Source organism: Eumetopias jubatus, unplaced genomic scaffold (assembly GCF_037043125.1).
Source record: "Eumetopias jubatus isolate StellerSeaLion01/CBP00866 unplaced genomic scaffold, mEumJub1_p1.0 scaffold_8, whole genome shotgun sequence".
NCBI classification, from domain to species: Eukaryota; Metazoa; Chordata; class Mammalia; order Carnivora; family Otariidae; genus Eumetopias; species Eumetopias jubatus.
The window spans coordinates 10,549,685-10,761,290 of record NW_028274814.1 but is presented as its reverse complement, the minus strand read 5'-3'; the positions used below and the strand labels follow the sequence as shown (position 1 = coordinate 10,761,290).

The 211,606-nt window shown below is 39.5% G+C and overlaps 3 protein-coding genes and 2 pseudogenes across 17 annotated transcripts; 3 read left to right on the top strand and 2 right to left on the bottom strand.

The window, feature by feature from the left end:
• Positions 1 to 4,510: 4,510 nt before the first annotated feature.
• LOC114217281 (uncharacterized) lies at positions 4,511 to 37,337 on the bottom strand. Of its 8 annotated transcripts, none has more exons than XM_028114103.2 (19): positions 36,768 to 37,336; positions 33,086 to 33,204; positions 32,309 to 32,437; positions 29,637 to 29,701; positions 29,493 to 29,549; positions 29,306 to 29,404; positions 29,053 to 29,120; positions 27,497 to 27,584; positions 25,441 to 25,510; positions 24,611 to 24,683; positions 22,634 to 22,717; positions 21,566 to 21,695; positions 15,603 to 15,647; positions 15,423 to 15,504; positions 15,227 to 15,319; positions 14,100 to 14,179; positions 13,286 to 13,329; positions 7,921 to 8,000; positions 4,511 to 4,802 (listed from the first exon to the last, which is right to left on the bottom strand). In XM_028114103.2, exons 1-19 carry the CDS (start codon positions 37,012 to 37,014, stop codon positions 4,680 to 4,682), a joined length of 1,776 nt encoding a protein of 591 aa, XP_027969904.1. In that variant the 5' UTR covers positions 37,015 to 37,336; the 3' UTR covers positions 4,511 to 4,679. The 8 variants fall into 8 exon arrangements, 6 of the variants coding, with proteins under 6 accessions (XP_027969904.1, XP_027969907.1, XP_027969905.1 ...); XR_003610951.2 differs by lacking the exon at positions 4,511 to 4,802 and adding an exon at positions 10,260 to 10,524 and having other exon boundaries at positions 7,919 to 8,000; XR_015768797.1 differs by lacking the exon at positions 4,511 to 4,802 and adding an exon at positions 10,281 to 10,524 and having other exon boundaries at positions 7,938 to 8,000.
• A 123-nt stretch (positions 37,338 to 37,460) lies between these two features.
• On the top strand, positions 37,461 to 81,757 carry PDSS1 (decaprenyl diphosphate synthase subunit 1). The gene is made up of 11 exons (XM_028114190.2): positions 37,461 to 37,589; positions 44,144 to 44,208; positions 44,635 to 44,755; positions 46,216 to 46,346; positions 61,568 to 61,709; positions 63,801 to 63,912; positions 64,011 to 64,120; positions 71,920 to 72,000; positions 72,107 to 72,220; positions 77,895 to 77,975; positions 81,285 to 81,757. Exons 1-11 carry the CDS (start codon positions 37,461 to 37,463, stop codon positions 81,423 to 81,425), a joined length of 1,227 nt encoding a protein of 408 aa, XP_027969991.1. The 3' UTR covers positions 81,426 to 81,757.
• On the top strand, positions 50,825 to 52,199 carry LOC114217291 (E3 ubiquitin-protein ligase Mdm2-like; annotated as a pseudogene).
• On the bottom strand, positions 81,544 to 209,739 carry ABI1 (abl interactor 1). 8 transcript variants are annotated; one of them, XM_088025786.1, is made up of 12 exons: positions 209,481 to 209,739; positions 152,806 to 152,973; positions 109,733 to 109,909; positions 105,798 to 105,812; positions 104,972 to 105,072; positions 103,153 to 103,293; positions 100,329 to 100,429; positions 99,307 to 99,387; positions 94,907 to 95,080; positions 91,696 to 91,782; positions 87,440 to 87,625; positions 81,544 to 83,700 (listed from the first exon to the last, which is right to left on the bottom strand). In XM_088025786.1, the coding sequence occupies exons 1-12, from the start codon at positions 209,595 to 209,597 to the stop codon at positions 83,525 to 83,527; spliced, it is 1,524 nt and encodes a 507-aa protein (XP_087881912.1). In that variant the 5' UTR covers positions 209,598 to 209,739; the 3' UTR covers positions 81,544 to 83,524. The 8 variants fall into 8 exon arrangements, with proteins under 8 accessions (XP_087881912.1, XP_087881911.1, XP_087881910.1 ...); XM_088025785.1 differs by lacking the exon at positions 91,696 to 91,782 and having other exon boundaries at positions 209,481 to 209,738; XM_088025784.1 differs by lacking the exon at positions 99,307 to 99,387 and having other exon boundaries at positions 209,481 to 209,738.
• On the top strand, positions 182,395 to 182,773 carry LOC114217333 (cyclin-dependent kinase 2-associated protein 2 pseudogene; annotated as a pseudogene).
• Positions 209,740 to 211,606: the final 1,867 nt, after the last annotated feature.

Here is a 211,606-nt window from a genome sequence, read left to right as displayed (position 1 = left end):
ATGCTTGGTCATACGCTTCCCTTTGTGTGACTCAAACAAACCTCTATGTGGTTAAGACATTGTTAGTCAACTTCCAGTTATTTGCAGCTGAAGAAAAAGAATTTTCAATTCTCAGGTGATATGAATATCTACTTAAGTTCAACAACAAGGCTAAGATGAACCACAGAAACCAAAAGCTATCCTATGTACCAGTGAGCCCATTTAGAAAAGGTAGTACAAAAGTGATCTCATCCAGGGCACCTGGGTGGCTCAGATGGTTAAGCATCTGCCTTCAGCTCAGGTCATGATCCCAGAGTCCTGGGATCAGGTCCCGCATCGGGCGCCCTGCTCCTTGGGAGCCTGCTTCTCCCTCTGCCTCTCTCTCTCTGTCTCTCTCTCTCTCTGTCTCTCTCTCTGTCTCTCATGAATAAATCTTTAAAAAAAATAAAAATAAAAAATAGAATAAAATTTAAAAAAGTGATCTCATCCACAATAACAACAAAAACTACAATATATCTAAGAATTGATATAAGAAATCTTCAAAGCTAGAGGCACCTAGGTGGCTCAGTCAGTTAAAGCACCTGCCTTCAGCTCAGGTCATGATCCCCCATCAGGCTCTCTTTCTCGGTCTTAAATAAATAAATACAATTTTTAAAAAAAGAAATGTTTTTAAAAAAGAAATCTTCAAAGCCTATATGAAGAAAACTATAAATTTTTATTACAGGACATAAAAGAAAATGTTAGGAAACAGGTACAGATAGCCCTTATTTTGCATAGTTCCAACATGCACAAGTTCCAATTACCACAATTTAGTTAAATAACACTAGTTCCCCAACATTTGCTACCATGGTATTATAACTGAACAACTGGGTAAAGTACAAACTTCATTGTTAGCATTACAGTCCACAAATGACTACATAAAAAACAATGAATATTGTGAGCAGTGACCAATCACATCACTTCTTTCAAAGTCTGTTAGTGATTGATCACTGTATATTTGTTATTCAGTTTATGCACAGACAGCAAAGTGTGTAGTTGCATTGGCTCCTTGTCTCCCAGTGGTAAACCCACATGACATTTCATAAAAATGATCATTGAGGGGTGGCTGGGTGGCTCAGTCGTTAAGTGTCCGCCTTCAGCTCAGATCATGGTCCCAGGGTCATGGAATCAAGCCCCATGCATTGGGCTCCCTACTCAGCAGGAAGCCTGTTCTCCCTCTCCCACTCTCCCTGCTTGTGTTCCCTCTCTCACTGTGTCTCTCTCTGTCAAAAAAATAAAATCTTTAAAAAAAATTTTTTTAAAAAGATCTTGAAAGAGGGAAATTGGCAATAAAGATGAAACTGCAATACATAAATGAAAAATGGTAATACTGAAAGTGAAATTCAAATTTAGCATAAATGGAGTTATAGAAAAAACAGTAGCAACTCACTAAGACGTAGAAAAGATCCTAGCTCTGTATTATGAATTATATGACAAGAAAGAAGGCAAGCACTGTTCAAGCCACTCGATAAATTTTTTAGGAAGAAAGAAAACACTTTCTCAATGTTTCTAATGTTTTAAATTACAGTGCACTAAATATGTGTTTTACTATTTTATTTCCCTATATATCCATAGCCAACAGTGAAAGAGTCTTTAACGTTTTGACCAAAATTTTTGAAGATCACAAAACAATCATAATTTTTCCCATTCATTATTAAGATCACTTTGCATGGTTTTAGTTTGCATGGCCATTTTTACAGTCCTGCAGTACCATGCAAAATGAAGAATGCCTGTAGTATGTTCCTGGATGGGAAAACTCAATGTTGTAAAGATGTCAGTTCTTTCCAAGTCACTCTATAAATTTTTTTTTAAGATTTCAGTTATTTGCCAGAGAGAGAGAGAGAGAATACAAGCAGGGGGAGCAGCAGGCAGAGGGAGAAGCAGGCTCCCTGTGAGCAAGGAGCCAGATGTCGGACTCAATCCCAGGACCCTGGGATCATGACCTGAATCGAAGCAGATGCTTAACTGACTGAGCCACCCAAGCGTTCCTCACTCTAAATTTAATATAAACCCCAATCAAAATCCCAGCAAGATTTTTTTCTGAAAGTTGACACACATAAAAATTCATCTAAAATAATTAAATAACAAAGAAAATATTTCTTTTATTTACAAAGAAAGAGCATGTACATGCACAAGTGGTGTGGAGGGGCAGAGGGAGAGAGAGAGAGAATCTTAAGCAGGCTCCACACCCAGTGCAGAGCCCCATCTCACAACCCAGAGATATGACCTGAGCCGAAATCAAGAGTCAGACGCTCAACCAACTGAGCCACCCAGGCGCCCCTATCATTACTCTTCTAAAATGTTTTCTTTGTGGGGTGCCACCCAGGAGTGGCTCATTCGGTTAAGCGTCTGCCTTCGGCTCAGGTCATGATCTAAGGGTCCAGGGATCGAGCCCCAGGTGGGGGGCTCCCTGCTCAGTGGGGAGTCAGCTTCTCCCTCGCCCCTCCCCCCTGCTTGTGCTCTCTCTCTCATGCTCTCTCTCAAATAAAATCTTTTTAAAAATTTAAAAAAAAATAAAAAGGATTAATGATAGCAGAATAACTTAAAATATACTATACTGTTGACACTATACAATCAAAATAATTAAGAGTTGCATTGCTAGAAGAGTTGAAAAAATAAAGTCTAGCAGTGAGCTCAAAGATATGAGAACTTAATATATAATAAAAGTATTTCAAACATGTATGAAAAGGATAAACTATTTGACAAATAGTATAGGGACATTATCTGCCAGTGTGGCGAAAAAAATCAACAAATCTCAAAGGGATTAAAAAGTACACATTCTAAAAATACTAGAAGAAAATATGAGGAAATACTTTTTATAAAATTTAAACAATACAAACCACATATAAAATCCAAAAGTGATTTTTTAAATTGCCAAATTCAAATATATGAAAATTAAAAACCTGTTTAAAAAGACACCACCAAAGAAGAAAGTACTGATGATAGAAAAGAAACACTATTTACTACATAAAAAACAAAAATTATCTGCTACATGAATAACAAAAAATTGATATTAAAATAATAAATTAGGGACGCCTGGGTGGCTCAGTCGGTTAAGCACCTGCCTTCAGCTCAGGTCATGATCTCAGGGTCCTGGGATCACCAGCCCCACATCGGGCTCCCTGCTCAGCGGGGAATCTGCTTCTCCCTCTCACTCTTCCTCTGTGCTCTCTCACTCTCTCTCTCTCTAATAAATAAATAAAAATCTAAAAAAAGAAAGAAAAACAAATTTCTAGGATCATGTACACGAGGAGCCATCATGAATAAAACCTCACTGGCCATACATGGGACAATTTGTACATAGGTTAGGATAATAACTGCAATAATCTAAAACATAAAATGTGCTTAAATTCAAGAGTTCATAATGATACTAAAACAAATAAGCCTACTGGCTGTCTTTGGAGGATGCTTGGGAACCAATCATTTGCCTTTCTGTATCTCAGGATAACCAATAATTAATGATAGAAAGTTTTCCTTTATAGAAGGATTACAGCTAACAAATGAATGCTAGGATTAGATTATCATTTTACAACCTTATTGAATCAGTGGGTCAAGGAGATGACTGTCAGGGGCTGCTTATATCACAAAAAGAGACAGCCAATATGTACTTGTTGGTGGAAGTACACACACTTGCCTTCTGATGGCAAGTATTTCCTCCGATAAATAGAAGGTTTATAGAAATACAGGTGACAGAGCAACATGCTAAACAATAACACAGAGATGCAACCAGCAAAATGCAGACTCTGGGACACACTATGGGATAAGTAACCTGCTCTCTTCAACCAAAACAAAAAATTGCAAGGAAAAAGAAGATGCAGGCGGTTGTATCCAAAAATATCAAAAGAAACTCAAGAGATTTTGTCATCTAATTCGAATGTGTCTTTACTTGGATCCCAATTCAAATAAGTAACTATAAAATAATAATAGTGATGATAGTAACTTATAAAACAATAGGAAAAATCCAAAAACTAGTCATTTGATTCGATGAATTAGGGAGTTGTTCAGTTGTCTTAAGGTGATAAGGTTTGGCATGTGTTTTCAGTCATTAATGTTTGGAGATGCGTATAGAAATATTTGTAAACTAAATGAAACACATCTGGGAACTTATGTGGGGATACAGAAATTATACCTCAATTAAAACAATAACTAGAAATGAGGGGAAATGTGTAGGGATGTAGATGAAATAACACTGATCACACATTGATAATTAAGCTGGCTGGTAAATCAGGTTCATTATACTATTCTCTTTACTTTGGTTAATGTCTGAAAACCACTATAAGAGACAAAAAAGCCCTAGGAGTATGGTTAAACTGCATACTTATCCGATGTGCCCCACAGCACTGGGTACATAGCATGTCATAGATGAATACTTACAAGTTCATTAAAAGATTGCCATAAGATTTTTCAGTTATTGAGAATAACTCAAACACCTTACCAAACATATTTTATTATTCCACCAAAGTTATTCATTAGAACAAAAATGATCACAAAGTTGTTCCAAAGAATAGGTCCAGTTTATTTGATTAAAAAATATTTGCAAACATAATCCTTTTTATGAAATGTGGGGTTGTCATCAAAATGTAGTCATTAAGAATTTATCAAATAGATCACTCTATGTCGAATTCAATGACAGAAGTATTCCTTAATTTATTCACCCTAAATTAAGAGGAGCAGCTAACTCTAAGGTCTTTAGCCCAAGAAGGAGTAGGTGAGGAGTAGCCTGCTTTCTCCGCTGCAGAATGCTTCTGGAAAGGATGCTGAAGAACGTGCTGGAGAAGACAGACCTGCCAAACAATTGAAGCACATAGATACAGATTTCTTTCTCAGGACCCTTATCAATTTTCTAAATTCCCAGAATGACAAGGTTAAATATATATTTCTTTAAAAATATTTAAACATTTTATGTTTTATTAAAATTTCAACTATAGTTGTTACTTAAAATTTCTATCATTCCACAGAAAGTTCCTTTAAGTACTAGTTTTGTGCTAAAACAGGAGAGCAAATACATACCCTGTCACAAAGACTATATATATACGTCCCAATAATTTTAAAGTTCTTTTACAGCATTAAGAGAATTATAATTTTCTAAAATATTTACAAAAATAAAAGAATGTCAGTGGTTTGCCATCTTTCTAAATCAAGGGCATGGAGTCCAACTCATGCTGCTTCCTCATTTGCAATCTGACCCTTGGTAACAGACTGAGGCATCAAAGAACACACCTCTTTCAAAAGTAATTCTAGGATCAAAATGTATATTTCCAGCCAGTTATAAAATAAGTCCTGGGAATGTAATGTCCAGCATGGTGACTATAGTTAATAATACTGTACAGCATATTTGAAAGTTGCTAAGAAAACAGATCCTAAAAGAAGTCATCACAAGAAAAAAATTTTTGTAACCATCTATGGTGATGGGTGTTAACTAGACTAACTGTGGTCATAGTTTCACAATATATACAAATATTGACTCATCATGACATTAAAGTAATATGTTATATGTCAACTATACCTCAATTAAAATATACTTTTTGGTGGTTTTGTCATTTCTTGGGTGTAAATAAAGGAATACTTGGTTCTGATAGAAAAAGCTGCATGATTATCTATACTAAGAAAGTACCAAGAGATCAGAGATCAAATTACTGTATTACTAATATTTAAAATAGGAAGACTCATCATAATCAATATGGTGCTCTTAGAACCTCTCTTAACTTCCCCCAGGTGCTTTATACATATCCTTTTGTTGAAGTTAGTTTTATACCTATCTAATCTCACTTGTTGGCTAAAAATCTCCCTAAATACATTTTTACATACTTCTTCATAGCACCTCACATACAGTCTCAAGAAATGTTTGATGCAGGCAGGTAAACATAAGTTGTATGTGTAAAAGTTTTCCTTACAGAGGTTTAACAAAAATCTTTTTCCTTCCCTGCATGAGACTTGAACCCTTAATTAACTTCCTAGGTCTGTTCCCCTAGTCACTTGATAAGGTCTTATATGTATATATTTATATTTATACTTATATTTATATATATAGATAAAACCATATAACATTGCTTATGACTGACAAATAGCATCTGGATGGGAGAACTGTAAACACCCGACAAAATGCTTTAGGCTTTCTTTAGTGTGGTGACTCGGTACGAGGCAGGTCTCTTGTGGGGACACTGGAAACTCTGCCTATGGGGTTGTGACAAGAGGTACTGGTTTCTATGGAACATGAAGCTTTTAAGCCAGGGCTGCCCTGCATCTTCCCAGTGTGGGCCCTGTCCCCGCACACCCAAGCTTCGCTGCTGTGCCGGGTGCTAGCATGGACCACAAGAACTCCTGCAGATGGGGAGCCTGATGTTGCCCTGCTGGTAAGCCAGTCTGTCCTCTGTCCGAGCCAAGTGGGGCCAAGAGCAGCCTGAACCTGAATGTGCACTTGAACCTAGGAAGACGCCTCTCCACCCACGGTAGGTGCTGCACCCTTACTCAAAGATAATTTGGGGGAAGGGAAGAAAACAAGGAACAAAAGATAGGGAAGGAAGGAGAAACAAGCCAACAAAACAACTGATGAAACAGTGCTTCGTTTCCCCAGCTTTGGCTGATTTAAAGACAAATACTGAGCTCTCTCCCTTCTCTTTGTCTTTCTTTCATACCATAAAAGATTACATTTTAAAATGTTTTATTTTCTAAAGTGAAAACCTAGATTTGTCAGGCTAATGAAACTACTGAAATAAAAAGTTAATGCAAGTCCCAAATTAGAAATAGCAAAAATAGGGGGCGCCTAGGTGGCTCGGTCAGTTAAGTGTCCGACTCTTGATTTCGGCTCAGGTCATGAAAGGGTCATGAGATCGAGCCCCACATTGGGCTCCGCATTCAGTGGGGAGTCTGCTTGAGATTCTCTCTCTCCCTCTCCCTCTGCCCCTCCCCCCACTCACACATGCTCTCTTGTGCTCTAAAATAAATAAATCTTTAAAAGAAAAAAGAAATAGCAAAAATAGTTTCTCTCTCGTGCCAACTCTAATCCCTTGGTAGTGACCATATACGTGCTGTGGTGAGAATGATTCTGAGGTGGGACCAGTGCAAGAGAGAGAGCCCAGCATCGATAACATCCACTCCAGGGCAGGACAGTGACAACAGGAGTGCCAAGGCCAGTCCTCTTCTAAAAAATATACTATGTGCATTGCATTTTAAATAACTGATTATGAAGTATTTGAAGCATACAAGAAGGTATGCAGAACAATACAATGAACACCCGTGTATCCTCCACTCAGCTTCAGAAATCAGATGCTTCCAATATGATTAGAGCCCAGTATGAATCTCCTTCCCTAACTCAAATTTCTTCCTTACCTCAAAGTAACCCACTGTCCGAAGATGATGTTTCTCATCTTTATTCCTTTTGTTACTTTCATTATATATGTATGCATCCCTATGTGGCATATAATATTGAACGTGTTACACCGTGTTTAAGTGGTACTTATATGCCTTTGCCACTTGCTTGTTTTGCCTAACATTATATGTGGGATTCATCCAGGCAGATGCATGGAGACTTTGTTCACCCCATCTTCACTGCTGTCAGGGTTAATTTAAGTGGACCCACGTGGCTAGTGCCATGGACACCTGCTAGAAGCAAAAAGCTAATTCCCTCTGCAGAGAAGCACCCTTAAATCAGGCTTCACTGGATCTCAGAGATTGAAATCCAGAAGTCCAAAACATAAGCAATAAACAGTAGAATCAGACCCTCAGAAATCTGAATAATATAGATATGGGATATAAATGAATCTTTAAAATTTTAAATCCATTAAAGAATAAATTAGAAACTATGAAAAAAAATGATTCACTGAAAAACAAAAAAAAGGGAGACTAGGCAGCAAGAATTCTTAAAGTTAATAAAAATAAAGCCAGAAGCCTCAAACACCTTACCTCTGAAAAATCATTCCTTTCTGCTTTTCGCACTGCAGATTCTGCCATCCAGTTCTTCAGTACATACCTAGGATTAACAGCTTAAGGGGGAAAAGCATGTTTTGGAACAATAAATTACTAAGTCCATACAGGCCATATGAAATTATCCCCCAAATTGGATAAGCTTTAAGAACTGTGCTGGAATGTATGGTGATTAACATAACATAATAAAATTAAATTAAAAAAAAAAACTGTGCTGGAAGGTGCAAATGAGAAGAAACGATCAGCATCAGTCCATTTTTGTTGTTTATAAACAATGTGCACTATTATGGCACAGAAAACACTTTTTTGAGCGTTATGAGCAATACTGTATTTGTTTTTTCTCTTCAGTGTTTCATCACTACTTTGGTTTTTTCACCATGTTCAGTTCACTAAGCACTTTCTAAAGCATGGAGAAAGTAGTGAATGCATCTGAATTAGGCCCGTTAGCCTAAGTGGAGGTAGTGGGGGAGAGAAGTTGCTGCTTTTAACATCTTTAAGCTCAGAATCCAGGTCTGACTTAGTAGGACTGCTCAAAGTTAATGCTGCCAAGAGCAAACATGAAAGGTTACATGCAGGCAAAACTCTTTATAAATTTATATTTTTTATAGTAACCATGCATTTTGTCATTTTAAAGGTATTATAATAATGGCACATTTAGAAAAATTCCAGAAACTACGTCTTTAGTTGAGATGAGCCTTTTCCAAAATAATTTATCAACTGAATGGAAAGGAGGGATGCTTCTCCCCACTAGCACAACAGAAATTCCAGGAATCATCATTTTGTGATTCTCAACAGTTTGCTGAGCTACTTGAATGGAGGAAACATACAAATTCCCTTTCAACTTGGTTTTAACAATCTACCAAGTTACGACATATAATCTAATGTTATAAGAAGTGCCCTGTGACCCAGTAATTCTGTAGGAACATAGTCTATGAAAACAAATTTAAACATAAAAAAAGTATTATTTATATTAAGGAAAACCAGAAACAATTTAAATACTTAGTAGGGGAATAATTAAGTAAAACACTGCATACCCTTTCAAAGAAATATTATGCAGCTGTTAAAAGTGTTACATTATAAAGAATGAAGCAGCAAGGGAAAATGCCTTATTTACTTTTAGCAGAAAAAAAAAAGACCTAAATTATACCATTGTATGATTACTACTACATTTTTCTCCTAATCAATACACACACAGAGAAAGAGAGACTAGAAGTAAATGCAAAAAGTAAATAATAACTGTATTTGGGAAAACAGGATTTTTTTTTTTAGTCTTTCTATAAGTTTGCATTTTTCAAATTTTAAAGAATTCATACAGTACTTGTTTAAAACAAGACACATTTGCACAGAAAATACAATCTTTAAACAAAAAGGAAACTAACATGCAAGGGGAATTGTGGAAATGCTCAGCATAGGCAGAGGGAGAGCAGAGCCTTCCAATGAAATGTTTGACAAATTTGACAAACATTGCCTAGAAACCTGGCAATGAAATACTGTTAAAACGTACTAGAAATTTCAGCTACAAGCAGAAGTGCTTTGGACCAAGTTTTAAATATACAAACTACTTGAAAATCAGAAAATTATAGATCTGTTTATAAGATTGTTTGAGGAGTTATTGGATTCTGTACATTTTTATCTAGTTGGGAATTTTCTGTTGGTGGGTTATTTCTTTTGGCAATAAAATTTTAAGCAGTCGGTTAGTGAGGATTCTGTCCACACACAAACCCTGCCAGAGTTCCATGTAATGTGGTAATCCCTGATCCACTAGAGTGTTGACTACTTACGGACAGGGCTCAAATTCATCTTTGTAGTTTCACCTTTCAACAGAGTGACTGTACAAAAAGGGGCATGTAATAGGGGCTAAGTATATGTTTCTGAATAAGCAAATTTAGTGCTGAAAGAGATTTAAGACTATGTTTTACTGACCACATCATAATATAAATAAAGCACGTCACTGCTACCATACAAATGGAAAAAATTAACGTTATCAGAAAGTCAGCAGATTCGGTGGCCATAAAACACTGAACTCTTCAAATTATTAAACGGAATTAATCTCTCATAGGCTGGCAATGAAACTGGAAAATGGTAGTTCTATTTATCATTTATCTAACTGAATAAAAATAAATCTTACTCTCATTGTTAGTTATTAAAATACTTTGAGAAAAATGATTACAAATGTAGCATCTTCCATTGTTCCTTCTCTCTGTCTCTCTATTTTAATGTCCAGGAGGAAGAATGAAGAAGGAAATTTTTCTTTTATTCTATTATCTACAAAAGGTCAAGTCTGAAATACCTACTTGAGGTCACAATTTATACTACACCTTAACTGAGAGCACTTTCACCTTGCTTCCCAAATGATCTTGCTTAATTTCTACTGAGAGTCCTCAGCACACAAAGGAAATGTCTCTGACTTGCAATGTCTCATACTAGCATTCTCTTTGTTTCTTTTCCAAAAGAGAGAAGTTTGGGCTGAGCCAATCCCAGTCGGGGCCAATTCATTCTCCATGATCACTGGGCATATGGCTGTGTCTTCCAATGAAGCTCAAACCCAGGATTTCAACATAGTTGGCCTTGAGCTCTAATAACCTGTGTTCGGAGAACAAGTAAAGATTCTTTGGAGCATGTGCCACAAATTCACTACTAGGCACAAAGAAAGCAGAATTACACTGATGCATTTTCAGAATTACAACCAAGTTAGTTTTATTGCAGATGTAGCTGTTTTAGAGCTTTTTAAGATCTCCCCCCAGCAATATAAACCCAATCGCATCATGCTGGAGATACAATGGCCACTGTCAGGGCACAGTACCGACAGTAATCAAAAGCATTTCTCAAACAAGATTTTACTATGATCTTGGGCTGGGTGGGCACAATGTGACACAGAAGAGAAGTGATCAATGCCTTCTGGTGGCTTATGATCATAGAGTTATTCGGAGGCTTAAAAATTATAAATTTTATAGAGTTTTTTTTTTTAATTCTAAGACCTTTAAAACACTCATCTTTGATGTTCCCATTGCTTGCAACTTGGAGCATTTACAAAAAAATTTTAAAGCAAATCTTCCCCTGGAATCCCTGGCTGGCTTAGTTGGTAGAGCATGCAACTCTGGATCATAGCTCATGAGTTCAAGGCTCCACACTGGGCGTGGAGCCTACTAAAAAAAAAAAAGTCTTCCCCTAATCTACTATTGATTTTTTTTTAATGTTTTGAAACAATATACAACAGCAATATATTATTAGCCTTTTGGTTTCTAAAAAACATAGTCATCATAGTCATCCCAGCCTTCCCAACAAAGATATTTAGTGTACTCTATACTAACTTAATAGCTGATACTTATTGAGTACTTATTATGTGCCAACTACCATCTCCTGATTTTGTGCAACAATCCATGATGTAAATGCATTTTATAGATGAGGAAACAAAAGTGAAGTCAAATGGATAGAATTGTTTTAAAACTGGACTGTCATGATTGCACAGTTTTTTAAATTTAGTTTATAAAAAAATCACTGTACACTTAAAATGAACTTTGTGATGTAAATTATACCTCAATAAAGCCACTAAAAAAGTATATATACACACCAGAAAGAGAAAAAGAGGGATGAAGGAATCGAGTGACCTGCTTAATAACATCTAGGAAATAAATGGCCGAACCAGAGCTCAGGTACAGCTGGTCCAACTCCGGGGGCCAGACCATACTGACCCTCTAAGGAAAAGAAACTCAGGTCAAGAGCTGAGAAATGAAGACCCTAGAAGGGAAATGAAGATTCAGACTTCACTACACTGGACACTCTTCTTAGATATTTTATTTCTTCATGCCTGTTCAGTTCTTCAATTCCACACCCCTGGTACACACTGTTACATGAATTTGTGCAATTTCTTACATATTTGCATTTTCCTATCAATTAAATATATAGTAATAACGTATGGAAGTGTACCTTTAAAAAAATAACTGCACTATCATTATCAACTTTTATCAGACCGCTCTTTGTAGAAATTTATCTTTTTCCCTTCCTTGAGAGCACATTGTTCAGCACTAGCTTCTCTAAAATAACTGAAAGCTGCAGCCTTGAGTTCATTAAATTTCTTTCATTTACCACCTCATCCATCCTGTCATAACCAAACAAATCCAAAAACTAAAAACTGTCACCACATGTTAGTCTTCCAATTTCTTCTTTCTCTTAACTGCTGAGTGTCCACATTCTGAGTTGGCTTATAAATTCTGTATGACTGCACCAGTGGACAGAAGTGGCTGGCAACGACTCCATGCTGAGCCCCGAAGAGATCACTCACTTCCCTGTAAAAGCTAAACTTGTTTGTTTGTTTTTTTAAAGATTCTATTTATTTATTGGACAGACAGGGAGCAAAAGAGCACAGGCAGGGGGAACCGCAGAGAGGGAGAAGCAGGCTCCCCGCTGAGCCGGGAGTCCAAAGCGGGGCTCCATCCCAGGACCCTGGGATCGTGACCTGAGCCGAAGGCAGCCCCTTCACAGACTGAGCCACCCAGGTGCCCCTAAACTTAGTTTTATTTCTCTAATAATGTCCTGAGTTCAAGAAGCAATCTCACTCCCTAATCTAACATGGAATGTTAGCATCAGCCTTATTTCACTCACACAAATCGGCCACCCCGATGACACACACTAGCTCTCTATAACAAGTCCTAAGTAAGACAACAGGAATCAAGGACTTTGAACCTACTCTCTGAACGTCTTTGATCTTGTTAGAATCCACACTGTAGAAAGAACTAACTTCCATTTTTTTATTTTCCAAACCAAGTGTGAAGTCACATGGTAAACTAAAATTGATATACAGAGATGATTTCTTTTTAGAGCTATCACTTACTGGATGTGTATTATGGCCCATGCACTGTAACAGGATACTTTACATATATTATTGCTCATCATTACAACATCGCTGCAAAATATCCCCATTTTACAATAGCTAAGGGCCTTGAAACTCAGAATTAAGTATCTTGCAGATCATGCAGCTAAAAGGTAGCAAGATGAGATTCATCTGCCAGATCCCCAAACTCACATTCTTGCCCCCATAACCCAAACTACCTTGTCTCTTTACCATCTTTTAGGACAATATTAACATCAGTATGCAAACTGTTATACTGTTAAAGGTCATTTAGAAAGGCTCATAGATGACACTTCAACTAAAATATACTTAACTAGAATTATTCTAGTTAAAAACAAGCCAAAAAAAAAAAACCCAAAAAACAAAAAACAACCCTTGGTTGTTACTCAAGTAATTACTTCAAGTAATTACCTCAAGTAATTACTTCCGGCTTTCAAAAAAATGTTGCTTTTATGTGATAATCCTTAAAGTTGAAAAATCAAAAGGTTTACTCACTTGTCATTCTTTTTCTTCTTTCAGAATCTGAATCATTCATGTTACTAACAAAGAATAAAACAAAGGACAAAATTAACCATTGTCTCCTCATATCTTTTTTTCAAAAGGGTGGGAATTATTTCACAAGACAAATATTGGGGAAAAAAACATTTAAAAATCACATTGAATCAGTGGTCTGAAAGGAAGATAGAAAATACTGAGTTTGATTACATAACATATAAAATACTACCTTGTTTAGTTATTTTAGCTAATCCCAAACCTTTTATTTTTACAAATTAAAAAAGTTTTGTCTAAAAAAAACTAACTTGTCTGATACCTTTCTTTATCTTAAACAGTTTTCTGAAAATAATTCCATTTTTTCTTTTCTTGATTAATCATGGTCATGTTTATAAAGAGCCCTCAGGGGCAATTAAACTGGGAAGGACTATTTCTCCCTGTCTCTCCCTTCAGAGGCCACTACCCACAATGTCTTTACTCCCAAGTTTGTTGCTTCTACTTCACTGTAATTTATGAAGCAAAGTAAGTCTTACAAATGTATATGATGTGACAACTAATAGTCTAGAAGCCTGAGGAGCTCTCCTCCAGCGCTTCACGGTATGGGCTCTCCGGGGTACCTGGGGAAGCAGCATTATCAGAGTTGAGGTGAACAGACCTGGGCTGTCTCCATGGGTGAGGTATTGCCATGGACGCCTCAGCGGGTGCAAAGTACCCAGGATTAAAAAGGAAATGATGAAAAGTTGAAGGAAGACTCGAAGGGTACCTCTGCTAAAGTAATACATCACATGCTTTTTCAGAAGTGGTTAGATTACCTTACCTCTTCAGTCTCAAAAGGTACTGGGACACCCAGGCAGGAAAAAGCTTGTGCTCTGAAATCATCTTCAGTGCCCAGAATTGCTAAGTGAAAATGCGGTAATAGGCTGCTTATTATATTAATATTCGTTCTGTTTATTTTAACTTCATGTTACTTTAAATTATGTTCTTTAATAACTTGTAATTTCCAGATTTTTTTAAGACATGCTATTTCAAGTAGAAGTAATACTAAAAAAGAATATTTTCCTTTTCTTTATATGACATTCAAGTCTAAAATTCTAATTCATGGAAATTCATGTAATGGCATGATTTAAGATAAACCAAGTCCTTATAGAGGTTACATGTGAATACTTATGTTATCCAAAAGCCTTCCTTTATTTATTTTCAAAAGCCTTCCTTTAAATAATGTATAATTTACTTTTAAAAAACGTCATTTGCAACTGCATTTTATTTAGTCATCTATTCATTCATTCAACAAATATTTATGGAATGTCAATGCTGCTCTGGGAACTGTTAGGTGGGAAGGATTTAAAAATTAATAAGACATGATTCCACTCCTAGTATCTGTCCAAGAGAAATGAAAACATATGTTCACACAAAAACTTGTACATGAGTGTTTGGAGCAGTATTTATTCACAATAACCAAGAAGGGGCAATGACCCAAATGTCTATCAACTGGTAAATGGATCAGCAAAAGATGGTATATCCATACAGTGGAGTACCACTCAGCGACAAAAAGGAAAGATCTGCTGATACAGGTAACAATATGGATGAACCTCAAAACTCAGCTAATGAAGGAGCCAAGTGCAAAAGACCACATTTTGTATGATTCCATTTGTAGGAAATGTCTAGAAAGCGAAAACCTTGAGACACAAGGTAAATTAGTAGCTGCTTGGGGCTAGGAGTGGAAACAGGGATTAACTGCAAATGGGCACAAAGGATCTTTATTTTAGGGTGATGGAACTGTTCTAGAATCAAATTGTGGTGATAAATGCATAAATCTGTAAATTATAAAAAATCATTGAATTATATACATAAGGTCAGTGGAATTTTATGGCATGTAAATAATACCTCAATACATCTGTTAAAGAAAACTTAATTAAGAGAAAACCAAATGTCACAAATGACTACCTGGGGAATGTTGAGCTCCTCTAACTGGCTTTGGGTAATCTCGCTGAGCTGCCGAAATGTCATTGTAAAATCAGCTTCTGTCTTTTCCATGAGCTAATGAGAATAATTATGTTTATCAATCTCAAGTCTTCAAGGATATGCTGATTAGTAATTCAAAAGTTAGTCAGAAAAAAAAAAGAGAAAATGACAAACTCACATGTAAGAGAAATGCAATTACATCATCATCACCCTTCCTCTCTCCAAGTAACCCCAGTTTGGCTTTGAACAAGTCTCTAAATCTGAAATAGAAATGTCAATTCAGTTCAACTCTCACTATTTTAAGAATTGTCCTCAAATCAACCAGGATGCTTTAATATCCCTATTCAAAAGGACAAACCTTGTATAATAAAGAACTGGATACCCCTCAAGAATCTGAGCAGCTCTACAGGGACAAAAAAGGAAAGACAATTAGACTTGATTTAAAATTAACATTCTTGAATCACATTTTACAAGAACAAAGTGAGCCTTTTCACATGTGAAATACAAATATGGTAATTATATTTATCAATCTCAATTCATATGTTTCATGAAAATATAAAGATTAAAGCATTCTTAACCTTAAACTCATCTTGAAACAAATTAAGTTTCTACTTCTTAATATTCTTAAATGTATTTTAAATCATATAAAAGCTCAACTCATTCTGAAGCCCCACTGCCTTTACCTCACTGAGTTCATCCCATGTAAGTTTTCCCCTTGCTCATTCTGAGGCAGCCACAGGAGCCTCCTTGCTGTTCCTTAAACACCCCACACACACCTGCTCGGGACCTTTGCACAGGCTGGTCCCTCACCCGGAGCACTCTTCTCCCAGGCATCCGTGTGGCTTGCTCCTGTGACTTCTTCAAGCCTTTGCTTGAATGACATACTGACCATCCTTTTAAAACTGCAAACCTTCCCTCCCTTTATTCCCTATCCCCTGCTTTATTTTTCTTCATTGTATTTATCTCCTTCTAATAAGCTACATAACTTATTTATTCTGCTTGACTGCCTCTCCCACCAGAAGTAAGTAACACAAGGGCCCAATTAACATGCTGTTTGATTCACTGCTGTCCCCTTAGTACTTAGAACAGTGTCTGGCACATACTGAGCACCTCAATAAATATTTGTTGAACAAATAAATGAACTCTGCAAGGCAAAAGGGATATAAAATTCATGGAGACAAGAGTGACTGCTTAATGAAAATTGTTTTATATTGCTTTGATTTTGAACTATGATATATTACCAATATATTTCTGAATTATATTAAGGAAACCATAGATCATATATAAAACTCATCTTTATTGTAGTAATCCTTTTTGCTACCTAGGGTTAATGAAATTACTATATGCTTTGCCTTCCACTTGGGATGTTGTACTGGAAATGGCCAATTTTAGATTTGGGGGAGGGGTGGGGAAGAGAGTCAAGTTAAATATGCTATCTTCAAAAAAAAATATGCTTTATCTTCTAGCAAATAGCTTAGAGACACAGAAATGATTAAAATGTGATCCTGCCCTCAAGGAGTTCAATGTCCAGTGGTTATGTCAAGAAATATCTTAACATTCTATGTGATTATTAATGTACTTAGATTATTATTCATGCTTATTCGTATACATATGCAAGATATTTCGAGTAACTAATTATAAACATTACAATGATGCCTATTTATTATTTATTCTGTTGTTTAAAAAGGCAACCATGTACACTTGTTTCTTCAGCCTGAATTCAGAATGAGAGGTCACACAATACTCAGACTGAGATTAAAAATTCAGCTTTAGGGGCTCCTGGGTGGCTCAGTCGTTAAGCGTCTGCCTTCAGCTCAGGTTATGATCCCGGGGTCCTGGGATCAAGCCCCACGTCTGGCTCCTGGCTCAGCTGGGAGCCTGCTTCTCCCTCTCTCTCTGCCTCTCCCCCTGCTCATGCTCTCTCTCTCTCTGTATCTCTGTGTCTCAAATGAATAAATAAAATCTTAAAAAAAAAAAGTTCAGCTTTATTATTGATAAAAGCTAGTCTCGAAAATATAGGCTTAAGTCTATGGATAATCGGCATGTTAATATATTGTGCCTAAATTAGAAAGATTTGTTCACTCAGTTACTAGAGTAACAGTTACAACTATGGACCTCCCCAATTTGGGCACACCCCTGCAAACTCTTCATATAAAAAAGCAGAAAATGTAGGCTTTCTCTGGTCAGGCAGATGTCCAAAAAGAGAGGTATTACTAGGATGAGTCACACATGTTTAGTTTCTTCTCCCAAATTCATCAAACGGATCATTAACCCTTTGTCCCCCAGAGAGGAGTAAGTGGAGCCAGAGAAGGACTGTGTACTCTAAGGAAGCCCCCCCACCCCGCCCCAACCACAAGGAACCACCAGAAAGGGAATAAGTGATTTCCTTTAAAAGTCTTCAAGGCCAAACACTAAACCAGAGATGTCAAAGGAAGATGGCGGTTCAAATGAATTTTTGGTGCCTGCCCTTCCCTGCTCTAATTCAGCCCCTGTGCTGGGCCTCAGAGCTGCGAGGGCCTGGAGCAGGCAGGCAGGCCCTGGAGGGTCTGAGCATGGCTGCAGGCCCTCACTGTTGAGGTACAGCATGGCCGAGCAGAGCAAAGACGTTAAGGGCCCTACCTACATAAATGTTAACTGCAAAAAATCAGTGGGTTCCCTGGCTTCCAAGCAGCTACAGGAGAGCTGCTAAAACCTCTCTACCTCCGAAGGTGGGAGAATGTTAGCCTTGACTACTTGGGAGAGCTGGGAGCAGAGAGGCAGCCTACGAGAGGCCCAGTGGAGAGCTAAAAACTTGCCTGCAGGTACTCTGCCAGCCCAAGAAAGGGGTACGACCGCTTAACTGGAGCAGAGCCCCAGCAGAGAGGCAAAGGAAAATAACACAGCGCCTAAGTGTTTTCCTCTCATACCCAGAGAGAGGAAAAACAAAAGAAGGCCAGAACAGTTGGCTCCTAATACAATGGAACAGCTAGTGGAGACAGATAACAATATGAAAAAAATAATAAGACACTTCAGAAGAATAAACTATGCCTCAGGAGACCTTCTGGAACTACAAGCTAGTATTTCAGACTAAAAATTCAGTGGATGAATTGAGGGGGATAATGGTTACTCTTGAGACTCAAATTTGGTAGCCTAGGAAATCGGGGAGAAGAAATACTACAAAACACTATTCAATGGGCACCTGGGTGGCTCAGTCAGTTAAGCATCTGCCAGGGTCCTGGGATCAAACCCCACACTGGCCTCCCTGCTCAGCAGGGAAGCCTCCTTCTCCCTTCCCTCTGCCTGCTCCCCCTGCCTGTGCTCTCTCTTTCTCTGTCAAATAAATAAATAAATATTTTTTAAAAAGTGTATAAAAAACACTATGCAAAAATACAAAGAAATGGAAAGCATAAGGAAAAAAGTAAGAGACTTGGGGACATATGGAGGGTTCATACAAAGAATGGAGTGCCAGAAGCACAAAAAGAAATGAATGGAGGGAAGTCAACAGTTAAGCAATAGCAGAGATTTCTCTTGCTGGGGATGTGGTTACAGTCAGAGAAGCAGAACCACTATTGGTGCTAGAGGACAAGGGGTATATCTTAGGGATTTGACCTTCCGTGATTGTGGGAGCCAGTGAAGAATGACATATCATACTGTTGCTTCTGTGTCTGGTTTTGGGGCTCAACGTCAGCAGCAAGGAGAGGACAGAAAACTGGATGTGAAACTGGAGACAGTGAAGACAAACTGGAATGTACACAAACTGAAACCCATGTCTAAACCCCAAGTGTCTAAGCTCAGTGGAGCAGGTCAGCTGCAGGATGAGCCAGGGCCCCTCACCACGGAGCAGTACACACCCTGGCCCAGGACTCCACTTGGCTCTCTCCCCACACCAGCACGATGAACCAGCAGATGGACGGCAATACGTGTGAGCGGCAGTGGGGCCTGACTCTAGCCCAGCCTTCTGGGTGTAACTGTGCTGCTGCCTCACTTCCACCTTCCAGATCCTGCAAACTTCTCTTGGGCCATAACCATACAGGGAAGGGGAATTTGGACCAGTGAAGCTAAGCTGATACAATGTAAGGCTCCTACGCTTTACAGTTCTGGCTAATGTGAAAAGAGAGAGGTGATGTGCACAAATTCTGACATGTACCCTTCAGTAGTGAGGACTTGCCTCTTTTCTTCTTCTCCATGCTGCCACACAGAATTTGGATGTTACAGACGGTGCCCCATCTCAGACCCTGAGGACTACCCGCAGTGCAAGGCGGGATGAAAAGCTGAAAGCAGTCTGAGACTCAGACAGCAGAGTCCTCACTCTAGTCCTCAATTACCAACCTGCACGCTTTCATGGGAGAGAAAACGCATGTCCATCTTGCTCAAACTACTATTATTTTGGGTTTCTGTTACACACAGGTAAATCCATAATCTAATACCCTACATCTCAATTATCTGTCGGAGTAAAATAAAAATAGTAACGGTTATATAAGAATTCAGAAAATATATCACCTCTATACCCCAGTAAATAATAGAGTAATCAAAACAGAGACTTCGAGATGGAACCATGAATAAAAAGTGGTGGCCAGGGCGCCTGGGTGGCTCGGTTGGTTAAGCGACTGCCTTCGGCTCAGGTCATGATCCTGGAGTCCCGGGATCGAGTCCCGCATCAGGCTCCCTGCTCGGCGGGGAGTCTGCTTCTCCCTCTGACCCTCTTCCCTCTCGTGCTCTCTACCATTCTCTCTCTCTCTCAATAAATAAATAAAAATCTTTAAAAAAAAAAAAGTGGTGGCCAGCAGTGAAATTATTAGATATGTATGCGTGTGCGGGTGGGGGAAGCACAATGGCAAGGACTCTTAAGACGGGAGAGATACACTTTAAGGGAAAACCTACAACAGTCTGAAATTCAAAATACTAAGCTATCTTATTAGCAAAATCTAGCAGTTGGGTACTCAGAGGTAAAACGTAAAAGCATTCTGAGTCTCATTGAGATGGAGGGGGAAAACAATAAGCCAGTAGAATCTTAGCGAAGGAAAAGTATTTGGGAACTCATTTTCCCGTAACAGTAGAGAAAGTGGCAGAAAAAGGAAGATAATTAGCAGTGGCGGGTGGAGAATACAGTAGTGTCCAAATCAAGGTTGGAGGGATGATGAATGAACTGCTCAAATCAGAAAAAGATAAGGAAAGTCGGGGGGGGGGGACTGATACATAAAATAAAGATAAAGCATGATGTAAGGCAGGAATAAAATCAATCAGTTGTTATAATAAATATGAACAGCCTACATACTTCTATTAAGACAGAAACCATCATATTGAGTTAAAACCTGGCTACATGTGTTGTTTGTTTTAACAAAATACGCTTTAAAACAAAGTGATAAAGGTAAAAAAACAAAGTGAGACTCAAGGCAAATCCAACAAAAAGAAAGCATGAATCATAATATTAATACCAGATAAATTGAAATCTGGAGTTAAAAGGATAAATCAAGATAAGGGGGTGATTATGCTGGGCTAAAGGGCACTTTTTTTTTAAGGAAATATAAGTAAAAACCTGTATGTACCAATAATACAACAGCAAAATATGCAAATTTAAAACAATTACAAAAAACTACTTAGTAAAAATACAGTTAAAGTGGAAGATTTTAGGGGCGTCTGGTGGCTCAGTCGGTTAAGCATCTGCCTTCGGCTCAGGTCATGGTCCCAACGTCCTGGGATCGAGCCCCGCATCGGGCTCCCTGCTCTGTGGGAAGCCTGCTTCTCCCTCTCCCACTCCCCCTGCTTGTGTTCCCTCTCTCGCTGTGTCTCTCTCTGTCAAATAAATAAATAAAATCTTTAAAAAAAAAAAGTGGAAGATTTTAATACACATCTCTTATGTATCAAATTTATCGAATAGATAAAAAAATAGAGTCATAAAGGTCTTGAATAATACATTCAATACACTTAATTTGATATAGTAAAACTTTTGACTACATGAAATACTCACAAAATTCATTATATTGGGGCCACAAAGAAACCTTAACACATTTTAAATAGATTTTACCAAACACATATAAAAATATATGAATAAAATGAGCCCAACTATTAAATATTAAGAAAAACAGTGATAAATAACCCTTAGATCAAAGAAGAAATAAGCAAAATTTCACAACACCTAAAAAGCAATAAACAGGGAAACACTTTATCCTGATAACTGTGGGAAAAAGCCAAAACTGTACTAGAAAAAAATACAGTTTGAAATGACTTCATTATTAAAGACTAAATAATAAGATGGTTTTTAAAATGTTAGCTTCAAAAAATGATCATTATACAAACTGTATTTTCATACAGATTTAATTAGTGGATTTAGGATTTACTCACAGCTGCTTTTGCCTAGGATCCAGTAATGGGTTTAAAGCTTGCAACAACTTGTTTAAATTAAACATCCCAACATTGGCCTGATTTCCTATTTTATATCTTCTTTCATCATCAGATGTGTTTGGGACAAAATCTGTTTAAAATAAAAATATTAGCATTTTTTAGTGGAGATAATTGTAATAAATAGCCTCTCCCTAAGTTTATATTTAAACTTAATAAATTTATATTCACTAGATATGTTTACATTTATTAAATCTTTCTGACATTAAACATTTAACTAAAAAAGTAACATAAACACTTACTACCCATACACATGAAATTCTTTTTCAATATGAATATTTGCCTAATAGAGGAATACAACTCTAATATGTAAGAATTTTCAGGTGATCAGGGGCACCTGGGTGGCTCAGTTGGTTAAGTGTCTGCCTTCGGCTCAGGTCATGATCCCGGGGTCCTGGGATCGAGTCCTGCATCAGGTTCCCTGCTCAGCGGGGAGTCTGCTTCTCCCTCTCCTTCTCCCTCTGCTCCTCCCCCTGCTCATGCTCGCTCTCCCTCTCTCTCCCCCACCTAAATAAAATCTTTTAAAAAAAGAATATTCAGGTGATCATAAATGTACTTCAAACTCCACCTCAAGTATCACATCCTCCACAGAGCCCACTTGGATCCCTCCTTGTAAGGACTGTGTTACTATGGCCTCCATTTTACAGGTTGGTAAGGTGAGAAGTTAAGTAACTTATCCAGGGAAGGGCACAGAGCCACTATGGCTCAGATGCCAGAAGTCAAACCTGCATCTCTCTCACACAGGTTCCCTACTACCCTCCCTGTCATCTTCTCTAATATGTGATTCCTTAAGGGCAAAGACCACAAAGGGCTCATTTTTGTATCCCTGTAGCACCTGGAACATTTAGTACCACATAAAATGACCATTTTATGAATGAATCCGATTCTTTCTACTACCCCATCACTGTATTAGCTATAACAATTTATCTAAAATAAACCTGTAATCACTTTTTAGTGAAATAAGATATATGTGTGTATATACATACATATTTACATATAAATCACACATACCTGGGTTATAGGCTTCCATAAAACCAAATGGGCCATAGTCGATTGTAATGGATAACAAACTGAAGTTATCGGTATTACAAACACCTGAAACCACAACAAAAAGATTCCAAAAACGTGGTAATAAAATAATAAGGCATTTTTTAAATGTATAAAATTATCCAGAATAGAAAAGGCAATGGAAATGCATTTGTTTTAGAAGTGAAACAAAATTAGATTATCAAGTGCAAGTTTAACTGGTGATGTCAAATAACTTAATAGATATCAAAACTACATCTTTTAACTAAATTTAGCCTTTTGTTTTATACCCCACCCCCACAAAGATTTCAAATAGTGCAGGAACAAAAGCGCCAAGAAATACAACTTCTTCTTACTTATCCTCCATTTCTTCCATTTGTTTTTAAAAATATAGGTTACTTGGAATGGAAATGAAACTAGTAAAGGAATAAGATGAATTCATTTCCAAAGGATGAGAAAAGGGGGAAATATGGATATGTTCCCCATTACAGTCCTCAGCTGCAGACCACTAGCAGACTGGGGAAGGAGTGTGCCCTCCCAGGCAAGGGGGCTAGGGCTGGCGGCCGGAGTGTGGGGTACGAGGAAGCCGGGGAACAGATACACCAGCCTAATACAGGGTATTTGGCAACTGTGTCCAATGTAGGGTTTCAACCTTTTTCAGAGCAAGATGGCCCTGTTTATCAAAATGTTAAATAGACAGACTCTCTAACCCAGCCATTCCACATTAGGGGTTTGTCCTCCAAAGTTACCTTCAGGAATATGAAGATACAGTTGCAAGGTAGTCGCTATGGTTCATAATAGCAAAAACTATGAAACACCTACCCCGCTCTCCCCCAACCCACCCCAAGAGAGATACACAGAATATGTGTGTGATAAGCAAGCAGATTTCAAGAAGTTTTGCAATGTGGGATTCCCTTTTGGTATTTATCTAGAGACATTAGAACATACATGATTTGTTTTTCAGTTATTCTTAGTTCAGGCAGATAGTCCTTCCTATGCAACTTCACACACTAAGTGGCTTCAAACACACAAGCCAGCCCTGCTTTTTTCATAGGAGGTGTACGAATATCATCCCCAAAAAGCCCAAAAGAATTGATATGAAATGGGTTACTAATGATTACCCTGGAGAATGGAATTCACACTCACTTCTGTATACTTCCAATTCTTTTTTTTTTTTTACGATTTTTTTATTTATTTGAGAGAGTGAGCCAGAGGGAGAGAGAGAGAGAGAGAGCACATAAGCATGGGTGAGGGGAGGGGCAGAGGGAGAAATGGACTCCCCACCGAGCAGGGAGCCAGACGCAGGACTCGATCCCAGGACCCTGAGATCATGACCTGAGCCCGAGGCAGCCACTTAACCGACTGAGCCACCCAGGCACCCTATACTTACCATTCTTTACCATAAGCATGCAGTGCTTTTATAATTAAGATTTTATAAACAGCTTTAAAGAAACCTAAATATAATACATGTAGCCACAATGTTGAAAAGATTTGCAGGCTGGGGCACTTGGGTGGTTCAGTTGGTTAAGCATCCAACTCTGGAGTTTGACTCGGGTCTTGATCTTGGGATTGTGAAATCAAGTCCAGCTTCCGGAGTCAGGCTCTGCGCTCAGCCTGGAGTCTGCTTGTCCCTCTTCCCCCACCCCCGTCCCTCCCCCTGCTCACTCGTGCTCTCTCTAAAATCAATCAATCAAATCTTTTTTTAAAAAAGAAAGTTATGCAGGTAATAATATCCTCGTCAAATTGAGGATGCTTATTCTATTTTGTGTACACTGTTCCATTCAAAACCATTTTAAACACAAGAAAATTGTTTCTCTGTTGCTAAGAACAAATTCATATATCGTAAATGTTAAGAAGATCATCAGCGGGAATATTTTGAAGTACCCAAAAAAGAAGTCTTCTGGTTCAACAAATTAACTCTGCTTTCCCACCAGGAAAATGAAACATCAGTAGATGACTTACCATGAGCAAAACCAACAGACATCCACAAGGCAATGAGTTGTGCCGTCTTTGATACCACAATAGAGAAAAAATCCTAAAATAAAATTCAGAAATTTTTCAGATTTTCAGGAATGTATACTCTTTTAGGATCTTCTGCTAAGTCATAAGGCAAACATGGAAAGAATTCAGAATGCCAAAAGATGACTAAAGGAATGGAAATTAGCAGATGTACAGAAAAAATGGAAGAATGTAGAATTAGTCACTGAGAAATAATATGTAAAGGCTCAGACACAGTATAATGACCAGGTTTCCTCCATGTCCAGTAAGAACAGGAAGAGCATTAGAATTCAGCGCAAGTGAGGTAAATGTAAGCAAAGTGAGTTCTTAAACTTTGAAATGAGTCACCAAGAAAAATAATGGAATTCTCTTCTCTGCGGCCGCTAAGAGAACGAAAGAGGGTTATGAAGACCAAATCATTTCCACGGGAATAGAAAATCACATTTTCCTGTTACGTATTGTGTTTATTTTAAAATTACTACTATAGAAGTATCTATATTTCTCACACGTGAGAAAAGAATACGTAAGACCAAATTACACAACATGGGTGCAAAACATAACGTCTAGAATCAGGATGTAGTAGCACCTGTTCTTTTTCTCTGGATACCTTTCAAACAAAACAACTCTTACCTATGTCTTGTTTATGAATTGGTTCACCTTCTCCTCCTCTAACAAAATGTTCAAAGTGCTCTACATTTCCTTTCCTACCTTTAGTAAAGTTCTAAGTTGTAACCGCTGATGTTGGCGGGCCATGAGAGAAAACCGAGTATCGCTCTTTCTCTTTAAAAACTTACCACATATCTGTTAGGTTCTGTGACCTTCACTGAGGGGAAGTGCTCCCGTATGATGAAGTCTAATAATGTCCTGGAGAGAAGAAGGAGAGAGCATCAGCGTTCCTCAGTATCAAATCATCTAAATCTGCCCTTTACATCCAGGAAGCCATTAGATGCAAACTTAAAATTTTAAAAATTAAAGTAAGATTTTACTCTCAAAACAGCCACAGAGAAATACTTCCTCAATACCAGTCAAAACTGGAAATGTGTTTCTAAGACAGTATTAGATTCCACCATGTTATATTACAAATGCAGATTAGTTCAGTAAATACCCAGCACACACCTACTATATGCCCCATCAGGTGCAAGTCCTGGGGGAAAGGATATGCCAAGACCCAGGCCCAGAGGACCCAAACCTCAAAGCACACAGAGCAGATCAGGGAGACGAACACAGGAAAAAATACTGACATTACAGTGTAACATATGCAATAACAGAACAATATAAAAGACACAAAGATAGCAGGGAACAATTATTTATGTCGGCAGGGTCACGTAAGACTTCACAAACAGGGGGTGGCAAAAAACTGCCCAATGCTTGAAGTTAAAGTACTTAAGTTGTCTGTGTATCATATTTTTTATTCCCTATTTTAACTGACTTGTCAACTAACTATAGTGTTGAATGCACTGGATAAGAAAGAAGCCAGAAAAAAATTGGGGGTTGTAGATGTGACTTGGGAATTATTAAAAGCCAGTCAAAACAAAAGGAGTGGATTAGAGCTTGTGTATATATGTATTTTTCTAGTCATTTAATAATTTAATCGTGAATAAGTGCTTATATGTCAAGAATTGTTGCAGGCATTTGGGAAACAAAAAGGAATATATACGTGGCTATGTGAGCCAATAGAGAGATTTTCAGGAGAAGGCGGTCACTAATATACATCAAATGCCAGAGAGCTAAGTGAACAATACGGAAGTATTACTACCAGATGGAACAGTTTCAGTGACACCATGAATCCAAGCAGAAGTGACCCCAAAAAACAAACAGAAGTTAGAAATAATGCCCTTTGAGTGTAGACAACTCTTCTCAACAAGCAAGATGACCATGAGCTCAGAGAACATTTGCTAAAGTAAGAGACTCAGAGACCACTCTGACCAGTGTGATGACTTTTCTACTCTGCTTACTCATTTCCCTCTTGTCTTCTCTCCCCGCATCCTTCACTGACTAGGTATCTGGACTTACTACGCTGATAACTACAATACAGGATCCACAACCCACATGATTCTAGTTTGTCTAAGAGAATCTATGTGACTTTTTATGACTTTTTAAAACTGTATTATCTTAACAACAGGAAGCAAAATTCCTCTCAAAGGAGGAAATGTTTTTGCCTGAAGACACATCTCATAAGTGGGCTTGAGGAGGATGGAGCTGTGCAAGTAGAGACACTGCGGGCACCCAGACATCACAAAATGCTAGAAACTGTACTGCGTGGTGCAAGAGGAAGAATTCGTTGCTTTCGCTCTTTTGAAGCGATCCTCTGTCCTCCCTGCAGAAAAGTCTTCAGTAAGATACATTCTGTCCTGAGATGCTTTGTGTAAACTTTGCCTGTTTGTTTGTTTGCTTTTGTCCTAGTGAAGCGGCTGAGTTTCAAGTATGCGTCAACCCAGAGCAAACCAGGCATCTCACACCTGTCAAAACTACAGTCCAAGGAAGAAGAGACAGGAGAGAGAAGACACCCTGGGAATCCCAGAAGTTGGAAGGAGATCTTTGGGCCTCTGCAGGCTGCAGATTTGGGGGGGTGGGGGTTGAATTACTTCCACCCAGGGCTCTGAATGGCACAGAGGCCCTCAGCTGCAACTGGGTTGCATACTAGATTAAAAATTCCTTGAGCAAAGGGTCTACTGGGTCTCACACTTCTTTTGGCCTCCTAGAAAACCCACACATACCAAGTGTTAAAAATATTTATTAATTGAAATATTTGGTTTTACTTATAAGAAAACCCAAAGTATTTTAACTTCACAGCACTTATATAAGCATTTAATTGTCTTCGATCACTTAAAAAAAAAGTCATTTTCTAACCTTAGTAAATCCAGTTCACCATAATGAGCCAAAATTTCTAATGATCCAATTCTAAACCATGATTTTGCAACACGCAGCACTATTGCACCTGAAAAACACACATTTTAGCACAAGTTATTTTAAACTGTGCAAATACAGCATAATAAGCTTTTCTGAGAATTTAAATTATTTTAGTAGAAAAACAATACAGGAACCCAATTTATCAGAAAAGCAACTAATTTATACTCTAGAAAGGATTGAGGATATTTCTCTATTTCTTTAAGCCTTGAATCAGTTAGAATATCAGGAACCACAACACTTTCAGAAATACCAAGGCTCCAACCTCACTAAAGGCCGCTCAGTTAAACTGTCAGGATCCAAACATGGGGATTCCCACTGTCTCCTCTGTTGTGACCTTTTCCCTGTACCCTCACCCCAAAATAGGGAATTAGTAAATAATTTCCATGGCATAGTCCCTGCAAGTGCCTTCTCTCGGTGTAACTAATCGAAAATCAACGTCAATAAATGAACGTTTGCATATGTTCTAACTTATGCATACACAGATGAAACAAAGTGAATCTATGCATTTTTGTGTTAGTGTTTGCAGCCTTCTGTTGCCGCCTTCTGTTTTGACTACAGGCATTAGCAATACAATTAGTAAAGAGAATTTGTGTCTTTTTTTTCTCAAAAGGAATGCTGTACTTCCATGTGTCTAGATGTCAAGATGAAGTCTTCCCAGGCAACAAAGCCTCCTGCTCTGTTGGTGTTGCCCTTCGACATAATCCCACATTCACTGCTACCTCTGGGCCTCTGTGCTATTCCCTGCTCCACGCACATGCACACTCCTCCTTCTCCCCCGACTGCAATCCTTCCTAACCTCAAAGATAAATAACCCTTAACTCCTTTAAGCATGACTACTTTAGGGGGATTGTTTTTTATGAAAATCTTGTCAAAACATATTAGGTGCTAAGTATAAAGAATATAACTCGGTGGACACTCGGTGAATCACCGTGAACATCAGTAAAAATGCTGCCCCCGTCATACAGTGATGTCCGCAGGACCCAACAGAGCAGGTAAGGCTTTGCTTTCTAAACTGTTGAATAAGATTATTATTAGGGCACCTGGCTGGCGTAGTTGGTAGAGCATGTGACTCTTGATCTCAGGGCAGTGAGGGCAAGCCCCACACTGGTGTAGAGCTTACTCAAAATCAATCAATCAATCAGTCAATCACTTATTATTGATTTTCAGGTCTCTTCTCTCCCCAGAGATTCAAGGTCAAGTTTCTCTCACTGTTTCTTTTGCTGCTCTGCAGCACACTTCTCACCCCTTCCTGATTTTTTTTATTTCTGGCCTACTAAAGCCTGAGGAAGAAGTTAACTGAACCGACTGGAAGCATGCATGAAGTAAGAGCAGTCAGGCTCTGAGGAAAGGTCTGAGGGTCTCTCCTCAGAAGAAAGAGCATGAACTTTCATGTCCTGGTTTTGTAACATTTTGCTGGTCCACAAAGATGTCCAGGATTTGTTACTCTTTAAGAACTCAGCCGAATTTTATGTAAATATTCTAAAAATTATCATTACCTCTTTCTTTCACAATGTTTCCATTGTAGAACTGATCTCTCCATACTTCATCATCGCTCACAACCAGACTGAAACATAAGAGAATCCAACAAAGTTACATGTTAACTGCTAGCAAGCTACCAAGAAGTACCTAAAACCGTAAGAAATGGTGAGAAATCATGCTACCAGAGATTTATTGGCTCAATTTACCAACACATGCCTGCAGAAAACATGATGCGGTCCTGAAAGTTAGCTTCAAGGAAAAAGGAATTACCTTGCAGCTCTGCTAGTTGGAATTCCAAGAGAGTGCATAGCCTCGCTGCATAAAAATTCTCTCACTGAGGAACGAAGTACAGCTCTGCCGTCACCATTTCTAGGGCAAAACGAGAAAAAACATTTTCAGTTGTAATGAAGACAACATTAATTTTTATTTAGGTGACCAAAAAAATATCAAACTGTACCGGGAGTATGGAGTCTTTCCTGAGCCCTTTAATTGGAGCTCCCACTTTTCACCCTGCCTTCAACAACAACAAAGAAATCTAAGTATCAGAAGATCCGTGTTAATATTTAGCAGAAAAGCTATTGTACCAGAAAACATGTGGTACCTGTTCATGTAAATTCCAAGAAGATGGGCTCTTCCGTCCCCAAGCTGACCTGCCCATATCCCAAACTAAAGGAGAAAAAGGAAAATTATTCATGCTTATTACCCTTTAAAGCTTTCATAGTAATTTTACAGCCAAAGTTATTTTGTAAAAATTGAGAATGGGGTATTGCATTTTTAGGATTATAATAATCAACAACTTGAACAAAGGTGAAAATAAAATTCAATCAATAAGACATAAGTGAAATTCATTTTAAAAAATATAAATTTGAGACATATAATTAAATTCATCATCTTACAGCTGAGCTAAACTCTGTTAGGTGTAGAATACTTAGAACTGATCTATTGATCTATTTAATTCCAGAATATGAACTAGGAACAACTTATTTATAGAAAGTTTGCCTATAGTATATGCATGCAATGTAAAATCAAGAACATACTTGCAACTGAAAAAATTTGCTTTTGAACTTGCACAGTTAGCTGTTTCCAACATTTTCTGTTTGTGGTTGCCCAACTCCCAGTTATACCACTTACTAGCTATGGAAATTTGAATTACTTAATCCCATTGAGACTGACCTTTCATTTCTGTAAAATGAGATAACCCTTGCCAGGTTGTTACAAGAATGAATGCTAATGGATGCTCTGTCCTATGTCCGACACATGCAAGAGCTCCTAAGATGGTAATAATTATCATTACCAACAGTGATTTGCTAACTTAGACATCACTCCATTTTCCACATGCATGTTACTTCCACCAGAAGGTTGTCTCTGACTTTCTGGGACTAGGAGGGTTCTGTGAATTCCCATGACTCCTACTCTTAACCCTATCACGACGCTGATGTTATTAGAATTCACTTCTTTATCTCCTCCCCTAGAGTATTAGCAATCTATAGTTCCTGGCACATAAAAGGGGTTCTATAAATAGGTGTGGAATATTTAAACTATGTTTATAGTTCTGATAGAAAAACACGAATTTGAGAAAAATCTATCCAGTATTTTAATTTTTCATCTTAACAAGGAACAGATCACCATTAATTTTAGCTATATGATACCTCTAAGAGCACAAATCTGAAAGGTGCTCTTAGCATATTCTGGCAATTTCTAAAGTCAACAATACATTAGGTATATCCCACACCATGAAAAAGAAGTAGAAAGAATAGTAACTCCAGAGCTAGGAGTGAAGTCCGGGGAACTAAGAAGGTAGCTCTCTATTAATAAAGGAGAAATCATTTAGTGTTCAAAATGGCAAAGCCATCCTTATAAATCTTTATAATTTCAAATCAGAGAGAAGCAAGAGATGAAACGTGAAATTGATGAGAAAAATCTAGTTTACTATGCTACCCCAAAAAAAAAATCCTACAAAAAAATACAGCTTAACAAAACTCTGCAGGGCTTAAGGTCTGCATTTGTACTCTAACAGTACATGTTGAGTACTGGTACAAAATGCTATCTAATAAATTTAACCTATGTGGGAAATGGCTTTTTGAACTATGGAATCCCTATATTTGGGAGCTAAAAAAAACCATAAGGATCATCTAGTCCAGAAGTTTCAAAATTGAGAAACATAGTTCGGCAAAATGTTATTTTTCCTTAAAAACAAAATACAACAAAACCCTACAGTCAAGTATGTTGGGAAAATGGGGTGTTAAATAAAATTAAGCGGATTTCTTTGCCACAGCCCTTCTCACAACTCCTGGAATGGACCTGGTCAACCCTTGCACCTTACAGATCAAGACACTGAGGTTCGAGTTTGTCATAGATGACCCCTGAAGTCTTTTTCCATCCTAATGGTCTATGTCACTTTGCTTCTCGGCTTATGTCAGTTTAGCTTCTATGACAGTTTTGCCTCTTAGGATATTGAGGAATGAAAGCAACAAAAATCTAAAAGGAATTAACTGCCCCCAACAAACCAGAGCCTGATATTATCATTATTATAATAACTATCATGGAAGCACTTTTTACTTTTCATATTTTCTAACTTAATCCTTACTCCAACCCTATTATGCTTCTCTACTTTTCCTAAAATATATTCCGAAGTCAGCCAGCCCCCGGACAGCCAGACTGTTAATCTTATCTAGTTCACAGCAAGTTCAACAACTGGTCCTGTGTTCCTTCTTTTTCTCCTTTTTTTTTTTAATTTAGTCAGATATCACAACCTGAACTTGCTTCAATATCTTAACTTCATTTCTAGAAGTCGCTTTCCTAATTGCTTCAGCATAAATAACATCCTCAGTTAATCCTGATTAAATTCTAGCAGTCTCTAGCAGTTCTAAAACTTCCTTCTGCAGGTATCCTGGCAAAACTATAATCTCTTTATCCTTCTGGGGCTTTTATATTGACTTTTTGTGCTACTTGATTTTGCCTACATCTCTTGCCTGAAACGTCCCTGAATGAGTTCTCTAGCAATAATTCACAGAAATATTATATTAGTGCTATCCCAGTTTTCCTGATTCTGTCAAAGAAAGTTGGGCATTAGCTTTATCACAGCAAGAAATCACATCAGCCAATTACAAACATCTTACGATGACACATTCTTCTAGAAGCATCTGTTGAAGTCTCCATACACTAATATTAGAAGAATTAATGCAAAATAACTTCATTAATGGGACAGCCTTTCCACCAACTGTTTATATTTACGTAAGGGAAGTCGTAGCGGATGCTATGATGCTGTCATACCTGGTGCCCACCATATCTGTGAGCCAATGGAATGGATCCAAATACTATCTTTTCACCACTCACAAGCTGGATAAAATCATCTGTTTCGGAGACAGATAAGTCAAGGTCCAAAATATCTTCTAGAACTTCCTGACGCAGGAAAAAAACAAAAACAAAACAAAACAAAAAGACCTTACAAACTGAAGTAATCCTTTAATAATTTTAGAGAAAAGAGACTTGGTGGAAGAAAGAAAATTAAAAGAATGAACCTCTTCAAAAAGTACATTAATATTTTCTCATGAGGGATGTACCATAGTTTATATTATTTATGCTATTTGGGAAAATCAGTTCTATTAGATAGTTTTAAAATTTTTATTTAATTCTTGTGATGCATAGTTAAATACTATTTTTCTTAGCACACATTCTTTAAAGGAACTAGAAAAAAGTTAATGTCCTATTTCTATCACAAATCCAATTATATCATGAGAGAACAATTTATAATTTATTAGAGCCCATTTCTAAGAATTTAACTCATTTGCCCCTTTTTTCAAAAAGGGGTGTTTTCTTTGTAAGATAACTTTAAGATCAAACGGAGTACTAGGCTGAGTATCAAAACTAGGAATCAGTATCAAAACATGATTTCTAAGAATGACATTCTCCAAGTGTCTGAATTTTAAACACAAACATAATCATTTACCAATAGACTAACAATTCAACTCCAAAAAGTATGAATATCTTTTTTTTAGACAAAAGTTATAATGAATTAAGTATTTTTGTTGTGAAAAAATAAAGCCTAACCTTTGAAACTGCTACAAGACGTACTCTTGATTTGAAAGGAGTAGGGAAGGCAATTGAAAAAATACAGTTTTTCACTTTACGAACATAATTTTCTTTAACAGGATCAACTGGCAACACGGCTGATTAAAAAAAAAAAAACAACAAAATCTCTTCTTAGTGTTTTCATTTGTCTCATAGACAACATTAACATTCCTCAGGACTACAGTTCTTCGAGAAAATCAATTTATACCACTGTTTTCTTCCTACTTCGTTATTTAAAGCCTATTTTGTCATTTCAACCATATCTATCCAATATTCATGTAATACAGTAAATGGAGCCACCCAAGAAGATGGGAGATGGAAAAAGTTTAAAACAAGATACATACCCTGTCTTTGAGGATTTCACTTGTGGGAGACCAACAGGATACACAATATGTTTATAAATAAGGATGTATAAATGAAGTGGAGGTGAGCAGCATTATAGTTTTAGAATTACAGTACTAGTACAGTACTAGTGGAATTAGTACAGCTAATTCCACTAGCCAATTCAGTGGAATCCAACCAAAAAATATTAGGCAGTTAATCACATTCTTTCTGCCCTTCAGAAAATCATAATTACTCAAAGAAACAGATACATATAAAAAACCCTAATACCACGCAACAGATGTTTTACTAAATGTACAAAGCATGCACTAAAGCACATGTACCTTATTTTAAAAGCTGCACGAAAAGAGTTCTGAACATGCTTTAGATACTCAGAACGTATTTTCTTTTAAGTACAATTTAAAAAATCTTAATCTGTTTTCCTAATCCAAACCAATTAAAACAAAAAACAAACAGAAGAGGGTAGGTGTATTACTAAAATCACAAAACAAGGGGACACAAAAACTTGTTTTTGGATAGAGATTATATTGTCAAGATATCAGTGTAACCAGATTATTTAATAAACATATGGAAACCCAACCAACATCCTAGCAGGATTTTTTTGAAGAAAAAGATCATCTTAGGGCGCCTGGGTGGCTCAGTTGGTTAAGCGTCTGCCTTCAGCTCAGGTCCTGGGGTCGGGTTCCCTGCTCAGTGGGGAACCTGCTTCTCCCTCTCGCTCTGCTGTTCCCCCTGCTTGTGAGTTCTCTCTTTCTCAAATAAATAAAATCTTAAAAAAACAACAATTGATCAGCTTAAAGTGTAAATCTTGAAAAATAAAAACTAATGTTTTAGAAATGGGAGTTTTCTTATAAATTATAAGAACACAATAACTAAAAATAGTTATCCCCCAAATAGATGCAAAGAACAAAGGGACTCAATAAAAAGAACAGAAACAGCCCAAAGTAATGTTAAGAATTCTCTATATAATGAAAATGATATTTTGAATCAGTAGGGAAACGTGGCATCAAGATACATCAAGATCCAACTGTTCGGATTAACTTCTATTTATCCCACCCAAGCCTAGGTGAACCAAATGTCAGTTATAACAGAAATAAGAGTAATCTTCTATCTTTCCCAGATGAGTATAAAAACAGGCAAATGTGGACCAGATTTAACCTTTATATTTTCCCCTAAATACATGGTACATAAGGCACATTATGGGGAACAAATGGGTAGTCAGCCAAAAAACGGCTGATTTCAGCATTCACCACAGAAAACCTGACAATATGATTAAAAGTAGAAGATCCCACAGTGTATTTTCTTCTCTTTTAGGAGAGCCATTATATGGAAATAGACTAAATTATAATTTGTGCACTTATCATGATGCCCTAACATTTTAGTAGCACACAGACAGTATTTACTGTTCATTAATACCCATGATTTTGTACTGACTGACTCACATTTTGGCAAGGTAGTTTATCAGCCAATACATTTAATCATTGGCTGTGGAACAAGAGGCCAACTGCTTCAGAAGTCCCCAGCCCTCACCCTCGTTACACTTTAACCAAATGATCAGTCATAAACTACAAACCCAAACCAAGACAAAATTCCAGATGCATAGTAAGTCTTTATCTTAACATCTCAGAGAAATCAGTCATTCCAAAATTAAATTCTGTAGCATTCAGCTTTGCCTAAGAATATGAAATCCACAAAACCCGCAAATCTTTCAGTTTGATGATGCCTGAACCTCTTCTCTCAATAAACGTTCTTACTACAGTGACCTTGGTAATTCATTGATCATTTATCTGATAACATCAGGATGAGACGTTTTCAGGCAGTACTATGGATCAAGACATGGTATACAATCTATACATAGTATCATGTATATAATCTCTCCTTGGCTATAAAACCTGGTCCTACCACACAGCATGTTTTGAACAGTATCACTATGGAAAGAAAATGTCTTATTAAAGTACAGTCAACTCTCCAACATTGAAATAACAACTTTGAAAATGCTTTCAATTACACACTTATTCCATGTTTATCAGTCATTACTGGTCGCTTCATTCATAAAAGTAGTCAAAATGACCCAAGTTGTTCCTAGCCTGTGCATAGAGGGGTCTGTTCTTTGGCAGTTACTTGCACAGCTCAATGGTTTTAACTTCCTAGACACAGGCTTGGCCTCTTTGGCTCGGGAGAGACGGCTCGCCCAGACAGAAGGTCCCGCTTGGTCGCTCCCGGTACCGGAGCCGGCAGCGGGGCGACGGGCGGCTCCCGCGAGCTCGGGGCAGGCGAGGGGGCGAGCGCCCGAGGTTCGGCGCGACCGTCCCGGGATGCATGTATTCTGCAACCTATTGGTAGGTTATATAGCTCATCAAAGGTGTAGCTATACTATAATTTTGGAAACCTTCACAAAGTTTATCTGCTTTCCCTACTTAGCCTTGCATAAATTCCATCTTTTTAAGAGGGAGGTGTTTTGTTTTAATCAGGGAAAACTATCTCTAAATGAAAATGGCCTGGTAGATAGAGCCGTATCTGCCAACTGTGAGCTTGGCAAGACATGCAAATCCTCCTATCTGTGTCCCTATCTGTGAAAAGCGGCAAATGATAATACCTAAGTTGTAGGATTATTGTAAATACAAGTGCTTATTGCTACACTTTACCATGGCAAAGTCTAGCTGTGGCGTATTTCTTAATATACAAGCCTGTATCAAGCCACAGATGTGTACTAACAACCTTTATTTGTAAAGCGCCTGACATTTTTTTTTACATCATATTCCTCAAGATTGGGGAAAAAATCCTAAACTTGGCTTATTTTAGCCAACCTTATTCTATGCTCTTATTCCGTAAAAAAACAACACTTTGAAGATAAATATAAAAATAATGTGCTAATGCTATACCACGGGTACTTTCACTTTTTAAATGCAAAAAGCATGGTTCAAAAGAACAGACAAAAATTTTAGAGAATTGTAGTTGCCTATTTGCTGGTCTATTTCCTCATAAAGGTGAATTTTTTGAGGACAGATGAAGCTTCTTTCATTTCTGTATCCCTAACGCCTACACTTTCTCGCCCTGGCTCTGCTTGTGTGCACCACGGACTGCTGTTATAAGTACGCTTTCTCATTACCATGAGAAGAGTATATCTGGCCATAGAACCAAGGAGAGGTCTTTCTAACCCACGTCAGGTACTAATCCTGTACATAATTCCAGTATCCCCAAGGCTGGCAAATATGTCCAACATTACCAAATACTAAACAATTTCACACAGCTAAGTACACCCACGAGTGGGACTCCCATCTAGATATGAGCAAGACTGCCAAACTATGCCACGATGTACCTTTAAGGTTTTCGGAGGACAGAGTCCAAAAGTCGAGAGACAAGGCTAATTTAGCTTCTGTCTCACAAAAGCCCAGCTCGTGGTGCGACACGTTACTGGAAAGATGCCAAAGGCGGGCACTTCCTTCCAGGCCAGGGAGCAAGGAGCAGAGGACAACGGCGTGGCAGGTCACGCCCAAGAGAAACAGCGGCGGACACCGGAGCCCCCGGGTTCGGCAGCAAAACAGGAGCCCAATTCTTTGAGTCATCTCTCTGCCTAAACACGCAGAACAGAAGAGCTGCCGACTGGAGGTCTGGGCGCGGTGGCAGTTCTTGTTACCGGCCGCTCTCCCAAAGGTCCATTTTTGCTATGACCGCTGGAGCTCCTGGCTCCCCGGAGCGGCGGGCAGGGGCTCGGGAGAGACGGCTCGCCCAGACAGAAGGTCCCGCTTGGTCGCTCCCGGTACTGGAGCCGGCAGCGGGGCGACGGGCGGCTCCCGGGAGCTCGGGGCAGGCGAGGGGGCGAGCGCCCGACGTTCCGCGCGGCCGTCCCGGGAGCGCGCCTTCAGGCGCCAGCCCCGGGAGAAGCGGGAAGCGGCGGCCCGCGTGGGGCCCAAGCTCTTCCTGTGCCAAGTTTCCGGCTCCGGGTCCCGGGAGGCGGACCGCCGGGCCGCAGGCGGAGCCAGCGCCCCGCCGCGGCTTTCAGACTCTGACCATGGCCTCAGGCGGGTGGCCCTGGCGGCGCTGCTGCTCCTGGAGGCCGGCGGCCCGGAGCCCCGGGCCCGGCTCCCCCGGCCGCGCGGGGCCGCCCCGGACGCCCTCGGCTGCAGACGCGGGCGCTCAGGTGAGGCCCCGAGGCGCGCGCGGCAGCCGGGCGCAGAGGTCACGGCGCCAATGACAGCGGCGCGGCAGAAATGAATGGGAGCTAGCGGCACGTGCGTCGGGGCTGGGGGCCGCGGGGCTGCGCTGCGGGGGGACCCCGGGCTGGCTGGGCGCCGGGACCCGAGCCCCGCCGGGGGACGTGGAGCGGTGGGCGCCGGGCGTCTCTGCCTGAAGCAGGGGTGCCCGGCGCGAGACTGCAGAACGTGGTCCCGGGGACCCGGACGCCTCGGGGCCTGGGGAGGGAGCGGTGAGGAGCCAGGCCTTGGGGGCAGGCGGGGGGGCGGCGGGGTAGTCAGGTTGTCTCCTGGGGTAGGGAGCCAGTGAAGCCTGGAGACCCGACTGCACCCGTTTCCTTTCGGATTTCAGCCAGGGCTTCAGGAGGACAGGTCTTAATTAGGATTTTAGAGCAAAAGGTGCCCCCTGAGATCCAGGTGGGCTCGGAATAGGCGGTTTGTGGAGAGTATGTAGGGCTAATGCCCTGGGTGCACCGCATTTCTGTCTCTGTCGTACAGTAGTTGCTTCCCCGGGAGACCCAACCCGGACGGGGTGGGAGGGCACTGGAAGAAAAGGCCTGAGGATGTCACAAGTAGAGAAACATTGAACTTTGATGTGACTTCTTGAGTTGAGTCAGAATCTCAGCACTAACCGTGACTACTTGACTCTCTCCTGTACAGCTCTTGGGCCCGACCTCATTTTTCTCCCTTTCCGGCCAGTTTAGCCTCTGTAAAGTGACATGTTCTGTGGCTCCATAAGTCTTTTTTTTATTTTTTTTTTAAGATTTTTATTTATTTATTCATGAGAGACAGAGGGAGAGAGAGAGAAGCAGAGGGAGAAGCAGGCTCCCAAGGAGCAGGGAGCCCGATGCGGGACTCGATCCCAGGACCCTGGGATCATGACCTGAGCCGAAGGCAGACGCTTAACCATCTGAGCCACCCAGGCGCCCTGGCTCCATAAGTCTTAACTGCACTTTGTAGTGATTGATTCTCAAAGTGCTATAGGGTAGCACTGTTTGGGATAATTGAGCAAAATCTGTAGATTCACTGTCCTTTTTAGAGACTTCTCCAGTCACATAGCAATTATGATGTGTTCCCCTTTCATCCACAAGACTCAGGGTTTTTTGCTTTGTTTTGTTTTGTTTTGTTTTAAGTTTATTGAATTTAGGACTCTTCTATTTCAGTTGGCTTTGGGACACTTCATATTCCCATGTATTCCTCAAACATCAGTTACCTATATGAAATATGTAGCTTTTATAAATGTATACTTTGTACCAAGGTGGATACATATCACAACTTATCCAGAACAGGCACCTGGAGAGAGAATAGCAGCAGGGCCAGCAAACAGCTAGTAAAAAGAGAATATGGGCGAAGAGTCTCAGGACTTTGCTGGGATCCATTTCAGTACTGTTCTAACCAGACTTCAATATTTCTAGCATCACAGATGAAGGCATTATTTGGAGAGATGTTTGCACCCTCCATCTAATAGCACTGGATACTTCTTTGACACTCCTTTTTTAAAATGTATTTAAATTCCAGTATAGGGGCACCTGGGTGGCTCAGTCGTTAAGCGCCTGCCTTCTGCTCAGGTCATGATCCCAGAGTCCTGGGATCGAGCCCCGCATCGGGCTTCTTGCTCGGCAGGAAGCCTGCTTCTCCCTCTGCTGCTCCCCCTGCTTGTGCTCGCTCACGCATGCTCTCTCCTTCTCTGTCTCAAATAAATAAATAAAATCTTTTAAAAAATAAATACATTCCAGTATAATTAATGCACAGTATTATGTTAGTTTCAGGTGGGCAATGTACTGATTTGAAAATTCCATAGGGATAAGTGTACTCTTGATCCCCTTCACCTGTTTCCCCCACGGACCTCCCCTCTGGTAACCATCAGTTTGTTCTCTAGTTAAGAACCTGTCTTCTGGTTTGTCTCTTTTTTCTATGTTCATTTGTTTTTTAAATTCCACATGTGAGTGAAATCATTTCTCTTCATGACTCATTTCAGTTAGTGTTATACTCTCGCTCCATCCGTGTTGTTGCAAATGGCAAGGTTTCATTCTTTTAATAGATGAGTAATATCCTATTGTATATATACCACATCTTCTTTATCCATTTACCTATCAATGGAAACTTGAGTTACTTCGATATTTTAGCTATTGTAAATAACACTGCAGTAAACATAGGGGTGCATATATCTTTTCAAATTCGTGTTTTCATACTTTCTGGGTAAATACCCACTGGTGGAATTACTGGATCATATGGTAATTCTGTTTAATTATTTTGAGGAAACTCCATACTATTTTCCACAGGCTGCATCAGTTTGCATTCCAACAGTAAACGAGTATTCCTTTTTCTCCACATCCTCAGCACTTGCTTCTTGTGGTTTTGATTTTAGCCATTCTGACAGATGTGAGGTGATATCTCGTTCTGATTTTAATTTGCATTTCTGTAATGATTAGTGAGGTTGAGCATCTTTTCATGTGTCTGTTGACCATCTGTATGTCTTTGGAGAAATGTCTGTTCATGTCTTCTGCCCATTTTTAATTGGATTAAATTTTTTTTGGTGTTGAGTTGTATGAGTTCTTTATATATTTTGGCTACTAACCCCTTATATATGATCCGTAAAGATCTTCTGGTCAGTAGGTTATCTTTTCATTTTGTTGATTGTTTGCTGTACAGAAGCTTTTTATTTTGATACAGTCCTGACACTCCTTTTTTTTTTTTTTTTTTTTTTGATGACGTGCCCACTGAACAACTTTTCCAGCCACAGAAAGGGTGCTTTCCTGGAGAGAATGTGCTCAGTGTTTTCCATGTCTGCTTTCAGGACCACAGGGTGGTACTACACTGATGATGCCAATGCCATATATTGCTGATTCATGTGTCATCACTATTTTCACTATAAATGAAGACATTGGCCTTCTGGTGTCTACCTCAGGCATGTGTCTTTGGTTACTTCAAGTCTCTTAAGCCCTGATAATCCTAACAAAGAGCAACAATGATAAAAGCCACGTCTGCCCTCAGACGCAGCTCTGTTTCCTGATATATGTACATTCTCCCAACTTCACCTGTGGTAGCATTAACAAATCCTGCAATAGGACAGAAACCGGTGTGCATCTGTTACTGCCAAATCACTTGTCGATTTTTGATTCTTACTCAGCTTTTTTTTTTTTTTAAGTAAATTCATGGGGGCGCCTGGGTGGCTCAGTCAGTTAAGCGTCTGCCTTTGGCTCAGGTCCTGATCGAGCCCCACATCGGGCTCCCTGCTCCGCGGGAAGCCTGCTTCTCCCTCTCCCACTCCCCCTGCTGTGTTCCCCTCTCGCTGTGTATCTCTCTGTCAGATAAATAAAATCTTTAAAAAAAATTAAAATCAATTCAATTTAGTTTACATATAGTGTATTATTAGTTTCAGGGGTAGCATTTACTGGTTCATCAGTTGCATATAACACCCAGTGCTCATTACATGAAGTGGCCTCCTTAATGCCCATCACCCAGTTACCCCATCACCTGGTTACCCCATCTTCCCACCCAACTTCCCTCCAGCAACCCTCAGTTTGTTTCCTATAGTAAGAGTCTCTTATGGTTTGCCTTCCTTTTCATCTTATTTTAGTTTTCCTTCCCTTCCCGTGTATTCATCTGTTATGTTTCTTAAATTCCACATATGAGTGAAATCATATGGTATTTGTCTTTCTCTGACTGACTTATTTCACTTAACATAATACATTATAGTTCATCCATGTTGATGCAAATGGCAAGATTTCTTTTTGATGGCTGAGTAATATTCTGGTGTGTGTGTATATTCTATTTAAGTATCCATTCATCTGTTGATGGACATCTGGGCTCTTTCCATATTTTGGCTATTGTGGACATTGCTGCTATAAACATTAGGGTGCATGTGCCCCTTCAAATCACAATTTTTGTATCCTTTGGATAAATGCCTAGTAGTGCAATTGCTGGGTCATAGGGTAGAACTACCTTAGCTATGTAATTTTAACTCTTTACCCCAGGCTAGAGGTTAGGTCTCAAACTAACTACTACAATGAATTACTGAATTCATATGAACTAATTACCCATGAAGCTGGAAGAAGTAGGCTAAATGTCATATAATGGTAAAATTAAAAGAGAGGATTATCACCTGGCTTTCTTGGGACATTATAAATGTTCTTACTGGTTTAAGGAATATATAATGCTATGGTGGAAAGCCTAGAAGTCAGCCAGTCTTCCTTGGCCACTGCCTGCCTGGCAAAGTCAACCTTTACTCTCATTTTAATATGTCTAAAGCAATATGTGTTCACTAGAGAATCAGAAAATAGAAACCAAAAAATGAATAAAACAAAACCTATTTATTAAAAAATAAATAACTACTTTTAATACCCTAGTTTATATGCTTTTAAACCCTATTCTCTGTGATTTTATTTGTGCATGTATGTATGTGTAAGTTTTTAGTGGGATCACAGAACATGTATGGTTTTGTAACTGCTTTTTTCTTTTGTTTTATTTTTAAAAGATTTTATTTATTTACTTAGAGTGTCTGCATGTGCCTGAGCAAGGGGAGGGGCAGAGGGAGAGGGAGAGAATGAATCCCAAGTAGACTCTGCGCTGAGCACAGAGGCTCTATCCCACAACCCTGATATCATGACCTGAGCTGTAATCAAGATTCAGACCCTCAACCAACTGAGCCACCTAGGCGCCCCCCTTACATTTTTCTTTTGATGTATTGTCAACGTATCTGTATATCAGTTTTCAGACTTGACTTTTCTGAATTTCAAGTTCCCCAGCTGTATAAAAACAAGTAGTTTGTGAGGGTCAAATAGCGTAAAAGCATGTTGTAAGACTTTATTACAAATAGAGTGGATTCGTTTTATTTTTCTTGTGTTAAATTCATCCTTTTTGTCAAAACACTTTCTTCAGGGCCATCTGGGTGGCTCAGTTGGTTGGCTGACTTTGGCTCAGTTCATGATCCCAGGGTCCTGGGATCAAGTCCCCCAGCCCCATGAGTCCCCCAGCCCCCAACGGGCTCTCTGCTCAGCAGGGAGCCCGCTTCTCCCTCTTCCTGCTCCCCCTGCATGCGCACTCTCTTGCACTCTCTCTCTCTTTCTCTGACAAATAAATAAAATCTTAAAAAAAAAAAAACCCTTCTTCAAATACAGAGCCCTTACCACATTAAATTAGTAAATCAGTGATTTTTTTTTTTTAAGTAACCTCTATGCCCAAGGTCAGGCTCCAACTCATGATCCCTGAGATCTAGAGTCGCATGCTTCACGGACTGAGCCAGCCAGGGGCCCCATAAGTTAGTAATTTTTGAAATGACTATGTCCCTGCATTCTTTAAGACTGGTGGTCTGTATCTTTGGGCCACAGTGCCTGTCACATTTCCTGGCCCATAGTAGTCCTCAATAATCTTTGGAACTAGTATTTCTCTCCACCACCTCTGAATCTTTTAGTGATCTTCTGTTGTTTTTTTTTTTTTAAAGATTTTATTTATTTGAGAGAGAGAGAGAGAATGAGAGATAGAGAGCACAAGAGGGAAGAGGGTCAGAGGGAGAAGCAGACTCCCTGCCGAGCAGGGAGCCCGATGTGGGACTCGATCCCGGGACTCCAGAATCATGACCTGAGCCGAAGACAGTCGCTTAACCAACTGAGCCACCCAGGTGCCCCACTTCTGTTGTTCTTGATCTCTAATATTCTCAAAACATGCCACTGAGCTTGCTTGTTTTTTAATATTGCTGATCAAGAAGTAGCTTTTTCCAAGTATGTTTAGGAAAAATAATTTAAAATAGGTAGTGTTCATGTATAATGTAAAATCATTCGTCAACATTGAAATCTTCTTCCTTTTCACTCTCTGTTCTGATGCTTGGGGGAGCTTGATTACTCTTTGTTTTCAACTCGTTTAAGAATGTAAAAGGATGTAAATAACACTGATCTTTACTATTCTCTGACTAATCTTAGTTAAGTGGAAGGAAATTGTTTTAAAAACTACCTTTTCAGGTCTGGAAAGCTAGATAGGAATATGGAAACTAGCCTTTGGAGAAAAGGATAGATTACAGATGTGTTTTTTTTCCTTATGTTTTCCTTTTTTTAAATTTTTAAATTTTTAAATTTTTTAAATTTTTTTAGATTTTATTTATTTATTTGACAGAGAGAGCACAAGTAGACAGAGTGGCAGGCAGAGGGAGAGGGAGAAGCAGGCTCCCCACCGAGCAGGGAGCCTGATGCGGGACTCGATCCCAGGACCCTGGGATCATGACCTGAGCTGAAGGCAGACGCTTAACCGACTGAGCCACCCAGGCGCCCTTCCTTATATTTTCTGTAATGATAAATGTTGCTTTTGTAATAAGGAAATTTTTTATTATCTTCCTGAAGTTTGCAATCTACCTACAAAGGGACAACTAAAAGATAAAGATTATAAAAAAAGATAAAGATGATATTTATTATGAATTCTATGATTATTATGAATGTTTTTATGTATCTGGCATTATAAACACATTTTTCATAAATATTCTTACAGATTTGTTAATACTTTTATTTTATAGATGTCCTATTTTAATCTTGTGAAGAGTTTAACATCTGCTTTTCCACATAGGTATAGTATGTCACGGTAAGTTTATGATCTGTGTTATAACTGCTAAAATTATTAGCCGTATTGCCAGTAAATTTCTATTCTGAATTGTGGTGGGCTAGTCCAACAAATTGAATATTTTGGTTAACTAAGTGCCACAATATCTGCTCTGTGTGACCTCTGCCTTTTTAAAAAATGGGAATGTAATAACATTTAAACCCAGAACACCGTAAACCAGTTTAGTCTTTGATTTTGTGGGTTCTCAAGGTCCTGGGTATAAAAATAAACTATTGCTGTATTGTTGAGCAAGAACAGAATTCTATGTGTTTTTCTAAATTATAATGACCATTTTGGATTTGTGCTTAATTTCCAGCAAGTAGAAGTATATATAATTCTTACTAAAAAACGAAATTATCTCACTTAATAAAACTCACTTAACCTTGTGTGCGTTTGTGCTTGTCCCAGGTTCCATCACACGACGCTGGCGGTGTGCTGTTGTAGCAAAACACAGAGTGGGGAGAAATACACTGACCCCTTCAAACTCGGTTGGAGACACTTGAACGGTCTGTATGAGGACATTAGAAAGGTAAGCTCGGTTTGAACGTGCTGGGAAGTAATGTTGGTTTCTGAGAATTGTGAACGGATGGTGCAGGTTTTCAGATACGTCCAGTGCCGTCGCAAACTTGATTCATGAGTGCCTGGGCGCCTGCTGGGTCGCCGTTTACAAGCCTGCCTGCGCCCGTCTGCATGCCGGTCTTTGTGCTCCCGGGGAAGCCACACTTACCTCAGGGCCAGCGTCTGTCCCACTGCGTATCGCAGTTACTGCGTTCCTTCCCCCCATGCAGACGGAGCTCCTCAAAGGCCGGGACGGTCTTATTTTTCTTTGTGACCTCTGCATTTATTACTATGCTTGGCACTGAGGTCGATATTTCGGTGAGTTAAAGACTGGCACCGCCGGAGCATGTTCCCCTGAGCCTGGCTGAGGGTCCTCAGGGGCCGTTCTTAGCCCCCGTTGCTCTGGGACATAAGCTGTGATTCATTCTAGCAAGTCCTTCAGAGGCACATACAACACACAAGTCCATCAGCTAGAAGGCTCCCCCTCTTCATGAATCCAAACCCTACTTGTTCTTTAATTCCAGGTCGAAGCTTCTATCCTCCAGTAAATATTTGGTTTTCTAGCCCACACTGATTTCTCCCTTCTCTGAACTTTTACTGCATTTAATTTAATTTACTGCTTTTAGGGGTGCCTGCGTGGCTCGGTCGGTTAAGCATGTGCCTTCGGCTCAGGTCGTGATCCCGGGGTCCTGGTGTCGAGTCCCGCGTCGGGCTCCCTGCTCCGCGGGGAGCCTGCTTCTCCCTCGCTCTTCTTGTGCGCTCTCTCTCTCTCTCTCTCTCTCAAATAAATAAATAAATAATCTTGAAAAATTTACTGCATTTAATTATGTCATTGCTCAAGTTACCACTCTGAACATTTTATATTTTTAAAAAATGTATCTCCCCAGCTCAGTTCTAAGTTCCTCACAATCAGGCAGACCATGTCTTCAACTTCCTCTGTGAACTTCTGACACATGTGGCTGAGCCAGGCTTACTGATCCCTGCTTCCTCCCGGCCACCATCCCCCTTCCTGTTCCTGATACATGGCTTTGCCTCCATACCCCAGTCACCCCCTTAACTCCTGCTTCATTGGCTCCCATGCTCCCCATCTTTGTCCTCTCCCCTCCATCTCCCAAGTGGCTACCAGCCCCTGTTCCTCTCTGGTCCCTGGGCCACCGACTGCTTTCCTCCTCCTCCCTGGAGTCTGTTGGAGTCTTTGGGCTCACCCTAGCCCTTTGGCCACTCGGGCGGCCAGACATCACGTGTGGCCCAGCTATAGGGCGGCCTTACAGTGTTGGAACCTCTTCCAATTGAGTGTTGAATTTCTCAAGTGAAGTGAGTATACAGAGTACAAGCGAGTACACTGAAATCAAATCAAAGTTTTGTAAAAGAAATCCTGTTGCCTTTTTTGCTATCATGATGCCATATTGACACAGAGAAACTTTATTTCAGGAACTACTCATATCTACAACCGAACTTAAGGAAATGTCTGAATACTACTTTGATGGAAAAGGAAAAGCCTTTCGACCAGTTATCGTGGTGCTAATGGCCCGGGCGTGTAATATTCATCATAATAATTCCCGGTGAGTTATTTACTTTCACTCCTCTGTTGTTTTGATATTTGGCAGGTCTTCCTTACCAAGCTTGCCATTTAGTTCCCGGATGAAGTGGTAGCATTTATCTTAGAATTCACTTTGTGGTGAGTAGTTTCTGGCTTTGAGTCCCCAAAGTCACCTGGTCTGGGCATCTTCCCTTTCCACACTTTTTAATGTCCTAGAAGAACAACCTCAGCTGCAAGTAACCATTTTGAAAAGAATTTTAAAAGCCAAAGTTAGTTTTCTCCCTCAGAAGTAAAGAAGAGCAGGGTGTGTACATACATGTAATCATTATATACACGGGGCCATTAGTCCAAAGGTTAATAGTTATAAAGTTCTGAGCTGCACGCCTGCGCCGTGAGGGTCTGCCTTCCTGTGACCTTCGGAAATTTGCCAAAGAAAAATCTTTGGAGAAGAAGGCAATTTTGACTGTTGGTCCTCAACTTCCGTGTTTTGAATACGTATAAAATTTTTAAATATTAAAACAACCGTATTAAAGGAAATCTTATAAAAAAAGATTGACCCCTTGCCTTATGCAGCCATCTCCGCTCCCTCTTGTCCTCTCTTCTTGTTCTCAGTCATTCTATATGTATCTGTGATTCTTTACTCACCCTGTTTTCTCTCTTGCCCATGTTGCTGGACTGTCTTCATAGCTGTTCTTTTTACATGGTCTGATCTGCTGACGGAAGTTCCAGTCCACCATAATGTGGGCTACATCTCCCTAGTGCGGACCGTTTGCGTTATGTTCCCTCTTCTTAGGGGAGCACACTTCCGGGAATGCCTCAGGGAGTGTCGGAGGTCGCCTCTTAGCAGCTGCTCCCCTCAGCCTTTTCCTCCCTGCTGCTGTGCCCCCTGCCCCAGCACGTCCCACCACCTCAGGGTGCCTCCCCCCTGACCCCCACCAAGACCCATCAAGTGCTCACAGTGCTCGCAGTGCACTTGGAACAGCCAGTGGGATCTCTGGCCGTGGACCATCCTCGGGACCACGTCCACTTCACCTGGGAGGCAGAACCGCAGAAATGAACCAAATTTGAGATACATCTCACACGATCTAGAGCGGGGTTCTCGGCCTTGACGTTTTGGGCCAGATAATTCTTTGTGTGGGGGCTGTCCTGTGTATCACAGATGCTCTGCAGCGTCTCTGGCCTCTGCCCCCCCAGATGCCAGTAGCACCCCCCGCCAAGTTGATGACAACCACAAATGTCTCCAGACATTGCCAGATGTCCCCTGGGGAGCAAAATCATCCCTGGTTGAGAACCACTGGTCTAGAGAGAGTGTGTGTTTTTATTTTTAATTTCTCGGATTAATGTCTAATACAGTTCATTACCGTCAGAGGTGACATGGGAAGGAAAACATCCTGCATTGCTTTAAATCCTCTCCATTGTTATCCCCGTGGTTGCAAGTTTTTTCAGTTTGCCTTGCTGAAACTGAATAAACTTGGTTGCAGAAAACATGGGAGAATATAACACAACAAAGGCATTGCTAGTTTAAAAAGTAAGTTCAGGGGCACCTGGGTGGCTCAGTCAGTTGAGCGTCCAGCTCTTGATTTCGGCTCAGGTCATGATCTCAGGTCACAGGATCGAGCTCATCAGGCTCTGAGCTCGGCAGGGAGTCGGCTTCAGATTCTCTCTCTCCCTCTCCGTCTGCCCCTCCCCTGCTCCCTCTCCCCCTCTCTCAAATAAGTAAATAAAGCTTAAAAAAAAAAATGCATTCAAGGGCACCTGACTGGCTCAGTAGAGCATGTGACTCTTGACTTTGGGGTTGTGATTTCGAGCCCCATGTTGAGGGTAGAATTTACTTGAATAAAATGAAAAGTAAGCTGAACACTGCCCTCTCCGGGATCTTTTAGCTGCAGCCTCATTCTCCCAGAAGTGATGGGAGCAGGGCTCGGCAAGGCACGGTACAGAGGCAGAACTGTGATGGTGGCATGCATGCGAGTGGGGTAGTATCCCACAGTACCACTCCCCAAGCCCTCGCTTCTTGAGAATACTTGCTTCCTAAGAGCCCTTTTGAATCAGGCTCTTCATTGGCTAAATATCTAGCTGTTACTTCCGTGCCTCTTACAGCAAGAGGGGCGTGGGGACAGGGCGGGGGGAGCTTCTGGAGACCTGGGCCGTTTCCGGTTTTGCTTGGTGAGAAAGACTTAGAACAGTATGGACAAAAAGGAGCTATAGATTCAGGGGCAGGACCTCACAGAGTCTCTGGTTCCAGCCAGTGCCACCAGAGGCATCCCCCAGCCCTGGGGGCACCAGAACCCATTCCAGTCCTTCATCCGCTTGCTCGCTGGTGATGGCGCAATTGAGAGATCCCTGCTTTATCGTCTGACAATCAAAGTTTAACAGCTTCTGTGCAGCTTATCAGGCATCATCTTCTTGTTTGTGAATGTCTATTACATAGGTCAATAATAATCCTAGAAGGGATTTTGGAAAACCGAATAGAACAGACACCTAAGAAATAGCGAGGGGGGGAACTACCTTTTATTGATTTTCCTTCTTTCCTCAGTAAACTTTTCAGTGGTCCATTAAATCTTCCTTGCCAGATTGCTAGGACTTCTTAACCTGAGGTCCATGACAGTTATGGGGTCTGTGAGTCCCTTAGAATTGTATGCGGAATTTTTTGTGTATTTGCATTTTTCTGGGGAGGAATATCAGAAGCTCATAATATATTCTCCAAAGGCAATATGGCCCCGAAGAGCCTAACACTCAATCTTTATATTTCCTGTCTGTATCCTGATAACACAGTACCTGGGCAGGTAAAGTAGGAATGCACAAACAAAGACTCAGACTTGAAAGGTCCAGAAAACAGCTGCGGTGGTTCTGAAATGCGCTGCCTGGATCCTCCTGCAGTGAAGGACTCAGTGCTGGACCGGGTCTCGTTGGCAGAGAACCTTCAGTTCTGAGCCTCTTTGAGGATCGCGTCCGCTGCAGCAAATCCTTTCACCAGAGCCGGCCCAGATGGGGGCACTGAGAGATGAAGGGCCATTCTGGCTCCAGCGCACACTATGGATGGGCCTGCATCACAGAAACTTCTCCCTCTACCCAGTCCTGTTTCCTTCTCTCCCTCACATGGCTTTTGATCCCAAGGGCACTCCCGAGACAGGCACTTCAAACTTCGGAGTCTGCTTCCCAGAGAACCCAGTGTGCACCAGAGTTCAGCAAACTAACTGTAGGGTAGGACTTACTTTATCAAAGAATCGACATCAAAAATGAGCTTTAGATAAATAGATGTCTGTAAAATTGCTCTCCTCACTGAACGCAGCACAGCTGTAGTGTCTGATCTTTCTCAAACAAGCCAAACCCCCTGCTCAGCAGCTGCATCAAAGGGACCTCCTCTTGTCCTCGATCTTGGCCCCAGTCGTTCCTTTGTGGAAGTCTTCCTGCTCTGGAGGCGGCTATCGCTGTCAGTGATTGGGGTAACAGGATTGCTCACATTGTATTGGTCTTCATTATGCAAGTCGCCAAGTGGCACTGAATCCCACTGGTCCAGTTACCAGAGCCAGACGTTTGATCAGATGGCACAGATTTTAAGATGCCGTTTTCATATTAGTGATGATATCAAGGGTCCTAGTGTGATAAAAATCCTACATGCAGAGGAGGCAACTTTTATGATTCTGACACAGACAAAGGAAATTACAAAAGCCTACCCTCGGAAAACGGTAACGAAATAGTCATTACAGCACCATCTCACTTAAATGATTCCTGAGATCAGGCCATTCATGAATGTGGAGCCATTCCTGGTTTCTGTGTGTTCCAAATCACTGAGCCAGCCACTACCGTAGCAATTTATGACATAGGCGGGAAAGTTGGTGCCCAAAGAAACGTTTTTGCTTTTAACCTAGAAGATGGCCCTTTCGATGTATCTGTACTCGTTACTGAAATGGATCTTGAGGGCAACAGGGGCCCGCATCAGCCTCCCCTCGGCCGGCTGCGCCCCTTCTGCGGCTGGAGGGCAAGTGGAGCAAGAACTGGAGCCTGAGGGACAGCCTTAACCCCTCTTGACTGAGGTCCTGCCGCTCTCACTGCCAGGAGCCTCCTTCTCTGGACCTGGCGCATTCTAGCGTCCCAGTGGCCTGGGCCCTGTGAGTGGAATGGTCGCCGAGGTCCAGGATGTCGCGTTTCCCCATGCCCAGTGGAGGGAACTGGGGAGCCTTGAGGGTCCCCGCTCCCCCTGCTAGGGATGCAGAAAACCCCCATTTGGTGAGGAGCAGCTGTATTCACTGGTGAGTAGAGCTAGATACCTGTGATCACCAACGTCGAGCTAGGTACCCGTGATCACCAGCGTCGAGCTAGGTACCCGTGATCACCAGCGTCGAGCTAGGTACCCGTGATCACCAGCGTCGAGCTAGGTACCCGTGATCACCAGCGTCGAGCTAGGTACCCGTGATCACCAGCGTCGAGCTAGGTACCCGTGATCACCAGCATCGAGCTAGGTACCCGTGATCACCAACGTCGAGCTACGTACCTGTGATGACCAACGTCAAGCTAGGTACCCGTGATCACCAAGGTAGAGCACTGTGCTACCCTGAGCTGGGCAGTCGTGCAGTACCGACACGTCTGCGTCTACTGCTGGTCCCGTAAGCACCTCAGACCCTGGTGAGACCACAGTCATTGCTTTTAAGGTTGTTAAACTCTGCCCTTGCACAAAAAGACACTTAGCTTATGAAAGCGGACTCCTTGGGCATCCACAGATCCAAGGTTAAGTACTGCACTAGAGATACGTGCTACGCCATACTGATCCTCCTGGGAAAGAAGTTCTGTTTTCTCTTGGCCAGTCTAACTACATGATTACATGATGAGAAGCAACAACATATTATGTGTGGCCCCAGGGATCTTGCAGGGGACTTGTTAGGAGTGCCAGGCTGCTCTGTGAAAGGGCACAAGAAAATAGATACAGGGTTCTACAGAAACTTGGTAGTGGACACTCAGCATGAACCATCCGAGTCAGGCACATGTGTGAGTGAAAATAGGTGTCACCTGGAAGGTGGGAGTGATCAAAAAGACCCTGGCAAGAGCTACAGGAAGAGAAACTTTCACCTTCAGATCTGGTGCCTCCACCACGTACCTCTTCCAGAAGGAGAGCAGGGAGTGAGGCAGAAGAACATTCAGATGAATCACCTGGTGAACGACAGCATCATAGATCTGATAGTATTTCCCTTTCCTTTGATGAAAACCTTGCTCTGTGTGTAACAAGGGAAGTACCCTGTGAAAGAAGCGATAGAAGTGAATCAACAGGGACTCCCGTCAAACCCGGATCTGGGTGCTGGTGTGAGTGAATATCAAGGCGATCAGTTGGATCAGGATTCAGTTTCAAATCAGATTAGTGTAGACTTTGAAGTTGAGTCTCTCCATGCAGAAGATTGTAGCCTTGAGGAAGATGGACGAGAACTGTCAGATGCAGACGATGATGAATACCGAGGAACTGCATCAGGCAGGGGAGAGTGATAGAGATGCATTTGAAGAAGATCCTGAAATTTCCTTAGCTGACTGTTAGAACCGTGCTTCATGCAGTGAAATGAATCATCCCCTTCCACCTCATTGCAGCAGATGTTGGGCCCTTCGTGAGAATTGGCTTCCTGAAGATAAAGGAAAGATGAAGGGAAAATGCCTACAAAAGCCAAACTAGAAAACTCAACACAAGGAGAAGGCAGCTTTGAGGTCTCTGATTGTTAAAAAACAAACAAACAAACAAACACCTACAGGGGATGATTCCAGAGAGTCCTGTGCTGAGGAAAATGGTGATAAAATCACACAAGTCTCCTAATCCCAAAAAAGTAAGGACTGTTCTCAGCCATCAACTTCTAGTAGCCCCATTTATAGCAGCCAAGAAGTCAAAACAAAATAAAAACACAAAGCAAAACAAAAGCCAAAAAAAAAAAAAAGTAGAATCTAGCTTTCTCCTTTTTTTTTAGAGGGAGGGAGGGGCAGAGGGAGAGGGAGAGAGAGAGAATCTCGGGCAGACTCCCCACTGACCGTGGAGCCCAACACAGGGCTTGATCTCACGACCCATGAGATCATGACCTGAGCCGAAATCGAGAGTTGGACACTCAACCGACTGAGCCACCCAGGCACCCCTCTAGTTTTCTTTTCTTTTCTTTTCTTTTTTTTTTAAAGATTCTATTTATTTATTTGACAAAGAGAGACACAGCGAACACAGGAACACAAGTAGGGGGAGTGGGAGAGGGAGAAGCAGGCTTCCTGCTGAGCAAGGAGCCCGATGTGGGGCTCGACCCAGGACCCCAGGATCACGACCTGAGCCAAAGGCAGACGCTTAACGACTGAGCCACCCAGGTTGCCCCCCTCTAGTTTTCTTCTTAATGCCACTGAACCCTGTGTGATTTGCCAAGGTGGACCTAAAACAGTAGCATTGTTCATGGCAAAACAGGACATCTTGTGGCATGCTTTACATATGCAAAAAAGCTAAAGAAAAGGAATAAGCCCTGTCCAGTATGTAGACAACCAATTCAAATGATTGTGCTCACTTATTTCCCCTAGTGGACACATCTATAAAAGTAGAAGTCTAGATTTCAACTATATAACTCTAAAAATTTACACAACATGAAATTTTTTTTACATATAACAAAGCGAGAAAATATCTCAGTCCCTGTAGATTTGTTCTCTGTAGTGTAAGTTACCTACTTTGGGAGGGGGAATAGTAAATATTTATTTCCTTTTAGAAGAATTTCACTTATGTCTGTATTTTATATTTGAGTTTTCATGTAATTAAATTGGGTTAAAATTAAAATGGATATATAGTTCACCCTTTACCTATACCTCTCATATTTTATTTTTTTAAAGATTTTATTTATTTGTGTGAGAGAGAGAGCACAAGCAAGGGGAGCGGCAGAGGCAGAGGGAGAAGCAGACTCCCTGCTGAGCAGGGAGCCCGATGTGCGACTCAATTCCAGGACCCTGGGATCATGACCTGAGCCGAAGGCAGGCACTTAAACGACTGAGGCACCCAGGCATCCCAACCTCTCGTATTTTAAATAATTTCCACTTTCTTACATTTTAGAGAAGTATCTGATTTAAAAATATAGAAGACATTTAAATATATGTTCTTTAATGTAAGGAGAGTTTGTATAAAAGATTTAATATTTAAATTTTAGATACTTTTAAACCTTCTAATTCTTAGTTTCTCTGCTCTTTCAGAGCCTCTTAAAATACTCTTTCCAGATGAAAAAGAAATTGGTAGTTGTATTTGGTGCTATGTAAGTAAAAATGCCCTTCTCATTCTCTACCCCTTTGGTCTAGTAAGAGATAGGTGGTAATGGTGTCATTTGAGAAGTCTTTGAGAAAGCCACCACTTACCCATAACACAAAACTATTTTAAGGCCTCCTAGGACAATGTGGAATTGTTCCAGGGGGTCTAACCTGCATACCAGGCCCTTTTTCACACCTAATTTCAGGGATTTAGTGCAATCTGTTGTTTTCCCTAAATTGGAAAACCATTCTGAGACATTTTAAAGTGCCTTCTTGGGCTACATTGCATGGCCCCTGGTAGTTACCTAGGTTTCAGACCTTTGCTTAAGGCCAGTTTTAGAAATTGGTGAACTCACAGACTAATCCAGAAATTCAGTAAACAAAAGGATTGTTTTTAAACTAGCTGGGAATATCATCACTTCTTGCTAAATTGTCCAGAAACGATACATCATTTTCCTTCCAGAAAGATGGGGTCAGAATAGAATTCTGAAGTATCTCTCAAACTACATATATTCACATCTCGATTTATATTTAAATCAGAATCTAAGCAAAGTAATAAAAGTAACCACTTTGATTTAAGGTCCCAGTTTTTTTCTCCCATGTATGACAGTTTTATGTCCTCAAGTAAGGACAATAAAATCAACTGGACTGTAAGTTTAGAATAGAACTGAGGGATATAATTTTGCAGAGCAAATCTGTGTGCCAGTTACTAGCAGTACATTGTATTAAACTTTAAAACAAAACCACACATACATGCGACTTATCCACATAGGCATATGAGAGTAGGAAACACGGCTATACAGATTAGCACCTTCACCAGAGACTGGTCCTCTGAAGTGCGTAAAGCTTTATTAATTTTGGGCTTTATAATCAACTAGAACTAAGAATCTTTCTGAAGAGAGTTGTTAGTAAAAATGAGATTATAAACACTGTGTATTCAGGGTATATTATGCAGTGATTATGCTATTTACAAAACATTCAGATCTACAAGTAATTTCATTCCAGTGCCTGTGCATTACAGATGTTGCCTTGATTGTCTAAATTTTTAGGTTTAGTATACACATATTATTTACTGATTTGCAAATAAAAACATCAGATGTTTGATTAAGAATTGTTTCAAGAATATGATTGTTGGATCTTTCAAATTTTCGTAATAATGAGTTTTGTTTAAAAAGAAATGATACTTGAATATCATCTGTTTGGGTAATCAGAGCTACGCATCTGAATGTGCTTTTGTTTCTGGAGTGGCCGTGCTGTATTAAGGGACAGCTTGACACAGTTGGGAGCCTCCAAGGCATCGAACAGACTCAACTTGAGAAAGGATGTCACGGTTTAGTGGGGCCATGAGATACTGTTGTCTCCCCCCTGTTCACGTGTGTTATCCTGTGGCAGGTTGGCTTAAGTGGTTTCACAGCTAGTGATGGTGAGTAGTCTGGGGCATGGAGGGGATGGAGCTGGGGCAGGGAGGGGAGTTGGGCTAGCCACCCTGCTCCTCGTCAGCTTGAAAACCCCTGTTGTAATGGCCTGTAATTTCTCTGCATCAGCTAGGAAACTAAATTCCATGAGGCCAAGAATCTCTTCTTGACTGACACACATGGAGAGGTGCTCAGGAAGAATTTATTGAGCGAATCAAAGCACTGGGACCTGAGTGTTGTAGCTGGCTTTAAAGCAGGAGCCTGCAGGCTTCCAGGCAGACCAGGGTTAGCTGTTGGCATCATTTAATTTACTTTCATTTTTCATAAGGGTTTTAAAGATACTGATTAGCGTGTGTAGGCGTCTGCTGGCTTATGAAGATAACCACAAGTCTTTATGCCCTCGTCTTGTGAAAAGTTTGTCGTCGTACTTGCTGGTTGTTCGGATTCTGAACTGGGGTTAGATTTAGTCTTTACAAAAAAGTGTTTCTTCAGCTTAACGAAAATACCAGCTGTCTAAAAGTTTGTGGCCATATTGTCCATCCTCTAGCCAGCTTTCAATTATATATGGTAGGGAATTTTTGACATTTGCAAATACTGCTTTAAAAAGATAAATATGTGAAAGCAGCAGTGCATAAGGTGCTCAGAAATGTTGAATGTGTTGTTATAAAATGGACTGTTAACAGGAATTAATAAAAAGCAACAGAAAAATTTTTTAAAAAAGGGATCTTGAACTATAGTCTATAATAAAGGACACCAACTGAGGCAGAGGAGATTTTGATCACCAGGTGGCCATCAGTTTCATTGGTGAGGTCTAGCTCAAGCGTAAGGAGGATGATGTCATCACTGAAGGAATCAACCACACTTTCATTTGCTGTGCCCAATTTGAAAAAAAAAAAAAAAAAAAACCACAATGTGTTATTCTCTAGCACCCAGCTCCTATGGAGAAAGCCATGTGCAGAGCCAGCCTGGTAAGACATCAGTATGGTAAGCTGCTCTCCACACAGCCACAGATCCTGAAACTTCTGCAGTGTGTCTTCAGTGGCAAGAAAATAAACAGTAGCATGAACCCCGCATCATGTGTGATGCAGCTTTGTAGGCATCTGTTCTATCCAGAGATAAATCTAAAATATCAGGAGCTGCTACTCTTGGATGTCAGTTCTTTTCTCTTGATGTTAGAACTGCTCCTGAATTCTGACACTTACGATCAGGCTTGAAACCACCATTCTCAACCAAGAAAAACAGACGCCACTCTGAGCCTGGTAAGCGTGTTTGGGTTCCGGAAGGTGAATAGCCAGTAACCAAGGATAGTGACCTGCTAAGCAACTTTGAGCTCACAGGCATCCCTCCTGCACCCTGCTGTACCTCAGATGGAAGGCAACTTTGGTGTTCGTGCCAGTCGCATCCTCAACATGCCATCAGGAACACAGGAAAAGGGAACGAGATTGCAGAGGCCAGAGACAGAAGCCAGGAAACAGAAACATGAGGCCAAAGGAGAAGTAGAGAGTGAGAGATGGTCAGGAACCCCTTCGGTCCCATTCCACCACTGTGGAAGGTGAGACACTTCAATGTAGTATCAATAATGAGGACAGAGGAGATCTTAGCTGGAGTAAAAGCAGGTATTTCAAGAATTGGATCACTGATAAGGAAACATTTGAGCCCCAGCAAGAGGCTAGTGAAGGTAAGAAACCATTAGGCTGAAGAACGGCCCCACCCAAGGCATCCACATCCTCATCCTTGGAGCCTGTGTGATGTTATATAGCACAAAAGGGTCTTTGCAGAACTGATGGAAGTAAAGGCTCTCGGAATGGGGAGATGATCCTGAATGATCGCGTGAGCCTTAAATGCAGCCCCATGTCTCCCTCTGAGAGGGGGATAGAGGGAGGTTGGCTCATACAGAAGAGCAGGCAGCGTGAAGGTGTGAAGGTGGAGCAGAGAGATATGGAAGATGCCGGTCTTAAAGGTTGGAGTCCAGTGGCCAGAGGCCAAAGCCTGCAGACAGCTGCCCACGGCTGGAAGGGATGGAGGGCTGCCCCTTTGGGCGGAGCACAGCTTTGCCGACACCTTGATTTCAGCTCGGAGGAACTGTTTGGAGTTCCTGCCGCCAGAACTGCGTGAGAGAGTTTCTGCTGATTTAAACCACTGAGTCTGTGGTAATGTGTCACTGCAGCCACAAGAAACTACCAGAAACTACGTTACATTGTATCACGTCAGCGGGGGGAGGGGCCTGGACGGCTTCTCTCTCCCCCTGGAGGGGCCTCTTCTGTGGCGAGCAGCCCTGACCGGAGCAGGCCAGAGGGCCAAGCAGAACACACTCCACAGTCTCAATAGGTGAAGGACCCCAACTTGCAGCAAGTCAGTTCAGTGACGGGTAAAGATAAAATCTGATTTGTGTCTAGATGGATCTGTTGTTCGCCATACTGAAAACTTGAATGTGTGTACTTTTATCAGGTGACAACTAGGAAATGTGGTTTACATCCTGAAGCATTTGATGGAGAAAGAGAAGGACTTTACTTGCATTTTAAGTAGGGAGTTTCTTCAGTACCACACTGATAAAGTGTTCAGTCATGTCCTTTAAAACACATAAGGATGCGGAGTGTAAAAGGGAAGAGAGGTCACCCTCCCAAGATTGCACAGGTGAGCAGGTGAGCCATTCTGCTCCTGGGCTGCAAAGAGACTTGGGGCGTCAATACCGTGAGACCTTTGAACGGGCTCCGCCAGGGTTCAGGTCATGTTCAGAGTAGGAGGGTGCCGTCTTGTTTCATTTGCCCACAGTTTAGAGGCGGTGCAGCAGTGGATCAGCAAAGGCTGAGTCAGTACCAAAACCCTTCTGGAGGAAAGCTCCCGTTGGTGGCTTAGGGTAAATCAAATGAATACCGCCACTTGAAAGAACGGCATTTCCCAAACTTTGTGCATCAGAATCACCTGGCATGCTTTTTACAAATGCAGATTCCTGGGCCCCGTCATCAGATTCTGACATGATGGACAGGGAATATATGTCTAAGAAACACTGAGCTTGTCAAAGTCCTAACAAACAAAGTGAAACACTTAATTTTAGAATTGTTAGAAGAGACAAAAAGAACATTTTGAAATAGAAATAGAGCCTTCTGTATACCACTTGAGAGTTCTGTTCTTTACACAACCTCTATAGATTTGAGAATAGAAACTTCTGTGTCTCTGCTGTTAAAGTGAAGCCACATTTACTATTTAAATTTGCTTCCCTCGTTTGTTCCAAACCCAAGTAATCGATTGACAAGGTTTGAATTTCTGTTTAGAGACAATTTTCCCACACTGGGGGGTTTTACGTGTAATTTAAGACTTCACATTATGTAGAGGCGCCTGGGTGACTCAGTCCGTTAAGCATCTGATTCTTGATTTCGGCTCAGGTCAGGATATCAGGGTCGTGGGGTTGAGCCCCATGTTGTCGGGCTCCCCACTCAGCGGGGAGTCTGCTTCTCTCCCTCTTCCTCTCCCTCTGCTCCCCCTGCTCGACCCCTAAAAATTAATAAAATAAATAAAATCTTAAAAAAAAAGACTTCACATTATGTGTTAGTGTGTATAAGGGAAAACCAGCATTTTACTTACATTGCATGTCAGCTGGGTAAAGAGTAGTGGGGGTGGGGCATGTCATTATCTTGTTCCACCTATTTTTGTCTGTGCTTGAAATACTCCATTATAAAAATTTTGTGGTAAGTCTAACGAAGGGGAAGAAACAAATGTCCTGGGGCTGCCGAATCATCCCAGACTCGTGCAGGTGTGAAGTACAGGGGACACAGCCAACTTTCAAGCCAACGGCCTCCGTTTCTCATGCTGTCTTGCTAGTCTGGCTTTTCTTAGCACCTCTGGCAGGAGCCAGGAAAGTGTGTCAGCTCTCCCAGTAGGAAGTGGAAATGGTGCCCAGCTTTTTGAAGGCAGGACTCAGTTTGGCACTTTGGAGATCTCATCTTAAAGACAGTGTGAGAGTGTTCTGTAATACGTAAATTTTGGTTCCAGCCATTACGCTGTGCTGTGGAAAAGCAGTGGCAGTTTTTCCCAGTAGAAGGCGACACACATTAAAGCTTAGTTGTGTGGGAAGAAGGACATCAGATACAGTTAGAAGGCATCTAAAAGGTGATGTTTATCCCACGTAGGGGCTATGTCACGGTGCCAAGTAATGTGCTGAGCAAGAGTCCCAGTTGCACCAGTCAGTAATTTGGCCATGTGAAATGGCCTTTCTGTGTACATCTGGTCTCTGAAATTTCAAAATACTTGAAGAAATTTTTGTCTTTGTTCTAATATCCTCAAGTCATAAAAATTCCAGTGTCTCAGTGAGCGCTGCCATTTCCCGGCAACCTCCAGGCAGGAGCTCCTGTCTGCTGACGTATTAGTGATAATAGAGGTGGGGTCCCCCTGTTAGGAAAGCATGAGAACCGTTAGGGGCCCTCACAGCTGCTGTAAGGTAAGTTCTGCTACTCACCACTAGGCAGTGTGTATTAGACCAAAACGCCATTGAGAAGATATCCTGAACGGTAGCCTTTATATGAAACGCCTGTAAGCGTCTACATTTTCCTGTGCATTTGAGCTCAAGTAAGATAGGGTCCAACACATTCACCTGAAAGATATTTGAGATCCAAGCCTCCTGGTGTGGGGTCTGTGAGTGTCTCACCAAGGGCTTCAGAAGCCCTCATAGAAGCCCTGGGAGCGTTCATCTTCTCATACCCTGGCATGGCGTTAGAATTCGTCCCTGCCGTCTACCGCTTTACTTCTCCTGCCTCGGAAGAAAGTGGTGTGATCTGGAAGGATTTAGAACTGTCACAATTGTGACAGATTAATAAATAATGGGCAGCTCTTCACAAGTGATTCTGGGCCAAAAGAAGTTGGAAGGTTCTGGAGTTTCATTCTGAAATCTTAGTGGAGCAAAGTTGCCGGCAAAGCACCGTATTTTAAAATTATATTTAAAGCAAGATCAGAAGACATTCTCCAGGCTGATTTAGTGTCTAGTTAAATACCAGCGTCTTTTATGTACTTGCACTTCATTTTTCATTGCTTTCTGCAAGATGTGAGGAATTAGAATGAGCACTATCTTTTGCAGACATTCAGACTAGATTTTTTTTTTTAAGAAAAAGTCCTATTTCAACATCCTTCTGACTTTCTCCCCTCTAAGACATAGCGTGATGATATTTGAAAAGTAAGCCATTGGAATAAGTGAAACATTTGGTGGGCATGTGTTTGTTTAAGTCAGACCTGTGTATTCGGGTGAGAAAATTCCATTGGTTATTTCCCCAATTTGATTTTCTCCAAATTTAGTTTTTAAAAATGCCCATAGAGGGGCAACTGGGTGGCTCAGTCGTTAAGCATCTGCCTTAGGCTCAGGTCATGATCCCGGGGTCCTGGGATTGAGCCCCGCATCGGGCTCCCTGCTCGGCAGGAGGCCTTCTCCCTCTCCCACTCCCCCTGCTTGTGTTCCCTCTCTCTCTCTGTTGAATAAATAAAATCTTTAAAAAAAAATAAAAATGCCCATAGATGATGATGGTGATAATGATGATGATTAAAAACGAACTGGGGCACATTTTCTTTTAAAAGCCGTAAACCTCACACCCATATATCTTCTTAAGAGTTCTTATCCCGAATATTGTATTATAGTTGAAAAGAGAAGTTTCAGTTTTCTTTTTTTTAAAGATTTTATTTATGTATTTGTCAGAGAGAGTGAGCGCAAGGACAGGCAGAGGGAGAAGCAGGCTCCCCGCTGAGTAAGGAGCCCAGTGTGGGGCTTGGTCCCAGGACCCCGGGATCATGAGCCGAAGGAAGACACTGAACCGACTGAGCCACCCAGGTGCCCCAAGAAGTTTCAATCTCTTTTTTTTTTTCTTCTTTTTTTTTTAAGATTTTATTTATTTATCTGACAGACACAGCGAGAGAGGGAACACAAGCAGGGGGAGTGGGAGAGGGGGAAGCAGGCTTCCCACGGAGCAGGGAGCCCGATGCGGGGCTCGATCCCAGGACCCTGGGATCATGACCTGAGCCTAAGGCAGACGCTTAATGACTGAGCCACCCGGGCGCCCAAGTTTCAATTTCTAATGCAAAGGTTAAACGTGGATTGGAAGACAGTTTTGGCCAAAATTCTATCTTGGTTCTTGAGGTCTTCTTCCTAAACATTTCATTTAACACAACGTTAAAAGCTTTAAACACAATGACTGTTGGTTCTTCAGTACACTTTTCCACATTGCTCCTTAACCTGTCTCCCCATTGCTCCCCTGAAACCAACTCCTAACCTGACTTAGACCAACTGCCCAAGATGCCCAAGATCATGATTACAGGGCATAAAGTCGATTCTTCAGCCTGACGGCCAGACTTCTGGGCCATTTTAGCCTTTTTTGTTGTCCTACAAATTCTGAATGTGCTGTGTGTACAGCAGAATCTTGGCCAGGTATCTCACGCGTTTTTAAAATGTTCTCCAAATGATAGAAATGGCTCTGTAGGGAAGCCAAAGTGTTTATACAGTTTCTCTTAGAGAAATAAAATTCTTTATCCTATATCAGATGTCCAGTTTGCACAAGATGATTGCTGAGAAGGTTATAGGCGGCATCTCTGTTAAAAAGCATTGCTTTCTGTTAATTAGAGACGTGCAAGCAAGCCAGCGCTCCATAGCCTTGATTGCAGAAATGATCCACACTGCTAGTCTGGTGCACGATGACGTCATTGACGACGCGAGTTCTCGGCGAGGAAAACACACGGTTAATAAGATCTGGGGTGAACAGAAGGTATGGTGTTTTTGTTTCCTTTTCATCTTAGCCATTCACACGCTCTTCGGATTGCATTTACTTTTCAGATTTGTCTCATTAAAAAGTAAAATGTGCTTCCTCAGATGCGGCCTTCCAACTTCCAAAATAGTATTCACGTCTGTGTACATACATGTGATAATAGAGGAAACCACAGAAAAATAAGCTTCGTATTTCTGGTTATTCACAGTTTTATATAGAATTCCTTTTGGTTATAGGGAGAGGGATTTTTGTTACCCAAAAAGCATATTTTTGTGAGGAACCATACATTTTACTTTGGGGCTCAGATTACTCAAGTTCAGTTTAATTCTTTAACCGTTTATTGACTGCCATGTGCAAGAGTATCATGGCAAGGAAACAAGTGAAGCTAAGACATATGTGTGTGTATCTTAAATATAGATACGTAAAAAAATATACACACGCATATACAGTGAAAATTATACATTTTTAAATACAGGCTCTATAATTGGGTTTGGTTCATACTTGTGTATTTTAAAGCATATTTCCCCAGTATTTTATTAGCATCTCTTGAAGGGGAAGTGGATTTTGCCTAAAGATATTTAAATCATGGGATTTAAAGCCGAGGGAACGGCACTGAGCGAATGAGCAGGAAGACATGCAGGCCTTTTGTTCGGAGGCCTCTTTCAGCCTGAGACTGGTCTGCCGGGGCACCCCACCTGCCAGCCTCCTCCTGCCCCCGCCCCCACCCCCGCCTCTCAATGGGAAGTACTTGTGTTTCCAATAAAAATCCATTCACACACTTACCTCCTCCAGGAGCCCTCGGTACCTTGCCCGGGTTCCAGCCCCGTCTGGTGGCTTCATCTTCATACGCTGGAACCTTTTGGCCTCTGGGATCCCTGGGGCCAGGAGAGGAAAGACACAAAGGCCTAGAGATCCAGAGCCCTAGTGATGGAGGGGAGCTCATGATGGAGGGGTGCTCATAATGGAGGGGTAGATGAGGGATCCATATATATCATCATGGGTACAATGACTCTATAAATGTTTATTTATGTTTATGTCGAGATAATTTGTATAATATGTTATATAAAATGCTTAATAGGTAAACATACTGAACACTAATTTTAGATACTAGTGAAAAGACAAAAAAAGTTAAAATGTGATGTTGAAAACTATGAATTATAATTTCTATGGAATCTAGCATTTATAATTTATAATTATACTACTAATAATAAAACTCAAGCATGTCTTTATGCAAATGGGTATGATTACAGGGTATAGTTCAGTTATATATAATTTATAACAAGCTGTAAGTACAGTATGGGCATCTACTCCCAATCTAAAGAAGATTGGAAAAATATTGATTATCTAGTGTTCACTACAGAAAATTTTGTCTAGGAACGAGGGGCAGGGTGTACAGCACAAAGAACACTGAACTTGGAGCCAGGATGCCGAGGTTTGCTTTTCACTGAGAAAAGCACGCGTTGTGCCAGGTGCTGGGCTGTGCCGAGCGCCAGCCGAGATGACCCCCGGCCCGTGCCGTCAGGGAGTTCGGTGAAGAGGGCATCAGTGGGTGACGACAAGAGCATGCCCGGGGTGCCGCGCACAGCGCACAGAGGAGAGGCATCTGCAGACTGAGGGATCCCGGTGGACTTCCTGGAAGTGTCACCCGAGCTAACTGTGCAGCCATGTCTGCCCAGCGAAGAAGGGGAAGGACTTTCTGAGTAAGAGAGACAGTGAGTGCAGAGGCACAACCGCATGGCTTAAGGCAAGCGCAAGTGTTCCAGCACGTCCGACCCAGGGGCCGCTGGACTCTGGCGGGTTCAGGCATGAAGCGAGAGTGTGCGATGCCGTCATTCTCCAGGCCTTCACTTGCCCTGCTCTGAACCGGGGGGAAAGATGGGTAATCTCTGGGAACCGATCCAGTGCCAGTGATGTTCCGAATCTGTAACTGATTATTGCACGGACTCCTGCTGAGGACGAGGCAGGGGGGAAGACTTGGGGCCAAGATGACCCCTCGCTCCCATCCCGAATGTCTCCTCTGAGGAGCCAGCTCCACTGTGGGCTCCACTGCGCTGATGCTTTTCTCCAAAAGTTTCTTTTCTTCTTTTCTAGGCTGTTCTTGCTGGTGATTTAATTCTTTCTGCAGCATCTATAGCTCTGGCACGAATTGGAAATACAACTGTGATATCTATTTTAACCCAAGTTATTGAAGATTTGGTGCGTGGTAGGTTAATTCTGACTTTTCTTCTTTTTTATTCAGTCCCCGTCTAACTAGCCAGGCGATCAAGCCATATCGCAAATGACCCCTTTCTTTCTTTCTAGGTGAATTTCTTCAGCTAGGGTCAAAAGAAAATGAGAACGAAAGATTTGCACACTACCTTGAGAAGACCTTCAAGAAGACTGCCAGTCTGATAGCCAACAGTTGTAAAGCAGTATGTACGTTCTGTCTTTGTTCAAGTTAAAAAAAAAAAAAAGCCTCATAGCTCTTTCTTGGGAACTACTGTTCCTGGGGAACATTTCACTGGAGAACCTTAAAATAGTAACCAAAATCCCATGAGGTCATTGAGAAAAGAATGACATCCCCAAACAATGGACAGCTTCTGCCATGGGGTCCATTTTTGCGGTCTTCTGTTGCTAGGCAGACATTCACTTTTCATCTTTCCTCCCAAGAGCAGAATCAGAATAAGCCCTCTGCACTGGGTCTGATCTCCAAACTGTGTGATGTTTGCAACAACTTCTCATAAATAATTTCTTTCACGATTGTTGTCCCATATGCCATTTCTGACATTTTACCCTGAAAAAGTGGCAAAGTGCTGTGTTCTTAAATTCACTGTTTGCCCAGGAGAAAATGCCGATTAGGGTGTCCTAGTGTCCTTTCTTATGAGTAGTAGATGCTCCCGGTCTTTTTACATGATACATAAACGAGCCATTTTTCAGGGCACCCAGGTGGCTCAGTGGGTTAAGCGTCCAACTCTTGATCTCAGCTAAGGGTCATGAGTTCAAGCCCCAAAAGAAAAAAACAAAACAAAACAAAACCCAAGCCATTTTTCTTCGGATATAAATCAAGTGTGAACCGTAACTTTTTCTCTCCCTGGCCTTCCCTCCGCTCTTCTTTTTTTTAAAAGTCTGTATTCTCCTGAGTCTGTAGACTACAACATGTGGTATTCAGTGCTAGCCCCTAAACGAGAGCCGGTTCTCTCCATAGCATTGCTCATCTGACCGGCTGTCAGCCTAACCAACGTGGCAGAGACGAGTCCTGGGCAAGCACTAGCTCCTTGCGATCAAAGCAGCGACAGCGGGAGCCCTCCAGGGGCAGATGTACATTGCCCTCATGCGCTCTTAATATTCCTGCAGTTAAAGAGAGCTTTTCCTCGGGCCTCTCCGGTGAGAAAGGCCCCTTGCCAATAGTGTGTCAGTTCTGAAAAGTGTCAAGAAATGGATAATTGTGAGTCATAAAAGGATGAGGACATTTTCTTTCTAAAAAGACGTAATGGAAACTCTAAGAAATGTGAATTATGTGGAACGTGCTGGCCATGATTTCAGCCATTTTTGTCTTTATTGAAAGGGCCGATATTTTATTTCCAAGGAATTCCAGGTGCGGTTTTTTAAAATAGAGAGATGGATGAAAATATGGTAGACACTAGAATGCTGAATAAAAGAATGGCTGATTTTAAAAGGGGGTGCCATAAAGCTGTCACAGGAACCCTTCGTCGACCATCATACCTCTGATGGTCAAAACATCCATGAAGATGGAGCGCCAGTCTCATATGGCACGCTCGGGCGCTCGGTGGAGCTCACAGATGGTCTCACAAGCTGCAGATGGCAGTGGGAAGCACTGCAGGCTGGTGGGGCTGTTGGAACTGGACACGCTGAGAGTTGTTCACACACAGTGGACATCCCGTAGGCACAGGGCCGCAGTGCCCCATGAGGACCAGGCAGGTGCTAATGCCCACAGTGATCAAACCCTACAAAGGGCCAAGGAGAAGGACCCGAGGCACCAAGGAACGCCTGGATTGTGGTCCCTCTCCTCTCTGTTTGGGAAGCCAGATTTGTTCCATTACAGCACACGTACTCATTTATAAATTGCACCTCGTTCTTCACAGATTAGCAAGGCACCAGTAGACATGTATATTAACACGGCTCAGCCCTTTTTAAAAACGAAATGCTTTATGCTATCCACTAGGAGGCATGCTGGCGTCATCCCACAACGACCCACTTTCTCTGTGATTTATTCCTAAACCCCAGAACTGGTAGAATAATAAAGCAAAATCATAGTGTGAGCGTTCTAAATAAAAGATTCTATATTTAAGTGCCTATGGGTAGAAATATTCCAGAGGTGTTACATATTCAACATGGCTATTTTTATACTCCTGGTATTCAAAATGCAAAGACATGTGGGGCTCCAAAAGTTCATGCAACGCAAACTAGAAGTGCCAAAAAGAGGGAATACAGAGAATTTAAACATCAGAATTATTACGGAATAACTAATCAGAATTTAAGATGTCATAGGAACTTGAAGGATATTGAGCAGCTTATAATTTATTCTGTTAAAGACACCACCACCACCACCCCCTTAACCACTCCTTGGATTTTTAGTAGAAATAGTATAAAATCTAAGAGAGGGCTATCTAGGATTGTTTTAGGACAGTGGCTGATACGAAAATAGTAGTAATATTTTTAAATGAGTGTTATTTATTTGTATACATAGGCAGAATACATTCGAGCCTCCCAATGAAGGCCATGATTTGTTCCCCTAGAAAATCTGATGGGAATGAGATCTGAGAGGTCCAGTGCCCATCCAGTGTTAGTCAGTCAGTGGCTGAGCTGGGATTCGAACCCAGAACTGGGCATGGTAATCCTGCATTCATTTGGTTTTCTTTTTTTTTTTTCTTTCTGAATTTCTCCTCTCTCCAGTGCTGCATAGGGCCTGGCATCAATGGGCTCTCTTCCTGTTACTTTATTTTCAAAGCCACGGTGCGCCACTACAGGATTTTGTTCTGTGGCTCGTATTTGCAGAACACTGACTTTTGGTACGATAGTCTTACCTAATCTGCGGATAGACCTTATTCCTATTTTGCCAACTGTCATAATACTGTCATAAGAAAGGGAGAAAAAATCTTCCAGTTCAGGATCCAATCCAGGTTCTCGTGTTGCATTTAGCAGTTGTGAATCTTTAGTCTCTCCGTCTGGAACAGTTCCCCGGTCCGTCTGGGTTCTTACGTTCCCTTAATATTTTGAAGAGCACAGGCCGGTTATGTTGTTGAGCCTCTCGAGTTGGGTTTGTCTGCTACTTCGCACACTGAGATACAGGGTATGCATTTGGGGCAGGAAAACAGAAGGGATGCCCCTTCTTGGTTCGTCGTGTCCGGGGGCACATGTCCTTTTACTGGTGATGTTCACTTTGATCACTTGATTGCGGTGGTGACTGCTCGGTTTCTTCACTTGAAAGTTACTGTTTTTCCCTGTCTGGGAAAGTATTTTGAGATTATGTAAATCTGCTTCTTACCAAACTCTCCAGTTTTCGCATCTACTTACGATGCTTTCAACTTAGTACCACGATGGTGGTGAATGACGGTTGTGTGAATTCTGTCATTCCTTCTACACCACGCTTCTCCAATAGAGTAGATCTTCTATTTTAAGGACGATTTTATCTATATGGACTCTTACATTCTTATTCTATTGCTGATAACCCTTTATGTTTATTTATTTAAATGCTGAAGTATCCTCTATTTGGCCAATGGGAAAGGCCCTTTAACCTGGCTCCTGTGTCTTGTTAATCCACCCCCTTCATTCTTTCCGCACTTTAATTTCTAGCAGGAGTTGTTCCAGGCTCATCTTGCCCTTCCCAGCACTGGGATTCATAATTTCTCCAAGGAGCCCTATTCTTTCTGGTGGAGAATGGTATTTAGAAATCAAGATCCTGCCCTAGGTACCACTGGGCCCTCCCAGTGGACAGAGCTAGGAGATTTTAATATGTGTATACGTGGATATGCATCTATCTTGGTCTTTTTATATCCCATCTATGTGTGGTGTTTATTTATTTTTATAATTATATAGTTCTTTAAGATTTTATTTATTTCAGAGAGAGATGGGGGGTTGCAGAGGGAAAGGGAGAAGCATGCGGGGCTCAATCCCAGGACCCTGGAATCATGACCTGAGCTGAAGGTATACGCTTAATGACTGAGCCACCCAGGTGCCCCTCACCTGTGTGCGTTTAAAACCATGAGGTAACCACACGATTCATTATTTATTCTAGCATTCCTTCTTTCCATACAGTTGACCTTTGAACCACATGGGTTTGAATTGCACGGGTCCTTCTGTGCGGGTTGTTTTTAAATAAATAACAGTATAGCACTGTGAAAGTCCTTTCTCTTCCTTACGATTTTTCTAATAACATTTTCTTTTCTCTAGCCTTATTATAAGAATAGAGGATATAATACATATAACCACAAAATATGTGTTAATCGAATGTGTTAATCAGTGAGACTTCTGGTCAACAGGAGTCTGTTAGTAGTTAAGTTTTTGGGGAGTCAAAAGCTATACCTAGATTTTCAACTGCAGGGGAGATGGGGGGTGGTGTCAGCACCCCTGACTCCCATGGTATTCAAGGGTCAACTGTACTTGTAACTCCTTTCCCCAAGAGTAAGAAGCTTGGGTCCTATTCTCCCCAATATATTTATTTGCTCAATCCCCTAGAATATATATACCATAGGGGCTTAAAAATTGGTAACTTCCTATCTCTGTTAAAACAAAACAACCCTAGTAATTCAGTATGTGTTTATAGCTCCTTTTGTCTTTAGCCTGAGGATGATACAATCAAAGATCTGTATTCAAAAGTTATCTTTCACCCCTTTTCAGTGTGGTTACATTATTTTTTGAAATACAGGTTAGGTTTGTTTTTTTTTTTCTTTACTCCATTTCAGGGCTTCCCTCCCATTCTTAGGGATTTTGTGTTTGGGGTTGGAGGCTGCTGTCGTTTCGAGTGTATGAAACCATAACAAAGCTCCGCGAGTCAGAACCGTACGGCAGGTGGCTGCCCGCCAGCCCGGCCATCCCCACTCGGCTCCCCACCCTCTGCCCCCCCCCCCCCCGCCCCCGAGGAACCAGGCTCAGTTTCCGCTCCCTCCTTCCTGTCTTTCTCGTTACACAAATGAACGGACGCACAGGCCCGGGGGGTCCCCTTCTCTCTCACAAGGAGAAGCACGCGCTACTCCCCCCTTGGCACCTTGCTTTCTTCGGTTAGGGATATGTGAGGGAGAGCATCCCGTGCTCTGTAGCCGCTCCGCGTCTTTTGCCCACCTTCTAGCGGGTGTTTGGTCCCCACCCCCCGCAGTTTTAAACAGCTCTTTATATAGTAAGAATACGAGCTCTTGATCTGTGATTTTATGTTGCCTATGTTCTCCCCCAATATTTTCAGTTGGTTTTTGACAACCTGTTTTGATATTTGTAACGTAAGAATGGAGCTCCAGTAATCTCCACTGTTTTTTTTAATAAGTAAGACACAATACATATATGTACGTCTTACATGGTGGACGCCCGCACGTCAAAGATAGAAACACCAAGTGCCAGGCGCCTGCCCGTGCGATCAGGACCGGCCGCCGCCGCCTTTCCGAGACAGGGCTCCGGAGAACGTTCCAGGAGGTGCGGCCCTTCCCCCACAAGAGGCACGACGCGACCTGGCCGTGGGCCTGCTTCCCACAGAACGGTTCGCTGAGCTCCGCCTTCTCTGCCTTAACCATTCCCTGCCCCCCCCACCCCCGTCCGGAAAGACGCGGGGCCTGTGACCTTGCTGGCCGTGGAGGGACAGCCGCAGGCCGCCCGTCCGCAAGCTGGGGGAGCAGGATTCTCTGCGGCCGGTGAGGACTGGCCTTTACACCGCGGTCGCCGAGCTCGGAGCGGAAATGGCCCGTCCCCGCCCGCGAAGCTGGAGGCGCCCACGAAGAGCAGCTCCCGGCCGCGTTAGCGCGTGGGAACGAGAGGTGGCCGGTGCGCGCCGACCGCTCGGCCGTGGGCGTCCTCGGGCACGTTACTTGACCTCTTCGGGCTTCCGTGCGGCGGAGTGAAGTGACTAAGAGAACGGTCTCTGGAGTCAGACCTCTTGGGTTCAAAATCTGATTCCGCCATTCCCCAGCCCCCTGACGTCTGGTCCGCACTCTCCGGGCCTCCGGGCCTCCGGCCTCCGGGCCTCCCTCATGAGTCCGTGAACACGCGGGAAACCTCAGACCAGGGCCTGCGCCTACTGGGAGCTCAGGCATTGTTCGCTCTTGTCAGCCATCAACCACAGAAGAAATGCCTATGGGACGTTGTGAGGTTTAACTAAGATAATGTAAAGTGCTCATCCTAGCCAGGTGCTCCACAAATTTTAATCCCGTGAGTTTAGAAATAGAATGGAGTTTTTAAATGTCTTTGACTTTTCAGGAAGGAAGCTGGCACTTCGGTGCCGTTTTGTGTTGAGGTAAGTAAGTGGACAGGAGGAGTGCCCTGGGAGTTTCCATCAAGAAAGGGGGTGTCCTCGTGTTCTGAGCTCAGCGCCTCCCCGGCTGCCCGAATCTCGTCTGCTCATTCATTCAGCCAAGTTGATGGATATCTTCTTGACTCTTGCCAAAGTTTCTAAATTGTGTCGCATGTGGTCTCCTAGGTTGGAAAGAGGACTCCCTCCCTGTAGCAGTTCTGAGTTTATTATTCACTCAAGGAAGTGGCCGCCTGACCTTTCACGACACGCACATTGTCATCTGAGGGCGTGCAGCCAAACGTGACACAGTCACAGGCCTCCTTGCGTCATCAAAAACATCCTCAGGGCTGAGCAAATAGTGGGATCTGGCTTTCAGTAGCCGCGGTGCATGGGCACTGCCCAGCTCCGGTTTGTGCGTCCAGGGGATGAGGAGGAGGATTATTAGCAATAATCGCAAACATCTAGTGTTATAACCAGATGTCAGGCACTGTGCTGAGGTTTAAAAGTAGCGTGACATGCATTCCTTACAGCAACCCTACGAGCTAAGTGCTTTGGATCCTGCATTTTACACAAGGGGAAACCGAAGCACAGAAATACCAAGTAATACACTGAGATCACGTGGTGTCGCAAGGGGCGTAAGTGCGCCCCTAGCGGCCCGACTGCAGAGCGCCCGGCCAGGGGGCCGCGGAGGCCGCGACCGAAGGCGGAAGACCCGGTTCTGCATCATCAGTGACCCACGGCAGGCAGGACACCGATGCCATCTGGCTTTCTCGTGCACTCAGTATAGACATTTCCTCTCCAGTGAAGTCGATGCCGCTCCCCTGCTCCCCCCTTTTGATTTTTACCCAGCCTTTGTTTTCTAGAAATGTGGCAGGACCTGCTTAGCATGCTTAGCAGAGCAGTGGGAAATGCATTCAAGTGGCCAGTGGCGGCTAGGTTTTTTTGAGTTTTAGAAAGACTTAGAAGTCCTATTTCTCTTCAACTGAAAAGGGTGGGGGGGGGGGTCTTTTATGTAGCTAATTACTTCTTGCATAAGAAACAAACAGTAGGACCAGTGAAGACCCTTTGCTAATGAGAAAAGTGTCTGTGTGAAGCGCGAGCAGAGGCTGTTACAGTCATGTCAGAAAATAACTGCATTTGAGAAAAAAGTGAAATCACCAAAAATTATTAAAAGAAAGGAACTACAAGCGAAATGTATGGCAACATCGTGTGTGATTAAGCAGATGAGATATCTATTCCCCAAAAATGGCTAAATCAATAGAAAAATAAAAATAGAGCCAACATTTAGGCCAGGTTTGCTGAGTGCTAAAAGCAGCGAAAAAGAGGTCTTATCCTGGGAAAGGAGGGGTGGCAGGTAGCTTCCCTAGAATTTAAGAGAACAATCTGAGATAGAGGCTGGAACCCTTTCATTAAAAACGCAGGTATTCTGGGACGCCTGGGTGGCTCAGTCGTTAAGTGTCTGCCTTTAGCATAGGTCGTGGTCTCAGGGTCCTGGGGTAGAGCCCCACATCGGGCTCCCTGCTCAGCAGGAGGCCTGCTTCTCCCTCTGCCCCTCCCCCTGCTTGTGCTGGCTCTCTCTCTCTCTCTCTCTCTCTGTCAAATAAATAAATAAAATCTTAAAAAAAAAAAAAACAAACACCAACCCACAGGTACTCTGTGCATGTCTGGTCTCGTTCTGATGGCGGGATCTCCTGACTATGCATAATACGGCCTCACCACCTTGGCTGGCTGCCCTGCTCGTTGTCAGCAACTTACTCCAGAATTCTCTTTCTGCTTCAGGTCTCTGTCCTAGGATGCCCGGACCCAGTGGTGCATGAGATTGCCTATCAATACGGAAAAAACGTGGGCATCGCCTTTCAGGTTGGTCGTCCACTTTTTAGGAACGTGGCCCGTTGGCACAGTGGGAAGGGCAGCAGTGACGCCCGGGATGGCCATGCTCCTGACATTCCTTTTTTCTGTTCGCTAGCTGATAGATGATGTGTTAGACTTCACCTCATGTTCTGACCAGATGGGCAAACCAACATCGGCGGACCTGAAGCTTGGATTAGCCACGGGCCCCGTCTTATTTGCTTGCCAACAGGTACGTTTTCCAAACTCCCTCTGACACGGTGCTTTGTATCTTCCGGGCACAGCTGACGGGAAGGTTCAGATAAGGAAGGCATGGGAAAGCATTTACATAAGAGACCTCAGATCTCGATTTGATCCTGGCATCTGCGACTGAGATGTTGGGACCAGTTATTGGACTCCTAAGCTGTATCTGTGTCCTTGTCTGTGACACTGAGATTTACAGCTTTCCTCCCAAGGGCTGTAGTGGGAGGAATGGAGATAATGTTCAAGCTGTACTTTACAGATTAAATGCTGTGTGCATTTAAGGTAGCATTATGAGGATTTCCATATATTTTTGGCACTGACAAGGTGAATGGTTTCCGCATCTTGGTTTCAGGACTGGACTTGGGGTGTGCCTCAGAGCCCCTTAAAAAGGCACAGGAAGGGACTCCGAGCATAAGAAATTCCGAGAAATTCTGCAGTTCTAGAAGTTTAATGAGACTGCTGCTCTTAGCCTTGGCCATGGCCTCAAAATGTCAAGAAGTCAGTGGAATGCACTGCTAGAACCATAGTTTCTTCCTTCTCCAGATTGAGGGACTGTCCATTAAGGAAGGAAGTAAAGCTGCCTTCATATCCTCCTTTATTGTGGATGAGAGCTTAGGAACTTCAGATGCTGCAGGGTCTGTGAGGCAGACATTTCCAGAACCTGCTCTGGAGCCCCCTCCAACATCGCTTGGGGCTGGGCCAAATGTGGTTTGAAGTAAGTGGGATATTGGCTGGCATTTGGACATCTTTTTCATAGATTTTCATCTTTGTAGTATATTTAATCCAGTTAAAACTTAGCAAAGCAATAAGATGTTCGTCACCATGCCATGAAATTAAAAATTAGCCCTTTGGTCAAAAATTTTAGTAACTTTTAGTCTTTCTGAGATTTTTGCCTCTGTTCTTTCTCAGAATTTACAAAGATAAACTATGTCTTCCAAAGAACTCAAGTGATTCCATTATTGAAACCAGTGACCTTGCTTTTGATCAATTTCTGATCCAAGAAAGGAGAGCTCATCTTTTATCCATTGTCTAGCAGAGCTGTAACCCGGGTAATTCTCGGAGGAGGAGGCTGATGAGGGGGCCGGGGGTGGGGTGGGGCTGGGCCAGGGGGCAGCAGTCAACGGAGGAACAAGGGCTCCGAACAGAGATGTTGCATTGTGGAAATATCCGTCCTCACTGTCAGGCTCTGTCCTCGCAGAATTTTGAGACAGAGGTGAGGAGAAGGCGTGCTATAAATGGGTCCTTTCTCCTATGGAGACTAACTTGCCGGCCCCCAAACTCAGGGAGAATATTTTTAAAACGTGTGCTAAGCTCTGACAAGAATTTATAAAACCCCCTTGTACACATGAAAGCATGAGCAAGGAACATTTTATTTTTTACCATTAGCCCACCTAAAAGCAGAGAACTCATGGGCCCTGTAAATGTAAAGGCATGCCCGAGGCTAGAAAGATCAGTCACCACGTGCCGTCTAGACAACTACGAACAGTAGTCGGCCTGCTCCCGAGACCCTGGTTAGCGAGTGTGAGCGAAGATGCCTTTAGTGAAGCCCTGAGGTTATCAAGGCGACTAAGGAACAGGTCTTTTCCCGAAAGAAGCTCGCAGTCTACCAAAAAGCTTGGGGTGTCATACTTTTAGAAATCCTAGTTACAAGTAGTCGTCCTGAGCCCCGGGGACACGAACAGCTGAGTCTGTGATTGAGAATGGATGCCTCTTCTGATTGCTTCACTGTGAACGTATTTCAGAAGAAACTAATTTGCTTTCCTCTACACAAAGGAGTAGTGAATAATTCTCCCTTCAGACATAGTGGGTCAAAGTCAGGGGGGAAAATGGGTCACTCCTACATATGAATTAGTGAGTAATACATAAGAGATTAAAAATGCCGGGTTAAAAAAAAAAAAGAGGCAAGGAAAGGGAACCCACAAAAGCTTACAGCACCCCATACCACAGTGCTCTGGGTGTCTCACTGGGAAATGCAGCATCACAAGGCACCCACTCACCCTCACCAGACAGCACCGTTCCCATCCGCCCATAAGGCGGCAGGAAAAGGAGTGAAAACTCGCGCAGGGCAGCCCTAGAAGAGGGAACACACAGTGAGCCTGAGCAGGAAGTGACTCTGGACAGAGCTTGTTTCCTAAGTGGACTGGCTGTTCTGTCCCGTGGCGCATAGGCAAGAGGTACTCAAGTTAAAGTTGTTTTCAAAGAAAACATCAAGTGCTCGCTTCGGCAGCACATATACTAAAAAAAGAAAACATCAAGTTTAGGCTCTACTGTGGGTTACACGGTCAAAAAAAGGGGATTCTGGGGCCAGCACTGTGTGAAAAGATTTATGGGGCCAAAAGTGATTTTCGAGTAAAACAAATTCCAAAATAACAGGAGACTGTGCAGTATCTCCATTTAATGAAAGTGCATTGTTTTCATGGTTTGCAAAGGATTCTTTCATACAGTATCTCTAATCTCACAACTCCTCTTTGTGGTAGGTATTATGCCCACTCTACAAATAAGAAAGTGATGCGCAAACTTGGCCAAAATTAGACATCTGGTAAATGGCACAGCAGACAATTAAACACCAACTCCTCTAAGACCAGTATTCCTTTCACTCCTCAATGTCTTATGGCCAGCGCGGACGTTGATGAGAGCTTGTCTGATCCCCGATCCCCGGTGGGGCTTCCCACAGAGCAGGTAACTCGAGTGCTCTGGGGCTGGCGACGCTCCAGAAGAGCCTCTGTGTCAGCCCTCCGGATCTGTCATTAACCTGCCCATTTAGCAGAGTCCTTGTAAGATGTTCGTAATCTTTTTCCATAGGTGGGTGAGTTTTGTCTACCAATTACTTAGTCTTTGAGTTTTTCCATCTGCGAACCCTTGAGTCTCGACCACAACAAGCAACTTCGGGAAACCATTTTTCCTTTTTAACACAGTTGTTGTCTTGACGGGAATTTGTTGGACCCAGCAACTTAATAGAAACTCCCTGTTTTTGGAATTCACTATTTTCGACATCTCTCCAAAGAGATGTCTGGATAACAGTACAGGGGATTTTAAGAAAAATTCTGGGATTTCTGGAGGGCTCCCAGTGATGACGGTGTCCTTCCATCTGTATGTGTACACATATTTTCTGTAAGAACAAAAACGTCATGTCAGATCTTTTAAAAGAGCATGTAAGTTGGATCTTGAGCTCTTCAGAAACAAAATAGAAGTGTTTTTTGGGTTTTTTTTTTCATAAGATTACATTAGTTCTCAATCCTTTAAAAGATCATTTCCTTTCTTCTGCTTCTCTTATTTGATAAGTCACCAGACCTAAATGTCATCCTTAGCCGCACTTCCAGCCACCCTCAGCAGCCCCAGCCCCCGCACCAGCTGTATGGGCTTCTGTTAGTGTGACTAGCTGGTCCCCTAGCTACCCAGGTTTTGTTTGCGTAAGCTCACTACATTTACTCATCACCTTTGTAGTTTAGTTTATGGATACATTTCACAGTTAGAATATGGTTTGTCCTACGCTTTTTTTTCCCCCTAAAGATTTATTTCAGAGAAAGAGAGAAAGCAGTGGGGGAGGGGCAGACTCCCCGCTGAGCGTGGAGCCGAACACGGGGCTCGATCCCACCACCCCAAGATCATGACCTGAGCCGAAACCAAGAGTCAGACACTCCACCGACTGAGCCACCCAGATGCCCCTGATTCGTCCTACTCTTGAAAGGTCTCCCTGTAGGCCCTCCAACTAAAACAGCCTGGACAAACAAAAGTTTCCTTATTTCTCACGAAGCCTGCAAGCAGGCAACTGTTGTTCCTGTCACGCTTCTCATTTCTCCTCCACGTACACAGTTAAGGGGCCGGGGATGCCTAGGGGAACAGTTCAGTATTTGCATATTAAAACTGCACACACCACATGTTTAAAGGAAGGATGTAGCCACACTCGTTGCAAATATTTTCTTCAAACTTTGCTGTCTCGATGCTTTTTATAGTAAAAGGAGTCAGCACACACAGCACATTTTACCACCCTTGTTGGTACTGCAGAAAAAGCTCACATACCATAAACGAGGTAATTTTACTAGACGCCCGGGACAGTGTCCTGTCAGCTCTGAGGATATGGCCTTCCAGAAGTGCAATTTTGGAATGCGGTTTTAAGACAAATGCTTACTTGATTTGGCTTTTCTACCCCTAAAATTGATTGATGTGAGCTTCCTGATGTTTCCTGTGAAACTTAAATTGTTCTATTCTTAAAGGCCAGTAACTCAAACAAATTACCGGTTTTCTTTTAAGAACTAACCATTTGCTGGCCTTTACGTTTTATAAGCATGTGAGCAGCCTCTACATGTTTAGAACTTTGTTCCAACGCATACTTTGCTCTGAAAGGAACATTCTTAATTCTTCACCTGTCATCATCCAGTTGAGGTTTTTCTATGTGTGCCCTATTTTTTCTTCTAGGATTACTAATACCGTGGTGGTGGTTACAGGACAACAACTTCAGGCTCACTGCCAGGGAAAAGCTGGCAACTGCCGTAAGCACTGATGTGTCCAGGACCAAAGCTATCTTAACTCTTACGTCAGGGAACCAGAAGCTGCTAGAGCTCACGGGTCTCAGCTCATTTGGTTAAGCTCCCTCACGACACTGAAGGGGAGGCTAGGACGCACAGGTCATGGAGCTCACTCGACTACGGAGGCACCAGGACTAGAGCTCCGGTCTAGAAAATGAAGTGATCTGGTGTCCTGACTTCCTGGTTTTGTTAATGGCGACAATTCTCCTGAATTGTTCCTACATGTTGCAGAATATAGATTTTTATCTTCAGTGTACCTATTTTCTTTTTTTCTCTCGGTGCCACAGCTTAACTTTGGTCGTCTTTAAAATTAACTACAGTAACGTGACTGGCCTCTCTACCTCCTGTAATTCAGTGGTTCTCAAACTTGGCTGCACATTAAAAATACCGGGAGTGCTTTCAAAATCTTGATGCCCAGGCCAGACCCCACCCCAGCCAACATAATCAGAATCTTTGGGAGCAGATCCAGGCAACCATAAGCTTCCCGACTGACTCCAGCGTGCAGTCAACACAGCACTCCCTGCTCTGATCCACTTGACAAGCTGCTGAGGTAGAACTCTGCTCATAATACCCTCTGCTCAGATACCTCAGTAGCTTTCAAGTGTCACTCAGGTTAGCACTAAAAGTAGAATGCCTAATTCCCACCCTCATCCTAGGCTACTGCTTCTCAAAATGTCAGCAGAGACCAGCAGAATCCATATCATCTGGGAATCTGTTAGAAATGCATGCTGAGGCCCCAGTCCTACTGATCAAGGAAGGAGTGGCCCAACAGGCCTCTGGTGATTCTGGTGCAATCTAAAGTTTGAGAACTGTAAGAGAAGCCAACAAGGAGATTTTAGGGATGTAGTTTGTTCCTTCGCTCTTTCTCACTCAGTGTTGGACCCAAGAATAGAATAGAAAGAACACCAGAATGAACAAGGATCAACAGCTGCCTCTCCTGAGCATGAGCTCAGTCCCTGGGCATGGAAAATGGATGTCTCTCTTAGCTCTGCTTCTTTAATTGCTACAATTTATTGCCCCCACCACCATCTAAACATTTAATCACCTTTTTGTCTTTTCCTATTGTTACAAACTTAGTGTTAGAACATTTGATTTTCACAAGAGCAATAAATAAATATTTTCTTTCTTTATGGTTAGTTCCCAGAAATGAATGCTATGATAATGAGACGGTTCAGTTTGCCTGGAGATGTGGACAGAGCTCGACAATACGTATTACAGGTATGATTATTTTACAAAGAAATAAGGCAGGAGCAGGTACAACGCGTGGCAGAGTTCTTTAACCAAATAATGTAACAAATTTTAGATACAAAACCAAGTGTGGTCAATTCTTGACTTGACAAAAACTGAGAGAGAAACTTGTAACTCTTTTTTCTTCTAGAATTTTTTAAATTTTTTATTATGTTAATCACGGTACATCATTAGTTTTGGAGGTAGTGTTCCCTGATTCATTGTTTGCGTATAACACCAGTGCTCCACGCAGAACGTGCCCTCTTTAATACGCATCACCAGGCTAACCCATCCCCCACCCCCGTCCCCTCTATCTTCTAGAATTTTTTTTTTTTTTTTAAAGATTTTATTTATTTATTTGAGAGAGAGAGAGGGAATGAGAGATACAGAGCACGAGAAGGAAGAGGGTCAGAGGGAGAAGCAGACTCCCCGCTGAGCGGGGAGCCCGATGCGGGACTCGATCCAGGGACTCCAGGATCATGACCTGAGCCGAAGGCAGTCGCTTAACCAACTGAGCCACCCAGGCGCCCTAGAATTCTTTCTAAAGACTAATTTAAGTGGCCTTGGGTAAGGTTTTGGACACTAGGATTTTTTTTTAAAGCTACCCAAGTGATTCTAATGTGCAGTGTGGGCTGAGTCCCCCTGGTTTGAAACCAGTCTTCCCCAAATCCACTGGCAGCATTGCTGTCCTCCTGGCACCCAGACGCACCTCCTGGTGCAGGCTCTCACTTTTGCCACCCCCAGGTTATCGGGTGCTCGCAGCTGTCACCTCAGTACTGGCCGTCCCTAGTCCCTCAAGAAAAGAACCCACAGAGGCGGACTGTTTCACCTTCAGGGGCTGAGCTTATTTCAGATACACTGCCACACATCCTCAGAACTTTTCTGTAGAAGCCAGATCTTTTTTACATATTTTCAATTTTGATAACTATCTTTTGAGAATGAGCTGTTTCCAAAATCCAAACCCAAAGTCGTTTGGAGCCAGTAGATCTAATGAATGAGATGGGGTGAGCAGTTTATTAGTAAGCTAATGTGTGGTCTATGGTTAATGCAGTACTTAAAAGAATTCCAAATAATTACCTTTCAGACTTCCAAAAAGCAAGACCCCCTCCAAAGGATGTATTTCCCTTAACTCTCTATATTGTTAAGCATCACCACCTCTTTGGAGGGTAGTCTGGCAGTACTAGTAAAAACTCAGTATGACAAGGGGCTGTAACTGATAAAGAGGTCAATGTACCTGGGAGAGGTTCTGGTGTCAGAAATAGTATTACTGAAGGCTGAAGTGAGAAGTGGGACTGAAAAGAGGGAAAATTAACTGTTGCTCTTAACAAAACAGTGACGAAGATCCAGCAAGCCTAGGCAGAAATGCATTTTAGAAAGGTACAAGAATGCTCTTAAATTCTCCAAAGACCTTTAAATCCTAGCACCCTTCACCCAGAGCTCCTTCCTAATCCCTATTCCTTTATTAAATATGAATGGATTAGGATTTACTTAGTAGGATTACTAAACGGTTGATTAAAGCTTGCTGAGTGAGACCAAGATAAACAGGAATATTCAGGGAAAAATATTAATGGGGGTGGAAAAATACTGTTTCCCTATAACAAGAAAAGGATATTAAAAAAAAAAGTACAAGCTCTAAGAAAAGTCTAAATGATTGTGAAAAACTAGATCCAAAGGAGGGTTACAACGTGAAATGAGCAAATCTTCAAAAACGTAAACAGCAAGGAAAGAAAATGAGAAAGGCTTTGAGAGGATCAAATACGATGAGGTAACAGGTGTTTCAGGAAGAGAATCCAAAAAGAAATTAAAGAGTGGTCAGGAGGCTCAGTGTACAGCAAAAACCCTGGATGCTAGAAGGCAGTAGGCAAGGCCTTCCAAATGATGAGGAAACATTTTAAACCTACAATTCTATATCCATTCAAACCATTCATTACATATGAAGGCAGAAGTCATCATCACACTTATAAAGTTGATTTCCAGTACCCATTCTCTTGAGTGAGTTATCTGTGGATGGATTTCAGTAACAACATGGAAACACCACAAAAGAGAAAGCTGTGGGCACTCAAACCAGTGGAATGAACTAGAGTTTGATGGAAACCTGCTGGGGATGGCAGCTGTCTGGTAGAGCTGGAAGGCGGTCAGTCTAAGCAGCCAACAGAATGATGAAGGCAGTGGAAAGATTATGGATCAGACGGTTACATTCAAAAGTAGGCTTCTGTACACTAAGGCAGAGCAAACTAAAATGCATCCTATTTTCTGTCAATTGGTAAAGTACAAAAAAATCAGAGGCCTGGGTGGCTCAGATGGTTGGGCGTCTGCCTTCGGCTCAGGTCATAATCCTGGGGTCCTGGGATCGAGTCCCACATTGGGCTCCTGGCTCAGCGGGGAGCCTGCTTCTCCCTCTCCCTTTCCCCCTCTCCCCAGCTCGTGCGCTCTTCCTCTGTATCTCTGTCAAATGAATAAATTAAAAAAAAAAAAATCTAAAAAAATAAAAAATAAAAAAAAAACCAGAGGCTTTTCCGAGTGACGTTAGGAAAATTCTGTTCTGAATGACAGCGGGCTCATGAGCTTGGAACGATGGGGAAGGAAATGAAGTGACAGTACATGACTTGATTCTGTAGTAAATGTATCTTTACATCATGGAAACAGTGTTTTATTAGTGTTCAGCTTTAGAACCAACATAAAAACATGGCTCCAGAAGAGAATGCAAATCTCTATTAAAGAACACTGGTATCCTTGAGATTAAGTAGTTGGTGCTACATAATGACAAAAGTAACTAACAGAAGAACTAAAGATGGTAATAGGATTCAAATCAGGAGGTGTAGGGTGGATGGGCTAAATCCTCATATTTCTCAGCAGAAAGGCAATAGATAATAACTAAAGTGGCTAATTAAGACATTAAAACCAGCAGATAAAGCTGGTGTCTTTGGAAGAAGAGAACTGTTGATTTCCGTCATATGCGCTCTTTTATTATGTGTATGTTCTTTTCTTAACTTTGTTTTTTACTTAAAAATTTAATACTTAAAAATAAGGGAAAGTAGGTGGCTATTTAATATTAATGAGTTAGTTGCCCTGCATGCTGATAGAATAAAAATGTGCTTCAATCTGAGAAAAAGTGCCTCAACACAGTAGGCAGAGGAAGCTGGAGTGATGAGTTGGAGAGAGAGCACTTGACACTTAGTTTGGCTATTAACCTGATCTCTATAAAAATATTTTTTAACTATCATAGCAGGAATTTAAGAGCTGATCAGTGAGTGATGTGTCTGTCCTCTCTTGTTCTGTCTCCCCCCCCCCGCCCCCAAGAGTGACGGTGTACAACAAACCACCTACCTCGCACAGCGGTACTGCCATGAAGCAGTAAGAGAGATCAGTAAACTTCGACCGTCCCCTGAAAGAGAGGCCCTCATACAGCTTTCAGAAATTGTACTCACAAGAGATAAATGACAACTCTTTCTGTTATTTCTGGCAGCTATTTTACCAGACTGTGCCTAAAGAATTTTGTGAAATATATTTTGCTTCATGTGCGGATAACCAAAAATCATTTCAAAGAATCATTTCAACCTTATTGATGGGCAATTTTTTTTTTATTGACAAAGTTTTTCAGAAAACTTTTTAAATGTAATTAAACTATCCGAATCTGTCACTCTAGTCCTGTAAATTCTAATCGAGGTATCTTGATGGTTATATGTGGTATTGTTTACACTGTTAAGATCCACATGTAAAGCCATTAGACAAATAAATAATCAATGTTAAAATGCAAATGGTTTATCGTGTTTCACCATAGGAGTAAAGGTCACAAAAATTGTGAAGTCTACATTTCAATCCACATTAGATTTTAACAGTATCCAAAATTTCATATAGGAGAATGGTTTATTATAAAAGACTGTACATAAAATTTAGACAACAGGTTATATACAAAATTAAGAGAACATTCCACTTGGAAAAAATGAAAAAGGTAGCTAGCTGATCACTAGTGATACTGAAATCATGTTTAAAATTAACAAAGGCAAAATGCATATACAACAGTCACATTGATTTGGTAGCAATAATGGCCTTTAATTTTCAGAAATAAATGTTTTGCACTAGTCTTATCATTTTACTATGCTGTTATAAGTCTGTAACGCCCAGTACATAACTGTAATTTGAAATCCAAACAAATCCTCAATACACAGAAACCCATACTTGAGTGCTCTACTTTAATATCCTAGGCAATACAGAATTACACACAAGAAAAAAACATCCCTCCAACCTTCCCTTAAATTAAGACGAGACACACAAAGTGCATGTGTTGCATTTCAGTTATTTCAAAAGACAGTATAAATCTGTTGGTCAGGTATATTCCCTGTTCACTGATTAATACATGATCCACCTTTTTTCAAATTATTTTCTTTTTAAAACCTTTTATGTTGCTAGTGCCAGGTAATGGATTAAATAGCGCCTATTCAAAAGTCAATTGCACCCACTTCTACAAAAACAACATGTAAAAGATACTTATAATTTCCTTTCATTGAACCCAGTACACAACAATCCACTGGAAAACCGAAGGACTAATATGGCAGTCCTTAAGAATTTTACTTAACAGAATGTGCACACTTTAACACATTTTCTTAGCTCTGAAAAAGTTACTTTAGAAAAGGAATTCAGTAGATTGACTTGTAAATACCCATCTCAGATTTTAAATCTGCAAAAATCAGTCACTGCCATTGGGACAGGTTGAGATAAGGCTAATATTTTTTTCCAAGTTAATATATTGAGAAAATAGAACCATAATTCTGCAATAAATCAGTATCTTTTATTTATTCATTTATTTATTCATTTATTTATTTATTTTAAAAGCAAACCAGTGAATGAAAGGACAAAAACCTTTGGTTCACTTATATATTTATGAATGGAAAAAATTTATAATGCAAATTCACTCATTAAAAAACTTAGGTACAAATTACATTAGAGATAACCCTTTGTTTTGTTTCACATGGAGACCTTAGAGACTCAATTCATTTCAAGAGACCTAAGTACAAGTACTCCAAGTAAATATTACACAAATTGGAAGCATCTTGGATTTTTTACGTGTATTTCAATACATAAATTTGTATGCATGCTTTAAACAAATAGTATATTTCAAGAATGAGAAAGTCTAAACAAAAAGTATGACCAGCACCAGGATTGAAATTTTCTGATTTTAATATTAGTCTGACATAGCGTTAGTAACCATGCTGCACTGAAACATGTAATGGTACAATCTGAATCATGATTTGTTAAATATTATACCCCAAACCCCCAGAATACTTAGGCTGGTCATAAAGTTAACTGTGTAAGTAAGTACATAAGCATAATCAGTTATGGACAGCCTCTCGTATAAATTGCCGTTTAGCAATACACAAACTGCCTCAAAGATGTATGCTTACAGGTAGACATTCAATTATACCAATAAAACAGCATGTCCTGAATGGGCAAGTTTTAAAACATTTTAAGACAATTCTGTTAACCATAATAGTCCCACAGTATGACTGAGTAATAAGAACCTACTTTAAAAGCAAAAAAGTTTAATCAGTATAGTGCATGATTGATTCAACATAGTTCCCAGGGAACAGACCAGTCACTCGATTGCAGACTCCTTCATACCAGCCATCGTCATTCTTCTTTATTACGTAAATGATTGCACCCTCCATAAATGATAGCTCATCATCCTTGTCTTTTGTATAATCATATATTGCCACAACTATGGAAAGAACAGTTGAAATACCATGGTAAGTGCACTATTTCCAACATTTAACTGAATTTTAAAATGCAATGCCAGTTAAATCTATAGTATAGCAAAACCAACTATTTGTACAAATACTATTAATTCTTACATCAGTAAGAACAGGTGATTCAGTGGCCAACCATGTGCCTAAATCACTGGCCTCATCATAGGACCAAACTGACAATTTGACTAGAGAGACATCCATAGTTTCAACCTATCTATCCAGTAAAGATCCCTGAATTTTCATATTTATTAGATGTTTCATTTGTTCAAATATCAACTAAGCACCAACCATTGCAAAACACCATTTTCCAAAATACGTAGTGGGCAAAGCTACAGAGCCAATCAGTAAATCAGGTAACAGCCCAAACTAATTTGAAAATACACATATCCTGGGAGGTCAATCTCATCCTACTCACCCACAGAAAATAAGCATGTAATTTATGGGGCCAAACCTAGATTGTTTAAAAGAGTATTTACATACTTTAAAGGTCAACTGGATTTTTTTTTTTTAAACAGGGAAATAGGTGTGCAAAGACCCATTAATTAAGACTTAGAGAACTGTTTGCAGTTCTGTGGTATTTGATTACTTTGAGTTCAAAATATTCACTTCCTTTGTAAACAGTGGAAAGGACTGTGGAAGGACAGTCATCAAAACATTACTAGTTTTCCAAACAACTGCTTTATGAATTTAATTGTTCCTTCATTCTGCCTGATAGTTCTAAAGTTATATGCAATTTTCTAGTATATGTGAAAGATTTTCATTACCCCATGTTATCTTTTTTCTTAAAACAGTTCTTAGGACACTTAAGATATTTTGGAACTCCCTTTTCCCCTGAGAAAGATAACTTCTCCAAATTATTCTGAATTAATGAATTATAAATAAGGAAGACACCTGAAGTACTGATCCATAGCACCATTCACAAAATTAAAATAGGCAACCTTTTTTTCCCTTTACAAAACTGTATTAAGTAAACTCAAGTCCATTCTCCTCCATTTTAATCCTGCAGCAGAATCACAGTTACAAGCTCACTGACCTATCCAGTTTCCAAAAAACCCAAAAACATACAGAATAAATAATACTAAATTACTATCCTGGTATTACTTTTGGCTAAGTAACCATTCAAGAAAACTGAGTGTTTACTAGAAAACCATTAGGAAGGAAAACTGTAATAATTTAGTCAGTTAACATATTACTTAATTTGTCAATTATTTATTAGCTTCAGTAACATTAATTTCTTTGTATTCAGAGTCACAATAGGTTAGAGTTTGTGTGGTGTAGAGGACTTTTAGACGGATCATGACAAAAGCCTGACACCCTCAAAGTTAGAAGAATGAAAGCTCTCTTTTCCTCATGCTTCTAGTTCCACTTAGACAAAGAGCTGGTAAGAGTACTGAACCAAATTAATTGTTTGTATTTTCCAAGTCCTTTTGTAAATGAATCCTAGTCATTCCCAACTTCCCCTCCCCAATGTATGTATTCTCTCATATAATAATGCTTACTGCTGAGTACTTAATCATTAACAAGTCATTGTCCATTCCACTCTCCAGAATCTTAATTCATACAAAGAGCTAAACTCCCCCTTCTGCATGTACTATAGGATTTTTTGGAACTCATAAAAGTTTCATATTCTAATCCTACTTCTAAATGATAAAAATTTGAAGACAGCTACTTAGTTCCCCTGCAATCTTCTCAACTTAGAAACAATGCTTTCAACTGTTTCACATTATAGGTGCACTTCCTAGATATTTTGCCTCCTGATATTCTCCTCTTGAAGACATTGCTATCTGCAGGATCTTAAAATGTGGTACTCAAAACTAGACTTAGATACCAGTGTAGTATAAATGGATATGATCAGATTGGTATATATTAGGTTACAGTTCAGCTAATGTATCCTAAGAATTTCGCTTTTGGAACATTCATGTCCAAAACATTCATGATTAATATATTCAACGAAATTCCTATTAAACCAGGTCTTACTCTTCTTGTGATTATAAAGGTGACTATTTAAAAAGACTTGAAATATAATCCTACTAAATCTCAACTCTCTGATTTAGACTACGGGTCAGCAAACAATGGCCCATGGCCAAATCCAAACCATTGCCTTTTTTGTAAATAAAGTTTTATTGGAACATGGACATACCCACTCACTTATGTACTGTCTGTGGCCGCTTCTGTGCTGCAACAGAAGGGCTGAGTAGTTGTGACAAAAAGACTATGGTGGTTGGCAAAGTTAAAAATATTTCATTTTTGCAATACAAACGTATCAAATTATTATGTTGTACACCTGAAATTAACAGAATGCTGCTGTGTTAATTATACCTCAATTTTTTTAAAAAAGTTAAAACTATTTATTATCTGATCTACAAAACATGTGTGATGACCACTAACAAGACTATTACTTCAACTTGTAAAGCCATTTTGTAATTCTGCTCTATTGCCAAGTGTATTAACCATTTTATCATTTTAAATTGAGCAATTTTTATTAGTTCCATATTAGTCCCAATTTAAAGTTAAATTTGCTTTTCCAAACCAGGAAATACAGGTGCACAACTCAAGACTACTTAAGTTTATTAACCTCATAATAACCAAAACATATCTCTATTTAAAGGTAGAGGAGAATCTAAACATACACTATTCAAGATTTCCTGAACAGTATGTAGAATATTCACAGTTTAAAAATATTTAAAAAGGTACAGCCTAGAGAATGTAGTCAATGGTATTTTAATAGCTTGTACAGTAACAGATGGCAGCTACACTTGTGGTGAGCACAGCATAACCTATAGAAATGCTGAATATGTTGTAAACCTGAAACTAATATAACATTGTGTCAACTATACTCAAAAAATTTAAACACACACACACACACACACACACACACACACAAAGGAAAACAGCAAATTCCCTTTTAGCCATGTATTCAAAACCTTGGCACAAAAAAATGCTGCTGGTCTCAAGAGCTAAAGCTACTTGCTTAACATCAATTAATCGAGTAAAGACCAATGGAAGGGAATATATTTCAAAGGCAGTCAAATATGCTTAACTACGTTACAAGCATTTTTCAAAACTCGACAAATACAGATTTTAAAACAACACAGAGCTGGATGAAGAAAAACAATTAACTATAAAAACAGGATTTCTTTCTTTCCTACCACTAGTTTCTTAATACGTAATTAGAATGAATGTCAGGTAATTTTGATAATTTTGGATGTTAAGAGTTATACATCTCATAAAATGAAATTCTAGTGATCATCTTCTCTTCTACAAGATCAACTAACTGAAAACCTTAATTGAGGCTTTTTCTCATGATAGTCTCAATATATTTTTAAATATTTAGATATGAAAGGTTTCTAAGAGCTTAGAAATTTTGTTTTAAATCTTTACTAATTATATAACTTTAGTAAGTCATTTAACTCCTTTTCTGTGCCTTATTTGTTTCATCTATAAAATGCAAACAGGCAAGTTCACCTCCAGCTGGAAGCCTATGTCATTTGAAAACCCACATCTAACATCATAACATACTTTTAAACTTAAAAAAATAAAGATCATCCTTTATATTGGAAATGTATAGGAAATAAGGCTTAACTAAATTATGTTGGCTGGTAAAGCTATTCAAAGGGTTGAGAAACACTGGACTGGATGTTCTTTATAGCTCTAAAATTCTATAATTAGGTTAGTTTCCTTTACCTCAATTCAATGATGACTGTACCTTACCTTTCTCAATATAATTCTTGGGGGCCCAGGCAGGATCCCCATCTGCATATGGATCATTATACTGAACTACTGCAGCCTCTTCATCTTCATAATCCACTGGAGGTGGTGGTGGCGGAGGTGGAGAGTCATCAAACATGGGAATGTCATCTGGGGGAGGTGGTGGTGGTGGAGTTGGACTATCAGCAACTAAAAGAATTTAGATAATTAATTTGAATCAGAAATTACAGTAAATGAAAATTCATAAGTTAAAAGAATTTAAGAAAGCTCTAATTTGTATATAGCATGCACTATAATAAAACATGCAATGATTAGAAATAAAAGCTTGGTGTGTTAGAGCTTCTACTACTCTTAATAATAATTGTGCAATAATAAAATAAGCTAAAAATGAGAGTATTAGGAAGTGCTACAAATTAATGAATGCAGGAAGTTAGGACACAATGTCTCTTTTTATAAGGATTACAGGAGTAAAAAAGTTTCCTTACTCCAAGGCTCGGACCAGAACAAATGTCACCTTTTAGTAAGCGTACCTCCTTAAATAAGCCTTATGTCACATTTCTCATTATTTGGACTACTGTAAATGTTATGTTATACTGTTACATTTAAGGTTTGATAACCTATTCACTATGCACATTCAGGTCCCCGATTTTAGCTTTTAGTTATCCTTTAGTTCCCCAGAAATAAGCCTCCAGTGGGTGGATATTTATTTTTATCTGTTTTAATCGAGAAAAAAGTTGGCAGTATCAGGTATGCTTCTATGTGTAGGTTTTCTATTCTTTTATTTAAATTTTAATAAGAAATTAAATTAGAAAATAATTCCAAGCTAATACAAAATCTCATTGAATATTTTCAGAAATGTCTATAATTCATAATCAACTTTTTAAATACAGAAAACAAGCTAAGAATTTTTGCATTATTGCTAGTAAAACTTAAGTATGGGACGGGGGAAAGACTCGATTCTAAAGATCCAATTTTCTAAGAATACATCCACAATAAAGATTTTTAAAATAAAGTGTTGCAGAAAGATGTAATTAAAAACAAACAAAAAGGAACTTATATCATGCAAAACAATAATGACTCATACCTCAAGTTGTAGATGGGTGTGGTTACATGTATGTGTGTGATTTAAATAATCGAACAGTGAAATGAGAAAATGTCAGGCTAGAACTATGCTCCCTGAACTATTATGATACCAGGTAACAAGTGCTCCCAATATTAAGGAATTCAAAGCTAGAACACACAACTAATTCTTAATTTGAATTTCTGATTCACAAATTTCTTTGAAAGTTAAAGATGTGAAAATGTTTTGACAAAAACTGATACAAAGAATTCTATAATATCCGCAGGGGAGAAATTCAGAATACCAACATACTAACTCAAATGCCAATTTCTGGGGCTATTTATGTAATCAAAGCATGCAGTCATAATCTATTTGTAGTACAGGTTTTAAAGTTTACTCCACCCTATTCGGAATAACGTGCTGAGAACATAACCAAGGGATCCAGACTTAGAACATCTGTGGATAATAGCCCTACTTCCATAACCACTTCAATTCTGTGATTTTTATTTGATCCTGTCAGGGGACGAGAAAGACTATGAGAAAATAAATCCTGTGTAGTGATGCTCATTCTGAAGGCTATCAAGCAGGTCTACAATTTATTTTTCCATCCAATGCTTGGATCCTTTCTGCCCCTTTCTCCATAAAGCTAATATTATTGAGAGGAGAAGAAAATGGGTATGAATCCATCCTAACATCTAAGAGCCACAGCTCATATCCTTAATTTGGCTTAATGATAAGTTATGTGTTTGCCTGAATCCCTAAATTGCATTTACTTTGACTTATACGTAACTTACCAATTTCATGTTTTCACTCAATTGTCTTCATGTCCCACTGCTGTGAATCTACACTGGCTTATCTCCAAATCATATATACACAAGGGCAGAAGTCTGGTCAATCTAATTCTCTATGCATAATCCTTTGTCTAGCACCACACATAATTAGTTCAAAAATGCTTCCTGATGTTAATCATACACAGATGTAAACACATGGACTTTTTTAGGGGCTCATGTCTTAAACTGAAGCACATTTAGTAGGTTAACTGCTACAGGCATTTATTATCACCAATTTTGAGTGCCACAGGAAACTGCATATTTAAGAGAAGAACAGAAAATTCGTACTCCATAAAACATGTAAGATACTGATAGTTTATAATCAATCTTCCTAACATGCTTTCAAAGAAAACAGATCCTAAATAAAGCTGCACATTCTGCAGCACAAGTAGAATAACTGATTCCAGTTCATAAGTGTGGGGAAAAGAACTAAAATAAAATATTAAGTACCATGGTCCTCCTTAGCAAAAAACATGCATGCCCATTAATACTGAGTTTCTATCAAAAAAAAAAAAAAAAGCTGGGGTGCCTGAGTGGCTGTCAGTTAAGCTTCTGCCTTGGGCTCAGGTCATGATCTCAGGGTCCTGGGATAGAGCCTTCCTCCGGCGGGGGGGGGTGTCCTGCTTCTCCCTCTCCTTCTGCCTCTCCTTCAGCTGGTGTGCGTGTGCTCACTCTCCCTCTAATAAATAAATAAAATCTTTTTAAAAAAAAAAAGTTACCAAAATGCTAGTCAATATGCTTTGGCCCCACTAAATGGATGTTTATTATGCCTATCTTAAAATATTTCCTCCCCCTTTTTGTCTGTAAAGCAGCTCAAAATTTTTAAACTCTTACAGCATTAAGGACTAGCAATTTACCCTTATTCACGTCTTCTTAAAATAAGATTCACATTTTTTTATAAGTTTAAACATACTGGGAGTTTTCAAACAAATGTTAACAATAAGGACAGTTTACACTCAGAAATTTCAACATTTTGGAACTACATTTTATAAAAAGCCCATTCAATCATACATGTTTCTTAAAGGTACAAACTTTGTCTTAGATTATTTGTACTCTTCCCAGAGCCTAGCACATAACACTGAATAAACAATTATTTGACTGGAGGAAGGGAGGAAATGTGGAGAATTACACAACAGAGTCAGCAAAAGCCGAACAATGGAATTTCCCACACTGTAATCTCCTGGAAGATGGGGTAATCATGTGGGTTACACATTTGTTCAAACCATTCTAAAATTTATTTGCATGGCAATGATCCCAAATGAAGTAAATCACTACTAGACCACCTTACCATCTCAACCTCAACAGCTATTTTGGCCTAGTGTAATCCAGTAATGGTGGTATTTTTTTATTTTGTCAAGTAACATTCACTCTGATCGTGTAGTTAGGATTATACATCTTCTGGAACCTCAAGATAATTAGGCAGCAATATAAACTACTCTATCCTAATCAAATCCATATATTAAAAGAATTTCCAAAAATCATTAACCTGACCTCCCTGAGAGAAGACCTAAAAGCGGACAGATATATGTATTCAGAAATATTTCTCATGGGCCTGCGTGTAGCCAAAACACGAAGAGGGCTTGCCATTATCACTCTCGCATGGATAACCTGGATGGAAATTACTTATTCTTGCAGATTCATTCTTATCCTAACAACAAATCTTTATATAGGTTCAAAATTATTTCTGTGTAAAAATCTGAGGCTTCGGGGCGCCTGGGTGGCTCAGTCATTAAGTGTCTGCCTTCAGCTCAGGTCATGATCCCAGGGTCCTGGGATCGAGCCCCACATCGGGCTCCCTGCTCGGCGGGAAGCCTGCTTCTCCCTCTCTCTGTGTTCCCCCTCTCACTGTGTCTCTGTCAAATAAATAAATAAAATCTTAAAAAAAAAAATCTGAGGCTTCTACAAAGCTTTCACTAAAATTTTTATGTAACTAAAAGGGGGAAAAAAAAAACCTGCCCCCAATGCATAATAAATTTAATCTCATACTCTATATGCTCATGAATTTGTTGGTAACAGAATACAAAATGTTTTCTAATTCTCCTAATAACTATTAGAAGCTGGTAGTTTCCGTACAATTTGAATTTTGTTTCATTACACTTTCCTTAAGAATCTGCAAAGATCAGATTTCATGTTTTAGATCATGTAAATAACATAAGTAAGTTGCAGTTTTGAATTTATATGGGTCAGTAATCATGCACACAAGAGAAAAAAACTGAAGACCGTGCTCTTCAGTTTCAAAAACATAGCTGCACCTATTTTCAAGATAAGATTAGCTTCTCAATAAAAGTAAGAAAATGATGACTCATCAGCCATGCATGCTATAAGGAGACAGCCTCTACTCTTTGACAGCTCAGTTTTTCCGAACTTACTGTTTTCCTGCACCCTGGCCACGAAGCCTGTGAGAGGTATCTGTGGAGTCAACTGAGGCATAGGGGGAGGGGGTGGAGCAATAGATACTGGCAGCAACAACACAGTATGGGGGAAGTAAAACAGAAAAAGGAAAGAAAAGGAAACAAACAAAAAGCAGAAGTCAGTTACAAGGACCACAAACATAAGTACGGCAAAGAACAGTTTGCAAATGAAACAAAACAAAACAAAAAACAAAACAAAAACCTGCAGAACCTTCTTCATTTCCCACCAGTCAACCTAAACTGAGTTGTTGCTTAGCCAACTGGTTAATTTTTAAAAATACATTTAAGTTAATCCTAATGTTATACTGTTAGGGGAAGATTTAAGCTTACCATCACACTCATTTTCATGCAATGAATTTTCAAATTCTAAGGAAAGACTTTTAAAAAAACGAGTAACAGCGACATTTCCAGATATTGTGTCTTTATTTCCAGGATATTGTGTCTTTGCCATATCACTATAACCTAGCAGGTATGTCTAGATAATGTTGTAACATAATGTTGTAAATAGATAATGTGGTAAGATAATGTTGTAAGTTAGATAATGTTGTAAATTAGAACCCAAATAAATATGTTATGGAATAGCTGTTTATTCCATATATAAAGACACTATCAATCACAGGTTTCCTTTAAAAACAGTTCTTCTATCTAAATTTATACACAGCTCTCCAGGAAAAACCTTGTTACTGTAAAACAAGGTCGTTATTATTTTCTAAGGTAACAATTTTATTTGTAAAGATATCCCTCCTAAATTAACTAGGGAATAAGAGTGTTCCACATACCATGTTAATTGTTCATTGAGTTTCACAGGATAAGTATTTCACAAGTGACCTCCTTCATTTTATCACTGTTCTGAAATAGGAAACCTGATCTCATAACAGGTTAAAATATGCAATTATCTGCACTAAAGTAATTTCTAACAAATCACTGAGTAGCTGTAAACATTCCAACTTCCTTCTGGAGAGGACATAATTTATAGGAAATTGGTATCAAATGCTCACGTGGGCAACAAATGTATTAAAAACTGTAGCAAACTAGAAGTAAACATTCCTAAGTTTACCACTGTCTCATTTTTAACAAGACAGTAACTGCCAAAGGTTGCTTAGAAAAAGTCAATAGGACTGACTCGCAAAATTCAGTTTACTAGCAGTCACCAAAACGTGACACTAAATTGACAGAGAAAAACAAGTTATTGGTTCCCAAGGATCATTTAACCAAAAGGTTGTTTCAATTAACCCAATGTATAAATTTTGTTGGTAAGCATAAAAATTTGAAAGAGGTTCAGTATTCAAAGCAGCAATAACTTACCAAAGCAATATAATTACATTAATATTCATTGTATGGCTAAAATTAACATTCAATTCACTATGTAACTGGTCCTCACTGATTCTGAGACTTTGGATATAGAAGGCTCTTAGATAAAATGTTACAGTTTTGATTTAAAAACAAAACAAACCTCCCACAAGCCTAAAAATTTTGTTTAGAAACAACCCTTAGTAACCAGACATGCTGGTTAGTAAGACAGAAAAAGAAAAGCTATGCTATGAAGATACTAGTCATTACCACCACGTTTGGACAGAAGGGGAAATATGCACATCAAAACACTAAAAACATTTACATCCTACTACTACTACAGCAATGACCACTACCACCACTATTACTACAACACCAACAGTAACTCAGATTGATGGAGAGTTATTTTGACACATCATATTTTTAAAATTTGAGTCCAAATTTCCCTTATAATATCTAAAAGATATAGTCACTTAGTAATGAAAAGGTTTTATTTGAGAATAAGTAACCCACCGAGCACTGTTAAAATAAAACTACACAAACATATATTAGGTGAAGTGTCACCAAAAACCCTATTTGCAGAGTGAACCAAGTATCTAAGTGAATCAAAGAAAAATAAAGAACATAAAGATGGGATCTAAAAACACAACATATTATGGAAAAAAAATTAAAACATCATGAAACTACTAAGGCTAATAATCAGATAATCCATGGAATATTCAGACTCTAGTTACCTTTCATTACCAAAAGGAAATCAGGGAAAATGTGAGATAAAATTCTAACGGGTAAAGTTTCTTGGTAGGCAGCCTGGAAATTTTAGTCTGGAAAAGGACTGTATAAATTTGGGGATTATCTGTAAATTTTGACATTTTTGCTAAAGTGTTTTTCAATTCTCAGGAGTTTTTTGCTACAACACAATCTTGAACTCTAAAATTTACATTGGAAATAAATAAAAGAACTTTCCTCTAGCTCTGCTGTAAAATACATGTTCAGAACACACGTTATAAATAAACTTAAAACCAACTTCTTAGGGAAACAGGGAGTAGTCAGTGTTTTTTACTAATACAACATGCACCTCTAGAAAGTAGTTACAAGTGCCACATGGGAAAGTGTGTTCTAGTCTATACCCAGTGTTCGCCTCTTGAAGTCAATAATAAATACTGCACAACAGGCTCATGTCAGATTTTTTTTTCCTTTGTGAATTAAACATCTTAACATGGAAAGTGAAATTAATGATTACTCTAAGCAATTCGTACTCCCTGCCATTTTAACTATTTTCTTATCTTTAAATATCTTAAAGCCTTTAAAAACACTGATTGCAGTTAGTGTTGAGATGTGCAATTTGACATAAAGAGAAAGAAATCAGAAGAAAATCCTCCCCACTGTTACAGTGATTAGAGACAGAATAAGCAGGCATCACAAATGTTTTTAATGGTTCTGAACTCATTTCAGTACAGATTAACAAGCTTAAAAGTGATAGCCAGCAATTTCACTGTATTAAAGAAAAATTTTCACAATGTTCTTATTTTCACTGCTACTGAAGTGTCTCAAACATGCCAAAAATAAACTCAGCTTAATTTCAGTATTTTTCTTTTCTAGTTCTACATATAGTAATAAAAATATCATATTAAACCATTAAATTTTAGTAAGTATACTCAGTACGTGTACATTTTTTTTTGAAAGTGTTAAGCAATTATTTTTGTGATAAGCAGTAATTCTTAAAATGGCAGGATTCAAGGACTGACTTCCTAAAGCAAAAATAAACATGAAATAGCATGGTTTCAATTGTTGTCTATCACTGGCAAGAACAACAGCTTCAAATAATTTCCTTCAAAAGGAACTCCACTGTTGCTGTACGCCTGGCAAAGCACAAGCTTACTTGAATTCTGAGAATAAAGTGGACCTCCATTAACATGAGGCTGAGCAGAAAATGGAGCAGTCACAGAGGGAGTTCGTCTGTATCCACCAGAAGATGTCGAGGAAGTGGTAGAGTTGTGTCGAGAAATCTGCCTGGTCATTGTGCCATACTGGGAACCAGGAGCTGAGCCCGGGGCTGCGGAAAAGCATTAGTCAAAAGCAACCAACAAAGAACTTGAGCAACATGTGACCTCCGATGGCAGAACAAAGAGAGGGGGACTCTCAGTAAGAAATACCCATTGCTTTTTAAAGCCCACAGCATAAAATAAAGAGAAAAGTGAAGGTAAAACACAAATAGCTCTCTGAAGTTACAAACAAAAGGAAAAACAGATACTGTGTGGAAAGCTGCAAAAGTAAAATAATTAACATTCTTAGACCTTTTAATTTAGCAGAATCCCAAATGGTATTTCGCTAATATTATATGTAATTTTTTTCTGTATCATTTTAGAATACATAGGTTTTACATGTGAACTATGTCTCCCCAACAAAATAAGTACCAAAAGGTAATATGAAATGGAACGCATCAGTTTTCAGATGTGAATGTATTGATTACAAACTTCCTTTTCCATTGCCAAATCTTCAGGAACACAGGTTAAATTATAAAATGTAAACAGGCTAGCATATTTTCCACATATACTTCTGTATTTATGTGAATGTTTATTGTGTTAGCAGTTATAATCAAATACGTATGATAGCAGAATCATTTTTATGAGAAGCACAATTTCTAGTTTCAAAGTACTTACATATAGTATCGGATTTGTTACCCCCAAACTTTTAAGAATAACATACTTCCCCTTTCACTTAAGTTTTTGTAACTAACAAAACTGTAAATAATTTGAGACTTTGTGAAATAATTTTCCAATTTTAAAGTAGCTTTATGTAGAAGATCCATTACCTTTCTCCATACTTGGAGGGTTTTTTTCCATCTTACACCCAAAACAATCTTTTATTATTATCATGCATATCTAGAATGACTAAAGTACTAACAGTTCTTAAAATTTTATTCAACATCTTTACCAACATTTCAAAAGTTTAATATTTAAAAGATTAATAAAGTTAAAAGCCTCTAAAGTTAACCATACTTTCCAAAGGTAACTTCAGGATTGTTAGCCTCTTTGCCCCACCCAAACATCTAACCAGACTAAGTAAAATGAGTTTATTTTCATTCAGTTGTGTAATTTCACCTCTCCTAGAGGTCATACAAGTTATTACATAAAACCATACAGCAGAGGTTGTTCATTTTAAAAAGTGCTAATAAACTTAACATTTTGGAGCTCCCAAGCCATAGGCAGTCACTAATTATTTGAATCATCGCCATGCTCATTTTCTAAATAGAAACACATTTTAAAAATAATACTCTATTCAAGAGCCTTCATGAATAAGAAATTTTGGAAAGCTAGGGTTTCCATAGAGCTAAGAGGTAAACCTTTAACTTTTTAATGGAGATCTCTGTAAAATGATTTTTTATACTTCTCTGACTTACATAAAAAGTATATGAAATCCAAGTTATTTTCCTTGGTGATCTAAAACTGAAAACCAACCATTCAGCATTTCCAAACTGTGCCTATTTCAGAATTTACTTTAATGTTTTATTATGTAATAAATCATAATACCAATGGGTATATGATTTATATAATTACATTATATACAGAAATATTATATATACATATAGTTATATATACACTAATATGTATACAATATATGTAATGGTTATATATTAATTTACATATTTATTTTGTATATGATTTAAAGAAAAATAAGATAAATACCCAACTCCACGAAACAGTATCACCAAAGCTTCCTGTTTGTACCTTCTAGATCCCAAAACCCAAAAGGTGTTAAACATTCTTTCTTTTCTTTCTTTTAAATCACAGATATATATAACCTCAAACAATACAGAACACACAGATAAGTTACAATTTATAAACTTTTATAATGGAGTTATTATGCATGCTGCTGGCTTGCTCTTTTTGTTTTGTTTTGTTTATTTAAGATTCACCCCTGGAGGGACGCCTGGGTGGCTCAGTTGGTTAAGTGTCTGCCTTTGGCTCAGGTCATGATCCCAGGGTACCGGGATCGAGTCCTGCATCCTTCTCCCTCTGCCTGCCGCTCCCTCTGCTTGTGTCCTGTCTCTCTCTCTTTCTGACAAATAAGTAAATAAAATCTTAAAAAAAAAAATTCATTCCTGGTGGTAAGCATATCAATATTGTATCATCCATTTTTGTTGCTTTATTTGCATGTGAGCATGCCACAATTTATCCACTATACTGTGATTACACATTTCGGCTGCATCCAGATTTCTGCTAATAATGCTACTACTGTGAACATTCCTAAATGGGTTCCTGAGTTTCTCTACAACACTGGTTCTCAAACTTCAGCATTGATCAGAATTTCACCTTGAGGGCTTGTTATAATACAGACTACTGGGTCCCAGTCCTCAAAGTTTCTGAGTGAGGTGGTCTAAAATGGGATCTGAGAATTTACATTTCTAACTAGTTCCCCTGTGATGATAATGCAGTTGGCCTGGGGACCACACTATGAAAGCCACTGCCCTAGGACAGTGGTTTTCAAATTTTATGGTTTTATTTCTTTAAAATTAGAGAATCTCATCATATTTATTCCAGTTATCCCAAAGAAGTATTCTTCATAGTTGAAAAAATGCATGGTGATTGACAGCCCAATATTTAAGTAATAATACTCATGTGGTGATTTTGTAGATTCACCTTATGCAGAAATCATAATTAGTGAAATGTAATGTCTCATCCTGTGCAACTTTCTATTTTACTTTCTATGGAAAACAATATTTTCTTTGTTTTCAGTGTATCTGGATGGGGCTGACTGCGTGTGGAGAACCTTACATTTATGAATATTTGAAAAATAAATGATTGAAACTGAAAAAATAAAAATAATTTTAGTATATGTGCTGCCGAAGCGAGCACTGAAAAAATAAAAATAAAATTAGAGAACCTCAAAAAGCTTTTGCAGAGGTGGGTTATAGCAACAGGTAATTACTATAACAGAAATTTAAACTGACATCTTTAAAGCACATGAATATACAAAATACAAATAAACATTCTGTTAGCTGTCACAGCAATGATTCTATCATAAGTCATACAGCCCTCTGGAAACTTCCACTGTATACTTGTACATGAGAATGAAAAAGGCAAACAGGTCTTATTATTAGGAATATAGTTCTGACCCCAAAAACTCCATAAAAGGATCTTAGCATCCTCCCAGGGACCTGTAGCCAGATTCTGAGAACCAGTACTCTAGGGCAGATATCTAGAAATAATATTAAATCTAAGGTAGAAACCTGTTCAACCTGACTAGGTAACAACAAATTACTTTCCAAAGTAAGTGTATCAACTAATAAACTCCCATTAGCAGTGTACTTTCCTGTTATTATATACCCTCATCAACACTGGGTACTAGTAAACTTCTACATTTCTACCTATAAGGTGGATATAAAATAGTTTCTCACTGTGATTTTAATTTTCATCTTCCTGATTATTAACTAGGTTGGGGACTTTTTTTTCACATGGGACTTTCTGGCAATAATTTTTATTATTGGGTCTTCTTTTTATTATCTCCATTTGCCCCTTTTTCAATGTTTTGAAAAGATGTGGCTAGACAGCTATATTTCACCCAAACTGAAACTCAGCTGTCATTTGAAACATTTCATTATCCATTTCTATCTGGATTATTGCTCTTGTATATTTCTAGGCTGAATGGTTTCATCCTATGTGTGTATTTTGAATTCCTAATATGTTCAATCCAGTCACCTCCGATTTAGGAACAATTTAAATGTAACTGATTAAGAAAAAAAAAAACTTCTTGGCATCCCAGATGCCAAAAGTACTGAGCTATATCAGAGTTTTTCATACTGTGATCCACAGGAAAGCCTCAGGAGCACCCCACAACCACACCTCATTTTCTTTTCCATCTAAATTCCTCCTGTCCCCCATCTTCACCCCAATCCTTTGACTGTATACACGAGGGAGTTCCAAATGAAGTTTCACGTAAAAAAATATTACATTACTTATTTTAAAATATCTTTTTGAACAATCACTGCTATAATTTTCCTTAAAAAAAAATCAAAACAAGCAACAAATACAAACCATATTAAATTGGTTACAAATTAAGCATAAAAACATTTCACATTTCAGAGAATGTGATTTTATATTTAACTGTGTAACCTCAGAGGCCTTTCACCAGAAGAAATTAGTGTAAATTAGATTAACACTTTAACCTTTGTATTACCACCTACAACCTAACAACTATAAAAGCTAGCAGTCTAACAGAGGAGTTTATTATCAATTACGAACAGTAAGTTAAATCACTCCAGTGGTTATGCAATCTCACCTATCACAGTGTTCACAGGGAGAAGTGGTGGAAGAGGTGGTGCTGGTGGAGCTCCAGAAGGAGGAGGGACAGAAATGTTTTCTAATAAAATAGTTTATAATTCAGGTCAGAGGACAAGAAAGAAAACTAAACATTCTGAAACAGTAAGAAAATACAAAGTTTTGGAAAGGAAAAAAAAAAAAGACACCCATATGTAAAGCATGTCCAACTGAATATGAATTCATTTTACTAGGTAAAAAGGACATTGAGTTCATACCTGCATTAACTGTAAAATACGCCATTTTTATAAGCAGCTTTTTCTCCTTTTTCAACAACCTCCTTGAGAAGCTAAGAATTTTTCCTAACAGTTTGATTACTAAATATGTATTTTTTAACACTATAAAGTATTCATTTCATTTACTAAAAAAATCAAGGGACTAATTTAATGTTCTGCAATGATTTCTTAAATTTTTCTATAATCTAAAGAGTAAAACACTTTTCCAATTTTAATCCCATTTTATATTCATAGCATTTTATTAAAATATGTATGGAATATTATATGTAAATACAGCAAAGTCACAGAACAAGCTACCTCCAGAGTTGAGACAACAGCCTACAAAGCGACGTCAACTCACTGGTATTAAAAAACAGTAACAACAACAAAAAACTCACTGGTATATAATTCACATTAAAGACATTCATCCTTTCAAGTATCACAATACTGGTTTGCTCTTGAAATAGGAAAAAGCATTCCTGACTAGTGCCCAAGGCAAGTATTTCCAGAGCAAAATGGCCAAAAAACTATTTAATAATGTTATGTAATATGCTTTGGATATTTGTATGTAAGAAAAAAGAGCTAGCAAAATCCTAAAGTCTCTGTGAAAGTCTCCCTAAAAATGTTCTTAAATTTGTTGTTAGCATTTCTTCTAGCAACAATCACATAAATTTCCTAAGTAAATTTTATCTAATGTAACTATTTCAGACTTTCATAATAAAGCTCATGAATTCCAGCACATATTAAAACAGGTCAACATGCAACACACCTGGTCCAACAGTGGGCGGTGACGGTGTGGGCACGGCGATCGGAATGCCAATACTGCTGCTTCCACTGTTTTCTCGGCTTCCACTCCCTCCACTGCTTCCGCTGCGAAGAAACAAGTTTGAAAAAAGCCATTCTAGACATTTATCCAAAGACAAATTCAAAGCCACTAAATACTGCTTTTATGTGTGTGTGTTAAATATACAAAACAAAAAGTTTATAAGAAGTATTCAATACAATCTTAACCCTAATGCTTAACGTGGTTGTGTTTTACTCTACTTCTCAAACTACTGGAAATCAGTGCAGTCCTAACATAGCACACAGAACCATCAGAAGAGATCATCCTATTGAGAAATGAATGACCAATAAAATCTCATAGTATAATGATCCAACAAAAGTTTATTAAAACCTACTATGAAGAGCAGTAACTAAAGCAGACATGAACCATGTTGCCATGGAGCTCACAGCTGAGAATGGGAAAATAGACATTAAAAAATACCATGATGGATGCCACAAAAGAAAATGTACAAGATGTTACAGAAGTTAATAAAAACTGTAACCAGTTTTAGTCTGGAATTAGTACCAAAATCTCCATCCCATCTCAAAGAATGGTGGTAAGACAGGGAAACTTTCTGGAAAACGAGCAAGCAAACCAACAACAAAAAAAAGTGACACTTCAGCATGGGGCATTTGTAGAGTCAATACTGTTAAACTCTAACCAATTCCTTACTATTCTAATTCCTGTGGATTTACTGTCCCTTTAGGCATACAACCTCACACTATCCAGTTGTTTTAGTAACATGTGCATGTACGTGTATACACAAGTATATATGTGCATGTGTAACCTTAGGCTCAATATTGACTTTAAAATCAACAGGCCCAGAAACTGAAGAGAGCAAAACTTGCACTGTTTAATAAAAGTTTTTCTCCAATATGATTATTCTATAATTACATTATCATATGTTAATGGAAGAAAAAGAAAAAGAGAACAAGCTGTTTATATGCCATAAATTGCTTGAATGTGAAGGCCTCCCTACTCCCTCAAGCCAGGTGATCAATATCCTGTTTTGTCCCAGCACTGCATCACAGACATAGGAAGTTTCTGTACTTACTATGCTCTTCTACAATTATTGGTTTATATGTCCTGTTTCTCACAAGGGGGTTAGAAAATTACAGCCAAATCTGGCCCCTGATCCAATTTTTACAACCTGTGAGCCAAGAATATTCTCGTGATTTTTAAATAGTTGAAAAAAACTGAAAGAGGAATAATACTTTATGATACATTAAAATTATATGAAATTCAAATTTCAGTTCCATATGCAAAGTTTGACTGGAATGCAGCCATGCTCATTCATTTATGTGTTGTCCATGCTGCTTCCATGCTGCAATGACAGAGCTGAGTAATTGCAAGAGACCATATGGCCCACAAATCCTAAAATATTAACAATCTGGCCTTTTATTAAAACAGAATGAGCTTCTAGAAAATTAAACTATATCTTATGGGCATGTCCCTGTACCTAATGAAGTAACTCTTAGTAAGTGGTTGTTGTATATGATTAAACTATTAATACTTCCACTAGAGAGAAAAACCATGCTTTATTATTCAAAAATGAACACACACAAAAGAATTTGGTCCTCAATGAACCTGACCTGTTACAGTAACTGCAGATATCAATATAATAATTTATTTACTAACAGTAGCAGTAACAACAAATTTCCATTACATAGAACCTAAGAGGCTTGACATACCCCTACTTAATTGAATCCCCCAAAATGATTTTGCTAAATTTCTCTAATATACCAACCTAAAAGTCAAGGTAAAGAGAGGTCCCTTGCCAAGTTACTAAGTGATAGATAAAACTGAAGAATAAAATAAAGCTATAAAGTTAAGCTATTGCTATACAATAAATTTGTTGGACTTTATAAAAGTACCCAAAACATGGAGTGGCTACTTCTGGGGAAAAGAAAATAGAGGCTATAACTGGGAAAGTACCTAAGGCGAACCTTCGGGGTTGCTGGTAATATTTCATTTTCTGATCTGGGGATGGTTACGTGGGTATATTCAATTCGTATTAAACCATCAAGTTGTATATTTAATAAACTGTATGCTTTTCTGAATGTACATCATGCTCCATAATCAAGTTTTTAAAAAATCCACTGGGGAGGTAATTTCTAGAACTTTTTTTTAAACAACTTAGATATTCTAGTCTATCAACTCTCTTAAATTCTTCCTCAGATTTAAGGTCTTTTTTCTTCCAACCTCATAAAGTTTAAATCATGTTGTATAATTTCTGATATTTCATCTTTTATCCAAAAATATTTAAGAGTGGTTGCCTTGATCTTTTTTAAATAACTGTTCTAAAAAACATTCTTGGGCCTTGATCCAAATATACATTTATACCTCCATCAAAAAGAAAACATGGGAGCCTAGGTGGCTCAGTTGGTTAAGCGACTGCCTTCAGCTCAGGTCGTGATCCTGGAGTCCTGGGATGGAGTCCTGTGTTGGGCTCCCTGCTCAGCAGGGAGTCTGCTTCTTCTTCTGACCCTCCCCCCTTTCATGCTCTCTCTCTCTCTCAAATGAAAAAAAAAATCTTAAAAAAAAAACCAACAACATAGTGGCAAATCTGCAATTAGTACAAACTTACTTAAAACCTAAAGAACAGGAATTATGGCATAAATTTATTTATAGAAACATACAATATTATTATCCATCTTTTATATTCTGTATTAGCATTAGAGCAATACTTTACTCGGCAACTTTATAGGAGTTTGTCACCAGTCAACCACCCCCACTTGCAGATATTCAAAGACTCAACCTGAAGGTTTACCTGTGTGTCCTTGGTCGCTGGTTTAAAGAAGCTGTCCTGCCTGGACTATGCTGACTTCCGAGCCTAGCAGGACTTGTCATGTAGTCATTAGGAACTGTTGGGGGTTTAACAGGTTCCAGGGTTTTGTAAGGAGTATTTCGTCTAAAGAAGCATAACAGAGAAAGGAATAATGAATAAGAAAGATTAAATGGTATTTTCCCCTAAATCTGCGATTGTCTCTTTGTAACCAAGTATAACACAAGTTTTTTTTTCTTTAATTTGTAATAACTTTTGTTTAAAAAAAAAAATCTTAGGGCGCCTGGGTGGCTCAGTCGTTAAGCGTCTGCCTTCAGCTCAGGTCATGATCCCAGCGTCCTGGGATCGAGCCCCACATCGGGCTCTCTGCTCCACGGGACGCCTGCTTCTCCCTCTCCCACTCCCCCTACTTGTGTTCCTGCTCTCTCTCTCTCTGTCAATTAAATAAACAAAATCTTTTTAAAAAAACCTTAAATTTTTGTATATAAATTTTGTTACTATACACAAAAACTAAAGTTTGTTACGTTTTCTTATTAAAACCATAGGAAAGGGTGATTTAAAACTTCTAACCTTATTTCTAAAAATAATGACTGTAATTTTTTAAATGCTCAGTAATATTCAACTTTGAATTATACATTACTCCCAGCTCAGTGACCCACAAGCCACTGTCTTTGTACATTATAAAAATGAAGTAACTTGGGCACCTGGGTAGCTCAGTTGGTTAAGCGACTGCCTTTGCCTCAGGTCATGATCCTGGAGTCCCGGGATCAAGTCCCGCATCGGGCTCCCTGCTCAGTGGGGAGTCGGCTTCTCCCTCTGACCCTCTTCCCTCTCGTGCTCTCTATCTCTCATTCTCTCCCTCTCTCTCAAATAAATAAATAAATAATTTTTTTAAAAAAATGAAGTATCTCCCCTGCAATTTATTCCTACCTCAGTGTAGAAATATACGAATGAATACATTCTGATCCTATGTAATGCCATAAATTTCTCAATAAATGGTTTTAACTTTTCTATTTAATAACTTCGTATTTTTTTTTTCAGGGGCTAGGGATTTACAGTATGAAAATGGAAACTAAGATGCAGTACAAATGTTAATTATTAATCCCTGTTACTATAAAATAATGATTCCTCACCCCTCCACCAAACACGAGAAATCTACTATTTGCCTTCCTGTGTTACGATGAATAAACTTTCAGAAATGTCTTACCAATATTCAATATTTTTATTGCACTGAGAACTGAGAAGGAAGAAGCCATCAACTGTTATCTTTTCTATTTCTCCAACTGGCCTACCCCCAAAGCTCAAGTATGAAGGACCCTCAGATTACCAGCAGAAAGTCAAGAGTACTCCAGGTAGAGTCCCTAAGTTTCAGGTGCCAAAAAGATCTGCAGGCTATGAAGCCGAACTACATAAAATACACCGCTTATTTAAAGTCCTGCAATATGAATATTGTTAACACATGTGAAAGCATCATATGGAATCCTCTGGCGATTTCATTAGAAATAAACTTGGGCTAGACTTATTTGTTTCCCAAAAAAATTAATTAGAAGATTAAAAAAATAAATAATGCTTATTTACACATATACAAAAGAACCTTTCTAGTACAGACTTCTATAGAGAATATTATAAAACACGTAGATTCATTTTGGATTCTGTTCAAGGAAATAAGAACCAAAATTAATTTGTAAAAGGTAGTTCACATTGAGAGGGTCCCACAGCAAGGACCCATACGCTTACTTAAGTCACAGAAACATCTTTTTCTTTTGCATATAGATTTTCTTGTAAAATGTAGTTGAATTCTTACCCCAATGTTCCCCGGCCTGACATGGGAGGGCTTGGTGGTTTCTGAGTAGGAGGATTTGTTCTCGACAGCGTGCCAGTTCTTGCAGGCTGGTTATTTCCATGCTAAAATGTGGAAAGAAAAGCCTTTATTTTTATATCAAATTGTTCTGCTGGTGTTTTGACACCATGTATTATTATTTTTTTAATATCAGAATGTGAAGTAAGGATTCCCAGACAGTTTTAATAACAGACTTTGGTACTACATTTTAAAAAGTCAAGAAATCACTTGCACTTGGCTTTTCTCCTATTATCTTGTGCTATTCATACCAATTTATGGCAAATACAGGTGTGATTATTGGATTCTCTACATTGTTTTATTGTTAAACATGTTCACTGAGCTCCAACTTATCTGCATTCAAATACTGGATTTCCCAAAATTTTTTAGACATGTACATTAATAAAAACTACAAATCTCAGTGTCAACTTGCTAAAATATTCATTAAGATAAAACTCATCTTTATCTTAACAATTCAGTAACAAAGTCATATATGTCTGGAAAACCTCCTAATTGTAAGTCAATAAAAGCAAGGCAACTATCAAAAAATGAGCAAAGCAATAAATGTTAGCAAAATTAATGTTCCTATATAAATGCAGATGTCAATATATCTTTTGATATATTAACACATCCAAGCTACGTTGCTGATTTGAACTGAGTTTATTTACTCTACATAAATCCTATGGGAAAAAAGCAGACAGACATAGGAAGAGTTTTCAAATTTTAGTGGCTCGGCAGCCTCTATCAGTATAGAGGGAATACTGTGGATCAGATGATAAGTAGTATCTCTTACCTTGGCTTTTAGCCACTTTACGTTGGCAAAAAAAAGGGGGGGAAAAAGTAGAAATTAATTCTAAATAAATTATATCTGATAGGACACGTTTACATTTATAGTTATTCAATTCATGTTGATAAGCTTTTACCCAGCCATATTTCAAATATTTTATAAAGAAAAAAGTATCCATAAGCAGTAGGGAAATATTCACGTGTATCAAATATTTTTCAAAAGAATATATTCATAAGGAAACCACCACTTAATTATGCCAATCTCATGCAAGTCCAATAATGTCTTGGGTCAGTATTTCATCCTATGAAACTAATCCAATTGAATCACAGATGATAAACACTGATTTAAACAGAAACACCTAACACACTCAATGTAAGGCTACTTTAAGACATCAGTGCACAAGACCTAAGGCTTTACTGAACAAGTAAAGTATTCATCAGATGACTGGTAACATAGTATTTTAAAAACTGATAAAACTGTAAATGTTAAAATTCAAAACCACATGTTGCTTCCAAATTCAGAAAAGGACCTAGCACCTTGGTGTTTAAAACAAAACAAAACAAAACACGATGCACAGTAGCAGCTTAGCCAGATTCTAACTAAGGCATAAACAAACAGGGTCTAGAAACCCTCTCATTTGTACCTTATGAATCTAAATCTGAGCAGGCCAACAGTAGCAGGAAGCTATAGGTTACTTTAGTTCCAAGTTTTCTTCTGAACCAGTTTAGCTAATATTCAAAACTGAAGAATGATTGCTTTGATCCTAAAAGCTACTTCTATGAAAGATGACTAGCCTATACTTGAAGTAATAATGTACTATAAATAATATGAAATACTGTGTATAATCCTAAAGCATCACTACTTGTACTACGCCACTTAAGAAATATCTTTAGGTCATAGAGTCTAACCTCGTATATATTCTTTAACACTTGCCCTTCTAAATATGAATCTATCATTTTTCAGGTGACCATAAAGACAACATTAAGAAAGTCAACCAAAGGAGGAATGTACTTTGTCTTAGATATATTCTCATTTCCAGAAATTATGCCAGAATTTTGGTGTTAATATGTTTAGAATGATATTGCTCGTTTTTATCAATGTCTGGAATCCTACCTAGCTGCTACATATCACACCTGGATTTAGAAACTGTAAACCTGAATAACATTATTATCCTTGGAAATAAGATATACTAATGTGATAGCATTACAATACACCAAATACTATCCTAGTCTAAACTTGGCCTGCTTCTTCCTCTCCCACTCCCTCTGCTTGTGTTCCCGCTCTCACTGTGTCTCCCTCTGTTAAATAAATAAAATCTTTAAAAAAAAAAAAATTCCTAGCTGAACTCTGCTACTACGCAATGGTGTAACCTTTAACCTTATATGGAGCTCCGCCTCCTCTATCAAGCGTGTATTTATGTATACAGACATGTTTGAGTTTCAGTTTTAGAAGAAAATAATCTCTGTATCTTACAGCTTAAAATACTGTAATTGTTAGCGACCTACAAGATTATTCCACTTAAATATCCCCAAAACACATCCAAACTAGACTTTTATTTTCTTAAGATCTCACTTCATTTCTTTAACATTTACATTTATGGATGAGCCCCTTTACCATTTCCCTGGAATCTTAGGTTTAAAACGATAGAATTCTCTTTGATTCCTCCCTATCTTCTGGCCCTAAGTAAATCATAAGCTTTGTATACCACAGGTGCTGAAAGTCTAAAAGGCCAGCCAATCCTTTCTTTGACATATGATTCATTAGCTTACTCCTTTGTTTAATACAAGTGAAACCTTGAAAAAATACATTCTTATATACATTTGGTAAAGCTTTAGTTTCTCTACTAATAAAATGTAACAAATCCTAGATCGCATGGTCTTTTTGAGGCTTAAAAACACATACATTCAAAGTCAGTCCTTTGTAAATTATGAACCAGGCTATAAAGCTGTTAATTAAAAATTAATTTAGGGGTGCCTGGGTGGCTCAGTTAAGCATCTGCCTTCAGCTCAGGTCATGATCCCAGGGTCTGCTGGGCTCCCTGCTCAGCAGGGAGTCTGCTTCTCCCTCTCCTTCTGCCCCTCCCCACGTCCTCACCCCCGCTTTTGCTCTCTCTCTCTCTCTCTCAAAAAAATAAAATCTTTAAAAAAAAATTTAAATGTCTCTACTAAGTATTCAGGTCTTCTCTAGTCTATATCTTACTCTGAAAACTTGTGCTCTCTTATAAAGTTCATCTTCTTTACATTCTCCTTCATGTATATATTCTGGTAGTTTCCTTACGCTAGGATTCTCTTATCCATATCTTACTGTTTCCAAAAGTCAAACCAGACATATCTTAAGATATTGTTTCCATATTTTTAATTCCTACCAAACTTATGTGTAACCATCTATTTCAAAGCATAAAATGCTTTAACATAATAAATATTATTTAAATAATACAAATAACAAAACCCCGAAATTTACATCACAAAAGAAAATATGATGGAATATTAATTTCGGAGTGTAGCAACCTTAACATGAAACTTGGCAGCTTTAAGAAGAAATACTATATTTGGATACAATTTTTTAATCTGTATATATTTTTTAAAATACCCAAACATCAAAGTCAAAAGCCAAACAACAGTATGAAGAAATATCTGCCAATATATAAGAAGCTCATTTCCTTAACAGAAAAAAGAACTCTTATCAATCAGTAGAAAAACAAACTTCTAAATAGAAAAGTGGTAGACAAAACATAAGAAAATAATTCTAGAACTATAGCTAAGTATAGCTTCTCTCTTTTCCTTCTCATAATTTTGGCCCTAGCATTTGTTCATTACTATCCAAATTTCTAACCTTCACATACCTCTAACTGTGCTCTAGAAATACTTAATTAAGCTGGCAATGATCTTTCTGAGAAATCATAAACTGAATTTAAGCTGTTTTACAAGCCTAGCCACATCCCCTGGGTAAAAATATAAGAAACAAACAAGTAGCCTCCTCTACATTTGCAGTGTTCCAACTTTACATCTAGCTTCCAAGCATGACAGTAAAGGGGAGATTCCAATAATGTCCAAGGAGAGTAGAATAAAAGTCAGTATTGTCAGTCAGCTATACTCCCTTCTTGATCGGGAACCCCCAAATAATTCAGAATGCAACAGATCCAGCAATAGCATCTGTCAAATCAGCCAGTTAGGGAAAGCTTCGAGATTCTAGCTGATTCCTAAAAATTTATTATAAAAATTCTGAAAACCAGAATAAAATCAAATAATGGTCCTCTAGAAAACGGACTACCAAATTTAAAAGGAACTGTTTATCCTGAGCAGAAATGGGTAAGAAGAATTCAGGTCATTCGGGATGTTTGCAAAATGACCACAAACGCCTAAGAAGTTGACAGGCTACTGATATCCTTCAAGAGCAACTAAATTAACATGGGCAACAAATAATCTCTTTCCTAAAAGCCTGCCACAGCAGGGGAAGGGGAAGGGAAGGGGGTGGTACACAAAACAAAATACAATTTTTTATTCTTCATAAGTTGCTGGAACTATAGCCACATCTACAGAGATGCACTAACACATATACATATTTTGAAATAAAAGGTTTAAAGTATTTACAAATTATTTTCTAAACCAACTCTGTAAAAAAGCATACGATTTTAAATATTCATTCAGTAGTAAGACATGGAATTCAAAATAAAATTTGTAATATTAGTCTAGGACTCAAATGGCTTAATTGATGAATAAATAGCATGTTAAGTTTTATTGTCTTCTTGAATACAACCTATTTCACAGATAAAATTCTGCCTCAAGTTTAGTATAATTATTATCAAATAAATGTTCTTTGAAAACTGTAATGCTAGTTACCAGCTAAGAGAATCTATTAAAATTATTTTTATTACCCTATTTCCTATCCAAAATATTTACCGGATAAATTATTTCAAGTTAACACAATATAAAAATGCTTACCTTGACACCATGGCCCACATCATCCAGAACTGTATAGTCAATAGGTTTCCGAATGTACCTTACAGGACGCTCCATATTTGCAGGTGCTATTATTTTGTGAGTTCTTGATGTATTCTTATTTGTTGTCAAAATACCAATCTCTCTCCGAGCCACTTTCTCTTTATGAATGTCCACAGTCTGTATTTTAAATTTGAACAAAGAAAATATTATTAGGCATTAACTAATGTCCATATATATTGGGCCATATACAACATTGGACCACAGGATGGTACTGCATGTCTATTTTCCAGTGAATACTCTATCTTTCCCTTCAAAATTAAGGAAACTACTATCTTTGAGGCTCAAAACGGGGAATATCTAAAGATGATTAAAAGCACCAACTGATTTAATGGATTTGGTTCCAAGACAATTTCCAGGAAAGCAATTTTCATTCCTAAAAATTCAGCGTGTATGGAAAGGGAGGGAGGTCCTGCTCTGAGAAGCTTACACTTTACTGGGGATGCAGACCAGGAAGAAAATCAATGATTACAACACAATGAGGTAGTGCTGTAGTGACATAAGCACAGTGTATCTGAAATTACTCCAAAGGTGTTCAGAGCCAAGATACCTAACTAGGTTGAGAAGTGCTCACTTAAAGACTTTATAGAGTCTGTAGGTTTTTAAGGATAAATAGAAGAGGTAAATATGGAAATTATTCAAGGCAATTATTCATATTGCAGAAAAAAGTATAGGAGAAAAGATGGTAAGTTAGAGCAAAAGTTATGAACTGGCATCATGCAGCCTACCTAATACTGGCCTTTATGACTTAAAAAAGAATTTTGTTGTTGTTTAGTTGCCAACATTTAAAACTAGATAAGGGATGTTTTAATCCTTATTAAGGGATTAAAGATGGCTCAGTCAGTTAAGCGTCTACCTTCGGCTCAGGCCATGATCTCAGGGTCCTGGGATCAAGCCCCATGTTGGGGGCTTTCTCCCTCTCCCCTCTACTCGTGTTCTATGTCATTCATTCATTCATTCATAAATAAATAAATAAATAAATAAATAAATAAATAAATAAATAAATAAAATTTTTTGAGAATCCCTCTGGTAGAGGTGTTGAGGATAGACAGAACAAGAGCACTGGCAGTGAGACCAGGTAGGAGGCAATGATGGTAGTCTAGGTGGAGAAGAAGCAAGGATGTGAACTGAAGGGGGTAGAGGGGTACTGTCAGAATAAAAAAAATTTAATGTTAATGCTTAAGATTCTATTTCCAGAATTTTAAAAAATTGATTGGGAAAGAACCTGTAATCAAAAATGTTCTCCCAATTCCAAAACAAGGTAGAGAGACAACTCTCCTTCAGTGTCTACCGTTTTTGCACATCCTATAAGAAAAGGCACTGCTCCCTCTGTCCTGGATATTTATACAGTATTTATATAGCCTTAGAAGATGAAATGTCTTCCTGGAGAGCAAAAGGCAGGTTTGTTTACTGTCCAGTGTATTAAAAATAATGTCAGCCCTGGGGCAAAGGTCAGGAAGGTTTATTGCCCATTATAAAAGATCTGGTCCTCTAAATTGGGAGTTCCTTTCCTGTAATCCACCCAACTCTGCACAGACATCACTTGGCTCTCTTTTCAGTATCCAGTGGAAATTGGGGCTAGTTATCTAGCACAAATGCTGACACTGGCTACTGCTATTGCCATGAGCAATGACATTCTGCATCTTGCCCAAGAGTCTCATGTCTTTAATAGTATCTATGAAATTGTGGCAGGCTAACTTCTTAGCTTGCACAAAGGGTAAAATCTTAAACTCTTCACAATTTTTGACAGTTCTGACAATGAGGATGGAATACTGACAGAGTTTCTAGAAATAGAACGAAAGACCAGTTAACAGGAATCGACGTGACGTAAGTCCATGGGAATTGTGAGTGAACATGCTGACCAAATGGGATGGTCAACCAAGCAATGAATGGTCCTCCATGTTACTGCCTATTAACAAAGGCTAAATTGAGGATGTAGTTTCAGGTTGAATATCATTTTGTAGGTTCAAAAACAGAAGTCTGAATGATGCCCCAGTTACTGTCAGCTTTCCATCAACCTTAGAGTTGGCCTCAGCAGGTCTGTTCTGTGAACAACTGGTAATAAGATTTATCTGGCAGAGGGAGTGGGGAACACAAAGGACTGTTCCTCTTCAGATAATGTTACACCCAATGTTACACTGGGTGCCAAAGGAGAAAAACTGCAACAACTGTGGTCAGAACCAAAAGAATCTTCAGAACTTCAGCTAGTTTGCTTAGGAGATGTAGGGATGGGACACATAATGCTTATTTAAAAAGACGGCAACAGCTTTGTATCTTATTGCTCAGACCCTCCTGCAGTCATTTTGTCAACATTCAATCCATTCAACACTAGTAAAAGAGGGGCCGCCTGGGTGGCTGTCAGTTGAGCATCCAATTCTTGATTTTGGCTCAGGTCATGATCTCAGGGTTGTGGATTTTTAGTCCCACATCGGGCTCCGTGCTCAATGGAATGTCTGCTTGGGATCTTCTCTCTCCCTCTCTCTAATAAATAAATCTTTAAAAAAAAAAAAAAAAAAGATGAGTAAAGACCTCAGCATTTTTTGGCAATGGGTCCTGTCTGCTCCAAGAGAGCTTTTCCCACCACCCTCCCCAGCCCATCCCAAATTTCACTAAGAGAAACTGCGGCAGGCACTGACTTGTCTTCAGGCTCTTACTGTACTGAACTGGGTTTAAAATGATAATGAAGGTGATTCACTAGAGAATGAGAAATTGACCAAAGAAATCTAGATAAATTCTTGCTGTCAGACCTTCTAGCCTTGGAAAACTCCTCTAATTCTTATGTTGAAATCAAGCAAGAATTTAAGAGATGTTATCTTGACAATGGAGCAGCAAATAGCCAACATTAGGTAGACTCCTAAAAACAATGCTGTCACTGTGCAGATCTTAGCCCAAGTCATCCAAAGGGCACAAGCTCATTTCCCTGGTCAGAAAGCAATGTGGTTGTAGCTGCTGAATGCCAGTACTGATGACCTTGTCACAGAATATGGGACTTTGGGAGGATCAAAAATACCACAGATTTATTCGATTGCTCAGCACACAGCTAGAGCACTGCTCAAAACTGAAAGGAAATGCAACTTCTTTACAGGTGCAGAGCTGCTCTCTCCCAATCTCCCCATAGCCCAGCCTCAGCTGCTTTACAGAGAAAGATGACTGGGGGTGGAGATGAGTTTTCCTAGTTCCCAAGGGGAATTGAAGATCAATCATACCCAGGTATGCTAGAACACCAGGAAGAGGAGGGACTCAAAATTTTATGGCTCTGTTAGATACAGGAGACCACATCACATTCATACCTTTCATGTGGAGGAAGAGGGTACATGCTTTCAGCTATCAAGGTTTGGGTGGGATTCACAGTGTGAAAAGAGTAACTAACCCATACTTTTCAGATGGTGTCTTTGGATCTGGTCCCCTAAATTGGGAGTTCCTTTCCTGTAATCCACTCAACTCTGTGCAGACAGCACTTGGCTCTCTTTTCAGTATCCTATGGAAATTTGGTGTATTACTGTTGTGGCTTCTACCACTGAATATATAATTTACTGATATTTTACATGCCTGTACTGTGAATGCTCCTAAGTGCCAGAGGGGATTATGCCAACTGGAAAGAGCCCATGTAGAAAGCACTGGTAGCTTTAGCACCCCAAAATCCTTATGACCCCTTTGTGTACAAGTCTCCATGCACAGATGATTTTACTGACTGGAGTCTCTGGCAAGAGGTGCAGCCGCCACCAAGGTGTCCCTTGGTTTCTGGATTCAATGCCTCCCTGACACAGCCACCAGGTGCACTCCTTTTGAAGTTTCCCATTTGAGAATGGGTCAACTCAAACTCAATGACTAGTAAGGTGGTAAGAGCCTAACATGCTTCTCTTATCACATTAAAGAGGTAAACTCAAGAATGCAGCCAGCCAGGCCCCTGTGGTATTTCAGCTTTAAATGAAAAAGTGTCAGTTATCCCTTTGGGGAAATTTTGGCCTCCATTCTGCCTAACCAAAGTTGCTGGCTCATTGAGGCCCCTGATTCACAGAGGATCCCATAAATGCCTGGGCCTGGTTCACTAATGAATGATTTAATTACACTGAAACCCTATGCTGCTCAGTGGCCTACTATGCTGTTCAATTTCAGGGCCAGCTACACAGAGCTGAAAATGGGTGTGACTGCTTTGCTTTGTGGGCAGAATTCAAGGATGTCCTCACAGATCTGACCAATATTCCTCTTCATAAACCTTGTTATATTTTTACTGATTCTGGGTCTGTTACCAATGACCTAGCTTGTTGGCCTACCACTTGGAAAACTACAGACTGACTAAAAACTAGCCATAAACTGTGGGGACATATTGCAGTTGCTGTTCAGATAGTCTAGGTCACAAATATAGATGCCCATGGCAAGGGACCATTGTCTGATGAGATCAAATGGAATGAAGGTGCTGATCAGGGCTGTACTGCCCAGACTGCCATTACTGCTGCAGGACCTATCAACACATGTACCATCACAGAACAGATACAGAGTAAAGGACTCTATATTTCTGATGCGGAGGCAATCACTGCATCCCACACTTGTAATTCTCAGAAGACCCATTTATCTCATATGACAGAGGCCATATCTCTTCCTACTGACAGACTGGTTACATCAGATCTTTGACCCTCCTCTTCAGGCTATTAGTGGGGCCTTACCGTTGATGACACTTTCTCAAGTAGGATACTGCTATTCCAGTCCAGTCAGCTGACTCCAGCCACACCAGTGTTACCCTTGACACTAATCTGTGCCATGTTTTTCACTTTCCAAACCATTTGCAGTCTGATAGTATGTTTTTATTCTAGAAGTCACTAACAATGGGCTACTAGTCAAGGCACCTGGCTGGCTCAGTTGGTAGAGCATGCAACTCTTGATCTTAGGGTTATGAATTCAAGCCCCACGCTGGGTGTAGAGATTACTTAAAAAATAAAATCTTAAAAAAATGGTTAAGATAGGAAATTTTATGTCATGTGTATTTTACCACAATTTAAAAAAAATTTTAATCAACTCAGAAAGATTTCTGACTATACCTCCTTAATTCTTCCTGGTTCACACATAACAATACAGCAATTTGGTCACTGAACGTGGATATCCCTAGGAAGCAATCATCCCTTCTTTGCCACTTGTGATCTGTCCTAACCATTACCAAGCATGATGCTTCTTTCTTTCGCCTAATGGAAACCCCAAGCTGACCTGATTGGTATACCTTCCGGATGGCAGCCTAGACAAAAGAAGGTCTTGGGAATTCTAACTTATTTCTGGTTTAGCCACCTGAATTTTCTTGATGGATTTCTTAGATAATAAAGATAATGACCATTTGGTTAATAAAGTATACTGCTGCTCACCAAGTCCCCTTACAGTGAATCATGTGGCCCAAAACAGGAGACATAATAGGGTCTCTGTAAGTTTAATAAAAAATGCCCTTGTCCCTCCTGTACCTGACCATTCCAGACAAAAGGTCTGGGTAAGAGTCAGGGATGACTGGGAAAAAGGGAGAAGTTAGTTACTGGTATGGGACACTCATTTTGTGATGTGGAAGAACAACTCTGGCACCTGTGGAATAAACACTTTAGACCTCAGGAGGTAAGAAAGAGGGACATTAGTGATCTGTCTTTCAAAATCACCCCTGGAGCTTTTCTCACAAAGGAAAATTCCCTGGTGCAGCTCTCCTATACAGTGTCCCAGTGCCTTAAATTGAACCGACAGCTGAGTCTGCCACACCCTGCTGTACGGCTCTGATCACAAAAGGATCACCATTCTCTTTAACCTCAAGGAAGAGTCTTTAGGAAGCAACAGAGGGTAATCCTAGCTCCTGCACTTCCCACACAAAACACCTGTCAATACCTCCAGGTGTCTCTCCTACCCCCTGCCCTTTCCTATAGCTATCATTCAGTCATTCCAAAGGCCAGATGAATGCTACCTGGTTGATGGCATAGATAAACAGGACAGACTGGACTGACTGCCTTCAGGTAATCCCTCCAAAAACAATCATTAGATTTGATTATTTGTACTGAACTGTGACCCGTAAGGCCTACCAGCTCTGCAGGAGGCAACAACAGAGAAACTGTCAGCCTGTACTCCCTGACTTACGTCCTATCTGGGGGACAGAGGGACAACAACTGTAAACACCACATTCTGCACCTTAGGGGTGGTCATAAGAGACCTTCAAGTGTTTAAGCACCACAAGGAGATCATGTAGTCTGCAGACAACTGCTCTTTCCAAAGTAAGGGTATTTCTAATTGGATGACTCCCATTTTAGGGATAACTGCCTCAGACTGCACATAATTAACAAGTCAGTTATCCTTCTGAGAGGTCCACTGTGCACCACCCCCCCCCCGGCAATAATTAAGAATAGCCTTACTTTGTTTCTTAAACATAACCTCAAGATTTTTTTGTTTTCATAATATAGCAAATATGAAGCTTAGAACTAGATCATTTGACCCTTTCTCTTCTTATCTCCTCCCAGTTCAAAATGCTTGCATCCCTTAATAGCCAGCATTCTCTCAGATCTGCAGTTGGGCTCAACACACATTCATGTCTCAGCACAATCTTCTTTGTAGTTTTAGCCTTTTTTCCAGAAAATCGGCTTAGTATGCCCACCATAGCCATGCTGCTTCCTGTCATAATGCCGCTTTCCCTGGACATAAGGAGAATCTTTGCTTTTCTTGTATTGTGTCACTTTGTGGGGTTGGTGCTTGCCACACTTCTTGCAGAAGTCCAGCGGGTTTTAGGAATGTTCACCAGGTTTGCGAGAGCTCTATTGGCATGGAAAAAGCAGAATACCCTTCACTAATACCCTTACTAATTCTAATACCCAATTAGAAAAGGTAGTTTAAAATTTGTCCTGGACTTCAGCTGAGGTGATCAATGACATCACCTCAGCCTTGCGGCCATCCAGGTCAGTCTCAACTCACTGTGATCAGGATTACTATGGATGACAGAATTGCCCCAGACTTCCTCTTTGCAGGCAAAGGCCAAATCTGTGCATTCCTTAATATATCCTGCAGGTTTTTTCTAACATCCTGCAGTTCTTAGATTAATGCCTTGGGTCAAGTAGAAAGTTGGTGAAGAAACTTAAAGAGAAAGCCACTTGGCTCTCTAAGGCAGACCCTGATGGTTAATGGCACTTGTTCAGCTGCTTGGGTCTACGACCCTACAGAGCACAGTTGAGGTCAATATTGCAGTTTGGCCTCATCCTGCTACCCTGACAGTACATAACCTTAATTAAATGTCTTATGAGATAAACTGGATGGCTGTGGTCCCAGCCTTTGTCAGACAAATTAATCAGAAGGACCAATGAAGAGCATCATTATGGGAAATTTTACCAGAAGCCAAGTAATGTATAGAAATTAGGGGAAAAACTTGTTGAAGGCAAATTATCCATGTTCCATAATATTTATATATATCTTGTAAGTGGAGCCACTGCCTCTCTTTGTTCCATAATATATTAAGTATGTTTGTATAGCAAACAGCCATGAAGGATACAAATGTCTCCCCTGGGAGCAATAGATAGGTTCATTTACTATCTAGTATAATAAAGATGACATCTCCCTCCAGGATTAACATCAGGCAGGCTACTTCCCACTATAAAAGTTTGGGTTCCCTAACCTAAAGGCTCCTCTTCTATAACAGACAATACTGCAATACAGGAGAGGCATCACTCAGCCCTCTTCAAATTTTTCTATGGAGTTTGGGCTTGGAAAACTGGCACAAATAACAACACTGGCTCTTGCTACTGTCATGAATAATAAAGTCCTATGTCTATGACCCAGAAGTCTTGTACCTTCTACCAGCATCTATGCAACTATGGCAGGCTAACTTGCTAGCTTGCATAGACGGCAAAATCTCAGGCCTTTCACAGTTCTTAAAAAAAAGCAAACCCATTTTTATACTGAAACAATTCATACTCAAGCCAGTCCCTCCCACTCAGTAACCCTGAAGATTATCTGATATAGTCATTCATGTTAGAAATCGTAGTTTAAAAGCTACATTTTTTAATGCCTCCACTTATCTTTTAAATTCTTTCCTTTTCTGGGGTGCCTGGGGGGCTCAGTCAGTTAAGCGTCCGACTCTTGGTTGCAGCTTAGGTCATGATCTCATGGGTGGTGAGATCAAGCCCCACATTGGGCTTGGTGCTCAGTGGGGAGTCTGCTTGAAGATTCTCTCCCTCTGCCGTCCCCCCAACTCACACACGCACATGTGTACATGCTCTCTCTCCAAAATAAATAAATCTTTTGAAAAATGAAATAAACTCTTGGGGCGCCTGGGTGGCTCAGATGGTTAAGCATCTGTCTTCGGCTCAGGTCATGATCCTGGGGTCCTGGGATCGAGTTCCGCATCAGGCTCCCTGCTCCTTGGGAGCCTGCTTCTCCCTCTGCTTCTCTCTCTCTCTCTCTCTCTCTCTCTCTCTCCCCCTCTGTCTCTCATGAATAAATAAAATCTTAAAAAAATATATTTAAAAAAATGAAATAAACTCTTTTCCTTTTCTATAGCAGAATTTTAATTAGTACAAATTTGGATTGACATGGAATTAATTTTGGGGATTCATAATACTACAGAAAAGAAAATACTGAGATTTCACTGGAAGGTAAAACAACATGGACCAACACTCACCCTGGTTTGCTCTTAACTCCCTGAACACTCATTTCTGTGTCCTTTGCAAGGACCTCTGCATTATGTCCTAGCTTCTCTCGGCTTTATAACCTCTCCTTGGCAAACTCATCCACATTCAAGTTTAAATTGCCATTTATATACACATAAACTTTATTCTAGACCTCTCCTCTGAGCTGCAGAATTGTACAAATAAAGTGTAACAGGGGCGCCTGGGTGGCTCAGCTGGTTGTTTGGTTTTGGCTCAGGTCATGATCTCAGGGTCATGAGTTCAAGCCTCACGTCAGGCTCCACGCTCAGCACAGAGTCTGCTTGACATTCTCTTCCTCTGCCCTTCCCCCATTCACATGTTCTCTCTCTAAAATAAATAATAAGTCTAAAAAAAAAGTAACATTCCCCTCAGGTATGTCAATGGTACCTCAAAATGAAAGTGCCCCAAATCAAACATATAGTCTACTCAATTCTATTTCAATGTTCTATAAGAGTTCTCTATCAAGTTATTTAAGTCAGACATCTAGCGCTTAGTTCATATCCAGTATCACTAAATCTTGTCACATTTACTTTAACAAGTGTTGGTGAGGATGTGGAGAAAAGGGAACCCCTGTGCACTGTTAGTGGGAATGCAAACAGGTACAGCCACTATATAAAACAGTAAGGCGGTTCCTCAGAAAATTAAAAATAGAACTACCATATGATCCAGCAATTCCACCTGATTATTTATCTGAAGAAAATAAAAACACTAATTCAAAAATCTATATGCACTCCCATGTTCACGGCAGCATTGTTTATAATATCCACGATATGGGGGGAGAAAATCTAAGTGGCCATCAATGAATGAATGGATAAAGCTGTGGTGTGTGTGTGTGTGTGTGTGTGTGTATGACCCACCACCACCACAATGGTATACTACACAATGGAGTGCTTTTCAGCCATAAAAAAAGTATGAAATATTGTCATTTGTAACAACATGAATGGACCTTGAGGGTATTATGCTAAGTGAAATGAGACAGAGAGACAAATACCATATGATCTCACTTATACATGGAATCTAAAAAACAAAAAAACAAGCCCACAGGCACAGAGAACAGATCAGTAGTTGCCAGAGGCAGGGGCTAGGCAAAATGGGTTAAGGAAGTCAAAAGGTACAACTGACAATTATAAAATAAGTAAGTCATGGGGATGTAATGTGCAACATAGTGGCTATCATTAATAATACTTTATTGTATATTTGAAAGTTCCTAAGAGTAAATCTTAAAAGTCTTCACCACAAGAAAATAATTTTTGTTAACTATGTTTGGAGACAGATGTTAATTAGACTTATTGTGGTGATTACTTTGCAATATATACAAATACTGAATCATTATGTTGTACAGCTGAAACTAATATGTCAATTTTACCTCGATTTAAAAACATACATATATACAAACCAGAAATGTATTTCCTTCTGTCTCCCAACAGCTTCGTCCTAGTCAATCTACTGTACCATCCCTCACCTTAGTTATTACAAAAGCCTTCTAACTGGTTCACTTGCATCCATCTATTCTCTTTCAATCTGTTCTTTATGGTGTAACCATGGTGATCTTTACAAAAACAGTAAACTTGAGAAAACAAAATGAAAAACTTTGAAGATATCTCACCTGCTTAAATCCTATTAAAAGAACATCCCACATGGTTCCCAGTCTTCATGGGAAAAACAAATTCAAACTGGCTCGAGTTCTTTCCCTATTTCTCTCAAATATCATGGTATCTTGCCTTAAAATAATCTTTTTCACCCTCCCTACTTCCCTTACACACTGCAGATATATTCAGGACACTATTTCAAATTACTTGAAGTCTTTCTCTCTGAGTTCACTCCCTCCCCAGTTTCCCAAGTAGGAATCACAAAAGTCCAAATCACAAAAGTCCAAAGCACAACCCTCCATATGGCAGGGTGAATGAATACAGCAGGCAGGAGGAGGGAAACAGACTTGGAACATTTGTATAACAACAGCATGCATATGCTCACCAAGCCAAAGTTAGATTTTTTAGGGAGACTAATTCCTTCTTAAACGTGAATTTCCTTACTTTCACAATTTTTTCATCTTTTTTTTTTTTTAAGATTTATTTATTTGTCAGAGAGGGAGAGAGAGAGAGACAGAACACAAGCAGGGGGAGAGGCAGGCAGAGGGAGAAGCAGGCTCCCCGCCAAGCAAGGACCCCGATGTGGGACTTGATCCCAGGACCCTGGGATCATGACCTGAGCCGAAGGCAGCCGCTTAACCGACTGAGCCACCCAGGCGTCCCGATTTTTCATTTTTAGATAGCAAAATAAGCAGTTTGATATAAAGAAAATTAGTTTTCAATTATAATATGCTGGAGATAAAACTTAAGAGTTACCCTAGTTTACTGTTGTGATCACCCGGCAGCAATCCCTAGACCTATGAAGCACAGCTGAAAACCACTGGTTTAAAAGAAAATACACACACATACACACACAAATATGAAATCAGAAAACCTAGGTTTGAACACTGGCTCTTTCATGTACTAGTTGTGATATTTCATACAAGCTTTTTAGCTCACTAAGATTCCATTTTGCTTACATATAATGGGGATGGGATAACAGACTAATATTGCTTGATACAAAAAAGTACTAAAAAAATTTAACCAAATCTGAATCTTATTTATCAAACTATCCAATCTACAACCCTGAAGTTAAGGCAAAGTATGTCTAAAATATTAATATGAAAAAATGTACATATCACATTGTGTATTAGAAACATAATGAACATTGAACCTGGAGTCAACTAAGGGCTAAGTGAACTAAGCCAAACACAGAAAGAAAAAAAACTGCATCATCTCACTTCTACATAGAATCTAAAAAAAGTCAAACACACAGAAGGAGATGGGGTGGGGAGGTGGAGGAAATGAAGAATCTAAAAAGTTGAAGGCACAAAAAGCAGAGCAGAAGATGGTTACCAGACTCTGGGAGTGGGGGAAATGGGGAGATATTGGTCAAAGGCTACAAAGTTGCAGCTACATGGAATGAGTAAGCCTAGATATCTAATGTATAGCATGATGATTACAGTTAATAATGCAGTATTGAATTTACAAAGAGTAAATTTCAGGTACTCTCATCACACACACAACAGGTAACCCTGTGAGAAGAAGATACATTATTTAGCTTGACTACAGTCATCATTTCACTATGTATATGTACATCAAATCATGTTGTACACCTTAAATATACATAATTTTTATTTTAAAAGATAAAATAAAAAAAGAAAGATGACGAATGCGAATTATGTTCAAATCTCCAGTTTTGCAATAGTAGGATGTTAGAGGACTCCTCAGAGCCAGTCTAATGAGCATTACGATTCTGGAAGCTCGAAACTCAATGATTCCAAGGTAAACAAGCCCTAAAGACTGAAACTGACTTGAAAGAAGAAAGCAGATGTTACAGACATGGCTATCAGCAGGACAAACTAGAGAAAAGGCTAGAAACCCAAAGACAAGTTCTGATAAATGAAGAGCATGTTTGATGATTCAGCACCTAACGAAGTGATCAAGTCAAAACAGAATGTACATGGAGATATATTTGGAAGTAAGAGATAGAATGAACAGGTTCAGAGGATCAGCTTTTAAGGGAAGAGTACATTCCTGAAGACCTTTTACATAATTCAAAGCTAAAAAATCAAAGAACTAAATTTAACATAAGGCAGTGTTTCTGTTTACTGCCTAAACGTCAAATGACAATAAAATAGTTTAACAATTTCCTTGTCCAGTTTTGAAACTATGCAATAGTTTGTAAAAAAAAATTTTTTTTAAGATTTTATTTATTTATCTGAGAGACAGCGAGAGAGCACAATTAGGGAAAGCGGCAGATGGAGAAGCAGGCTCCGCACTGAGCAGGGAGCCTAATGCGGGGCTTGATTCCCAAACTCTGGCATCATTACTGAGCCAAAGGCAGACGCTCAACTACCTGAGCCACCCAAGCATCCCTGTAAAATTTTTTAATTTGAAGAAAGTCTTCACATTTTAAAAATAATTTTTTCAATTTTATTAATATTTTATGTTGCATTTTCAGCACACAAAATGAAATTGTACAACAATGGGCCAGGAACAAAGACATAGCTGCAACCATTGAATACAAAGCAAATGAGGCCTCTGGGGGCGCCTGGGTGGCTCAGTCGTTAAGCCTCTGTCTTCAGCTCAGGTCATGATCCCAGAGTCCTGGGATCAAGCCCCACATTGGGCTCCCTGCTCAGTGGGAAGCCTGCTTCTCTCTCTCCCACTCCCCCTGCTTGTGTTCCCTCTGTCGCTGTGTCTCTCTCTGTCACATAAATAAATAAAATCTTTAAAAAAAACAAAACAAAGCAAATGAGGCCTCTGAATTTGGGTAATGTAAGAGGCATAATCTAGAGCTAAGATAACACAAATAGAAAACTCTTTTGACAGACTCAATACAAGTACAAATGATATGAAGAGTTGTGAATCATGACAACGTGGAACATAAGATAATCAACAGAAATGATCAGAACATCCTGAATAAAACCATAACAAACTCTCTCCCCAACCAGTTATAAATAAGGGAAGAAATAAGGAAACAGTGAAATGGGAGTTTGAAAAATTAACCTGAGAGCGCCTGGGTGGCTCAGTTGGTTGGGCAACTGCCTTTGGCTCAGGTCATGATCCCGGAGTCCCAGGATCGAGTCCCACATCGGGCTCCCTGCTTGGCGGGGAGCCTGCTTCTCCCTCTGACCCTCTCCCCTCTCATGTACTCTCTCATTCTCGCTCTCTCAAATAAATAAATCTTAAAAAAAAAAATTAGAATGAAACCTTAAAAAAAAAAAAAGAAAAATTAACCTGAAAAAAAAAATTATGTGGGCTTCCAAGCCAAGTACAGCACACACCCACTTACTCACAACCAGACATCTCTCTCACTCCCCCACTCCCATGCAATGAAGTACTGATGCCAATACTGCCAATACAACAATTGATTCCAAACTGATCTACAACTTCAAGGCCTCCCAATAAAAACCCCAGCAAGTCTTTTATAGTTTCAAACTATATACACAAGGGCAAAGGGGAAAGAATGACCAAAGTTAAAAAAAAAATTAGAAAGGGGGAGGAGGAACTTGCCCATTGAGATTTATTATAAAGCCATAGTGAATAAGACTATGGACAAATTCAACAGAAGAAAGAACTCAGAAACAAGCTCACACTTAACAAGGAAACTTGGTATCTTACAGTGATGACATAGTAGGAAAGAATACATTATTCAAATGGGGCAACTAGTTTCCATATAGAAAGAAACACTAAAAATGGAACCCAACCTCACACTACAGGGAAAAAAATCAATTCCAGATCCATTAAATGTAAATGCAAATAGGCGGCATATTTGAAATATTATACATTAATATGAATGAACTATACATGAAGTACAGATAAATCTTGGAAACATAATGCTTAATTTAAAAAAAGCAAGCAATGTTAGACTACATACAGCATGAACCTATTTTTACTAAGCCCAAATACAAACAAAATTAAACAACAAATGTTAAGGAATATATATTTATGTGATAAACTTTTTTGAAGGGCAATTTTGAAGCACATAGGTAGAAGAAATAGAACTGATCATTTTCTAGTTAACTTTGGTGGTGGATTCACAGATATTCGTTTTATTATTACAAATGTTGTAACATGCATTACATTTATTCTTTTGAATGTATTAAGTATAATTTTTCAAAAATTTTAATCACACACAAAGTACTAAATAGAACAGAGAGGAAAAAAAATGATTAATATTCTTCAAGCGACATCAAGGAACTCCATAAAAGAAACTTCATTTTAGCCAGCCATATTTGGCAGACCAAAAAGAAGAAAGGAGGATGGGGGAAAGAGGAAAATCCAAGTGGAGGGAACAGTATAAGCAAAGGCAAAGAGACATGAAAATACAATACCTGCTTAGACATATAAGAAAATTTTTAACGGCATGAATAAAAATAAGTTAAACTCTGCTCTGATTAAAAGTTATCAAAGGAATACTAAAGAAATTAGAAAAGCAAATTTCGCAATTTATTTTTAAAGGGTCAAACAGGCCCTTTATAATATAAGCAGATCAGGGACTGAAGAGGTAAAATAAATTTTGTGGAAAGCAAAGGTTCTAATTAAAATAGTCTAAAAGTGATTCTATTTAGAAAGGAAAATATTTTTTAAAACAAATGCTGAAATAAGATAAATTTTGTAAGCACACAAGATTTTAATTATATTTTAAGATATGATTATTTTAAACTATTATATTGAAATAAATTGTTTTAATTATGTTCTCTTTCCTTTCCCTTACCATGTTGAGGGAGAGGGGGGAAGGGGCAGAAAAACATGCTTTCTTTATAGATACTCAAAAAAAAAATATCCTAATTATCAAAAGACAGAAAGCTAGAGAGAAAAGAAGTACAACACAGCAAAACTACTCAACATTTCACATATTTTCTACAATATCATGTTGGAAGGCCTACTATCCTCACAACTGCCACTGTCAATACAGGGAGGGCATTATAGATTTCAAGCAAAGAACCCTGTATATAAGTAAAAGCACAATAAATGTTTGCTGAAAGAATAACTACAGAATGAAAATCGAAACACTTTTGCTCTGAATAGAAAAGGGAGAGGAGTATAAAAGGAATAGAAAAAGTGTAAAAGAGTCCTGAGACAAGCCACACAGACAAAGCTGTTAGCCAAGAAAGAAACAATCTTTGTTTGTTACTGCTTATTTGGACCAGACTCTGGAAATGGCCGTATGCCCAAAATTCTGTGTTACAGAGCTTTGTTCAATAAGCTTGAAACAAGGTCCCAATCAACTGCAAAGTTAACTTGATTCAGAATGACCTATATATACACGCTATAAAATAGACCTATTTAGAAATGATGAGCTGCAAAATAAGACTCTGGTGGAAAAACATAATCTAAAACACTTGGATCAGAATTATTCAGAAATACTTTATCCTGGGAAAAACTGGATTTGTCACTAACACTTTGGCCCATATCCAATTTTTTAGTACCACCCAATGACATTTTTCTGTCTCTTCTCCTGCTTAAGAATATAAGACACAATGTAGAACACTACACATGGTGATTATACATCTACCTCAAAAAATAATTTTTTGTGCTTAATTTAGTGATGACCATTTTTGATCCAAATTAGGATCTAAGGCAAATATGAATTTTTAAGAGAACATTGGATCACAGTTTATCTTCCAAATACCAGGTCATGAATTTGTACTTAATCCCCAACCTATTACTCCTTACTAGGAATTAACTTTTTTTTTTTTTACTATTTCATGAGGGCCCCTCCCTTCTTAAAAAGATTATATGTATTTAAAATTCTGAGAAATGCCACACATTATAGTCTAATGACTAAGAGCACAAGCTCAAGAACCCGACTGCATCGATTTAATAGTAGACTCTGCATTTACTAGCTGTGTGATCTAGGGCAAGTGACTTTCTCTCCATGCCCTCAGTTTCTTACTGTACAAATAAGATATAAAAACAAAAAAATTTGCCAAACTCACACCATTATTGTGAGGATTAAGTGAATTATTATACATAAAGGATTTTCAGCAGTGTCTGGCATACAGAAAGAACCAAATAAATGTTAGCTTTTATTGTTATTATTATTATTATTCTGTTCCCCAATCCATATCCAAGCATTTAACTGAGTTTACTAGATGTTAAACCAGTTAAAGCTTAAAGCTAATAACAAATACAACTCTTGAGGCGCCTGAGTGGCTCAGCTGGTTAAGTGTCTGCCTTCAGCTCAGGTCATGACCCAGGGTCCTGGGATCCTGGGATCAAGCCCAGCACTGGGCTCCCTGCTCAGCAGGGAGTCTGCTTCTCCCTCTCCTTCTGCCACTCCCCCTGCTTGTACTCTCTCACTGTCTGTCAAATAAATAAATAAAATCTTAAAAAAAAAAATACAACTCTTATAATCAATCTTAGAAATCAGGGGCTCCTAGGTGGCTCAGTCATTAAGCATCTGCCTTCGGCTCAGGTCATGATCCCAGGGTCCTGGGATCAAGCCCCGTATAGAGCTCCCTGCTCAGCGGGAAGTCTGCTTCTCCCTCTCCCACTCCCCCTGCTTGTGTTCCCTCTTGCTGTGTCTCTCTCTGTGAAATAAATAAAATCTTAAAAAAAAAAAAGGAATTAAAAATTATTATTTAGTTCATTTAAGATGCCCAGCCACATTAAACATATATGGAGTGCAAATCAGTATTACCAGAAAAAAAGCATCAAGCCCAACACTTTGAAAAGATTTGAATTATGCTCAATAGTAGCCCTTTCTGAGCCTACTCACTTCTTTCATATTCATCACAAAAGTATTTGTGGTACTGTAATCCTTCTTACAAGTAACAACCACATTTGGGGATATTTACAGAGAGGATATTTAAAGGTACAAACGGTACTTCAGATTAAATTTAGAGGACTGATTATACATTAATGGCTCTCCCTTCTGAGACTTCCACCAAAATGAATGCCAAAAAATTAATTTATATATAATAACTAATACAAAAATATTTTGCATAAGTAACTCATAAAAATATTTTTCCTGCCTATAACAAGGGGAAATAAAAGGAGAAAAATCAATGGACAAGAACTACTAATAAATCTTTGGATATCAGAAAGCAAATGGAGTCAAGGTAACTAACTGATCAGAAGAGACAGAAGAAGGGGAGTCAGGGTATCTCAGTCGGTTGGGCATCCAAATCTTGATTTTGGCTCAGCTCATGACCACAGGTTCATGGGATCAAGCCCTGAGTCCGGCTCTGTGCTGGATGTGGAGGCTGCGTAAGATTCCCTCTGGCCGGGCGCCTGGATGGCTCAGTGGTTAAGCGTCTGCCTTCGGCTCAGGTCATGATCCCAGAATCCTGGGATCGAGTCCCACACATTGGGCTCCCTGCCCGGCAGGAAGCCTGTTTCTCCCTCTCCCACTCCCCCTGCTTGTGTTCCTGTTCTCACTATCTCTGTCTCTGTCAAATAAATAAATAAAATCTTTAAAAAAAAAAAAGATTCCCTCTGCCCCTCCCTGCTCACATGCACACGCTCTTGCTCTCTCTCTTAAAAAAAAAAGTTAGAACCCCGAACTCCTGTAGACAGCAAGACAATTTATCCTAAAAGAAAAAAATAACTCTTGAGGCGCCTGGGTGGCTCAGATGGTTAAGCGTCTGCCTTCGGCTCAGGTCATGATCCCAGAGTCCTGGGATCAAGCCCTGCATTGGGCTCCCTGCTAGGCGGGGAGCCTGCTTCTCCCTCTGCCTCTGCCTCTCATGAATAAATAAATAAAACATAAAAAAAAAAAGAAAGAAAAAAATAACTTTTGAGAGGCTCAGAATTTGGAAGTGACAGGTTCTACAGACTACAAAAATGAGGAACAGAACCAAAACCACAATGAGATACCACCTGACACCCACTAGGATGGCTTAATAAAAAAATATAGAGATAAAACAGGGTTTACAAGGATGTAGAGAAACTGACACTCTCACACATTGCTGGTGAAAATGTAAAACGCTGTAACCACTTTGGAAAACAATTGGCAGCTCCTTGAATGGTTAAACAGAGTTACCTTACGATGCTGCAATTCCACTCCTAGGTATATGACCAATATATCTGAAAACCTATCATCCAAACAGAAACTCATAAAGAAATATTCAGGTTCCAGCATTAATCATAACAGCCACACAGTGGAAACAACCCAAATGTCCACTAATTGATAAATGGATAAATAAAATGTGATATCCACAGAATAGACTATTATTTACAATAATGTGGAGTAAGTACTGATACATGCTACAACACGAGTGAACCTTGAAAACATGCTAAATCAAAGAGACCATCACAAAGAACCACGTATTATTACATGACTCCATTTATATGAAATATCCAGAATAAGCAAATTTACAGAGATAAAAAGTAGATTACTAGTTGCTTAGGGCTGGGTAGAGAGAGGATACAGGGACTGGGAAGTGAAAGCTAAGGAGTACTGAGGGTTTCTTTTTGGAGTAATGACAGAGTTCCAAAACAGCTTGTGCTGATAGATGTATACCTCTATGAATATATCAAAAGCCATTCAACTGTACATTTTAAGTGGGTGAATTACACAGTATGTGAATTATATATCAAGAGAACTGTTTTTAAAAATGAGGAATGGGGAGCCTGGGTGGCTCAGTCAGCTAAGTATCTGACTTCAGCTCAGGTCATGATTTCCTTGTCCCTCTCTCTCTGCCCCTCCCCACACTGGTATGCTCTCTCTCTAATAGATAAAGTTTAAAATAAATGAATAAATAAAAGAGAGGAACAAAGCTAAAAGCAGGATAACTGAGTCAGTGTCTGTATACTAAATAGTGGACTTCCCACCCTTCCACTCACCATGGTCTCAGAATGTCAGCATTCCCTCATGAATGCAACTCTCATGAAAAACATTAGAAAATTCTCGAAAACAGAAATATAATGGCACAAGAATAGACTGCTATATATTAAGAATCTGGTGTGCCCCTGCTTAAAGCCCAATCACCCATCAAGTGACACTCTGTCACATATAGTTTCTACTTAAAGCATTTGAGTTCCTCATTCTTAAATAGAAACAGCCAAGGATCACTAGATTTGAGGCAGTATTTCATAAAGGGGAGGGAAAAACCTAAAAAAAAAAAAAAAAACAATTTTTCAGCGATCAGAGGAATACTTAAAAACAAGGATATATATTATATGCAGAAGAATTAAACACAATCCATTAATAAGCACAAATTTAACTTATGAAAAAGAACAAGAAAACTCTTAAAAATTAGAAAGGATAGTAAAAACTAAAATAATAGATTCAGTGGACTTTATAGTTGAGTAAGTCTCCCAAAGAGATGGAAACAAAAAAGGAAAATAGCACTAAAATGTTAACACAAAAGGTCTAATATCTGAATAGAACACCTAGAAAAAAAGAACAGAATATAATGGAAAAGAAATTACTTTTTTTAAGATTTTATTTATTTATTTGACAGAGAGAGACACAGCGAGAGAGGGAACACAAGCAGGGGGAGTGGGAGAGGGAGAAGCAGGCTTCCCGCTGAGCAGGGAGCCCCATGCGGGGCTTGATCCCAGGACCCTGGGATCATGACCTGAGTCAAAGGCAGAGGCTTAACGACTGAGCCACCCAGGCACCCCTGTAAAAGAAATTATTAAATAACAGTGTATCCTAAAAATATAGCAGCATCTCTCCAAGTGCCAACACAATGTACAGATCTTCCTCAACTGACAATTGGGTTATATACTATTAAACCTGTAAGCTGAAAATATTGTAAATCAAAAGTACATTTTTTTCAAATAAAAGATCTCATATATTATTACTGAACCAACCTACTAGTGCAGAAGCCTAGAAACAGGAAAAAAAAATTTTTTCCCAATAAAATATGTCTATTGCTTAGGTAGTAGTGATGTTTACAGAGTGATACGGTACAAGCAAGTAACATCAAAACAGCATAAATGTGTGCCATCTCATGTGCAATTCTTTATAGACACAGCTTGGTTCTTCTCCAATGTCTCCTCTTAAAGTTGCACCTGATTTTATTACCAGTTTTCATCCAAATCCACTGGGGAATGGGACAATTCTGCTTTTGTTTCCTGGACAGGAATCATTGGATCCTAAAAGTTTTGTGAGGAGACATGGCGAGGAAGAGTCAATCGTACATACCACAATGGCGGAGCAAAGCCAAAAATGTATTTAATACACCTAACCTAATGAACATCATAGCTTCACCTAGCCAACCTTAAACCTGCCCAGAACACTTACATTAGCCTACATTTGATGCAAAGCCATTTTATAACAAAGTGTTAAATATTTCATGTAATTTATTGAATACTAGACTGAAAGTAAAAAACAGAATGCCTGCATGGGTGCTTAATGCTGTTAAGTATGTCAGTTGTTCACCCTCCTGATCATGTGGCTGACAGAGCTGAGATGCTGCTGCCCAGCATCACGAAAGAATATCGTACAGCACATTATTAGCCCAGGAAATTATCAAAATTCAAAGTACAGTTTCTACTGAATGCATATCATTCTTACACTGTCATAAGTCAAAAAAATCTTAAGTCAACCATCATAAATAGGGGACCATATGTACTTTTAGAAGACCAGTATCAAGTTATATCCCTATGAAATTTCAAAACACCACAGCTAAAGACAAATATTCCAAAGGTTTCCAGAGATAAAAAGACAAGTTACATACAAAGGATCTAAAATCAGAGACACAGGGCACCTGGGTGGCTCAGTCGGTTGAGTGTATCCAACTCTTGGTTTCAGCTCAGGTCATGATCTCATGGGTGGTGGGATAGAGACCTGCATCGGGCTCCACACTCAGCCAGGGGTCTGCTTGATGATTCTCTCCCTCTGCCCCTCCCCATGCTCTAAGAAAAAAATAAATCTTTAAAAATAAATAAAATAAAATCAGAGACACATCAGAAAGTTCAATGACAATACTGGAAACTAGAAGAAATGGTCTATTGCCTTTAAAAGTCTGAGCGGAAAATAATTTTGTCTAAAAATAAGAGCAGTACAGCATAGTGATAAAGCAGATTTTTTTTTTAAGATTTTATGTTTTTAAGTAATCTCTACACCCAATGTGGGGTTCAAACCTACAATCCCAAGATTAAGAGTCACACACTCCAACAACTGAGCCAGCCAGGCACCCCAGTGATAAGCAGATTCTAAAACTAGACTGCATGGTTCGAATGCCATTTAATAGCTATATGATCCTAAATAAGTCACATAACTATCTGTGTATTAGTTTCTTTATCCACAAAATCCCTCTGATTTTGTGAGGATGAATTAATTGGTAGGTGTTCACATGTATAAAAGCCTGATACACAGTACTCACTATGTGAGTGCTCTAGAGAGCAAGACTGGGTATAGAAAGGAGTAACATAGAACCTGACTTATCATTACAATTCTTTAGGTAATATCTGAATGGCTTTTAACCAGAAGAAAATTGTGAAATGAAGCTCAATGGTAACAGTCGGGTACAGAATAATATCTATATACCTTTAACTCAGATGAGACAGAAAAACAGAAAATAACATTTTTTACTGAAAGAGAACCACCTGACCAGACAATCAAGAAGAAAGGTAGGATGTGGTGAGAGAGATTCTTGGGGACAAGTAGCAGGCTAAACAGGACAGAGCGGGGTCAGATTAAAATTTAAAAAGATAGTGTGTTGATAAGAGTAAAATACAGTGCTCAAACAGATAAACTGTTTTAATCAGACTTAATGGATCAGCTTCTTCAACGATGAGACTCATTGAGATTTTCTTTAGTAAAGCTAAATTAAAAGCAATTTAAATTCAAAAATAATAGGAAAAATAGAAGTGAAAGACTTTACATCTTATTAAAACTCATTAATACCAGGGCGCCTGGGTGGCTCAGTCGTTAAGCGTCTACCTTCGGCTCAGGTCATGATCCCAGGGTCCTGGGATCGAGCCCTACACCGGGCTCCCTGCTGGGCAGGAAACCTACTTCTCCCTCTCCCACTCCCCCTGCTTGTATTCCCTCTCTCGCTATGTCTCGCTCTGTAAAATAAATAAATAAAATCTTAAAAAAAAACAAAACTCATTAATACCTTGATAATATAAAGAATGGCAACTGGGGCAATATGGCAGATTAGATAACCTGAAAATTCTCCCACTACAAACTACCTAACATCCTTAACAGACTGTGACAGCATCTTTTAAAAATTCATAGCCCAATGCTGAAGAGAGTAAAGAAAATCCTGGAAGAGGAAGAAGGAAGGACTAAAACCCAGAGCAGAAACATGAAAGAAGCTACTCTACAGAGACATGCTAGCTTCTAAAAAAGGAGCTAGGACTTTTATGCCAAATGGGAACAAAATGTAAGGCCTCAATTTGCTGAAGGTGGGAAGGCAGAATTCACATGGCAAAGGGGACTTCCCAGCTGTGATTAAGTTAAGGGTCTTGAGACACAAAGATTATCTGAGATTTCTGAGTTGGGCTCCTGTAATCAGAAGGATCTTTACAGGGGAAAGAGAGAGGCAGGAGAGTTAATGCTGATCAGAGTGACTGCCATGTGAAATGACTCAATTGGCCATTTCTGGCTTGAAGATGGAGGAAGCAGCCACCAGCCAAGAAATGCAGGAGGTCTCTAAAAGCTGAAAAAAGGCAAGAGAACAGATTCTCCCATATACAATGTCCAGAAGGAACACAGCCGGGCCCACATGTCAATTCTGGCCCAGTGAAACCCATTTCCGACTTCCGACCTTTGTAACTTATATAAGAGAGTAAAGTTGTGTGGTTTTAAACCACTAAGTTTGTGGTAATTTGTCATAGCAGGTACAGAAAACACACAGACACACAGAAAGACATATACCCACACACATGGGGGGTGGGGGTGGGGGGCAGCAGTCGTCCTAGAAAGTTTAATGTGTTCCTATGAAGTCTTTAGGTTCAAAACTTTAAACAGTCCTGTATTGATGGTATCCCTAACAAAACCAGGAACATACCTTCAATTTATCTTATCGGTAGACAGATCTCAAAGATGAGATCTTAAGATGGGTTCACAATCAAAATTTATAAAACTCATAAGGAAATAATTCACCATAACCAAGAAACAAAATACACATGCAAGCATACACACAAAAAGGCCTCTGAAGAATGTTAATCCAAAGAGAATGTTAATCCAGGAAGAGGGGAAAAAAAAAAACCAGAATAACATGAATAAAAAACCAAAATAATGGTGATTCATTTGAATCCAAATATATCACTAACTACATTAAGTGTAAATTGAATGCCCCAGTTAAAAGAAATATCACACTATAATTTTTAAAATCAGTTATGCTTATGGGGCACCCGGGTGGCTCAGTCGTTAAGGGTGGCTCAGCTGTTAAGCGTCTGCCTTCGGCTCAGGTCATGATCCCAGGGTCCTGGGATGGAGCCCCGCATCTGCTCCGTGGGAAGCCTGCTTCTCCCTCTCCCACTCCCCCTGCTTGTGTTCCCTCTCTCGCTGTCTCTCTGTCAGATAAATAAATAAAATCTTAAAAAAAATAAAAAGATCAGTTATGCTTAGATGAGACAAAGCTTAAAAAAAACAGGAAAAAGCTGAAAGTAAATAGAAAAGACATATTCTATATATTAATATGCATTATATTAAGACAAAACAAACTATAATCAAAAAGGATTCCTAGAGGGCGCCTGGGTGGCTCAGTTGGTTAAGCAACTGCCTTCGGCTCAGGTCATGATCCTGGAGTCCCGGGATCGAGTCCCGCATCGGGCTCCCTGATCAGCAGGGAGTCTGCTTCTCCCTCTGACCAAACCCCCTCTCATGCTCTCTCTCTCTCTCTTTCTCTCTCTCAAATAAATAAAATCTTTAAAAAAAAAAAAAAAAGGATTCCTAGAGACAGTCTTTTCTTCTGTAATAATATATTTTATCAAAAATATTTTTAATGAATTGAAATACTCAGTGTAGGTTTTATAATTTACACTTTCCTCTTCAAAAAGAACAAACCAAAAGCATTACAGAGGTTGCTTACATGCCAAGCTTGGTAAGGGGACAGTTTTAGAAAAAATGAACACGTGCAACCGCACATAAAACTGCAGGTGGCTAGAAAGGAAACCAGCTAAAAAGAAAAAAATCTAAAAATAGGCTTAGAACAGTGATTCTGACTGCCTTCATTGGATTTTCAAATTATTTCAGAGCTAAAACTGAGAGCTAAAATGTGTACAATTTGTTTTTAACCAAGACGGTTATTTTAGAAATAAGTTCTGCCATAATTAAATACATTTATTTGTCTTAGAAGTTCTCAAGTACCACTAGCAATTCAGAAGCCAAAGAATTTTTAAATACAATGTGATCTTAATGACAAAATATAGCAAAATAAATTATTCCTGATTAGTTGAAATACAAATTCCTATGAAAGTAAGTTTTGCTGGTCTCTTACAAAATATTTTTAGGGATGTTGTTTGATGTACATGCCAGGTTCTTTGTAAGTTTCCTCTATCTTTGACGATTACTATGCATTTACAAGCCCCAAAACTCTAAAAACTTAGAAGAAAATAAAAGAAATATCACACTATAATTTTTAAAATCAGTTATGTTTATGGGGCACCCGGGTGGCTCAGTCATTAAGGGTGGCTCAGTCGTTAAGCGTCTGCCTTCGGCTCAGGTCATGATCCCAGGGTCCTGGGATGGAGCCCCGCATCTGCTCCGTGGGAAGCCTGCTTCTCCCTCTCCCACTCCCCCTGCTTCTCCCTCTCCCACTCCCCCTGCTTGTGTTCCCTCTCTCGCTGTCAGATAAATAAAATCTTTAAAAAAAATAAAAAATAAAAAGATCAGTTATGCTTAGATGAGACAAAGCTTAAAAAAAACAGGAAAAAGCAGAAGACTTAAAATGTAAACAAAAAAGTTTCTTGAAAAAATTAAGACACGGGGCACCTGGGTGGCTCAGTCAGTTAAGTGCCCGCCTTCAGCTCAAGTCATGATCTCAGGATTCTGGGATCAAGCCCCATGTCAGGCTCCCCGGCTAAGTGGGGAGTCTGCTTCTCCCTCTCCCCCCTGCTCGTGCTCTCTCTCTCTTGCTCTCTCTCTCAAATAAATAAAATCTTTAAAAAAAATTAAGACAATGGTAGTGGTTTTTAAATAGGAAGCTACTGCATCCAAAAAGTATCTCTAATTTATCACCTGAATCCAATCATGAGAAAATATTAAACATGCCCATAATTGACACATTCTACAAATGAGCTGGCCCATAATTTTCAAAAGTATCAAGGCCAGGGAAAGCAAAGGAGGACTGAGGAACTATTCCAGATTGAAGAAGACTAAAGAGATATAACATAAATGCTTCCGAACTGGATCCTTTTCTTACAAAGCTATTGGAACTGGAAAATTTAAATGTAATTCGAGGATTAGATGGTAGCATGCATCAGTGTTAATCACCTGATTTTCATGACTGCCTTGTGGTTATGCTGTAGAATATACTTGTGTCCAGAAAATACACACCAAAGTATTCAGGGGTGACAGGCCAGCATACCAGCAAGTTTTTCTTAAACAATTCAAAACAAAAAGTTATTTGTTCTGTACTTGCAACTTTTCTGTAAATTGAAAATTCTTCCCGATTTTTTAATTTTTAAAAAATTTTTTTTTAAATAAACTCTACCCCCCAACATGGGACTCAAACTCCCGACCCCAAGATCGAGAGTTTCACACTCTACCTACTGAGCCAGGCAGGTACCACCCACCCCCCACAAATGTTTTAAATAATCTTTATTGCTCAGTCATAAAAATGAGAATAGGATTTTTTTTTTTTTTTTTTTAGTTCACTGATTCAGAGGTATTTAGTGATGAGTGTTCCACTAATTTATGAAGGAGCAGAACCAAGTAATATTCCTCTAAAAAGAGGATATACTGATTTTTTTCATCAATGAAACTTAAAAAGGGGATGACCCCATACCAAACTGACAAATTCTAATGGCCCTAAATTATCTTCATAATACTCCTCTAAAGAAATTCTATGACCTTCCAGTCTAATTTCCTTTGCTGTATAAATGGATATATATATATATATATATATGCTAGGCACTGAGAATATGGTAACGATCATCACAGACCCCTATGGAAGGCAGAAACTGAATAACAGGACAAATAACTATATAATTCTAATGATAAATGCTATGAAGGGAAGTATAGGATGCTATACAAATAGTTAACTTGAGTAATATATGTGCAGGTGGAGGCAGGACAGAAAGGGGCAGTAGGGAAAAACCACCCTTTAAGAATATCTAGAGTAGGGCGCCTGGGTGGCTCAGCTGGTTGAGTGTCTGCCTTCGGCTCAGGTCATGATCCTAGGGTCCTGGGATGGAGTCCCACGTTGGCCTCCCTGCTCAGTGGGGGGCCTGCTTCTCCCTCTCCCTCTGCCTACTTATTCTATCTGTCAAATACATAAATAAATAATCTTTAAAAAATAAAAAAATAAATGCTGTGTATCCTAGGCAACAAACTTTAAAAAAAAAAAAGTATCTAGAGTAAGACCTCGAGGATGAGTGCGAGTTGGTTAGGTGAAACACATCGGTAACAATGCATGCCAGGACACTGACATGGCAGAGAGCATTTAGTATCCCTGGAACTTAAAAGTCCATGAAGGGCTAGTACTAAGGGATGAGGCTGGGGGGAAAAAAAGGCAGGGCCAAGCCTTTAAAGATCCTTAAATGCCACTACAAAGATATTAAGAATGTCATGGATTTTTCACACCTTTTTTATTGTTCATTCCTAACTTCAAGTCACCTTATACAAAGAAGCTCAATATGTAATATAAACAAAAGTAGCAATGTCTTGTCTAAAGAGGAAATAGGGTATTTCAGAACTACATGAGCTGAGCCTATTTACCTCAGTTAAGGGCAAAGGCAGAAACAGGAAATTACTGAAAAGAAAACATTATCAAAATAATATATGCTGGGGGGGAGCCTGGGTGGCTCAGTCGTTAAGCATCTGCCTTCGGCTCAGGTCATGATCCCAGGGTCCTGAGATCGAGTCCCACATCGGGCTCCCTGCTCCTCGGGAAGCCTGCTTCTCCCTCTCCCACTCCCCCTACTTGTGTTCCCTCTCTCGCTGTGTCTCTCTCTGTCAAATAAATAAAATCTTTAAAAAAAATTATATATATATATATATATATATATGCTGGGTTATATTAGACAGACCTCCCATCAGAATCTGATTAAATAATCCAATTAGAATAATTCAAAAAGCATTTACATACAAAGGAACTAAACACAAGGAATCATGAGGGATAGGGGAATGCAACAAAAGGTACAGGAACTAGAAGCAGCAGGAGCTGTACCCCTAAATCGAAAAGGATGAGGGGCAGGAGAGATAACGAGAATTTGGAAGAGAAAGTGACATAGAGAAGGCTACCTTGAAGGGAGTAATGATTTGTCTTGGGACACAGCCAACCCACAGGGAACAAACCAGGGAAGTAAATATTCTGAGCTTACCTTCCTTACTGCTTCCTATCTTCCTTTGTTCCACACTGGCTGCACCCACTCCAAAGCCCGAAGTCACAGATGCCCATACTCCATACAGGTAAGCCTCCCAGAGTAAAGACCAAGGCGGGAAGGGAGTAGATTAGGAAGATCAAACAGAAGTTACCTGTCATGTAGAACTATGCGCAGAGGTATTAGGAAAGATCAAACCTAGCCTTCTGGAACAACAGCAACAAAAAAAAAGGGTTTCCCTGAGCAGGAACAATTAACCTGAAGCTTAATGAATGAGGAGGAGTTAGCAGACAGAGGAAGAAGGGGAGAAAGACATTCCAAGCAAAGGGACTAGCCACTATAAAGGTATATTGCTACAAGACTAAATCAATTAGGATGTCTGAAGCACAAAGAAAGGGGCAAGAAAGGGAAAGGAATGAAGCTAGAGAGGCAAGGAGAGGCAAGATCATGCTTGCATCAATACCATACTAACAAACTAGCCTTTATCCTGAAGGGAGAGTTTAAGGATTGACATGGTATCATCTAACAGAGATGGGTGTGGGTTTTATTAAAAGTAACAGACACCGATTTTTTTTTTTTTTTTTTTTTAATGCTAGAAGTAAACTCTCTTATTTCTTGGTTGAATAGCTCTTGCCTGGCTGGTCACTTCTCAAGACTGCAAGGCAGAGTAGGAGTATGGAGAAGAATGTAAACACTACTAATACCTAATTACATGTTCTAAGTCACTTCAGCCTTTTTTTTTTTTTTGGTAATTCTCCACACTTTGACTTTTTCAGGCAACAGGAAGACAAAAACATTGTTAGTGACCGCATTAAATAATTTATTTAAGGGGCACCTGGGTGGCTCAGAAGGTTAAGCGACTAACTCTTGATTTTGGCTCCAGTCATGATCTCAGGGTCATGAGATCAAGTTCCACACTGGGCTCTGCACTAAAGCACAGAGTCAGCTTGAGATGCTCTCTCTCTCTCCCTCTGCCCCTCCCCCTGCTTGTGCTCGTTCTCTCTATATATAAACAAATAAAATTTAAAAATAATAACAGGGACGCCTGGGTGGCTCAGTCGGTTAAACATCTGCCTTCAGCTCAGGTTGTGATCCCAGGGTCCTGGTATCGAGCCCTACACTGGGCTCCCTGCTCAGTGGGGAGTCTGCTTCTCCCTCTGCCTGCTGTTCCCCCTGCTTGTGCTCTGTCAAATAAATAAAATCTGAAAATAATAATAATAATAATTTATTTAAGATTCTGAACCAACGGCACCTGGGTGGCTCAGCTGGTTAAGCGACTGCCTTCGGCTCAGGTCATGATCCTGGAGTCCTGGGATCAAGTCCCGCATCAGGCTCCCTGCTCAGCAGGGAGTCTGCTTCTCCCTCTGACCCTCTTCCCTCTCGTGCTCTCTATCTCTCATTCTCTCTCTCAAATAAATAAATAAAATCTTAAAAAAAAAAAAAAGATTCTGAACCAAAGGACTGATAATTCAAAATTTACACTAGGGTATATTTGTGTTGCTCTGAAATGGAGAACTACTGCTTTTAAGATTTTATTTTTAAATAATCTCTACACCTAACATGGGGCTCAAATTTACAACCCTGAGATCAAGAGTCACATGCTCTACCAACTGAGCCAGTCAGGCACCCTGAAATGGAGACCTTTTTAAATACAACACTGACACTCCACCCTACCTGCAAAGGACTATACATTTTCAGAAGTGCCACACTGATAACTCAAAGATTTGAGGATCTACTCCTTGCCAGCCCTATGGGAGACACAAGGGATACAGTGATACACAAAATAGATAAGGTTCCTGTCATCATTATACTTACCTATAATAGAAGGAGCATTTATAAGTAAATATACAAATAAACATAATTACAAATTTGTTATATGCTACAAATAAAAGCAACAAGGATGAGGTTTAAATGAAATATGCTATTAGATTTAGAAGATACTGCTGCTCATTGCAAAAGCGACAGAGACAAAAAATCAAATCACAGTGGATTGAGACACATACATGTTTGGAGGAAAAAGACGCCATGAGATGAGAGATTCAAGATCTTGAGCTAGGAACTGTCAAGAGAAAAGATAGTATCTTGAGGGTATGGTAAGGAAAGCCTTTTTACCATGGGAAAAAACAAACATGCTTGCATGTTGATTAGAAGGGGGAGTACAAGAGTAGTTGCATATAAGAGAAAAAACGGATGATAGATATAATGACTAATAATACCAACATTTTATATACAAGTGTTAGGCTAAATGCTTTATGTAAAATTCTTTATTTAATCTGTAAAGTCAGCACAACTGTCCCAATATGAATAATGAGAAAACTACACTCAAAGTTAAGTTAGGTAATCTGAACACATTATACAGTGGCAGAATTAAGATTCAAACCCAGGTCTTTATGACTCCAAAGCACACCATACCACATGGCTTTATCACTTTTGAAATCATTTTTTTTCTCAAATCACTTTTTTAAATTTTTTAAGTAATCTCTACGTCTAATGTGGGGCTCGAACTCACAACCCCAAGATCAAGAGTCACATGCTCTACTGACTGAGCCAGCCAGGCAGCCCTCAAACCACTTCCTAACTGCCAGTTACTATGCACTGAGGAGCAGAGATGAATGAAACATGCTCCTTCTTTCAAGAGTGACAAACGGGAGACAGACATCTATACCTCAAGTCACTGACAAAAGTAGGAACACGTTAGATGGCACAGCACAAAGAGGCACCAGGTCTACCCTGAGCTGATCAGTGAAGACTTCAGATGGTGCTTGTTAAGCAGAAGAGAGACACAACAGTTAATTCCAAGTAAGACAAACAGATTATGGAAAAGCAAAGAGGCACACATGCTGTGTTTGGAACACCTCAAGAAGTTGAATACGGCAGGAATGCGTTGAGAGGTGGAAAAGACCAGATCGAAGAACCTTTTATGCCATGCTGTGGAATCTAAAGTTGAAACTACAGGAAGTGAAAACCCATTTCCAGGATCTGAAACAGGATCAGGCTACTATGAAGACTCAGAAACCAATTAGGAGGTTTGAGCTGTAGCCTGGTGAACGGCTTACAGACAACCATAAGAACTTAAGATCTGGAAGGAGACTCCCAAACTAGCTATACAGAATCAAGCTAGAAGGAGGGGTTCCAAAGTCTATTTCAGAAAAAAGGTAGTCCTTACTCTAAGTGAGAAGAGAACAGTCCCGTGTTAATTAGGACAGAACGAAAAAGTGGTTGAGACCAAACTGTGTGATAAATAGGGAGGAGACTGGAGGATTGCTTCCTCAACACCACAAACAGACTATCTGAGGCATAAGATGGGCTTGGATGATTCTTTTCTCCAAAAAGCATACTGAACAGAGGCAGGATAAGCCTGCTGTTTACCATGAAAGCAAAGAAGAGAGTCTCGAATTTCCAAAAAACACGTCTCCCTTTTGCTGCAGGGGCTTAATCACATCAGTCAGCCATCTGACAACAGCTCAGGAAGACCGATAAACTCTTTTTCTGCTAAGCATGTTGCTCAATTCAGGAGCTGTACAGCTCTAGCACTAAGCAGATATGAGAAGCAAAAAAGAAGCAAGAGGATACTATCTACGCTCCTAATATAACACAAGCCATTATTCAGCCTCATCAATGAAACCAAATCAAAGGGAAATGAAGTATAATTTAGAACTTCAGATTTACTTTTCCAAGCTGACCTCCAGGTACATGCCCCATTCCAAACATTCCACTGCACATCCGTGTCACCCTGAATAAGACATCTGTGTCAGTGTCTGATGCCATTACCTCAGACTGGAATGCATTTGCACTCCATGTCTCGCAATAAATGCACAGACTACCACAGATGCCACCCAAACTATATGCCCACAGGATTTTTTACTCTATTAAAATGTTTATTAAATACTTCCATGTACTGTATTTAATAGTAGTGTACATACCAACTCTCCCAAGTGAAACTTTTTAACAAACATTCACTAAATGCTTGGTCAATGACCGGTTTAGTGCTCGGTTCTAGAATTTTAAAAACTGAAATGTATAATACAATCTGCTACCTTTCAAAAGCTCCCCAACTACACTGAAAACATAATGCCAACAGTAAATGCAGCAACTGGTATGTGTTTAAAGTACTAGGGGAGTGCAGGTAACATCAATGCATGCTGTAAGACTAGTTCACTCCATCTTCATTCTACCCTTTCCACCCCATCCTGAGAGTACCTTCTTGCTCTACAGAAGCCAAAAAGCCAAAACCAACATTGTTCATTTGTTCTCACAGCTGGGCTTCTGGATGTAATTTCAGACCTGTCAATGATAACACTTTCATGGGATACAGAAATTAAAAGTGAGATGGAGATCTCTTACTACCCCTTTACATTACTCTCTATTGGCAAACAAGTTGAGATATGAGATTTTTTTCAAAGTGGTGCTCCAGTATCCATTCTCTAATTCTTTGGGTGTTGAGAAGCAATTGCAGTGGAGGCAAGACTGGACTCCAAATTCCAATTCCCAGTCATCAGCTGCAAGTGTCAAGAGTTAGTTGAGGCAGCAAAAAGTGACGAAAGCTTTCTAATTCTTAATTGGAATCCATGAATCAAATTCTTAAAGTCAGTAATTACAATGGCACCATCACAGATTACAGCTTCCCTAGTAGGCCAGTTCTTAGAATTCTGGGAATTATTAACGAAGACCTAATCTTACAGGGCAAGAGACTATCAAACTGTAGGTCAGACCTTAGAACACATGAGAAAAAATACTGCTGAATGAAACTAGAATCAGTACCTTGAAATTCCCTTTAACTATAAAAAGTTTTAAGTCCCTGAATTCAGAGCTGACTAAATAATGAAACAGTTATTTGTCTAACACTCGTAAGAGTTGAGCTCTACTGACTGCCTTTTATCTTGAGTTCTGGTCATATTTCCCATTTCTTCATAGGCCCAATAATGATAGCTATCCTGTACATGCTAACTGATACCTTGCAGAAAGTCAAAATCCTGTTATAGTCCTCTGAAAAGTACTGCTAATAAACTTAGCTGGACTTGAACTCCAAACGGTCTCCTCTAAGATGGACAGCAGCTAAGACTTCTGTTTCAGTTCTTTCACCCTTGGCTAGCTTGCTTGCATTTCATTCCACACATGCATAGTTCAGGGTCAGCCTATGGTACTGGTAAACTTTTACTGCAAAATTGGGAGCTCTAGAATAGAAACTAAATACACAGCTTTGCCTTTATTCTCAATAGCCTAAAAATAATTAATTTTTCTAGTCCTCTAAGGTTAATGGCACAAGTCTCTTTCAATCTTCATTCATTCAGAAGTGGATGGTGGGTTGGTGTGTATGTGCGTGTTAGAAGGTGACTAGAATATGGAAAGGCTTAGGTGTCTGAATTTCATAGATCAGTAAATTAAAAAGAAGAAAAGAGACAAAATGAAAGACAAAAAAAAAAAAGACAAAATGGAGGAAAAAGGGAAGAAGAAAAAGTATTGTTACTGATTTTATTGGCCAGTAACAACATTTTAAAAACAAAAATACTGGGGCGCCTGGGTGGCTCAGATGGTTGAGCATCTGCCTTCGGCTCAGGTCATGATCCCAGGCTCCTGTCAGCCTCGGCGGGGAGCCTGCTTCTCCCTTTCCTTCTGCCTCTCCCCCTGCTCGAGCTCTCTATCTCTGTGTCTCAAATGAATAAATAAAATCTTAAAAAAAAAAAAAAATACTACCATCAACTATCATTTAAATAAATTTTAAAAATCTTAGAAACCTTACTTGACATTCTGCCAACTTATAATATACATGAACACTAGATTTACCTTCCTTTTCTTTCTTCACAAACCAGAAACAATTGTGAGGGGTAAAAAAACCAGTATTTGTCCTGGAACAACACCTAGGCATAAAAAGTCTATAAATAAGACCATTCTGGGGTTGTTGTAGTGCTAAATGTAGATGCAGAAAGGAAGGAAAGGAGAATATTGAAAATTCAAAGATTTGATATCCATCTTTTCCAAATCAATCTTATTACTGCCAACCCCAATCAAATCTACCCTAAAAAGTGAAAGCCAGGAGAAGAAACATGTTTTGAGGTTATTCACCCAAGTCTGCAGTTCTCAGAGATTCTTTTATGCATAGAAAACCTGCAAATTCTGTCATGGGGGGGCAGGAAGGAGTGGGATTACCTACAGTCTACCCATATATGTAAAAGAAAGCACATATATTAGAAAATTTTCTATTATATGATTAAAACAGGAAATTTCAGTTATCTAAAATGCTAAATATTCTTCTATAGAATTACCAATTTGAGAAATCTATAAATATACTACACCTTAAGCATCAGTATATGAAAAGTAGTTTTAAGAAACATCTTATAAATTACATCTTTTGATCTAGTGTTCTATGGCAGTAAAAACTGCTTATAAAACAAACTGACAAAGCAATCCTTCAACATGAGGTTTATATAAACTTCAATATGAACAGAATTAAATAACAGATTCAACCATGAAACAAATACATCATTAACTCTTGGTTCTTACTAACTTATTTTGGGCCATAAACCCTCAAATTTGATAGCTATTATATAATAAGGAATTTGACTGGCCTTTGTCCCTGTTCCTGGGAGGGAGTTTATAATCCCTGGAATTTCCCCAATGATAGGGGTATCTTTGTTTATGCTAACAAGATGGCTCAGTATGGGGGCTGGTCACCAGAAAGACCAACCATGTGACTAGTGCTGAGGCTTTGAGTCAGTCCAGCTTCTGAGTAGGGAAGGAGGGTTGGGGATGGAGTTCTGTCACATGGCCAATGATTCAATCAATCATGCCTACATGTGAAACAAACTCTGGACACCAAAGCTCAGTAGAGCTTCCTGGTTGATGAACAACACACTGATGTGCCGGGAGGGTGATGTGCCCTGATTCCACAGGAAGAGGGTACAGAAGCTCTATGTTTTTACCCTGTGTCTCTTCATTTGGCTGGTCCCAATGTGTTTGCTTTAAAATAAAACTGTAACCATAAGAATAGTATCTCCCTGAATTCTGAGTCATTCTAATAATTCTCACACCTCAGGGGCGTTGTAAGACACCCCCCACCACCCCCCACCCTGCTCAAGATCTGTGACCAGTTGGTCAAAAGTGTGGATAGACCGGGGATCCAACTTGCCACTGGCATCCGAAATGGGAGCAGTCATGACTCTGGGTGGTTAATGTCAGCATAGCAATGCAATATACCAAGTGATGCCAGAATACTAAACCTCTAAAGGAGCTTCCTCCAACATTTCTTATACAAGCTAACTTCTCTACATTGAGATATAGAAGGAATGAAGTCATAAAACTTGTAGAATTTGTATCATCATGTAATCACATCATGCAAGCCCCATTCCTTACAATTTCTGGCTCAGCAAATCAACCTCAAGAAAAATTATCTTAAAAAAAAAAAGTTATTATAAGTAGTTGGGAGAGAATGGTATCAAATCCCACAAAGCTTTTTAAAATTTTTTGAAACAGAAGTTTATATAACACTACATGAAGGATCAGTAAACTTTTTCTCAACAGAGCCAGAGTGTAAATATTTTAGGCTTTACAGGCCATATGGTGTCTGTCATAACTACTCAACCATGTTATTGCAGAAGTGAAAACAGCCATAGCAACATGTAAACAAAAAAATGCTGCTATGTTCCAATAAAACTTTATTTTTCAAAAATGAGAGGAGGACTGAATTTAGCCCACATGGATCACCATTTACTGATCCCTGCAATAAATTATTTATTCAAATAAACATTCAAATTCATGGAAATCATTCGATGGCATGAAGCTCTAGTGTCATACCAATAATTAACAGTCTTGAGAGACAAGGTTAATACATTTTCTTAGAAAAAAAAAACAAACATGATTTATAGTAAAATACATACACATATTAATGATACAAGTTATATGTTTATATGTTACAAAGCGAATGATGTTGTTACAAATCATGATACAAATATATATATATATATATGAAGAATATAATGGGAAGTAGAGGACCAAAGCTATACCAGAAATCTTTGTTATACTTTAGAGTATTTTTATTTAACTTCAAACTTTTCATATAATGTCTAAAACATACTAAATTCAAAAATTCCTTAAACTCACATGGAAGCACATATTAAGTACCAGGCACTGTGCTAGGTGCTATAAGAGTCCCTGGCAGAATAACTAATTTTGAAACAAATGTTTATCCATACAGTAATTAAAAGAATTTTATTTTACGTAACAGTAAGACAAAGTCTAGTGCCAAGACAAGGTTTAGTCCCTCAACTCCTACAAATAAACATTTATATGTTCTGTGCCATGTTACTATAGCTTGTTCCTCTATAAATCTATCTTGTTAATAACTAGTATTAAAGGAAGAATGCCTCATTAATTTCAATTAATAAAAGGTGTCCTCCCTCTGAAAAGGTGAAGAAATTTGCCCTAAAACATTCGATTGTTGCATCTTAATATGTACAAGAAAAAATGGAAGAAAGTTAGCAACTTGTTAGATTGTGTATCAGTCTTAAAATAACAAAGGTGAAGATAAAAAATACTATTTCGTAACAGAACTTTGGCAGGAAGCTTGAGGAGTTTCTCATGTTTTCCTCATGATTTTAAGATACACAATTTTAATCCATATCACGAAAATGACAAGTACCAATCTACCAAAGATTTACACAAATATAAAGTCATACCACACTTAGAACTGATTTGTTGTATCATGTATATTAGTTTTCTAATGTTGCTGTAACAAACTACTACAAACTTAGTGGCTTAAAACAACAGAAATTTATTTTTATTTTTAAGGTTTTATTTATTTATTTGACAGGGAGAGAGGGAACACAAGCAGGGGGAGTGGGAGAGGGAGAAGCAGGCTTCCCACGGAGTAGGGAGCCTGATGCGGGGCTCGATCCCAGGACGCTGGGATCATGACCTGAACCGAAGGCAGATGCTTAAGGACTGAGCCACCCAGGAGCCCCAACAACAGAAATTTATTCGATTACAGTTCTAGAGGCTAGAAATCGAAACTGAATTTTATAGAACTAAATCAAAGTGTCAAAAGGGCCACATTCCCTTGGAAGGTTTCAAGGGAGAACATTTTTCCTCGCTTCTTCCAGCTTCTGGCATTCCTGGGCTTGTCACCATATCATTCTAATAATCTCTGTTCTTATATAACCATTTTGATTTCTGCTCTTCTGTGTCAAATTATCTTCTGCCCCCCCCTTTTTTTTTTAAAGAGAGAGGGTGAGCCCAAGCGTGGTGGGGACAGGAGGGCGGTGTCAGAGGGAGAGGGAGAAAGAAAATCCCAAGTGCAGAGCTCAATGGAAGCTTGATCTCATGAGCGAGATCATGACCCAAGCTGAAATCAAGAGTCCGGCACCCAACCGAGCCACATGCAGGCACCCTCTCTCTCCCTCTTATAAGGACATTTGTGATTACATTTATAGCATACCTGGATAATCCAGGATAATCTCCCCAGCTCAAGATCTTTAATTTACATCTTCAAAGTCCTCTCTGTCATATAAAGTAATGTATTTCCAGGGAGTAAGATTTGGATACCTTTGGGAACCATTACTCAGCCTAGTACCATGTGGTTCATCTTAGAAATGTCAGATGCACATATAAATCTATTAGAATTCTGAATAGGGCAGTTAATATATTTTCTTCATGGTAAATCAGCCAATCAAATGAGTATTACTGAATGCTCCTAGCCACTGGGTGTTAACATATCATGCCTTCTCATTTATTTCTTATTTTTTACTTTTATTTTCATGCCTTCTCATTTTAAATGACAACAATCTGCACTGTTATCTTTCCACCTATTAGTTCAAGTTCTGATGAAGTTTATAATCCATAATAGCTAACAAAAAGTATAGAGGTGATAGTGCTAAAGATGACATACCAGTACTAGATGAGTTTGCCAGAGCTGTATACTGTAAGTGTGTGGCATTAAGTTTTTGATTGGTGAGGCATCCATTCCAAACACATCCATCGCAAATAAACATATTACTAGCTATACTGCATAGCTACTAGCAAAACTACTAGATAAGAAACCAGGTTACCCCTATCCATGAAGTTCTTCTTGCAGAAAGCTTTCAGTAACCTAGGTAACTAACTGTTTGTGACTCCACTTTTTCCTTCTGCACTCTAATTCCCACTCTTACACTTTAAATTCACCAACAGACTGAACCCACAAAACCCTAGCACACCCCACCCTCAGACCCTACACCAGACTCATGCTCCCTTCCCTCTCTCTCTACCTGCAACCTTGATGTATAGCCCTTATGTGGCCCTGGAGAGTGTCATTTACTCTTCAAGACCTGTAAATAATAAATCTTGTTTTTTTAAAGTTCCCTATTGGTTTTAGGAGGTGATCTTGAATCATTAAGAACCATGAGAGCTAGTCAAGCCAAAACAATGGGCCCCCGTGGCAGTAGGGGGCAAGTCTGTGGGGCTTGCTATGAGCAAATACAGGCCTGGGTAAGAGACTAAGGCATTCTTGGCCAAGACCATCACAACAGGCTGCCATAACAAAATTCTACAGACTGGAAGGTTTAAACAACAGAAATTAATTTTCTCATGATTCTGGAGGCTAGAAATCTAAGATCAACATGTCAGCAGAATTCTAAGAGACTCTGTCCTTGGCTTGTAAAAGGCCCTCTTCTCTCTGTCTTCACATTGGTCTTTCTTCTGTGTCTATGTCCTAATCTTCTCCTCTTATCAGGACACCAATCAGGGGCGTCTGGGTGGCTCAGTCGGTTGAGCGTCCAACTCTTGGTTTCTGCTCAGGTTGTGATCTCATGGTCTCGGGAACAAGCCCTGTGTTGGGCTCCCCAACTCAGTGCAGTCGGCTTCAGATTCTCTCTCCTTCTACCCCTCTCTCCACTCACTCACACTTTACTAATAAGTAAAACTGTAAAAATAAATAAATAAAGATACTGGATAAGGGCCCATCCAGTGATCCCATTCTAACTTAATTACCTCTTTAAAAACCCTATCTCCAATTTATTATAAATTGTTTTATAACCCAGAATATAGTCTCTCTTGGTAAATGTTTTGTGTGCACTTGAGAAGAATGTATATTTTGTTGCAGTTGGATGGAATGTTCTGTAAATCTCATCAGGTCAAGTTGACTGATAATATTGTTCAAAAATTACCTCTTTAAAAACCCTATCTAGGGGCGCCTGGGTGGCTCAGTTGGTTAAGCGACTGCCTTCGGCTCAGGTCATGATCCCGGAGTCCTGGGATCGAGTCCCACATCGGGCTCCCGGCTCAGCGGGGAGCCTGCTTCTCCCTCTGACCCTCTCCCCTCTCATGCTGTTTCTCTCTCTCTCTCTCTCTCTCTCTCTCTCAAATAAATAAACAAATAAAATCTTTAAAAAAAAAAAAAACCCTATCTAGAACCTCACATTCTGAGGTACTAGAAATTAGGACTTCAACATATGAATTCTGGGGGAACACAATTCAGCTGATAACAAGTGCCAAAGAAGAGAAGCATGCTTAATCTTAAAACTCATGAAATATCTTTAAGAAACTGGCTGAGGAAACCTAAAATAAATACCAACAGACCATTAGGGATCAACAGAAGTCCTATGATATCATGGATAAGTTCACCAAAAATAACACTAAAGTCAGTAAGGGATGGAAGAAGAATTGTACAACAAAGAGCCAGAAAAAAGCTATAGGTGGAGTTATATTACAAATTTGGGAGATTTTTTCCTAAATGGAAGCATGACGACCAGTATATGACACTGAGAATACATATCATAGACTAAACCATAATAACCCCACAATGCAGTGGTTCTCCAACTATAGTCCAAGACTCCCAGGGTCGCCAACATCCTGCCTTTTCTAACTATATATCTGTATGAAGCCAGACTTTCTTCATATATTTCAACCAAAACAACAAATCACAACAGATTAAATGCAAAAACAGGTATGAGAATCCAGTTACCTTTATTAAACAAAACATTAAAAAGATTTGCAGAAATGTAAAAACAAGGCCACTCTTCTCACAAATTTTTTTGTTTTGGGTAAGAGTTATTTTTCATTTAAATGTTATTTGTATTAACATGTAATGGGTATGTTTATTATTAGATAAGTTAATAAGTACTTTAAGATTTATCAGTTTTAATTTTTGATATGATAAATACTGAAAGATCTACCCGTATAAACCAAAACCCTTGCATTCTCAATATTTAAGATGCTAAGTGCGCCTGAGAACAGAAAGTATGAGAATTCAGAGCACTGATCCAGTTAGCATCTCTACTGCAGGAACTTACTCCATCTCCGCAGTGCCTGGACAAACTACATCTGCCAAGCTAGTCAAACCTAGGTTTACCAATGATTAAAAAAAAGTATTTTCATAATGATAAATCCACCAATAGTACATTACAAACCTAAGCATTTACAGTATTATGTTAATAACATAGCTCCATTAAAAATGATAAAAATTCAAAGAGAAATAAAACATGTAAAAAACTAGAGTCAGAGATTACAACATACCTTCCTCAACGATTAATAAAAACAAGAAGACAGAAAATCAGCATGGATATAGAAGAACTGAACAATATTATCAACCAACTTGACCTGATGAGATTTACAGAACATTCCATCCAACTGCAACAAAATATACATTCTTCTCAAGTGCATACAAAACATTTACCAAGAGAGACCATATTCTGGGTTATAAAACAATTTATAATAAATTTAAAAGGAGTTGTATTATTTTCTTACTACTGCAGAATTAAATTAGAAATCAACAGCAGAGAGATCCTTTGAAAATCTTGAAATATTTCCAAATAACCCCTGGGCCAGAGAAGAAACCAAAAAGGGGAATTAGAAATTATTTCAAGCTGAATGAAAATGAAAGTACAACTTATCTAAATTTGAGATACAGATAACACACTATTTCAAGGGAAATTTATAGACCTAAAACACCTATATAAGAAAAGATAAAGGCTCTTAAAGACCTCAGCTTTTACTTTGAGTATAAAATAGGACTAAATTAATTCCAAGGAAAGGGAAAGGAGAAGAAATAATCAACTACAAAATAAAAGTCAACACAACAGAAAAGAGAAAAACAGTACAGAAAATTAATGAAACCAAAAGCTGAGGTCTTTTTTAGAAGATCAGTAAAATTGATAAAACTAGCCATACTAATCAGTTTAAAAAGACACCAATTAAGTATATCAAGAATGAGACATGTGACATCACTACAGATTCTACAAATATTAAAAGAATAAGGGAATGTTACTAACACCCTTATGCAAATAAATATAACAACACAGGTGAAAAGGCCAAATTCTTAGAAAAATACAAAGCTTACTCAAGAGGAAACAAATAAAGAGAACAGCCCCGAATCTACTAAAGACATCAAATATATAGTTAAAACATCATTGCCAAGAAAAATTCCAGGCCCAGATGGCTTCACTGGTTAATTCTACCAAATATTTAAAAGGTAGCAAGCAAGTATCAATTCAACAGACACTTTTCCATAGAAGTGAAGAGGAGGGAATACTATCCAACATATTTGTAAAGCCAGCATTATACTGACACCAAAACCAGACAAAGACATTACAGTAACTCTCAGGAGCACAGAAGCAAAAGTTCTTAACAAAATCTTAGCAAATGAAGTCGAACAATCTATGAAATGGAGACTACATCACAGTCACATGGAGTTTATCCCAGGAAGGCAAAGCTAGTTTAACATGTAAAAAAAAAAAAAAAAAAGATCATTTCAACACACACAGAAAAAGCATTTGACAAAATCCATCATCCACTCCTGGTAAGAACTCTCAGCAAACTGCACCTTTAGAAGGCAACTTCCTCAATCTCATAAAGCATATTTCTGAAGAACCTGTAATACACATAATAACTAAATGCTTTCTTACTAAAATAAAAAGACAACAATGTCCACTTTCACTAATCCTATTCAATATTTTCTTGAAGCATCAAACTACTGCAGTAAGGCAAAGGAAAAAAAAAAGGAAAAGAAAGGAAAGAAAAGGAGGAAGGATGGGAGAGGCGGAAGGGAGAGGGGAGGGAAGAGGGGAGGGAGGAGAGGAGAGGAAAGTGAAGAAATAAAGCTAAAACTGTATTTATATAATCTTCTATGTAGAAGATCCAATGAGATCTGTACAACAGTTACTGTAACTATTAAGTGACTTTAACAAGGATACAAAATAAGTATACAAATATCAACTGTATTTCTGTGCATACAAGCAAGAAATGAACAACCAAGCTACGGTTATAAAAAATACCATTTACAATAGCATAAAAATATGATATACTTTGGAATAAATCTGACAAAAGATGAGCAAGCCTTAAAATACTAAAACCTACAGAGCCACATGAAAAGATGCTCAACATCATTAATAATCACCAAGGAAACGGAAACTAAATCCCAAGTATTACAATGGCTAAGACACCTAACTGAATAACTAAAACTAAAAAGACTGACCATATCAAGTGCTGGTAGGGATGTGAGGCAACTTAAATTTTCATACAGTGCTGGTAGGTAGATGAAATGGTATAATCATTTTGGAAAATAATTCAGGTATAAATTTGGTTATAAAGGTAAAGAGACAACTACCATATAAACTATGTACCATTCCACTCAAGAGTATTTAATTTACCCAAGAGAAATAAAAACATATGGCCATATAATGACTTGTACACAAATGTTCATAGAAGCTTTGTCATAGGCAAAACCCAAAAACAATCCAGATGGTCATCAACATGTGAATGGATAAACAAAATATGGAACAATGGAGTAGTACTCAGCAATAAAAAAGGAGTAAAATTTTTTCACACAACAACATGGATGAATCTCAAAATAATTATGCTGAAAGAAGTCAGACAAAAAACACTATATATCATATAATTCTATTTATATAAAATTCTAGAAAATACAAACTAATCCATAGTGACAGGAAGTCTGAGAACAGGGGACAGAAAGGTAGGATAACAAAGAAGGATGAAAAAATTAGGAGGTGGAGGGTGTTCATGAACTTGAATGTGTTGATGGTCTCCAGTGTAGTATGCGTATTAAAATTTATAAAATTGTATGCTTTAATTATGTGCAATTTATTTTACCTCAAAAAAAGGCTTTAACAGTAGGATAACTTGTACTGGTTATACAACAATATGAATATACTTAATGCCAATGAACTATACACTAAAAAATGGTTAAAATGGTAAATTTTATGTTATGTATATTTTATCACAAAAATAAAAAATAAAAAAAAAGAAGAAGAAGAGTAGGTATACTGAACTCAAAGCTGAACCTAAAATAACTACACTCATTCAGATGAGTAAAAAATCTGTATTTCCAGGCAATCTACTTCTTTGACTATGCGGCTTCTATTCTGCCAGCTGATTAAATGTGAACGTAAAGCCTTTCACAAACTGTTACCTGTGAGATATGATTGATAGAAGACTCCATTCTCCGAAGCTGAGAGGCTTGGATATCCAGCAACTGGAGTACATTGTTGGCCAATGCATTTATTTGATAAGCAACACTAGCTAGGGATTGGGTTGTGTAGGCTTTGGTCTCTTCTAAAGCTTTTCTCTTGTCTGCAGCCTGAAAATAAGAAAAAAAAAAACAAACCCCAATACTTACTTAGGTTAATATTCATTAAACATATATTCTATTGAAAGGCAAAGTTATAATTATATTTTTTAATGGAAAGACCCAATTGAGTCGAAAAACTTACCACATAAGTCTGATGATAGTCTCAGGACCCTGGTGAGGCCATGGCAGAAATCCTATCTGCTAGGTGGGACCCACTGTCTCTTAAGTGGCCAATCCACTGAGGTCCACCAAAGAAGCTACCAAGTGACTGTCATCACAGGCATACATTACAGTTGGTTCTGAGTCACTAAAGCCCCTCAAACCACCAATTTATCACATTACATCTTTAGGACCTTATGCCAGCCCCAAGCTTCCAACCCACTGTTGAGAGTTTAGGAAACTACTCTGTAATACTGGTGCCTCAGCATCCACTTTGTGCAGCTAAGTGTCCTGCAGGGGTCTTCAATTGACACTACCTCCTCCCATAAGTGCATGCCCTGGATAACAGCAACAGCCCTCAGGGTCACAAGTAAATCTAAGTTCCAGATATGATTCCCCAAAACCCTACTGTGATAATCTCTCCTGTCTCCCAGCTCCTTCCCCTTTTGTGCCCCTTAGATAAGACTACCTTGGAGCTTATCAAAACCCTACTGTTTTTGGTTTGAACTGACCAATCCAGAATTAGCCTGGGAACCCCTGAGCACTGCACCTGAGGACCCTAATAAAGGCATGTACCCCAAGTCCTGCTACTCACTTCCTGCCTACATCCTGCACTGAACTCTCCCTGTGTCCCCTGGAGACATCATACTGTGTACCCCCAGGACCTATGAGTAATAAACTTCTCTATTCCACTTTCCCTTGCAGTCTTTTGTTGAACCTTGGCTCACCAACCAGAGGCTCTACTTAACAAATGTTAACAAAAAAATCCCAACACCTACCAACAATCATATAGATTAAATCCATCCGTCTTATATTCCTGTTTACATTAATCAACATCAGAATTCCAACCTCCCTGTTATCCATTATAACCATCTCTCATCTCCACAAAAACTGTGAATCTTATAAACCAAACCTTTACCCACCTGTTCTTCCCAAAGTGCTGTACGTAACTCAGAGTCAGGTGGTGAGAAAAGTTAAGAAGCAGAGTTCATAGCAAAGCTCAGGGCAAAGTTCAAAGACAAGTAATAAACTCTGTGTAGGGGGAGGGGGGCAACAAGGTAGATCACAAATAAAGAGTAAATATCATTAATATATAATCTAAAAATGAGAAACACCAAGAATCAATAAAAAATAGAGGTCTAACAGTTCACAAAAAAGGCAATACAACCATTTTTAAACATTTGAAAAGACATTCAACCTCATTCACTATAAAAAAAAAAACAAACGCAGGGGCACCTGGGTGGCTCAGTCGGTGTCTGCCTTCAGCTCAGGTCATGATCCCAGGGTCCTGAGATTGAGCCCTGCATCAGGGAGCTCCCTTAGCAGGGAGCCTGCTTCTCCCTCTCCCTCTGCTCCTCCCCCTGCTTGTGGTCTCTGTCTGTCCAATGAATAAATAAAATCTTTAAAAAAAAGAAAAGAAAAAAAAACGAAACGCAGGGGCACCTGGGTGGCTCATTGGTGGCTCATTGGTTAAGCCACCAATTCTTGTCCTGGGATCGTTGGGCTCTACACTCAGTGAGGAGTCAGCTTGAGGATTCTCGCCCGCTCCCCTCTCACACATGCTTGCTCGCTCTTTCTCTCTCTAAAATACATAAATAAATATCTTTTAAAAAAGAAAAGACTCCCTGATACATTGCTGGTCATAACAAGCAAAATTAGATACCAATTTATTTTCTGTCCCAGTAATCTCATTTTAGGAATCCTAAAATGCAGTTATTCATGATAGCACTATTTATGATAGTAAAAAACTGGAAACAACCCATATAATCATCAATAGAGGACTGAATAAATTATGGGCTCTATAAACAATGGAGTACTATACTGCTGAAATAAGGACTGTCATTATTACCACTACACCGTGATCTCCAGAATATTGCTGAGGTGAAAAATACAAGATGGGAAATAAATGTTTCTGGAATGCCACCATTTAAGAAATGGGTAAAGATATGAAAATATATGCTTGTATTTTTTAAGAAGGAAGAATAAACATTTTATTTTTTTAAGACTTATTTATTTATTTTAGAGAGAGATTCAGAGTGCACAAGGTAGGGGGGCAGAGGAAGAAGGAAAGCAGACTCCCTGCTGTGCATAGAACCCAACAGAGGGCTCAATCCCAGGACCCTGAGGTCATGATCTGAGCGGAAACCAAGAGTTGAATGTTTAACTGACTGAACCACCAGGCACGCCTAAACTGTAACACTTTAAAAAATAATTACATTTAGGGGAACCTAGGTGGCTCAGTCAGTTAAGCGTTCAGGTCAGGTCATGATCTCCTGGTCCTGGTATCAAGCCTCACATCGGGCTCCTGGCTCAACAGGGAGTCTGCTTCTCCTCCCTTGGCCCCTCCCCCTCACTCATGTGCTCTCTAATGGATAAAATCTTTTAAAAAAAATGAAAATTAAAAAAATCATTATATTTAAGGTGAGGGGTTAAATAGGCTGGAGGGAGCATAGCTAACATTCTTTTTTTAAAGATTTTATTTACTGCGGCAGCTGGGTGGCTCAGTTGCTGGGCATCTGCCTTCGACTCAGGTCATAATCCCAGGGTCCTGGGATCGAGCCCTACATCGGGCTCCCTGCTCAGTGGGGAGCCTGCTTCTCGCTCTCCCTCTGCCTGCCTGTCTGCCTACTTGTGAAAAAAAGGCGCCCCCTTTTTTTCAAGATTTTATTTTTGGGGGTGCTTGGGTGGCTCAGTCATTAAGCGTCTGCCTTCGGCTCAGGTCATGATCCCAGGGTCCTGGGATCGAGCCCCACATCGGGCTCCCTGCTCTGCGGGAAGCCTGCTTCTCCCTCTTCCCCACTCTCCTTGCTTGTGTTCCCTCTCTCACTGTGTCTCTCTGTCAAATAAATAAATAATTCTAAAAAATAAATAAATAAAAGATTTTATTTTTTTAAAACATTTTATTAACATTCTTTAAACATACCTTGTTTTGTAGATTTGTCTTTAGAACTATGTAAATAATTTACACAATTATAAAACAAAATTAAATTTTAAAAAATTACCCAAAATTACATGTAAAATTAATCAAATAGGCCCGTGTGCCCAATTAGTGGCTTAACCAAAGGGGAAATAAAAAGTGATTTCAAGGCACAGTAATTTGATTGTTCATTCTTTTTATTTTTAGAGGGGGCCGGGGAAGGGCAGAGGGAAAAGGGGGAGAGAGAGAATCTTAAGCAGGCTCCGGGGAGAGAGAGAATCTTAAGCAGGCTCCACACCCAGTGTGAAGCAATGAGAGGCTCATCTCACCACCCTGAGATCATAACCTGAGCAAAAATCAAGAGTTGGACGCTTACCCAACTGAGCCATCCAGGTGCCCCTTGATTGTTCATTCCTAATGGGATTTATCTTTAAGACAAAAATAATTCGAAGAAAAAAAAAACACAAAACCCTGAAACTATTTTCAATCATTTTACAAGTTTTGAATTTATCCTGAGACTGTTGTTTGTGTAGTGTGAGATGAAGCAAGTCATTCTATGTTTATGTCATTGAGAAGTGAGGTTTTGGCATGGTTCAAAAGAGATTCTGATCATAAGAAGAACAAGGTTTAAGAAAAAAACATGTTCTGGATTTAAATTGAAAGCATCAGTTTGAACCCAATTTGTATTTTATCATATATCAATATCCTACCCCTGTCCAAAGAAATGGCCTAAATGTAAAACATGGTGACTACAGTTGGTAACAACCATACTGTATAACTGAAATTTGCTAAAAGAGAACTTAAATGTTGTCACCAAAAAAAAAAAAGATAAATATGTGAGGTGACAGATGTGTTAATTAACCAGATGGAAGGAATCCTTTCTCAATGTGTACATTTATCAAACTATCACGAAGTATACTTTAAATATATCACAATTTTGTCAATTATACCTGAACAAAGCAAGGGAGAAAAAAAGAGTTAAGACAGTATTATTTTTTTTTAAGCAATCTCTATGCCCAACATGGGGCTCGAACTCACAACCCAAAGATCAAGAGTCACATGCTCTAAGACCAACTGAGCCAGCCAGGTGCCCCTAAAAAAAATTTTTTTAAAGGTCATTGACCAGTTTGGTAGGATGCTAAGAACCATCTCGGGAGGGGAAGGGTGCGTCAGCTTTATTAAAGTATTAAATGCATACAATTCAAAAATTTCAAGTATACAATTCAGTGTGTATTGACAAATGTGTACAGTAGTATAGCCACCATCCTAAGTATGATAAAGAGCATTTCTCTCATGTCCCTTTACAGTCAACTATCTCCCCATTCTCTGGACCTTGGAAACCACTGATTTCTTCCTGCCACTACAGTTTTGCCTGTTCTAGAGTTTCATATAAATGGAATCAAAAGTATATATAGTCTTTTGTGTCTGGCTTCTTTCACTTAGCATATTGCTCTTGAAATTCATCCTTGTTATTGCCAAGCAATATTCCACTGTATGGATTTACCACAATTTGTTTATCTACTCATCAGCTGATAGACATTTAGTTTGTTTCCAGTTTGGGGCTACTATGACTAAAACCACTACAGATATTTGAGTCCAACTATTTGAGTGGACATGTTTTCATTTCTCTTGGGTATTACCTAGGTAAATACCTAAGAGTAGAGCTGTCAAGTCCATGGTAAATTAAGTTTCTGTTTAACAGTATAAGAAACTATTTGGTATTTCCACCAGCAATATATGTGACTTTTAGTTTCTCCACATACTTGGCAAACATTCAGGATGGTCTTTTTTTTTTTTAGATTTTATTTATTTATTTGAGAGAGACAGAGATAGTGAGAGAGAGCACAAGTGGGGAGGAGATGGAGAAGCAGGCTCTCCGCCGAGCAAGGAGCCTGATGCGGGACTCGATCCCAGGACCCCGGAATCATGACCTGAGCCGAAGGCAGACACTTAAGCAACTGAGCCACCCACGCGCCCCCAGCATGGTCAGTCTTTTTAATTTTAACCATTCTACTAGTGGTTTTAATTTCAATTTCCCTATTAAATCATGATATTGAGCATCTTTTCAAATGCTTGTATACTATCCACTTCTCCGGTAAGTGTTCAAATCTTTTGCCCATTTTTAACCAGTTTGTTTGTATTATTACTGAGTTGCTTATATATACCCCATACAAATTTTTTGTTAGGTATGTTTTACAAATATTGCTCCCAGTCAGTAGCCTGCCTTTCCATTATTTTAACAACCCATTGAAGAGAAAAATGTTTTTCTTTTGATGAAGTCCAATTTATAATTTTTTCTTTTATATTTCATGATTTTTGTGTCCTATTTTTAAAAATCTTTGCCAAACCCAAAGTCACTAAGATATTCTCCATGTTTTCTTTCAGAAGTTTTTGGGTTTTTTTAAGATTTTATTTATTTATTTACTTGACACAGAGAGAGAGAGACAGCGAGAGAGGAAACAGAGGCAGGGGGAGTGGGAGAGGGAAAACCAGGCTTCCCGCCGAGCAGGGAACCCAATGAAGTTTTATAATTTTTGCTCTCACATTTAGGTTGATCTATGATCTATTTCATACAAACTTTCTGCATATGGTGCAAGTTAGAGTAATGGTCAAAACTCTTTTCTTATATATAGATATCCAACTGTTCCAGCATCATTTGTTGAAAAGATCACCCTTTTATTCAATGAACTGTCTTGGCACTTACTCAACAATCAATTGACTGCATAGATGTGGGTCTATTTCTGGGCTCTCTTTCAGGTTCCATTGTTACATCTGTTGATCCCCATCTAGTACTATACTGTTATTGATTACTATAGCTTTAGTAACTCTTGAAGACAGGTAGGGAAGTCCCCCAGATTTTTCTCTTTCAAGACTGTTTTATTTCTAAGTCTTGGGGCGCCTGGGTGGCTCAGTCGGTTAAGCGGCTACCTTTGGCTCAGGTCATGATCCTGGGGTCCTGGGATCAAGCCCCACGTCCGGCTCCCTGTTCAGCGGAGAGCCTGCTTCTCCCTCTCCCTCTGCCTACTTGTGCTTTCTCTCTGTCAAATTAAAAAAAAAAAAATCTTTAGATATTTCTAAGTCTTTTGCACTTTCATGTAAATTTTAAAATCAGTTTGTCAATTTCCACAAAAGAGCCCACTAAAAATTTGACTGGAATTACACTGAATCTATAAATCAATTTGGAGAAAAATGCCATTAACAATACTGCACCTTCAGTTGTGAACACAATAACCCTCTCCTATTATTTAGGTCTTCTAAAAAACTTTTCTGAGAGAATTTAAAGTTTCTGTGTACGAACTGCAAACATTTTGTTAAATTTACCCCTATGTATTTCATATTTTTGATGCTATCATGAATGGTACTGTTTTTATCATTTCAACTGCCAATTATTCATTGCAAGCTTATAGAAATACAACTGGTTTTTGAATACCTTGTATTTTGAATTGACCTTGTAATCCTGCAACACTGCTAAATTATTTGCTGCAGTTGCTTTTTTGTAGATTTCTTAGGATATTGTACATAGACAATCATTAAAGATGATTTTACTTCTTACTTTCCAATCTGTGTGCCTTCTTCTTTTTCTTGCTCTACTGCACTGACTTTTTAGGCATCCGACCTTTACGAAGGTATATGCCCTTTATGAAGCTAAGGAAGTACTTTCTATTCTTAGTATGTTTACCAAACTAGGCAGATTTAATCTTGAGTGACACTTGGTTATTTTCAGTCATCCACTGAATTTTAGAGTTTCATCTGCCTTTTTGTTTTCAGTGTACAAGTTGCACACTTTTCTTTCCCAAGATTAGGAAAGACTTAGCTTTGCACTAAAATCTATTTTCCCTTCCTCTAGAGCATAGAATGATACTTTATTTTCCAGCTTCCCTAATCACATGGTCATAAAACTAAATATTGTCAATGGAATGATAGCAGAAATGGGTGCCACTTACAAGCCTAGAAATAAAAACCTCCCATGAATGTTCCAATGCAATTCTTTTTTTTTTTTAAGATTTTATTTATTTATTTATTTGACAGATACTGTGAGAGAGGGAACACAAGCAGGGGGAGTGGGAGAGGGAGAAGCAGGCTTCCCGCAGAGCAGGGAGCCCAATGTGGGGCTCGATCCCAGGACCCTGGGATTATGACCTGAACCGAAAGCAGACGCTTAACGACTGAGCCACCTGGGCGTCCCTGTTCCAATGCAATTCTTAAAGTAAAATGTAGTCCTACCAAAACAATAAAGTTGTGTTTAACAAAAAATATTTTACAGTTCCCATTTTGAATTTAAATTTAAAATAATTTAAATGAAATTTAAAAATTCATTTCCAAACTAGCCACATTTTAACAAGTGCCCAATAGCCACATGTGGATTGCAGCTATTTTACTGAAGACAGTTATAGTTAATATCCTCTACAGACCACTGAATTTAAAAAGTAAAGTCTACACAAGAATTGCTGCTGTTGCTTATGTCAGACTGTAAGTTTAGTATCCAATAGTTGGTCTCCCTCCTTTTTTTTTTTTTTTTTTTAAAGATTTTATTTATTTGACAGAAAGAGACACAGCAAGAGAGGGAACATAAGCAGCGGGAGTGGGAGAGGGAGAAACAGGCTTCCCGTGGAGCACGGAGCCTGATGTGGGGCTCGACCCAGGATCCTGGGATCATGACCTGAGCCGAAGGCAGACGCTTAGCGACTGAGCCACCCAGGCGCCCCTCCCTCCTCCTTTTTTTATACTTTAACTGAATCACTACCAACAGCTTTAGTATGTTCCAAGAACCATACAAAATGGATTATAAACTAGAAGACAAATAGCCAGCATTTTTCCAAGGAGCTAAAACAGACATTGTTAATTATAGCAGTCTTCTCTGCAAAGTCTAAAACCTCTTAACTAATCACTCCAGGAGTTGACATGTGGTATGAAACCCATTTGCCATCCCTGTCTTATGCCACTGATGAAGTCTGCTTAAAATGGAAATAAACATGTTCAGCTTTAAAATAAAAAGTTAATTATTTAAAAGAGCTAAACTCAAAATAAACAATGTAACCAAGAACTAAACCGGAAATTCCTTAGATAACTGAATTTTATGAACAGCTCATACATAAAACTAGCTGTCTTCTTCTTTCCTCCTCTACCTGTGGAAACCAAGCTTTCCTGAGTCAGAATCTGCTAGCTGGAGTAAAGAACATTTTCAAGTAATATCTACACCTATAAGTTCTTTTCTTGCCCTTCAAAGTGACTACAAAGGCGAGGGATCCTCCCCCCCTTCCCTAAAGTGTAAATTACTAGCTATAAGCAATCTCTCTCATATCTATACATTTACCTTTAACAATATTTCCTCTCCCACATTCTCTCAACCTTCATCTCTTACCAGAGCAAAAATCTTTCTCCCTCTATCCCACATAAATACTTGAATACTGAGAGAACATCCTTGTCACGACTATGCTTAAAAACTAATGCATTCTTTTTTAAAAAGATTTATTTATTTGAGTGAGAGAGAGAGCGTGCGCGCGAGCACAAGCAAGGGGGGCGCAGACGGAGATGGAGAACCAAGCTCCCCGCTGAACAGGGAGCCTGACTCTGGGCTCCATCCCAGGACCCTGAGATCATGACCTGAGCAAAAGGCAGACACTTAGCTAACTGAGCCACCCAGGCGCCCCAAAATTAATGCATTCTAAATGAAAACAAATACTATATAGTTTTTTAATTTTTGCCTGCTTTTTAACAGAAAAATACAGAGAAAGACAAAAATATAAATGAAAAAAATGTATCATGGTCCTATCATTCAAATACAGTATGTTAACATGTTAGTGTATTTTCTTCCAAGTCTCTCCAGTATGTGTTTGTATGCAAGAATGTAAAAACTTACATTATACCCTACAGTTAATGTCCTGTTTTTTTTCATTAAATATACCATGAGCATTTCTCCATGTGCTAGTCTTCCTTAGCATCTTTTTCAAAAAACAATTTTCAATAGCTTCATGGTTACAGCAGTAACTTGTTTGTTGCCTATTGCCTCATTTTAAATCCCCTAATATTAAGAACCTGATTTTAATGACGGCATCAACATATTGAGCCCTGTTAAAAAAAAAAAATTCACATCTAATTTCTTCTAAATGACCAAACAAGAGATGGCATTATTTAGTAGTTGCAGTCATTCAGAGGAAAACATCTACAGTTAATTACGAATATCTCCTACTGTTCCCCTTGAATAGTAAAGAATATATATACAAGTAGAAAATATGATAAGCCCATATACCTGTCTTTTGACTTCAGTAAATATCATATTTAGTTTTATAAATTCACATTTTAGGGGCGCCTGGATGGCTCAGTCAGTTAAGCATCCGACTCTTGATTTCAGCTCAGCTCATATCTCAGGGTTGTGAGATCAAGCCCTGCATGGGGTTCCACACTGGGCGTGGAGCTTGCTTAAGATTCTCTCTCTCTCTTGCCCTCCTCCTCCCATCCCTCCCACACACTCTCTCTCACGCTCTCAAATAAATAAATAAATAAATAAGATTTTACTTGGTTTTATAAGGCTGCAATTTTTTTTTTTTAATTTTAATACTGGCTCCGGGGCGCCTGGGTGGCTCAGTCATTAAGTGTCTGCCTTCGGCTCAGGTCATGATCCCAGGGTCCTGGGATCGAGCCCCGCATCGGGATCCCTGCTCTGTGAGAAGCCTGCTCCTCCCTCTCCCACTCCCCCTGCTTGTGTTCCCCCTCTCGCTGTGTCTCTCTCTGTCAAATAAATAAATAAAATCTTTAAAAAAATAAAAAAATAAAATAAATAAATTTTAATACTGGCTCCACACCCAACATGGGACTTGAACTCAGCACCCTGAGATCAAGAGTCACATGCTCCACTGACTGAGCCAGCCAAGTGCCCCTGCCTGCAAAATTTACCTGGAATACATTAAAAATTAATTTTCACTTATTTTTTTAAATAAACTCAGAACACTTTTCTTCGACAGTATCTTGGAGTGCCTGGCTGGCTCAGTCAGTAGAGACAACCACTCTTGATCTCAGGGTCATGAGTCTGAGTCCTGCATTGGGCATGGAGCCTACTTAAAATTTAAAAAAATAAATTACAAAGGGGCATCTGGCTGGCTCAGTCGGTGGAGCATACAACTCTTGACCTTGGGATTTTAAGTTCAAGTTCCACATTAGGTGTAGAGATTCCTTAAAAATAATAAAAAATCTTTAATCTTAAAAAAAGACAAACCGTAAGAGACTCAATCTCTGGAAACAAACTGAGGGTTGCTGGAATGGTGGGGGGTGGGAGGGATGGGGTGGCTGGGTGATGGACACTGGGGAGGGTAAGTACTATGGTGAGCGCTGTGAATTGTGTAAGACTGATGAACCACAGACCTGTACCCCTGAAACAAATAATACATTATATGTTAATTAAAAAATTTTTAAAAAAAAGGAAATTGACTGTTACAAATGCTGAAAAGAATTTGTGAGCCAAACTCTGAGCATGAGATCACAGTCTTTACTCAGACTGGCCTTACTGTCTGTGCCCTTATACAATCAGACTGCCTGGAAATTGGCAGAAAATCATTGGCCTCCCATGAGGTTGTTATAATAAATAAGGCAATGGGGGACGCCTGAGTGGCTCAGTTAGTTAAGCGTCTGCCTTCGGCTCAGGTCACGATCCCAGGGTCCTGGGATCGAGCCCCACATCGGGCTCCCTGCTTGGCGGGAAGCCTGCTTCTCCCTCTCCCACTCCCCTTGCTTGTGTTCCCTCTCTCGCTGTCTCTCTCTGTCATATAAATAAATAAAATCTTTAAAAAATAAATAAATAAATAAGGCAATGGATAGGAACTGCTATACCAAATTGAAAAAAAAAAAAACTAAAATAACCTTTACCCTTCAACCCTGACATTTTTTTATGTTCAAAACATAGATGTTATTTTAAAAATCCAAATCAGCTGGGGCACCTGGTGTGGTGTCCAACTCTTGGTTTTGACTCAGGTTGCTGAGCTCCACATTGGGAGTCTGCCTGAGATTCTCGCTCTCCCTCTGTCCCTCCCCCTGCTCGTGATTGTGCACTCTCTCTCAAATAAATAAATCTTTTTTACAAATATATAAATTAATGATAATAAAATAAAAACCAGTCTTACAGAAAGTCCTATAAGCTGGATTTGTCTGATTATTTCCTTATGACTAGGTTCTGATTAAACAAAGTGGCAAAAATACTATATAGGTGATGCTGTCAACTTTCCACTGCAGGTGACACAAAAATCTTTTAAGATAAGGCTCTATCATTATTTCCAGAATGTTCTTCCAAGCTGCTGACACCAATTCTGCACATTTTGATGCTAGTGCTAACTTAATCTTACCAGAAGGTGTCACCCTCCAAAACTGTCTTAAGGCAAAACCCAGGACTCTATTCTTTCCTCAAATGGTCCGTAAATGATCTGTTAACAGGTTGCAATAGTCGAGTTAAACCACCAGCAAAAACAACCAAGTTCACACAAGTACAAGAACCACTGCTCTGGGTGACAGCTTTTTAACTGTAAAATGCATCCCAATTTCAGAAATGTTAAAATGAAGGGGTGAGGAGGAAGTTTCTTAGAACTGATTATATATACAGCATATAAGGAACACTTCTTGGTCTAAGGGCCCTGTATTTTTTTTTTCTTTCAAAGATTTTATTCATCCATTTGAGAGAGAGAGAGAGAGCACCAGCAGGGTAAAGGGGCAGAGGGAGATGGAGAAGCAGACTCCCCACTGAGCAGGGAGCCTTCTACGGGCCCTTAAAAAAAAAAATGTTAATGTTAATAGGAAGAATTTAAAATGTCAAGTTTTAAAACCTGTAACAGGAAGATTTTTATATACCATAAAGTACACAAAACATCTACTTTGCTGAAGGCCAACCTAAGGTTTGGTTGGTCTGAGACCTGAGAAACTTTCCAGGAGGAATCATAATCATTTTGTGGAGAAGAGTGAGAGGTTGGGGGGGTGGTGCACACAGGCCAAATGCTGGCTCACTACTGACAAATAAACCTATTTAGCATGGAGTTATGCAGATTAGGGTATGCATATTCTCAATACCCAGCTAGCACTGAAATGATATGATTTTCTCCAACACAATTCCCATTTCAAGAAAAGTGAAAAATAAATAAAAAGAAACCCTACCAGGTTATGGCAAATATCCAGCAAAAAGAACAAACTGTTTGCTCAACAATTCAGGCTGAAACCTAGTTATTGTAAGCGTTAGCACAGCTCCTCCTACCATCTCCCACTTAAGCAACTTCGAACAGGCCAATGAGCTTCCAGCAAAATCTAGACGTCTCACTCCCCCTGCTCTCTCTCTCTCTGTCAAATAAATAAAATCTCAAAAAAAAAAAAAACTTGTATTTTAAAAAACAGGCTTAATGGAAAACCTGTAAGAACCCAGTTTTCAAAAGAGAAACCACTTTTTTAAAAGATTTTGTTTATTTGAGAGAGAGAGAGAGCACAAGCAGGGGAGAGGGAGAAGCAGGCTCCCGCGGAGAAGGGAGCCCAACATGAGGCTCAATTCCAGGACCCTGGGATCATGACCCGAACCGAAGGCAGCAGCTTAACCTGATCCACCCAGATGCCCCAAGAGGAACTACATTTAAACACAAAATTAGTTACACATTTAAGTATTACTGACAGAATATATTTCATACTTAGTCCAAGACACTAGCTTCCTATTAACTCCATGTTAACTAATTATATTCTCATATGATCTTCTTTCTTCTTAAAAGGATTACTTTGAGAGGGGTGGTGGGTGGGGGGATGGGTTAAAAAGGTGATGGGGATTAAGATGTACACTTGTTTTTCTAGGGTTTTTTTTTTGAAGATTTTATTTATTTTAGAGAGAGAGCAGGCATGAGGGGAAAGAGGGGCAGAGGGGGAAGGAAAGGGAAAGGGAGAGAATTTCAGGCCAACTCAGCACTGAGCGTGGAACCCAACACAGGGCTCAATCCCACCATCCTGAGATCACAGCCTGACCCAAAACCAAAAGTAGGATGCTCAACTGACTAAGCCACCCAGATGCCCCAAGAAGTGCACTTGTGATGAGCACTGGGTGTTATATGGAAGTGCTGAATCACTATACTGTATGCCTGAAACTAATATTATACTGTATGTTAATTAACAAATTTAAATAACAACTTTAAAAAGAATTCAATTGAAAGAGGGCACCTGGGTGGCTCAGATGGTTAAGCATCTGCCTTCTGCTCAAGTCATGATCTCAGAGTCCTGGGATTGAGTCCCGCATTGGGCTCCCTGCTCAGCAGGGAGCCTGCTTCTCCCTCTGCCTCTCTCTGTGTCTCTTATGAATAAATAAAACCTTAAAAAAAAAAAAAGAATTCAATTGAAAGAGCCATCATGATCAAGAGTGTATATTGGGCAAGCACTTTCACATACTGCTGGAGGGTCCAATTAGACAACATGTATAACAGTTCTTTAAAATGTATATATTCTTGGGGAGCCTGGGTGGCTCAGTCGTTAAGCGTCTGCCTTCAGCTCAGGTCATGATCCCAGGGTCCTGGGATCAAGTCCCGCATCGGGCTCTCCGCTCCGTGGGAGGCCTGCTTCTCCCTCTCCCACTCTCCCTGCTTGTGTGCCAGCTCTGGCTATCTCTCTCTCTATCAAATAAACAAATAAAATCTCAAAAGAAAAAAAATGCATATATTCTTCACTTCTAGGAATTTACCAAAAAAATAAATAAAAGGTCAAGTGCAACAAACCAACAAACAAAACCAAAAAAAAAAACAAAAAACTGTATGTTTAAGGATGTCCAACCATCTTTGTTTATAATCACAAGAAAAAAAAAGAAATAATCTAAATGACCAATGACAGGTGATTAAAAAAATTCATATACTAGAATGCCATGTAGTCAATAAAGTGATAGATATTTACCAACAAGTAAAGTGTATTAAGTCAGGATTCAAACTGGGAAGCACAGCCACTAAGACTAACAGAATAAGAAATTATAGAAATTTACCATACACAATTATAGAAATAGCTGGGAAAGTTTGAGATAGTCCACAAGGGACGTGAGAGAATCAGAAAGTCATCAGTCAATTTGAGAAACCAAACACACCCAGCTGGAGAAATGGAACTGCAAAGGAAATGCTCCTGAGGAGATCTGGGAAGCTATGCTTCTGCAGGTCTCATATCAAGTGAGGGGCCTGATGCCCAAACTGTCAGCAACCAGAAAAAAGAGCTACATGCAGAACAAAGGAGATCAAGGTCAAGCTGGAACCCACCAACACCTCTGTGCCTCTTACTACATCTAACCACAAAAACCTTTAGAGGTTAATGAATGTTGCTTACACAAATTCTCTTTTAGTCAATTTTAACCCACAACCATACAGGGAAGGAACCCTACTACAGAACTACGAGATACATAGTTTCAACTTAAGTAAACTGAAATAGTACAAACCACCACAGTACCCTCTGTCAATATGGCATATGTACAAACCTCTTTCATCATATTTAACTCTTGAATAAAGACAATAGCAAAAACATGCTTTAGTCTAACATGATACACTCAACCTCATACAACCAAAACGATTCTATCTCCCAAAAAGAGAATACAAAGTCTACTTTCTCTTTGAGTAATATTCATTCCTTTTCTAGCTGGCTGAGTTGTACTTCCCCTTTGATATCCTGTAACTTAAATACTGAAATAATTAGGCTGACCCACTATTAACACATGAAGTTAAATATAAGAGAACTGGAGAGAGAGGAGAAAAATAATTGGTTAATATATATACAAATGTTATGGTACACAACAAATATAAATACTAGAGTTTTCATTCTGTAACTGGTCATGAGGTCATAGCTGGTATTTATAATGTTTTTCCACTATCTATCACATACTCCATTTGCCCTCAGCAATCATCTCATCTGGTTACTTTTCCTTGCCTGGTATGCTGACTCAAACCACTGCCATTAGCAGCCTTGCCTGTATTCGATTCTTTGAGTATTCCATTAACTTTTATCATAGGGCATGAAGTACTAAGAGGCACTCCAGATGATCTCCTGCATTCCATACATTTTCCTCTTTACCACTGTGTAACAGCAACCCAATCTCCACTTTGGAATCAGACTCAATCACCCTAACCAATACGATAATCTTTTGCTTTGCCTATGAATTCACTGGCATGAGGAAGCCAAAGTGGCCAGAAGCTCAACTTCCAGTTCAACAGAACCAATGTTGCATTCCCCAGCATTCCTCTCTAAATCAGCATATCCAAGAGCTGTGAGAAAAGAAGCAAAAATTTTGCTAGTAGACCTTTAGGGGTAATAGTGAGAAGAATTCACTCCCTGTCAACCCCTTAATTCCCTAACCTGTGAATGCTGGCTACAGAAGAAATACCACCACACACTGCTGGCTGATTCAGAGACTGGACCACATCTTAGAGAACATTACCTAGCACCACACAGGAACTGCCACCAGCCGCTTAAGAGTAGTGGGGAACATGGTAAAATTAGAAATTCCATGAACATCAGCCCAATGCCACCTTTTACTTGCTGTAAAATGAGCTGCCTGGTCAAAAGCAATGTTACATGGGGGAGCCTCGGTGGCTCAGTTGGTTAAGCATCTGACTTGTTTTCGGCACACCAGGCTCTCCACTCAGTGAGGAGTCCACTTCAGATTCTTTCTCCCTTTCCCTCCCCTTCTGCCTTTCACAGCTCACGTGTGCAGTCTCTAATAAATAAATAAATAAAATCTTAAAAAAAAAAAGGCAACGTGATATGAAATACCAGAGGAATGATGCTATCTCAGGGATTCAGTTTCAGCACTCTGTTATTAGCAAGGTGGTCATTCAGCAGTAGTGGCAGCCGGGCTGGTCTTGGTGAATGGAAGTCCATATTGCTTAGCATATGGACACACAACCTCCACGCCTGCACCCTGGCATCTTTTTCATGAGCCCAATGGGCAATGATAGAGGTGGATGAGGAAATAGGCTAGAATTCAGAGGTTATACTTCGTCCACTTGATTATTAAGATCCTTCTCTGCTGTGGTTGCTCTTTGATGGGCATTCACAATGAACACAAACATTAGCTGATGTCCATTCATAAGCATATCTACACATCTATTCCCCATACCTCCAATTATGTTCTTTCCAGGTCCATAATGAATAAGCCCAAGAATTGCTATTGCCATGAGTCAGAATGGATCTACATCTCTAACCATCTCTCTTTCCAGGCAAAATAAATAAGTAGGTACACTGCTCAAAGTTCTACTCATCAGAATTTCCCTTCACCACTGCCCTTCTGGATCACCCCTGATTATGGCTACAGTGCTAAAAATATCAATATTCGGGTGGTAGAAGCATATGACCCAAAACCATCTGTAAACTCGGTCTAAGTTTTCTTAGTCAACTGAAACTCCTTATGAGACCACAGGTATCGGTTGAGAGTGAAGAAGCAAAGATGCTGGGGTATGAACCACAAGAAAAGATGTATATTCAGTAAAAAAGCAGGTTACAAAATGACTATGTACCTGTTTTTTTTTAAGATTCTATTTATTAATTTGAGAGAGAGAGTGTGTGTGTGAGAGAGAGAGAGAGAGAGAGCAGGGGGAGGGGCAAAGGGAAAGGGAAAGAGAGAATCTCAAGCAGACTCCACACTGAGTGTGGAGCCCAATGCAGTTGGACACTTAAACCAACTGAGCTACACAGGGACCCTGAATACCTGTTTGTTTGTTTTTTTTAAAGAAATCTGTATAAAGGTCCCTGGGTGGCTCAGTCAGTTGAGCAGCCAACTCTTGGTTTTGGCGCAGGTCATAATCTCAGGGTCATGAGATCCAGCCACTAGACAGGTTCTGCACTCAGCACGGAGTTTGCAGAAGATTCTCTCCCTCTCCCTCTGCCCCTCAGCCCACTTGCACTGCACACACACTCTCTCTAAAATAAAAGTAAATGAAACTTTAAAATATGTATGTTTTATATATATAATATATATTTATACAAATATAAAATATAAAAATAAAATATACATATATTAGTAAATATCACTGGATTATTGAGATATGGGTGATTTTTAATAGTCTTTATATTTTTTTCTGTATCCAATTTTTTCAATGATCATCTCTTCGATACTCAGAAAGAAATTATTTTTACTAAGAAAATTCTCTATATAATCTTAATGGAAAAAAACACAATACATACCTGTGTATATAGTGTGACCTAATTTTGTTTGCTATAATTAAATACCTATGCAAACTAACTCACCAGATATTGAGAGGAGATACATCAGCATTATTTCCAATTACAGCAGGACTATATAAATGATTTGTGTTTTCATCTTCATTCTTCTGTGGAATTTCCAAATGTTCTATAATCACATGTAACACTTTTACCGCAACCAGCACTTGCAGACACCAGTAAACTAAAAATAAGGCTAATCATACCTCACTACCACCCCATCAAACAGAAAAGGGAAAACAGAAAAGAACTTGAATCCTTGATAATACAAAGCTAAAGAATTAACCAACCCTGAGGACGCCTGGGTGGCTCAGTCGGTTAAGTGACTGCCTTCGGCTCAGGTCATGATCCTGGAGTCCTGGGATCAAGTCCCACGTCGGGCTCCCGGCTCAGTGGGGGGCCTGCTTCTCCCTCTAACCCTCTCCCCTCTCATGCTGTTTCTCACTCTCTCTCTCTCTCTCTCAAATAAATAAACTCTTTAAAAAAAAAAAGAATTAACCAACCCTGGGACAACCCTACTTTGGAATTTCTTGTGATATAAAATAATATATGTTCCTTATTGTTTAAGCCTGAGTTTGTTTTGTTTTGTTTTTTAAGATTTTATTTATTTATCTGACAGAGAGAGAGACAGTGAAAGAGGGAACACAAGCAGGGGGAGTAGGAGAGGGAGAAGCAGGCTTCCTGCAGAGCAGGGAGCCCGATGCGGGGCTCTATCCCAAGACCCTGGGATAATGACCCAAGCCAGAGGCAGACGCTTAACGACTGAGCCACCCAGGCACCCAACATCCTTAATAATTTTTATATGGGAAGGGGCAGAGTACATTCCAAAAAAAGGGTTTTGGTTAAACTTGAAAGTAACACACTAATTCTCCTTGTCATACAGACAAAAAAATCTATTAGGGTAACTCCCAAATTACCAAAGCCATTTTCTAAACTAGTTCACTAATTGAACACTGGTTGTGTTACTCATTAAAAGGTTATCTGAGGGGTACCTCAGTGGTGTAATAGGTTGAGCATCTGACTCTTGGTTTTGCCTGAAGTCATGATCTCAGGGTCATAAGATAGAGAGAGCACCGCATCAGCACAGAGTTTGCTTAAGATTCTCACTGCCTCTCCTCTGGCCCTCTCCTTCTCCTTCTCTCTCTCTCAAATAAATAAATCTTTTTTTAAAAAATGTTATCTGGGGGCGCCTAGGCGGCTCAGTCGGTTAAGCATTTGCCTTCAGCACAGGTCATGATCCCAGGGTCCTGGGATCAAGACCCACATCGGGCTCCCTGCTCAGCGGAGAGCCTGCTTCTCCCTCTCCCTCTGCAGCTCCCCCTGCTTGTGTATGCATGCGCTCTCCCTGTCAAATAAATAAAATCTTTTAAAAAAAATCTGAAAAATCAGTCTAGTTTGCCCTTCCCACAAGGCAATTATATTCTAATCTGTTTTAGTCTGCTCGGGCTGCCATAACAAAATGCTGAATGGCTTCAACAATAGAAACTTATTTTCTAACATATTTAGAGGATGAAAAATCCAAGATCAGCATTCTGTTTCTGGTGAGAGCTCTCTTCCTGGCTTGCAGAGGTCCACCTTTTCAATATGTTCTCACATGATGGAGAGAGATTGATCTCTGTTTATAAGGACTCCAGTTCTATCAGAGCCACACCCTATACCTCATTTAATCTTAATCACCTCCTTAAAGACCCTATCTACAATACAGTAACAAGGGGGGGGTGGGGTTTCATCATATAAATTTGGGGCAGGGGAACATAATCCAATGCCTCAAACATTAGGAAATATCACCATCTTACTAATACCCAAAATATACTCTTGATAGTAGCACTTTTAACAGCTACACATTTAGTTTCCAAAGCATTTTCACACAATAAGCTAAGCAGACATCCCAGTTTCACAGATAAGGGCTCAGAGATACTAATTTGTACAAGTATCCTCTAACTAGTAAATAGAGGAGCTAGGACTAAAACCCAGGTCTGCATCTTCATCCAAAGGTCTTTACACAGCTCTTACTCTTGTCATAGGGACTTAAGGGACTGAAATTATATTTCACCTAACATTCTTAACAACAGAAGCAGCTTGGGGGTCAGAAAGGAGAGGGCAAAGAGCAAAAGATAGAGTTCAAAGCAAAATGTAATGAACAAGGACATTAGCTTGGAGGTGAGCAAGCCTCAGTGGTCAGCAAGCACAAGGGGGAAATACACCACAAGACTAGAGAAATCCTATAGGCCCTTGAGGAATTGGGACTTCATCCTGAGGCTACAAGGGAGCCACAGAAGGATTTTCAGGAAGAAAAAGCATGAACTAGTTTTTGGCTTTAGAAAGAACACTTCAGGTGCAGTTTTATAAAGTGGACCGGGAAAACACAGAGAAGACAAGAATGGAGACAGGAATTCTGTTGTAATATGTACTCTGTACCACACACAAGAAAGGCATCTATCTTTATGTTAAATATCCCATTTAGAATAACCTACAATGAGGAAAAAGAATTTCGTGAGGTTAAGTAATTTGCCCAAAGTACCACTGCTAGGAAAACAGATCCACTATGTCTCTCTAAAGGCCATGGTCTTCCACTATACCACACTGACTCCCAGTCTATAATTCTAAGATAGCACAAAATACAATTCTAATGTGTCAAGAGTGAAACTACTAAAGTTGTTACTCTAAGATTAACCACCCCAAGTCATCATTAACTAATTTGTATACCAAATAAATTCTAATTAACTGGAAGGGAAGAGAATAGAGAAAGCTGACTTTCTCAGGGCAGCTGAGAATGTTTTTGATCTACAAAACAATTCATGCTCTGAATAGAGGTTCTATAAATGAGAGAAACAAAAATTAAACATTTACACTTTTCTAAGTTATTCCTCACTAAAGTAACAAACTCACATCTTCAATTCATCCTCAAATAAATGTGACTCCATTAGGAAATTACTTAAGGACCATAATGCATCATTTTGTAAACTATTAGGTAAGGTGGTAGTTAATACTGTCACAATCAGTACCACCCTTAATTAACTGACTTGAGAACAACAAAGTACTTCTGCTTTTTAAAAAAAAAAAAAAAGGTTCTATAAATACCAACAAAAGTACCTTGTCCTACCATTGACTCTGCCTATTTCCTCATTTACACCAGCTTACAATAGTCTCACAGAATCAGTCTTGGCCATCTCCATCCTAGTGATTCATTAACCACATTTTTCAAACCAAAAATCAGGACCAGTATGACACTATCTGACAAATTATATTTACCCCAATCTCAGGAAACAAGCTGAGGGTTCTGGGGGGCGGGGAGGATGGGTTAGCCTGGTGATGGGTATTAAAGAGGGCATGTTCTGCATGGAGCACTGGGTGTTATACACAAATAATGAACCATGGAACACTACATCAAAAACTAATGATGTAATGTATGGTAATTAACATAATAATAAAAATAAATTTTAAAAAAGGAGAATTATAAAAAGTATAAGACTCAATTAATAAACCTCTACTGAAATCAACTGAATTTTTAAGTTACAGCCATGCCAAAAAGAGATGTAGAATCATTTGTGTAGCTAGTCCAAAAAAATCTGAGATATGAACAAAGAGATGTTCTGTTCACATACACAACAGTTATAAAATAGAAATCACACACACACAAAAATAGAAAGACACAAAAGAGGAAGAAATACTTTATTAATAAATTACCAGATACTGAATCCAAACCAAATAATCTAACCAGTTAGAAATCTAAATGCCAGGGATGCCTGGGTGGTTCAGTCGGTTAAGCATCTACCTTTGGCTCAGGTCATGATCCCAAGGTCCTGGGACAGAGCCCGCATCGGGCTCCCTGTTCAGTGGGGAGCCTGCTTCTCCCTCTCCCTCTGCCCCTGCCCCTGCTCATGTTCTTTCTCTCAAATAATCCTTTTTAAAAAAATTTTTAAAAAAGAAATCTAAATGCCAACTAAGGAGATACAATAGCATTAAAAAGAAAGCTACCAGCGTGCCTGGGTGGCTCAGTCAGTTAAGTGTCTGACTTCAGCTCAGGTCATAATCTCAGGGTCCTGGGACAGAGTCCTATGTCAGGCTCCCTGCTCAGCAGGAAGTCTGCTTGTCTCTCTCCCTCTCTACCTACCCGCCCCCCATGCTCATGCTCTGTCTCTCTCTCAAATAAATAATTTTTTTTTAAAAAATGAAAGAAACTACCTAACAAAATATGTACATGATCTTTATAAGGAAAACTATAAAACTCTTATGTAAGAAATCAAAGAACTAAATAAATGGAGAGATATTTCATGATCATGAAGAGGAAGACTCAATACTTTTAAGATGTCACTTATTCCCAACTTGATCTACTCAATGCAATCCCAAACAAAATCTTAGCAAGTTATTTTGTGAATACTGACAGATTCTAAAGTTTACATGGAAAGGTGATATCAGCAAGAGAGCCAAAAAAGGGGTGCCTGGGTGGCTCAGATGGTTTGGCGTCTGCCTTCAGCCCAGATGATGATCTCCAGGTCCTGGGATCAAGTCCCACATCGGGCTCCCAGCTTGGTGGGGAGCCTGCTTCTCCCTGTCCCTCTGCCTCTCCCCCCTGCTTGTGTTCTCTCTCTCTCTCTCTCTCTCAAGTGAATGGATAAAATCTTTAAAAAAAAAAAAAAAAAAGATACCAAAAAAGATATCCCCCATCATAACCACCTTCAGCCACAAAAATCTGGCATCCATCTACAGACAAAAGTGCCTTTGTAAGAGTTTAAGATCCAGAGAAGAGACTGTGAAACCCAGTGCAGTCCAAGATGGAGGAGAGCTGTTCTAAGAAGACAGGCCAGCACCCAGGCAGCTGACTTGACTACGGTCTTGACTACAGACTCAGAATCAGCTCCAGAGGACTGACTCAGCTCCAGCCCCAATTACCTTTGGTTCAGACACTTAGTACCATATGCCAAGGAATCTAGGAGGACTCTCACCCACCCATGCATCAGGTAACAGACATACAGACATTGGTCCTGGATGTGGATGCTGAGGTGGCCCATGAACCAGCTTCAGCTCCTCACAGCCCCAGTCCAGGAGCCCCTGGAGAACACTAATTTAGACAATCACCCACAGATGAGAAAACCTTTGGGAAGTCCAGGAGTCCAGTGGAAAAGTTCCTGCACATTACTGGGGGGAAAAAAAATCTGAGATAAGATGCTTTGGAAAGGATAAAAGGAATAGTTTGACTTTACCCACATTACCCCTCCTCCAAGAAAGCTCCAAAACAGCTCAGTGCCAAAAGAGCTCTTCTCTGCCAATGATTTCTCTTCTGAAGTAAACTGAGTGTGAGTGAGGGAGTGCCTGACTTCCCCCGATGTGTGACACACTGCCAAAGAAGCCCATTTCTTTCTTGCCCCACCCAAAATACTAAGTCATGAGCTGCATGACTAGGGGGCAGTAAGCAACTGGGAGACCAGGAGCCAGACTCAGAACAGAAGACCCAACCATGAGCTGCTGGAAACACCTTGCCTGTAGATCCTCCCCAAACTGGCCTACAGGCACTACTGGTGCCCTACATGCCTAACCCCCACACACCCCCACCTCATCACTGGCTCCCTGTCAACACACCCGACAGTGGTGAAAGTGAGCTTTTGCAAAAAATGCAAAAAGCACATATGGAAAGCCAGCCCAAATCTGCAAGCCTGGGAGGCATCATTAACTTGAGCATGTAAGCATCACCTATGGGAAAGCCAAAAGTAGGCCTTCAGCACCTAGCCTGGCACTTTGTAGAATCAAAAAAGAACACGGAAGCTTAAGCATACTGCCACAAAGAGAAGCAAGAAATCTGGAGCAGGCATAGCTATGGAAGATCTGTGAAGGCCTCAGAATCCCTAGCAGAGCTAACAGAAGATAGTTCTCTCCTGAAGTCAACCAGTAAAGACTGGAGGAGGTGACCAATACTTGAAATGTGAAGACAGCAACACAAGAATTCAAGGAACATGAAAATTCAAGGAAAAATGACACCATCAAAGGCTCACAATAATTTTCCAGTAAACAACCCCAAAGAGACATGAAGTTCCACAATTTACTTGATGAAGAATTCAAAATATCTCTTTCAGGAAGCTCAATGAGCTACAAGAAAACAGATAAATTTTTAAAAATCAGCAAAAACAATACACAAAATGAGATATTTAACAAAGAGACCAAAATCATAACAAAGAAACAGAAACTCTAAAGCGAAAGAATACAATGAAAGAGAAAATGCAATAGAGACCATCAACAGCAGCATGGATCAATAAGAAGAAAGAATCTGTAAAGTAGAAGACAGGAATTTTGAAATTATCCAGTCACTGGAGAACAAAGAAAAAGAATGAAAACAAAGTGAAAAAAGCCTACATGACTTTGGGATAGCATAAAAAGAAACAATTTGTGAACTACTGGAGTACTACAGAGAAGAGATGGCCTAATTAGGAGGGCGAGAAAACTTAAAGTAATAGCAGAGACTTCCCAAATCAGAGTAGAGATTTGGACGTTCAAGTTCATGAAGATTACAGGTCCCCAAACAAATCAACTCAAGAAGATCTTCTCTAATCACATTATAATGAAACTGTCAAAAACCAAAGACAAAGAGAATCTTAAAAGCACCAAGAGAAAGGAAATTTGTCACCTAGAAAGGAATCCCCATAAGGCTATCAACAAAATTCTCATCAGACACCTTACTGGTCAGGACAGAGTGGGTTGATATACTCAAAGTGCTGAAAGAAAATACAGCCAACCAAGAATATTTTATCAAGCAAAAGTTATCGTTCAGAAATGAAGGAGACATAAAGGCTTTTCCGGACAAACAAAAGCTTGAGAAGGAGTTCAGCACCACTATACCTGCCTTACAAGAAATGCTGAAAGAATTTCTTCAAGCTAAAAAGGATGCTAATCAGTAACATGAAATTAATACAACATACTGGTAAAGGTAAGTATATTCTATCCAGTAGCAGAATTCACATTCCTTTCATGCATACATACATCATCCTCCACAGATCCTATGTTAGCTCACAAAACAAGACTTAGCAAATTTAAGAAGACTGAAAGCATACCAAGAATCTTTTCTGACCACAGTGGTATGATGTTAGACATCAATAACAGGAGGAGAACTGGAAAACCACGAATACATAAAAAGTAAACACACACCTGAACAACCAAGGGTCCAAAGAAATCAAATGGGAAATTAAAAAATATCTTGAAACAAATGAAAATGTAAACACAACTTACTGAAACAAGATGCAGCAAAAGCAGTTCTAAGAGATAAGTTTATAGCAATAAAGTCTACATTAAGAAAAAGACCTCAGATAAACCTAACTTTACACCTCAAGGAACTAGGAAAAGGAACTAAGACCTGGTTTTTCAAAGAGAAAAACTAAATTGACAATACTTTAGCGACACTTAAAAAGAAAAAGAAAAAGAAAAAGAAAGACAGACAGACAGAAAGAAAGAAAGATGGGGTGGCTGGGTGGCTCAGTTGGTTAAGCGTCTGCCTTCAGCTCAGGTCATGATCCCAGAGTCCTGGGATCAAGCCCTGCATGGGGCTCCCTGCTCTGTGGGGAGTCTGTTTCTCCCTCTCCCTCTGCCTGCCACTCCCCCTGCTTGTGTTCTCTCTCTCTGTCAAATAAATAAATAAAATCTTAAAAAAAAAGAAAGTGGAAAAGAAAAACTCAAAATCAGAAATGAAAGAAAATATAACACAAACCAAAGAAACAAAGAATCAGAACAGGCTCCAATGGACAATTAATACACCAACAAATTAGATAAACTACAAGAAATGAATAAATCTGTATAAACACACAACCTACCAAGACTGAATCAGGAAGAAACAGAAAATCTGAACAGAATAATGACAAGTAAAGATATGGAATCAGTAATCAAAAATCTCCCAACAGGGGCGCCTAGGTAGCTTAGTCAGTTGAGTGACCAACTCTTGGTTTTGGCTCAGATCATGGTCTCAGGGTAGTGGGACTGGCCCCACACTGGCCTCCATGCTCAGCGTGGAATCTGCTTGTCCCTCTCCCTCTGCTACTCCCCCCACTAACGCACATGCACTCTCTCTCAAATAAACAAAATAATGTATTTTTTTTTAATTTCCCAACAAACAAAAGCCATTACTAGATGGTTTCCCTGGTGAATTCTACCAAATACTTAAAGAATTAACACCAATCTTTTTCAGACTCTTCTAAAAACTGAGGAGAACACTCCCAAACTCATTTTATAAGGCCAAAATTACCCTGACATCAAAGCTAGATAAGGTCACTCCAAGAAAAACTACAGGCCCATATCCCTGATGATATACATGTAAAAATTCTCAACAAGTATTAGTAAATTGAATTCAACAGCACATTAAAAAGATCATAAACATGACCAGAAGGGATCTATCTCTGAAATGCAAGGATGTTTGAACATATGCAAATCAGTATGTGTTATATACGTTAAGAGAATGAAAAATAAAAATCGTATAATCATCTCAATAGATGCAGAAAAAGTGTTTGACCAAATTCAACATCCTTTCAAAATTAAAACCCTCAACAAACTGGTTACAGAAACAATGCTTATCAACATAATGAAAGTCATATATGACAAGCACACTGCTAACATCATATTCTAGGGTAAAAGATTAAAAACGTTTCCTCTAATATCAGCAACAAGGTAAGGGTGCCCACTTTCATTACCTCTATTCTACTGGAAGTTCTGGCCAGAGCAATTACACAAGAAAAAGAAACAAAAAGCATCCAAATCAGAAAGGAAGCAGTAACAGTCTGTTTGCAGATGACATGACCTTCTCTATACAATATTTTAAAGACTCCATCAAAAAATACTAGAATAAGAGAACTCAGTAAATTTGCAGGATACAAAATTGGCACACAGAAATCGATTGCATTTCAATACACTAACAATGAAATACAAGAAAAAGAATTTTTTAATTCCATTAAGAGCATACAAAGCAATACATCACAAACAATAAAATACAACTTTTTGTACTGTAATTGTATTAATTTCATATGGTAACATCAAAAACAATAAAATACACATGAAAAAACTTAACCAAGGAGGTGAAAGATCTGTACTGTGAAAACTGTAAGACTTTGATGAAAGTAACTGAACACACAAATAAATGGAAAAATATCCCATGTTCATGGAGGGGAAGAATACTGTTATATACCCATACTGCCCAAAGCCATCTGTAAAGCCAATGCAATCCCTATCAAAATTCCAATGGCATTTGTCACTGAAAGAAAAAACAATCCTCAATTTTATACAGAACCACAATATATCCCAAATAGGCAAAGGAATCCTAAAGAAAAAAGAACAAAGGTGGAGGCATCACACTTCCTGATTTTAAACGGTATTAGAAAGTTCTATTAATCCAAAAAGTATGGCACTGGAATAAAAACAGACACATAGACCAGTGGAACAGAACTGAGAGCCCAGAAATAAACCCTCACATATATGGTCTGGTAACATTTGACAAGGGAGTCAAGGACACTCAGCGGAGAAAGAATAATCTCTTCAATAAATGGTGTTTGGAAAAATGGATATTCACATGCAAAAGAATGAAATTAAACCCCTATCCTATACCATTCACAAAAATTGACTCAAAGAGTTTGCAACAACGTGGATGGAATTAGAGGGTATTACATTAAGCGAAATAAGTCAATCAGAGAAAGATAATTATATAATCTCACTGACATGCAGAATTTAAGAAACAAAACAGAGGATCATAGGGGAAGAGGAGAAGAGAGGAAAAAAATAAAACAAGATGAAAGCAGAGGAGATAAACCATAAGACTTTTAAGCAAAGGAAACAAACGAAGGGTTGCTGGAGGGGTGGGGGATGGAGGGATGAGGTAACTGAGTGATGGACATTAAGGAGGGCATGTGATGTAATGAGCCCGGGGTATTATATAAGGCTGATGAATCACAGACCTGTACCTCTGAAACTAATAATACATTGTATGTTAATTAAAGAAATTAACTCAAAAAGGCTTAAAGACTTAAACATAAGACCTGAAACCACAGAAGAAAACATAGGGAAAAAGCTCCCTGACATTAATCCTGACAATGACTTTTTTGAATAGGATACCAAAAGCACCTCAACAGCAAGCATGCAAGCAAATAAACAAATAAGGCAGAAAACCTGAAGAGTTTTCCAAAGAAGACATACAAATGGCCAACAAGTACATGAAAAGATGCTCAACATCACTAATCACCAGAACAAGGCAAATCAGAGGTGCCTGGCTGGCTCAGTGAGTAGAGCATGAGGCTCCTGATCTCAGGGTCATGAGTTCAAGCCCCACACTGGGTGTAGAGATTATTTTAAATAAAATTTTTTTAAAAAAGAAAAAAATAAGGCAGGAAAATTTACCTTAAAAAAGTGCAAATCAAAACCATAATCACTTCACACCTATTAGAATGGCTATCATCAAAAAGACAAGACATGGGATGCCTGGGTGGCTCCATCGGTTAAATGTCAGACTCTTGATCTCAGCTCAGTTCTTGATCTCGGGGTTGTGAGTTCAAGCCCCACGCTGGGCTCCACACTGGGCATTGAGCCTACTTCAAAAGAACAAAAACAAATGAACGGTAAGACATAAGTGCTGGTGAGGATGTGGAAGAAAGGGAAACCTTTAGGCATGTGGCCAATTGGTGTGTGTAAACTGGTGTAGTCACTATGGAAAACAGTGTGAAGGTTTCTGAAGAAAAAAAAAAAAAATAGAACTACTATATGATCCAGAAATCCCATCTCTAGGTATAAATCCAAATGAAATGAAATCAGAATCTTGGAGAGGTATCTGCACTCTCCACTTGGAGAGATATCCTAAAACTCCTAGAAGGTAACAGAGAAGAATGTTCACTATAACATTATTCATAACAGCCATGATATGGAAACACACTGAAGTGTCCATCTACAGATGAATGGATAAAGATGTGGTACATACAAACACACACAAAGAACTATATTCAGCCATGAGAAATGGGAAATCCTGCCATTTGCGACAACATAGGATGGACCTTGAGGGCAAGGGTATACCATAAAAAACTATACAGTACCAACTTATATGTGAAATCAAAAAAAAGCCAAACTCATAGAAACAGTTTACAGTGGTTGCCAAGGGTGGAGGTGGGAGGAATGGGGAAATGTGGCTAAAGGGTACAAACTTCCAGTTATGAGACGAACAATTTCTGGGGAAATCTAACGTACAGCATGGTAACAACAGTATTAATAATACTGTATCATATATCTGAAAGGTTGCTGAGAGTGGATCTTAAAGGCTCTTACCACAAAACAAAGTGGTAATTATGTGAGATGATGGAGGTGTTAACTAACCCTATTATGGTAATCATTCTGTAATGTATAGGGGTACCAAATCATCACGTTGTACACCTTAAATTTACACAATGTTGCATATAAATTATATCTCAGTGTACCTGGAAAAAAACCTAATAAATAAGTAAAATTTATATGGAGAGACAAAAGACAATTTTGAGAACGAAGTTGGAGAACTGACACTACCCAACTTCAAGACTTACCATAAAGCTACAGTAATCAAGTCAGTGTGATACTGGCAAAAGAACAGAAATATAGATCAAAAGAACAGAGAGTCCAGAAATAGGCCCACATAAATATACACAATTGATCTTTGACAAGGGAGCAAAGGCAATACAATGGAGCAAGAAAAATATTTTCAAAAAATGGTGCTGGAACACATAGACATCCATGTGCAAAAAAAAAAAAATGAATCTAAACAAACACCTTACATCCTTCACAACAATTGACTTAAAATTTATTACAGACCTACTTAAATGTAAAACCCAAAACTATGAAACTCCTAGAAGGTAACATAGAAGAAAATCTAGGTGACCTTGGGTTTGGCAATGACTTTTTAGATATATTAAAGACATAATCCATCAAAGACTTAATAAATTGGACTTCATTAAAATTAAAAATTTCTAAAAAGAAATTTAATTAAAAATTTCTGCCCTGCAAAGACACCATCAAGAGAATGAAAAGACAAGACACAGAATGGGAGAAAATATTTGCAAAGCATACCTGATAAAGATTATTATCCAAAAAACTATAAAGAGCTCTTAAAACTCAGCAATAAGAAAATAAACAATCCAATTAAAAATGGGCCAAAGAGGGCCGGCATCCGCCGCACCCAAGAGTTGGGGATGTCCTACAAACCCACTGCCCCCGCCCCTAGCAGCACCCCTGGCTCCAGCACCCCTGGGCCAGGCACCCCAGTACCAACAGCCGCAAGTGTCCCATCGCCATCAGGCTCGGTGCCAGGAGCCGCTGCCCCTTTCAGACTCCTGTTTAACGACTTTGGACCGCCCTCCATGGGCTATGTGCAGACCACCCAGAGCCCAGGGCTCCCAGAGCACTTACACGGACCTGCTGTTGGTCATAGAGGAGATGGGCAAAGAGATCCGGCCTACCTATGATGGCAGCAAGAGCGCCATGAAGCGCCTGAAGAGAGGCATCATCCATGTGTCCCGGGCCCTAGTCAGAGAGTGCCTGGCAGAGATAGAGCGGAACCCCCAAACGTAACAGGACGCAACTCCGCCACCAAGTCTGGACCTTTCCTGGCCACTGCAGAGCACCTGCTTCTCCCTGGCCTTCACCCCGAGTTGCACTTCCCAACCTGGGCTTCCTGTCCTGTGTCCCTTGGTGGGTGCCCTCCAGGAACCAGGGGGGCTCTCACTTCAGTCAACAGCACTGACTGGGACTCTTTCGAGAGTTAGTAGTGAGGTTGCTGTGAGTTCCACCCATGACCTGCCAACAGTGTTGATCTAACTGGAGCTTGCTCCTTTCTGTGGCCCCACCAGTCAGCAGTTACCCAGGACTTTTCACCACTTTTCCCAGACTCCTCCCTAAGCAGGGCCTCCAAAGGCCTGTCACCTCCCTGCCTTGTCTCCTGGGCCATAGTGACTCTTTTTTCAGTGTCTTTTGCTAAATATGCCCTTTTTGTATAAATAAAAGATGTGGAGTTGTTCTCTCAAAAAAAAAAAAAAATGGGCCAAAGACCTTACAGACACCTTATCAAACAAGATACACAGAAAATAAGCATATGAAAATATGCTCCACATCATATGTCATCAGGGAATGCAATTTAAAACAAGTTATCACAGGGGCCCCTGGGTGGCTCAGTCGTTAAGTGTCTGCCTTCGGCTCAGGTCATGATCCCAGGGTCCTGAGATCGAGCCCTGCACCAGGCTCCCTGCTCGGCGGGAAGCCTGCTTCTCCCTCTCCCATTCCCCCTACTTGTGTTCCCTCTCTCGCTGTGTCTCTCTCTGTCAAATAAAATCTAAAATAAAATAAATAAAATAAAATAAAATAAAACAAGTTATCACAAGGGCACCTGGGTGGCTCTGTCAGTTAAGCGTCTGCCTTCGGCTCAAGTCATGATCCCAGGGTCTTGGGACTGAGCCCCACATCGGGCTCCCTGCTCAGAGCCTGCTTCTCCCTCTCACTCTGCCTCTCCCCCAGCTCATGCTCTTTCTCTCTCTCTCTCTCTCGCTCTCAAATAAAATCCTTAAAAAAATAATAAAAAATAAAATAAATAAAACAAGTTATCACATATACCTATTTAAATGGCCAAAATCCAGAACAATGACAACACCAAATGCTGATAAGGATATGGAGCAAGTAGAACTTTCATTCATCCATGATGAGAATGCAAAACGGTACAGCCACTTTGGGTTTCCAAACTATGTATAAATAAAAACTTGCATAAAAATGTTTATAGCAACTTTTACTTGTAATTGCCAAAACTTGGAAGCAACCAAGATGTCCTTCAGTAGGCTGAACAGAAAAATAAATTGTAGTACATCCAAACAATGGAATATTATTCAGAACTTAAAACTATCAAGATAGGAAAGGACATGGAGAAACCTTAAATGAATATTACTACGTGAAAAAAGCCAATCTGAAAAGGGTACATAATGTATGATTCCAACTACTATATGATATTCTTGCAGACTAATGGAGACAGTAAAAAGATCACTGATTGCCTGGGATGAGAAGGGAGGAATGAATAGGTGAAGCACAGAGGATTTTTAGGGCAGCGGAACTACTGTGTATGACACTATAATGGTGTGTAGCTGTCATTACACATTTGTCAAAACCCAGAGAAAGTACAGTGACAAAAGTTAACCCTAAACTATGGAAACTAGTAAACTATAGACTCTGGGTGATAATGATGAGTCAACGTAGGTTCATCAACTATAACAAATAAACTATCCCAGTGGGGGATGATGATACTGTGGGAGGTCATGCATGTGCAGGGATAGAGAGTATATGGGAAATCTCCATACCTTCCACTAGGTTTTGCTGCGAAATTAAAAATACTCTTTAAAAGTTTACTTAAAAAATGGGGCGCCTGGATGGCTCAGTTGTTAAGCATCTGCCTTCGGTCAGGTCATGATCCCAGAGTTCTGGGATCAAGTCCTGGGATGGAGCCCTGCACTGGGCTCCCTGATCAGCAGGGAGTCTGTTTCTCCCTCTACCCCTCCCCCGCTTGTGTTCCCTCTCTTGTGCATGCTCTGTCAAATAAATAAATAAAATCTTTTTTTAAAAATTTAAAAATTTAGGGGCGCCTGGGTGGCTCAGTCGTTAAGCGTCTGCCTTCAGCTCAGGTCATGATCCCAGGGTCCTGGGATCGAGTCCCACATCGGGCTCCCTCCTCGGGGAGAAGCCTGCTTCTCCCACTCCCACTGCTTGCGTTCCTGCTCTCACTATCTCTGCCTCTGCCAAATAAATAAATAAAATATTTTTAAAAAATTTAAAAATTTAAAAAATTAAAAAGGGGTGCCTGGGTGGCTCAATTAAGCATCTGCTTTTGGCTCGGGTCATGATCCCAGGTCATGATCCTAGGGTCCTAGGATCAAGCTCCTCATCACATCAGGCTCCCTGTTCCTTCTCCGTCTCCCTCTGCAGCTCCCCGTGCTTGTTCTCTCTCTCTCCCTCTCACTCTCAAATAAGTGAGTAAAATCTTTTAAAAAAACAAAAAACAAAAAAAATCCTTAAAAATAAATAAAGTCTTTTTAAGAAAAAGGAAGAAATCCATTAACCTCAATATGTTAGCTCAAATACAGTTTTGGTCCAACAACAGTACAGCACAGTCACTGAAGTTCAGGCTATAGAACAGGGCTCTACAAACTATGATCCTCGGGCTAAACACTGCTCCTGTTTTTGTAAACAAAGTTTTATTAGAACACAGTCATATCTATTAATTTACATGACATCTATGGCTTTCTTACTCCAAAGGGAGAGTTGAGTAGTTATGACAAATCATATGGCCTACAAAGACTAAAATAATTACTATCCCCAGCCCTTTGCTGAAAACATCCTGCTCTAGAACAAGTGATTCTCAACCCTGAGAGGATATCAACACCTCCTGGTGAGCTTTTTAAAAAAAATCCAGAGGCCTGGACTTGATCTAATCCTCATTTCCCCTTAAAAAAAAGATTATAATTTCACTGGTCTGCAGTTAAGGCCATTAGCTATTACTACATCAGTATAAAAAATGTGTACAAAACAGCAAAATATACAAGATAAAAGTCAGGGTAACTATTAACATAAAGATAAAGCCAGGACATTAATACACAGACCACAGAGACCACACAGTCCTAGTCAATAAATTGGAGCCGTAAGTTTGGCTCTGATCTCTATGAAACCACAAGATAAAGAAACAAGATCATGATATGATTTATATTATTCATGAAGTCAAAACATCTTGGAAGCAAATTTTCTAGGACTTCTGATTGTAAAAGGAATGTTTTATTGCAATTCTTCTCAGTGATGTAAATATATTATTTACTCTTTCTCTCACCTTAAACCATCTCACCTCTTCACTCAAAACCAAAGTAAAACAAAACAAAAACCCAGACAGTAGAATGATTTTCATATAGATAGTACCATGCTGCCTTTCTTCCTTTCTGTGTGTGTGTGTTTTGGGTGGGCAGAAGTGAGGAATAAGGATGAGTGGAAGAAATGCACAAGTGAATTGGAAGTAAGTGGCTTTACATTCCAAAGATACTAATAAACACTAATAATAAATCCACTAATGCAAGCAGTCCTGAGTCATGACACTTAGTTCATACAAAAACGGTTTATTTAGACCTATAAATCAATTGTCTTGCATTTACCCACTTATTCATTGGTATCTGTTGATTATGTCAAATGTATCTAGACAAAGCAACAGAATACCTCTCAGGACTCAGCAAAAGCACAATTTCACCTTATCAGTGTTAAATTTAAAACATGGTTTCTCAGGGCACCTGGGTGGCTCAGTCGTTAAGCGTCAGCCTTCGGCTCAGGTCATGATCCCAGAGTCCTGGGATCAAAGCCCTGTACTGGGCTCCCCACTCCCCTCTGCCCGCTGCTCCCCCTACTTGTGGTCACTCTGTCAAATAAATAAAATCTTAAAAAAAAAAAAGTGTTTAAAAAAAACAAACATGGTTTGTTTTCAAATGTAGGAAACACTGAACTGGTTATCTACAGTTTAATGGCAGCAGTCTGCCTGGTTTTGGGGGTTTTTTTTTCGTGTGTGTGTGTGTGTGTGTGTGCGCGCGCGCGCACGCGTGCGGGTGTGTGTGTGTGTCTGCCCATTTTTTGACTGAGCTCTCATCTCCTCCACTACTCTCCCTTACATATGACACTATCAAAAGCAAACTACTTGTAGCTCTCTCAAATATGCACTGGTACACATGCTGTTCCTACTACCTACATCCCTTGCCTCCCAACCTCCCTTGCCACTTAACTCCTTAAATTCATGACTCAGCTAAACTCAGTCTTTATGAAAAACCTTCCCTGAAATCCCTAAACACTGAACTGTTCCTCAGAAGTCTAAAAGTTCCTTTTTAATAAGAACAATTCTCGATCCACATATAAGTCACACATGTTTTAGAAGTACTTATAAAAAGATTCTATGTGCCTAAAAATGTCAACATCTATAATACAAAACATTATGACAGAACATCAAAATTAACATTAGAAGGAAAAACTTGCACCTCAAACGCATGTCCTCATACTATATAGCCAGAGACCTTGGAGTCCCTTTCCTCTCCTTCCTCCCTCTCCCAGATTCTGCCCACACAGCCAGCTAACAGTCAAGCCTTATTCCTATTTTTCAACCCACTGCTCTGCCAATCAATTCAACTGTGGAGGAGTAAAACCTGGGAAGTGTCGGAACCAACTGTGTACTAACGGTTGAAAAGAGAGGGTCTATAGATTCATTTCTGTGACTGCAAATTGCCTTCTGAAAGCATACTAGCTTTATGCTGGAGGAGAATGGCTATAGGTAAAATAAGTCATCTGACTTCTCCCTTGCCCTATCTACCCATATCCCCTTCACCAAGGTTTCCTGGTACTTGCATTTATTCCTTTCTTTTCAATCATAACCACAGCTATCTAAATTCAAGAAATATTCTTTGCATCTGGACAAATACAAGTCCTCTGACTAGTCATTGGGCATCCAGTCTGTCTCTTCACTAATCCATCCTGTACCAATGCCAGATCAATCTTCCCAAACCACCTCAACCTTTGAGTAAAAAGTGGAAGGATACAAAACAAACTTGACAACAGTTTGGGGAAGGCAATGAGTAGGAACGTGGAGAGCAAAAGAAGAAAGGGGAATTTTAGGTTTTGCCTTTAATGCAAAAGTATTATTTGAATCTTTTAGAGGAATGTACTAAATATCTAGATGCTCTTAAAAAAAAAAATACTGCTTGATACTTTTTCTTTCCACAAGCAAAATTCTACTGACTGCCAAAACTAAAATCGAAAACCTTTCAAAAATAACAATTATTTTCTTCCATGCAGAATATTTCCTCATTTAAATATCAGTACTATAGATTTTTCTCCTCCCTAAATTTAAGGTTTTATAATCTATTAGTCAATGATTTTTACATAATATCACATATAATAGACATCACAACATGACATCACAGTACTTAGGAATAGTCCTTCATAGAGTAGACAGTAAATACCTGTTGAATATCAAATTAACTATTTGTTGAACTACTTCTAACATCGCTATAGCCTCAAACACTCCTTTTTCTAAAAAAGAAAAGGAGCCACAGCCTACCATATTGATTCCAGGCACTAGAGATTTTAGATACTTTACCACCACTTGCTACCATCAATTCTAAACTAGCCTCCTCCCAAACTCTTCTTGAGCTCCTTCCAATCCATACACAAACCTCCTTCCAATCTGTTCTCTACTCTTAACATGAGTAATCTTTTTTAAAAGTAAAAATGATAACGTCATCCCACTGCTTAAAACTTTCAGTGTCTTCTCATCAGCCTCATTAAAAAGACCAACATCCTTAACATAGCCTATAAGGCTTTATTTGATCTCATCCTTACCTAACTCCTCAAAGCTCACTCTCCCCTCTTTGCTCACTGTACTCTAAAGTACACAGGTCTTTATCTTGTTCAAAATCACTCTGCTCTACTCACCTTTGGGCCTAAGATATAGTTTCTGTTCCCTCTGGTAAGCACATTGTTTTTCCTTCCCTCAAAACTTCTTGGTTAACATATATTCACTCTTCAGATCTCAACTCCACCATTACTTCTTTGACACACTAGGCTAGGTGGGGGCACCTTACATACATTCTCAGGTCAACATGTACTTCCCTAGATAAAGTCTATTAAATAATGTGATTTATTTGATTGGGGGAAGCAGAGATTATCTTAAAGAAGAGATTATATCTGATTCACAAAGCACACTCTAGAATGTAATAAGCAGTAAAAAATTGTTGAATAACTAAACAGGTGACAAATGAATATATTCTGTCATACTGTGAACTACGTTACATACAATTATACATATTTCATTTTACTGAACATTTCTCTTAGAACTTGGGATCCTGGGAGCGCCTGGGTAGCTCAGTGGTTAACCATCTGCCTTCAGCTCAGGTCATGGTTCCAGGGTCCTGGGATCGAGCCCCACATCGGGCTCCCTGCTCGGCGAGAAGCCTGCTTCTCCCTCTCACACTCCCCCTGCTTGTGTTCCCTCTCTCACTGTGTCTCTCTCTGTCAAATAAGTAAATAAAATCTTTTAAAAAAAAAATGTTCTTGAAGAAAGAGAGAAAAATACTAACTTTACTAAATCTTGGCCCTTAGGATGACTTATAATATTCTATGTGACAAAATGGGGAGTAAACATAAAATACTTTCGCATTCTAAGTATGATGGTTGCCTTTAAGAAAAAGCACTTGTGCAATTTATCTACAAGCTGAAAAAGCCACTTTTCCATGGAACTTCAAAAAATGACTTCAAAAGCGAGTTCATTGTTACTTCAAAAAACAACTGACAAACTACAGTTATTAAGATGAGCCTATCACTTCAAGGAAAATAATCGGTAATATTTGTTTCCAATGCAAAATTCAAGCTTTCAAGCAAAAATTAGAATTTTTGAAAACCTGTATCCATCAGCATGAGCTTGAAAGCTCTTCCCTACTTTTCCAAATGACCTATACAACAATTTCTAGTGTAACAAAGTACAAAACGTTTACTGATATGATTTCAGAGTCCACACTGCAACCAACCTTTAGGAAACTATTATGGGCCAAGTTCTGATGAAATACCAACAAGAATTATCCACAATTACATGCAAAAAATACTCCTCCCGAATCCAACTCCTCCTTCCAACTACACAACTGTATGAAGCCAGATTTTCTCATATACTTCAACAAAAATAAAATATCGTAATAGACTGAATGCAGAAGCAGATGAGAATTTAGCTATTAGCTAGTCACTAAAGAGATCTGCAATCACGTAAAATAATGCCACTCTTCCTATTAAACAGTTTTTTTGTTTTGGAAAATTATAGTTATTTTCAAAAAATATATTATTTACATTAAAATTATTAAACCCATTACATGTTATTTTAACTGAATTAATAAATATTTTAAACCTGGTCTTAATTTTTGGGGCACCTGGGTGGCTCAGTCGTTAAGCATCTGCCTTCGGCTCAGGTCATGATCCCAGAGTCCTGGGATCGAGCCCCACATCGGGCTCCCTGCTCAGCCGGAAGCCTGTTTCTCCCTCTCCCGCTCCCCCTGCTTGTGTTCCCTCTCTCACTGTGTCTCTGTCAAATAAATACATAAAATCTTTAAAATAAATAAACTTGATCTTAATTTTTAATACAGTAAATATTGATATAACTCACCTAAAGAAAAGTTCTCTGAGGACCTCAATACTTCAAGAGTATAAAGGAGTCCTGAGACCATAAGTTTCAGTACAATTGATCTATATTGTAGAAAACTGATCAAGAGATAAAGAAAAAGACATTCTAACACATCCTCCCCTACATTTTCTCTCTTCAGTAAGACTTGGAAAAAACTGATTTTAACAAAAAGGTTTTAAGAATGTTTAAGAGGAGGGCGCCTGGGCGGCTCAGATGGTTGGGCATCTGCCTTCAGCTCGGGTCATGATCTCGAGGTCCTCGGATCGAGCCCCATGTCAGGCTCCCAGCTCAGCAGGGAGTCTGCTTCTCCCTCTCCCTCTGCCCCTTTCCCTGCTTGTGCTCTCTCTCTCTCTCTCTCAATGAATAAAATCTTTAAAAAGTAAAAAAAAAAAGTTTTTAAAGAAGAATGTTTAAGAGGAATCACAGTTCATAACAACTGGAATTAAATCATTTCCTGAACAATTTGTTTATTCAGTGCCTTGATATCTTAATTATAACAAAGTAAACATTTAAACATAACATCTGCTAACAACACAATGGAAGAAACAGGTATAAGTAAATCAGAGATTTGTTTTGTTTGTTCTTTTGTTTTGGAGAAAACCGAAGAATTCAGAAACTAATGAAAAACACCAGATTGTCAGGCTGGAAGTCAAATACACAGGAACAAACTTTACTAAAAATCAGAATTGTCAATCTGGGGATTAGGAGTGTACTTGTCAACATGAGTATTGGGTGATGCATAGAACTGTTGAATCACTATACTGTACACCTGAAACTAATATAGCACTGTGTATTAAATAACTGGAATTAAAACTTAAAAAATTTTTTTAAAAATAGGGGCGCCTGGGTAGCTCGATTGGTTAGAGCGTCTGCCTTCAGCTCAGGTCATGATTTCCAGGTTCTGGGATACAACCACACGTCAGGCTTCCTGCTTAGTGGGGAGTCTACTTCTCCCTCTCCCTCTGCCTTTCCTTCCCACTCATACGCGCACAAATCTCTCAAATTCTTTAAAAAAAATTTTTAATAAAATAAAGAATTGTCACTCTGGACATAAGCTAGTTCAAAACAGAAGGTAAAAGACAGTTAAAAGATGGTTACAATAAAACTAATTCATGATGGAATGAGGACTAGAACCAACCTTCCAAACCTCTTTACACTTTATGAGAATTTATGTGCCAGGTATTAAGCAGGTAGTGGAGCTACGAAAATAAACAAGAAAAACCTGGTCCTGCTTTCTTGGAGCTTGGCATCAAGCGTCAAACAGGTGCAATGAGTGCTACAGAGGATATAGGATTTTTTTTTTTTTAAGATTTTATTTATTTGAGGATAGAGACACAGCAAGAGAGGGAACACAAGCAGGGGGAGTGGGAGAGGGAGAAGCCGGCCTCCCGCCGAGCAGGGAGCCCGACGTGGGGCTCGATATCAGGACCCTGGAATCATGACTCGAGCCGAAGGCAGACGCCCAACGACTGAGCCACCCAGGCACCCCGAAGATATAGGATTCTATGCGAGCATTTAACAGGGTATAAACTGAGGTCTCTAAGGAAGTAACCTCCTTGTAAGTGTCACCTACCAACATCCATCACACTGGAGGGACTCTAACATCTGGCTCACTAATTCACCACTATTCATATCATTTTTCTTAGTGATGTCAACATACACTCAGATAATCCACCAAAAACCCTTGCCTCTCACTTGACCTCCTGAACTGAAACAATTTTTTCTTCCATTTTTTTCTTCACCAGTCAAAAACTCTCATGATCACAAAGTAATTACACCAATTTCAAAAATCTAGATTTCAAAAATCCCACATTCTAAACACACAACTTCCATCCCTACAGTTTACTTACTCTAGTACCTCAATTCCAACTATCCTTTCATACCACAGCACTTCCCAGTCATTAATCCTCCCAGTTTTTCACTATCCATGTCCCAACTAAGATATGCTGTTAAGTATAAAATACATCAGATTCCAAATACTTAGTACCAAAAAAAAACTAAAAGATCACTTTAATTAACTATGCTAACTGCTTATTGAAATAATTATTTTGGATGCACTAGGTCATTATAATTAATTTCAACCTGTTTCTTCACACTTTTTTTAATGTGGCTATTAGAAAATTTTTAAAATTACATTATGAGACAGTGCTTATCTATTCTGTGATGACTCCTAAACGTTGATCACCAACTCTGACTCTTTCCTAAGCTCCAGAATGACCATCTGGCCTATCTGGTTGTCTAACTGGCATCTCATACTTAACAACCAGTACTCTTGATTATCCTCCCACAAATGTACTACCATCTACTGACATACTTAGAAAAAACTTTGAACTAGAAGTCATCCTTAGATTCCTTTCTTTCCCTCATACCCCATATGCAATCCACCAGTAAGTCCAGTCCAGCTCTGCCTTAAAAATATCCAAGCTCTTCCCCCTTAATTCCCCACCCCACACTAAAGTATAAGCAATTCTCATTTCCTGCCTGGACTACCAGGATACCCTCCCTGCTGGTTGATTCTGCTCTTGCCTTCCCTTCTTCAGTATGTTTTCCACTCAGTAGCTTGAATGAGACTTTTAAAAAGTAAATCAAGGGGTGCCTGGGTGGCTCAGTCATTAAGCGTCTGCCTTCAGCTCAGGTCGTGATCCCAGGGTCCTGGGATCGAGCCCCGCATCAGGCTCCCTGCTTGGCGGGAAGCCTGCTTCTCCCTCTCCCACTCCCCCTGCTTGTGTTCCTGCTCTGTCTCTCTCTCTCTCTCTCTCAATTAAAAAAATAAATAAAAAACCTTAAAAAAAAAAGTAAATCAAGTACTCTAATGATAACCCCAACAAACTTGAATAAAATCAAACCTCTTTTCAAGGCCTTCAAGGCCCTACATAATCTGGCTCCTGACAATCTTTCTGACCTTTCTCCTACCAGTCTCCCTCTCACTAACTACCCTCTAGCCACATTACCCTTAGAAAGATTTTTCCCATCTTTCCCTTTCCACAGATCTTCACATGGAAGATGTCATATCTACCTTCCATGTCTCAGCTCTAATGTCACCTCCACGTAGTACCACTCCCTAACTTCCTTAAAGAAGTCCTCCTTCCAATTCAAATTTTCTGTATCATCACCCCATTTAAGTATCTTTCTGGTGTTTTTTGTTTTTGTTTTTTAAGCAGGTCAGAGTAATGTTAGGTTTATTTGCTCTGTTGTATTTAATATTTTTAGTATAATTGACACACAATGTTACAGTAGTTTCAGGTGTACAACACAGTGATCCCAGAGAAGTCTATACATTATGCCATGTGCACCACAAGTGTAGCTACCATCTGTCACCATACGGTACTATTACAGTATCATTAGCTATATTCCCTACGCTGTGCCTTTTATTCCTATGACTTATTCATTCCATAAGTGGACACCTGTATCTCCCACTCCCCTTCGTCCATTTTGCCCACACTCCCTTCCCTCTGGCAACCATCACTTTGTTCTATGTATTTACAAGTCTGATTCCACTTTTTGTTTACTCATTTGTTTTGTTTTTTAGATTCCACATGAGTTAAATCCTATGGTATTTGTCTTTCTTGGTCTGATTTATTTCACTTAGCATTACACCCTCTAGGTTCATCCATGTTGTCACAAATGGCAAATTCTCGTCCTTTTCGTGGCTGAATAACATTCCACTGTGTGAGTGTGTGTGTCTACCACATCTTCCTTATCCATACATCTATTAATGGACATTTTGATTGCTTCCGTATTTTGGCTATTGTAAATAATGCTGCAATAAACACAGGAGGGCATATATCTTTTCCAATTAGTGTTTTCATTTTCTTTGGGTAAATACCCAGTAGTGAAATTATTGGATCATATAGTATTTCTTTTTTTTTTTAGATTTTATTTATTTATTTGACAGAAAGACACAGCGAGAGAGGGGACACAAGCAGGGGGAGTGGGAGAGGGAGAAGCAGGCTTCCCGCTGAGGAGGAAGCCCGATGCGGGGCTCGATCCCATCAGGACCTGAGCCAAAGGCAGATGCTTAACGACTGAGCCACCCAGGCGCCCCTGGATCACACAGTATTTCTATTTTTAATTTTCTGAGGAAGTTACATACTGTTTTCCACAGTGGCTGTACCAATTTACATTCCCACCAACAGTGCACAGGGTTCCTTTTTCTCCACATCCTCACCAACACGTGTTATTTCTTGTCTTTTGTGATTCAAACCATTCTGACAGGTATAGGTGATATCATTGTGGTTCTGATTTGCATTTCCCTGATGATTAGTAATGTTGAGCATCTTTCCATGTGTCTGTTGGCCACCTGCACAACTTCTTCAGAAAAATATCAATTCAGGTCCTCTGCCCATTTTTTAATCACTTTGTTTTCCCATTTAATTTTCCAAACAGCACTTCTCCCTATCTAAACAGTCCAGTCTTATTTTTTGGTGTTTATTGTCTGTCTCCTCATCTCTATAATGAAAACTTCCTAAGGGTAGGTACTTGGCCTTACTATAGTATCTCTGGGACCTAAGAGTACCTGACACATGGTAGGTACTCAAAGAATTTTTATCAAGTGAAGAATGAATATGTACAGTAATTTTCTCTGAACTACAAGACCTGACAAATGGTAATATTCAGACTGAGAAACAAGTTTTCTAGTGAAAACGACAGTTGAGAAGGCAGAAAAGAATGAAATTTCAAAAACTGAAAGGCCAATATAACTGGTAAGATGAGGGTAATGGGATGAATGCAGCAAGACTAGAAAAATAGGAGCTATGCTATAAAGGGCCTCTTAGGTGTTACTGTGAGATTGTATACTTATGGGGAATCACTGAAAGATTTTTAAGCAGGGAGTGACATGATCAGATTTCTCTTTTGAAAATACCACTTGAGCCACAGTATAGATAACGGGAATGTGATCAGGGGAAGGTATGTGGTGATGTAAAGACAGAAGTTATAGCAGTTGTCTAAGCTTTACACTGGGATGGTAGAGATGGAATAGGCCAATTTAAGAGATACTTACAAACCAACACGACCTGTTACAGACGAATTGGGAGGAGAGGACAAAGACAAAGAGGCATAATGGAGTCAAGAATGATGCCTAGGTTTCTAATAAATGAGTGAATGGACAGTAGTAAAGGAGACTGGGGAAAGGTGATGAATTCAATTTCTAGCATCTTAAGTCTGAGGCACTTGTGATTCAAACAAGCAGAGGTATCAACTACGCCATTTAATAAAGGTAGGGTGGGGAGTTGGACAAAATAAGTGAAGGGGAGTGGGAGCTATAGTCTTCAAATTATGGAATGAGTAAGTCACAGGGATAAAAGGTACAAATAGGGAAGATAGTCAATGATTCTGGAATAGCACTGTATGGTGACGGATGGTAACTACACTGTAGTGAGCATAGCATAATGTACAGACATCTCTGGAATCACTACTTTGAACATCTGAAACTAATTTAACATTATGTATTAACTACACTCCAAAAAAAAAGGAACACCTAGTACCTTAAAAAATAGTAAAGTTAAGTTTTAAAAAGAATATTTAAAAGTAAAGGGGAACAAGGGGCCAGAGAATAACAGGGAAAGTAGGAAAGAATGTCATCACAAAAGCCAAAGGATTAGCTTTTCCAAAAAAGGGGAAATAATTGTGTGAAATGACGCTGAGAAGACAAACAAAATGAGAATTAAACAGAGAGGTACACACCTGGGTGGCTCAGTAGTCGGTGGAGTATCCGACTCTTGGTTTCAGCTCAAGTCATGATCTCAGGGTCGTGAGATCAAGCCCCACATTGGGCTTGGGACTCTCTCTCCCTCTGTCCCTCCCACTCGTGCACGCACATGCTCTCTCCCTCTCTCTCTAAAATAAATAAATAAATCTTTAAAAAAAAGTCTACCATTAAAAAAAGAGAACTAAACAGAGTTCAATGAATTTTGCACATTATAAGTTACTGAACACAATTTCAGTGCAGTAGTGATGATGACAAACAAAACAGAACAGGTTAAAGAGTGAATGCAGGGGTGCCTGGGTGGTTCAGTCGTTAAGCGTCTGCCTTCAGCTCAGGTCATGATCCCAGGGTTCTGGGATTGAGCCCCACATCAGGCTCCCTGCTCTGCGGGAAGCCTGCTTCTCCCTCTCCCACTCCCCCTGCTTGTGTTCCCTCTCTCTCTGTGTCTCTCTCTGTCAAATAAATAAATAAAATCTTAAAAAAAAAAAAAAACTAAATGCAAAGTGAGGGATGGAGAAAGGTGTAGACAATAATTTTAATAAAACTCTAAGCAACAGGGGCACCTGGGTGGCTCAGTCGTTAAGCGTCTGCCTTCGGCTCAGGTCATGATCCCAGGGTCCTGGGATCGAGCCCCACATCGGGCTCCCCGCTCTGCGGGAAGCCTGCTTCTCCCTCTCCCACTCCCCCTGCTTGTGTTCCCTCTCTCACTGTGTCTCTCTGTCAAAGAAATAAATAAAATCTTAAAAAAAAAAAAAACTCTAAGCAACACAGGTAAAAGAGGTCAGTTACTACATGGCTCTATGAAGTCAAAGGATAATTTTCTCATACGGGAAAGACTTGAGATGTTTTGATTCCAACTGCACAAATTCAATAGAGAAGGAAATATATAAGAAGTGTAAGCCTTCTGAAAAGGTAAGAGAAAATGGCGCTCAGAGCAAAGATAAGGACTGACCCTAGCTAGGAGGAAGGACATCTCTCCTCCATTACAAGAAGGAAGTACAACAAGTTGGATAAGGATGCTAGTAGGCTTGGAGATGTAGCGCTAAGAAATTACATGTCATATAATGAGGACCATTTTCTTTATGGAATAAAAGATTAGAAAGAAAAGAGATTTTAAAAGGGAAGAGAAAATTTAAAAGTTTACAGTGAGCAGAAGAATATACTGATGTGAAAAATACAGTGGGATTGCTGGGCTATGTTAAGGGCCCACTTTTGAGTAGTAACCATGATTTTAAAATGGCACTCACAGGGACACCTAAGTCAGATGGGCACCCAACTCTTAATTTTGGCTCATATCATGATCTGGGGGTCATGAGATGGAGCCCCTCATCAGCTCTGCACTCAGCAGGGAGTCTGATTCTCTCTCTCCCCGTCTCCTTCTGCCCCCCCATCATGCTCTCTCTAAAATAACTAAATCTTTAAAAAAAATAAAAAATAAAATGGCACTCATAAACCCTTTCCAGTACACAACTTTTTAAAATATGTATTTGTTATTGTCTTAGGTTGCTAATATTTGAACCAAGAAGTATCTTTTTCCACATGATGCATTATATACATTTCGAGTTTACCTTTCTGGAAGACATTAATTCCCCATGGCACAAATAGAAAGGGTTCTCAAAAAGCACCATGCTTGGGGCACCTGGCTGGCTCAGTAAGATTCTTGATCTCAGTGTTGTGAGTTCAAGCCTCACGCTGGGTGTAGAGATTACTTAAAAAAATTTCAGGGGCGTCTGGGCGGCTCAGTCAGTTAAGCGGCTGCCTCTGGCTCAGGTCATGATCCCAGAGTCCTGGGATCGAGCCCCACATCGGGCTCCCTCCTCGGTGGGAAGCCTACTTCTCCCTCTCCCACTCCCCCTGCTTGTGTTCCCTCTCTCGCTGTGTCTCTCTCTGTCAAATAAATAAATTAAAAAAAAATTTTTTAAATCTTAATTAAAAAAAAAAGCACCATGCTTGCCCTTCCACAAAAGGGAAAAATAAAATTTATCAAATGCAATTTTATCACAGCATGTAGAAATTACTACTAGGAATTAAATATAAAGTATTCAGGAAACACGTGACTTAAAGGTAAACTGAATTTTTTCAATATACGTTGTCTTTAGCACAGTATTTTTGTTCCCTTTAAGTTTCAAGGAGATAAATAAAAATCTGCTCTAATTAAAAGCAGCTGAGAATATCCAGATGCACATCTTGCATACTATGCTTCATTTAAGCTCTGAATAAGAATTCACATTTGATTTAATAATTAGATAATCTCACAGAAGTTTCAGAATGTTTTTAGTTTTTAAAATATATTATGAAAAAAAACCAGGGGGGGGCACCTGGGTGGCTCAGTCGTTAAGCGTCTGCCTTCGGCTCAGGTCATGATCCCAGGGGCCTGGGATCAAGCTCCACATCGGGCTCCCTGCTCGCGAGAAGCCTGCTTCTCCCTCTCCCACTCCCCCTGCTTGTGTTCCCCTCTAACTGTGTATCTCTCTGTCAAATAAATAAAATCTTTAAATAAATAAATAAATAAAAATAAAATACATTATGACTGAAATATTTTCTGCCTTAATATGAGTTTACCAACTATACAGCATAAACTTTCAACACATTTTTTAAAGGCTGTACACAGAAGTGGTTTTTTAAAGATTTTAAGTAATCTCTATACCCAACATGGGGCTCAAACTCACAACCCCAAGATCAAGAGTCACAAGCTCCACCAACTTGTAACTGTCTAAGCCATTGTATATTTCTAAAAAGTTTAAAATTTGTGCAATTACCATATTTAATATTACTTTGGTAATTGGGGGGAAATTAAGCTTATATATAAAATGAAAAATTAGGGGTGCCTGGGTGGCTCAGTCATTAAGCAACTGCCTTCTGCTTGCATCATAATACCAGAGTCCTGGGATCAAGTCCCGCATCAGGATCCCTGCTCCGTGGGGAGCCTGCTTCTCCCTCTCCCACTCCCACTGCTTGGGTTCCCTCTCACTGTGTCTCTCGCTGTCAAATAAATAAATAAAATCTTTAAAAACTAAAATAGGGGTGCCTGAGTGGCTCAGTCGTTAGGCGTCGGCCTTCGGCTCAGGTCATGATCCCAGGGTCCTGGGATCGAGCCCCGCATCGGGCTCCCTGCTCCACGGGAAGCCTGCTTCTCCCTCTCCCACTCCGCCTGCTTGTGTTCCCTCTCTTGCTGTGTCTCTCTCTGTCAAATAAATAAATAAAATCTTTAAAAAAATTAAAAAAAAACAAAATGAAAAATTAGGCTCTAAGCCTTATTTTCTATCAATTTACAATGAAATTCTGAGTATATGTTCATACCTGGAATTTCCTCATTACACTGCAATATAATGGTACTACAGTGCAAACTTAGTTATATATTTCACAACAAAAGAGTATTATAAACCACTCCTACGTGTATATATGCCAAAGAACTGCAAGGAGGCACTCAAATAAATACCATACATGAATATTTATAGCAATACCATTCACAGTAGCCAAAAGGTAGAAACAACTCAAACGTCCATCAATGGATGACATATACTCAGTCATAAAAAAGGACTAAGTATTAACACATGCTATAAAATGCTATAAAATGAATGAGTCTCAAAAAATATTATACCTACTATGAAGAGAAAGAAGCCAGAAACAATCGTATAATTCCACTTATATGAACTATATAGAATAGGTAAATTCAGAGAGAACAGAAAGGAAATTGGTGGATGCCAGGTACTAGGTGGGTAGGGATAGGGACAAACCGCTTAATGAGTACAAGGTTATTTTGAGGGGTGATAAAAATGTTTTGGAACTAGATCAAGGTGATGGTTGCACAACACCGTAAATGTACTAAATACCATTGAACTACATACTTTAAAATGGTCCGTTTTATATTATATGAATTATACCTCAATAAAAAAATTCCACTTGGGAGCTCCCCCCTACTTGCTATGTGGAATGATCCCAGATTCATGAATTGCTTAATAAAGCCAATCAAATCCTCAAAAAAAAAGAACTTCCATTACAAACCAAATAATATAGCTATATCTAATCAACCTGTGGCAGGAATCACTAAGAAAATTAACTATAAGTTAAAAATATGTTGGGATGCCTGGGTGGTTCAGTTGGTTAGGCATCTGCCTTCAGCTCAGCTCAGGTCATGATCCCAGGATCCTGGGATTGAGTCCCACAACAGGCTCCTTGCTCAGCAGAGAGCCTGCTTCTCCATCTGCCAGGCTACCTGTGCTCTCTCTGACAAATAAATAAATAAAATTTTTTTAAAAAATTAAAAATGTGTTAACTGTAAATATATATATTATTTTAGAGCTCTTTACTTTCTGTCACAAGTAAATTATAGTAACATTCATTATCTTTTTTCTCTACTTATAAAAGTTATGCAATGGATTTAATAAGCCTTTACATTTTAGTGGAATATACTAATATATTTATGGATGAAATGATATGTAAAAGATAAGCTTTTTAATAATGGTAGGGAGATTTAAGAGGAATATAGATAAAAAGAGACTCACCATGAGTTAATACCTGTTAAAGGTGGGTGATGAACATTTAAGGTTTCATTATATAGTCTCTCCATTTCTGAATATGTCTAAAATTTTCCATAATAAATTTTTAATTATTGTGTTAATTATTAGTAAAATAAGATTTTAAATTAGTTTCTTTATACATTAAGTTATATTTGAAATAATCCTACCAATATTCTTTAATCAACATAAATCACAATTCTGCCAACATTTGAAGTTGCTAAAGCTCAGATACATATCAAAATTAGAATCTATTTGGGGCACCTGGGTGGCTCAGTCGTTAAGCGTCTGCCTTTGGCTCAGGTCATGATCCCAGGGTCCTGGGATTGAGCCCCGCAGCAGCCTCCCTGCTCTGCAGGAAGCCTGCCTCTCCCTCTCCCACTCCCCTTGCTTGTGTTCCTGCTCTGTCTGTGTCAAATAAATAAATAAAATCTTTAAAAAAAATTAGAATCTATTTGATAACAAATACACATTATCTTTCTAAGGATGTTTTATTTTGCTTTCAGATTTTCTTCACAAACTTCAATTTACTACGAACTATTTCTAAGAAAACTTCAGCTGACACAGTGGTAACACTAAAAAACTTCAATAGAAAATTTCAAGTCTCCTTTCTAAGGAATTAATGTTTACTGATCAGATCAGCTATTTCCCTTAAAAATGAAATCCACAGGTGCCTGGGTGGCTCAGTCGGTTAAGCATCTGCCTTCGGCTCAGGTCATGGTCCCAGGGTCCTGGGATTGAGCCCCACATCAGGCTCCCTGCTTGGCGGAAGCCTGCTTCTCCCCCTCCCACTGCCCTGCTTGTGTTCCCTCTCTCGCTCTCTCCGTCAAATAAATAAATAAAATCTTTAAAAAAATAAAATAAAATAAAAATGAAATCCAGGGGCGCCTGGGTGGCTCAGTTGGTTAAGCTTCTGCCTTCGGCTCAAGTCATGATCCCAGAGTCCTGAGATGGAGCCTGGAATCGGGCTCCCTGCTCAGCGGGAAGTCTGTCTCTCTCCCTCTCCATCTGCCAGCTCAAGCTCTCTCTCACTCTCTCTTGCTCTCAAATAAATGAAATGAAATGAAATAAATCCAGGGATGCCTGGGTGGTTCAGTCGGTTAAGCGTCTGCCTTCAGCTCAGGTCATGATCCCAGGGTCCTGGGATTAAGTACAGCATCGGGCTCCTTGTTCAGCAGGACTCTGCTTCTCCCTCATCCCCGTGTTCATGTTCACTATCTCTCTCTCTCTCTCAAATAAATAAATAAAATCTTAAAAAAAAACTTTAAATAAATAAAAATAAAATCCAATAATTACTATTTTCCAAATTTTTTATCTTCTCAATGCTGTAATTTTTTTTTTTTTTTAAGTAGACTCCATGCTGGGCTCCAACCCAGGGCTGGAAACTCATGACCCTGAGATCAAGACCTGAGCTGAGATCAAGAGTTGGCCGCTTACCGACTAAACTACCCAGGCACCCCTTAATGCTATATATTTTTTTAAATCCCTTATTTTTTGATATATTGTCTTAATAAATAATTGGGGACTAAAAAGTTTCTAGTTCTGGGGTTTGACTATTATTTCTTCTAAAATCAAACATTTCAATGGAGATCAAAATCGACACAAAAAGACATTAGAAAAACTATACAACTCCCCCAAAATTCGAACCTTTTTTTTAAGTTTTTTTTTCTATTTTTTTCCCCAGTAATCTCTATAGCCAACATGGGGCTCAAAGCCACGACTCAGAGCTCAAGAGTAAGATCAAGAGTCGCGTGCTTTTCAGACTGACTGAGCCAGCCAGGCACTCTTCAAACTTTTTTAATGCCCCTAAATTAGCATTTAACTATTACTTTAAACTTACTTTTCATACCAACATGGAATTTTTATGGAATTCCATCTACATAATCTAATGTTTGATTCAACCTCTTCTCCCAATGTTAGTGCTCTTCCTTTCTGGCTAATATATTTGTCTGTTAACTCACAGATGTAATTCCTAGGACAAATTTCATTCAAGACAGATATATAGGTTTATTCTAAATAATTGGGATTATGCTGGATTGGAAATGGCAGGGTTATTCCAACCACAAGCACAGATCAGACCTCCATTTGTTCAAATACCTTTCTTCCACTAAAGAAGTATTAGCATTCTTCAGCTATCAGAACCAAATGGAGGAAGCAGAAGCACAAAGAAAGAATTAAAAAGTGTCATCATCCTGAGGGACTAGGATGTCCAAAAGACACAAGCATGCTAAAACTCAGGATCTAAACAGATCAGGACTAGATCAAAGCACCACAGGTAAAGTTCTTACTAGTATGAAGGTTACAAAAAGAAAAAGAAGAAGACATTAGTTTTATTTATTGTTTTTAAGATTTTATTTATTTTGGGGCACCTGGGTGACTCAGTCGTGAAGCGTCTGCCTTCGGCTCGGGTCATGATCCCGGGGTCCTGGAACTGAGCCCCGCATCGGGCTCCCTGCTCAGCGGGGACCCTCATTCTCCCTCTCCCACTTCCCCTACTGTGTTCCCTCTCTCACTGTCTCTCTCTCTCCGTCAAATAAATAATTTTTTAAGAGATTTTATTTATTTGACAGAGAGAGACACAATTAATAAACATGTTGTGGGGGCACCTGGGTGGCTCAGTCGTTAAGTGTCTGCCTTCGGCTCAGGTCATGGTCCCAGGGTCCTGGGATCGAGCCCCACATCGGGCTCCCTGCTCAGCGGAAGCCTGCTTCTCCCTCTCCCACTCCCCCTGTTTGTGTTCCCTCTCTCGCTGTGTCTCTCTCTGGCAAATAAATAAAATCTTTAAAAAAATAAATTAACAAACATGTTGTGGCATGGTATAGATCAATCTAACAACTAATTGAGGATCTGCCATAAAATTACCTAAAGCCCTGATTTGAAAAAATAAATAAAATTTAAAAATAAAGTCCTGAGGCACATGGCTCAGTTGGTTAAGCGTCTGCCTTTGGCTTGGATCATGATCTCGGGGTCCTGGGATCAGGCCCCACATGGGGATCCCTGCTCAAGGGGGTGTCTGCTTCTCCTTCTGCCTCTGCCCCTTCCCCCACTCATACTCTCTCACTCGGTCTCTCTCAAATAAAGTATTTTTTAAAAAAGCCCTGTATTTACTTCAAATATAATTGTTGTAACATTGGTTTCACATGCACATCATTCAGTATTTGTATATACTGCAAAATGATCACCACAATAAATCTAGTTAACATCAATCACCACACAGTTATAATTTTTTTTCTTCTTTCCTGTGGTGAAAATTTTTAAGATCCATTCTCTTAGCAACTTTCAAATGCACAATTCAGTATTAACTATAGTCACCACACTGTACATTACTAAAAGCCTATTTAATTCATTTAGATTTCCAACCTAGATCTCTAATTTCACTAGCCCCTGCTGTACTCAAAATGCAAAGCGCAATTCTAATTACACCATTTCCAATCCATCCTAATCTCCTTAATCATTTTGACTGTCTTTACCTGAACCTAGTTCATGTGGAAATCAGAAGTAACCATATTTTAAGACTTTTTTGTTAACACTGTTTAAAGATTTTATTTATTTGAGAGAGAGAGAGAGAGAGAGAGAGAGAGAGAACACAAACACGAGCGGGGGAGGGGCAGAGAGAGAGGGAGAAGCAGACTTCCCGCTGAGGAGGGAGCCCAATTCGGGACTCAATCTCAGGATCATGACCTGTTCCAAAGGCAAAGCTTAATTGACAGAACCACCCAGGCGCCCCTGTTAACTTCCACTAATTATTCTACAAATTTTCTTATCACAATGGCAAAGCTGAATCAGAATTTAAAAAATTCAATGTTTTAAGGATGTATAGAAAGGATGTATAGAAAGGAAAAGGATGTATAGAAAGGAAAAGAATCCACTAAGCTCAATGAAAAATTAGCCTGATTCCCATAATTCAGCACTTTGGTGATGAAGGCAAGCCCCCAAATTACAAACATACCTGTTCTTATATTTCCAACTTGGAACTCAGAAGAAACGATTAAATAGTTGTTAGGTTCCTAGACTTGCCCAACAAGAGTCTATCTATCCCATGACATTTCTTTTTTTTTTTTTTAAGATTTTATTTATTTACTTGACAGAGAGCGAGAGCAGGAACACAAGCAGGGGTAGTGAGAGAGGGAGAAGCAGCTTTCCCGCTGAGCAAGGAGCCCGACGCAGGACTCATGACCAGAGCTGAAGGCAGACGTTTAACAATTGAGCCACCCAGGCACCCCTCCCATGACATTTCTTTCTTTTTTTTTTAAGATTTTATTTATTTATTTGACAGAGACGGAGACAGCGAGAGACACAGCGAGAGCAGGAACATAAGCAGGGGGAGTGGGAGAGGGAGAAACAGGCTTCCTGCCAGGCAGGGAGCCTGATGTAGGACTCGATCCCAGGACCGTGGGATCATGACCTGAGCTGAAGGCAGACGCTTAACGACTGAGCCACCCAGGTGCCCTCCCATGACATTTCTGAATTAGTCTCTTGAGTTCTAGACTCATTAGAGTCTGGAGACAGTGTGATATGGTAAGAGTGTAGCCTGTGGAGCCTCTCAGAGTTAGGCAGAAACCCTGACTGCCAATTACTAACTGTATAATCAAAGAAAATTCATTTAACTTTTCTGACTTCTAATTTCCTCATCTGTGAGAATACTGCCTATCATGGAGAGTTTTTGTAAGGATTAAAGAGAATACAAATCAACCAGCAAAGACTATGACACAGTAGGTACTCAATAAATAGAAGCGATTATAGTACCCTCTTCACACCAGCTTTTTATCCTCTATACTAGGGTAAATACCCCATTCAGTCAGTATTCATTAAAAGGAACTGAGGAGGGGCACCTGGGTGGCTCAGTCGGTTAAGCGTCTGCCTTCGGCTCAGGTCATGGTCCCAGGGTCCCGGGATCGAGCCCCACATTGGGCTCCCTGCTCTGCGGGAAGCCTGCTTCTCCCTCTCCCACTCCCCCTGCTTGTGTTCCCTCTCTCCTTGTGTCTCTCTCTGTCAAATTAATAAATAAAATCTTAAAAAAAAAAAAGGCACTGAGAATATGGAATCAGAAAATCTGGGTTTGATTCCAGACACTGTATAATACAAGATACGGAACTTTAGGCTAGGTATTTGATGCCTCTGAACTGCAGACTGATCATCTGTTAAAAAAAAGAAAACCATAGAATTACTGTAATAATTGACATTATTTATAACTGGCATACATTGTACAGTATCACCAATGTTAGCTTTTACCTACTCCAAAGTATTCCTTCTCAAAAATTACCTGCCTTCCAAGATCAAATGTGCATAATGAGCAATAAGCATAAGCTAACATCAGGGAAAAAGGAAAACAAGGTAAACTAAGTAGCTCACTGATGATATCCCCTTCACACTTCATACTCCCAGACTTTAGAATATACTTGTTAGGGTCGCCTGGGTGGCTCAATCGCTAAGCGTCTGCCTTCAGCTCAGGTCATGATCCCAGGGTCCTGTGATGGAGTCCCGCATGGGTTTTCTTGCTCAGCAGGGAGCCTGCTCCTCCCTCTGCTGCTCCCCCTGCTTGTGATCACTCTCTCTCTCTCTCTCTCTCTCTGACAAATAAATAAATAAATAAAATCTTTAAAAAAAAAAAAAGTCCCAGATTTAAAAAAAAGGAATATACTTGTTAACCCAAATGCAGCTCTGATTGGGGGAATGCCAGGCAGAAAAATTAAATTAACAAGTTAAGTTGTATGGAAGACTTGTATGTCTTTCCCCAATCTAGCAATCTGCATGCTGAGAAACCTTTCTTAAGCAGTTTCTAATCCTTTTCACCTAGCTTACCTTCCTATTCCTCAAAACAGTTCCCATGACAAAGGCAATACAGACCCTAAAGTAGAGCAAAGAGAACCGGCCAGAAGAGTGTGTGCAAGTTGAGGAGTATTGTCCTTTGACATGACCCATCAGAAAAACTCAAACTAAAGACAGAAAAAGGCAAAGATTATTCCTCATGTCTTTATAAAAAATATTTTATATTTTGAATATTTCCCCATAGCAATTTCAAAAGCCCCATCCTTTTTACAATAATAGACTCTTTTGAGAAGTTTTGCTATTAATAAAACAATTTAATAATTAAAGTCAACAGGACCCGACGAGCTGAGAACGTGCTCTAGGCTCAACTGCACTATAGCCAAAAGAACTTGTCTGCTAAACAACTCACCTGAGCTGAACTGTACTTCCAAACTGTAGGAAAACAAAACGAAAACTGAACTCTCAGGATAAAAATCACCCAGGCAATAAATTAACTCATCCTGGGTATAAAAAATTCTCAAAACACAAGTGACTGCATATTTTCCCTGAGAGGTGGCATGTTTACGTAGGATGTTGGTTATAACCCAATCAGGGTCACAGAAAGGATATAGAAAGATCTCAAAAGACATCTAAATGGGTATTTCTAGCACTATTTGTTTCCTATTCACAGCACCAAAGTTAGCAGCACAGCATGTCACAAAGACAGCTACTATATCAACTTCCACAGTCTCCATCATCTTCTGAGCCTTTCTGAGCCTGACCCCACCTGAGCATCTCAGGAAGGCAGTTAGTAGCCTGCATCATGCTGCCCAAGGTTTCAAGGCTACTAAAATAAACAGTATGTGTGAATTTCATCTCCCCCTCCCCCCCCACCACCACCACAGGAAAATCAGAATACCTCACTGGTGTCAAGTTTAGAACAACCAAAAACAATTTGGGGCCACTGGCAATGCCTATGGCACCATGGTACTAACATGTTTAACAGAGACTACAGGAGAAATACCATGATTTATCTTAACTAGGAATATTACCAATAAAGTTTAAAAGTGTTTCAGAGCTACATGATAGTGGCAAGAGAAGAGAAACAAGCTCAGGGAGGAAAAAAATAAAAACCTTAGAGCACACAACTACCTGAAAAAAAAGTAGTCGACAGACAAGTTAAAACACGTTTGCATTTGCCAACACATAGCAGTTACCACACCATACATTTGTCAGATTTCCCAACAGGCAAAACAAAAGAAGCCACCCTTTTATGAAGTACTTATTTACTGACTTCTACAAGAAATGACTTTTCTGGATTGGGGGCAAATTAACTTCCTGTGCTTTTACTGACTTTCAAAATCTTCAAAACCTTCAGCCTTATCAGGGGATAAATTGAGATTCACCTCAATTTTAAGGCTTTTCCTGTCAGCTTGCATACGCGTTGTATGTGTTAACATCGAAACTACAAGACCACTTTTCTCTTTGAAAACGATATTCACGTTCCTATAGATTTTAGAATATTTTTCTAAAAGGCTAACTACAAAGTTTGCAAAAACAAGTAATACAGTAGACTGTGGTGGGCATTCAACAAGTTTATCAGAAGTCCTACTAAAGTAAAAGCTTGAAGAAGTTTATGAGATAAACTCCTACTGTTGATACTGAAGATAGAATGTTACTAATATGGAAATTGAGAAATATTCAAAATATTCTGAAAACAGTATCTCCTTCTAAAACTAAAAGCATTTGCCAACACAGAAAACTACTGGTTCTTAAAAATGATAATCACATGGGAGGCATTTCTATAAATACTTAAGTTCTGAATCGCAATAACCCGATTCTTTCAAAACACGTTTGGGTTATGTCTTATCCTAACAAGACAATTTTTGATGCCATTATATTGATACAAAGGACTCCCTGCTCTTTATTTGCTTCTACAGCAAACTGTTGGTTTACCCAGTTAAATAAATATCTACAAACCAAACTACAACATAAATCACTTTCAATTATTAAAATAAAAAACGAGAATCTGTCATAAATAAGGGCTCAAGAATGCCCTAATAAATTTACAATAACATTTAATCTTATGGTCCTAGGACTAAATATGTTCGATAATCTATCTGGATTCATATTCTATGCATTTACTTAGGTCGGAAAGAGAAAAACCTCAGAAAATAAGCAACGGGCAGTTACAACCGTTCTATTTTAAGTTACTTATAAAGACAACAGTTGAAGAACTTTTGGGGAAGAGAGAGTAAGAGATTTTCCCAAGTAGTTAAGAACAATTTACGTTTTATAATAACGATAGTCCTAACAACCTCTAGAATACATGATGGTGGGGCGGAAGTGAAAATGATGAGAGGGGGAAAAAACCCGACATGAAAACGGACAGCCAGGCAAATTTACAAACCTTCAATTAAAGGAATTTTGAGATTCACTTCTCTTACACGCCCTCCCTCACTCCCCACCCGCTTCCTCCTCTCTTCAGGGAGGTCTGTGTAATGTGACTCATGACAAATTTTTTTAAAAAATAAATAAATAAAAGACACACCCTCTGGGTTGAACTGACATAATCGCCCCCACCCCACCCTCCCCCGACACACACCCCGCTTTTCCTCTCCCTTCTGCCGCTCCTCCCCGTGCCTCGTCCCTGCCCTTTCCTCTCCCCGTCCAAGACCCCTCTCGGGACCGAGGGGCAGGCGGCTCTCCCACACAGGAGTCCAGCGAATGGAAGGCGGCCGAGGGCAGCGCGCGACCCGGGGGGCCCAGCCCGAAGGGAGGCGGACAGCAGGAGGGCGCCGGGCTGCGGCGGCGGCGAGCTCCGGGTTCCCTCGCCCATTTTCTCTCTCCCCTTCTATCGGTTTCAACCACCACAGCCACTTCCTGTATCGCAGCCCGACTCCCTCAGCCCGGCCACTTGCTCTCCCCGGCTGGGGGTTCGGGTTGGGGTTGGGGTTGGGGTTGGGGCTGAGGCAGCCGCTGAGGTTAGGGCAGTTCCCCACCCCGCCCAGTGGGCTGGTCACTCGGGCGGCAGGCTGTGGATCCTCGGCCCGGCCCGCCAGCGCCCGCCCGCGCGCCCGCGCTCCTCACCTGTATGTAGTTGTTTTCACAGTAGTCCGCCACCCGGGTCAGATTCTGGTAACTCTCTATCAGCGCCCTCTTGCCAGACGGGATCTCCTCCTCTAGTAACATCTGCAGCTCTGCCATTTTCCACCCCTCTGCATCGCTTCCTCTCGCGTTAAAGAGACAGAGGCAGCAAGGTCCGCGGAGGACCCGAGCACCTCACAGCCCGGATACAAACCGCCTACCGCCCTCCCGCCTGGTATTGTGGGACGGCACCTCCTCCTCTTCCTCCTCACTCTCTCCACCCCGCTCCACCCACTTCGCGCAGCCGCCTCAATCCCGTTCTCTCGCGAGCCCTCACGTTTTCCCTCCTCTTCCCCGCGACCACGGGATTTTTTTTTCCTTTGCAAGGTCTTCGGGAATTGTAGTCTCTCGCGGTCTAAGCGGCCCACCGAAAGCGCATGCGTTTAGCGGAGCCTCGAAAAAGAACGGGGAGGAGCGTAAAGGACAGCCCAGGGAGAAAGTTCAAATGCGAAGTTTCCCGACATCTCCGGCAGGTGGCGCCACAGGGTGACTCTAGAGAATAAAATCCTTTCCCCGAGAAGGCTGTGAAAATTGGCAGAATTTGCTTGATTAGGAAATGTCAGTGAATTAGAGATACCAATTCTGATACGGGATTAAGAAGGGCTAGAATATGAAGGGCGCCTGGGTGTCTCAGTTGGTTAAGCAACTGCCTTCGGCTCAGGTCATGATCCTGGAGTCCCTGAATCTAGTCCCGCATCGGGCTCCCTACTCGGCAGGGAGTCCGCTTCTCCCTCTGACACTCCCCCCTCTCATGTGCTTTCTCTCTCTCTCTCTCTCATTCTGTCTCAAATAAATAAATAAAATCTTTAAAAAAAAAGAAGGGCTAGAATATGAAGAAATCCAAACTTTTACTTCCTCTTCTCAGACATAACGCGACTCAGGCTTTACTTTCTAAAATTCCTCCACCCTCAATTTTTCATTTAAAATTTAGCAAACATTTATCATTGCCAGCTCTGTACCAAGCAATGTACTACACACTGGGGGTATGAGTTGAAGAATGATACTCCGTACCTGTAAAGACTCACAATTTAAAAATAAATACACATAATTTCAGTGTTATCCCATCCTAATCGCTTTTTCTTTGTCTCTTCTTTGCAAATATCTCCCTACACTTTTGAAGTTAGGTATGCATTATCTAGGTTGCAGAAAATTATTTGGTTGTCTTTTTTTATCAACTGCTTTGTAATAGTGTAAAAGGCCCTATATCTCAAGATTTTCGTTTCAACAAGAACATTAAATGCTTTTGATATAATGAGCTATGAATAGTGGTGTCCAATGGCCAAAAAGCAAACTAATTAAAAATCATTTAAAAATCCGTATTTCATCTCTCCACTAAGTCATTTTTTTTAAGATTTTATTTATTTATTTATTTGAGAGAAAGAATGAGAGAGAGAGCACATGAGAGGGGGGAGGGTCAGAGGGAGAAGCAGACTCCCTGCCGAGCAGGGAGCCGGATGTGGGACTCGATCCCAGGACGCTGGGATCATGACCTAAGCCAAAGGCAGACGCTTAACCATATGAGCCACCCAGGTGCCCTAAAGCTTCTTTTTTTAATTAAAGATTATTTTTTAAAGAGTTTATTTATTTATCTATTTGACAGAGAAACACACAGTGAGAGAGGGAACACAAGCAGGGGGAGTGGGAGAGGGAGAAGAGGTTTCCCACCGAGGAGGGAGCCCGATGCGGGGCTCGATCCCAGGACCCTGGGATCGTGACCTGAGCCGAAGGCAGACGCTTAACCACTGAGCCACCCAGGCGCCCCTTAATTAAAGATTTTATTTATTTATTCATCAGAGAGAGAGAGAGCACAAGCAGGGGGAGCAGCAGGCTCCCCACTGAGCAAGGAGCCCAACTCAGGACTAGATCCCTGGACCCCGGGATCATAACCCAAGCGGAAGGCAGACGCTCAAACCAACTGAGCCACCCAGGCATCCCAGCAATAAAGCTTCTGCAAGGAAATATCAAATAACTTCACAAGTGTGGGGTAGGCAAAGATTTCTTAACCAGGATAAGTAAGCACTGAAAAATAAAGAAAAAATGGAAAGACTGCTTTTTAGTGAAGTGTGAAG

Coding starts and splice junctions, on each gene's coding strand:
- LOC114217281 (XM_028114103.2), bottom strand. CDS start 37,014: ATGACTCAAAGAATTGGGCTCCTGTTTTGCTGCCGAACCCGGGGGCTC. Junction 32,438..33,085: donor GTCTTGTAGCAGTTTCAAAG/GTTAGGCTTTAT, acceptor TTCCTGCGTCAG/GAAGTTCTAGAAGATATTTT. Junction 29,405..29,492: donor GGAAAGACTCCATACTCCCG/GTACAGTTTGAT, acceptor GTTTTGCCCTAG/AAATGGTGACGGCAGAGCTG.
- PDSS1 (XM_028114190.2), top strand. CDS start 37,461: ATGGCCTCAGGCGGGTGGCCCTGGCGGCGCTGCTGCTCCTGGAGGCCG. Junction 44,209..44,634: donor CATAGGTATAGTATGTCACG/GTAAGTTTATGA, acceptor TGCTTGTCCCAG/GTTCCATCACACGACGCTGG. Junction 77,976..81,284: donor CTCGACAATACGTATTACAG/GTATGATTATTT, acceptor CCCGCCCCCAAG/AGTGACGGTGTACAACAAAC.
- ABI1 (XM_088025786.1), bottom strand. CDS start 209,597: ATGGCAGAGCTGCAGATGTTACTAGAGGAGGAGATCCCGTCTGGCAAG. Junction 100,430..103,152: donor CAGCGACCAAGGACACACAG/GTAAACCTTCAG, acceptor GTTTCTTCGCAG/CGGAAGCAGTGGAGGGAGTG. Junction 83,701..87,439: donor CAAGAATTATATTGAGAAAG/GTAAGGTACAGT, acceptor TTCTTTCCATAG/TTGTGGCAATATATGATTAT.